This window comes from Sciurus carolinensis, chromosome 16 (assembly GCF_902686445.1).
Source record: "Sciurus carolinensis chromosome 16, mSciCar1.2, whole genome shotgun sequence".
Lineage (NCBI taxonomy): Eukaryota > Metazoa > Chordata > Mammalia > Rodentia > Sciuridae > Sciurus > Sciurus carolinensis.
In genome coordinates this window covers 42238495-42526852 of record NC_062228.1, presented here as the reverse complement: position 1 = coordinate 42526852, position 288358 = coordinate 42238495, and the positions used below count along the sequence as shown (strand labels likewise).

At 42.7% G+C, this 288358-nt stretch overlaps 6 protein-coding genes, 3 non-coding genes and 3 pseudogenes across 13 annotated transcripts; 4 read left to right on the top strand and 8 right to left on the bottom strand.

Annotated features, from left to right (window-relative positions):
* Positions 1 to 2464: 2464 nt before the first annotated feature.
* Positions 2465 to 4097, top strand: LOC124967400 (major allergen I polypeptide chain 1-like). Its single transcript, XM_047529662.1, has 3 exons — positions 2465 to 2525; positions 2681 to 2868; positions 3970 to 4097. Exons 1-3 carry the CDS (start codon positions 2465 to 2467, stop codon positions 3997 to 3999), a joined length of 279 nt encoding a protein of 92 aa, XP_047385618.1. The 3' UTR covers positions 4000 to 4097.
* A 27785-nt stretch (positions 4098 to 31882) lies between these two features.
* LOC124966070 (ADP-ribosylation factor-like protein 8B) lies at positions 31883 to 35550 on the top strand (annotated as a pseudogene).
* A 14802-nt stretch (positions 35551 to 50352) lies between these two features.
* Wtip (WT1 interacting protein) lies at positions 50353 to 74981 on the bottom strand. Of its 3 annotated transcripts, none has more exons than XM_047529815.1 (8): positions 74148 to 74981; positions 67716 to 67817; positions 56232 to 56329; positions 56027 to 56089; positions 55729 to 55859; positions 54920 to 54971; positions 54287 to 54355; positions 50353 to 51417 (listed from the first exon to the last, which is right to left on the bottom strand). In XM_047529815.1, exons 1-8 carry the CDS (start codon positions 74809 to 74811, stop codon positions 51277 to 51279), a joined length of 1320 nt encoding a protein of 439 aa, XP_047385771.1. In that variant the 5' UTR covers positions 74812 to 74981; the 3' UTR covers positions 50353 to 51276. The 3 variants fall into 3 exon arrangements, with proteins under 3 accessions (XP_047385771.1, XP_047385773.1, XP_047385772.1); XM_047529816.1 differs by having other exon boundaries at positions 50354 to 51417; positions 56232 to 56299; positions 74148 to 74966; XM_047529817.1 differs by lacking the exon at positions 67716 to 67817 and having other exon boundaries at positions 56232 to 56299; positions 74148 to 74972.
* Positions 74982 to 79323: 4342 nt separating this feature from the next.
* On the top strand, positions 79324 to 79398 carry Trnaa-cgc (transfer RNA alanine (anticodon CGC)). The gene has a single exon. It is a non-coding gene; the product is annotated as a tRNA-Ala (tRNA).
* Positions 79399 to 84446: 5048 nt separating this feature from the next.
* On the bottom strand, positions 84447 to 128700 carry Uba2 (ubiquitin like modifier activating enzyme 2). Its single transcript, XM_047527800.1, has 17 exons — positions 128509 to 128700; positions 125121 to 125204; positions 123287 to 123357; positions 121075 to 121139; positions 118378 to 118478; positions 115778 to 115899; positions 108379 to 108446; positions 107833 to 107954; positions 102843 to 102942; positions 101273 to 101439; positions 97981 to 98074; positions 97774 to 97886; positions 95188 to 95343; positions 92810 to 92906; positions 88622 to 88727; positions 86762 to 86898; positions 84447 to 85293 (listed from the first exon to the last, which is right to left on the bottom strand). Exons 1-17 carry the CDS (start codon positions 128644 to 128646, stop codon positions 85112 to 85114), a joined length of 1923 nt encoding a protein of 640 aa, XP_047383756.1. The 5' UTR covers positions 128647 to 128700; the 3' UTR covers positions 84447 to 85111.
* Trnam-cau (transfer RNA methionine (anticodon CAU)) lies at positions 123972 to 124044 on the bottom strand. Its single transcript has one exon. It is a non-coding gene; the product is annotated as a tRNA-Met (tRNA).
* A 4319-nt stretch (positions 128701 to 133019) lies between the features above and the next one.
* Trnas-uga (transfer RNA serine (anticodon UGA)) lies at positions 133020 to 133092 on the bottom strand. The gene has a single exon. It is a non-coding gene; the product is annotated as a tRNA-Ser (tRNA).
* Positions 133093 to 135179: 2087 nt separating this feature from the next.
* LOC124966069 (peptidyl-prolyl cis-trans isomerase H-like) lies at positions 135180 to 135727 on the bottom strand (annotated as a pseudogene).
* Positions 135728 to 138017: 2290 nt separating this feature from the next.
* Positions 138018 to 155465, bottom strand: Pdcd2l (programmed cell death 2 like). The gene is given in 11 exon segments (XM_047527163.1): positions 138018 to 138213; positions 143885 to 144033; positions 150688 to 150750; positions 150752 to 150793; positions 153210 to 153388; positions 153391 to 153494; positions 153497 to 153569; positions 153571 to 153597; positions 154701 to 154761; positions 154902 to 155068; positions 155186 to 155465. Coding segments are annotated over 11 exon segments (1104 nt in total). The 5' UTR covers positions 155294 to 155465; the 3' UTR covers positions 138018 to 138082.
* Positions 155466 to 158683: 3218 nt separating this feature from the next.
* Gpi (glucose-6-phosphate isomerase) lies at positions 158684 to 183103 on the bottom strand. Its single transcript, XM_047527162.1, is given in 20 exon segments — positions 158684 to 159117; positions 159120 to 159193; positions 159297 to 159363; positions 159449 to 159513; positions 159707 to 159870; positions 161175 to 161251; positions 161404 to 161534; positions 162481 to 162550; positions 162553 to 162631; positions 162735 to 162778; positions 163389 to 163449; positions 171288 to 171341; positions 172741 to 172785; positions 173284 to 173355; positions 174505 to 174651; positions 174773 to 174856; positions 179553 to 179672; positions 181521 to 181589; positions 181899 to 181989; positions 182879 to 183103. Coding segments are annotated over 20 exon segments (2070 nt in total). The 5' UTR covers positions 183001 to 183103.
* Positions 183104 to 189898: 6795 nt separating this feature from the next.
* On the bottom strand, positions 189899 to 276764 carry Garre1 (granule associated Rac and RHOG effector 1). Of its 3 annotated transcripts, none has more exons than XM_047527797.1 (14): positions 276707 to 276764; positions 244093 to 245379; positions 225364 to 225570; positions 218404 to 218544; positions 218108 to 218203; positions 217278 to 217439; positions 216080 to 216238; positions 212246 to 212343; positions 202441 to 202566; positions 199809 to 200842; positions 196124 to 196289; positions 194848 to 194985; positions 193228 to 193306; positions 189899 to 192679 (listed from the first exon to the last, which is right to left on the bottom strand). In XM_047527797.1, the coding sequence occupies exons 2-14, from the start codon at positions 244585 to 244587 to the stop codon at positions 192371 to 192373; spliced, it is 3210 nt and encodes a 1069-aa protein (XP_047383753.1). In that variant the 5' UTR covers positions 244588 to 245379; positions 276707 to 276764; the 3' UTR covers positions 189899 to 192370. The 3 variants fall into 3 exon arrangements, with proteins under 3 accessions (XP_047383753.1, XP_047383754.1, XP_047383755.1); XM_047527798.1 differs by lacking the exon at positions 276707 to 276764 and adding an exon at positions 264091 to 264224; XM_047527799.1 differs by lacking the exon at positions 276707 to 276764 and adding an exon at positions 250344 to 250490.
* On the top strand, positions 257317 to 257795 carry LOC124966502 (60S ribosomal protein L26-like; annotated as a pseudogene).
* Positions 276765 to 288358: the final 11594 nt, after the last annotated feature.

The following is a 288358-nucleotide window of genomic DNA, read 5'->3' as shown; positions in this document are numbered from 1 at the left end:
GGTGAATGAAGCCAGAATAGGGGTCAGGCAGTTAGTGTAGAAATAGGGGATCAATCAAATTGAGGAAATGAAGTCCATGAAAACCATCTGCCTCTGGAAGTCTGGAACTTGAAGACTGCCCCTCTGGAAGTTGAAGACTGCCCCTGGGAGAATGGACTTTTTACATCTCACCAGTCACTTAGGCAGTAAGGAGAGAGAAGGCTTCAGAAAGAACTGGAGAACAAAAGATTTTCTTATAAAAACAGAAACAGGGGAATGTAATGTACAAAGCTGCTCTCCCTGCCCTTTCCAGTGCAGCCATTTCCCCACCTCCCAACTACTGTCAATCTGTGAACATCCTAGCTAGCTATTGGTTCATCAGTCAGCTTGCAAGTATCCTTCTCTGTTATTGGTCCCCTGTTAGCCCAGCGGAATTCAACTGCTTCAGGGTCCTTACCCCACCATCTTTTCTCTTGCTTTTTCTCTCCTACTCGCTTGCTTTCTCCTCCTCGCTTTCCACTCTCTCTAGCATGCGCCTTTTCTCTTTCCTTTCTCTTTTCCTCTCATTTTCTCCCTTACCCTGCAGGGAGACACTTTGTTTGCTTAATAAACTCCCTTATGTGATTTCCCGTGTCCGGCATGGTTTCCGTGGGATCCCTTACAGGCACCTCCAGTGCCCAGTACTTGCTGGTCTCAGGGATCTTCCCTAGGTTCCACTTGTGTGATGAGGGACCCAATTCTTAGTCCTCTACGTCACCTTCAGACCCCACATTTCCTGGTCTGGGATTCAGTCTCCAGTCTCTCCTACCCACTGCCCTTCCAAATTCCCAGCCAGATGCATCTCTCCCAGCCGGTCCTGCAAGCAGTAGGATTGAGGAGAAGGAATAAAACCAGGTGGGTTTCCACAACCAGTTGTCCCCTCTGTAAACCTCTCTCCACGTTTGATACTGGGCCTGTATTTTGAGCCAAACAGGTTTGGCAGAAATTCGTCCCCTCAGCTGCCAATCCCTGCATAGAGGCTGCAAAATGGTTCCTTCCCTTGTCCTCCGCACACTGCCTGAGAGATATTGTGCAGTGCATCTTTCAGGTTTGCTGGGCAATGTCCTTGATCTCTAAATGCACCATACACAGATATGCCTTGGGCCTCCCCAAAACGCAGGTTCTTTTCATTCCCTTACCCCTCCACTGTGCTTCCAGAGGGACCACTCTGGCTGGAGCTTCGTCGGTCAAGGCAGTGCCTCTGGGGATTTCTTCCTTATTTTATTATATCCAACCTCCTGAGTGCCTGGTCTGCTTTGAATGTCCAATTTTAAAGTCCAGTAAAGTTTCTCCGTTTTTTTCTTTTTCTTTTTTTCTTTTTTTTTTTTTTTTTTTTGCTCACCCACATTGCTGAGAAGATGTTTTCACACTTTCACTCCACGTAGCAGCCAGGAAAGCCACCCCCTCTATTCTGCCGTCCTGAAAAACCTCTATTTTTATCTTTGGAGGAAACTCCATACTGATTTCCATAGTGACTGTACTCATTTACATTCCCCCTCATCTCAAGCATTTATTGTTAATTATATTCTTTTTCAAGTATATATTTTAGTTGTAGATGGACACAATAACTTTATTTGTTTTTATGTGGCCCCAAGAATCAAACCTAGTGTTTCACACATGCTAGGCAAGCACTCTACCACTAAGCCACAACCCTGGCCCCACTATTTTATTTTATTCTATTTGTTTACAAATGAGGAGTTGGACCCAGGAGCACTTAACCCCTGAGCCACACCCTCAGCCTTGTTAGTTATATTCTTGATACTTGCCATTCTAACTGGATCAAAGAGTTTATATTCTACCTCTTGCTCTGAGGCTTCAGGAAACCTTATTCTGTCACTGTTGACTTACAGAAAAAAAAAAAAAAAGCTTAATTCTGACTTATCCAAATATTTTAAACCTTCACTTTTAAAAATTAATGCCAGCTAACTTCATAAATACTTATATAGCAAGTATAGGTATAATGTTCTTGTGTATAGACTCCAGAGAAGAAGGATACCCCTTCAATTCATCTAATGCACATCTTTTTTCTTTTCTTTCTTATCAGCACTTGGCATGGGACCCAGGACCTTGTGCATGATAGGCAAGTGCCCTACAACAGAGCTGCATCCCAGGTCCCTCTACGGAGCACCTATTATGCGTTGGTTTCTGTCCTAGTCCTTGGTCACACAGCAAAGCCCTTGCTCTCCTGTAGTTCATGATACATCTAAGAGAGAGCAAAGGACAAACAACAAAGATGAGAAGACTGAGCCAGACCTTTGTTGACTCGGGAGCTCGTCTTCTTGCCAACACACACGCCTCCTCCTTCCACAGCCCCAGGCACTTCCAAGCTGAGGCTTGGGAGAGGCTGAAGAGTCCTCAGACACAGGCCCCTCCCTGTCCTGCTCTGGAACCCAGGATAGGTATAAACAGGTCCCAGGCTTGGCAGGAAGCACCTGTCACCTGCACCATGAAGCCAGCTAGTGCTCTCGTGCTCCTGGGCACTGCCCTCCTCCTGATCTGGGATGCAAGTGGGTGCCTGCGTCACCCACCCGGGATGCCTGGGGATGTGGGTTTCCTAGAGGTTCCTTCCCAGGGCAGTTCTGAGCATGCTGGACTGAGGGGGGTGGTGAATCTCTTCCGAGGAGTGTCTTTGAGGGAGGGTCAGCTTGTCTTTGTGTTCCAGATTGTAATATTTGCCCAGCTGTGCAAGAGGATGTTGACTTATTTATGAAGGGAAACTCTGAAAAATACGTTGCATACGTTGCAAAATACCAAAGTAACCCTTTGGTACTGGAAAATGCTAAAACACTAAAGAAATGTGTTGACGAAAAACTGACTGAAGAGGATAAGGACCTGGTGCTCCAAGGGCTGGTGAGTCTCCTGAAGGAGCCTGTGCCTCTGCTCATCCCCTGCAGCGGGCGGGGTGGGGACACTCGTCCTCTTCCCCATCAAGAGCTCTCTTCCCCGTCCTCCCTGGGAATCTGAAAGAAAAGAGAACCTTGTGAATGGGGGGGTAGAGAAGATGGAACAGACACCACCAGTATGGGGAAGGTCCACTAAGGGAAATTCAGTATGGGGAAGGTCCACTAAGGGAAATTCAGTATGGGGAAGGTCCACTAAGGGAAATTCAGTATGGGGAATGGAGGGATGGGAGAGGCCCCGGCCATTCAGCTTTGCTGGACCAGCCTAAGAATATCTAGGATCCCTGTCTCCATGGCACCACCTGGCTCCTGTGCCAGAACCTTGACTCTGGTCTCCCTGAGTCCAGTCTCTTCCGCATGTGAATCTGGATCTTCTTCAAACCATTACCGTTGGCCCTGCCCTTCTATAAACATTGATTCCTTTATCCTAACCTTTCGACATCCCTACTCCATCCCTGCTAAAACTCTCATTTTTTTCTTTTTCTCTGGATCCCAAAGGGCTGTTTTGTCAGGAAAGGCAAACTTTGGAAATCTCTTTCCTACCATCTCCAGACTTTGGACATCCCAAGTGGAGAATCAGAATGAGTCCTTTCTCTCTCTACTGTCCCAGGAGCTAGTGGGGACAAAGTCACTGCCTCTGCTACACATGTCCAAGGGGTAGAATCAGGAAGCCGACTGGGATCAGCTCATTTCTGGGGTCTTCACCTGCCCACAGGCTCACCTGAAGTGTTGCCATATCACTCCACAGTCCCTTTCCATGGTCCCAGACTGTGCTCCCAACCCCAACCCCGCCAGGAAGAACCCCCTCGTCCCCCACTCCACCTCTTTCCTGTATTGGAAGGAGCTTTATGAGAGCTTCTCAGGCATGCTTCAGGATGCTCTGGTGATGCAGGGAATTTGGAGAAATCTGGCTTTACCTGCTGAGAGCCAAGAGCCACACTCCAAACAAGGTGGTGGGCCCTTTTCCAAGAAGTGTCCAGCCAGTGTGCAGTGTGGCTTGATGTCTTTTACCTCTGAGGCCTCATCAGGTTTCCTGACCTTCTCTTTGCAGGATAAAGTATACAAAAGCTCTCTGTGTTGAGGGATCCATCTTTTCCAGGAGACCCAAGGAAGCCACTTGCCTGATCACCATGTAGTACCCAAAACCCACCATGTCCAGGTGCCTGACTAAAAGATTCCAGCAATAAATGCCTTGCAATTCATGAGAGAGTCCTTAGTCCTTGGAGGGGAGATTAGGCATTCGGGTGGGAGGCAGGGCATGGCATGACAGGGACAATCAGTGTGACTTCCAACTGCAACCGGATTTGAATGCTGTCAGATGTTATTCCTCCACTGAATTCAATAGATTTGTCAGGGTGACAATCACAACAGCTAGAGTTGTCTGATCACTTCTGTGGACCAGATCCTTAGGTCACGTATATCATCTACCAAATTTTAGCCTCCCAGCAACCTTGAGAGATAAAAGTAATCTTACTCTTGCAGGGAAGGAATCTCAGACCCAATGAGGTAATGTGTTGCTGAAGATGATGTAGGTTCTGGGCAGCAGACTCTGGTCCCTCTACCCACTGCTGGGGACTCACGCTCACTGCGTAGCTATGCATGCCTAGGAGTCCTTCCCTGAGACTCTGATTCCCTCCTATAAGATGGAAATGAATACCTCCTATCCAGAACTGTGGTGAGGCCAAAGTAAAATAATGGTTGAGAAGGGACCCCTTCTTTAAGCACCTAACAGGGGAGAAAGACCCGAGGGTTGAGGTACAAGTACTGAACCCAGCCAGGACCAGGAAATCAACTCTTGTGCCCCAGTCTATCCTAAAGCTAACCACCAAACTGTGGGCTCAGCTTCCTCCTAGAAACACATTACCAGCTGTGTCTTACCCACAGAGTGGGAATACAGGGTCCTTGGGGTTTGATCTCTCTCCCAGCACTCTGCTCTGTTCTCATGACCCTGGAGCCTTTTTCAGGCCTTGCTGTCCCCTGTCAGGCTCCTTGTGTCCTGCCCCTGCCACCTCCCCTACAACTCCATCACAACCCACTGAGAATTGCACAGATAAAAGTGTGCTGAGTATATACCACAGGGCTTTGTCCAGGAGGCATAAGATCCTCACAATAGAGAGGCTTACAGGAGGCACCATGGGGGATTCAGGAGCAGCCTCTTCTCTCCATGTGGGGCATTCTCTAAGGGTAGTAGGATTATGTAAGTTTGTCTCCTGTTGCCGTAATAAAATGCCTAAAGCTGGGTACTTATAGAGAAAAGAGGTTAAAATTAGCTCATCATTTTAGAGATTGAAAGTCCAAGATCGGGGTGCCCCCATCTGTTCGGCCTCTGATGAGGGTCACCTTGGCTCTCCCAATATGATGAAGGAATGAACAGAAAGGGAATTGGGCACAGGGCCAAAAATGTGGGGTGGCTTCACTCGATAACAACTCACTCAGGAGAACTAACTTACTCAGGAGACCAACATTAATCCTTTCCCAGGGCAGCTCTCCCAATGACCTAACACTGCCCATTTACCTCACCTCTTGACGGTTCCACCTCTCGCATCCCCTGGGGATCAAGCTCATGAACCCGTGGGGGATACACTCAAACAGTATTCAAACCAAATAGCACAGGAGAAGACCACCTTGCCCGGGGAGAGGCCCAACGGTCAGTGACCCCTGATCTAGCTCTTGAGGGTCTGGTTGGAGGCTGCTTCTGAAATAGGGGCTCCTGCCTCTGAAGGAGCTAAGGGAAGTATGGGGGACCTGAGAAGACTGTGGGGCCGAGACCATCTCATCACCCTACACATGGGACCCAGGAGGTATATTCCACCACTCCCGTACCCTACAGATTTAAAATCTCCAAGGCCTCCAAGGACTGGGGTGTAGCTCAATGGTGAGTGTTTGCCGAGCATGCGTGAGGCTCAGGGTTTGATCCCCAACACTGAAATAGAAAGCTCCAGGGCTTCTCAATGGAGAGAAGAGTTGGGTGGGCTGGATCTCAGGTTGTCTTGGGTACCGGCTCCCCGTGGCCTCACCTCAGTTCACAGGTGTGACAGGGCCCTGTCTAGAGATGAGGGGCTGAGCGTAAGGAGTTTGTCCTCAGGCAGAATGCAGTCGGTCCCTTGGCCGTAGCTCAACTTCCACAGTCCCTGGGGATTCTGGACACCAGAATGACATCTCGATATTGTCCATGTGCTCCCTTCCCTCCCCTTTCCTTTCTCCAACCTATAAAATCTTTGAATTACCTGAGATTTGGGTGGGGCAGGGGAATTGGGATCAGGATCCGATGCCCTGCCAAATCTTTTTCTGTCTGACATCCAAACCCAGAGTTTAGATGACATTGTCAAAAGTTTATGGGTTTTTATCTCTTATTCTGATGGGACTGTTGTGCCCAGTGGCTCAAGACCCCACAAAGACCACCAGAGACCACGATCAATGCAAGCAACAAAGAGTCATTTATTAACAAGCTTGAGCCTGGTCCTCCGCATACTTGGTAACCGGTGACGCTAAGAGGCCCCGAGCCCTTGTTTAGCAGGGTTTTTATAATGAAAGGCAAGCAGTTTTACAGTGTTCTTTTTAATTGGTTAACATATAAAATTGTATACAAATCATGTTGTTTTAAGTTCTGGGTCACCCTGACCTCCGAGAGGAGGGTTGTCATTATCTTTAAGTTTGCTTTTGTGCCAGCAAAGTTTGCTTTTGGGTCAGCCACCTGGCCTTTACAGATAAGATAAGAGATGAAAATTCTTTGTGGCTTTTATGAGGGGTTGAGGGCAGTTTGGAAAGAGCCTCGTGTTTACACAGGTGCAGGCCTTTTCTATCTTTTCAGGACATTCCCTCCAGGGTCACTGAAGTTCCACCTCACTTCCAGCCCCACCTACCTGAGCCACCCATAGGCAGACCTCAGACCTCCTCACACCCTTGTGTCTCTCTCCACTGCTTTGTCCAGCACCTGGGAACTTGATGAACCATGGTTAGACCCCCCTCCCAAAGTACGGGGGAATTAGTGTCCCCCAGCCACCCTCAAAGGAGGCAGCCCTCAACCTCTGTGGTTTCTGGAGGACTGGCTCTGACGTGAGCCCCATGCCGTCTGAGGAAGTGCCCAGGGGACCTGAGTCCTAGTTGCCCATCCTGTGTCTTCCTTGTTTTTCTGTTTCATTTTTATTTGAGCATCCTGAGATCACCTCCCAAATAACCCATCTTCCCCCAAGTCTCTGTGTCTGGGTCTCTTTTGATGGGAACACAGATTAACATTGGGACCCATGTTCATTGAACTAATCAGGAAGGAAAGGTGACCAAATAGAAGAGATTCAAAGAAGGCAGCAAGAGGAAGGGAAGTTGGGGTATTCTGGTTGGTTCTTCAGAAACCTCATCCTACACCAATAAAAGGAGGGCTGGGAAGATGTCTTCTTGCCCCTTATTTCACTAGGGACCTTGTATCATGGCATTCTGAAACTGCTAACATACTTTTATGGAGCATCCCGCTAACCCCTGTTTATGGGAGTCCTGGGATTCCAGGCAGAAGTATAAATTTCTCTATTGGTCAAGGCCTTGAATCCAGGAAGAGACAGAGACATGGAAGCAAATTCTGGGTGTCAGTACAGAGACAATAGGGCTGAGATACACCCCAAAGAAAGAAAAACCCTAGGACTGGGGCTGTGGCTCAGTGGTAGAGTGCTTGCCTAGCATGCATGAAGCACTGGGTTCAATTCTCAGCACCACATAAATAAATAAATAAAGGTCCATTGACAACTAAGAAAATATTTTAATAAAATAAAAAAAGAAAGAGAAACCCTAGACCCAACACACGCAGGATTGCCTCCATGGTTCCAGTGAGGTTCTGAGTTGGCAATTGTGCTCCTTGGTTGTTACCACCTCAGCTGGAAATTTCTCTTTGATTTCTTTTCTTAAAAATTATAGGGTGATCCAAGATGGCGGACTAGAGGGTGACTGCATCTCTAGTCACTCCAGAACCCAGGATTCCGGCAGGAGGTGCCTTTCAAGGCTAGCTTCTCGGAGCAGATCGCCCAGTGAGAGCCTTTCTACACAGAGTCAGCCACAAGTCCCGGAGCCAGCGGAGAGCTCCGACCCACAGGCAGCCTCTGGGACAAGGGCAGGGCAACCAGAGACTTCTCCAGGTGGCCCTGCCCCCTCCGGCCGCAGGCTCTTTCCCGGGGCGATCCAAGATGGCGAACTAGAGGGTGACTGCATCTCCAGTCGCTCCAGAACCCAGGACTCAAGAAGGGGAGGCATTGAGAGACTCGGACTAAAATAGAGCCATGGGGTGAGTCTCCCCCACCGGGTGAAGCTCGGCCTGGGTGGCAGGCACGGATAGGGGCGGCTTATCAGAGCAGGGCAGGGCAGCTAGAGTCTTCCCCAGGTAGTCCTGCACACTCCAGCAGTGGGCTCCTCCCACACGGCCAGCTTCTTGGATTAGGCCACCCAGTGAGAGCCTTTCTCCACAGAACCAGCTTCAAGTCCTGCCAGTGGCGAGCTCCAGCCCGCAGGCAGCTTCAGGGACCAGGACAGGGCAGCCAGGGACTTCCCCAAGCAGCCCAACTCCCTCTGGCAGCAGGCTCCTTTCACGGCCAGCTTCTCGGACCAGACCACCCAGTGAGAGCCTTTCCGCACAGAGCCAGCTCCAAGCCCTGGAACCAGTAGCAGGTTAGGGGCAGCTTTCTTCAGAAGCACTGCATTATCAAGTTCCTCCAAGACTTCAGGCTACTGAAGACTGGGAGGTGATACACTGGAAATCTACAAGGACACTATAAGCCAATAGAGGAAATCTGCAATATCTCAGAGTCCCACTGACACCTGACCAATATGAGAAAACAAGGGAAGAAAATGTCCCAAACAAATCTAGATACTATATCAATAAAACCCAATGACAGCACAGCAGAAGAAATGTCAGAAAGGGAGTTCAGAATGTACATAATTAAAACAATCAGGGAAGCAAACGAGGAGAAGAAAGAGCAAATGCAGGCATTGAAGGAGGAGATGAAAGAGCAAATGCAGGCATTAAATGATCACACCAATCAACAGTTAAAAGAGCAAATATGGGAAGCAAGAGATCATTTCAATAAAGAGTTAGAGAAACAAACAGAAATCCTTGAAATGAAGGAAACAATAAACCAAGTTAAAAACTCCATAGAAAGCATAACCAATAGGATAGAACACCTGGAAGACAGAACCTCAGACACTGAAGACAAAATAGTTAATCTTGAAATCAAAGTTGACCAAACAGAGAAGATGGTAAGAAATTATGAACAGAATCTACAAGAACTATGGGATATCATGAAAAGGCCAAATTTAAGAATTATTGGGATTGAGGAAGGCTTAGAGAAACAAACCAAAGGAATGAACAATCTATTCAATGAAATAATATCAGAAAATTTCCCAAATCTGAAGAATGAAATGGAAAACCAAGTACAAGAGGCTTATAGGACTCCAAATATACAAAATTACAACGGATCCACACCAAGGCACATTATTATGAAAATACCTAACATACAAAATAAAGATAGAATTTTAAAGGCCACAAGAGAAAATAATCAAATTACATTCAGGGGGAAACCAATAAGAATATCAGAAGATTTTTCAATCCAGACCCTAAAAGCTAGAAGGGCCTGGAACCACATTTACCAAGCCCTGAAAGAAAACGGATGCCAACCAAGAATCTTATACCCAGCAAAACTTACTTTCAGATTTGACGACGAAATAAGATCCTTCCATAATAAACAAAAGCTAAAGGAATTTACAAAAAGAAAGCCAGCATTACAGAACATTCTTAGCAAAATATTCCATGAGGAAGAGATGAAAAACAACGATGCAAATCAGCAACGGGAGGAACTAGCCTAAAGGAAGAGCCAAATAAAGGAGAAATCAAATCATGTCAAAAAACAAAAATGAGTCAAATGACTGGGAATACAAATCATATCACAATAATAACCCTGAATATTAATGGCCTGAACTCATCAATCAAAAGACATAGACTGGCAGATTAGATTAAAAAGAAAAATCCAACAATATGCTGCCTGCAAAAGACTCATCTCATAGAAAGAGATACCCATATACTAAAGGTGAAAGGATGGGAAAAAACATACCATGCACATGGACACAGCAAAAAATCTGGAGTATCCATCCTCATTTCAGATAATGTGAACTTCAAGCCAAAACTAGTCAGAAGGGATAAAGAAGGACATTACATACTGCTTAAGAGAAGCATTAATCAGCAAGACATAACAATCATAAATATCTATGCCCCAAACATTGGCTCATCCATGTACGTCAAACAAATCCTTCTCAATTCCAGAAATCAAATAGACCACAACACAATAATACTAGGCGATTTTAACACACCTCTCTCACCACTGGACAGATCTTCCAAACAAAAATTGAATAAAGAAACCATAGATCTCAATAACACAATGAACAATTTAGACTTAACGGGACATATATAGAATATACCATCCAACCAAGAACGAATACACTTTCTTCTCAGCAGCACATGGATCCTTCTCTAAAATAGACCATATTTTATGCCACAAAGCTACTGTTAGCAAATACAAGAAGATAGAGATACTACCTTGTATTCTATCAGATCATAATGGATTGAAATTAGAAATAAATGACAGAATAAAAAACAGAAACTTCTCCAATACCTGGAGATTAAATAATACACTATTATATGATGAATGGATAACAGAAGACATCAGGAGGGAAATAAAAAAATTCTTAGAAGTAAACGAGAACAAAGACACATCATATCAAAATCTCTGGGACACTATGAAAGCAGTACTTACAGGAAGATTTATTTCATGGGGCGCATTCAACAAAAGAAGTAGAAATCAACAAATAAATGACTTAACACTACAGCTCAAAGCCCTAGAAAAAGAAGAGTAGACCAACACCAAAAGTAGTAGAAGACAGGAAATAGTTAAAATCAGAGCCAAAATCAGCGAAATTGAAATAAAAGAAACAATCGGAAAAATTAACAAAATAAATAGTTGGTTCTTTGAAAAAATAAACAAAATTGTTAAACCCTTAGCCACACTAACAAAGAGAAAGAGGGAGAAAAATCAAATTACTAAAATTTGGAATGAACAAGGAAATATCACAACAGACACGAGTGAAATACAAAACAATTAGAAGCTATTTTGAAAATCTATACTCTAACAAAACAGAAAACCTCGAAGACATCAAGTTTTTAGAGACATATGAATTGCCTAAACTGAAAGAGGAGGATATAGACACCTTAAATAAACCAATTTCAAGCAATGAAATAGAAGAGGTCATCAAAAGCCTACCAACAAAGAAAAGTCCGGGACCAGATGGGTTCTCAGTTGAGTTCTACAAAACCTTTAAAGAAGAGCTCATTCCAATACTCCTCAAAGTATTCCATGAAATAGAAGAGGAGGGAAACCTTCCAAACTCATTCTATGAAACCAATATCACCCTGATACCTAAACCAGACAGAAACACATCGAGGAAAGAAAATTTCAGACCAATATCCTTAATGAATATCAATGCAAAAATTCTCAACAAAATTTTAGCAAATCGCATACAAAAATACATTAAAAAGATAGTGCACCACGATCAAGTGGGTTTTATCCCAGGGATGCAAGGTTGGTTCAACATCCGGAAATCAATAAATGTCATTCACCATATCAACAGACTTAAAGTTAAGAATCACATGATTATTTCAATAGATGCAGAAAAAGCATTCGATAAAATACAGCATCTCTTCATGCTCAAAACACTAGAAAAAATTGGGGTAGTGGGAATAGTCCTTAACATTGTAAAGGCCATCTACGCTAAGCCCATGGCCAATATCATTCTAAATGGTGAAAAACTGAAAGCATTCCACCTAAAAACTGGAACAAGGCAGGAATGCCCTCTTTCACCACTTCTATTCAACATCGTCCTTGAAACTCTAGCCAGAGCAATTAGACAAACCAAAGAAATTAAAGGGATACAAATTGGAAAAGAAGAACTCAAACTATCCCTGTTCGCTGATGACATGATTATATATTTAGAGGAACCTGGAAATTCCACCAGAAAACTTTTAGAACTCATAAGTGAATTCAGTAAAGTAGCAGGTTACAAGATCAATGCTCATAAATTCAATGCATTTTTATACATAAGTGCTGAATCTTCAGAAAGACAAGTTGGAAAACTACCCCATTCACAATAGCCTCAGAAAAAATAAAATACTTGGGAATCAATCTCACAAAAGAGGTGAAAGACCTCTACAATGAGAACTACAGAACACTAAAGAAAGAAATTAAAGAAAACCTTAGAAGATGGAAAGATCTCCCATGTTCTTGGATAGGAAGAATTAATATTGTCAAAATGGCCATACTACCTAAAGTGCTATACAGATTCAATGCAATTCCAATTAAAATCCCAAAGATGTACCTTACAGAAATAGAGCAGGCAATTATGAAATTCATCTGGAAGAATAAAAAACCCAGAATACCTAAAGCAATCCTCAGTAGAAAGAGCGAAGCAGGGGGTATCGCAATACCAGATCTTCAACTCTATTACAAAGCAATAGTAACAAAAACGGCATGGTATTGGTACCAAAATAGACAGGTAGATCAATGGTACAGAATAGAGGACATGGACACAAACCCAAATAAATACAATTTTCTCATACTACACAAAGGGGCCAAAAATATGCAATAAAGAAAAGATAGCCTCTTCAACAAATGGTGCTGGGAAAACTGGAAAACCATATGCAACAGAATGAAATTAAACCCCTATCTCTCACCCTGCACAAAAATCAACTCAAAATGGATCAAGGACCTCGGAATCAGACCAGAGACCTTGCATCTTATAGAAGAAAAAGTAGGTCCGAATCTTCAACTTGTTGGCTTAGGATCAGACTTCCTTAACAGGACTCCCATAGCACAAGAAATAAAAGCAAGAATCAACAACTGGGATAGATTCAAACTAAAAGCTTTCTCTCAGGAAAGGAAACTATCAGTAATGTGAAGAGAGAGCCTACAGAGTGGGAGAATATCTTTGCCAATCATACTTCAGATAGAGCGCTAATCTCCAGAATCTATAAAGAACTCAAAAAACTCTACACTAAGAATACAAATAATCCAATCACCAAATGGGCTAAGGAAATGAATAGACACTTCACAGAAGACCTACAAGCAATCAACAAACATATGGAAAAATGTTCAACATCTCTAGTAATAAGAGAAATGCAAATCAAAACTACCCTAAGATTCCATCTCACCCCAATTAGAATGGCAATTATCAAGAACACAAGCAACAATAGGTGTTGGCGAGGATGTGGGAGAAAAGGTACACTCATACATTGCTGGTGGGGTTGCAAATTAGTGCAGCCACTCTGGAAAGCAGTATGGAGATTCCTCAGAAAACTTGGAATGCACCCACCATTTGACCCAGCTATCCCACTCCTCAGCCTATACCCAAAGGACTTAAAATCAGCATACTACAGAGATACAGCCACATCAATGTTCATTGCTGCTCAATTCACCATAGCCAGATTGTGGAACCAACCTAGATGCCCTTCAATTGATGAATGGATAAAGAAACTGTGGCATATATATACAATGGAATATTACTCCGTCATGAAGAATGATAAAATTATGGCATTTGCAGGCAAATGGATGAAATTGGAGAATATCATGCTAAGTGAGATAAGCCAATCTCAAAAAACTAAAGGACGAATGATCTTGCTGATAAGCGGATGAGGGCATATAATGGGGGGTGGGAATGGTTAGCATTAGGGTTAGGGTTAGGTTTAGGGTTAGAGATAGGAGGGTGGTAAGAATGGAGGAAGGAAGGACTGTATAGAGGGAAAAGAGGGGTGGGAGGGGAAGGGAAAAAAATAACAGAATGAATCAAACAACAATACCCTATGTAAATTTATGATTACACAAATGGTATGCCTTGACTCCATGCACAAATAAAGAAACAACATGTATCCCATTTGTTTACAATAAAAAAAAATCATATAACACTGACTCATGTTTCAAAAGTGTAACATATTTATACTCATCCTTAGCCTGGCAACGCTGGTGGACTCAGAATTTGGGAAACCCAGCTCAGTCTTCGAATCCAGGCTTCTGAAAAGGTCCACATGGAAGAGACAGGTGTTCTTTTATATGCCCCAGGAGGGTCTCCTCAGGAAGGCACAGGACTTAGTGAGTCCTCAAGGGGACTTGGCAAAGGAAATAATTGAATTAAACAGAAGTGCACTCACCTCTAATGGACACTCTAGAAAGAACAAGCAGATTCATCATCTTCATCCCCAGATTACTAAGTAACTGCAAACTCACTGCTAGGTTAGATAAAGAGATCCCACTTTGGGGGCTGGGGCTATAGCTCAGTTGGTAGAGTGCTTGCCTCATACCCAAGGCCCTGGGTTCAATCCCCAGCACTGCAAAGAAAAAAAAAATCCCACTTTTACAGCCTGCAAAGATGCCCAGCAGCAGCACCAGCACCGTCACTGGTATAGGTCAACACAATACAGCCAGAGAAAGAAGCCCTACTCGTGATAGAGGGCAAGCTCCAAGAGAGTCACATCACCACCATTCCTACTACGAGGTCAGCTCAGATCACAACCAGGGAAGCGCCTTCCATACTCAGGCGAGGAGGGGTTAGCCCACTCTAATCCTTTCAAGAAGGGTGTGGGAGAATGTGCCACGTCCTGCGTGGATAAGAAAAGGGTTAACTGCTGGAGGAGGATGTTGGCTGCAAATCACTCAGTTACCCAAAAACTTATCTACTCAGTAATCACACAAAAGCCAATACTCTTTTGAAAAATGAGAGGGGGCATGAGGGGGTCTGGCCAGACCAGCTCTGGCCTCTAAAAACAACCTGGAGTTGCCCAACTCTCTTTTATTTATAGACACACAGGTAAAGGGGGCAAGAGCAGGAGGAGCTTCTTCTGTGATGGACAGGATAGGGTGGAGTTGAGGGGAGCCATTCTCTTAGGGGACTATTCCAGAAGGAGATAGGGAACCACTTCCACACGGCGCCACATGCTTCCTGGCAATCTGGGACAGACCTCTGTGGCTGTAAGCCAGGCCTCTATGTCCCATGGCTCAACCTAGACTGATTCTGCTAAATAAGGATGGCTTCCCACAGGAGAAATCTCTCGGTAAGTCAGAGGCAGATCTAGACCCTTTGGGTGTAGTCCAATAAGGGGGAAAAAAAAGAAAGAAAACAGAGAAAGACCTAAGGTTTGAGGGGAAGGCCCAAACTTAAAAGAAACCCAGAGGAGTCCAGCTGCAGGCTGGTCATCCAAGTCCAGAGAGACTGAAAAATGTCACCAGCATGAGTATAGGCATATGAACTTACAAAAACGGTTCTAGATACATCATACGACATTCTACTTACAGTTCTAATGTGGTACTAATACGGTGCTCTGTACCTAAAATTTTTTTAAATATTTTTTTTCATTGTCAATGAACCTTTATTTTACTTACTTATTTATTTATTTATATGCAGCGCTGAGGATTGAGCCCAGGGTCTCACATGTGACAAGCTAGCGATCTTCCCCAGTGCCAGCTCCATACCTAAAATTTGATAAGTGAATAGATGTTGTGTTTTCTACCATCATTAAAAAATATATATATAACCAAAAATAACCCCTGAAATATCCATCTACATGTGATTGAATAAACAAATTTGGGTATGTCAATATAACGAATTACAGCCAAAATAAAGAAATGCAACCAAAAAAGTTTGAGCTATTGCTGTGCATAGCAACTCAGGTAAAAAAATGGAGCTGAGTATCAAAATCATATACTGTAGGATTTGTCCATTCATATGGGGACAGGATGGAAATATTGAATATTTGATTTTGCTGCATTTTTACCAGTGTAAAAAGTTCTCAAAACTCATCAAAGCATATGCTAAAATGGGTACATTCTATTACAAATAAATTGCAAACAAATAAATTGTTCCACTAATAAAAATATATGGGCCTGCAAATACTCCAACACCATTTATAAAGACATAAAATGCGAAGAGTAACTTAGAATAAGGAAAGAGAGAGCAATTTTAACTGATGGTGCTTAAACATCTTATTTTTTAATTTTAAAAATACAATCATATAAACATATTGCCATGTCCCATTCTGGCAACTGAAATGTCCTCTGCGAGTTAGGGCACCTAAATGGATGCTTCATTAGCTTTGTGATTAAATGTGCATCTGTGCTGGAAGCTAAGAGAAGGATTGGAAATGTGTGGGACAGAGCAAAGCAGGATGCTTTTTTTTTTTTTTTTAATGGTTGAAGACAAGTGAAATAAACTGAGATCGCATATCATGAACATGTATTTGAAGTTATACATTAGTTTTCTGACATTATGTTATAATGCCCCAGCTCAACGAGAATGGTAGGATTCATCATGAAACATGAATTGTCCAAGCAGTACAGTGAGTAACCAAAGAAACAGCATGAGCACATGGCTTTCCACAGGATGTGAACGAAGAGGCAGATGAGTGAGGTCAGGAAGGACCAGACCAAGTGCAAACTTTAACATCTGAAACATCAGGGTGTTTCAAGGGCCCCGCAACGGTCTTGGTCGGGTTCTGATTTACCACTATTGGTCTTGGATGTCCTTTAAGAGGCTCATCTCCTGGGCACTGCTTAGAAGTTCTCTGGATGCCCAGAGTGATAGTTAATGCCCCTTCCAGGCAACCGCACACAGATTACGTGGCATAGCCCCATCTAGGAGTTGCCAGAGGATTCCTGGGTAAATTTCCAGCAGCTCACTGAGTATCTTTGGTACTGGCCCAAGTCCCTTAGGTCCTTGATGAAAGTAGGGCCAAAAGCACTATGAGAAGCAGCACTGGCACCCCGTGTACAAATGTCAGCTTCCCTCCTAACACACAGAGGAGCACGCACACGAGCCCAGAAGCCTACCCCGAAACACCCGTGTGAAGACACAGTACACTCACAACTTTGTCACATGCATACAAACTCATTTAGCAAATATTTGTTGAGCCCTGACTAGGAGACAGATTCTATATGACACCATGTTTACAGATATTTTCCAAGATGTACATTCTTGTACCATTTTCCCCACAATACGCCTTTATACACGCACGCGCACACGCACGCACACACACACTCCTGTGGACTTACATGACAGCACCCACCTCTTCCCAATCTTGAGGTGCTTGAGGAAAGAGAGAGAGAGTCCCATGTCAACACCCAGCCCTTCACAATGGATATATCTGCCACACTGAGAGCATAGCCTAGGACCTGGGGCCTCCCAAGAGACCTTCCCTGACTCCCATTTGCACACACACACACAGACACACACGTGAGTGCCCATGCAACATACACATTGTTCAGATATGCACAAAGCCCACTCCATGGCCCCATTCTTTGTACCTTCCGGGACCAGATTCTGCTGCTCTGCCTATGTTAGCTGCGTGTGTGCTGATCTGTGAATGAGCGCAGTGTGTACCCTGTGTGTGTTCTGCTAACAACTGTCACGTGTGCCATTCTGCTGGCACCTGCCCTGCGTACTGTTCTGCTGACTGACTTTGAGCCTCCAGCTGAATAAGGAGGAGAGCAACGCTGGGAAAGGCGTGTGGCCCGGTTCCTTCCCTCTCTCTGCCTCCCCTTCCACAGCTCTAGACATTGGTAATGGGAGGTGTCACTTAACTCTGACCTCTGCTGCTTTCCCACCTCTCTCATCAGTCACAGGGGATGCTTGCCGGGATTTCTGTCAGTTATTTGTGCATATTGCTGAAGCTTGGACCAAAGGCACTTGACATGAGAGTTTGCTGAGCACCAGCCCAGCTTGCAAACTCAAGCGCCAGCCCTGTTATGCCAATATCTTGGAGAAGCAAAGGCTTGTGGACAGAAAGCTGATGTTGACTTCAACCTTGGGGGCTCTGCACACACTGTACCTCCTCAAGTCCCAGAGCTTGTGGCCCTGCAGGTGCCTTCCTGTCCCTCTTCCCACATTCTGAGCAGAATACCACATCCCAGGATGCCAGACCGTACAACATTCCCACTCACCCAGCAGACCTTCTGCCTCACCTCTTCCAGCTTATGACCCAGAGATGCACTCCTGAGGGAACACCTCTGACCCTGTTGCCCTGCAGAGAACCAGGTGCACAGGGGACCACGGTCAGTGGGTCAGCTGACTGATTCATAAACACACACCAACATACGGTCATATAGCAAGGTGTTAACAACACACCCCAACCTCACAAGCACACACCGCCCACTCTGTTGCATAAAAGTGTGTTACACTGGGCTGGGGAGATAGCTCAGCTGGTAGAGTGCTTGCCTCGCAAACACAAGGCCCTGAGTTCGATCCCCAGTACCGCAAAAAAAAAAAAAAAAAAAAGTGTGTTACACCAACACATATGGAGTCACACAATCACACTTGTGTATCATAATCCATACTGTCTCTGAACCAGAGCCTGTGAACCTGAAGTAAAGGACAAATCTTAAGGAACTCGTGTAGGACCTGGGGACTGAGTGGTAACTTTGGGTCAGGGAAGGCCTTTACTGAGGGCACAATCTCACTTTATTCCTTTTCCAAAAGAAGATAATTCTTACCAGCCCAGAATGCTCTCCTTTTTTTTTTTTTTTCACTTCTATTCTGAGAACTCCTGCACCCCACCTGTCCTTCACCCTTCCTTGGGGCTCCCCATGCTCCTGAACTGGCTCTGTCTACAACTACACAGATCCCAGTAAACACCTGCAGCTCAGCTCTGTGTTCTGGAGTCCACTCCAGGTTGAATGTATCTGTATGTGCAGTGTGTAACTAGGCACACGTGTGTGTGAAAATTAATGACTGAGTAATAATTAAACAGACTTAGGATAGAAGTGTCTGCTTTCTGAGTTCAGGAAATGAAACCTAACTCAGTCACCATTTCTGCTCTTGCCAAATCCTCCTTGCCTTTCTTCTCCAACCACTGACACATCATCCGACCACCCAAGGTTCCCCATTGCTCCTGATACTGGGAACCACAGCCTATTCAGTTGCAGACAACAGAGTTCACGTCAAATACCTGGAGCTCAGCTGTGGTTCCTGAGGTTGAGCTGGGGCCAGGGAGTCTACATCATGCGGCCATATCCCCATAACACTGAGTCAATACAAATGAGTTTGTCACCCTCAGGTAGGGCTCTTCTCTTCTCAAAACCTCAGACCCTTGCATACAGCTACCTTGGACCTCTCAAGTGGTAGTCTCACCATCCTCTGCCAGCTCTTCTTGCTCTTGACTCTTCCCTCTCCCTCCTCCCTACATGCAACCAGTCCCGATATCTTGATGATGCCCTCCGGTGCAGGACGCCCATGACTCACTCCTTCTGGATCTCTCCGCCAGTCTAGCTCCCTCTTCAATCATCACCTGGCCATGTCCTGCTGTCTGAAGACTTTCAAGGGTTCCTCATTTCCCTGAAGATGCAGATCAATGCCTCCGGCAGGCAGATAAGGCTTGCCAGAATCTGACCTCACTATTATCCAGTCTCAATCTCTCTGCTCCCTGACTCTACCTTCTCAACAATCTCTTCAACTTTTACTTCCTGAAATGCCTTTTCTTTCTTTTAATCATTCTCCTTATTAACTCTTAGCCCTCATATCCTCTTATGTCATACTTTTGAGGACCTTCCTTCTCAGGCCACAAACACCCTCTCCCATCTTCCCGGAATTCACCCCACATTAGACACCGTTGTCCCACTCCTCACCCATCAACTTAGTAAGTGAAGGAATGTCCACTGCCACATGCCAGGCATTTTTCCAGAGCTGGGCACACAGTAGAGAATAAGATAGTTCATATACAACTTGAAGAAATGGTCAAAAACCAGCAGAAAAATTGTAAGAGTGGAAAGAACTATAAAGAACACAAAACAAGGTGACATGATAGAGTGGATTGGAAAATCGCATTGGTTCAGGTGGTCTTGAAAGGAGATAACACTTCCACTGAGATCTGAGTGGCATGAAGCAGCCCAACAGGAAGAGATTTGGGGGGCAGAGAACCTTGTGTGATGTAGAAAGAGTTTAATGTGTTGAAAGAATGACCAGTGTACCTGACTCAAGGAGTGGAATGGTAGGACAGCAAATCAGAAAAGAAAGGCAGCCATTTAATTCCAATCCACAAAAAGGTCCAAAGTACTGGGCACAGTGGTGCATACCTGTAATCCCAGTGACTCAAGAGACTCGAGGCAGCAGGATCACAAGTTCAAAGCCTGCTTCAGCAACTTAGCGAGGCCCTGAAATACTTAACAAGACCCTGTCTCAAAATAAAATATTTTTTAAAGGGCTGGGGATGTGGTTCAGTGGGACAGCAAACCTGGGTTCAATTTCCTGAACCAAAAAAGAAAAAAAAAAAAAAAAAAACACGGAGATGGTGGATAAGACACAGCACTCCTAAGGTTAAAAAATATATATATATATATATATATATATGGGCAACAAGGGCTCTACTCAACTTCTACCAGTAAAAGAAATCAAGACAGATGTTCAGGAGACTGCAGAGAGTCACCTCAATTTAAAAACTCCACAATTCTTCCTGTTTTCAATCTGAGCCAGTTTTATGACCCAGGATCCCAAAAAGATACCCCATCCCCCAAAGAAAGGACCCTGTGATACATAGCAATTGTATATGGCAATAATGTTCCAACTTCTTCCCCAAAGAGACATTTGGTGTTTTCTCTGCTGATTGCATCAGGGAAAAGGTGAATATTCAAATATTTCAAGGACTATTATACACAGGATCTGAACTGATGCTGATACCTCAGACCTGAAGTGTCATGGTGAACTATTCTGCCTACCACAGTTTCCAAAAGAAAGAGTACATGGGTCTGGGATGTAAGGATGGAAGCAAAAGTCTTACCTTCAGTCCTAGTTAGCTACCATGGGGAGCATTTGCTTCCTACCCCCACACCTCTGGAATCTGCAAGGTTAGAGTTCCTAGACCTCTCGCTCCAGTCAGAATGGCAATTATCAAGAATACAAGTAGCAATAAATGTTGGCGAGGATGTGGGGGAAAAGGTACCTTGTACATTGCTGTTGGGACTGCAAATTGGTGCGACCACTCTGGAAAGCAGTGTGGAGATACATCAGAATACTTGGAATGGAACCATCATTTGACCCAGCTATCCCACTCCTTGGTTTTTACCCAAAGAACTTAAAATCAGCCTATTACAGTGATGCAGCCACATCAAAGTATTGTGAATTATAGCAGCTTCATTCACAATAATTATGCTATGGAATCAACCAAGGTGCCCTTCAACAGATGAATGGATAAAGAATATGTGGTACATATACACAATGAATATTACTCAGCCATAAAGAAGAATAAAATTATCTGCATTTGATGGCAAATGGATGGAATTGGAGACTATCATGTTAAGTGAAATAAGCCAATCCCCTAAAAAAACAAAGGCTGAATATTCTCTCTGATATGAGGATGCTGACTTGCTATAGACAGCGGGGAGAGGCAATGTAGGTTCTCCAGATTGGACAAGGGGGTATGGGGGAAGGGAGGGTGGATGGGAATGGAAAAGACAGTAGAATGAATCAAACATAACTTCCCTAAGTTCATATATGAATACATGACCAGCGTAACTCCACATCATGTACAGTCACAAGATTGGGAAGTTATATTCCATGTATGCATGATATGTCAAAATACATTCTTCTGTCATGCATAACTAAAAAGAACAAATAAATTAAAAAAAAAATTCCAGGTCTGGGGTTGTGGCTAAGTGGTAAAGTACTTGCCTAGCATGTGTGAGGCACTGGCTTTGATCCTCAGCACCACATAAATAACTAAATAAACAAACAAATAAATAAATAAAGGTATCATGTCCATCTACAACTAAAAATATGTTTAAAAAAATAATTCAATTAAATTAAAAGCTATGACTGAGCCACTTATCATGCTTTTGCTTAAGATCAAGTGTAGAAGCTCATGGCTGCTGCCTGGACATCTGTTCTCCAATATCTGGGAACCAGGACAGAAGAGTCACCAGCTTTGAGGATTGATTGACCCTGGTCATCAGGGATAGGTAGGATTGCCGTCACACAATGGAGGCAGGAGAGCATGCTTGGCACCCACACATTTCCCTTGGGTGTCCCTGTTCATATGTAATAGTCAATGGGCACATGAAGTGACCAACTCCAGATTACAAGTAAATGGAAATTACAGAAGAAACTTTTTTAAATTGTATAAGATTACTTATATGTGTGTGTCATATAGATCAGTAGTTCTCAAAGTGTTTTACATGGTCCTTGAAGGGTCCCCAAGATCTTTTCAGGGGTCCCATGAGATCAAAACCTATTTGAATATTAGTTGGGGGGATTCTCAATCACTTTTAAGAGACTAAAGGGGGTCTTGAGACTCAAAGAAATGTTGGAGAATGACTGATGTAGACAGATGGGGTAGAAAAGGATTTTATTTCGCCAGTAGCAGCTTAATTGTATGCTATAGACTATAAATAGCTGAAAGGACAGTAGGATAGATGGACAGGTGGACAGTAAGGATGAATGGATGATGGATGGATGATGAATGAATGGTAGATGATAGAGTCGCAGCTGAGGTTCATGTTGATTTGAAACAGAAAGACAAGAAGTAAGGACAGGGCTGGGGAGATAGCTCAGTTGGTAAAGTGCTTGCCTTGCAAGCACAAGGCCGTGGGTTCGATTCCCAGTACCACCTCATCTGGGCTCTGTGCTCTTGCTTGGTACGGGACCATGAAGGCACAAACTCAGCCCTTTATGACTTCAGTCCCCTCTGAGTTATGTGAGTGTAATGTGAGGGCAGGTAATGCCCTCGTGGTATGATCTAGGGATAATCTGCTTCAAAGTCACTCTCAGTGTTAGAATGGAATCTTACCTACATTCCCAAGTTCCCACAAGGCTTGCATCCAAGGACATCTTGAATTTTTGATGAAGAAATGAGTAAACAATGTACAGATTATTTGACATCCTTGTTGACTTGGACCTGGATTATAACAACTAATCCTCCCTCCAGGCTCACTCAGCTCAGCTGCCAGAGTAACCGCTCCTAACCTCCCATCTGAGTACTGTTCCCAAACACCTCAAGGACTCTTGGTTGTCCTTCCTCAGAATGAAATGCAGACTCTTTGCGGATCATTCAAGGACTCCATCTTCGGTCACAATTCACCTGCTGATGGGATACTGTCCCATAATCTAAACTGTCTAAAGTTAGGAAGGTAATGGATAGGGTTATTTGTGTGACTATGGTAATCATTTCACTATAATATTGTTAGGGTTTGGATCTGGAATGTCCCCTCAAAAACTCCTGTGTTAGGCAAAGCAGCAAAGTTCAGAGGTGAAAAGACTGGATCATAAGGGCTCTGACCTCTTCAGGGGGTTAATTCGTTTGATGGATTCATAATTTGAATAGACTACTGGGTGGTAACTGTATGTGGGGCAGAGATGGCCAGAGGAAATGGGCCTTGGAGACTCTGTCTGTCCCTGGCCCCTTCCATTCTCTTCTCTTTCCTCTTCTTCCTTCTCCTCCTCCTCCTCCTCCTCCTCCTCCTCCTCCTCCTCCTCCTCCTCCTCCTCCTCCTCCTTCTTCTTCTTCTTCTCCTCTCTCTCCTTCTCAGCTGCCATGACCTGAGTGAGCAGCTTTCCTTCACCACACTCTCCACCATGTTTCTGCAATGGAGTTGGCTGAGCCTGAACTGAGATTTCTTTTGTTGTTGTTGTTGTTCTAATGAGTTATACATGACAGTAGAATGCATTTTGACACATCATACATAAATGGAGTACAACTTCTCATTCTTCTGGTTGTACATGATGTAGAGTTACACAGACCATGTAATCATGTGTGCACAGAGGATAATAATGTCCGATTCATTCTCTATCATTCCTGCCCCCACGTCCCCTCCCCTCCCTTCACTCCCCTCTGTTCAATCCAAAATACCTCTATTCCCCCACCCTGTTGTGAATTAGCATCCGCATATCGAAGAGAACATTCGGCCTATAGTTCTTTAGAATTAGCTTATTTCGCGTAGCATAATATTCTCTAATGAACTGAGATTTCTAAAACCATGAGCAAAAATAAAGTTTTCCTCCTCAGAGTTGTTCTTGTCAGATATTTTGATCACAATGACTAAGAGCTGACACAGAAATGGGTCCTAACCTAGGAATCGTGGTCATTGATGGCTAGGCCTGACCCGGTGGTTTGGAAGCCTTGGGAACTGGGTTGCAGGAGAGTGAAATGTGAAGGCACAAGACAGAGAGGGGCTGGAACGCTGTAAGCAGGGACTAATGAGCACTCTGCTGGGAGCTCAGAAGACCAGAATGTCCACCAGTAAAATGGGGACGGTAAAGATCACGCCACTGCCTGAATACTGTGCGGCCTTGAAATTGACTCTATCAGATTCATTAGCCCATCATCTTTGAATTCAGCCTCACAAAGTCTTTTTTTTTTCTTTTGAGTACTGGAGATTGAACACAGGAATGCTCTCCCACTGAACCCTACCTCCTCCGCACCTTTATTTTATTTCGAGGCAGGTTCTCACTAAGTTGCTGAGGCTGGCCTCAAACTTGTGATTCTCCTGCTTCAGACTTCTAAGTCACTGAGATAACAGGTGTCTGGCCCTAATCTCACAGAAAGTCTTGGGACATGGACAAAATGTAGACAAATTCTTTGCCAGGATATAACATGAATGGCTTCTAAACCAACTCCCAATAGAGCCCTCATGCGAATCGAATCTGAACCCTCATGAACATATTCCAGCTGACTGACTTGCAGGACCCACCACATGTTGGAGGACATTGCCCCGGGTCTCCCAGATGCCACTGCCCAGCTACCACCATGTCCGTGCCTTGGAAAGTCCATTCCTTCCACTAACAACCCAGCCGAGGGAGCTCTCTCCCCAAGGTCAGTGTGACTTTTCCGCCTCACAAGTCAAGAACAGGCAAAGAAACGGAGGATGTGAAGGACAGAGTTGGGTTGAGTGGGGACAACTCAACGGAAGTAGAAGGGAAGGAGCCTGATTCTGTGCTGGCAGGATCTGCATTCCAGAGTGGCCTCAGGGATAGCAGTTCCTGGCTGGGATCCACACAGCTTGGGAATGTGACCATCCCTCAGGCCCATGTCCACCTCTCCTTGAAAGCCAGGCGGGGCCCGAGTTATGGCTTGGATATGCGGTGTCCCCGGAAAGCTCCGGTGTTAATGCAGGAGCGTCCAGAGGGGAGATGATTGGACTGTGAGAACTGTAGCCTCATCAGCCCACCCTCGTTTGAAAGGACTGACTGGGTGGTGATACGGGCAGGTGGGACATGGCTGGGGTGGGGCTCACTGGCAGCAAACTCTAGAAGGTCTCCTTCTCTGTGGCCCCTTCACCTTGCTCGCTCTACTTCCTGGCTGCCATGAGCTCTTCACCACACCCTCCTGCCATGGTGTTCTGCCTCACCTTGGAACCAAGAAATGGAGTTGGCTGACCAGGGACTAAATCTCTGGAATGGTGAGCCAAAATACACTTTCCCCTTTCCCTCCTCCTCCTCTTCCTCCTCCTCCTCCTCCTCCTCCTCCTCCTCCTCCTCCTCCTCCTCTTCTTCTTCTTCTTCTTCTTCTTCTTTTTTTTTCTTGCCGTGCTGGGGATTGAACCCAGGGCCTTGTGCATGCGAGGCCAGTCCTCTACCAACTGAGCGGTGTCCCCAGCCCCTCTAGTTGTTCTTGTCAGGTATTTTCAACACAAAGCTGACTGCCACAGCCAGGCAGAGCAGGGAAGTCCTCTTCCACTTTCTTGGCTCAATGCAATGATCACCGCGTTCCCCAGAGTTTGGAACCCAAGACGAGTAGGTAAAGGTCAGAAGCACAGTGACTTCCCTGGCCTCCAGCCACCACCATTCCCAGGGTGCTCCAAGTTGAGGGTGCAGGCTTTTCCCTGCTCCCAATGTTGGCATAGCAAAGTGTGTGTCCTGGTGGTGCTGTGCAGGTGAAGTTACCTGTGAGGCAGGTAACCTCAGGCAGGTGTAGAGGAGTTTGTGAGGTAGTTGTGTGAGCAGGGGTGCCAAGCGTATGCAGTGGGTGTTTGAGACACAGGCCGCCACCACAGCTGCACCGGGATGATGGACACGTGTGTGTATTGGGTGTGGGCCATGGAAAGGGACAGGCGGGTGCTCTGCACAGATGATTAGTGTGGGACGGGCACACAGATACTACTGCTGAGCACACCCCTCCACGCCTCCAGCCCAGTCCTCCCAGACAGAGAGGCTCAGAGGGCCCTGCGTCCTCAGGGAGCCTCCTGGCCCTCTCCACCCTCAGAGGACCTTCCCTCTGTGGAAGGCTTGGGGAAGATGCCCACGTGCTCTGGGGGCCAGAGTAGGAAGAAAGACTAGTGGGGCTGGGGCAGCGGTCCCCCTACCCCGCCGGCATGCACCTGCCTGGGCCTGGGCTGCCGGGCAGCCCTCACAGGTCCTTTCATCTGCCTCCTCCACAGCGCTCTGTCCCCAGGTGTCACCACTTAGTGAGTGCTTCCTCCCTCCCACCATCCCTCAGAGCTGGGTCTGTCATCCCAAGAGTCTGGTTTGGGGGAACATCCCTGGAGACTGTCACCAAATCCTATAGCGTCAACCCTGCGGGCTCTTTGCCCTCAGGGCATCCGACTCACACACTCACACAACTCAGTTTGCACACATACACACACACCAAGCCTTTCACCCCAACACACACAGTGATGGATATTTCACCCCCAACAGGAGTACTGAATTTTTATTCTGACACTAACTACACGGAGTTAGTGCTAGACTTTCCAGATCAGAGCAGATTTAAGACGTCTTCAGGGGCCAGAGATATAGCTCAGTTGGGAGAGTGCTTCCCTCACAAGCACAAGGCCCTGAGCTCAATCCCCAGCACACACACACATACGCACACACACACACACACACACACACAAAACTAATAAAACAAATATTATAAAAGAGAGAGAGAGAGAGAACACTCTTCAACAAGACTTCCCTCGCTCCAGATGCCAGCCACACATAGAACCCCAGACCACCCACACTTCTGACGAACTAGCTACAAATCTGGGGGTTCCCATGACTCCTTCATGTTTGATTATTCACCAGAATGACTCATGGAGCCAAGAAAGTGGATAAGGACTTCCAGGGCATCCAGAGTTTTGTTTTAAACTATACAATCAGATCTGGAAAAAGAACAGAACTTCCGTGTCTGAGTCCATGTTCCCTCTTGGGGAGTCAGGGCACATCACCCTCCTGACAGAACAACAGCCAGGAGGCTGCACTGAGTCCCACGTCCGGAGGCTTTCTTGGGGTTGCACCATCCAGGCATGATCGCCTGCTTCCCTCTCCAGAGTTCAGGCAGCCCGAAGTTAGAACTTCCTGCCCATAAGGCTGCCTTCGCTGGGCCGGGCTCAGAGTGTGTCCCTTACCCTCACACCTGTGGAGAAACTTGCATTGGAGGGGGAAAGAAAATAAAAAGAAGTAGGTTCCAAAGTTCACCCTTGACTGTACTCAGCCAGTAGAAGATAGGATCCTGGGTACTGCCAATTTCCAGAAGTTTCTCCAAGAGAGAATGGAAAAGCTGGGAATCTCAGCAGAGCAGTCATCATCATTAAATGGAGCAAGAGTAAGACCACTATAATTTCTTTCTTTTTTTTTTTTTTTTTTTTTTGGTGGTGCTGGGGATCGAACCCAGGGCCTTGTGCTTACAAGGCAAGCACTCTACCAACTGAGCTATCTCCCCAGCCCAACCACTATAATTTCCAACAGGTATTTGAAATATCTCACCAAAATATATGTATGTATTTGAGGGCTGGGGATGCAGCTCCGTGGTATAGTGTTTGCCTATCATGCCTGAGGCCCTGGGTTTGATCCAAAGCACCACAAAAAAAATCTACGTGTTTGGTTGCATGTAGCTATTAACAGCGATGAAAGTTGCAAATTTTGTTACTTCCAATGAACCAGGAGGAAAGAGAGGAAGAAGTTGGGGATTAAAACTCATATCTTAGGTTGGGAATGTAGCTCAGTGGTAGAGTACTTGCCTACCATGTGCGAAGCTCTGGGTTTTATCTCCAGTACTATATTAAAAAAAAAAAAAAAAAAAAAAAAAAAAAAACCCTCCTTTATTAGGAATATTTTTTATGAACTCTTGGGAAAAAAAATCTGGATACTAAAATTCTGGTTACTATAGGTTAGATCTTAAGGGTCTCCCAACAGTCCATGTGTTAACGGCTTGGTTCCCAGAGCAGCTCTATTTGAGGGTACTAGAACCTTTATGAGATGGGACTTAGAGAGACTCTTTAGACCATGGAGGTTGTGTCCTTGAAGAGGGTAAGGGGACCCCAGACTCTCTCTCTTTTGCTTTTCAACCAAGAAGTGAGCATATTTGCTCTGCAAAATTCCCACCATGATTTAGCACTAATCGTGGACAGAAACCTCTAAAACTGTGAGCCAAAATAAACCTTTCCTTTTTTTAATTTTTTTCAGATATTGATAGACCTTTATTTTATTATTTTTTAAAAAATTTATATGTGGTGCTAAGGATGGAACCCAGTGCCTCACACATGCTAAGCAAGCGCTCTGCCACTGAGCCCAGCCCCAGCCCAACCCTTTACTTTTTATGTTATTTAATCTCAGGTATTTATTCCAATAACAGAAAGCTGACTAGCAGTGGTTTATCCTTTCTCCCTGCAGTGTGGATGGAACAGAAAATTGGAAATCATAGTAAAAGGGCTTTGCTAGGGCTGCCATGCACTGATCCATAATTAGATGATTCTTTTTTCAGCTTGAAAATTTCAGTTCTCATGATAGTTATACCAAAATAGAAGGAGAAGGACACTTGAAGGGCACAGACGCCATCTGACATTGAGCAGGTGGACCAGGGTGTGGAGATGCGAGCTTCAGCTAATCACTGTTTAATTTAAAAAGTGTGACAGATGTATCTGGTCCTTTTCTCAAATGAAAATTCAGGAACTCAAGCAGGGTTTTTTTCTCATTCATTTAAAGCAAAATGGATGACTTTTTAAATTAATTATTTTGTGGAAAGATGGCAATGTCAATAAAATGCAGGTTTCTGAAGCATTTTACTTTTTATTTTATTTTTTATCAGTATTGGGAATTGAACAAGCTACCTCCCACGTCATTTATTTTTCTTCTTGAAACAGGGTCTCCCTAAGTTGCTGAGGCTGGCCTCAAATTTGTGATCCTCCTGCCTTAGACTTCCAAGTGGCTGTGCCATTACACCTGGCTTATTTTTTAATTACAAATTACTTTTAAGACTCATGTGATTTCCTATCTTCTTTTTTCCCCACCTTTTTATTGGTGCATTATAGTTTGCTATCAAATATTGATGGGATTCATTATTACATATTTGTACAGGCACAAATTACTCTTGATGCACACAATTACGTGTGCATAATACATTTATACAAAAAGACATGAAATACAATCCTTTAGCATTACTGTATATTCTACCCTTCAAAAAGAGTTTGGAGAGCAATTGTGAAAGTCCCGGATTTTAAATTGAGTCAATGTGTGCAGAAATGAATTTGTAAATAACCACTGTTGGGCTGGGGCTGGGCTCAGTGGTAGAGCGTTTGCCTCAAATGTGTGAAGCACTGGGTTCGATTCTCAGCACCACATAAAAATAAATAAAGGTGCTTTAAAAAAAAATGTTTTTAAATCATTGTTTCTGCCAAGTCTTTGCGATGAACTATCACTTTGTCTCCAGCAGAGGGAGCTGGAGACGGCCGCAGGGCTTCCAGATGTGGTCGTGCCTTTCTCAGTGAGGGGAACATCCATGCCAAGAGTTCCGGAGGCTTACCTGGAGGGAGCGGGAGAAGTGACTGGACAACAGTTCAGGCCAAGGACTTGGGAGTTTCCCAGGAAATAGCCATCTCCATGTCACAGAGGCCATGGCTGGACTTCACGTCAAAAATTCTCTAAACAGTGGAGCGCAGTGTAGAAAGCCTGTAATCCCAGCAGCTCAGGAGGCTGAGGCAGGAGGAAGGCGAGTTCAAAGCCAGCCTCACCAAAAAGCAAGGTGCTAAGCTACTCCGTGAGACCCTGTTTCTAAATAAAACACTGGGGATGTGGCTCAGCGACCAAGTGCCCCTGAGTTCAATCCCTGGCACACCCCGCCACCTGCAAAAAAATGATCCAAACACTAAGTGGTGTGCCTGCAAGATGCTAGGGCAGAAAATGAGGCCTCCCCTTGGGACTTGGTGCCAATGTGCGCAGAAGCTGGAGAACTGAAAGGGGGGAAGGTGAACAGCTGGGGAGATGTCATTGTTGTTGAGTGACCTTGAAAGAACCCCTAAGGCCTTAGGGACCCTCCTGAAATCCAAACAATGGATTTCTATGGAAAAGTTTGCCTTGTTTTATATTTTCTCTGTAGAAAATTCCTGTTTTTAAAGAGCTTGCCTATGGTTGATTTCCAACATCTGAAATGCTCCTGCTTCATGAGTTGCGTAGTTGGGTATTAAATGTTCAAGTCCCCGCTTGGCTCCAGTTTAACATTTGGTACTTCTTGGATGGAGGGTAACACATTGAGGTTTTGCAGTTTCATTTGTGATAAAGGCTTTCTCATTTTCTACTTCTATGCCAAAATTTTGAAGCAGAATTGTTTGCTCATTTCTCCTTGATCCTCATATAAAGCAGCATTTCCTTCAAACTCAACTGAGGCATCTGTCACTTTGTCCCTTACCATGATTATTAACTTATAAGTTTGTCACATGCATTTTCAAATTATACCTTATTGTTGCATTGATGTTCCCAGGTAGTAATTTTCAGTTTGGTTGTTAAGAAAAATAACCCTGGGCTGAAATTAGTATATAAGGTTTTCAAAACTAGTCCCAGACTTTAAAACTTGTAATGAAATTGAAACTCATTGGTTTTTCTATGCCTTTTTGAACTCTTGTGATCAAGTTTTGCATTGAAGTGGGTAACACCTGGCTACAAAAAAAAAAAAAAGAAGTTCATATAAAAACTGTAAACTAGAAATCTACAACTCAAACAGCCATTAAGATGCCTAAATCAAAAATGTTCATCATCTCCAGCAATTAGAGAAATGCAAATCAAAACTACTCTAACATTTTATCTCACTCCACTCAGAATGGCAACTATCAAGAATACAAGCAACAATAAATGTTGGCAAGGATGTAGGGGAAAAGGTACACTCATACATTGCTGGTGGGATTGCAGATTGGTGCAACCACTCTGGAAAGCAGTGTGGAGATTCCTCAGAAAACTTGGAATGGAACCACCATTTGACCCAGCTATCCCACTCCTCAGTTTACACCCAAAGGACTTAAAATCAACATACTATAATGACATGGTCACATCAATGTTTATAGCAGCTCAATTCACAATAGCTAAACTATGGAACCAACCTAGATGCCCTTCAACAGATGAATGGATAAAGAAAAAATATATGATATATATAAATATATATAGGATGGAATATTACTCAGCTTTAAAGAAGAATGAAATTCTGGCATTTGCTTGTAAATGGATGGAGTTAGAGAATATCATGCTAAATGAAATAAGCCAAACCAAAAAAGCCAAAAGCTGAATGTTTCCTCTGATATTCAGATGCTAATCCATAGTAGATGGGGGGGAACAGGGAAGAATAGAGGTACTTCATATTAGGTAGAGGGGAGTGAAGGGAGGGGAAAGGGTATGGGGGAAGGAATGACATTACCTCATGTACACGTGTGACTGCATGGCTGATGTGATCCTACAATACGTATAATTAGAAAAATGAGACATTATCCTCTATTTATGTATGCTGTATCAAAATGTGTAAATGCATTCTATTGCAACTAATTAGAATAAATAAAATTAAAAGATTTTTTTTAGAGATGCTTAAATCAGCTGGCTCCAGCTGCCACCGAGTGCACCTGTCCACCTGGGTCGCACTGGACCCAGGAGGCACTGGGGGCGGAGCACGGCCACTCCCTGGAGTCTTCACCAGTGCCATTTCCCCGCCCTCGGGTCCATCCTGCCCCCAGGCGGTCAGCATGACTGCACTCACCTCCCACCCACTGGACTGGTCCCTCTAACTCTTCTACAAGGAGGAGATGGAGCTGCTACGCGTATGGCTGTGGTACTCAGGCAAGACCACCTTCGTCAACGCCACTGCGGTCACTTCAGTGAAGGTGATACCCACAGAGGGTTTGGTTTTTGTTTTTGTTGTGTTGGTTTTGAGTGCTGGGATTGAACCAAGGATGCTTAAACATGGAACCACTCCCTGACCCTTTTTATTTTTTTTTTATTTTTTATTTTGAAACAGGGTCTCTCGGAGTTGCTTAAGGCCACCCTAAGTGACCGAGGCTGGCTTTGTACTTGTGATCCTCGTGCCTCAGCCTCCTGAGTGGATAACAGGCGTGCGCAACCACATCTGCCTCCACAGTAGGCTTCGACATGATGAAGAGGCTAAAGGTAACGTCCCAATAAAGCTCTGGGACCTAGGAGGACAAGGTGGGAGTGGTGTTGCAGAGAAGTCCGTGCTGTTGTTTATGGTAGATGCCGCAGCACGATGTGAGAACTCAGAATGAACTACATAATCTTCTAGATAGACTGCTGTCACGAGGAATTCCAGTACTAGTACTCTGAAACAAGAGGGATCTTCCAAATGCTTTGGATGAGAAACAGCTCATTGAAAAAACTAATCTGTCTGCTCTTCAGGATAGAGAAATTTGCTGTCATTCAATTTCTTGCAAAGAAAAGGATAACAGAGATATCACACTTCAGTGGATTATTCTACATTCAAAACTAAAACGTCTCCTGAAGTCTTCCTGTCCTTCTTGGTTATAATCCTAGAATTATTGTCCATTCTATCTGAAGTACTTCCCAGAATACAGTTCTTCCTAAACTGAAGAAATTGCCTTTTTCAGAATTTATTTCTCACTGGGCACAATGGCACTGGCCTGTAATTCCAGCAACTCGGGAGGCTGAAGCAGGAGGATCACAAGTCTGAGGCCAGCCTCAGCATCTTAGTGAGGCCTTAAGCAACTTAGCCAGATTCTGTCTCAAAAATAGGGTTGGGGCGGGGGGAGGCTGGGATGTGGTTCAGTTGTAAAGTGCCCCTAGGTTCAACCCCCAGTACCAAAACAAAAAAACAGAATTTATTTCTTTTATGCACTTCTGAAGATGTATACCCCTAATCCTTCATAAAGAATCAGCTAGAGGATTCCCAGCTCTGGGGCCCATTCTCTTTGGAGAAGTCTATCTCTGTATCTCTATCTCTTTTCAATAAACCTACTTCTTGATTGTTTAAAAAAAATTCAGCTAGAATTATCATGATAAAGTCAGCATATACAAAAAAGGTTCTCACATATTTGTTTTAAACAATGTATAGCTCTCTCTCTGTGTCAATCTCTCTCTCTCTCTCTCTCTCTCTCTCTCTCTCTCACACACACACACACACACACACACACACACACACACACACAAAACCATCCTAAATCAAGGAAATCTCATATTTCCAGCCTGGTCTTTCTGGGTCAGTGTTTCAGACTGGTTTCAGTAAATACCTATAATATCTCATTTTCAAGTCCAGTACTTAATACTGATACCAACTTGACACAGCATGAAATTTCTAGTGCACACACAGTATTTAGAAAACTTTTAAGCCTGACTCATGTGGGATGTAACCATAATGTCTACCTCATCTCGCAAGTGCACGTGGAACGTAGAATTACACCTTAGGAATGACAAGATGGTCTGTGGAGAGTGAGCAGAGGACTAGAGATGCTGTTGGTTCTTTACCCCAGAGATACCCTACCTGATGAATTTTAAGAATGTTCTGCTTCCTGAGAATCCTTTATCAGCAGATGCCAGAGGAGGTGTGGGAGGAGCTGAGCATGCTCTTTCGTATCTATCCAGATCATCACTATTTTTTTCCTTTCAACACAGTTTTTTGGTTACTATTTTTTGTTTGTTTTATTGTTGTTTTTGGTTTTCTTGCACTTGGGATTGAACCCAGATGTTCTTAACCACTGAGCTACACCCCAACCCTTTTTATTTTTTATTTTGAGACTGGGTCTTACTGAGTTGCTTAGGGCCTCTCTAAGTTGCTGAGGCTGGCCTCGAACCTGAGATCCTCCTGCGTTAGCCTCCCAAGTCGCTGGGATTACAGGCAGGGACCACCACACCTGACTTCAACACACTTTTTTAAGAGGTTGGGAATTGAAGATTTTTTCAAAAGCTTTCATCAGTTTAGAGCATTCCAAACAATATAATAAAATCCGTTAAGACTGTCAGGCTTGGGCTGGGGAGACAGCTCAGTTGGTAGAGTGCCTGCCTCGCAAGCACTAAGGCCCTGAGTTCAATCCCCAGCACCGCAAAAAAAAAAAAAAAAAAAAAAAAAAGACTGTCAGGCTTGTTCAAACACCTCTTTGTTCTTTCTATCTCCATTCATTAAATCAACGCTGCCGCATGACACTAACTCTTGTCTTTTATATCCAGTCATAAAGTTGATCGTTAATAGAAAATGTGCTTATAAACAAATAAAATTCTTACCTTTCTCTTACCAAAAAAAAAAAAAAAAAAAAAGTTTAAACCACTAGCACTGTATTCATCAAGGGAATATTACCCAGCAATAAAATGAATGACCACAGCAACACATAAACATGATGAATCTCCAAACTGAAAAGCTAAACGGAAGTAAATGCTGAAGAAGACCCACAGGACGGGGATTCCAGATAGCAGGGCAGAGGAAGGCTGCATTTCCCTTGCTCAGTGGCTCAGGATTCAGCAGCGAGAGGCTGCTTCTCAGGAAGGTGGGTCAAAGAGGGAGTTCACTGAAATTCAATATCCAGCGGACTCGGAAATTCGGGTGCATTGAAGAAAGAACGAAAAAGAACACCCGGGAGCCCAGTTGGTTGTGGTGGCGGCCATGGCGATGCTTCACCAGAGAGGAAGATCACATGGAGAGAAAAATGCAATGGGAAAAACTGAGGCTCAGAGCAGCAGCCGGAACTTAGCTGATCCCAAGGCTGCACAGTGACCTGGGGTTTGAAAAGCGCTCGTGATTCTCAACGGGCGTGTGGGAGCCGAGGCTGGGAGTCACCCGGGGAGGCCACGTTGCAGCTTGCTGCCACAGAAACCTGGGAGGTGGCCGCACACGTTGCACACCCTGCCAGCAAACTAGTCCTCCCAGCCTGGGTGTCCCCAGCAGAACACGAGTGAAACAGACCCAGAGAAGGTGGTCCCCAGGGGAATTCTCGGCAGAAAAGCAGAGGGGCTTGCTACTCACTTTCCCTTAGAGTCTGGTGGCTCACGTGGCCAACCCAAGAGGGTCAGGAAATCGAACAGGCAGGTGGGAATACCCTCAGGGACTGAGGCTGGGAAAGGCACACTGAGGCAGCAGAGGGTGGGGAGGGTTGGCTCCCCGGCTCCACAAGCAAAATTCCTGGCAGGCTCCGGATTCGGAGACCTGGCAGGGATCAGCATCGACCTGGTCCCATGGGGTGTCGATCTAATCTCTCCAGAGATTGGTCACCACCCAACCTCCCCTAAGGCCCGCTCAGATGTAAGCCCTGGTCACAGGGGCTCCCTCAGCCCCCAGAGCTCCGCAGCAGCCACACGCTGTGCAGCCCCAACTCCAGCTGACAGAACGTCCCATCCCATCCCACCTGACAGTGAGGAGGGAAGCCGGGAGCCCCTCGACCAGCTTCAGCCCTAGGCCCCTTCAGCCGGCAAGTGGGTGGGAAACTCAGAAAGGCGAAGGGTTTACCGGCCCCCAGCATGTATGCTTGTCTCTCTCTCTCTCTCTCTCTCTCTCTCTCTCTCTCTCTCTCTCTCTCTCTCTCTCTCTCCCTCTTTCTCTCTTTCTTTCTCTCCCCGTAGCAAGATGAAACAAAGAACAACAGTGACCATAGGTCGTGACCATCCATTCCTCATTGACTTTTTTGATCCCCTCTGTGGAGACAATTCTTTCATTTTCCATTAAGAATTTTCCTCAGGCTGGGGCTATAGCTCAGTTGGTAGAGTGCTTGCCTCTCAAGTATAAGGCCCTGGGTTCCCACGGCAAAACAAAAGAAAGATTTTTTTTTTCCTTTGTGTGTGTGATCTTGCTCTGCTGTTTGGCTCATGGATATATATACATATATATGTGTTTGTTTCATCTTTCCCTCATTTTTAGCATTTTTTATGATAGTTATTTTTCCTTGTCTCTACTTTTAAATGTTTTTAGTCATAGATGGACACAATACCTTTATTTCACTCATTTATTTTTATGCAGTGCTGAGGATCAAGCCCAGCACCTCAGAGGCGCCAGGCAAGGGCTCCACCACTGAGACCCAGCCCCACCCTCTCCTTGTCTTTTGAGGCTCAGGGTTTTGGGTTTGTTTATTTTGGTTAGGTTTTGTGTCTCCCTTTCTCCCCTTTCTTCTGCTAACAGCCAATTCTCTTGTTCTCTCTTTCCCTCTCCCTCTTCTTTGTTTTCTTTTTCTATTTTCTCCTCCTCCTTTATAACCATCCCTTGCTACATCTCTTCTGCAATCTCTCTGTTCACATTTAGAACATTCTAAACTCCTCTACTTTCCCATCACATCTTTTTCTTTTCTCTTAATGAACTGCATTTGTATTATCTTTCAGAACTATTTAGTTTGAATAACCCCTGCCCCCAACATTCATGTTGTTGCATTATTAGCGCTGTAGATGACACAGCTGACACCCGCTGCTGACTTTAATGTCAGCTCTAGTTCACGGTTATTTATTGTTTTGGCTGTTGGCAATGGCTGACCCCACCATTCCTGTTTTTGTGGTAACTAAGGTGGTAGATGTGATTGGAGGCACCAAGTATTTATTTTAATGATGTGTATCGTTTGCTTCGGTTGTTGCTGGTGTTTGTTCCCCATATTCTGTGAGGTGCTGGGAAGCTACACGGACACTACAAGTTCATGGGTTAGAGACTCTGCTGCTGAACTAAACCAGCCAAAAAGACGGGGCACCTTGCTCAGCACACAAATTCACCACACCCAACTTCAGCAATACTTTAATACAAAGACTAGAACAGGGGGAAAAAAAAAAAGGCAAACTAATGACCAGGCCCCAAGTAGGAATGACTGGGCAACCCTCAGGGTCCACTCAAGGGTATCCACTCCTATAGCAAAAACAGAGAATTAACACCAAAGCTGTGGGCACCACACCTAGGAGGGGGTCTCAATCTAGATAACTCAGGACACTTCGGCAAAAGAATGTCATTGCATAAAAAGGCCCATACATACGAATGGAAGAAAAATTCACCCCTAAAGATGCATAAAACCCCAGACCAGAATACATGAAATAGGAAGAAAACAAGGGAACACAACAACTCCTAAAATTTATGATTCACCAATAACTGACTCCAAAGATATTGAAGTGGATGAAATATCAGATAAAGAATTCAAAAGGATGATTATAAAGAGAATCAGAGTTCCAAGAGAACACAGAATAACAACTGAATTAACTAAGGAAGTCAGAGGATGTAAATGAGTAATTGAGTAAGGACATAGAGATACTGAAAAAGAACCAAACAGAAATCACAATAAATCAAATAAAATGTTCAGTTGAAATTTTCTCTAATAGAGTAGACGAGGCTGAAGACAGAATCTCAAAGGTGGAGCACAAAGTGGCCAGCCTCAAACATGCAGGCAGTATTCAATAAAATGAGTAAATATGATCAGAATATACAAGAACTCTCAGACTGTAAGGAAAAAATGCAGCTCGGCTCCGGACTCGGCAGTTCCAGCCCCCTCCCGCTGAACTGCCGTTCTGCTCGCCCGTCTCGGGCAGCTCGACAATAGCTCCCAGAAAAATCCACCACGGATACAAGGCCTCACGCAAGAGACTTTATTATGCAGACGACTAGCGCTGGGGGGTGAAAAGAAAGGAAAAGAGAAAGATGGCATGAACGTTTCTCCCAGATATTGGAATCTCATGGGCTGGAAGGAACCAATAGCAGAGGAGAATACTTGCAAGCTGACTGCTGAACCAATAGCTAGCTAGCATGTTAGGATGAAACGTGGTTAGCAGGAAAATGACTGTAGCATAGGCCAGAAATTCCTGTAATGTAAGAGGCAGGCGGAGCACAGATTGACAAGTGGTTGGGAGGCAGGGAAATTCCTGTAACGGAAGAGGCGGGCGGAGCACAGATTGACAAGTGGTTGGGAGGCGGGGTATCGACTTTATATTACAGAGACAACCTTAAAAGACCAAACTTAAGAATCATTAAAAATGAAAAAATGTTGTGAGATGCAAGCTAATGGAACATATAACCTCTTCGGAGAAATACAAAAGAAAAAATTCCAAACCTTGAGAATGAGACAGACAGCCTGATACATGATGCATTCAGAATCCCAAATATACAAAAACAAAAAACAAAAAACAAAAAAGAACCTCTACACAACACATTTTAATCAAATGCCTAACATACATAACAAAGATAGAATTTTTAAATTCTCAAGAGAATAACATCAGGTCACATTTAGAGACAAGTCAATCAGAATTACTTTCTATTCTCAGCACAAACTCTAAAATCCAGGAGGACTTAGAATGATATATACCGAGTTCTGAAATAAAATAACTGTTGACCAGGATTTCTATATCCAGCAAAGCTATCTTCCAGAATTGAAACAAAAACGAAAACCTTCCAAGATAAGCAAAAACTAAAAGAATTCATGACTACTAAAATGGCACTACAGAAAATACTTAAAGAAATACTTCACACAGAAGAAATCAAAAACAAAGCCCAGATTCCATAAATGAACAAAATTTGAACAGTAACTAAGAAGCAAGAAACAAGATCAAATTAAACATTGGAAAAAAATCAAAATGGCAGAAATTAATAAACATCTCTCTTTAGTAACATTGAATGTAAATGGTCTCAACTCTCCAAATAAAAGACATAGGCAACCAGGTGTAGTGGTGCACACCTGTAATCCCATTGGTTCAGGAAGCCAAGGTAGGAGGATCACAAGTTCAAAGTCAGCCTCAGTAAAATGGAGTTGCTAAGCAACTCAATTAGATCCTGTCTTTAAATAAAATACAAAATAGGGGTGGGGATGTGGCTCAGTGATTGAGTGCCCCTGAGTTTAATTCCCAGTATTCTCCCCTCCAAAAAAGACATAGGCTGGCAGAATGGATTAAAAACAAGACCCAAGTATATGTTGTTTGTGAGAGACTCACCTTACAGGCAAAGGCAGCTACAGATTGAAAGTGAGAGAATGGAAATTGATATATCATGCAAATGGAGCCTGAAAACAAGCAGAAGGAGCTACTCTCACACCTAACAAAGCAGATTTCAGTCCAAAATCAATCAGAAGACACAAAGAAGGTCACTAATGCTGGTAAAGGGAACAATGTAACAAGAAGATAAATAATATGCCCCAAACATTGATGTACCTAGGTACATTAAGCAGATGCTACTCAAACTAATGACTCAAATAGACCCAAATACAATAATACTGGGTGATTTCAACACATCTCTCTCACTGATAGATAGGTCACACAGACATAAACTCAGCAAATATTCTGGAGCTGAAAAATATTATAAATCAAATGGACTTACAGACACATAAAGAATATTTCACCCAACAACAGCCAAATACACATTCTTCTCAGCAACTCATGGAACCTTCTCCAAAATAAACCATATTGGAGGACATAAAGCAACTCACAGAAAATACATAAAAAAGATATAATTCTTTATATCTTATTGCATAAGAATGAAGTAAAATTAAAAATCAACACCAAAAAACCCTACATAAACTATATAAACACATGGAGATTGAAACACCCTTTTTTATACCTTTATTTATTTATTTTTATGTAGTGCTGAGGATCAAACCCAGTGCCTCATGCATGTGAGGTAAGTGCTCCACAACCCCAGCCCCTGAACCACACACTTTAGAATCATGAATTGGTGATGGAAGAAATCAGGGGAGAAATTAAAAATTCTTAGAATCAAATCAGATAGTGATACAATAAATCAAAATGTCTGGGACACTATGAAGATGGACCTAAGGGAAAGTTTATAGCTACAAGTGCCTACCTAAGAAAATCAGACCTATCCCAAATAAACAACCTCATGGTGCATCTCAAAGTCCAAAGCCAATTTAAAAATCAGTAGAAGAAAGGAAATAATTAAGATCAGAGCCAAATATCAATGAAAAGGAAATTTTTTTTAAGAATACAAAGGAACAGAGAAATAAAGAGTGGGTTCTTTGAAAAGATAAACAAGATTGATAAGCCCTTAGCCAAACTAACCAAAAGAAAGAGAAGACCCAGATTAATAAGATTGGAGATGAAAAGGAGAAATCATCACAGAAGAATCATTAGGGATTATTTTGAAAACTTATACTCCAATAAATTGGAAAACCTAGAAGAAATGAATTCATTTCTAGACACATATGACCTGCTAAATTTGAATCAAAAGGACATAGAAAACCTAAACAGAAAAATAACTGGCAATGAGACAGAAACAGTAAAAGAAATCCAAAAAAGAAAAGCTCAGGACCAGATGGATTCTCAGTTGAATTTTACCAGATCTTTAAAGAAGAACTAATGCCAATACTCCTCAAATTATTCCATGAAATAGAAAGGGATGGCACACTTCCAAATTCATTCTATGAAGTCAGTATCACACTCACACCAAAACCAGATAAAGTCACCAGTAAATAAAACTAAAGACCAATATTCCTGATGAGCTTAGATACAAAAATTCCTAATGAATTATTAGCAAATTGTATTCAACAACATATTAAGAGTATTGTACATCATGACCAAGTTGGTTTTATCTCAGAGATGCCAGGATGGCTTGATATATGCAAATCAATAAATGTAATTCCTCACATAAGTGGAATTAAGGATGAAATCACTTCATTACCTCAATAGATGCAGAGAAGGCCTGCAACAAAATTAAGCACCTACTCATGATAAAAACACTGAAGAAACCAGGGATAGAAGGAAGCTACCTCAACATCATAAAGGCTACATGCTAAAAACCCAAAGCCAACCTCATAGTAAATAGGGAGAAACTGAAAGAATTTCCTTTAAATTATGGAACAAGGCCAGGATGTCCACTCTCACCACCACTCATATTCAATATAATACTAGAAATTCTAGCTAGAACAATTAGGCAAAAGAAGGAAAATAAAAGGATAAAAATAGGAAAGGAAGAAGTCAATTATCACTGTTGCAGATGATAGGATCCTATACTTAGAAAGTCCAGTGGGCTGGGGAGATAGCTCAGTTGGTAGAGTGCTCGCCTCATAAGCACAAGGCCCTGAGTTCAATCCCCAGCACCGCAAAAAAAAAAAAAAAAAAAAAAGTCCAAAACACTCAGCCAGAAGATGGCTAGAACTAATAAAATCAGCAAAGTAGCAAGTTACAAAATCAACATGCAAAAATCAATATCTTTCCTATACACTAATAATGAATCTGCTGAGGAAAACAATCCCATTCACAGTAGCCTCAAAACAAAACAACCTAGGAATAAATCTAACCAAAAGAGGTGAACTACCTCTACAATGAAAACTATAGAACATTGAAGAAAGAAACTGAAGAAGACCTCAGAAGATGGGAAGACCCCCCCCCCCCATATTCATGGACAGGCAGAATTAATGTTGTTAAAATGTCCATACTACCAAAAGGAATATACAGATTCAAAGCAATCCCCATCAAAACAATTCATTTGGAAGAATAAAAGACTCAGAATATCTACAGCAATTCTGAGCAAAAACAACAAAGCTGGAAGCATAACAATCCAGAGTTCAAATTATACTACAGAGCTCTAGTAACAAAAACAGCATGGTACTGGCATAAAAACAGACACACAGACAAACGGTCCAGAGTAGAAGACACAGAGACAAACTCACACAGATAGTCACCTGATCTTGACAAGGTTCCCAAAACAGAAGTTGGAGAAAAGAGAGCCTTTTAAACAAATGGTGGTTATCCATATATAAAAGAATGAGACTAGATTCTGATCTCTCACCCTGTGCAAAAACCAACTCAAAATGGATCAAAAAGATAGGAATTAGACCAGAAACTATGTAACTCCTAGAAGAAAATGTAGGGTCAACACTCCAACATATAGGCACAGGCAACCACTTTTTCAATAGGACCCCTAAAGCTCGGGGAAAAAATGTCAAGAGTTAATAAAGGGGATGGCATCAAATTAAAAGGCTTCTGCACAGCAAAGGAAACAATAAGAATGTGGAAGAGAGAACCTACAGAATGGGAGGAAATCTTTTCTGACAGGATTAATATTCAGAATATACAAAGAACTCAAAAAATTTAACATACACACACAAACAAATAACCCAGTTAATAAATAAGCAAGGGCTGGGGTTATGGCTCAGTGGTAGAGTGCTTGCCTAGCATGTGTGAGGCACTGGGTTCAATTCTCAGCATCACACATAAATAAATGAAAACAAAGGTCTATCAACATCTAAAAAATATTTTTAAATAAATAAGTAGATAAATAAATGAGGACATGAACTAAACAGATACTTCTCAAAAGAAGAAATACAAATGACCCACAAGTATATTTTTTAAAGGTTCAACATCATTGGCAATTAAAGAAATGCACATCAAAATTACACTGAGAAAAAAAAAGAAAAAAAAATTGCACTGAGATTTCATCTTATTCCAGTTAGAATGGCAGTCATCTAGAATGCAAAGAATAACTAGCAAATACTAGAGATGATGTGAATAAAAAGGAATACTTTTACATTGTTGTTGGGACTGTAAATTAGTACAACCACTATGGAAATCAATAGGTAGATCCCTAACTATACTACTAGTTGTTCTACTGTATTTATCCTAAAGAATAAAAGTCAGTATACTATAGCAATACATGCATATCTATGTTTATAGCAGCACAATTCACCATAGCCAAACTATAAAGCCAGCCTAGGTGTCTTTGAACAGATAAATGTATAAAGAAAATAGATATATACACAATGGAGTTTTATGCAGCCATAAATAAGAATGGAAATTATGTCATTTGCAGGAAAATGAATGGAATTTGAGAACATTATGCTAAGTGAAACAAGCCAAAGTCAGAAAGCACAGGATCATATGTTTTCTCTCATATGTGTAGGCTATAGAGGAAAAAGGAAAAGTAAGACGGGAGGGGGGTGTTTCATAAAAATTGAAGGAAGAGAGGGATCTGGAGACTGTCATGCTAAGTGAAATAAGTCAATCCCAAAAAACAAGGTCAAATGTTCTCTCTGATATGTAGACGCTAACACACACCAGAGGGGTGGGGAGGGAAGAATAGACGTTCAGTGGATTAAAGCAGAATGAAGGGAAAGGAGGGGTGGGAACAGGAAAGGGTAGAATGAACCAGACAGAACTTTCCTATGTTCAGATATGAATCCACCACCAGTGAAACTCCACATCGTGTACAACAAGAAGAAGGGGATTCTGAGTAGAATGAGTTATACTCCATGTATGTATAATATGTCGAAATATACCCTGCCATGTATATCTAAAAAGAACAAATAAAAAAACTGTAGGAAGACCAGCAGAGTAGAAGAGAGGAACCAGGGGAGAGAGGAGGGAAGGAAAAGGGGAAATACTGGGGAATAATACTAGTCAAATTATATTGCTCTATTGTGTGCATGTACAAATATGTAACAAGGAGTCCCATCATTATGCACAACTATAATGCACCAATAAAACATGGGGAAGAAGAAAACACACGGGACGATTCAATTAATATAAAGTACTCAAACACTCAATGCTAAACAATAAATTGTTTAAGGATACATACATGGGTGGAAGCACCACGTATAGAGAAGCAGAGGAATGCTCACCAAAGGCTCAGCATTACGGTTGTTCCTGATGGAGGGATGTGATTGGAACAGGGCGAACTGGGGCTGCTAGTTCAATTCTACTTCTCAATCTGGGCGGTAGGCCTGTTGGAATATGTTCTTCTTTCCTTTAACTTGTACATATAAAATTTCTGGCCTCAGAACATGTGGCATATTCCCACCTAGAAAGCTGGGGAGAGGGCTGTGGGTATCTCTCAGTGATACATCATTTAGCTTAGCATGCGTGAGGCCCTGGGTTCCATCCTCTGCACTGACCCAAGGGAGAAGAGGAGGAGGAGGAGAAGATAGAGGAGGAGGGGGAGAAGACAGAAGGGAGGCAGGAAGGAAGGAGAAAAAATGGAAAAGAAAGATAAAACCTTGACTTCAAGTTGATTCCTGAGGGCAGAGCAGGAACAGGATGAGGTCTGGGTCTAGGGAGAGTTTGGAGTGGGGACAGCTTGAATGTGCCCAGGAGTCTCTACTGTGAGAGCAGCAGGGAGGAGGCGAGGGCTGCTGCAGCCAGTGAACGTGAGAAGGAAAAGTTGGAACCAGCAGGTGCAGTGGGGCACACCTGTAATCCCAGCAGCTCGAGAGGCCGAGGCAGGAGGATCTCAAGTTCAAAGCCAGCCTCAGCAACTTAACGAGTTCCTAAGCAACTTAGTGAGACCCTGTCTCAAAATAAAAAATAAAAAGGGCAGGGGATGTGGCTCAGTGGTTAAGCACCCCTGGGTTCAATCCTTGGTACCAAAAGAAAAAAAAAAGGAAGAAAAAAAATAAAAATAAAAAGGAACCAAACCACATTTCCGCTGGCTCACCCTGAGCAGAGTGGGGCAGATGAGACATTAAGGACAGGAAAGGGAGGTTGAGGGCAGCACTGATGGGAAAGAGAGCCCCTGTAGCACACAGGAAGAGCAGCAGAAGAGCAGCATGACAGGGCAAGACTAGCAGAGAAGGCTGGTCAGAGGGCCCTGGCTCCAAACCTCCACCTCCAGCACAGACGTCGCCTGGAGGACACGAACAGAGGGCTTGCCGCTTGCTCACTGGCTCCCTCTAGTGATCAGGCTGACCTGAGTCAGGAACAGTGCTGGGACCTCAAGGCCAGAGTGACATCTGAGGGCCCAAAGGGAACCAGAAAAGCAGCCGGTCCCCATCTCTGAGTATTGTGTCCCTGCCAGCACACACTCTAGCTGAAGTGACACAGACCTGTCGCACTCAGGGACCCGCATACCGACTGCAGAGATCCCATATTCCACATTCGTTCACCTGAGCACCAGTTAGTCAGTACTCCAAGAGGCTGACGGGGAGAGACCAGTCATTTAGCCACCATTCACCAGGACCATGGGGGTCAGGAGCTGGGCAAGGCTGAAGTCCCAGGCTGTCCCCACAGAGAAGCAGGCCGGGTGGGAAGACAAGCTTGTGGGGTATGGTCACAGACATGGGCAGGCAGCCCCACACAGAACTCCCTATGTGCTGCAGTTTGTTTGGATCTGCAGGCCCCCACAGGGCCATGTGCTAAAAGGCTGGGTCTCCAGCGTGGTGCTGTTGTGAGACGGCGGAACCTAGAAGAAATGGTGCCTCGGCCAGGCACGGTGGCTCACCCCATAATCCCAGCCACCCAGAGGACTGAAGCAGAAAGAGCCCAAGTTAGAGGTCAGTCTGGGCAACTTAGCGAGAACCTGTATCAAATTTTAAAAAAGAAAGAAAGAAAGAACTGGGGCTGTAACCTGGTGGTAGAGCACTGGCCCAATCTGACAAGTCCCGGGCTGGATCTCCAAAACTGAAAAAAAAAAAATATATATATATATATAGTGGAGCTAGCGGGAGGTCTTCAGGTCGCGGGGGATAGTAATGGCTTCCTCTTTCTCTTTGCTCCCTGGCATGAGGTAAGCAGCTTGCCCTGCACTGTGGTCATGGGCAGAAGCAGTGGGGCCAGTCAATCACAGACCCAAACCACCACGGCTGTGGGTCAAAATGAACTTCTCTTTTTTCTTTTTTTACATGGGGGAGGTCCTGGGGACTGAACCTAGAGGCACTTTACCACTGAGCCACATCCTTCAGCCATTTTTGTTTTTTATTTTGAGACATGGTCTAAGTTGCTTAGGGCCTTGCTAAGTTGCCAAGGCTGACCTCAAACTTGCAATCCTGCCTCACCTCCAGAGTCGCTGGGACACCTTGCCCAGCTAACTTGTCCTGTTTAAAGGTTGGTTACCTTGGGCTGGGGCTGGGGCTCAGTGGTAGAGCACTTGCCTAGCATGTGCGAGGCACTGGGTTCAGTTCTCAGCACTACATATAAAAAAAATGTGTTAGCACAAAAAGACCGGGCAGGACGCAAACCTCACGCGTCATCTCAGCTCTTTATTCAAGGGGATGAAATGGTGCCCACGGCCCCACTCTCCTGGTGGAAAATGAGCCACCGAACAGCGAAAGGGACTGGTTTATACAGGTTACTTTGAGGGGTGGTCTAGTGAGCATGTATCAGTTTGCTTGGACACTCAGGAACGCGGGCCTTTTGGTCAAGGTCTGCGGACATTGTCTGGAGAGGATTGGCTTTGGAGGAGAGGATGCCTCGCAGAAACCGCTTCCTCTACGGGTGATGAAACACCCCCGCCCTGTCTGCAGCTGCTGTCGCCTGGAAGACGTCTGTCCTGGGAGACAAGGCTGTCAGTGCGTGGCCTTCATTTTTACTCCCTTTTCTTTTCCTCAGGCCTCATTATCTTAGGAATTTTTCATTCTCCATATCCATTAAAATGAATAAAATAAAGACCTATCAGCATCTAAAAAATATTTTTTTTAAAAAAAGGTTGATTTCCTCAAGTATTTTTTTGCAGTAATGGAAAGCTGACCAACACAACTTCCTAAAAGAATTCTCCCGACCCCAAATCCCACCGCGGCAGCTGTACCTCTCCCCAACATGCTCAAAAGAATCAGGTTTTCCTCCTCTTCCTTCTCTCCCCTCGTCTCGGGGCCTCTGATCTACTTCCCCCATTACTGTGCTGAAGCAGCTGTCACATGTTCATGGTGGCCAGTGATCTCCATCTCTCCAACGCCATTGCTCACACCCCGGTTTTCTCTCAGCAGTCCCATGGCTGATGGCCTCCTTCCTTCCTGGTCCTCTTCACCAGGGTTTCTCTGGCTCCCCTACTCTACCCTTCACTTCCTGCCACCCAGACTCATTGTCCCCTCTGCCCTCTGGGACACACATGGCACAGTGCCTCTGGTCTCACCCTCAGTCCATGTGATCTCATTCTCAACTTCAAATACTCTGATGAACTGATGCCGTCCCTGTGCTGACTTGGCCCTGACTTTTCCCCTCAGCTCCAAACCGACATCTCCAACTGCCAACTCCACGGGGCAAACCAGAGTGCTAGAGTCACATTCCCACACGTCACCCGGTTACTCAGTCCAGAAGTCAAGGGTCATTCTTTTTTCCAAACAGACCAAGTATAATGAAGTCTTTTTGTTTGTTTGTTTGTTTTGCAGTGCAGGGGACTGAACCCAAGGCCTTGTGCTTGTGAGGCAAGCACTCTACCCACTGAGCTATCTCCCCAGCCCATATAATGGAGTCTTTGAATATGTTTTTGGAAACAAGAACGGAGAAGGAAGAAGGGAAGTGGGGGTGGGGAAGGTTGGAGCAGTCCAAACCACAGGTCAATGTCATCCTTCCCCACTGACCTAGCAATGAGACTCCCCCACCCCCACCCCAGGGTTTCTGGTGTCTTCTCTTAGGGTTTTGTGACCTCTCCCCTCCATAGGTGGCTCCTGCTCCCTTGCATGCCCGGGGTCAGCATGCACAGGTCCCCAGTCCACCTGCACAGGCAGCTTCAACTCCACTGCTGAGAGCACCCTGGACCTGGCTCTGTACCTGGTCATGGGGCCCTCACACCCCCAACGAGAACTGTCTCCCACATTAGAGGCCCCCCCACACGTTCCAGAGTCAGACTGGACAAAGTCATTGGGGGTGGAAAGAGGAGGCTAAGCTGGGCAGGGCTGTGGGAAGGTGTGGTTCAGGGACAAGCTGAGACTCAAGGCCCCAGTCTGGCCACAGGGACACACTCTGGCTCAGGTCCGTGCAGTTCAGTAATGTGTCACCACCGGGCCGTGGGTTAGGCAGAGAGCCCAGCTGAGGGTACCTACAAACCCTCACTGGCACGGCTGCCTCGACTGGAAAATGAGTCCCCAGAGCAAAGAGGGTATGTGACCGTCAGGCCTCCCTGCCTGCAGCCTCGCTCAGTGTCTGCAGGGCTGACAGAGGAAGGAGGAGCCGATGGCCCAGGTGCAGGTTCAGGGAAGGGAGCAAGCTGGCTGTGTTCTACAGGGCACTGTGACAGGTTTGTGGGTGAGGTGACTTCAGGCAGCTAATGGAGAAGTTGTGGAGAGTCACATAGCCAGGGGACAGCACAACCCTGCTCACTCTGGGACTGCGAAGACACCTTATGCCCAAGACCCAGGATGCTCCAGGACCCACTGTTGACCCAGCTGCCACAACACATTCGCACACCCCATAGCCTTTGGTCACTTATAGGTGGTGATCTTTTCCATTCGTGGGACAGTCCTGAGCACAGTCGCTAAGGCTGAGAACCCATCCAAATATTTCCAAATCACCTGGCTTGGGGCACCCCACTTTCAGGAAGGGGCGAATCCCAGGCTCTGTTGGTCTCACTGCCTGAGTTCCATCTCCCTTTCCCTCCGTCTCCCTCCACACCGTTCTCTCCAACACCCAGGCTCCCTCTAACCTCTTATACGATGCCTTTCTCTCCGTCTCCCTCTCCTATCATCTCTCTCCCCATCTCCTGATCACTCCCCCACAGTCTTTCATTGCATCTCAAATATTCAATCCCTCTCTCTCTCTCAGACACACACAGAGCAGCTGCAGCCACAGTAGCAGATCCAGCACCCAAGGGTCCATCCCCCTGGGCATGAGTGCTGAACAGAAGCCCCTCGCATGTGTATGGATGTGGCAAACGGGCACACATTGTATGTGCAAGTGTGTATAGTATTTGTGTATCTGTGTAAACCCTTGCTCCTGGGCCTTTGTAGATCACCTGTGGCTCCTTCACTGCACAATTCAGACCAAACTTGGACATGCTAATCAAAGGGGGTGGGGCTCAGTAGAGCACCATCTGGCTCTGGCTACAGCACCAGCCACACACCAGGCACTGCAGGGACAAACGTGGCCAAGACAGAACCTCTCTGTCCTGTGGCTCACTAGTGGGGAGAAGGACGTCAAGAGAGCAATTGGTCAGAACATAAAAGTACACATGAGCAAAGGCACAGTTGGAGGTGTCGCCAGGGAGATCTCCTGGGACCAGGCGGGTCTGGCAGGGTTGGAGGGTCCAGGCCACCTTCCTGGTTCTCCCGCTACTCCCTCATTCCCAATAGCCACCAGGTCAAGGTAATGCCTGAAAATGGACTGGAGATGCTACTTTTCTTAAATGAACTTGGAGGGGCCCAATTCTAAGTGTTCATTGAAGCATAATAACTGGAGCCTGACTCCACAGTGTCGCTGAGATCTGAAAGATATGATAAGAACTGACAGCACCAGGCACAGTGGTTCCAGGCAGGGGGACCTGCACCTGCAACCGCTCTGCAGGAGGATACAGTGGCTGCAACCAGGCCCGACACAAGGCAATATGGGACCCAAAGAGAAAGGACAGTGTGCCTTGAAATGAGGCATGGCCTTCATTCTGATCCCTGACCAAGTACGTGGGCTCCAAGCTGTGAGGACGCCGTCCACCTGGGTCGGAGGAGCCTGGAACCAAGATGGAGGGGTGTGGAGAGCAGTGGTAACCCCCACGGCCGGAGAGCAGAGGCAAGAGAGCTGGACTGAGTTTGCAACAAGGAGAAACCATGGTCAAAGCAGGTTTGAAACAGGAAGCCAAAAAAAGGGCAATCAGAAGAAAGCTTTGCAATTAACTGGCAAGAAAGCAGAGCAACCAACTCCTAAAGAATCAAACGCCAGAAACGGGCTGGGGTTATGGCTCAGTGATAGAGTGCTCCTCTAGCGTGCGTGAGGTCCTGCCTGCTATCCTCAGCACCACGTAATAATAAAATAAAGGTATTGTGTCCACCTAGAACTGAAAATATATATTTTAAAAAAACAGAAATGCTATTTAAAAAAAAACACCTCTGCTATAGTCTTCTGGTTTTTGATGAAGTCCCCCCTTCTCTGGAGGGACACTTTCCCCATCTCAGAACTTAATTACTGCATAAAGTACCTAATTAGCCATCACCAAACCTTCCATGTACTTGCGTCTCCCGCCCACTAGGGGGCCTCCCAGCTCCAGGTTTCAGGGACCGGCTGCCACTCTCCGGGGGGTCCTCTCCAGTGCACCCCGTTGCAATTCCTAGTGTCTCCCTCTTGCCAGATGAATGATTCTACAAGCAAGGCGACCTCCCCTCTAATAGTGGGCTGGTGGTGGAGGGGCACGAACAGCAGCCAAGAGGGGGTGGCACTCTCACAGGAACAGATTCATTCAGAGCGGTCCATGAAAACCCACGACAGTTGATCATGACCAGAGGCCCCACACAAGTGTCCAACACCACGGGTCAGTGAAAAGCCGGTCGCCAATGCTCAAGCATCTTTCAAGGAAAAATCTAATGTACATTCCCCAAAACTGCAGTTTTTAAGGTCACAGCTCTTAGGACAGTGACACACAACATCTCCCCCACTGAAGTCTGAAATGCAGGCACACACTGTGAGATTTTAAATGAATTTATACAAAAATAGTTAAGCTACAATATTGTTACCACCCCAAATCTAGCTACTTGATATACAAATAGGGCATCTGCGGGTCTGCTGTAATTTTAAGAAATAACAACCTCAGTCCAAGTTCTTACAAGAAAACTATATTCTTTTAAAGAAAATGAAAATATCCTCAAAGGAAAAACTTAATTTAAGTCAAATCATATCCATTTGTTGTGGAGCCTGGTACACAGTGCGCGCATACAGGTGGTTTCCCGGCAGGGCGCGCAGGCGCCCCCTCGCGGTCGCTCTGCACCAACACCTGCGGCTGGAGTTCTGCGCGAGCAGGTCTTTTCCAGAGGCTGAGGATGGTGGGGAGGGGCAAACCCCAAGCCAGGAGCCAGGGCAGGGGGAAATTGTGGCTGAAAACACCCTCAAAGCCCCCATGGCCAAATACCACAGTGTTCCCCACAAAAACAAGTCACCCGTCTCACCCACCAGCGGGCAAGGCATTTATGAAACACAAACCCGTGTGCCCTCCACCAACCCAGGCCTTCCGGACCACACCCTATCCCGGGGAGCAAGTTTGGAGGGGGTCCCAGGCCCCTTCCAAACCAAGGAAGGCGGACCTCTCCAGCTCTCCAGCCCAGCCTGTCCTGGAGGCTGCAGAGGCGTAGTGAGTCCTGGAATGGAAAGCTGGTGACTGGGCAGGGCACCCGAGGGAGGTGACTTGAGGAGGCACAGACGGTGAATAAATAGGAGTAGCTTCAACGCGGGGGTCCGGCCCCTGCGGACAGGCCAGCGGCTGGGCAGGAGTGCGGGAGGGAGTGTGGTGGCAGTGGCAGCAGGGCCCGCAGGGACACTGACTGGGCCACCCATGCAGCCCTCCCTCCCACACCCAAGCCCACGCCCAACCTGCCCCTGCTCAGAGCTCAGTGACATGCACAGCGGGTGAGGGAAGTGGGCCATGCCCGAGGCGCCGCAGATGGCAGCGACGACATAGAAGGTGGCCCTCCAGGGGATAGCAGCGGCGTCCATCCTCCCCACTCAGCTGCAACCCGCAGTCCTAGGAAAGAACACAGCCCAGACACCAGAATAAGGGGGGTGGGGCACGACTAGGACAACCGGCGGTCAGGGAGTGGGGACAGACCTGCAGGCTCTGGACAACATGCTGAAGTCTGGCTGGCACTCTGCCAGGGGCAGGACAGGAGCCCTGTGCTGACTGAGGTGCATCTTGGTGGATATGGGTTTGGCTCAGGGAGGGCGGGCCGGGGACAACTGTGGGCATCAGGCGATGGTTTAAAAACACACACACAAAAGCAGGTTTCCTCCCAGGAGTGCCGGTAACTAGAAGAGGACAGAGCTGAGCCTTAGCACAGGGCGGTAAGAGACTGGAGGAGAAAACAGAAGTGAGGGAAACCAAACCCGCCGGTCTTGGGGGCGAGGTGGAGGAGGCCGGTGGAGGAGAGGTGGCGGGTGTGGGGAAGTGTTCCAGATTCCACTCCGGGAGCACGCCCTCTGACGCAAGAGGCCTGGAGAGCGACCCCAGCACCTGGGGCGTAGGGCGCTGGTAGAAAGCTTGCTAGTAAGCAAGAGGGAGGCCTGGGTTAGAGCCCCCGAGAGCAGAAGGAAGTGTGACCCACAGCCCCTGAGACCCATGCCTGCCCCTCCCACAGGCCATGGAGCTGGGCTGCTGCCCTGAGGTCACAGCCTCAGGTCCCAAATCATTCATGACCCAGGACTTCTCCCTGTCCTTCCTGGGTCCTGCTGCTTCCCCGTGCCCACCAGAGAGGGAAGGAGTCAGGGAGGCTGGACCCCCAGCTCCATCCAGAGCCTGGGGCTGGGCCAGGGCAACAGCACAGCCCTCACGGCGCCGGCAGCCTGGCCGGCTCCCTGACTCAGCTTTGGCCACAGGCCAGGGGCTGTGGTCAGTGACCCCAAGGGGATGCTACGGCCCCTGGGATGGTTAAGCAGGCACAGGGACGCTGAGGCTGTTAGTGCTAGAGGGGAAGCGGTGGCCCCTCTGCAGGCCACGGCTCCTCATCCTGCTTCCCAGGCCCCCTGCAGGATTTCTGCTCCCACTGGGCCGTCAGCCCCACCAGAGCACCGCACTGCTCCCAACTCTCCTCGGGACTCGCAGCCAAGGCGCTCTTCCTGGTTTCCTTGCTGCCCCTCTGTCCTCCATTGTGGTCCCTTAATGACCAGTGCTCCTGGGGTTTCCTCCTTCCTCTACAACCCTCCCCGGAAGGCTCCATCTCTTCCTCTGCTTCCACTGCCATGTCCCTCTTCCCACAGTGACAGAGTGACAAGAATTGGATTTCCCCTCCCACCTTTGACCATAAACAAAACAGGCTACATGTATGAACAGTGACTCTCAGACCCAGGAGAGCACCTCAGGTCCCTGAGAGGAGGAGGCAGGGTGATAACCCGACCACTGCCCAGCGGTCGCCTTGGCTTTAGAACACGGGGAGGCCACGACGAGAGTTCACAGGGCAGAGTATCAGAGAGCCTCAGGCTGGTCACTCCCGAATTCCTGCCTCTGTTGGCAGAGTCTGAATTCCGGCACATCTAACAGTCTACGGGACCTTCAGAGTCTCCAGCTACCAAAAACGAGAGTCCTACACCTCCTCTCTCGCCCTTACTGCTGTAGCCTAGATGTGGAACACCCCCAGAGGCCCATGTGTAGGCCCCTGATCCCCAGCCCACAGGGCCACCGGAAGGCAGTGGAACCTTTAACAGACTTTAGGCCACGTGCGGTGGCACATTCCTGCAACCCAGCCACTCGGGAGGCTGAGGCCAGAGAATCACAAGCGGAAGGTCAGCCTGGACAACTTAGCAAGACCCTGTCTCAAAAAATTAAAAAGGGCTGGGGATGCAGCTCAGCGGTAGAGGCCTCTGGGTTGAGGGCATGCCTTCATCAGAACTTGTGGGACACCCCCCACTGGTACCCACTGCTTCTTCCTTGTTCTCTTTTGTGTCCCAGCCAAGGTGAGCAGCTTTGCTCCACCACACATGATGTGCCAGCACAGGCTCCAAATGACAGAGCCAACCAATCATGGACTGAAACCTCTAAAACTGTGAGCCAAAAATAAACCTTTTCTCTTTATAAAGTTGATTGTCTCAGGTATTTGTTTTAGTGACAGAAAGCTGACCATCACACTCACTCTGCTCAAGTCCTGATGGACATTCCCAACCCTCGACTCCTGCATCCAGCACCTCCCAAATCTAGTCCCTTCCCTGCTTTACTACCACTCAATTCTATCCGCTTCCCTGAACCCAGGACCACAACCTTGACCCCACCAGCCTCCTCAGGGCCTCCTTTTTCCTTCCATTCTCTGCATGGAAATGCGTGTCTTCTCTAAAATCCAGTCCTGGTCATCCCTTTTTGTCTCCACTGCCCCCAGGCTAAGTCCACATTCCTTAGTGCTCCTGTGTCCTTTTGTCCCCAGCTCCTGCAGACTTCTCCAGCCACACAAAACCACCCTCCTCCCTTTGTACCTAAGCACATTCTGCTTCCATTGCCTAGAAATGACCTTCTCGCTGCCTTCTTGGCTCTAATTATTCACCTTCCAATCTTAACTTGGTATCACCTGCTCCAGAAAGCCTTCCCTGATTTCCCAAGGCTGCCTCTGTGCTCTCTGAACGGCACCTGTCACCCTGGGCAAATAGAGCTGAGTGTATATGCGTCCTGTGCTGCCCCAGGCAGCAGGACTGTCCACGCTGTTACGACCCCAGCACCCCACATACTCTAAGTAGCAGATATTTGTTTAAATGAGAAAACAGGCTGAGAGAGCACATGCCTGAGGAGAGAAGGGAGGGCTCGCTGAGAGAAGACAGGGAGAATGGAGAAGCTACAGAAGAGGAGCTGGGCCAAGAAGGAGACCTGGAGAGGAGGGGACCACCCCGGCCACTGGCTCCGCGAGGGCCCGGCTCACCTCGCAGTGGTAGCATTCCACGTGGTAGTCTCTGTCCATGGACACCACACGGATGGTCGTCTCGCAGCCCTGGAAGAAGAGATGGACACGTGAGCTGCACCCTGGAACCTGAGGCCCACCTGACACCTGCATGAAGGGCTGCCATGGCCCGTGCACTCCACTGTGCGAGCACAGACCCCATGCCGACAGCACGACAGGTGTCCCTGGGTGTCACACGGGTGTCCGTGTGCGTGTGTGTTGTTTTCATTTCTGGAGGCAGGAAAGGCCACTGCAGCAGCCTGGGACAGAGCTCACGGGGATGAGCCCGGCCCTGACAGAGCTGCTCCACCCAAGGTGGCAGCTGCCTGACTTCCTCAGCCCGCAGAGTTCAACAGACCCCGGAGCCACCCGTCATCCACGGAGAAAGGAGTCGGGGGAGGCAGTGGGCAGCCAAGCAGCAGGGCCCGCTGCTGCCCTGGAACTCACGCCGGGGACATCTGCTTGGGCACATGCATGTCCTGTGACCCTGAGGGATGTGGAGCTGGTGTCATCCCTCCCACTTCAGTCTAGAATCTGAGGCAGGACAGGACAGGCAGGGCTGGGCAGAGGCCAGGGAGACCAGCATCTGACCATCTCCAAGTGAATGGTTCCTACCTGTGCAGGGAGGATAGGACGGGCACAGGAGGCACATTTTGGTGCAAAAACCCTGGAGGAACAAAGGAAACCAGAAGTGACCAGTTACATGACCAGAGGCCAAGGGCACAAGGATAGGTCCACCCGCTGCAGCCCCAAGACACAGCCCAACCAAGCATCAGGCCTTCCCTCCTCCTGTGGATGCTTCGTGGCTCCGCCATGCCTTCTGGGTCCTGCCCTTTCATCTGGCTCCCAATTCGCCTCCACCCTATCCCACCTCTAGAATACTTCAGGCTCGTCCTGCCATCTTGCTCATGCTTCCTGTGAGTTCCCTGCCACTTAATGTCCAGGTTTGGTCCACCCCGGCTGAGACCTCTGCAAGACCTGGTTCCACCCCGAGTACCAGGGGCAGATGGCCAGCATCAATTCCAAGAGAGGCAGCAGCACAGGACTGAGCTCCTAGGCCTGAGCCTGGAGCCACAGCAAGGCGAATGGACCGAGGGCACCAGACAGAAAGGAGGAAGGGTCTATAATGACCCAAGTCCCCACCCCAGGGAAGAGGCCCAGCCCTGAGCGCAGTGAGAGCAGTTAGGAGAGTCCCACACACTTGGAAGAGGGGCACATGCAGGCAGAGGCAGGAATGGCTGGTGGCTGAAGTGCCCGAGAAAGCGGGTCGAGGCAGACATCTGTGCCCTACCCCAGCCACTAAGTGCACAGGAGAGGCCAGAAGAGGAAAGCCCAAGAAAGGAAAGCAGAAAGGAAGGCCAGAAAAAGGCTCCCAGGGAGGCCGGGGAGTCAGGTGACGCCTGCTCCAGGCACCCGCGACTCACGTGTGATAGTCCCTGACGCAGTAGATGTTGTTCTCCACGTCCACGGTGAAGGGCACCCCGTCCAGGCACTCATTGCACACGGAGCACCGGAAGCAGCCGGGGTGATAGGACTTGCCCAGGGCCTGCAGGATCTGGGGGTGGGAGGCACTGAAGGGTCAGCGTGGGCGCGAGGCTCAGCAGTGCCCCTGGGGGAGGCTCTGACTCTGAGCCCCGGGCAGGTCCGGATCAGGTGAGAGGGTGGGGTCCTCAGACTCCGCCTGTGTCAGAGGGGCTCCCGGAAGCTGGGGGAGGGTCTCACCATCTCCATGATGAGGTGTCCACACACGCTACACTTGTCAGCTGTTTGCTGGAACCCGGAGTACTGGGAGGGGGACACAGGGTGCAGGACGTCAGACCACAGGGGTTCGCGCCCAGTCAGCACCTGCCTCCTGCCTCAGGGCTCCGTGCACAGAAGAGTCCCGCCCCTGCTCCCACGCGCACGGCCAAGGGTACCGCCGACTCACCAGGAAGTCCTCCTGGCAGTACACCTTCTCTCCCACGTTGTAGAACGCCTTCCCTCGAAGTCGTCTCCCTGTGAGGGTGAGGGGCGGGAAGGGGGACCCTGGAATACCGAACAGGATGGAGCCGGCTTCCATCTCTCAGCGCTCTCCTCCAACAGATGAGAAGGTGGATTATGGATGCATTTTTAAATTTCCCCTTAATGTTGTTATTATTATAATAATAGGCATTTCAAAAAATAGCGCACACTGTGAACAGAACACTGGCAAGAGATCGTCAAGGTAAATATAAGAACTATTTTTGTAGCTGGGTGTGGTGGTGAACGCCTGTAATCCCAGAGGCCGAGGCAGGAGGACTGCACATTCAAAGCCAGCCTCAGCAACTCATCGAGGCCCTAAGCAATTCAGTGAGACCCCCGTCTCTAAGTAAAAATTTCAAAAAGGGCTGGGGATGCAGCTCAGGGTTTAATCCCTGGTACCAAAACAAAACAAACAAACAAAAAAGAACCTTTTCTATTTGTTGCAGTGCTGGGATTAAATCCAGGGCCTCTCCCACATTAGGCAAGGGCTCTAATACTGAGCTACTCCCCCAGTTCTTTTTATTTTCTGAGATAGGGTTTTGCTAATTTGCCCAGGCTCACCCTGAACTTGGCAATCCTCCTGCCTCAGCCTCTCAAATGGCTAGGATTACAGGTGTTGCGCCTCTGTGCCCAGCTACAAAATGAATCTTCTTAATCTACAAATACTAGAAATACAACTCTTTCCCCCACTATGAACAGCATCCTAGTCAGAACAAAAGCTGCAGCTGAACTGGAAGCTGTCAGAGGCTCCCCCATCACAGTTAGGGGAAAGGTACCAGTTCCAACTAGAGGAAGTGGCGACCACTGGCCACCACGAGAACCAAACTAGCACCCTATATGACAGTGAGATATTACATTGTTTCCCCTTAAGATTTAACCTTGAGCTTAATGTTCTAGGCAATGCAAAAAAACAAGTGGAAAAAAAGAAAGGCAGTAAACTACTTGGGAGGCTAAGGCAGGAGGATCACAGGTTCAAGGCCAAATTGGCAACTTAGCAAGAACTTGTCTCAAAAGTTTTTGAAAAGAGAAAGGGATTTGGGCCAGGGATTTGGGGATGTAGCTCAGTGATAGAGTAGCCGTGGGTTCTTTCCCTGGTGGGGGGAGAAAAAAAAAAAGCAATGAAAAATAGAAAGGAAGAAATAAAACTACCTTTAATCACAAAGGACATAATTGTGTTGTACAGCAAATCTTAAGTAATCTTAAAAAAAAAAAAAAAAAAAAAAAAAAAGGCTAAGCAAGTTCAGCAAAATTGCAAGATATAAGGTCAGCATTTAAAAACCAAATGTCCAAATATATTTTTATATTCTAGCAACAAATGATTGGAATGATTGGAAAATGAACTCATATTTTTTAAAAACTACATTTATAATAGCATTAAAGAAAAGAACACTATAAAGAATAAATTTAAGGGGGATGGGGTTGTGGCTCAGTGGTAGAGCGCTTGCCTAGCGCATGTGAGGCACTGGGTTTGATCCTCAGCACCACATAAAAATAAATAAAATAAAGATATGTGTCCATCTACAACGAAAAAATATTTAAAGAATAAACTTATGGAAAGATGCCTATGACCTTATACTGTAAAACCAAACTTAGCTGAGAGAAATTCAAAAGGACCTACAATAGGGCTGGGGGCATAGCTCAGCAGTAGAGAGCTTGCCTACCATACATGAGACCCTAGGTACCACAGGAAAAAAAGAAGAAGAAAAAAGAAAAGACCTTTACAAACACAAAAAGATACACCATCAATAGGCAAGAATTTCCCCTTGAAGTTTCTGCAGGGAAAGGGCTGAGAGCTCTCCTGGATTCTCTTTTCAAGAACATTTGCACAGCAAACTACTTAGAAAACAGACAGTCCTCCGGAACAGAGGGCAGGTTTGTTTGCTGTCTAGTATTATAAACATAAAATCTCCCTCCAGGATAATGGTCAAGCAGCTTTGCTGGCAGCCTGTTACAAAATATTAGGCTTCTTGCTGGAGGGGGCGGGGCACGCCCTAATCCCAGGACTCAAGAGGCAGAGGCAGGAGGATCGCTTGAGCCCAGGAGCCCAAGAACAGCCTGGGCAACAAAGCAGACCCTGTCTCAAAAAAGAAAAAAAAAAAAAAAAAGAAAGAAAAAAAAAATTGGGGTTCCTTAAGCTCAAGGCTCCTCAGCTCTGGAAGACACCTACTATGTGTGCAGCATCTTCCTAGCCACTCTGTCAACTCTGTGGGACTCAAGGGGGAGGCAGGACAGAAGAGGACAAGGAACTCATGCAGAAAGTCTCTGACCACAGGCTCCTGTCTTCTGTGAGCATCACAGAAGAGAGGCTGGTTAACCTGTCAGCTTGCAAAGGATGGAAATCTCAGACCTTCACACTTCCTAACAGTCCTGGTCATGGCTTCAAATGTTATAGGATTAGTTTGTACCTAATGCCACCCAATCTAGGTCTCAGCACTCTTTTTATCTTTCTTTTTTTTTTTTTTTTTTTTTTTTTGTAAAAACTGATATGCCAACTCTAAAATTTATATTAAACTTCATTTAGGGCTGGGGAGTGACTCAGTGGTAAAGTGCTTGCCTGGCATGCATAAGGTTCTGGGTTCAAATCCCCAAGCACCAAAAAAAAAAAAAAAAAAAATTTCATTTAAAAACATGCAAAGAGCCAGGCATGGCAGCACATGTCTGTAATCCCTGTGAGTCTGGAGCCTGAGGCAGGAGGATCACAAGTGTGTGGCCCCCCTCAGCAACTTAGGGAGGCCCTAAGCAACTCTGTAAAATTTGAAAAATAAAATAAAATGAAAAGGGCTGAGGATGTGGCTCAGTGGTTAAGCATCCCTGAGAACCAGAATAGCCCAATCTTTTTTTTAGTAGATTTTTTTTACCTTTATTTTATTCATTTATTTTTATGTGGTGCTGAGGATCGAAACCAGTACCTCACATATGCCAGGTAAGTGCTCTGCTACTGAGCCACAATCCCAGCTCCCAAATAATCTTGACAAAGACTTATGCTACCTTTTTTTTTTTTTTTTTTTTTTTTTTGGTTCCAGGGGATTGAACTCAGGGACAGAGTACATCCCAGCCATTTTTTATATTTTATTTAGAGACAGAGTCTTACTAAATTGCTGAGGCTGGCAATCCTCCTGCCTCAGCCTCCAAGTCACTGGGTTTACAGACTGGCTTATGCTACCTATTTTATAGACTTATAGAACAATCAAACTAGTATAATATTGGGATAAGGAGACCAAAAAGATCAATAGAACAAGGCTGAGGTTGTAGCTCAGCGGTAGAGCGCTTGCCTAGCATGCATGAGGTATTGAGTTTGATCTTCAGCACCACATAAAAATAAAATAAAGGTATTGTGTCAATCTACAACTAAAAGAAAAAAATTTTAGAAAAAGATCAATAGAACAAAATGAAGTTCTAAACACAGACACAAAAATATTTCAACAAATACACAAGGAGGAAAGTCAAGTCTTCAGCAGATGGTGCTAGAATAACTGTACTGTTATGGAAAAACAATAGAACTCAATCCCTTAACTCACACCATGCTCAAAAATTAATATGAACTGGTTTACCAACCTAAATATAAAATCTTGCAACCTAAAGCTTCTAGAAGAAAATTACAGGAGACTATCTCAGGAGGACAAAGACTTTTTAAGTCACAGAAAGCGGGCTGGTGACATAGCTCAGTCACAGAGCATTTGCCTAGCATGTGAGAGGACCTAGATTCAATCCCCAACATCACAAAACTAAACAAAAACATCAAAGGACATCATTAAAAATATTTTGAAGATTCGCACTAGAGCCAGGAATGATGGTGTATGCCTGTAATTCCAACAACTCAAGAGGCTGAGACAGGAGGATTGTAAGTTTGAGGCCAGCCTAAGCAATTTAGTGAGACTGTCTCAAAATAAAAAATTTTAAAAGAGCCAGAGATGTAGTTCAATGCATGCCTAGCATGTTTAAGGTCCTGGGTTCAATACCTGGTACTGCAAATAAAAAGAATCACACTAGGGCTGGGGAGATAGCTCAGCTGGTAGAGTGCTTGCCTTGCAAGCACAAGGCCCTGAGTTCGATCCCTAGTACCACCAAAAAAAAAAAAAAAAAAAAAAAGAATCACACTAGGAGAAAATATTCATAAAACTGAGCCAGGATCTGTGGTGCACATCTGTAATCCCAGTGGCTCAGGAGGCTGAGGCAGGAGGATTGCCAAGATCAAAGCCAGCCTCAGCAAAAGCAAGATACTGAGCAACTCAGTAAGACCCTGCCTCTAAATAAGATACAAAATAGGACTGGGGATGTGGTTCAGTGGGCAAGTGCCCCTGAGTTCAATCCCTGGCACCCAAAAAATAGATAAATAAACAGGGAGATAAAGAGATAAGTGGATAAATAAATAAAACATGCATCTGAAAATTTGTATCTTACTATATATAAATGTATTAAAAACCTATAATTTCATCATTAAAAGACAACTGGCACACAACTGTAATCACAGTAACTCAGGAGGCTGAGGCCCTAAGCAATTTAGAGACACCCTGTCTCAAAATGAAAAATCAAAGGGGCTGGGGGTGTAGCTCAGGGGTTAAGTGTCCACAGGTTCAACCCCCAGTACCAAAATAACAATAGTAATTCCCAATTCCAAAAAAAAAATGGCCAGTAGCCTTAAACAGGCTTCCCAAAACATATATTAATTAATGTTTAACCTCATTAGTCAGTCATCAAGGAAATATAAATTAAAACCACAATGAGATACCATTAAAATGGTTAAGATTAAAAAGACAAAAATGCCAGTTGTTGGAAATCCGTAGACTAGCCCAACTCTCCTACACTGCTACTGGGAGCCTAAGATGGTACAACCCCTGTGGAAAATAGTCCAGCAGTTTCTTATAAAGTTAAACATACACTCACCCTATGACCCAGAAATTCCACTCCTTGGAATTTACTCAAGAGAAATGAAAACATATGTCCACCAAGTGAACTCTACAAGAATGTTCACAGAACACTCGAGTGTCTATCAACAGTTCATGGATAAACAAACTGCGGTGTATTCATACAATGGATTCCTATTCAACAATAAAAAGGAGTGAGTTACTGATACATGAAGTGAAATGGATTTGGGGGAAAAGGTGTGCTCAGCAAAAGGAATTAGCCACAAAAGTGGAAGTCTTATGCAAACACATTTATATAAAGTTTGGAAAAGACAAAACTAATCTATAGCTAGAAATCAGAATACTGAGCTGGGCTCAGTGATGCCCACTTGTAATCGCAGCTCTTTGGGAGGCTGAGGCAGGAGGATGGCAAGATTGAGGCCAGACTCAGCAACTTAGACTCTGTCTCAAAATAAAAAGGACTGAGGCTGGGCGTGGTGGTGCACACCTGTAATCCCAGGCACTTGGGAGTCTGAGGCAGGAGGATCGAGAGTTCGAAGTCAGCCTCAGCAACTTAGTAAGACCCTGTCACTAAATAAGATATGAAAAGGGCTGGGGATGTGGCTCAGTAGTAGAGTGCCCTGGAGTTCGATTGCTGAGAAGCAACTGAAAAATGGCCAGATGGACATTCCGAGGGGGCTTAAAGTTTCTTGTATCTTTGTTAGGGCTGTGAGCGTACACATTCACCCACAACCTTTTTACTGTACTCCTAAGGGCTGGCGGTCTGACTCTGAGGTGGGCACTTGCCCTCTATCTACCTAAGATCTGTTTCTTAGACTGTATGTAAGTTGTTCTCAACTAAAAGTAAGCGAATGCGCTGGAGGTGTCTCAGCAGTACAGCGCGAGCCTGACATACACAAAGTCATGGGTTTGATCCCCGTCGCCACAAAAATCAATTCATTCATTCATTGACAGTTGGCAGGGAAGGGCAAAAGGGAATCTTGTGGGATGGTGGAAATGTTCTAGGAGATCTGGGTGGTAACAACAAAAGTATATACATACTATGTAAAAATGTATCAAGCTGAAATATACGTAGGATCAATACATTTTTCATTTTAAATACTGACCAACACAAAAGAAAGAGACAATCAAAAATGTTGAGGCAGGCTGGGAAAAGTTGTTTCCTATAAAAAGACATTTTTAAAAAATGCAGTGGGGCAATCCCAGCGGCTCCAGAGCCTAAGGCAGGAGGATCATGAGTTCAAAGCCAGGCTCAGCAAAAGTGAGGCACTAAGCAACTCAGTGAGACCCTGTCTCTAAATAAAATATGAAATAGGGCTGGGGATGCGGCTCAGTGGTTGAGTGCCTCTGAATTCAATCTCTGGCACCCCTCCAAAAAAAAATTTTTTTGAGGCAGATTTGAAAAAAAAAAAAAAAACAAAAGAGAACATTAAGAAATACAACGATCCAATCACTGAAGTAGAAAACTCAACGCAAGAGTTAAATAGACTACTAAACAGTTGGAGAGAAAAATCAGTGATCTAGATTTCAGATTTTAGAAGAGAGAGCTGAAGAAATTAAACAATACAACAGGGAGGGTCGAGGGCGCAGCTCAGAGCCAGGGCGCTTGACCAGATAGACGGGAGAGGCCCAGAATTCTGTCCCCAGCACCAAAAGGAAACAGAGTAAAAATACAACAAAGGGAGATAGAGATGGATAATATGAGGTGAGGTTAAGAGACAGACACAGCTGCACTACGCGCCGCGCCGGGGAGGCAGCAGGACCGCAAGAATGGGAAAGCCTCATACTTCTCATTTGGATCCTAAAAGGAAATAACAGAGAATAAGAGAGAAGCAATTTTGGAAAGTAAAATAGCTGAGATTTTCCCCAACTCAATAAAAGCCTTGAATATTCAGGAATCACGATGAGTCCCAAGCAGGGTGAAAAAAGGAAGACACACCTGAATACATCAAACTATAAAAACGCTACATTTTCTGTACTTTAAATATGCCGGGCGGTAACCCGCGGAAGGGGCACGTGTGGTGGTATGCTGCTCTGCTGTCGCTGTTGCTCCTTTCTTCATGGTACAAGTTCTAGGCTGGGGCTGGGGCTCAGTGGTAGAGTGCTTGCCTAGCATGTGTGAGGCACTGGGTTCGATTCTCAGCACCACATAAAAACAAACAAATAAAATAAAAGGTCCATCAACAACTAAAAAAGTATTTTAAAAAAAAGTTCTTTTTTTGCAGCACTGGAAATTGACACCAGGGGGCGCTCTTACCACTGGACTACATCTCCAGTCCGCCCTGCGGCCACTCATTTATTTATACTAGGAATTTAACCCACAGGCACTTCACCACTCAGCCACATCCCTGGCCCTTTTTATTTTTTGAAACAGGGACTTGCTAAGTTGCGGAGGCCTGGAATCTGTGATCTTCCCGCCTCATCCTCCTAGGTGGCTGGGATTACAGGCCTGCTCCACCACACTGACGAGTATTTAATTCTAATGCAGCCAAAATTGTCAGTCTCTGCTTTTACATTCAGTGTGACTGAAGAAAAACAAAAACAAAACAAGCTTTCTTACCAGGAGACTGGCAAACAAATATACGCTTCTATCCTACTCCTATAAGTGTCAAATCTTTCCTGCACCTGGATTTGATTTAATTTTCTTACCTGGGTGACCAATGTTTCCAGAACCATCTACAATGCCGCCTCTATCAAGTCTCCATGTGGGTCTGAGTCTGTTCTGGGCTCTCTATTTTGTCCCACTGGTGTATTTGTCCTTGTACCAACACCACATGAAAGTAACTGTTATGGTTTGGATCTCATGTCCCCCGAAAAGCTCACATTAGGCAATGTGTCAGTGTTTAGAGGTGAAATGATTATATTCTGAGATCTGTAACCTCATCAGTGGATGAATCCACTTGGTCAATTAATAATTTGAAAGGACTACTGGGTGGCAACTGTAGGCAGATAGAACGTGGCTAGAAGAGGTGGGTCACCAGGGGCATGCCCCTGGATTATATCTGTCCTTGGCTCCTTGCATGCTCACTCTCTGCTTCTCGGCTGCCAGGAGCTGAGAAGTTTTTCTCAGCAGTACCCTCATGGCAGGGGAACCCTCCCACCATGATGTTCTGCTTCACCTCAGGCCCAGAGCAATGGAGTCGGTGGACCACGGACTGAACTTCTGAAACTGTGAGCCCAAAATAAACTTTTCTTCCTCTAAGTTGTTCCTGTCAGCTATTTTAGTCAAAGGACTGAGAAGATGACTAACAGTAATTAATGTAACTCTGCAATACATATTGATACCTAATAGAAGGTCCCTGAACTTGCTCTTTTTCTTAAAAGGTCTTCTTGACAATTCTTAGTCTTTTGTTTATCCATTTAAATTTTAGAATTACCTTGTCAAAGTCATGAAAATCTGCTTAAATTGGAACTCCAATGCATATATAGATCAACTTAGAAAAAACTAACATCTCTACACTATTGAATATACCTATACAAAATTACGTATATTTATCTTTGTCCGCTTCCATGACTAGGTTGTCGATGAAAAAGTTAAATATAAGAGTCATTGTGTTTTCTTGATTTAAAGGTACATTTTTCTAGCTAGGCACAACGGTAATCCCAGTAGCTGGGGAGGCTGAGGCAGGAGGATCTCAAGTTTAAGGTCAGCCTCAGCAATTTAGCAAGGCCTAAAGCAACTTAGTGAGATCCTATCTCCAAATAAAATATAAAAAGGGTTGGGGGGGACTGGGGTTGTGGCTCAGTGGTAGAGCGCTTGCCTAGCATGTGTGAGGCACTGGGTTCGATTCTCAGCACCACATATAAATAAATGAGTAAAATAAAGATCTATCAACATCTAAAAAAATATTTAAAAAAAAAAAAAAAAAAAAAAAAGGGCTGGGGATGTGGCTCAGTGTTTGAATGCCCTGGGTTCAATCCCTCCTACCAGAAAAAAAAAAAAAAAGACATCAGAATTTAGCCACACTATTGGCTGCTTCTTTATCAAAGACCCTGAACTGGCTTCACATCCATGCAAAAGCCTGGATTTCTTTTCCCATGTACAGCGTGATTCAGATACTCAGGCAAGTCTGCCAATCAAATCACAGCATGCCCATCAGCCACAGGGATTGGTTCAGGTATGTATGTGTGAGATGATCTGGTCAATGAGATACAAAGAAATTTGCTAGGTGCCTTCTGAAAAAGAAGTTTCCCTGCTCCCAGACAGTGCCCGGAAGAGATGCCCCACTTTTCCTCCAGACCACTGGAATGAAACTGAAGTCTCAAGTTGCTACCTGGACATCTCACCGCTATGAGAGAAGTTGCCCTAAGGATGAACCCCAAACTATGGGCAACCCTGTCAGGATAATCACAGGACCTGAACTGCTGGAACAAACCCTGCCTGCAGGCAGATCTATCTCGGCACTCAGAGCTGAGGCCTCTTCAGCAGGTTCCCTATTCTCTGCAGCTGACAAAGCATCCAGAAAATAGTGAATCCAGAGAGTATTATGCGAAGGTACAGAAGGAGTGTTCCATGCAGACCTAGAAAGCAATTAGCTCAGGCTGATGAGGAGCTCCCCAAGGGAACTCAGTAGAAAGTGATTAATGGAACATTTGGTGATTAAGCGGGGGAGGACCCTGAAGATAAAATAAAGCAAGGAAATAAAGCATTATAGGAAAGGCCTTTTTCTTTTTCCCCAGTACCAGAACTGAACCCAGGTTGCTCTACTACTGAGCTATAGTCCTAGCCCTTATTCATTTATTTATTTATTTGTATTTTGAGACAGGGTTTCATTAAGTTGCTGAGCCTGACCTGAACTTGCAACTCTCCTGCCTCCTAAACTGCTAATATTACAGGCATCACTGATACCAGCCGACTAGGGAAAAAAAAACATTTTTTTTAAAAGAAAACCTCCAGGAAAAGTAAGACTAGAGAAAAGGGGGATGTAACCACAGTATGCCTAGTTCTACAGTGAGTAATATTTATGCAGCCCTAGTAATATAAACTCGGTTGACTGACTTAACTGGAGGGAAGGGGGAACAGGTGGTACAAGACTGTATTCCTGGGGCTGGGGTTGTGGCTCAGTGGTAGAGCGCGTGCATAGCATGTATGAGGCACTGGGATCGATTCTCAGCACCACATAAAAATGAATAAACAAAATAAAGGTATTATGCCCATCTACAACTAAACAAAAAATTTTAAAAAAGAATCTATTCCTCATTATCACAGCTCAAATAAGTAGATCATATCTAAGACTAATATTTCCAGAAGCAGCAGTTTATGCTACTTAGCGGTACAGAGGTGTCTGATAGAAGAAACTGCTAAATAACACTGACAGGCTGCATTTGGGGAGTGGAACCAGGAAAACTTAAGTGGTTTTTTTGCTCATGCAAAAATACTTCCCAAACCAGGTGTGGTGGCGCACGCCTATAATCCCAGTGGCTCAGGAGGCTGAGACAGGAGGATTGCCAGTTCAAAGCCAGCCTCAGCAACTCAGCGAGACCCTGTCTCTAAATTAAAAATATCCAAAGGGCTGGGGATGTGGTTCAGTGGTTAAGTGTTTCTGAGTTTAACAACAACAACAACAACAAAAAACTTCTCAGCACATGCCTATAAAACCCAGTAACTCGGGAAACTGAGGCAGAAAGATCACAAGTTCAAGGTTAGTCTCAGCATCTTAGCAAACATTCAGCATCTCAGTGAGACCCTGTCTCAAAATTAAAAAGTTAAAAAAAAAAAAAAAAAAAAAAAAACAGAACTGGGGATGGTGGCTCAATGGTAAAGTGCCCCCAGGTTCAATCCCTAGTAAAGAGGAAAGGGGAAAAACAAAGACTTCTCAGAACTGTTTAATGTAATACTTTGCATACATTATTTTGTAATAAAATGTTAAAATATTTAGCACAAGCAAATAAAAGATGTCTGCTTCAGGGCACGGTCTGGAAAAACAGTGGGAAAATCAAGAGTAGAGATTTATTAGGGTGGCTGGACTATCGTTACTTTTTTAGTTTTATAATTTTCTCTAAGTTAAATTATAAAATTTATAGTTTATACTGTGTGTAAAACAGGGACAAAGGTAAAGGGCAGGGGGGGCTGGAGTCGTGGCTCAGTGGTAAAGCGCTTGCCTGGCATGTGTGAGGTACTGGGTTCGATAAATAAATAAAATAAAGTCCACTGACAACTAAAAAAAAAAAAGATAAAGAGCAGGAAAAAGAATATCAGCTCTATGTCCAGATGGACAGAAGACTGTCGCTGACTTCATACCTGCTTCCTGGCAGACATCAGTACCCTGCACGGGATGGAGATTCCAAAGCGCAGGACCAGAGAGACGGCCTTTCCTTACATCAGCAAAAGACTCCTCAGGGGCTCCATGGCTCCCCGGCCAGGCCCTAGCAAAGCCTGCGCCTCCCAAACAGGCCAGGCCAAAGGGAATGGAGCCACAACCCATCTGCACGGTAAGACTGTGACCAGCCTACTCCACACCCCAGCCTGGGCCAGAGCCGGTGGTCCATCTGCTTAGGAACTGGGTGCCTGGGGGGTTCAAGAGGACAGGGAAGGGGTTACCTACCGCAGGAGTCACAGATGAAGCAGTCGGTGTGGTACAGGCTCCCCATCGCCTGGCACGCCTGCCGTGCTCCATAGATGCCAAGCCCACACTTGATGCAAATGCCTAGGGGAGGAGAGGCAGGACGGAGCAGTGGTTGGCACCAGGGACAGTGGAGCCAGGTGGACAGGCATCTAGCTCCCAGTCCTGACGCCTCCCACCTGCCTGGCCTTGGGCAGGCGAACGTCTCTAGGCCAACATAACTCAGCCACTAAGGACACACGGGGACCATAAAGGAAACCCACTCCTTAGAGTCTGTTACCATCGCCTAAGGGTTGGAGAGCACCCGATACTGAAGTGGACCACACTGCTACTAAGACGCACTGATACCTAGAAACGTCATTCTAAGCCCTCACTCTTGGACTAAGGGAAAATCCTTTCTGCTGTCTGTGAACCAAATCGTACTCTTCAGAACAAAAACACGTGTTTTATGACCCAGACACAAAGAATGAAGACCACCCAGGTACACCCAGGGCATCACCCACCCTCCCAGGTCCCCTCTCCTCATCTGTACCACGGACCCCACATCTCCCTTCAGTCAGCACACGGACTTTAATGGCCCGCCACACAGCCCACTGGCGCTGGAAAAATCCTGCCATGGACTGAAGTCCCCTCCCCCAAAGAGCCTGCATCCTAGCGGAGGAGACAGACAACAGCAGTTAATTAATAGTCAGGTGGAAGCTCCGGGGAAGCCCGGCATGAACCTGTCTAGGGGCCAGGAGTGCAGCTCAGTGGTGGGGCGTGTGCCCGGCATGCCGAGGTCCTGGGTTCAATCCCAGCACCACACACGTGCAAGAGTATGTCCGAGTGTGTGCATCTTAAACACAGTGGTCAGGGAAGGCCCTGCTGACGAGGTGGTATTTGAGCAAAGACGTGAAGGAAGTAATCTCCATCACTGTGCAGGTATCTGGGACTACTGGATGGAATTGGGGACCACTCCTAGTTGTAGGTGGGGGAGCAGGGGTGCCCAGGGGGTCTGACAGTGGGCGGAAAGGAGAAGTGACCAGGAACACCAGGATGAAGCCTGGCTCCAGCCCTGGGGCACCCTGACCAGCCTGCCTGGAGATCCAGAAGGCAGCCCCCACGACACTGCAAGTCTCCCTCGCGGAGGTACTCAGGGTCCCCTGTGTCCCCCAGGGCACGAAGACAGCTCCGCCTATACTCCGGACCTAAATCTTCTCCAGGACACACCGCTGTCCCCCTCCCTCCTGCTTTCTCATTTTATGGACTAAGCATCCCTTATCTGAAATGCTTGGGTCCAGTGTTTCAGATTTCCAGATTTTTCAGATTTTGGAATATCTACACAGACTTTAAGCTTCCCTCATCTGAAAATCTAAACTCTAAAACGCCATATTCTGGAACTTTTTTCTGGGGGGGGTGGGGGGCAGGGGTGATACCAGGGATTGAACTCAGGGGCACCGAGCCACGGAGCCACATCCCCAGCCCTATTTTGTATTTTATTTAGAAACAGGGTCTCACTGAGTTGTTTAGCACCTCACTTTTGCTGAGGCAGGCTTTGAACTTGCGATCCTCCTGCCACAGCCTCCGAGCCACTGGGATTACAGGCGTGTGCAACTGTGCCTGGCCCTAATTCTGAAACTTTTTGAGTGTCAATTTCATGCTCAAAAAAAGCTGTGGATTTTAAAGCATTTCAGATTTTCTGGTTAGGGATGCTCAATCTGTAAGATCATGGTCAAGTCTCTCATGCCTTTAAAAACAAAAAACAAAAAACAAAACCCTCCCTTCTTCAGCAGCCACTCCATTCCCCCTCCCCTCAGGCAAGAAAGAGAGCTTGGTGCACTCAGTCACCTCCTAACTGCTCGAGTCTGCACTTTCCCATCTGATCTCTCCTTTTTGATTTCCAGGACATAACCTACACCTGGCTTTCTGGATCTTCTCCTTTCCCAGCTCTCCTGGTTACTCCCCTGCTTGGTCCTGGCCTCTGAGGGGTTGGGAGGACCAATTCAGATGCCCACAAAACCACACAAGAGCTGGGGAGGGTGGTTTGCTCCCAGCTACTCAGGAGGCTGAAGCAGGAGGATCACAAGTTCAAGGCCAGCCTCAACAACTTAAGGAAACCTTGTCTCAAAATAAAAAGTAAAAGGGTTGGGGGTGTAGTTCAGAGATAGAGCACCTACCTAGCATGCACAGGATCTGTGTTCAATCCCCAGCACCACAACTAAAACCAGGCAGGAATGTACAGATGGCCTTGTGGGGACCCAGGTAAGTGATCCAGCTGCCAGAGGTTGCACCCACACCTTGGTTCTATAGTTGGCTCCAAGGTGAGATGGCAGGCCCAGAGGCGAGAGAACCTGACTTTTCAAGAAAAGCTAGACATCTAGATCTGTACCTGAAATCCTTCTACTCTGAAATTAATTACTAACTTAAGTGTTTTGAAAATGCAGAGACCAAGCCAACCCTAGCTGCAGGTCCCTGTGTGTGGCTGAAGCCTCACTGGTCTCCCTGACACCCTGCCCAGGGCTCCAGATGCAACCCTGCAGCCTGGACTCCCAAGTGCTGATCCGCCTCCCAGAAGGCCCCAGACACCCCATGTCCAGACTGAGCTCCAGACTCCCCCAAACCACTCTAGATTGCAACTCCCCCTCAGGAGATGGTATGTTCCTATACCCAAGTTCTGGGTTCATCAGGTGTGTGCCTCACCCCCACCTCCAATTTGGAACCTCTGTTCCCTAACCTTGGTTTCACTCCTACCCCTCACTCCCTCTGGCCTGATTCAGAATGTGATTCCCCAGGCCCCCCAGCCTGGCCCCCAGTAACCCATCCCCCAAACTGCAGTCAGACTTCCCATTCTTGTTCATCAGCTTTGAGAATCTGACCTTGTCATTTCCCTGATTAAGCTACTGGAAAAACAGTGAAAGGTGAAAAGAATAAAACCTGGGTGCTTCTTGAGAAACTGGACAGAGAGGTGGATAAAGCCGGGAAGATTCTCTTCTATTCTGCATGAGTCGTTCTTGCATTTTATTTGATTTTTCTCTAAATATGTACATGTGACACTTTAATAAAGATATACTGAAGGAAAAGAAGGAGCATGAGACACCCAGAAATTAAGGGATCAGGACACTGTGAGGAGAGCAGACTCCACACTGTGGGGTACCAGAGTGAGATGCAGACATTCAGGGCTGGGGCATGGCACCACCAGTGTCCAGTGTGAGAGGTGGGTCAGTCAAGAGAGAGGAGACAGCAGGTGGCTGCGGGGAACAGGAAGGCATTTAAATGAGCCAAGATGATCTCAGCAAAACACTGGGATAGGAAGAATGTAGGAAAGGGCTGGGGCCTCTCTCATGGGGTGTAGCCATGTAGATTCGGGAGTCTTGTTTTTACCTTTTTTTTTTTTTTTTCTTTTTCTTTTTAGTGAAATACCCTTGTGCAAATTTATAGCAGAGGAAAGCTGAAGGAGAAAGTGGAGGTGAGAGATAGAGGACCCTTATCCTCTTAGATGGCAGAAGAGAGGGGCTGGCGGTGGACTGGAGGGAGCCTGGCAGGAAGGAACAGGAAGCTGGTGGAGACAGACTGTTGACCACAATATTCTGCATGAAGTGGAAAGCAAGGGTGGACATCAGAGGAGAGAGGAAGGGTGCTGAGGAAATGGAAGAGCAAAGTGACCACGTCTCAGCGAGACTGGCGGCTCCACAAGACCAATGAGGTTAAAGACCAAAAATCTGCCCCGGGCCTAGTAGCATCCTGCGAGTCCCTCAGAGCCCAGAGGAGCAGCAGGAAAAGGGGCTGACTCGCTGACTGGGAGCCAGGGTCATGCTGGGCAGACAGCTGAGAGGAATCTAAGGTCGTGGTGAGAAGCAGCTGCAGTGGAACTGAAGGCTGCTGGAGAGAAGCAGAAGCAGGGTGTGGTCCCGGAGTGGGTGGCTAGAGAGAAGGCAGCCAGGCCACCAAACTGAAACATTCTGGAGGCTTGAGGTTGTTGACGGGCTAGTGGCAGGGAAACTCGGGGAGGAAAGAGGGAAAGTTCCAAAGACATCACTGAATGCAGAGAGCAGCCAAGAGGTCAGCTGGCACCAGAGCTGAAGAGAAGGAATGAAGGATGGCACAGAGAGAAAGGCTCGGTGCATCAGGTGTCTCGAGATCACTGGTGCTCATGCTGCCTGTAGACTCCTTTAGTAAAATTTTCTATTATTCAGGTTGATCTACCTAATATTGCCACTTTTTTTTTTTTTTTTTTTTTTTTTTTTTTTTTGGTACTGGGGATTGAATCAAGGGGTGCTTTACCACTAAGTCACATCCCTAGTCCTTTTAATTTTTTATTTTGAAGACAGGGTCTTACTAAGTTGCCCAGGCCAGCCTCAAACTTGTGATCCTTCTACCTCAGCCTCTAGAGGTACTGATACTACAGGGATGTGCCACCCCACCCTGCTGGAAATTGCCACTTTTGTACCTCCAAACAGTCCAGTGTCATTAGAACCATGCAGCTCAAGCAAATGGTTGCTAATATTTTTTTAAATGCTACCAAAATCTCAATTTCTGGCTGTTCTTGGTGCGGAGCACAATCTATCAGTCCCCTCAGGCTCCCATGTAGCTACAAAGCTGAGCCCCAGCTGCTCTTTAGAAAGGATGGTCCCCTATCCTCTACGATTTTTACCATCAGCCCCTTCACTTCCAATGTCACCTGCTGGGACTAGAGCCACCCAGAGTCACATAAAGATTCCAGGTGGCCATGGGGACCAAGAGACGAATCCCTCACCCAAGCTCTGCAATACACAAGGGACAGAAAAAGGCCACTACTTTCAAGAGAGCACTGGAGAGTGTTCCTCTTCAGAAGATGGTCTGGGCTCTGCTGCTGGCACCTGCCTGGCACAAGAGGCAACAGCTCCTCATTCATCTCTCTGCTACCAGGAGCCACCAGACCTGCCAAACCACAAGTTCTCACCCTGATCTCTCACATGGGAGGAGCTCCCATCTCCAAAACAGGCCAACCCTTTAGTGCACACTGCCCTTGACCCCTGACCCCTCTGGAACTACAACCCCTGGGACCTTCTTACATCCTCCTCTGCCTCCTTTTGCTCACTTTCTTCTCTCTGCCTGGAATGCTCCCAGCTGGCCTGTGATATACAGCCTCCTCATCTCTCAAGATCCAGTTCAGGACCCGGCGCACAAGTCTAATTCCAGGGATCCAGAGACTGAAGCTGGAGGATCCAGAATTCAAGTTCAGCCTTGGCAATTTAACAAGGCCCTAAGCAACTTATTGAGACCCTGACTCAAAATTTAAAAATATAAAAAGGATTACGGATGTGGCTCAGTGGTTAAGAGCCTCTGAGTTCAATCAAAAAAAGATCCAGGGAGGGGGCAGGGGGAAGGAAAGATGGTGGAATGAGACAGACATCATTACCCTATGTACACGTATGATTACACAAATGGTGTGACTCTACAACATGTACAACCAGAGATGAGAAGTTGTACTCCACTTGTGTACAATGAATCAAAATGCATCTGCTGTCATGTGTAACTAAATAGAACAATTAAAAAAAAAAAGAAGAAGAAGAAGAAAGATCCAGTACAGGGCAGTCCAGAATTGCTACCTCCTTTGAGTGCAAGAAAGATAGAAAGAAATCCCAGGACAGGCTCATTCCCAGGCTTGACAATCACCCTTGATAATCACCTGTCTAAAGCCAGGGGCCTCCACTCTCTGCCCTTATCAGGAAGGGAGGGAGGGAGGGAGGGAAGGACACTCTCTCCCCAGGCCATACAATATTTCTGCTGCGCCCCCACCTCACCCTGAGTTGTTGAAAGGCATGAGAAAGCCCGTGAGGGGCTGGGAAATAGAGGCTGTCAGAGACTAGTGGGATCTGCAAATTCGTGGAAGCACAATTCCTTTTGGATACATATCCACAGTACAGCCCCAAGCAGCCCAGTGTGCCTGGCTTGGTCTTCCTCTCCCGCAAGGTGGGCTCTTCACCTCCAGCCATTAGCATCCCCACAGCCTCGGTCAGGGGGTGTCCAAGGGTACCTAGGGTACTCCACCTCCGTGTTCCTGTCCGCACCCCCATACTGCTGGGGGACGTCCCTTTTGCTGATCACGAAGCATCAGGTAGGGTAAACAGAAGCAAGTGCCAAAGGTTAAAAGAAATAGCCAGGAAAAAAAAAAATAGCTTATTCTGCCTATCGACCTGATTTTTTTCTCTATATCAGAAACAGTGCATCAACTTACTTTGCCAGAACCCGTTCTGGCGGGAGACCTGGAGATTTAACTGCTGTTGGGAATAACCTAGACCTGGCAAGTCACAAAACGTCGTAGGCTCCCCAGCCCCACGGAAGACACAGCTTCTTAATCCCGATGCCTCTTCCACCGCCCAGTCCCTGGCCCACCCGGAGCTCTCCTCCCACCCAAGCCCGCGCGCGGAGGGCTGCGCGGCCCAGTTCGCTCACCGAAGTAGTCCCGCGCCGTGCGCGCCTCCAGCGCCCGCTCCAGCTCTCGGGTAAGCGCCTCCAGCCGCCGCTCGGCCGCGCTCGGGCCGCCCTCTCGGCCCGGGGGCAGCTGCAGAGAAGGCAGAGGGAAGGGTGCCGGCCCGGCAGGCTCCGGGGAGCGAGCCGGCGCAAGGCAAGAGCCGGGCAAGAGCAAGTCGGCGTAGGCGCCCGCCGAGCCGCGGGAGCCGAGACTGGACACGCTGGAGCGGGCACTGCCCACCGACGACGGACCTGGGCCCGGACGCAGGTCGGAGCGGCCGGAGCGTGGGCTGCCGTGGCGTTGGTCGTAGCCCAGGCTGATTCCGCTGGAGCGGGCGCTACCGCCGCCGCCACCGTCGGAGCCCGCCAGGCTGACCCGCGGGCTGCCCGCCGGCTGCGCGCTAAGCTCGGGAGCCACCGTGCGCCGCGGGCCTCTCTCCCCGCGGCTCAGTCCGTCCGGCCCGGCCTCGGGGCCGCCGCCTCCCTTGCCTCTGCGGCCCAGTGCCTGCGCCGCCTCCTCTCCCGGCCCGGGCCGCGGCCCCCGTCGACCCCGGCCCGGAGAGTCGCCGCCCGGCTCCAGCTCCCGCAGGGCCAGCCCAGCCAGGAGTAGGGCCGCCTCGTCCACGGCCGCCCGGGAGCGCTGCATGGCCCGGCCCGCCGGCCCTAGCGCGTCACCTCCGCCTCCGCTTCCCGCCGCCGCTCCGGCCGCGCCGCCGCATCGTCCGCCCGAAGCCCGGAGCCCGCCCCGGGACCCCTGGGCGCGGGGCGGGGCGGGGCCGGCGCCGGGCCGGGGTCGCTCCGCCGGCCACGCGCGGGCCAAAGGACGCGGCGCACCGCTCAAGGGCGCGCGCGGCGGAGGAATGTGCGCTCCGAGGCACTGGGCCGCGCCCCCTCCTCCCCGCGGCCGCGCGGGGGGCGGAGGGACTCCTTTGCGGGGGGCAGGAATGCGAGGAAGGAGACGGCGCTGCGGCCTCTGGAATGTGGGGGGAGTGGCGGCGGCGGAGCTGCAGTGTCCGCGCTGCGCCGGGTGCTTGGAGGGGCGCGGAGGCCGCGCCGGGACGCTGGGGCGGGCGGCTTGCAGCTGGCTCTCGGTGGTAAGGCTGCCAGCCGTGGCGCCGCGGAGAGAGTCCGAGGACTGTGGTGCGCCCGGGCCGTCGGGCTTCTGGAAAGATTCCGGATTTCCGCAGGCCGAGCTGGAGAAATTACTCCAATCCCAGTTGGAGTAATTTCTTCAGTAGACAGACGTTTCCCACATTCTCCCCCATCTTACTTCCCAGCGCCACTTCGTTTTCAGGCGCTGCAAGCTCAGCCTGTGCAGAGAGCGCTGCGCCTGCACCGACACTCTAAAAACCCTGTGCATCTCGTGCAGCTGCGCCCTTAGGATCTTGCATGAACCCGGGACCCCCGGCCCGTCTCCGTGCCAAGTGGTGGCAGCTCACTAGCCTCGGGCCCCTCCTGACTGTGGGAAAGGCGCCTAGAGCTAGAAGCTGCGGTTGGTTGGGGACTGATCCATGTGCTGGGTTGCTGTACGCAGGCCCCTCGAAGGCCAGGCCGGAAACAGGCCTCAGGCTCAGAACCAGTGGGCAGCGAGCCTCACCTGTGATTACAACAAGGAGTCACTCCTGCTGGAGGTGTAGCTCAATGATAGAGCGCTTTCCTACCACGTGCCGGCGGCCCTTGGAAGATGGGACTGAGGGAGAATGCCAAAGGAGGTGAGACTCCTCCCTTTTGCCGCACCTGCCCAGTCCTCTGATTCTAACTGTAGCTCAAAAGGGTGCTCCTAAAAGCACTAACGCGGCGGCAGATCCTGGGACACATACAGCCATAGAGGCCACCTCCATGAGAACGAGAGGTGACTAGAGCTTTGTCCCACAGAACAAGATCCTGTTTTTTTTTTTTTTTTTTTGTTATTGTTGTTGTTTGTTTGTTTGTTCGTTGAGACGGGTCTCGCTAAGTCACCCAGGAGGGGCTCAAACTCGTGAGCCGGCTGCCTCAGACGCCCAAGTAGCTGGGATTCCAGGCGCGCATCACGCACCTGGTGACTTGTCTTACATTTCAGACAGCAGTGGAGAAAACTGGTGAATCCAGGAAGACTTTTTCTTTTCCTTCTTTCCTTTCTTTCTCTCCTCCCTCCCTCCCTTCCTCTCTGTTTTCTTCCTCCCTCCCTCCCTGCCTACCTGCCTTCTTTCCTTTCCCTTCCTTTCCTTTCCTCCCTCTCTCACCCCTCCCCCCTTTCTCTTTTGGAAGACTGTCTAGAGTGGAGAAATTCCTTCACTCTTTTCCAGACATCTTTGCTCAGAGAATTCCAGGAAGGCACCTCCTGTATCTCAGGGACAGGTAACTTGCGTGGGGAATTGCCCTGCCCAGATTGACCAAGGCATTCTGGTCTCAACATTGCTAAGGAACCAGCTATTCTGGTAGTGAAGCACAGTGTCTGATCCCAGCAACTCCCAGGGCTTGCAGAACTCCAGCCCCTGCCCCACCCCAGCACAGGGACAAGCAATTTAAATCAATTATCACATTTCACTGATTATCAGCCATTTAAAAATAGTGGCAAATCTGTGTTGAAGTAGTTGCACACATAATATTGGTATAAATTGGTATGACTTTTCAAGTTCAGGAATAACAATTCAGTGGTTATCAACATTCACACTAAATAAAGCAACGAAACCAAAACCATTCATAAGCAGTAACACTTCTTGTGAGAAGCTATTCTAGGGAAGCAACCCAAAATACAACTTAAGGACAAAAGTGTTTGCCACAACATTATTTGCGAAATCTATGCTGTCTGAGGACATCCAGCTTTCCAAAAAGTTGCTCAGAGGGGGCTCTTCACATTCACAGGCAATTTTTTTTTTTTTATTGTAAACAAATGGGATACATGTTGTTTCTGTTGGTACATGGAGGAACAGCATACCATTTGCATAATCATACATTTACATAGGGTAATGATGTTTGATTCATTCCGTTATTTTTTCCTTCCCCCCACCCTTCCCACCTCTCTTTTCCCTCTACACAGTCCCTCCTTCCTCCATTCTTGCTCCCCTCCCACTCCCCCATTATGTGTCATCATCTGCTTAGCAGTGAGATCATTTGTCTTTTGGATTTTTGAGATTGGCTTATCTCACTTAGCATGATATTCTCCAATTTCATCCATTTGCCTGCAAATGCCATAATTTTATTATTCTCTATAGCTGAGTAATATTCCACTGTATATATATATATACCACAGTTTCTTTATCCATTCATCAATTGAAGAACATCTAGGTTGGTTCCACAGTCTGGCTATTGTGAATTAAGCAGCTATGAACATTGATGTGGCTATATCTCTGTAGTATGCTGATTTTAAGTCCTTTGGGTATAGGCCGAGGAGTGGGATAGCTGGGTCAAATGGTAGGTCCATTCCAAGTTTTCTAAGGAATCTCCACACTGCTTTCCAGAGTGGCTGCACTAATTTGCAACCCCACCAGCAATGTATGAGTGTACCTTTTTCTCCACATCCTCTCCAACACCTATTGTTGCTTGTATTCTTGATAATCACCATTCTAATTGGGGTGAGATGGAATCTTAGTGTAGTTTTGATTTGCATTTCTCTTATTACTAAAGATGGTGAACATTTTTTCATACGTTTGTTGATTGCTTGTAGATCTTCTTCTGTGAAGTGTCTGTTCATATCCTTAGCTCATTTGTTGATTGGGTTATTTGTATTCTTGGTGTAGAGTTTTTTGAGTTCTTTATAGATTCTGGAGATTAGCGCTCTATCAGAAGTATGAGTGGCAAAGATATTCTCCCACTCTGTAAGGCTCTCTCTTCGCATTGCAGATAGTTTCCTTTGCTGAGAGAAAGCTATTTAGTTTGAATCTATCCCAGTTATTGATTCTTGCTTTTATTTCTTGTGCTATGGGAGTCCTGTTAAGGAAGTCTGATCCTAAGCCAACAAGGTGAAGATTTGGACCTACTTTTTCTTCTATAAGATTCAGGGTCTCTGGTCTGATTCCGAGGCCCTCGATCCATTGTGAGTTGATTTTTGTTCAGGGTGAGAGATAGGGGTTTAGTTTCATTCTGTTGCATATGGATTTCCAGTTTTCCCAGCACCATTTGTTGAAGAGGCTGTCTTTTCTCCATTGCATATTTTTGGCACCTTTGTCTAGTATGAGAAAATTGTATTTATTTGGGTTTGTGTCCATGTCCTCTATTCTGTACCATTGATCTACCTGTCTATTTTGGTGCCAATACCATGCTGTTTTTGTTACTATTGCTTTGTAGTAGAGTTGAAGATCTGGTATTGCGATACCCCCTGTTTCATTCTTCCTGCTAAGGATTGCTTTAGCTATTCTGGGTTTCTTATTCTTCCAGATGAATTTCATGACTGCTTGCTCTATTTCTGTAAGGTACATCATTGGGATTTTAATTGGAATTGCATTGAATCTGTATAGCACATTTGGTAGTATGGCCATTTTGACAATATTAATTCTGCCTATCCAAGAACATGGGAGATCTTTCCATCTTCTAAGGTCTTCCTCAATTTCTTTCTTCAGTGTTTTGTAGTTTTCATTGTAGAGACCTTTTACCTCTTTGGTTAGATTGATTCCCAAGTATTTTATTTTTTTGAGGCTATTGCAAATGGGGTTGTTTTCCTCATTTCCCTTTCAGCTGTTTCATCGTTTACGTATAAAAATGCTTTAGATTTATGCGTGTTGATTTTATAGCCTGCTATTTTGCTGAATTCATTGATGAGGTCTAGAAGTTTTCTGGAGGAGGTTTTTGGATCCTCTAAATATATAATCATGTCATCCGCAAATAGTGACAGCTTAAGTTCCTCTTTTCCTATTCGTATCCCTTTAATTTCTTTGGTCTGCCTAATTCACAGGCAATTGTTAAATAAGTGTTCTAGAGCTGGGGGTGTAGCTTGATGGTAGAGTGCTTACCTACCGTGCTCGATGCCCTCAGTTCAATCTCCAGTACCCCCCCCGCAAAAGTCTTCTGTCCCCACCTGCCTACTTACAGATTTCTCTACTTAAAACAATATATTGCTAGGTGTGGTGACACATACCTACCTGTAATCCCAGTGAGTCAGGAGGCTGAGGCAGGAGAATCACAAGTTCCAGGCTGGTCTGGATAACTTAGGGAAACACTGTCTCAAAAAATGAAAAGACAGGCTGGGGAGATAGCTCAGTTGGTAGAGCGCTTGCCTCGCAAGCACAAGGCCCTGGGTTCAATCCCCAGCACAGCAAAAAAAAAAAAAAAAAAAAAAAATGAAAAGACTGGGGTAGAGCTCCTCTGAATTCAATCCCCAGTAAAACAAAATATATAGAGATCAGCTAAAAACCATTACTTATTCTAGAAATAAGTAAAACCAGAAACAACTTAGAACATTCAATGTTCAATGTTAAAATAATACTTCTGTGAAGTAGGAAATAAACTAAGCCATTATTTATATTCAAAATATTGAATAATGTGAGAATTATACCATTGTAATCTTAAGTGGATACAAGGTAGCACTCACAGATCCTGGGACACACTTCCTGGGATCTATATATTAACCGAATGCGCCCCCCCCCCCAGCCTGTCTTCTTTTGTCACTGAAGGAATAGTGATTGATTTCATCGGGCTGGCTTATTATTATTATTATTTTTATTATTATTCTTTCTTCTTTTTCTCCTTCTCCTTCTTTTCTTCTCCTTTTCTTCTCCTTCTCCTCCTCCACCTCCTCCTCTTTCTCCTCCTTCTCCTTCCTCCTCCTCTTCTCCTCCTCCTTCTTCTTCTTCTTCCTCCTCTTCTTCCTCCTTATCCCCCCTCTCCCCCCTCTTCCCCCCCTTCTTCTTCTTCTCATTGTTGTTGTTCTTTTTAGATATACATGACAGTAGAGTGTATTTTGAAAGAATCTTTTATTTTTATTTTGGGGATTGAACCCAGGGGTGCATAACCACTCACTGAGTCACATCCCCAGCCCTTTTTTATAGTTTATTTTGAGATAGGGTCTCACTGAGTTGCTTAGGGCCTAAGTTGTTGAGGCTGGCTTTGAACTTACAATCCTCCTGCCTCAGCCTTCTGAGCCCTGGGATTACAGTCGGCCACATTACAGGCATGGGCCATCATGCCTGGCTCTCATTCTGTCTTGAGAAGCACAATGGAGAAGAAAAGGGATAGGGGCCGACTCAAGAGATTTGAACCACTGCCCATGGATTCACTGCTGGCCTCCACTGATGCCCTCTCTGCCTTCCACTGACAGAGTGATCTTGTGTGTTTCTTTCCTTCTTTTCTCTCTTCCTCTTTCCATTTTCTTCAGTGGTATGCTGGTACATATTAACCAGCTCTTGGGGAGAAATTTATACAAATCAGTAGTCCTAATTTGTACCTTCTGTCAATTACCATGCTATAAATACTCCCTCTATGGCCGATTTCTTATGGGTCGCTGAGGAGAGTTGGGAAGAGATGGGTGTAATCAGTGCTTCCCAGAGAGAAAGAGCTGGTTCCCACACACCATTGCCTGGGTACCACTCTGGAGGAAGGAGGTTTTCACATCCTCCCAAGTTAACCAGTCTTCCCTTTGTCTAAGCAAATGGACCCAATCAGGAGGCAAAAACTGGACATGCCTGATCTCAGACCACGTCCTGAGCCACCATCTTCTGAGGCCCCAAGAACTGATCCTACCCAGACTGTCTACACTGATTTTTTTATGGAACCCCCACCCGACGCACACATTGTCCCTTCTTGTAATCTAGCTTCCATCAGACCCCTTTAGTGGTCTGTAGTGACTGCACTCTAATTATGAACACAATTCAGTGGTTTTCCTATTGAATCTTGGATCCTATGTCAACCAGCAGTAGCTGGATAAATTGGGTTAAGAGGGAAATCGAATGGTACGCAAATTCCACAGGAGGAGCTGCTGGGATCCACCCTCTCCCCTCAGACTGCAACAGGCTTCGCCCTTACAGAATTTCTTCTGGGGAGATCAACACAAATCTTAAATCTGAAGCACAGTTGTCTCCTCTTCCAGCTCAGCTCCCGGAGCTGGGTTACCAGATACATTGTAAGCGTTATTAGGTGTGTCCAAACGGGTTTTCCTTCCCCTCTTCTGAGGTCTCTAGTTCTTACAGACTGAGTCCACTCTCAACATCCCCTGGTCCTGTTATTTCAGTTATTCTGAGAAGGGCAGAAAAGATTCAAAGCATTGACCCTTGAAGCCCTAGATCAGTTCCTTAGTCTAAAAGTTAGGCTTAGAATCTGACATTTGCAGTTTGCTTTCAACTGTCAAGAGGCCAACTTTTCTTGCCTTGAAACCTTACCATACACTCAGGAACAGGAATTTCTGCAGAAACCATGTACCATGGTAAAAATTCCTGCCAGTCTGTAGCTCAATAGGGAGGACCTACTTATGGATGCTCAGATCAGTAAAGCTTTTGCAATACGAATGCTATATTTTTGAGCATGAGGTTGGTGTTTATGACTGTCAGAGATCCTGGAAGCTGCTGCCAAGACCAACTGGTTAGTCTGAAGGTCCTCAACCCACCACTTATTGCTGCCATAATAAAATGAGAAGTTGCTTTTCCCTTAGTGTCTTATTGCTCTCAAAGGTTTCTACCCCGGCTAACAACACTAACAATGTTTTTTTCACTGAGTGCACCGTAGTGGATGCTATTCATATTTATAGAGTGAGTGAATGACATAGCATGCAAAATACCTTTCTGAAGTTGACTTTCCCAGCAGAAGTAAATTGTTGGGATCTAGGGACTAAGAATTCAGTGGCAGAGGGCTTGCCTAGTGTGAGGCCCAAGGTTCTATCCCCAATACCACTTTGCACCCTCAGAACCTTCTTGTATTGTACATTCTAATAAAATTCTTGCTCAGAACCTTTCCCAGTCTAGTGAGTCAACATTTGTTGCTAGATTTAAGCATTTTAAAGCTGGCATGAGTCAGAGACATTTAGCAAAAATTCTTAAAACATTACTTTACCAGGAGGTAATTGTCTTCAAAATATAACCCAACTGCAGGGAAGCACTGTGGCCCTATAGTTCAACCCAGTTGATTTTACTTTTTTAGTGAGAGCAGTTAAAATTCCTCAAATAAGCTTTTGGCTGGAATTTGTTTTGAATTGGATGCAGGGCAGAGGGGTGGAGGGAATATGTTCCTTCTGAGTTCAGAATGCAAATAATGTGTTCCCAGTATGAAAGTATCTATAAAAATACTTCTCTAAATATATCCTCTCTCAAAACAGTCAAATGGAGGTTTTGGACCTCAGGATTCCTACTTTAAAAAATGCAAAGAAACAGAGGCTTTTCCTACCTCTACAAATCACAAGGAGAAGCTTGCTTATTTTTTCTGGTACAGGAGTTGAACCCAAGGGCACTTGACCACTGAGCTACATCCCCAGTCCTTTACACATTTTGAGTCCTTTACATTTTAAATTGTTAAATTGTCCAGGCTGGCCTTAATCTCACAATCCCCCACTATACAAGTAGGTGGGATTACAGGAGTGCACCACTGTACTTGGCTTGAATTTTCAATTGTCACAAAAATTGCTAATGTCATTTATTTTGTTGAGCCAGGAAATGGCATTACTGATATTTTATTAGGTTATGTCTCTTTAAATTTCTTTTAATCAAGAATTTCTTCCTTTTTAAATGATAATGACTTCAACTGAAGAATCCAGACAGATCGGTTATGGAACGTTACACATCCTGCACTTGTCTGTTTCCTCTTAATGTTGTTTAACTTGTCCCGCTACTCTATTTCCTGTGAGCTAGAATTAAAGCTAGATGCTTGATCAGATTCAGGCGTTCTGGCAAGGTGCTGTGTGTTCTTGTTATCATCTCATCAGGAAGCACCCATCAGGTTGTCCCATTAGTGCTGCTAGATTTGGCCACATGACTGTGGTGGTGACAGCCAGAGCTATTGCTGGGACTGATGTTTCCTTTCCAAGTGATCTGTGCAGCAGCACTGGAGCTCTGGGCTCACCCTGCCCCTCCACAGCCTTGCACAGAAGGGTTCGGGATCCATTGCTGACCTCTCTGCCTGGTCAGTTATTTAATGATTCAGGATCTAGACTAAAACATGGTACATGCTGACGTGTAGGTCAGTCTTTGGGACAATAGACTTTCTAGATAAACCTGTGACCACACTATTCCCATGAGGCTGATTTGACACCGTATTTCAGGGTGGAGCTGAACAGAAGGCTGGGAGTCAGTCCATCCTGGAGGCATCAAGCAGCAGGCTCCTGAGGGCATGGACTTCTTCAACGTAACTTTTTTTTTTTTTTTTTTTTTCAGTTGTAGATGGACCCAATACCTTTATTTATCTTTATGTGGTGCTGAGGATCAAACTCAGTGCCTCACATGTGTGAGGTGAGTGCTCTACCACTGAGCCACAACCCCAGCTTCAACATAACTTTTCTAAAGGCTTTGATTAGATGGATTTGCAAAAGGTATAAAACAAGAAGAGTTAATAAGCTGGATGGCGGAGAACGGCACAAAGTAGAAAATCCAATAAATCATCCATGCGAAATGTAGTTGATACCAACTAAAGACCTACTGCCAAAGACACCAAGGACACAGATACACTATGAAGAAAACAGCTTAAGGGTTTCTGTTCTCTGAAAACTCAAGGCACATCTGTGCCACAAGACCACCCTCGAGGGTGAAGGCCTTCTGAAGTCCAGCTCAAGGAGGTTGAGTAATATTCCACCCAGATGTTCCAGCCACATCTGTAGGCTGGAGTTGGGCTGTGAATAGTACACTGGAGAAGAGACTCTAGTCAACTGGAGAACAGGGCAAACCAAAGACTGCAGAAAGGAGGAAAGATTCCCACCCCACACCCACCACAGTATCTCAAATCCAAGGTCCTAGTTACTGGGCAAAGATCACTTTTAAAATGTTCAACAATAGGCAAACCTTAACAATGAAAATTTTTAAAATTGCCATTAGAGGCAATCATCTATGGCAAATAGATCTAAACCTTCAACTCATTAGGAGTTAATTTTTTATTTTTTGCTTTGCTAGGGACTGAATTCAGGGCTTCACTCGTGTTAGGTAAGTGCTCCACCACTGAGTTACATCACCAGCCACCCTTCCACCTCACTTTTGAGACAGGGTCTCAATAATCAATAAGCTGGCCTCAAGCTTCTATCCTCCTATCTTACCTTTCTGAGTGGCTGTAGGCATGCACCACCATGCCTGGCTGGCTGAAGTTTTTTTTTTTTTTTTTTAAATGGAAAGATTTCGGCATACTTAAAGTAGATATAATATATAAAGGCAGCAAAAATGGGAACTGTTCAGGCATGTGTAACAAGTATGCAGATGCCATTTATTTGGTCCATAAGTACAGTATATTCATTATTTGAGTTTTACAAAACATCAAATATAAATAACCTGAAATTGTAACAATACACAAAAATTGGTTTTCTTACACAGACATACCAGGCAGTACAAACTGAAAATTTGAGTAAATTAACATTGTTTTACATTAATATACATAGTGCCAATTAACATTTAAAAACAAGTTTCAATGCATAGCACTTGATATTTCTTTGAATCTGTTTCAGTCAGTTAAGAGTATGAAAATGGTTAGATCTAGGCTAAAAATAATTCTTCTTCTAGCCAAAAATAAAGGCATAATATTTATAACCAGGTATCAACTTTACTAAACCACAATATTTTTGAACTATTAAATGATACCTAAGGGTATTTACATTAAAAAGGCAACATGCATTGTGGTGTTTCATCTCATGACTGGTTATGCACACACTTTGTTCAAAGGGTTTTAAAACTATACTCCTACTTTCAATACAGCATACTTCAATGTTCTAATAGTTCTAGCAAAATGAATGCTTTCAAAGGGAGCAGAATCATTTTCAAGTCACCGTTGTCATTATTTTCCCTTTGGAACAAAGGACATAACAAACAATCTGGTTCTGCCCAGATGAACTAATGTAGTAAGAGGGTTTCTGCTCAATCTAATGCTATGACATCATCAAGCTCTTCCATCTGTTCTGTACGTGACCTCTTTGCAGTGACATTCTCCTTCTCATCTAATTTCCTCTTGCGACTTCTCTCTTCTTCACTGACATCAGTATTATTTGAAGGACCTTCTTCATCTGAATCAACTATGAGTACATCATCTTGCTCTTGTGCTTATTTCAGGAAAAAAAAAAAAGATTAAAAAGTGTGGGATAAAGTATACTTTATATACTTTAAAACTAATTCTCTGAATATACATCAAACTTAATAATGGCTACCCTTAGGGAACCATCACTTCTCACACTACACAGTTCTGTACTGTTTTAAGTAACAAGCACCGAACCTTCCCACCTTTTCAGGGGGGTTTAGCTGGGGATTGAACCCAGGACAAGCACCTATTTCTTTTCTAAGCAAAACAAAAGTGGTAACAAGCATTATGTAATTCAAAGGAATTATACTTCCTTGATGCTATCACTACCTACTCCAAACAAAAAGCAGAGGGTGCATATCCTAATATTGGCAGTGAAGGTAACAACATCAACAACAACAACGTAACAAACAGCACTTACAATGTGCCAGGAACTGTTCTGAGCCCTTTGCATATAACAACTCATTTAATCATCACAACAACCCTATAAAGAAGATAATATTATTATCCATTTTCCAGAAAAGGAAAGTGAGGTACAGAGATTGACTTCTCCCAAGGTCACACTACTGCAAAGAATGAGGCCAGGATTCAAGTCTACACAGTCGGGGCTCTACATTTTATGCTCTTAACCTTACACTAAATGTGGTTTGATCTACTAAAATCAAAAGCAAAATACCTATCTTACTGCTACAGCCTCTGAAACGTACCCACAGCAGACGATCAATAAGTGTTTATTTCAAGTTACAATTTTTAAAAAGCTACCATAACAGTTTCAAAGGAGCCTGTTTCAGAGGGGGAAAAACAGCCCACAGGAGGGCTACACTCTACAAAGTCTCAAAGTTCATCCCCAAAACTCTCAGAGAAGACTAGAACAAAGACTGAACACATTCCAATGAGTTCCAAAGACAGGGAGTCAACACAATGGAAACACAGAAGATAAAAATTGGCAGTAACCCTTTAGTTTCATGAATAAAGAATGAAGGGAAGGGAAGTAAACATTCAGGACACAGAGAATCAGTTATTTAGAAAAGCACCAAGTTCCAGCACTGACTCCAGGGAACAGATCCCTCAGATACACTTTACCAAAGTTACCCCGGTAATGAGGAAACTGAAATGCTAACATCCCATACTTACCAATACCTGTCTACTCAAAATAGTCACATGCATTGATTTGTTGCTCCTAAATAAACTGGGCAGCCAATTATATAGTTAGAACTGACTTTAGACATTGGTAAATTCACTGACTGAAAATGTCAATTAACAAAAAATAACAAAGGGTTTTTATTTCCTCTTAAGAATTTCCTTCAGTCTTAAAAGTCTTCATGGCTCATAAATTTGAAGTTCTATTATCAAATCAATATCAAACCAGCATACATCTCTAGTATTTTTATGAACTTCTATTTTAATCAGTATTCTTAACTACAATTAGAGTTTGTTTCTCCATACTTTTCACTTAGTGGATAATTAACTTGCTGGCTGGGGCCAGGACTCACCTGTGGAGGTGGAAGGCTGGGCTCCATCATCACTTCCATTGGTGATGCTTTTGGCAGCATCTTCGACTTGTTTGGGCCCCACTTTTTCTGGACCATCACCAACAACTTCAAATTCAACATCCTTTTCTAGGTCTTCACTGTAAAAGAATTGCATACTATAAAATAGGACTACTGCTACAACTATTTACAAAGCAAAAGAGCACCAGAGACACTGTTCTCAAAGTTCAAAGTATACACTACATACAAAATACATATCTGGATTCTAATTTTTAAAAATTACAATTAAAAAAGACTGTGATAATCCAGAACTAATTTAAATGGCCAAAATAAATGTACTTTCAAATTAAGAGAATGGCTTTAAACAAAGAAAACAAAACAAAACAAAAAGCTGAACAACTTCTATTGCCAATGCAGAAAACTGAGTCTGAAACTGCAGCCCAAAATAACTTCTAGACACTATTTTTTCAGCCACTATGCCAAAAGATCGTACACACTCGACCACAGTAGTTTGGTATTTTAGGGATTAGGATTACATGGTTTCTGGGTTAGCCCCCACCATCTTTCTAGATAGCACCCTACTTTTGTACATGAGATCCCAAAAACATGTATGAAAGTTTAATGCATGAAAGTCAAACAAAAGACTTACATGTTTTAAGGGGGGGTTCTGTTCCCAGAGAGCTAAAAAATATGATAAAAAAACCCTAATTATGTCTCCTCTTTTAGACACCATGTGATATTTCTTTACTGCATATGTCTTTTCATGGTCTTTTCTTTCAAAACTGAACACAGCATGCCACTGATAGCCAATTGGTGTCCAACTGAGGCTCAAGATCACACCCTAGTGATGTCTTTCTCTGACTCCATTCCTTCTCACTAGTAATCCATATTCAGTCTTTCCTATCCCTTTATGTCCCTCTTTTCTGAGAGGGGTACTGGGGATTGAACCCAGGGTCACTACCACTGACCCACATTCCTAAGTCCCTAGCCCTTATTTTGTTTTACAACAGGGTCTCATTGAGTTGCCAAGGCTGGCCTTGAACTTATAATCCTCCTGTATCGGCCTCCCAAGTTGCTAGGATTACAGGCATGCACCACCAAGCCCAGCCATTGTTTTATGTTTTTTATAAACCAAATATAAAAATGACCTCCAAACAACTACATAAACTCTATACAGGTTAGTATAAAAAGGCAATGTTGGCAAAATGTCTGGATCCAAACACAACCATTATTCTTCACATCAACTCATGGCTATCAAAGAGCATTTTAAAAAATGCTAGTTTTCTAGCACATTAATATACAAGTGGAAGACCATTTGCTTTGTAACTGTGCTGTATATATTTATGTAAATATTCTGAAACACATGCACATTGAGTGCCTTTTTTTTCCAAGTGGGCAGGAAATAAAATCAAAGAGAAAAAAATACATGACTAGCAAATCTGTACCGGATAGCTCTTAATATTTTTGTTATTATTACAATAATAAAATCATAAAATTATTTGTTTTATGGGGGAAATATTTCTTTCTTCTGTGGAATTTTAAAAATTAAAGATTTTACTTCAGTTGAATTATTGAAATGATTTTACAACTGATTAGAACTACTCAAAGGTCTAGACTCTAAGTCATACATCAACCACCATTGCTGATGGTTATCCTTAAACATTTTTTTGCTTATTCCTTTTATTTCTGAATCCCGAAACTTCCTGTAGGTCAAACTTCAGGTAACTCAAGGACCAACTCAAGCAAATACACTTGCAGTCTTTAATGAACAACAGGGGTTTACTGGCAGGAAACCATTTTCTTCTACTTTATCTTCAATTTGTATATTCAAAGTTCTTACACTTAAATATTAATAGTTCCTACCTATGAAGGATGTTGATCAATAAAGTGTAGTCCTGAAGGAAATCATCTGCTTGAAGCCGGCTGCCATTTCTAATTCCAAATTCTGACAACTTCTTATGATTATTAGCTAGAAAATGTGAAAAGAAATGTAGATCCTTTAGTTACATCTTCATGGAGTGGTCAAGTTAATTTTTTAAAAACTAAAGCCCTGAGGCTGGGGTTGTAACTCAATGGTAGAACACTTGCCTAGCACATGTGAGGCACTGAGTTTGATCCTTGGCACAACATGGAAATATATAAATAAAATAGAGGTATACAACTAAAATAATTAAAAAAAAAAAAAAAAAGCTAAACCCCTGTAACCTCAGTGACTAGGAGGTTGAGGCAGGAGGGTTACAAGTTCAAGGCCAGCCTCCACAACTTGGCAAGACCCTGTCTCAAAATTTTAAAAAAGGGTTGGGGATGTAGGTTAATAGTAGAGTACTCCTGGTTCAATTCCCAATACAGCAAACAAAACAAGTCACTCCCCTCTCATGGGCTGAACTATGCCCCTCAAAAAAAACTCCTACCCCCAATACCACAGAATGTCACTATACTTGGAGATACAGCTTTTTGAAGAGGTAATTAAGTTAAAATGAACGGTAAGCTTTAATCCAATCTGACTGGTGTCCTTGTAGTAGGAAATTTAAATACTCAAGAGACATCAGGGATATGCATTCCCAAAAGGAAGGTCATGTGACACACAGCAAGCCCAGGAAAGAGGCCTCAGAAGAAACTAAACCTTATAACACTGTCATCTTAGACTTCTAGTCTTCAGAACTTTGGAGAAAATAAATTTCTGTTGTTTAATCTGCCTAGGCTGTGGTACTTGTTCTGGTGGTTACAGCAAACGAATACACTAAGACTATTAGGTACTCAGGAATTCAGACATGAACACTTATAATTACCAAAACTACTACAAGGGAACCAAAGAGAAATTCTGAGAAACTTTTCCCATTCAAACCAAATTAATTCTGGGGTCTTAGAAGAATCAGCACAACTTTCAGAGTTGTCTGAAATACATTCTACTTATAAATAAAAAGGGTATCTGTGACAGCTCAGTAAACTTTTTAGTGAATTTTACAATTAGATATAAGACTCCAGCTCTACAACAAGAAAAAAACATTTATTTGAATGGATTTTTCATTTTTCAACAAGAAACCAATGAAATGTCCCCCAAATACTCAGTCTGTTTTTTTCTATTCTTTCACACATTATTTCTATTTTAATATCAGCAGCATGAAGCACACAGTTCTTAGCACTGAATAATTCTTTGTGGTTAGGCACACCACATGCACATGTAGTTGCAGCTACTCAGGATGATCACTTGAACTCATGAGTTCTAGGTCAGCCTGGGTAACACAATGAAAATATCGCCTCAAAACAATGAAACAAAAAACCTTTGCTATTCTTCTAGTTCTTTTCCAGATTTTATTTTTATTTTAACTGCTTCTATCTACCTGGAATATCTTTGGATAATGGTATTTCCTACTAAATTCCAGTTCTAAGTCCATTCACACATCTGCAGTGAATACAAACCTCCTCAGAACTGATGGGTTCAAAAGGGAACCAATTGGGCTGGGGAGATAGCTCAGTTGGTAGAGTGCTTGCCTTGCAAGCACAAGGCCCTGGGTTCGATCCCCCGTACCGCGCAAAAAAAAAAAAAAAAAAAAAAAAAAAAAAAAAAACAAGGGAACCAATTAATATGGGTTCTTATCTTAAAGAATTACCATCTGTTGGGGAGATAGCTTAGTTGGTAGAGTGCTCACTCTCGCAAGCACAAGGCCCTGGGTTCGATCCCCAGCACCGCAAAAAAAAAAAAAAAAAAAAAAAAAAAAAATTACCATCATCTCTGAATCCAGACGCCTACCAACTGTATTGTACAGGCCTAAGATGCTACCCTTCCTCACCTTCCTTCTACAATCTGTTATCTGCACCCCTCTTTGATTTTTCTTTTCCCTTACTGGCTCCTGCCTCTGCTGCCACACCCTTTATAATAGGCCCTCTGCAAATCACACAGAACCACACTGCTCTTGTGTTTAAGCCCTGGTGAGGGTGGGATAGCGGGTAGAGGAAGTCAGAGAAGAGAAAGACAAACACAAATATGACACAGGAAGTTCCAGGCTCACCACCACTGCCAACCCAAGGGACTTTCATTTTGCAATGAAAACAAATTACTGACCATTCCTAGAGCCTTTTATGTTGTTTTACAAGTTCATGCCTTTATAGATGCTGTCTATGCTATCTATGTCTAGACTTTCCCTTCTCTTTCCAGGTCACTATTTCTTCTTCAAAAGTTGACCCAAGAGTTTTCCCTGTGCTGCTGCCCTAACCCTCCCTCCACAAAGTAAATTATGCTCTCCTTCAATTCATATCCTATATATGACCCTTCTAAAGTATTCATTAAACTATATACTAAATCCACTTGTAATCTCTACTCTCCTTCCAGGCTGTGAAGTACCTCATGCTAAGGACTGCTACCTTGAATCCATCCTTGTTAAAAATATCCTAAGACTGTGCCTAAAATATAGAACGCCATACATTTGAATAACTGCTGTCTCACCCCCAGTACCACATGTATTCCATGGAATAGGGACACAGACTCTACTATTGAGATTCTTGACAAGTTTCAAGGGCTCTTTTTTGGGGGACCTCACGCATGCTAGGCAAGCACTCAACACCCAGTTACAACCCTAGCCCTCCATTTTTGAGTGTTTTTTTTTTTTTTTTTTTTTTTTTTTTTTTGCCGTGCTGGGGATTGAACCCAGGGCCTTGTGCTCACAAGGCAAGCACTCTACCAACTGAGCTATCTCCCCAGCCCTAGCCCTCCATTTTTAAATTAACATCTGAAAGAGCTAGTGAAAACTAAAGGGATAGCATATCGCAGACCAGTACTTCTATAGGGTGAGGACAATTGGCTAAAATGGAACATGAATATTCAGGGAGACTCCTATAACATCCTATAATAAACTAGCACCCAGACAGTATATAGCCTCCAATTATATATATCTAATATCCCAAATAATTCTCCAGAAGCAATTACCATCAAGCATCCTGACACTAAACCTTAAAGAAAGGTTAACATTTGAATCCCTATTAGCACCTGACAAAGTATGATGAATAAATGACCACTAGACAAACAGGTGACAAATAAGTCAATTCACAGGAAATAATAGTACCTCCAACCTAGGAAGGTAATGGTACACTGGCAAAGAATTGGGACATGGAAAAATGAACTGGTAACACAAAAATTAGATATAAAAGTAGCAGAAGGAATGTAGGAATTTTCAGACTGATTAATGTAATCTGAAGGTCTAATTACAATGCAATTCTTACTAAAGAAGCTTCAATAGAATCCAATCAAATGTATTTTACCTTATTCCTTATTTAACAGAAGTAATAAGCTGCTTGAATTTTTTTTTTTTTTTTTTTTTTTTTTTTTTGCAGTGCTGGGGATTGAACCCAAAGCCTTGTGCTTGCAAGACAAACACTCTACCAACTGAGCTATCTCCCCAGCCCTGCTTGAACTTTTTTTTTATCAGGGGTGGGGGAAGGTTGTTGCTCGGGAGCCAACCTAGGGTCTCATACATGCTAGGCAAGCATTTTCCACTGGGTCACATCCCTAGCCTTTGCTTAAAATTTATGAAAGCTCAGAGAGCAGAAACTAGGCACTGATTTCACCAACATTTTCTGCTATATAGCAGGAGCAGGCTATCAAGGATTCCCCATTCTTAGTAAAAATACCCAAGGAACTCAGATTACCCTCCCTACTGATTTAGGAGCCAGCATCATTTTCTCATCACCAGCTTAGGCTCCAGGATCCATGATACAAGCAAAGAGGTTCCTTGAAAGTGAACAGGAGTACAGGAGTCACTAAAACTGGTCATAATCTGTTCACGGGGTTATTGAGAAATAGTCCCTTAGTTTCAAGATTTAGGAGCACCCTATCTGTGCTGTGACGACCCCATCAAGGAAACACCACTTTGGGAAAAAACTTTCATAACCAAACATCACCCCCATTACTGAGGTCTCGAGTAACATACAGTGAACACATAATGTGTACTCCATACTTCTTCCTTTGAGGAGTGCAGAGTGCACATTAGTTAGCACCTTAGAGTGCATGATAGTTTCACATCTCTAAATGAGAGGAGTGGATAAAAACAATAATACCTTCTGTTTCTCCCTCTTCTGAAGATATTAGGATTGTTCCTTTCCCATCTTCAATTTGGACATCTGGTGCTACCATAGCAAATTTTTCTTTCACTATCTACAAGGAAAAAAAAAAAGATTAAAAAATATTAATGCAGGTAATTAAAGACCATTTCAAAACACAACAAAACTCTAGATTTCTTTTCTGTAAAGGCTCTTACTTTCTCCTTCCATGGGTTAGGGGCTAGTTATTCAAGAGTCCTTAGGGAAAGCAGGAAAACTGGAGATTCAGCCACATTCCAATCCCCACATTTGACCACTAATGCAGATCAGACCAAACTTTCTCCAAATGGAACTTGAGAACTACTTGACTGGCTCTTGGTATTTTCTTCCCCTGAACATTAGGAAGTGAACTACAAACTTAACATTTCATTTCAGTCTCTATGCCAGTCCTGAAACAGAAGGGGTTTGATAGATAGAAAAAAATTTACTAACCTGATTCTCAGATAACCTCTTCCTTCCTGAAGGTCATATAGGTTTGGAAGATTTAGAGGTACTCAACACTACCTATTAAATACTACCTTTTCCTCTCTAGAGGTCTGATTACCTTCAAATAAAGAAATTATCTTCAATTCCAACAATCAATATATTTCAACAATAATAATAATTCCTAGGAAATAAAGGGGATCATCAAACCTCCAATGGTCAGTTTACCAAGATTTGCTGTCTCCCTGACCGAGACATGATTGTAAACTGGTCCTTCCTATGTATCCAGTTCTGGGAGGAAGGTCATTCTCTACCCACTTTGGGAAAGGCTTAATCACCTATCTCAAGAGGTATGTACAGATGTAGCACTGTGATGGATACAATCAGAACAATCCAAAGTGCTCCCAAAAGTGGGAAGGGACACTCTTTTCAGTCACTTTAAAAACTTCAATGAAAGTAATCTAATTCAGGAGGAACCTAAATATTTTTCTTGCACATATATGTCTGTGTGGGAGGGGGAAGGTGGATGGTACTGAGGATTGAACCCAGTGCCTCACACATGTTAGACAACCACTCTACCACTGAGCTACATCTCCAGTCCTCTATCTTGAAGCAGGGTCTTGTTAAGTTGTCCAGGATAACCTCCAACTTGTGATGCTCTTTCCTCAGCCTCTCAAGTAGCTGGGATTACAGGTGTGCACCACCACACATGGCTCAGACCCCCTACTCTATACGTGAATCCAGAATCAGGTCATATTACAAAAATCTATGTACTATCATCAAGCCTCATATCTCATAAATGGTGAACGAGAGCCCCCTAATTTGGTGGGAATGGGTACTATCCAACATCTAGAGCACCTGGAACTCTGCAAGTTATCCCTTAATACAAAACTACTAACTGGGATTTTGCTCCATTGGAAACACAGAACTTGGCCATTCTTACTCAAGTATTCATAATGCATAAAAATACATCGTCTGAGACAGGTGCAGCAGCCCACGACTATAATCTCAGCTAGCAGGAAGGTTAAGGCAAAAGGATTATATTTTCAAGGTCAGTCTCAAGAAAACAAAAAAAGAAAGCCTGGGAATATAGCAAGCTTAGTGGTCAAGCACCCTGGGTTCAATCCCCAGTAGGGTTCAATCCCCAGTACTATAAACAAAAAACAAAACAAAGCAAAGCAAAAAAACCCTTTGTGAGTTTGGCTATAGCCAGAACTACTCAAAGATACCTCTTTATCTACCTGAAAAGAGAAAAAAATCAGAACTACTTGGGAAGTTAAGGCAGGAACAGATCACAAATCCAAGATCAGACTCAAGGTAAGACCCTATATTAATTTTTTTTTAATTTCAAAATGTGTCATCTATTTTTTTATTTCTCTAGAGATATTTACTGAAGTTTCTTTTTATTTTTTAAAAAATTTGAATACATGTTTATAGGGTAATAATGTCTGTCTCAATCTACTGTCCTTCCCAAGACCCTATATTAAAATAAAAAATAAAAAGGTCTGGAGATGGAACTCAGTGGTAGAGTGCCCTGGGATTCAATCCCTAGTACTGCCAAAACAAACGAACAAAATCAGAATTTACTCACTGTGTGGGAAATAAAGAGCAAACAAGTCTGCTTGCCATGATGTTATGCCACCTCTGTACCACCTATGGTACTTACTCCAGACAAATTCATTTACACCTTATGTGCCTGAGATAGGAAGCACATGTTCTGGAACCAGAGAGAAAAGCCAGTAGGAATCCAGATGGTTGAAGTAATCCAGGAAATTAGAGCAACTCACTTCAAGAGCTTTTCAGAACAATTATATGGTATTTAGGTTGTTATAGCAATATACTGTAAAGGATCAAAGGAATTTGGATTTTTGTTTTGTTTTGTTTTAGGGAAGAGAACTGGCTCCTGAACTCACCTTATCTTGTAAGGTGAGAACAGTCACTTTGTGGACATTCAGTCGTACTGTCACCTCTGGCTTGCTGGCACACACATAACAATTGGGGTTAGGAGGATCCAGCGCACAAGGCACAAGCAGCTTCTTTCTTGGGTTTGGTTGTTTATTCAAAAATATCTTCAGAGGAAAAACAAAAGCAGGAATCAGAAATGTGTTATAATTTTATATACCAATCTGAAAATCTTTTTGTATGTGTTATTTTTTGTATAATAAAAAAATAACATTACTTAAATAGTCCCCTCTAGATGGAAAGGATCAGGTTTTTTAAGAGTCTGGTTTTTCAATATTCCTTTCCATTCAGCTACCATATGAAATGGGTTTACTGTAAAGACACCTGTTTGTTCTATACTGACTCCACATGCGTCTGCCAACTTACTTAGCAAGTGTATAAGAATAGCCACACTTGTCTTTGGTATCATCATTAAATCAGCTTCTGGGTGTCCTTCCTAGTTTTTATTTTCATTTACCTTAAGCCGACCTCTTAGGAAGACCAACACACTTCTGCAATTAATGATAATGCTTTCATAGACATATGCAACAATAGTGACCACCTTTCCAAATTTTTCGGACAATTAAAATAATAACATTTATAGAAAGATACTGGTAATAATGCCATTTCTCTAATCCCACCCCCCAAATTAAGAACTAAGACAAAAAAAAAAATTACACTGAATTAGGAAAGGCCCCAACCTTAAACTACTACAAAGTTTGGTGCTTACTAGCAAGATTCAACACAAACACAACAAATGTCAGAAGAACACAGGAAGCTGAGATACAAATCTTCATTATACGTTTACAATGTAGCACTGTGTACGCTAAGAATCATTAACTCTAAAGAAAAAACCCTATAGATACCCCCAAGTTTAAAGAAGTAAATCCTTGGAGATAGTAAAGTTCCCTTATGTAACTTTTCCCTACAATGAATACTGGTCATGTGGCAGGGCTAGAAGCAAACCAGTCAAGCTAAACAACACAAAATGGGGGAAACATTTATTTGATTTGGGGCTTTGCCAGCATGACTAAATATAACTAAGGAAAGCAAAAATAATAATAATAAAAAAAATATGGTTAGGATGTAGCTCAGATTGTGTACTTCATCTTTTTAAGGTCCTTAGATCAATCCTCAGACCAAAAAAGGTATCACTGCTAATACCCAAGCTAACATTATTAAACCATCTTAATATTCATTTATAAATGTGAACAAAGCATATCAACTGATGGAAGTTTGTGCGACTGTTTCATTGAGTCTGAAAATTCAGATCCTATAAATGAATCATCAAATTTCTTAAAAAAAAAAAAAAAAAAAAAAAAAGTAAATCCAGATATATAGGCATCAACAGTCCAAGAGTTGGATAGAAATGAGCAAGCCAAGAAATCAGAAGGATGTTACAGGAAACAGACACTTTTAATAAGTTTGACAATTAGTTATTATTTGTGGGCTCAAAGGAATACTAAAGCCATAGGAAAAGTTGTTTAAAGTTGTTTCTGATAAAAAGAAATTTAAAAAAAAAGTTCTTAGAGTTGGGCACAATGGTACATGCCTGTAATCCCAGTGGCTCAGGAGGCTGAGACAGGAAGACGCAGAGTTCAAAGCCATCATCAGCAAAAGCAAGGCAATAAGCAACTCAGTGAGACCCTGTCTCTAAATAAAATACAAAATAGTGCTGGGGTTGTGGCTTAGTGGTTGAGTACCCCTGAGTTCAATCCCCAGTACACCCCTCACACCTGCGTTGGTAATGTTCTGGGTACCTAAATGTAAGTTAGTGCAAATGCTCTGTGAAGTAATGTACTCCAAGGTATTTACAGGTACTTAAAGAACAGTCATAGATAGCTACAAATTCTAATACACATTGTTACAAAAATCATAAGTCACATAAGCAAACAAAACAGATCTATCAGAAATGACCAGACAGGGGCTGGGGAGATAGCTCAGTTGGTAGAGTGCTTGCCTTGCAAGCACAAGGCCCTGGGTTCGATCCCCAGCACCCAAAAAAAAAAAAAAATAAAGGAAATGACCAGACACATCCATAAAGATTTCAGACATGAATATTATCAAAGAATATAAAATAACTTTAAAACTTTAAAAGAGAATGAAAAGAATGACCAAAGACCAAGATATAAAATGACCATTTTTTAAAAACCATAGACAACTCTTGAAATTGGAAAAACTTTTTAGTATATGCATTTCATACTAAACTTCTCCGAGAATTTGGTAAAACTGGAATTGTTAGAAGCAAATTAGCTTGTGTTTTCATGTTACACAAAAAATAAGTGTGCTTTCTTTTCTATATTGAAAATTCTAGGAAGATTAAATATGCACTAACAAAAGATAAATGAAATAATTATTTTTCCATTGCTTTAAACCAATTTGTTGCTTTATTTTTAAAAACTGTCCATTTAACATGCTTTTTTATACTTTTTTTTTTTTAGGAGGTGCTGAGGATTGCTTTCAGGACCATACACATACAAAGCAAAATGCTCTACTACTGATCCCCAAATTCTATTTTAAAAAGAGGTTGAATAAAAAAGGCAATTAGATATACTCACTGTTCTACACTGATCTATTTTTCCTGATAAAATCTTCAGTCCTTCCAACACTATCAACCCGGCAATCACTGCATTAGTAGTAGCAATAGCAGGAATAATGTTCCCTGCCATTGCTGTGGGGGGAAAAAGATGAACATGTTTAGCTGTTAAAAAAGAAAAAACAACTTTGAGGTTTTGATGATACTAATGAAGAACAAAACAACTTACATTTTATATCAAACCTGCTCTTCATATTCATACTGAAAATATGCATCCTGAGATTTGCAGCAGAAGTGACAAAATCCATTGCAGATGGGTCATCCTGCCAATAATATAAATTATTTAACAAGTCTTCCCACAAACTCACTAGCTTGACTAGTACTACTAGTACTACTTTCAGAGAAGGGTTTTCACATTTATAATATTGCAGACAATTAACCAAGAACAAGAGGTAGTCACGAAAGAGAGGCTGATCAGTTAAGTAGTATGGAGGTTGGAATAAAAGGAGCAGGGGCTCATGACCCCTGAGGTCCAGGAATACAGTCAAAAAAGATCATCAAAATCTACCATGCTTCTAGGAAATCACTCATGCTTAAACGAATGCACTGGGACTAAGTATACAATACACCAGAATTCTAATTCCATTCGTTAACAATGGCAACCCTCTCCTGGGTTCACTAGTTAGTAATGAGATGGCTGCTGGACAAGCACAGAATCCAGGCAAAGACAGACTGTTTTTTTTTTTTTTGTTTTTGTTTTTTTGCGGTACTGGGGATTGAACTCAGGGCCTTGTGAGACAAGCACTCTACCAGCTGAGCTATCTCCCCAGCCCAAGACAGACTGTTTGACAAAACATTTCATTGAAGTCTAAGAAAGACCTGGACTTTTGGGTTCTCCTCCTCCAAACTCCCTTCATATACACCACTCACCCATATATGCTGTTTCTTCAGATAATGAAACATGATCAAAGTTTTCTCTTTACAATTTGCATTTTTCTTGAAGTCATATCCTAGACTCTTTAATTAGATTTCAGTAAGGCTTTCTGCTTTGAATTAAGAAGATATAACATAGGATAGAAGAAAACATTTTGGATATGCCCCCTTTACCAGCAATGCCCTGTGCAAAACTCTTCAGTGTACAAAACTAGAGCTATAGGAATCATACTGTGTTCAGTGAGATCTCCTGAGAAAGGATTTACCAAGCCACATTAATATTTTATCAATTTTTAGGTCACTTTTCAGTTAATAAGGATGACCACCACTAAAGGTGAATGCTTTTTACATGGCCCATAGTAATGTCTGGAGTAAAGGCTCGGAGTTTGACATTTGTTCATCACCACATACCTAGTTCATCCCCAAGTTCAAAATGCTACTCCCCGTCATGACTTTCTACTTCTATTTTCTGGTAAATTCTTGAGTTGAGATGTAACTATCTATCTCTATAAGAAGATATTTTATATTCTTAAAGCAAAAAGAAAAAGAGCTGTTAAGAAGTGCGTTCCTTCATGTACTTATGAACTGGCTGTGCGACCTGAGACAAATCAACCTTCCTAAGAATTGCACAAAGTTGTGCTAAGGATGAGAAAGAATATTTAACATTATCAATAGTGTGCACTACATACTTCTGAGGCAACTGGCCTACATGGAAGCATCCATTAGGTATCATAAGGACTTTACTGAAGAGGGTATTATTTCTCAGTTCCAAGGGTTCTTTTTTTAGCCCCTGTGAAATGATTTAAAAAAAAAAAAAAAAAAAAAAAAGACTTTCCCGACAACTAGAACAACAACAATGAAAATACTTAAAAAGTCACACTTAATATCGTGTAAACCAAAAAGATTAATGTTTTTAAAACTCTCAAGAAACAGCCAGGCATGATGGTGTATGCCTATAATCCCAATGACTCTGGAGGCTGAGGTAGGAGGATAGCAAGTTCGAGGCCAGAGCTGGGCAACTTAGTGAGATTCTGTGTCAACGTTAAAAAAATAATAAAAAAACAAAACAAAACAAAACAAAAAAGAACTGGGAATACAGTTCAGTGGTTGAGTGTCTCTGCATTCAATACCACAACCATAAAAAAACAAAAAGCCTCAAAAGTCGGGTGCAGTAGTGCCTGCCTGTAATCCAAGCAACTTGGGATGCTGAGGCAGGAGGATCGAAAGTTTGAGGCCACATTAAATGATACTGCATATTTATAAAGCCTGAAACTGAAGACACCCCTTAAAAAAGAAAGGAAGAAAGAAAGGAAGTTTGAAGCCAGTTTCAGCAACTTAGTGAGGCCCTGTCTCAAAAAGAGCTAGGGATATAGCTCAGAGGAAGTATTCCTGGGTTCAATCTCTAGTATTCCACACCCTGCAAAAAGGTCTCAAGAACTTAAATTTACCAGTTTCATTTTAGATATCTAATTAAACAGAAGTACCAAAATTTGTGCACAGAAAGTAATAGATTTCTAAAACTGGTCAGACTCTTTCCCTTACTTTAAAATCCATAGCAGCACATGCATTTTATCAGATAAATTACTGACTACAATTAAGTAATACAAACTTAAAATACAATATCCAGCTGCAGAGTACTATTAAATATTATTTTAAATATAAGAATAAATGTATCTCATTTTTTAAAAATATTTTTATTACTTGTTGATGAACTTTTGTTCATTTACTTATTTGTATGTGATGCTAAGAATTGAACCCAGTGCCTCACACATGCTAGGCAAGTGCTCTGCCACTGAGCCACAACTCCAGACCCTCTCATTATTTTTTAAAAAAGAAAGAAACTTTAAAGAACTTTTTTTTAAGTTGTCGATGGACCTTTATTTATGTGTGGTGCTGAGGATCAAACACAGTGCCTCACACATGCAAGGCAAGTACTCCTCCACTGAGCCACAACCCCAGTCCTGTACCTCATTTGTTGTATTGAGAAGTATTTCTCTTAGATCTCTGAAGAGTTGTACATATTTCAAAGAAAGGGAATTTTATTACATTCAATGCCAAATAAACAGTCATTGAGCCGTCATACTGAAAATACTTTGATTGCTTTAAATAAATCTGTATTACACAAAATGTTAAGTCTTTTTGCTTAAGTCAATAAAACATTTCACTCTAATAAATTCACATTTTTCTTCCAGTCAATGTAATTATAAGTCATGAACATATAACCAGAATCCCAAAATAAAAGTTTCATAATATTGTCCGTATTCATTTATAGAAAACTCATACTTCAAATACAGTAACAGGAGGGCTGGGATGTAGCTCAGTGGGAAGGCACTTGCCTAGCATGAGTTAGGCCCTGGGTTCAATTGCCAGTATTGTCAAAAAAGAAAAAAGAAAAGAAAAAAGAAGAATCTGACAAATACAGCAACTTGAAATGAAAACATTTAAACCAAATTACAGATATTTCCTCAAAATCTGATAGAATAAATGATATCCAAACAAACAACAACAAAAAAATGCTAGCTGCTATTACAGCTCAAGAACTATTCATCTGATACATAAGCAATAGATAACACATTTTCAATACTAACCTTATCCCATATGAGCTCAGCTCCATCACCTTTTTCTGCTAAATGAACTCTCAAAGTCTCAATGCTCTTTGAAAAAAGACTTGCATAGCTCTTTACATCTAGAACCTGCTGGTCTTTCAGACCCAACTGGGGTTCATTTTGTTGATCTGATGCATTGGATTCTTCTCCTTAAAAAAAAAAAAAAAAAAAAAAAAGAAATTTCAATAAGCATCCTTTCTCTACTGTGCTCTACATAATAAATTAAATCCTAGACCAATTCTTATTGGTCTATATATAAAGTAAATCCCATTAAAATTATATCACGAGTATCTGTACAAGAAAACTGATAAAACTGAGATAGAAAAGGTACAAGACCATTAGGACTTTACAGGGTTACTGGGGGTTCACGGATATAAGCATTAGGCCTAGCACATAGTTAGCACTCAGCAAGTGGAAGCTATTGAATCATACTTCATTTTGCCTAGTAAATTAAGCATCTTATATTGCTGAGAACAGTTTCAAAGTGGTGCCTCAAATCTCCCAGGATCTTTATTTTTTTTAGTTGTTGATGGACCTTTATTTTTATTCACTTCTTTATGTGTGGTGCTGGGAATCGAACCCAGTGCCTCACACATGCAAACCAAGAGCTCTACCACTGAGTCACAACCCCAGCCCCTGGTATCTTTTAAGTTCCAATGTGCTCTGCATTCCTGTGCACATACCGCAATACAGTTCACACGAAGGAAAGACAACACATCAATAAAGAGTAGAATACGGAAGTGGTTACTAAAATATTGTTTCCTGCATTTAAATTTTAAAATGTTTTAAAATTAAATCTAAAAGATAATTACAAAGATACAAAGATTGATGCACATACATAGTCATCGCAACACTTTGTTTCAGGTAATATATGAAGGAACTACACATTTATCAATAAATGACTAATTAAATAACATTGACTGAAAAAGCAAGCCAAAAGTATAAAAAGAGTGCTGGGTATGGTGGTGCATGCCTGTCATCCCAACTATGAGAGAAGATGAGGCAGGAGGATCTCAAGTTTGACACCAGCCTTAGCAACTCAGTGAGACTCTGTCTCAAAATAAACAAAAAGAACAGGGGAAGTAGCTCAGTGGTGAAGTATTCCTGGGTTCAATTCACAGTATCCTCCCCTGCAAAGCACATACAAATAGTATGACTCCATTTATGTAACATGTGTACAGGCCTCCCTGTATCTGGGTACATAAATAGGATGATCAGAACATTTCCTAAAATACTAATAGTGACTATTTCTATATGAGTATACATCTGATGAGTTTTCTATTTCATACTTTTGAGTTATTTGAACATATGAACACATACCAGTTTCCAGAAAAAAATATATAGAGTACTTAATCATTTTTGGTGAGGTTAGGTATTTCAAAGACTAAAACATATATTTTTTAAAGTGTAAGATGGAATGGAGTTTATTCTTTTTAACATTTTTCATAACCTTTTTTTTTTAATGTGGTACTAATCCAGAGCCTCACACATGCTAGGCAAGCAGTCTACCATTGATCCACAACCCCAGTCCTGACTAAAACATATTCTTTACCTTGACTCTGTACTTCAGCCCAGTCCAATGGAACAGGAGGTTTCCTTTTCCGCCATAGTTTGTCCATTGTCAATAGATATCTGATATCATCTTTAAAAAGCTTAAAAATAAATAAAGAAAAGATAAATCCCATGAACCCTACAAATCCCAAGTTGATAAAATACATTAAAACTTCACTGATTACTGTGAAATCTAATTTAAAAACATGTCAGATGTCAGTAAACACTTTTCAAAAGCCATAAAATTCAAATGTTTTATAAAAAGAAATTTTATGCAGAATGTAAAATATTTAAAACCAGTAAACAGTTAAAAGCAGAAGACCTAGAGAAATCGAGAATAAGGGAATACTGACTGCCCAGCCTTCCTGAACCACCTCCTGCAAAGTTCCCCTAAAACTCCTAAGTTCAGTTTGAAGAACAATCACACAAATTAAAGGGTTTGATAACCCTCTATCAATAAACTACAAGAATTGAATACACCTACTGATCCTACAGATACAAGTGAACAATATCTTCAACTTTGTGGATGCAGGAAAATAAAGCATATCTATTCTAAAACTACTCAGTTAAAGGATTTAACTATCTGTAATATCTCTGAAATGTGCCTTCCTCCTTCCAAAACACAAAAAGGTACAAAAACCCCAAACACACAATTATTATAATAAAAACACTATCACATGTAGACTTATAAAACAAAATATGGTAGGATGTCAAGTGTTTTAAATATTTTTACTTTTTCCTTATTATAATTTTTCTGTCCATCTCTCTTCCTCTTTTGTGGTGTAAGGGAGGGAGACCCAGAGCTTCCCACATGCTAGGTAAATGCTCTTGGGGATGGGGACATCCACTTAGTGGCCTTTTTTATTTGTGATTAACTTACTCAACACATTTACTGCAGGTACCAGGTAAGAATGTACTGTTAGCTAAACTAAAATATTATAACTATTTTCAAAACATACTCAATCCTTAATCTTTGGAAAACAAGTCAAATATATAAATAATTACAATAAAATTTAGTAGGAAAATCACAAAGCTGAAAGCCATGAGGATTTTTGTTTTACCTAAGGAGTAAGGAAAGAATACAAAATAGATTTAACATCTGAAACGGGCATACAGGCAAGAAGGTAAGTCCATCATGATATGGGTAACAAAGAAGGCTAAAGACAACTTGTAGAAGATACTGAATATTTGACTGAGAAGTCTGCCAGACAAAGAAGAATTAGCAGTTTTCCAAGCATGAACTCCATGTGCCCACTGATGCCTTGAAGTCCACTGTCACAGGTTTGGTTTGGTTACACACAGCTGCTGCCATCTTGGGACAACAGCCAGAGCCTGCAGATTTGCTGAAGGGACCACCACCACCTCGGGCATGGCCACCTTGGTCTGGGGACTCAGGCCAAGGCCTGGAGATATACTGGGGTACCTGCAGGTCTGGATGCACCTGAGGTGTTTCTGCTCAGTGTGGTAGTGGCTGCCATCTAGCTGCCGCTTTGCAGAGAGCGCATCCCTGGTGATCTCTCTGAAAGCTGAAAGGGCACTGAGATCTTGAGATTGCGGCAAGACAGGGCCTGGGGAAGCTGAAGCCCAGGTCAATCACATTGCAGCTGGGTTTGCACGGGCCAGTCAGGTCTAGCAAGCCTGTGGAAAGCCAGAGACTCGGGGCAGTTTGCTTGTTGGAGCAGAGGTTTGAACTGGAGAAAACTGAGCTCTCTACAGCTCAGTGAGTCCTGAAGTGTGCAGGGACAGAAGGGGCCAGCTACAACGGGTGAGAAGACTGTAGAGGGTGTGAGGGCATCGTGCCATCAGCTCACCTACCCAACCAGTCCAGCACCCACTGGACTGGAGCTAATATCAAGCTTCAGACAACCCCACCTATCAGTGGAGAAGGGAAGCTGAGGAAATTTTTGAAAGCCAAAAAAAGCAATCATTCCGTTTCCCACTGAAACTTTCCTCCTTTTTTTTTCTTTCCTTTTACACCCTCTCTCTTATACTTCTACCATCTTTGAATTCAAATAGTTTTCATGCATCAATTTATTGAGGAGTAGGATGTCTGAATATAGTATATGACAGTTTTCTAATGTATTCATATTTTTTTACATTTAAGAAAAAAAAAGTCTGTACGTTTTTTTTCTCTCACCTACCTGTCTCCCTGGATGTTCTTTCTCTCATACTAACAGCCAACTGCTATTAATTCCTCCCTCACTCTTACCACTTACCTCTATCTTCTCCCCCTTGCCCTCATAAACATCACATCTTACACTACTTCTGTTCCTTCACTGTACATCATTTGAAACAGTAAATATAAACCCTTTTAGCAAACTTACTACTTATATTGTAGACAATATTGAACACTTCATTTCTGTCTATTGTGACAAAACTGTAAATGTCTTAATAGGAGCCTTAGAAGATGGAAAAATCTCCCATGCTCTTGGATAGGCAGAATTAATATTGTCAAAATGGTCATACTACCAAAAGTGTTTTACAGATTCAATGCAATTCCTAATAAAATTTCCAATGACATTCTTCATACAAATAGAAAAATCAATCATGAAATTCATCTGGAAAAGTAAGAGACCCAGAATAGTCAAGGCAATCCTTAGTAAGAGTGAAGCAGAAGGCATCACACTACCAGAACTTAAACTATACTACAGAGCAGTAGTAACAAAAACGGCATGGTACTGGCACCAAAATAGACAAGTAAACCAATGGTACAAAATAGAACACACAGAGGCAAACCCAGATAAATACTGTTATCTCTTACTAAACAAAGGTGCCAAAAGCAAACATTGGAGAAAAGCTAGTCTATTCAACAAATGGTGCTGGGAAAATTGGAAACCCACATGTAACAAAATGAAATTCGATCTCTATCTTTCACCCTGCACAAAAATCACCTCAAAGTGGATCAAAGACTTAGGCATTAGAAAAGAGACCCTGTGCTTAATAGAAGAAAAAAGTGGGCCCAAATCTTCATCATGTTGGCTTAGGACCTGATTTCCTCCACAAGACTCCTAAAGTGCAAGTAAAATTAAGAATAAATAAATGGGATGGATTCAAACTAAAAAGCTTCTTCTCAGCAAAGGAAATAATTGATAATGTGGAGAGAGACTACAGACTGGGAAAAATCTTTACCACACTCATCTCAGATACAGCACTAATCTCCAGAATATGTAAAGAACTCAAAAAACACCAAAAAACCACAAACAACCCAGTCAAAAAATGGACTAAGGAACTAAACAGACACTTCACAGAAGAAATACAATCAATGAACACATGAAAAAATGTTCATCATCTCTTGTAATTAGAGAAATGCAAATCAAAACTACTTTAAGACTTCATCTCAGTCAGAATGGCAATTATCAAAAATACATGCAATAATAAGTGTTGGCAAGGATGCAGGGAAAATGGTACACTCATACATTGTTGATGGGACTGCAGATTGGTGCAATCACTTTGGAAAGCAGTATGGAGATTCCTAAGAAAACTTGGAATGGAACCACCCAGCTATCACACTCCCTCAGTTTATACACAAAGGACTTAAAATCAGCATACTACAGTGACATAGCCATGTCAATGTTTATAGCAGCTCAATTCACAATAGCTAAACTATGGAACCAACCTAGATATCATTCAACAGATGAATGAATAAAGAAAATGTGGTACATATACACAATGGAATATTACTCAGCCTTAAAGAATGAAATTATGGTATTTGCAGGTAAATGGATGGAACCAGAGAATATCATAAGTAAAATAAGCCAATCCCAAAGAACCAAAGGTTGAATGTTTTCTCTGATCAGCAGGTGCTGATCCATAGTGGGGATGGATAGGGAGAATGAACCAACTTTGGAATATGCAGAGGGGAGTGAGGGGAGTAAGGGGAGTAAGGGGAGTGAGGGGAGGGGTGGGGCGGGTGGGGATGGGAAGGACAGTAGAATGAGACAGACATTATTATCCTATATACATGTATGAAAAAAATTTTTGGAAGATTTTTAAAAAATGACAAGCATGGGAAAAAAGAAAAAAGAAAAAAGAAGAACAAGGTACAAAGGGAAAGAAAAATACCCTCTGTTAACCTTTACCAAAAGAAGTTTCTCTTCCACATGAGCATAAAGAGAGCAGAGCCTGCAGTAAAGTGGGATATTCTCAACAGGTAGGTAAATTAGGTCCAATGGCTACAATCCTCTTATTTTAAGGTTAAGACTATGTCCTTAGGGTAGCAAGAGTACATTAGACAATTAGACAATTAAGAAAAACTGAGAATGTTTCAAGTGTATACTTGATAAAAATTTACTTGGCAGTCAAAGAAAAAAAAAATAAAAAATTTAAACCAGAACTAAAGACCTAGCTGAGCAATACTTAGGCAGATCCAATTTAGATGTAGATTTTTCTACAACTATCCTGCATATTACATTATTTACATAAACTGATGAAGAATAAGCAATTTAGGATTCAAGGGGTTTTAGGACATGTCAGTCCTAAAAACTGCTAACAGAAGATCTGAGCAGGAAAGGGATAAAAGTGAAGATGAGCAATAGCAGGTGCCATAATTGTTTACAAAGAAAACCAACTTCTGTGAAAGCAAAAGAAGACAAAAAAGAGGGATAGAAGCAAGCCTCTATATTTAGTTCATGTAGAGATACTACAATGGTATTTGGTATAGGCACTAAAATTTCCAAACTTGCATATGCTGACTACATCAGTCATTTTGTTAAGACATTAGCAGATACATACAAAAAAGTTTAATTCAATTTTAAGTACTTCTTTAAAACAAACACTGTCAGATTAAAACTCTACCCATGAATATAAAAAAGGTAAACCTACTAGGCACAGTGGCACATTCCTATAATCCCAGCAACTCAAGAGAATGAAACAGGAGGTGGTCAGTTGCAGCAACTAAGCATGTCAGTGAGACCTTGTCTCAAAATAAAATATGAAAAGGACTGGGGATATGGTTAATGGGTTAAAAAAACAAGAAGAAAAGTAAACCTAACCTTGGTAAAAAGTTTAACTGGATCATATCCAGTTGATTTTGCCCACTCCTTTGTGGAAATACGTTTAATATCACCATCTTCATTAGATGCTCGGGCTCTGGCTTCAGCTTCTGTTGGTTCCCCTATAAAATAGCAGCATTTTATTTTCAATGTAAAACTGAGCTCTTACTCACATGTGGGGGAAAAAAATGTCACTCACAAAAGTCACTCAAAAGCAACACATTCTAAGTTCAAGGAGAAAGGAAAATAAAATAGTTATTAGCATCTTTTTGTGCCTCCTTTGAAGGCCACATGTATAATAGTTCAAAGAATGCGCCTCTCATCAGCTCTGGGAACAACTCCTAATTCTATTATATACTTCCCTCTATCCTGATTTTCTCACCAGAAAATGGAAGTACCCTTTAAATAAACACTTTTAAAATGGAAACAACACATTTTAAGAACATATCAAGAACTATTACTTTTTTCTCTTAAGCTACCAATATCAAATTAACAAAACAGACGACAGTAGCCACAGTAAGAAAACGTGTGAAATCATTCACTTACATGCAGCTTCAGGGTCAGCTCTGTCAGGTGACACTTCCTGATCAGCATCTTCTTCCCCAAACAATTGGCTGTTAATTTAAGAGCAGTAAATATTTATGAACATCAAGAAATTCTGAGCAAATGTAGCTATTTTTCCTACTTCTGTCACAAACCTCTAATTCAGGATATTTAATGTGTAGCAGGGATAAAGAGTGAACAATGGGGGGAAAAAAAGTGAACAATGGGTGAATTATACTCCATAAACCTGAGTACTGAAGCAATCTGTTTGAACAGTTTGCATGCTAACATTAGCCACAACACAAATATGGCCAAATTCTAGTGGATTTACATCCACTCCTATCATCTATGCTCTACTCATTCCAATGTTAAGATAAAAGAAAACAAGTGAATAGCTTTTATATCCCTTCTTCAGATACCATTTTAACAGAAGAATAACATTTTTTAAGTGCACAGCATCCAGCTGTTCAACATTATGTTGTAGGTGGGGAAATTTAGCAGTGAAGGTCTTTTTTTAGAGGTATTATGTATCTTTAGTGCTGCACAGTCTTAAGAAAAAAATTATTAACCTGAGATCCTCCTTTAATAATCAAGTTATCCTAAAACCTGTTTAGTAACTTTTATGAATATAAAACTTTTCAATCTTTCCTCAAGGATATGACTTAAAAAGTTATCTTACAAAAATCCTTTGTACAAAAATACTGTAATCTTAAAGCTTCTGATTCATTTTACAAGAAAATGCCCTTTGGTTGAATCAATTTAACTCCAACACTGGTGGTTTAGGAGTTCTTAATTGATTCACATCAAGCTCAAGACTTAATACTTTGTCAAATAGAAAGTATAAAATGTATCTAGCTGTGCGTCTAAGTTTGTGCATTAGCTGTAGGTTAAACACATCTTCACTTATGTGTTGCTGGTTTGGATTTCCCTTTAAGTGAAAAATGCCTGTTGTAGTTTTGTCTAATTACCTTTTTCTTTTTCTTCCTTTTACATCTTTCTCTTATTCCAGAGTATTCAGCTGACTGTCACAAATCTTTTTTCCTACACAATGGCCTGTTATTTAATACATCATGTAATGTCTTTTGACAAGAAATATTTAATGAATTTGAAAAGTACAATCTTTTCTTTCACTATGAATAACTTTTGCCTTAAGAAAATTGTTCCCTAATCCTAAGGATAAAGATGTCCTCCTATGTTATAAGGTTTAAAGCTTTGCCTAATACACCTAGACTTAATTTTAATAATTGTTTAACTTAGGAAATAAAAAATTATCCCACAAGGATACCAACTTTCCTACCTTTTATTTAATCCATTCTTTCAGCTCCAATTATATATACATGTGTGTGTGTGTGACGTATATGTATATGTACATGTGTGTGTCTAAATATACACACACATATATGTGTAAAATAGACTGTCATGAAATCTATAGTCTGTCACAATGACCTGTTTATCCCTGTACCAGGACATACTAATTATTTTTAGTTTACATTGAATCATGACATCTGTTACAGCAAATCACTTAACTTATTCTTCCCTGGGAATGTTTTGGCTCCTTAGGTTCTTTTCCTTCACTTATGATCAACCAATCCATTTATTTATTTAATTGGTACTGGGAATTGAATCCAGGAACATATCCCCAGTCCTTTTTTATTTTTTGAGACAGGGTGTCACTAAGTTGCTTAGGGCTAGACTTGATTTGTTATCCTCCTACCTCAGGCTCCTGAACTGCTGGGATTACAACGTTTGCCACCTTGCTCAGTTGCACATGATTTATGTATGTGTGTGTGTGTGTGTGTGCGTATTTAAGTACGTATGTATGTGTGTGCTGGGGACTCAACTCAGGGCTGTGCACATGCTAAGCATGCATACTACCTACCACTGAGCTACATACATCCCACTACCCCACAGGCATTTTAGAATCAGCTAAATAAGTTTCAATAAAATCCCTGATGAGATTTTAATTGGCAATGCACTGAATCTATAATTTGGAAAGAAATGACACTGACAATGTTGGGACTTCCAATTCAGACTCAGTCTCTCTCTTTCCTTTGGTGTGGTACTAGGAACTAAACCCAGAGGTGCCCTCCACTGAGTCACAATCTCAGTCTCTTTTTTTTATATTTTATTTTGAGAACAGTCTCACTAAGTTGCTGAGATAACAGGTGTGTGTCACTGTGCCTGGTTTTTCTCCTTTCACTGTTACTTCCTTTTATTTTCCAACAGTCATTTATTTACTATATTGGGCCTTATATATCTTGAGATTCATTCTCAAGTACTTCATCCTGTTTTATGTTTTTATATTTATTTATTTATTTATTTAATGTTTTAAGTTGTTGATGAGTCTTTATTTTTTTTTATTTATTTATATGTGGTGCTGAGAATCGAACCCAGTGTCTCACACATGCCAGGCAAGCGCTCTACCACTGAGCCACAACCCCAGCCCCTGTTTTTATATTTAATTATCTTTTATGGTTAGTTATATGTTTATAGTTCTCTATTTTTTTGTTTGTGATGAGGTCTCACTTAATTGCCCAAGTTGACCTGGAACTCCTCTTCTCAAGTGGTCCTTCTGTTTCATCCTCCTGAGTAGCTGGAACTACAGAGAGTGCTATCACACCAAGATTAGTTTATCTACTTTTAAATTACATTTTCTAAATACCTGATGTTACATATAGAAATACAGTTAGTTGTTTTCATATTAATCTTCCAGTTGGCTCAATTGCTGAACTGTCATTTCTAATAATTTGTCTCTAGATTCTTTAGTTTTCTATGTAGGCAACTAACCAGATTGTATGCGAATGACCAGTTTGTTTTCCTTTCCTTCCTCTGAGACAGGGTCTTCCTATGTTACCCAGGCTGGTCTCAAATTCCTGGATGCAAGGGATTCTCCTACCTCAATCTCTGGGATGGCTGGGATAGCAGGTATGCATCACTATGTATGGCTCCCCAATTCTTTTTTTCAGTGCTGGGGATTGAACCCAGTGTATCATGCATACCAGGCAAACACTTTACCAGTGAACTATATACCCCAGTTCCTTTCTCAATTCTTATACCAAATGAAGCAGCAGTAATGGGCATCCTTATCTTGACCCTCACTTCAAAACATTTTTAAAACAAAAGGAAGGTTTACATTAAAAACAAGGATGGCAAATGTGGGAGTAAGGTTTTTAAGAATCTGAGTGGGATTTATGCATACACAGAGATGCTAAAATAATTCATGTAGTAATGGACTATAGTTTAACACAAACTTATGTTTAGCTTAAAATAGTGAGAGATGTTAGAAACAGAAATAGATACCTTCACAGATTTGTATAAACATTTATTTCTGCATTTATTTCTGCTCTAACAGTTAAAAGGGTCTAAAACGACACCCTAGTAGCATGCCTACACACACAGACTTCATTTTATAAAACCATTGGACAATAAAGGAATTAGGGTTCAAGAGAAAAGGTTTATTCTAGGGACAGGAAACATAAAATGTGTCTGAAACAACTTGTACAGCCAGAAAGTAAGGAACTACTCAAAATAACCACACATCGATGAGGGTATGTCAAAAGAGCTCAGAGCCAACTGAAATATCTCCCAAGAGCCAAAGCTAGAACTACTTGAGTAACAAAATAAAGTACTACTGGATTACAATCCAAAGTAAAAAATACATTCAATGTCAATGAGTTCGCATAGATATACATGACTGAAAAAAATAATGAATTAAGGGGGTGAAGAGCCATGAAAGGTGGCACAGGTCTGTAGCCCCAACTACTCAGGAGTCTAAGGTAGGAGGACCACTTGAGCCCACAAGTTTCAGAATAGCCTGGGCAACATAGTGAAACCCTGTCTCAAAATAATAATTAAAAAAAAAAAATAAAAGGAGGGGGAGAGTGACTGGGGAATCTGGGGAATGTAGCTTGCTCAGTGATAAAATGCTTGCACACACAGGGTCTTGGGTTTGATTCCCAACTCTGCGGTGGGGGAGGGGGAGTGTTTGCAGATGGGACACAAATTTACCAAGCAGAACAACTCCAAATAATTTAGGTAGGTATATACTTTCCTCAAAGAGGCAGAAGGTACTATACTCCTTAGAAATGGGCTGCCCAGTGACCTCCTTCTAAAATATACAGTACAGCCAGGAACAGTGATACAATCCTTGTAATCCCAGCAAATCCAGAGGCTGAGGCAGGAGAACTGCAAGTTCAAAGCCAGCCTCAGGGGCTGGGGATATAGCTCAGTTAGCAGGGTGTTTGCCTAGCATGCATCAGGTGCTGAGTTCAAACCCCAGCACCATTAAAAAAAAAAAAAAAAAGCCAGTCTCAGCAACTTAGTGAGACCCTGTCTCAAGAAATAAAAAGGGTTGAGGATGTGGCTCAGTGGTTAAACTCCCCTGGGTTCAACCTTCATTACCAAAAATAAAGAAAGAAAATAAAAACAAAATGTACAGTACAATATGGAAAAGGGAAGAAAAAAAAATTACAGAGGGCAAAACTGACAGCAAGGCTACCAAGGCCAATATCAACAGTCATCAACCATATTGATAGCATATGCTCCCTGCTATAATGAGATAAAAACTGTATTTCATGGATGATGATACATAACAAGGGGTGGGAGGGAGGCAAGAATGGAGGAAGGATGGATTGTATAGAGGAAAAGGAGGGGTGGGGAGGGGATGGGGGACAAACATCATTACCCTATGTACATGTATGACTACGTAAATGGTGCAACTCTACTTTGTGTACAGTCAGAAACAACAGTTGTACCCCATGTGTGTATAATGAATCAAAATTTTTTTAAAAATTGCACTTCATCACTGATCTCTCCCCAAAACCCATAATCCCATGAGGAAAACACCAGACAAATTCCAATAGTATGGCATCCAACAAAGTACCTGACCAGAATTCCTCAAACTGTGAAGGTCATCAAAAACAAGGGAAATTTAAGACACTGTCACAGTCAAGGAGTCTAAAAAGACATGAAAACTAATTGTAATGTGGTAGCCTGGATGGGATTTTAGAAAAGAATATTAGATTAAAAAAAAAAAAAACCAACTAAGGAAATCTAAAAAATAAGGGACTTTTAGTTAATAATGCTATCAATACAAGTCTTATTTTTTGTCTTTTTTTGGTACCAGGGATTGAACCCTGAGGTGCTTAACCATTGAGTCATTATCCCCAGTTCTTTTTTTTATATGTTTTATTAGAAACAGGGTCTTGCCGAGTTGCTGAGACTGGCTTTGAACTCCCAATCCTCCTGCCTCAGTCTTCCAAGCCACTGGGATCACAGGTGTGTGCCACCATGCCCAGCTCAATACTGGTTTCTAACTGTTACTTTATACAAATAGTACTAGTATAAAACACTAATGGGGGAATGAGGTATGAGGATACTTTGGAACTCCATACTATCTTCTCACTTTTCTATAAATCTGAAGTGGCTCTAAAAACAACTGCCAAGCAAAATTAGAATTTTTTTTTGTATTGTTTTGTTTTTGAGACAGTCTTGCTATGTTGCTGAGATTGGCCTCAAATATTATGATCCTCCTTCCTCAATCTCAGGAGTAGCTAGGATTACAGGTATTCACCATCATGCCTGTAAAGTTTATTTTTAGTGAAAATTTATCAGATCTATATTTCTTATATATGTACACTTTTCTGAGTTTCTTATATATGTTGTTCCTTAATAAAAAATTAAAGACATGGGCCAGGGATGCAGCTATCAGGTAGAAAGCTTGCTTAGCATGTACAAGATCCTGGGTTAGATCCCCAGCACTATAAAAAATAAAAATAAAAACACAGACAATGTTTGCTATAGGTTTCTACAAGATATTCTTTATCAGGTGAGATAGTTCTAGTCTGCCATTTTACTAAGAATTTCTGTCCTGAGAAGGCATTTGATAAATTTTACCAAATGCTCTTCCTTTATCTATGAAAATAATACAATTTCTCTAATTTTTTAAAGAAGTCAATGACATTTATGGACTTTTAGTGTTAATCCATGTTTGCATTCTTAAGTACACTTTGTTACAGCATACTTTGTTTTACAATTCTATAATGAAATGCTAATTTTTGTAAAAAAATTTTGCAACTCCCATCAAAGTACTAACCAGGTTCAACCCTGCTGATCTCCCAAAATCAGATCAGATTCCTTGCCTTCAGGGTGGTATGGCCTTAGGCAGATTTTTGCATTTATTATATGAGGCGATCTTGCAATTTTGTTTTTCTTATACCATAATGGCTCTGACTGCTTTTGGTATGAAAGACATGATAGTTCCTGGCTGGAGATAGAGTTCAAAGATAGAGTACCTCCATCCCCCAACAACAAAAGACATGATAGCTCCATAACATGAACTAAGTAGTACACCCTTTAAAAAAATTTCCTTCGGGGCTGGGGAGATAGCTCAGTTGGTAGAGTGCTTGCCTTGTAAGCACAAGGCCCTGGGTTCGATTCCCAGCACCCAAAAAAAAAAAAAAAAAAAAAATTTCCTTCAGCCTATTTACCCCAAACTGGTATGATATATTCCTTGCAAATGCAATGGAATTCATCTGTAAAGTAACATAGGTTTGATGTATTATTCAGAACATGCTATTAAATTTATCCAAGGTATGCTTTATTCACTATTTTCATTTTAAGTCAGTTTTGTAAGGTTTTAAAAATTAATTTATCTAGACCATTAAAATTGTCAATGTATTAATGTGGTCTTCTTTTATCATCCTTCTTTCCTAATATCAATCTAATCTGTGTTGAAATTCTGTTCCTTCCTATTTCATAATGAAACCTCTTAAGGTTTTAATGCTCTTATTTCAACTATATCCTACATTTTTCATTTTGTAATTATTTTAGTTTATTCCGTGGTTCATTCTCACTTCAATTGTACTGTTAGGTCATTTATTGTTCAACCTTTCTTCACATATGTAAGCCTATAACTTTTCTTTCAACTACTATGTTCTATGACTCCTACTGATTTTCAGGGTAATATTTTCCACTATCATTACAAAGTTGTTTGTTTTGTGGTCCTAGCGATGGAACTCAGAGCCTTGTGCATGCTAGGCAAGTCCTCTACCACTGAGCTATAGCCCCGGCCCCATAAAGTTTTAACTTCATTGTAATTTCCTTTTCAACCAATGGGTTATTTATAAGTATGTTTTCATATTTCCAAATATACTTATTTGTATTTATTTAGTTATGTGCCTGTCTCCAATATCAGACTAAGCTTCCTAAATTGTCTATGGCATGCAATGAATGCTGTCTGAATTTAATTTAACCCACAAAATACCACAGGAAAGCTACTGAAGTATCCCTTCACCATATTTAACCATAAGTACAATCTCTGTAAGCTATTTAAAAAAAAAAGATCTCATTTTCCATCATCAGTACTAAAAAGTTATGTCCAGAAATATTTATATTCTCTTACTTGAACAAATACTTTGCCCAAACGATGCAATGAATAGGTTCTGAAGGTGTGTTACGAATTGTACAGCCAGGAAAAGTTCTCTGGGTTGGCTTAGGATGGCATTCATAACATTCAGTCACACCCTACAAAATCAGGACATGAAAAAGATATTTATTTCAATGGTGGTTTTTCAACATTATAAACACTCCATTCCATCACCTACATTCCACACAGGTTTATGCTGTCTAGGAAACTGTAAAATATTATCGACTCCAAAATCATCATTTTACAGATAAAGAATCTCTTAATACAAAAGTTAATTAAATCAACCACAGTCACAGCTGAGAATAAGCCAGGGTTCCTCTGACTCCTGGCCCAATGAACATTACCTACACCAAAACAAACAAAAATTATTCCACCTCAATGTAACATTGATTGTATTAAACAAGAGAAACTACCAAAAAGATAAACAGCTTTCCAAGACAACAGTCCAAAGGTGAAAATGCATTATTATTCATAATCATACCCTTAAAATCTCATAAAAAGTATGCATATTAAAAGTAATTAAGAGATACCTAGAGGGCTGGGGATATAGCTCAGTTGGTAGAGTGCCTGCCTCGCATGCGCAAGGCCCTGGGTTCAATCTCCTGTACCACCGAAAAAAAAAAAAAAAAAAAAAAAAAAAAAAAAAGAGATACCTAGAATCATGGAAAAATCCTAGGTATTACCAAATTTTGCTTATTTGTTTGTTTTTGTTGGTGCACCTTTAAATTTAAATGTTCAGAATCTACGCCATACACGTAGTCTATGGAACCAGAGGCAATTTTCCAAAACCATCTAACGAATTATTTTTATTCATTCTCAGCAATTCTTAACCTCAGTCTTATAATGCACACTGGTGTCTCAGGAGCACAGCAATGAGGTAAGTAATATATTTCTAATATAGGTTAAAGAACCAATACCAGAAAATACTGTTTTAATACAACTTATAGCAAATTCAGAATTTTTCTCACACTATTTCTTGTGCCCTTGACCTTGCAACATTCTTTCCTTAAAGGAAGAGCTACAATCACAGTGGAAAAAAACAGAACTACTGCCTTGATCTATGAACAGACACTGAAAACCTTTATTCGGTCAAATAAATTTAATACACACTAACACATACAATCATCTTTGTAGAACGATGAGTAAGCTTCCAATGGTACTATTTAATACTTAAAATCAATTAAATACCAACAATTTATACCGTTAACTGCCAAAAAAAAAAAAAAAAAAAAAAAACCAGATGAAATCTGCAAATCTTTCTTCTTTTCTTCCCTTCCTTTGCGTGTGTGTGTGTGTGTGTGTGTGTGTGTGTACGTGTATGGTACTAGAGACTGAATCAAGGGGCACTCCATCAATGACCTATATCCCCAACCCTTTTTATTTTATTGTGGGACAGGATCACAGTAAGTTATCAAGGTTGGCCTTGAACTTGTGAACTTGTGTGATCTTCCTGCCTCAGTCTCCTGAGTAGCTGGTAATACAGGCCTATGCCACTGTGCCCAGCTAAAATCCAACAAATTTTAAATACAGTGTAATTAGTGAATGCAGGAGCACTTTACCACTGAGCTATGTCCCCAATCCTTTACCTTTTTTCTGAGACAGTCTCCCTTATGTTGCTGAGGCTAGCTTCAAACTTGTAATCCTCCTACCTCAGCCTCCCAAAGTAGCTACGATTACAGGCATGCATCAACTGAGCCTGGCATTTCCTTTTCATAGTTTCAAAATCTACCCAATAATTCTTCAAATGTATTTATGTTTAACTCCTTAAAATAACTAGAAGAGATCTGAAGAGCAATGTGTGGGGAGTTTATAAAAGTAGATTATAAGCACACAGGTATTTGCTCTATTATTCTTTAGTTTTAAGTGTTTGAAATATTTTACAAATAAACCCAAAACAGTTCTCTTCAGATCTCCACATCCAGATTCCTTAAGACAAAAAGTAACTCTTTTAGTACTTAGTGATGGGGATTGATAATAAGCACAAGCTTTACCATTAGGCCATATCCCAAGTCCAAAAGGTAACTTTTAGGCTGGTTTAGCATTTATCAACTGTAGCACAAGGTGTAGTCTCATGACTAAGAATTGTTTACAGTAAGTTTATTATACTTTAAGTCTAAGGATTTAAATACATAGTTAAATGAAACAAAGTAGAACAGAGCCAAAAGATCTTTCTGCCCACAGTCTTTTGGGGTACATTTTATAGTATCCTAATTTGAGGGGGGATTGAACCCACAGCCTTAAGCATCATCTTAAGTTTATGTGGCACAAAAATCCTTTCATCTTGGATGCTGACCTGCTTACAGTATATAAACCTAAAGTTTATTTATTTTCTCCTTTTTTTTAGTATTGGGGACTGAACCCAGAGGTGCTCTATATCCCCAGACTTTTATACTTTTTTGAGACAGAGTCTCTCTAAGTTTCTGAACTGGGGCTTGAACCTGCATTTCTCCTGCCTCAGTCTCTCAAGTAGCTGGGATTATAGGTGTGCACACTATACCAGGCTCCAAAGTTTATTTCTTCCCTCCCTAAGGTCTCAAATAAACATTTGAAAAGTGAAACACAAAAATTTTCTTTACCTTTTTGATAGTAGTTACTTGTCCAAGATAACCAGCAGTCCCACTCTCAATAAGAGGAACATCAGCTGCCAGACACATCCTATTAACATGGTTTCGTGCAGCTAGAAGAAAAATAGTTAGCAAAAGAGTTTTTATAAACACAAATTAGTAAGCATTAACGAGGACAACATTTATCCAAACATTTCTGGTTTTTAGTTTATGTACAATTTTCTTTTCTTTCTTTCTTTTTTTTTTTTTTTTTTGTGGTGCTGGGGATTTGAACCCAGGGCCTTGTGCTTATGAGACAAGCACTCTACCAACTGAGCTATATCCCCAGTCCCATGTGTACAATTTTCTAATGGCTATGGCTAGAGGAATACAACTGCTTATTATAGACATTTCTAAGACACATTAGCTTAGCATCTTTTAAAATACGAAATTTCTATCACAAATTTACTCCAAGCCAAGCATAGTGGCGTGTGCCTGTAATCCCAGCAGCTAAGAAGGCTAAGGCAAAAGCATCACAAGTTGGAGGCCAGCCTCAGCAATTTACTGAGACCCTGTCTCAAAATAAAAAGGATTGGAAATGTAGCTCAGTGATAAAAAAACAAAACAAAACAAAACAAAAAAAACTTGGATTCAATTCCCAGTACCAAGAAAAGATTTACTCCAAGAAAAGCATACCTAGAAACAATTTTTAAATTCCAAAATTCCAAAGTACTAGGGCTGGGAGTGTTCACTTGCCTAGCATGCTCAAGGTCCTGGGCTCATTCCATGCCCAGCATTGGGGAAGGAAAAAAAAAAATCAAAGTGCTACCTTTCTCTTCTATTGCTGTACTATTCTGTAATTATAAGGTAATACATATAAGTGAATGAAGAACAAATAAGGCAGTTAAAGATTAGGAAAGAAAAGATGAATTAGGTTAAAAGAATCATTCAGACTTTCGATGTTTTTCTTTTTGGTATTTCTGGTCCAAAATTATTACAAAACTTACTTGACAGAAATACTTCTACATGTGGAAGTAATTACAGGCAAGGAATATTGTTCAAGTATTTTCCCCCACATTCCAGACACACAGATTTGTTAACACTGACTGGTTATACAAAACTGGGTTATATGCAACACCATCCTATGTCATCAAATGCTTAAATACAATATTAAAATGTGTGCATTTTGCAGAGTGTGGGGTTGCATGCCTGTAATCCCAGCAACTCGGGAGGCTGATTCCAAGTTCAAAGTCAGTCTCAGCAACTTAGAGAGGCCCTAAGCAACTTAGCAAGACCCTTTTTCAAAATAAGAAAGGACTAGAAATGGGGCTCAGTGGTTAAGTGCACCTGGGTCAAATCCCCAGTAACTCAGATCCCCCCAAAGTATACATCTAATACAATCTAGTCTAGCCAGGTATGGAGATACACACCTATAATCCCAGCTACTAGGAAAGCTGAGGCAGGAGGATCTTAAAATTCAAGCCCACTCTGGGCAATATATTATACCCTATTGTAAAATTAAAAAAACAAGAACATTGGGGATATATTACTGAGGAAAACCACTTGCCCAGCATAGTGTGAGGTCACAGATTTAATTCCCAGCACCACCCTCACCCCAAAAAATCCAGTCTAGTATCTTATACAGCAATGGATACACTTAAAATAATCAAAGGTCAGGCAGAGTGGCACACACCTGTAATTCCAGCAACTCTGGAGGTTAAGGCAAAACAATCTCAAGTTCAAGGCCAGCCTCTGCAATTCCATGAGGCCCTACAACTTAGTAAAACCCTATCTCAAAATAAAAATAAAAAGGGCTGGGGGGCTGGGGAGATAGCTCAGCTTGTAGAGTGCTTGCCTCGCAAGCACAAGGCCCCGAGTTCGATCCCCAGTACCGCAAAAAAAAAAAAAAAAAAAGGGGGGGGGGAGGCTGGGGATTTAGCTCAGTGGTAAAACACTCCTGGGTTTAATTCCCAGTACAAAGGGATTTAAAAAAAAAAAAAAAAAAAAAAAAAAGCGCCATGGCTTTTAACTTAATCATTTCATTCCCAAAACATTGGGCTTTATCCTTGATGGCACTTTAGAATCATCTGAGAAGTTTTAAAATGTTGTTCAGTCCCACTCATACAGTGTTTTAACTGGTCTTCATTGAGACCTGGGCAGTCATCTTCCTTAAGTCTCCACATAAGCAAACTCTCACTATATTTAAAGTGCCCTAGCAAGGAAACAAACTCATCCACCTGAGTATGACCCTATACAGTCATACTCTTTTAGAACTTTTAACGTCCCCATTTATACCTTTTGGTTGAATATTAAAGTATGTGATGGCTAAATTCCTACCTGGAAAAAAAAAGCAGTTCTAGAAAAAACTCTAAGTGGCAAGTTTTTTGGTTTTTGTGTTTTGGCACTGGGAACTGAATCCAGGGGTACTTTAACACTGAGCTACATTCCTAGACCTTCTGAGACAGGGTTCACTAAGTTGGTGAAGTTCTCATTAAATTGTTGAGGCTGGCCTCGAACTTGCAAGCCTCCTGACTCAAACTCCTGAATCACTGGGATTATAGGCATGTGCCGTGATGCTTGGCCCAACTGGCAAGTTTTTAACCTGGTCTTACTTCCTTTTAGTTCTTTGAAGTTTTAACTCATAAAAAAAATTTAATACTAAATTTCTAGAAAGCTTTAATACGGGAAAGGGAAAATACAGGGATATTCAGAATAATAAAATAATCTTACCTCTATTATCTAATGCATTCATGACCAATATAAACTGTCGAAAAAATTCCACATTATAGTCTGGGCTACAAAGCAAAATAAAAAGGTCAACAAAACCAGCCTTATACAAGTCTTCACAGTATAATACAAAATTCTGAAACATGTAATAAAGTAACAACAGCAAAATATAACTGATATTAAGAGTATACACCATATAAAATCTGACTTTTCCCAAATACAAGCAGATTTAAATTATCTCCTTCAAATTCCTATGCTTTTTGGCCAGTTACCTAGGGCGCAAGAACAGGATCTCAAACTAACAGAAAGATGGCATGACCTCACTAGTCCCACCAGGCCTTCGCAGGGCAGCAAGTGCCTGGGAACATATAAAGAACACATTCCCAGGATCTGCTTGGCCTATGGCTTCACTCCACATGGTCTGAATCAGGCAGGGCTCAGGCCCCTAGGGTCTCTGCTTTTAGCACACTGGGAAAACAACACAGGATAAAAGGGTTATAGGGCTATAGGCAGGTCTGTAGACCAAACATCCAGAGGAAAAAAATAAGCTAAAGATACAAATGCCCTTATGAGAAAGCATAAGACTGTCTCTAATTCCAGTATCTCAAACAAGGACTATTTTTAATACCATTTACTTATGAGCTAGAGAGCAACTATAGATAAAGGATAACTTGGGGATGAGAATGTGACTCAGTGATAGAACACTTGCCTAGCATGCCCAAAGCTCTAAGGTTCAATCTCAGCACCACAGAAGAAGAAAAAAAGATAATTTATATCCAGAGTTCCTTTGCTTAAATGCCTCCAAAATTAAATGTTTACTGTATTTATCTTTACTAAGTGTGTGTGTATATATACATACACACACACACACACACATATATCTATGTGTATATATAAACAAAATTACTGACCCACTATAATTCCCAGTGTTAAATTCCCAAGTCAGTCTTGATAAACAGATTATTTTGGAAGGGAACCTTTTAAACTAAAAAGGGGACAACTAAAGTCAATCAGATTTAAAGATGTTTAAATCATTATATACAAGGATATCTTACAGTTTAAAACATCTTATTTAAAACAGAACAGAGGGCTGGGGAGATAGCTCAGCTGGTAGAGTGCTTGCCTTGCAAGCACAAGGCCCTGAGTTCGATCCCCAGTACCGCCAAAAACAAAAAAAAAAAAAAACAATAAAACAGAACAGAGAGTTGGGCACAGTGGCACATGCCTATAATCCCAGCAACTCGAGAGGCTAAGGAAGGAGGATCCCAAGTTCAAAACCAGCCTCAACAAAAGCAATGTGCTAAACAACTCAGTGAGATCTCATCTCTAAATAAAACATAAAATAGGGCTGGGGATGTGGCTCAGTGATTGAGACATGAATTCAATCTCTGGTACTCCCCCGCTCCACAGAACTGAGTGCAATGGTACAGGCTATAATTCCAGCAACTTGGGAGACTGAGGTAGGAGGATCACCAGTTTAAGGACAGCCTCAGCAACTCAGGGAGACTCTTATCTCAAAATAATATCTCAAAATAAAATATAGGGCTGGGGAGATAGCTCAGTTGGTAGAGTGCTCGCCTCACAAGCACTAAGGCCCTGAGTTCAATCCCCAGTACTGCAAAAAAAAATAAAAATTAAAAAAAATAATAAAATAAAATAAAATATAAAAAGGACTGGGGATGGTCAGGCGTGGTGGCGCATGCCTATAATCCCAGTGGCTCAGGAGGCTGAGGCAGGAGGATCTTGAGTTCAAAGCCAGCCTCAGCGAAAGTGAGGCACTAAGCATCTCAATGAGACCCTGTCTCTAAATAAAATACAAAAATAGGGCTGGGGATGCAGCTCAGTGGTTGAGTGACCCTGAGTTCAATCCCCAGTACCCACCCATGCCAAAAAGGACTGGGGATGTAGGTCAGTATAAAGCACTTCTGGGATCATTTCAAAGCATGAAACAACAACAAAAATACAAAGGTCTTTTATAAGTGTCCAACTAACTTATTAACAACATTAAAATCTTATCACTTATCTAAATCATATAAATATACATAGCCTGGTAGAAAAAATAGCACTTCACAAACTACCAGATTTTCATTAAAATTCTTTTTGAAAAAGTATGATGATTCTGGGCACACATTTCTGGCTAATAAAAATAACATGTTTAAGTTTAATTAAAAATTCACAGCAAACACAACTTTGCAATATAATAATTAGAGCATACTTCATGATGCTGTCATGGTAAGCTACAATATTAGCTTTCGGGTAAAACTGCAGTACACTTTCTTTGGCAACCTGGAAAACAAACGACAGTAAATTACTATACCTTTTATTTTTTTTTTTTAAATATTTGAAATGTACTTCTGGCAGACAAATACTGTTAACTCATGTACTTACATAGTAACCTTATCTATATTAAACACTAAAGAAATTTTTAAATGTGATAAAATTTCATAAAGATTAAATTATATCACATCATCATATTTATAAAACAGACCAACCCTCTCCTACACCATACCATGCTCCCTTCTGAATGAACTGTGAGCTTCAGGAAAAACATAAAATGTGGGGATTGGGCATAACTTAGTGACAAAAGTGCTTAAGTAGCACACATGACACCTTAGGTTCAATATCTACCATCACAAGAGAAAAAAAAAAAAAAAGAAAGAAAGAAAAAGAAAATGATTGTATACAGGGCTAGGGATGTGGCTCAGTGGTAGTGCTTGCCTAGCACATGCAAGGTCCTGGGTTTGATCCCCAGGACTGCAAAGAAAGAAAAGAAAAGAAGAAAGAAACAAAACAAACAACTGTGTGCACTGCAAAAGCCAATGTCATTCAAAACAAAACCTTAAATAACAATCTAGCCAAGTTTTTTTGTTTTTTTTTTTTTTTGTTTTGTTTTCTTTTTTTGGTGGTACTGGGGATTGAACCCAGGGCCTTGTGCTTATGAGGCAAGCACGCTACCAACTGAGCTATATCCCCAGCCCTAGACAAGTTTAATTACAATGATACACAGAGGTAAAGATTGCTTTGAGCAAGGTGAAGGGGCGCACACTTGTAATCCCAGTGGCTTGGGAGGCTGAGGCAGGAAGACTCCAAGTTCAAAGCCAGACTCAGCAATTTAGGAAGGCCCTAAGCAACTCAGAAAGATTGTAAAAAAAAAAAAGGGATGGGGATGTGGCTCTCAGTGGTTAAGCACCCCTGGGTTCAATTCCCAGTACCAAAAACAGGCAAAAAAAAAAAAAAAAAAAAAAAAGCCTGTTTTGAGAGGAAGACCTCACTTTGTGCTTTAAGTCTAAAAGGTTTACAGCAAAGTACCACTGGAGAAAGGAGCCAAAATATGAAAAACAAAAGAAAATAGAACTAGGAGTTGGACAAAAGGACTCACAGAGAGAAAAGATGTTTCAAGAACAGAAATCACCAAGAATAATATTCAAGACTGTAGCTTCTCTTGCTACAAAGAAGCAGCCAACCTCTAGGGGGTATAGGAAAACAAGGCTCATCCCATGGAAATCAGAAATTTAAATGTGAAGATGACACAACAGTCACACCAATTACAGGATTAAGTAGAACATTTCAATTTCCTTTGTAGACCAAAGACAGCGGGTTGGGTCTTTGGTCCTTCCTTCGATTGTATCTTTTTATTCTCCATAAACACTCAGTTTAAAGAGACAGCTTTACCCATTTTCTTCCTCTTATAAGACAAGCAAAATTAAGCCATTCTGGCTCATTGTCCCATTAACAGAACAACTAAAAAACTTAAATTGGGCAAAATATACCACTATGGTAACTTTAAAATAAATACTTATGTTTTTAGAGCTCCATTCCTTTGGGAAAATAGGTGAAAATAATAATATTCATTAATATAAATGTCACTGCCATTAAATGATAACTGTAATAATAAGCTCTAGATTATCATGTCCAACCTATTCTAATGCACCTGTGCCAATTTCATTAAAATATTTGCAGAATTGAAAACTCAGGACTTAATGGTTAATCTGGTATCATAAATAAAAGATTCATCAAAGGATTATACAAACAGTATGAGAAATAGTTACCTGTGCCTTTGATCTTCCAACATGTTTCTTTTGAAACAAAAACTGCCTGTTGAGGTTACTGACATCAATAGTATCCAGATCAATCTACAAATGCATAAACCCCAGATAAATTACAAATGTTGTGGTTATGTTTGAGCAATATCACTATCCTTAGCATCCACAACCCAGAACTTTTTAATATTTGCTACATTAGTAGAGAAAATGCTTTGCAAACCAGTTATACCAAAACTGCTAAACTGTGGGGAACGGTGGCGCCTAGCTGTAATCTCATTGACTTGGAAGGCTGAGACTGGAGAATCACAAGTATGAGACCAGCCTCAGCAACTTAGTGAGACCCAGTCTCAAAATTAAAATAAACATAAAAAGGGCTGGGGTCATGGCTCAGTGGTTAAGCACCCCTCAATTCAATCCCAGGTACCTCTTCCATTCTTTAAAAGAATGGCTTTTTGTTTGTTTAATCATCCCTGTAAATACTTTCAGAAAATTTCTTTGAAGGCATTAAAATATATATGAATAATTTATTGAAAATATAAAATTTAGCCTGGCATGGTGGTACATGTCTATAATTCCAGCTACTTAGGAGACCAAGGCAGGAGAATCACAAATTCAAGGCCAGGTCAGGCAATTTATTAAAACCCTGTCTCAAAATAAAAAACTGAAAGGGCTGGAGATGGGGCTCAGTGGCAAAGCACTCCTAGGTTCAACCTCCATGAAAGAAAGAAAAAAAAAAAAAAAAAAGTGCATGGGTAAACTAATGGAGAATTAAATTTATATATATATATATATATATAATATACATGTAAATGTATATACACATATAAATCCTAAACCACAATCTAATTTCTTTCAAATCTAATATAAATTTTACTGTACCCTGTCATTTTTATTAAATAATATGTGACAATCAGATTTAGTAAATTTTTGCTGCCTTCTCTAATTTAAGTCTTCTTTATATACTATATTTCACTTACAATTATTTCCTGAGGACTAGAAGAGAACTTTTCTACATATGGTTAAAAAGAAGTGTCATGTTTTAAGTCTCACCTAATCGCTGCCTAAAAATAAATATAAGAAATATAAGAAGGCCTGGGGATGTAGCTCAGAGGTAGAGCTCTTGCCAGTATGCAGGAGGCCCTGGGTTAGAGCCACTGAACTGCAAACAAACAAAAAAGAGTAAATATAAGGAGCCTGATGCCATGGTACACACTTGTAATCCCGGCTATTCAAGAGGCTGAGGCAAGAAGATCACAAGTTTTCAGACCACGTAGGCAATTTAGCAAGATCCTGCCTCAAAATTTAAAAATAAAATAGACTGGGGATGGAGCTCAGTAGTAAAGTGCCCCTGAGTTCAACTCCCAGTAGCCCCCCACAAAAAATGGCTAAAATAATTTTCATTTAATTTCAATAAACTTAATAAACAGTAATCAATGTTCTAAGTGTAGTTATAAGTGTAGGTGAGCACGTGGGCTGCAAGAGCAATTAGTTACTGGGGAAGCTGTAGCAGGAGGCTCTAAGGTAGGAGGCCAATCTGGTCAACAGAATACACCTCAAAACAAAAACCACACAAAAAAATAGTCTATGTTGTACACCACCACCCCAGCTCCCCGCCATTGAACTCAGGGCCTTGGGCATACTAGGAAATCACTCTACTATTGAGTTACATTCCCAGTCCTCATGTTCTAATTGTGAAAAATTCTAACAATGTTGGTTATTATTTGTGAACACTGTCAAAACATATAACCATCTAAGCATTTATTTGTACTAATTTTACTACAAAATTAAGTGAAATATAACTATATTAAAAAGTATAACCTTTTATTTTCTAGGTTCCCACGTCACTATTTGGGAGAAGTATTGAACCCAGGGACAGCAGGGCACTATGGAAGCATGCTGTAATCCCACACTGAGACAGGAGGATCATGAGTTCAAAGCCAGCCTCAGCAATTTAGGGAGACAGGTTTCTAGATAAAATGTTTTTTAAAAAGGGCTGGGGGGGGGGGGGGGGGGGGGCTGGGACTGTAGCTCAGTGGTAGAGTGCTTGCCTAGCATGGTGTGAAGGTTTGATCCTCAGCACCACATAAAGATAAATAAAAAAAGGTATTTGTCTATCTACAACTAAAACAATTATTTAAAAAATAAAAAAGGGCTGGGGATATGGCTCAGTGGTTAAGCCCCCCAGGTTTAATCCCCGGTACAAAACCAACAACAAATAGAAAGGGACAGTAATTTACCACAGAGCTACATCCCCAGCATCTCCGCCTTTTTTGGAGACTGGGTCATAAAAAACTGATGTGGCTGCCTCTCCTTCAACTTGTGATGCTTCTGCCTCGGCCTCTCGAATTGCTGGGAAATTCATTATCTTATCTATTACTAAAGGCTTAAGAAAGTACCAGTACTTATCAGCATATTTGGATTTGTGGTACAGAACTGCATGTAAAAATTAACCACAGAAGAAAACCTGTGTTCTTTCCTTCTAATCATTCCTTAGTTCAGTCTGCCACCATTCATTCATTTTTTAGAATACGCTCTGTCACCTCTACTTTTTTGTTTTCTTTCCACGTTGCCAGTATTACTTTAAGACACTTTTAAACTCACATCCAAGATCCAGGTGATATCTCCAATCTCTAAAAAACAACTTGACTTAAAGTTACAGTAGCTTCCTGTCGTCGTATGCCAACGCAAAAGTTAAAAACCTAACCACATCTTGAATGAAATAAGCGAGTGTACCTATGCTGTACTCAGCGGAGGAGCGCGAACCCCAAAGGAGTCCTGCCACTTGCTTCGTGACCCAGGGTAAGTTACTAAATCCCATTGCATCTCACTTTCCTCATCTGTTAAAAATAAAATGAGATGAAAACAGTGCACACACATGGGGTGGTGGTAAAGATCAAATGAGTTAATGCGTGTAAACCTCTCGAGACTAGCGCTCGGGATGCGTGGTTGCTATTAAAGCTGTCCTCTGGGTCGGTATTTCTGAGTTAGGGGAGACCTTCCAATTAAAGTCACAACATCCACGAGAGACTCAATCCCCTCCTGCACCTCAGTGCAACTGGGAAACAGTTTCAAAGTGAAACGGTACGAGGCCATCGCTTCGAGACGCCACAAACTGGCGCTGTCCGGGGGCCGGGGGGGGGGGGGGGGGGAGCAGCGGCCCCGCGACGGAGCGTCCGGAAGACCCGGGCCCGCGGCCTCCCAGCGCCCCGAACAGGCCCGACGTGCGAAGGCACGCCCCGTCCCTGTCGTGCAGCTCCCTCTAAACAGGCAGCCACGACCCAGGGCCTCCTGGACCGCTCCCGGCTCCCCAAATCCGGTAGCGAACTCTGGGCCCCAAGCCCCCCGGCTCCCGCACCACAGCCCGCCATTCAGCCTACGCGCGCCCGACCCTCACCAGGTCGATGTGAGAGAAGCCGGTGAGCACTAGGTTCTTAAGGAGCTCGCAGCCGATGCCGCCCGCGCCCACCACCAGCACCCGGCCCCCAGCCACGGCCTCAGCCAGCTCCCGGGGAAGCCCCCGAGACAGTGCCATGGCGGGACGTCCACGAGCCGCGGCGGAGGCGGAGGCGGGAGAACTGAGCCGCGCCCGGAAGCGGGTGGGGGAAGGGCGGCCCAGCTTCCGCTCCTGCGCAGTGCGGCCGCCAGTCGGCGCCAGGCAGGCGGAGCCCGCGATCTGACTAGTTGTGGTGACCCTGGGCCCAGTCCTACCTCTTTGAGAGTGGTTCCCAGACCTCCAACTAGGAAAAGACCTGTAGTGCTCTTCATATATGTGCATAGACCTAGTTTTCCGCCTAAGAAGTTCTTTAAGGTCGTTTTTAGGCTGGGGTTTGAACTCCCAACCAAGACTTATTGTGGATTGGAAAACTGCCCTATATGTAAAGAGCTCTTACAAATTATCAGAAAACATTGCAGAGCACGTACTTAGCACGTGTGAGACCTGAGTTTGAGTCCCAGCATTACAAAAAACAACAACAAACATGCAAAATCGCGTTGGGATTAGTTTCACCTATTAATGGCAAAAGAAAAAATATATAACATTATGTCATCAAAGGATAGTGAAACAAACACTCTACAATATTATGATATATATTTTGGTCTTTGTCCAATTCTTGCTCTCCCTAAGGCAGACTACGGAAACTAGATTGTCTCTTCTCCAAGGTAGGTCATAGAAACTCTAATCTTCCCCCACCTTTCTGTATTGGAGTTGGTCATAAAGAAAAAGTTTTTCTTTCCTTGCAGTACAGGGGTTAACCTGTTACTGAAAACTCAGTCTTATCCCCATGCCAATTTAATAAGGAGGACACAGTTTTGAGAAAAAGGAAGGTTTATTGCTTTGCTAGCAAGGAGAAGCACAGGGGACTTTTGTCTAGAGCTGTGATTCTGCCCATCAGGAGAACGCATGCTTTTAAAGAATCTCTTCACAGTTTACATTACTTGTATGCCCTGATGCAGGTCCCAGGTGTGCCCTGATGGTGTGTAGAAATTTACTTGTTAAGCGGAGCATGGTGGTGCATGCCTATAATCCCAGCGGCTCCCGAAGCTAAGGCAGGAGGTTTGCAAATTCAAAGCCAGCTTCAGCAATTTAGAGCAGTCACAAGTAACTTAGCAAGACCCTGTCTCAAAATAAAGAATAAAAAAACTGGAAATGTATGGCTCAGTGATTAAGCGCTCCTGTGTTCAATCCCTGGTGGCCCCCAACCCCCAAATAAAAGAAAGAAAAGAAATGAATTTCTTAATTTGGGAGTTAGTCACTTCCTAGATCTTCTGGTGACATCTCCTGGTGGTGGGTGTGTGCTCAAGAACAGATTAACTGTCTGGGATGGGAAAAGGTAATCTTGTTCCCTGCCCTCAGGAAGAGGAAGAAGAAAAGAAAAATATGTCCCTTTTAAAATAAGCCACAGAGCAGTGAGGGCTGTGTTCAAAAGGTGAAGTGAACCACTGTTACAAACCCAGATGTGCTCGGCCACTGAGTCACATCTCCAGCCCTTTCATTTTTTTTATTTTGAGACTGGGTTTCCCTAATCTGACCTGGCTGTCCAGAAACTGCCATCCTTCTGCCTCATCCTCCAGAGTTGCTGGGTTGCGCCACTGTACTCAGCTTCCATAAAGAATTTGCTAACCTACTCTGATAGTAGGTCATAAGACCTGTTTCATTCCAGAGAGGTCCTGCCCCTGCCCTGAAGGGAGGCATGTTGCACAGAGAGGTCAAGAAATTACTGAACAGAGGCTTTGTTGGGTTTCCCCACTCAGCTTATGAGCATTAGATCACACCCTCTGTGTCCAGTCACATTTCTACAAGGTTGTCCATCCTTCAATTATACCTATGCAAGAAGTCTGTGAAAACCCAAAGAACAGGCTTAAGGCTGGACACTTGTCCAGATAGCCAAACCCATGAATATTAGCCCAGAGAGGGCTGGGAAGCTCCACGCCTGATCTCCAACACCACGCCTTATGCTCCTTTTCATCTGCAACTTTTGTAACATCCTTTACAATAAACTAGTCAATTTGTTTCCCTAAGTTGTGTGAGCCACTCCAACAAATTGGACTCAAGAAGGGGGTTATGGGAACCCCATGTAGAGCTGATGGGTCAGAAGTACAGGTAAAATAATCTGGGTCTTGCAACTGGCATCTTAGGTAGGACAGCAGAGAGTCTGGAGGCTTGAACCTTCAACCCTGTAGGATCTGAGGGTATCTCTAGGTAGTGTCAGAACACCTACCTGGTGTTCACCACTGCAGAATTGATTGCTTGCTTAGTGTGTGTGAGAAAACTCCCACACATCTGGGGTCAGAAATGACCTTTGTCAGGTGCCAAAAATATGCAATGGAGAAAAGATAGCCTCTTCAACAAATGGTGCTGGGAAAACTGGAAGTCCATATGCAACAGAATGAAATTAAACCCCTCTCACCCTGAACAAAAATCAACTCACAATGGATCAAGGATCTTGAAATCAGACCAGAGACCCTGCATCTTATAGAAGAAAAAGTAGGTCCAATCTTCACCTTGTTGGCTTAGGATCAGACTTCCTTAACAGGACTCCCATAGCACAAGAAATAAAAAGCAAGAATCAACAACTGGGATAGATTCAAAATAAATAGCTTTCTCTCAGGAAAGGAAACTATCAGCAATGCGAAGAGAGAGCCTTACAGAGTGGGAGAATATCTTTGCCACTTATACTTCAGATAGAGCACTAATTTCCAGAATATATAAGAACTCAAAAAACTCTACACCAAGAATACAAATAACCCAATCAACAAATGGATTAAGGCTATGAACAGACAATTCACAGAAGATCTACAAGCAATCACAAACATGAAAAAATGTTCTCCATCTTTAGTAATAAGAGAAATGCAAATCAAAACTACACTAAGATTCCATCTCACCCCAATTAGAATGGCAATTATCAAGAATACAAGCAACATACGTATTGGAGAGGATGTGGGGAAAAAGGTACACTCCTTCATTGCTGGTGGGGCTGCAAATTAGTGCAGCCACTCTGGAAAGCAGTGTGGAGATTCCTTAGAAAACTTGGAATGGACCTACCATTTGACCCAGCTATCCCACTCCTCGGCCTATACCCAAAGGACTTAAAATCAGCATACTACAGAGATATAGCCACATCAATGTTCATAGCTGCTCAATTCACAATAGCCAGACTGTGGAACCAACCTAGATGTTCTTCAATTGATGAATGGATAAAGAAACTGTGGTATATATATATATACACAATGGAATATTACTCAACTATAAAGAATAATAAAATTATGGCATTTGCAGGCAAATGGATGAAATTGGAGAATATCATGCTAAGTGAGATAAGGCAATCTCAAAAATCCAAAAGGCGAATGATCTCACTGATAAGCGGATGATGACACATAATGGGGGAGTCGGAGGGGGGTAAGAATGGAGGAAGGAGGGACTGTATAGAGGGAAAAGAGGGGTGGGAGGGGTGGGGGGAAGTAAAAGTAACAGAATGAATCAAACATCATTACCCTATGTAAATGTATGATTATGCAAATGGTATGCTGTTCCTCCATGTACCAACAGAAACAACATGTATCCCATTTGTTTACAATAAAAATAAATTAAAAAAAAAAAAAAGAAATGATCTTTGTCGTGAAAAATGTAGTAGGAAAAAAAGTCTGAGTTGAAATTTGGGGGTTTTGTTATGTTTCTTTCCCAATGTATTTCACACGCTTCGATATGCTTCAGGTAAACATTCTAAAAAAAAAAAAAAAAAAATTCTACTGCTAGGCACAGTGGTGTATGCCTGGAAACCCAGTGACTGGGGAGACTGAGACAGGAGGACTGCAAGTACAAGCCAGCCTCAGCAATTTAGCAAGGCCCTAAGCACCTTAGCAACCCTATCTCAAAATAAAAAATTAAAAGGACTGAGATGAGCTGGGTTTGTGGCTCAGTGGGTGAGCACTTGCCTAGCATGTGTGAGGCACTGGGTTCAATTCTTTGTACATTAAAATAAATAAATAAATAAAAATATTGTCTGCATCCACAGCTAAAAATATTTTTAAAAGGTGGGGGGGTGGCTGGAGATGTGGCTCAGTGGTTAAGTTCCCTTTGGTTCAATGCCCTGTACTGAAAAAAAAGAAGAAATGATTCTAGGGACTGGAGCTGTAGCTCAGTGGTAGAGTGCTTGTCAAGCACAGTGAGGCACTGGGTTCAATCCTCAGCATCATATATAAACAAATAAAATAAAAGTATGCTGTCCATCTATAACTACAAAAAATAAAAATAAAGAAAAGATTCTAGAAGGGAATTTAGCAGTATGATTTTAAAAACCTACAACTGGGCAAGGTTTTATTATTGGTTCTTTTGTTTTATTTTTTGACAGGGTCTCATTATGTTGCCCAGGCTGGCCTCCAACTCCTGGACATTTTTTTTTTTTTTTTTGGTGGTACTGGGGATTGAACCCAGGGCCTTGTGCATTCAAGGCAAGCACTCTACCAACTGAGCTATATCCCCAGCCCCCAACTCCTGGACTTAAGCAGTTCTTCCACCTCAGTCCCCTGAGTACCTAAGACTACAAGACATCAGATGTAGGACATGACACTCAGATGAAGATCAATTTTATCTTTTTTTTTTTTTTTGGTAGTGCTGGGCAAGCACTCTACACAGAGCTACACCCCAGCACTTGTGCACAGTTTTCATCTATTCATTCCAATTCTAGGGTTTTATCCTGTGCTGAACTGAGAGTGTAGCTCAGTGGTAGAGTGTTTCCCTAGCATGGTGGAGGCCCTGGGTTTGACTCCCAGCACCATACCACACAAATAAAGTGGGCATGGTGGCACAGTCCTGAATTGGGAGGCTAATACAGATGGATTGTTAAGTTGAGGTCCGGCAACTTAGCACTAAGCAATTTAGCAAGATCCTGTCTCAAAATAAAAATAAAAAGGGTTGGGAAAGTGGCTTAGAGGTAAAGTGCCCCTAGGTTCAATCCCCCTCACACACATAAAAAATAGAGATTTAACCTTAGTGATCAATGGTCATCACAACAAAAACTGGAAAAAAAACAATGGCTAAAATTTGTATAAAGTTTTGACATATAACTTAAAAAATACTTTCAACAATTACAAATTATGTCATAGAGAAAGTATCAATGGGGGAAATGTTTATAATAAATTTTAAATGAAAAAGATAGAAAACCATTTATACATGTAAGGATTCAGCTTAACCTGACTATAGCCACTTGAGTTGTAAACACCAGGATTGCTCCTGAGTAACCAGCTGTTTTCCCTGTGTGGTTTGCCAGCGCTCTATAAACAACAAAATCATTAGAAGAGATATGGGCTGTGGGACTAACTGATGCTGTAAGTGCTGGCATATGCCTGACATCCTTGATGTTAGCTTGAGATAAACCTGGACTCTATCTTCCAGCTGGGATGAAATCACTTTTGAACTCACCACTATATAAACCCCTTCCTGTAACCCATCTCGGAGACCCATTGGTCTTGCTGCTGTCTTTGACCACACTTCTATCATTAAATCCCAAATAAATTGTACTCTGTATAACCTGGGCCTGCCACTTTCTTCAGTCTCATAGCATCTTAGAACCAGTGCTTTTATACCATATTTTCCTCAAACAATACAATTTGTGTGTGTGTGTGTGGTGCTGGGGATTGAACCCAGGGCTTGGTGCATGCTAGGTAAGCACTCTGCCAACTGAGCTATATCCCCATCCCAATTGGATTATATTTTGTAAAACAAAAGAATTAATAAATAAAAGACAGGAAGAAAAAAACTACAGTATTTTTTTATGTTGGTATGTGTAGAATTGTAGATAATATTTATTAGTTCTTTGAACTTTTATGCTTCCCAAATTCTCATGCTCCATGAAGAACTTAAAAACAAAAATATAGACAAAAAAAAAAAAAAAAAAAAAAAAAATTGGGTCTGGGACAGCAACTCAGTGCTTAGCAGGAGAGAAGACCTGAGTTCAATTTCCAGCATCTCATACAGACAACTTATTAGAAGAAAGTAGAAAAACATTAAAAATGGAGAAAAATACTGTTTGACTTCTGTGGCCTACCAGCTGCTGGTTCAGCAACCACACCAAACTGGTCTATGAGGTAGCCTCAGGCTGCTGCTCTAATGCAGAAGTGGAAGAAGAACTAGGATCAACCATAGTGGAGGGCCCCTGTGTAATAGGTTGCTCAGTCCTTCTCCACAATTGGCTGAGCTCTCACAAAGGCACCACCCCACAGCTAAACCTAAAAGATGCCTCATGAGGCTAAACCTTCCTTCCCTCTCCTGACCCTGTAAATCAGTGATCTTCTTTGGCTTCTTTCTGCCTGTCCTGTGTTCCCTTGGCCTGGGCTAGGGTTGATGCCTAATTGAGGATTTTTGCTTTTCTTTTTCTTTCTTTCTTTTTTTTTTTTCATACAAAAACCTTTATTTACAGTTGAAAATTTGAGCACAGACAATTGTAGTTCTGAATCTGTGATACTTCCAGGGTCCCTTGATCAAACGGGGTCAGAGTAGGGAGGAGAGCAAATGCAGAGGCCTAGTTCAGCCAATCTGACTCAGTGATCTGACTTGAGATAACCTGGACTCTATCTTCCAGCTGGGATGAAATCACTTTTGAACTCACCACTATATAAATCCCTTCCTGTAACCCGTGACTGTGAGATTACCACAGGTAGCTTGGGTTTATTGTTGGGGCCTGTGGGAACATTTCAATCTTTCTCATCATGAAAAGTCCATCAATAATTTTTTCCAAACACTACATGCTTCCCATTCAGTCAATCGCACTTAGAGCAGGTGATAAGAACCGGGACCACTGTTTGCCATGGAAAGAAGGCCTGGAGCCGAGTGTCTAAGTTTAAAATTTTCATCTGCAAATGGCCCCCTGTAAATACTGGTGACTCCGGTACCATCTCCATTAACGAAATCTCCACCCTGAATCATGAAATCCTTTATGACCCTGTGAAAAGTGCACTCCATCTTTTCTGAATTCTCCAGTGCAGAACCGCCTAAGTTCTCAGCTGTCTTAGGTACAATGTCTGCGAACAGCTGGGTCTTCATGTGGCCAACCTCCTGGCCACCAATGCTGACATCAAGAACACTAGGGGTTGACAGGGCTTGAATTTGCTACCACCATGGCTTTGACCCGCTTTTTGCTTTTCTTTGTGGGCTTGTTGGGTGCATGTGTGCACATGTGTATAAAGTGTAATATGCTTGCTCACCTTAACAAAGGACAATAGAAAGTCCCACCTACACCACAACCCTATCTGCCTCATCAGGATGTTTGCTTGATAGGTGTCTTTCTAGGCCTAAGGCATTTAAGGGGTGACATACAGAATTTTACTTCTTTGTTTTAGTACTGGGGATTGATCCCAGGGGTGATTTACCACTCAGCTACATCCCTAGTCCTTTTTATTTTTTGAGAAAGGATCTTGCTAAGTTTGAGGCTGGAATAGAACTTTTGATTCTCCTCTTAGCCTCCTGAGTTGCTGGGATTACAGACCTGCACTACCATTCCTGGCTAGAGTTTCACTTTTAAATGGATTATACTGGATTTATTTTCCTTTATCTTGCTTTCTTCACAATATGCCACAAAAAATAATCCTATGGTACTAGGTATGGTGGCACATGCCTGTAAACCCAGGGATTTAGGATCGGATTTGAGGTCAGTTTGGGCAATTTAGTGAGATCTTGTCCTCAAAATAAAAAATAAAAAGAACTGGGGATGTAGCTCAGGGGTAGAGCACCCCTGGTTCAATCTCCAGTACCGGAAAAAAATTTTTTAATGAGATCATATGAATACCCCTGCTAATCTATGTTCCACTTATATAGGACAGTACATATGTGATTGAGGGTACAATTTTATACACTATAATTGAGTATATACAACTAGATTCAAGGATGTGTTCGATCAGCAAGCAGTTTGTCTCCATCTTAAAAATCAGAAACATAACACCTAGCTGGGATATCTGAAAATGTATCAACTTCTGTTCCTTAAAGACATTTTTATGCAACAACTTTCTCCATTTTCACATCAAGAGAAGGGATTCCTATTTAAATAATCCAAAATACTCTACCTGCAAATCTGACCAGTCTACTTTCTGTTCTAGTTGAAGTAACTGGTCTAGCAGGATGAGGCAATCTCTGCCTTCACCATAACTGCCACCAGAAACTGGCGGTCACTGTGCCAGCATGACAGAGGAACAAAAGCTCCCTCTGCAGGGCTATGCTCGGCCTCAGCCCTGCAAACTTAGCATTCCTGGTGCCTCATTGAGAACTTTCCATTTGTACACACATAGCTACTTTCCCCTCAGGTACCCCCAGGGACAGGGTCAGGTATACTTCTCACCAGTCACAATCTACCAAGAAGCACCCGCACCATGATAATCTGGGCCTCATTCTCATCTACACAGGCAAACAGGTCTGAACATGGCTAGTAGGAGTGTTTTCACACTGCTGTCAAGGGGCAGCAGCCAGAAAGGGGTTGGTAACACAGAAACAGAATGAAAAAAGGGTGAGACTAGAAAGGTGGACAGTCAGGCAGAGGGACAATATCCAGACAGTGAGAGTCTCTTCTTGGGATACTGCAGGAGCAGAAGGTGGGAATGGGTGAGGTGGGGAGGGATCACAGGCCAGGAACCAGGGCCAGGTCTCAGCAGTCCATGTTGTAGGACAGGAGTCTCAAGCAGAGTGGGTTGGGTGTTTTTGCTCTGGCAGCATCCAGGGCTGGCAGTAGGGTGCAGTGGGGGTGTAGAGATAGGAGGGGTAGTAAGAGGCCAAACATGCTCTTGGCTCTTTAGCTGCTTTCCCTTCATCCTAGAATGCCCAAGAGAATGCCTGTGCCAGGAACAATGGCCCTCTGAGCTAGAGAGGAGCCACCTTCTGATCTGTCACTGTGTAGCCAAGTCACTGACCCTGAAGGAGAGACTAGCCCACAGTCAGGAGATCCTGGCTCCAATCCCCAAACAAGTGCCACAAAATAAAAAGATCGACACTTAAGAATTATGAGCCTACACAGTGGTGCACACCTATAATCCCAGCTACTTGGGAGGTTGAGGAAGGAGGATCACAAGTTTAATGCCAGCCTCAGTAACTCAGTAAGGCCCTATCTCAAAATAAAAAATAAAATGGGCTGGGGATATAGCTCCGAAGTAGAGCACTCCTGGATTCAATCCCTATACCACAAAACAAACAAAAAAAACAAAACAAGAATTATGGCAGGAGACGCAGCTCAGTGGCAAAGCACTTGCTTTGCATGCACAAGGCCCTGGGTTCCATCCCTTGCACAATGAAAAACAAAACAAATAAAAAGTAATAACTTGAGGGCTGGGGAGATAGCTCAGTCGGTAGAGTGCTTGCCTTGCAAGCACAAGGCCCTGGGTTCGGTCCCCAGCACCGCAAAAAAAATAATAACTTGAGAGTTAAAATAAAGTAAACACATATATTTGGATATTAACATTTGTTTTAATTTATATAAATAAAAGGGAATTCTCTACTTAAACAGTAATTCATCTGGGTCTTCTTGTATAATACAAAATTCTTCCATGGGAGTCTGATGATTTTGAGGCCAGCAACTCTTCTCACACGTATAAACTAGAATTGTTCCAAATTCCACAGAAAGATCTGAAAAATAGAACATATTCTGGATTCCAGCAAAGATCATGTTATGAGATGCACACACAATGTGAAAGTGTACTTAGTGGGCAGAGCACACACTCTGGAACAAGATGCCTGAGTCCAAACCCCAGTTCTATCACCTTGAGAAAATTACGGTACATCACTGTGATAGAGTGTTTATTATGATAGTAAGATTGTTACAAGCTACTACATATGAAATCCTTAGACCAGAGCCTGACACATCTTAATGCTCACTGTAAACAAAAAGGTTAAGTAAGTAGAAGAGAATAGAAGTGTAGGAGAAAGATGACTCAGTATCAGGATAACTGATGTTGCTAAAGGGAGTGAGTGATTTTACCTAACAAGCTGAAATATATAATTACATAAAGCAAAAACTGTGCTATGGCTTTCAGCTACAATACAGTTGCAGTCTATCATATAATAAGTTGACTCTGATGTCAAAAGCCAGCTTTAATAAAAAGTAGCAGGAAAATATTCTCCAGATGTGACAGAGGCACTGGTAGAAAACACTTCCAACTTGCCATGTCACTTAGCTTAGCCAGGTTTCTGCCAAATCCACGGAACCTTAGAGAAAATGAACAAAACTGGAGGCACAGGGATTCAAGGCAGAGTCAAAAGCAGAGCTGACCCATTAAGACTCAATAAAAGGATAGAGGGGCTTGGTAAACATCTGAAAAAAAATATGAAAATCTATAGCCTTCTTCTTTAATCAATGCTATATCAAGGCTAATCTACAATTAAGGTGAGGAAAGTATAAGATCATTCCTTGGAGAAACTGAACCACCTCTATGAAAAAAAAAAAATCTCCAAATACAAACATTTTAGGGCTATCTAATACCCAACAGAGACACTGACCAGTAAACAAATCCTGTTCTTCCACACAAAACTTCCAATTAGTGCTCTTCTGTGGGTGTGTGTGCTAGGGAATGGCACCCCGGATCTTGTGCATGTTAGGGCAACCACTATAACCACTGGGCTATATTTTCAGCCCTTTTTATTTTAAGGTAGTCTCTCGGTGCCCAGGCTAGCCTCAAATTTGCAATCTTTCTGTATCAGTCTCCCAAGTCTCTAGGTCTGAGCCACTGCACCCAGCCCCAGTTAGCTCTCTATGCCCACTTGAACTAAACAGAACAACCGAACAAACATCATCAGGCATGTTTTTAACTTTCAAAATGTAGTTTTATTAATGCACTTTAGAATAAGTGCCATTCTTATTCTATTTTCTTTTTGAATAAATATTGCCAATTATAATTAATCACAGAATTTTCATTAGACAACTGTGTGTGGGGATAGTTTCATTTATATCACACAGCAAATGAGTATAAACAACACTGAGCAACAATACTTTCTAAATTTTCTTTAAGACAGATCTATTTAGCATTGTGTATGTTACATAGTACAGTGCAGTTTCAGCAAGTTTAACTGTTTTAGTTTTTTCAGTGATAATACATATGGTCAGGGAGCAAGCAACAAAATCTCTTCTAGTTCTTCTACCTTGCTACTGTTTTAAGAAAACACAATTTTTTCATATATATATATGTATTTATATACTAATGTATCAAAACACATTTTAACAGACTTCACAGCTCATTTAAAGCTTAAGTTTACAGTCTTTCACTTGAAAGATTTCTATATGGAATGTTCACTTAGAATGAATTTCTCAACGGGATTTCAGGGTTCTATGTCAGAAATGCAGAAGTTCTTCACTGCAAACATCATCAGGCATTAACAGAAAAGCTCCAATATAATTCAGTAGTTACAACAAGCAGAGAAGAAACGGGCAAACTGGAGGAAACAGACAAGGCAGGTAACAAATAAAATCAACAAAACAGAGAAATATTTCTTTAAAAAAAAGATAGAGGGCTGGGGATACGGCTCAGTTGGTAAGAGTGCCTGCCTTGCAAGCACAAGGCCCTGGGTTCAATCCCCAGCACCACAAAAAAAAAAAAGATAGAGACTGAACTTACAAAAAACAAACACAAAACGTCATAAGCAACAAGGAGGGGCTCTTGGAAGATAAATAGAAAAGTCAGGCTCAGCATTTACACATTATGATTTCATTTATGTGAAGTTCAAGACCAGGCAAAATTCCTAAGGGGCCTGCTGCCTGGGAAGGAGGCACAGGGGCCTTCCTGGACGCTGGCAACATTCTCCGCCTAATCTGGGGGGTATGTACATAAGAGTGTATGTACGCGAACACTTACCAGGAAGTACATTTAAAACAGGCATGGTGCACACCTGCTATCCCAGCTACTCAGGAGGCTGAAGCAGGATAATCGCAAACTCAAGCCTAGGCAATATGTAAGAGATTATCTCAAAATAAAAAGGACCTAGCTCAAAGGTAGAGTGCTGCCTAGGGTGCACAAGGTCCTGGGGTTAATCCTTAGCATCACCCCTCCCCCAAAAAAAGAGAAAGAAAAAGAATTTCTACAACTCAACAATAACAAAAACAAAAGGGGCAATGGACTCAAAAAGACATTTTTTCAAGATGATACAAATAGAAGTCACAATGAGAAGCCGGGTGCATGCCTGTAACTCTAGCAATTCTGCAGGCTGAAAGGCAGGAGAATCATAAATTTAAGCCAGCCTCAGCAACTTAGTCTGACCTTGTCTCAAAATGAAAAATAAAAGGCAGGTGAAGCTTCTTACTCTTGAGATAGCCCACATCCCTCCCTTGAATGTATACCTACGTCCTAATAAACCTCTGCTATGCTTTGTCTGGCACATGCTGAAATTCTTTTCTATCACATATGCCAAGAACTCCACTGGTCCCGAGTTGAATTCCCCCTCTCCTCTGGAACTCCTCAGACCCTTCTCAGAAGAGTTCTCTTCTGTGACATGTCTTATTGGCCCATGTGAGGAACTTTGGAGACATCAACCTTGGTAGGTCTACTTAAACATTCTCTTTCTGATTTGGCTATGATTTTTTTCTGTTAGTGTCTCTCCATTTTCTTCACTTTCAAAGGCTGAAGAGCATAACCTCAATCTGCCTCACTTGCCATGGCTCCCGTACGTGGGTGGCTGGGAAATCCCCAAGTTGTGTACATTCAAGTGGCGAAACAGTGATTGTTCATGCTGTTTTAGGGAGCTGGTAGAGTCTCTGAACTCTAAAACAGTGAAGGTAGGGCTGGAAATATAGCTCAGTTGGTAGAGTGCTTGCCTAGCATGCACAATCCCCAGCACCACCCCAAAAATAAAAATAATAAAAATAAAATAAATAAAACAGTGAAGGAGCTCAATGGTCTTTAAAAATCCTTTCCTTCTCTCACATTGCATGCAGGACCACCTATAGGTTTCTCAGCCTCTACAGGATTAAACAGATGATCTCTTTTTTCTCTTTTTCTTCCTCCTTTCCTTGGGCAAAAGCTCTTTCTCCCTTGGAAGATGAGCGCTTGTTGATACAAGTGCCAAAGGTAGGCCAACATACCCCATTCCTGGATAGAGGGAATTAAGTTGCTTATCCAGAAGACACATATGAGGGATTGTTCTCACAGTATCTTGAGCACCCCCTTGTTTTACCAAATGTGGGGTTCACCAAAGACACATTGTTGGAGGAACCCAGCCTTGACATGACAATCAAACCTCCATTAATCACTATATTCAAACCTGATACACTTAGTGGACAATCTCTCAACTGCTATAAATCTAAGTTCTGAGGACAACTTCTTGTCATGTCCTCCCTCCCTTCTCTAAACTCTTACACAGTCTCATGTTCCATGTTCCAGCTGAACTATTCTGTCCTACATAGTTACTGTCAGCTAGAAATAAATCTCTATTAAAACTTACCTTTGTCCAAACCCAAAGTGCCTCAAAGCCTTCTATAAGGTTTTATTGTATCCTTTCTATTTAAATAATAATAATAATAATAATAATAATAATAATAATAATAATAATAATAATATAGAGATGGTGGTACATGCCTATAATCCTACAAACTCAGGAGGCTGAGGCAGGAGCATCTCGAGTTCAAAGCCAGTCTCAGCAAAAGCGAGGTGCTAAGCAACTCAATGTGAACCTGTCTCTAAATAAAATACAAAATAGGGCTGGGGATGTGGCTTAGTGACGGAGTGTCGTTGAGTTCAATCCCATGACCCCGCCAAAATAATAATAATAAATTGTAAATTCTTATGTGTACCTAGATTACTTGAGATCTTGGGGATTTTTGTTTAAGGGTTTTTTTTTTTTTTTTCTTTCTTCTTCATAAAGGATTTCTTTTCAAGAGGCCTAAGTAGGGACTATCAAACACCCTGAGGACTGTATAACAAGGATAATGACACTTGTACCACAAATAATTTGCAGACAATATGGGACAGACATAAAGGTCAAATCTCAATGGGGACAAAGAATACCCTGAAGATACAACATGGAATAGATTCCAGCCAGGCACGGTGCATGCCTGTACTTCCAGTGGCTTGGGAGGGTAAGGTAGAAGGATTGCTAGTTCAAAGCCAGCCTCAGCAATTTAGTAAGACCCTGTCTCAAAGTAAAAAAAAAAAAAAAAATTAGGAAAAAGGGCTGGGGATGTGATTAAGGGTCCATGGGTTCAATTCCTGGAACAAAAAAAAAAAAAAAAAGTCCAATCCTGGGTAGGGACTCAACGAGTAGGTAGACTCAGGCCTGTTTTGTTGTTTGTCTGTTTGTTTCTTTCTTTCTTTTCAGAAAACCACTGAAGATTATGGGTGATTCAGTGAATATGCCTGAGAATTTACCCCTTACATTTTAAATAATTGCAATTTTTATTTTTGGTACTGGGGACTGAACCCAGGGGTGCTTTACCATTGAGCCATATTCCTAGCCTTTTTTATTTTTTGAGACAGGGTCTTGCTAAATTGCTGAAGTTAGCCTCAAACTTGCAATCCTCCAGTCTCAGCCTACTGAGTTGCTGGGTTTAGAGGCATGTATCACCACGCCTGGCAATAACTGGAATTATTTTAAGGCAGAAGATTTTTAAAAGAAAAAAAGGAGAAGACTCACTATGTTGCCCAGTCTAGCCTCAAGTAATTCCCCTGCGTCATGTTCCAAGTAGGTGGGACTACAGGTCCAGGCACAGGTCAATGCACCCAGCTAAGCAAATGTTTTTAAATGATTATTAATTTTGGTTGTATAATAAGGTGATGAAAATAATATTAAGGGTGGAAAATGCTCAGCCTTTAATCACCCAAAATGGTTATTAGTATTTGTGTTAGATTGGTTAGGTTATAAATTGTTTTTTTCTTTTTGATGGTGCTGGGGACTGAACACAGGGGCACCCTACCACCGAGCTATATCCCCATCCCTTTTTATTTATTTTTTAATCTTTTTTCTTTTTTTTGGCGGTGCTGGGGGATCGAACCGAGGGCCTTGTGCTTGTAAGGCAAGCACTCTACCGACTAAACTATCTCCCCAGCCCTTATTTTTTAATCTTAAGATAGGGTCTCGCTAAGTTGCCCAGGCTGGCCTCAAACCTGAGATTTTCCTGCCTCAGACTCTAGTCACTGGGATTACAGGTATATGCCATTATTCCCAGCATTGTTATATTATAAATTTCTTAAAACAATTTTAATTTCCCAAATTTTCTACAAAATTCTAAGTTATTTTAGAATTCAACAAAACACAGTCTATCATATTAATACCAAAATATTCTAGAAATGCACAAACTCAAATTAATAAAGCTTACCTAAATTAGCACTTTGAAGCATGCTGATCAGTGCTGGCATAAGTTGAAATTCAAATATCCTTTGTCCTCCACAGTGGCTACAGGGTGGGACACGAGTGACTTCTGATGCAGGGCAAGTCAAAAAGAGTGGTTCTCCACTCCAAGAATACCTACAAGAAGGAAAATGAAAAACCTGAAATCGGAGCCACATAATACAGTCATACCCCAATATCCGAGGCCATGTTTCACACAGTTCCTTTCCTAGTGAGTACTGCGAGCAAAACAAGAGAGCAAAGAAATTCTCCAGAGGCCAAAAAAAGAGCAGCAAGTCTATAAAGTACAGCAAGGTATCTGAAGTCTGGCCAATGCCGAACTGAGTCAAACTACGGTAACAACGAAGTCCAGACCAGTCCAATAGCAGAGTACGTGGACTCAGACCGCCACACTACTGGTCTTATAGCAAAGGGGCAAGCCTTTCTAGGGGTATGTATTACTTTATTATCTACTATTCTCCAACATATAATTTCTAACAAATGAAGATATAAGATAGGTAAAGAAGCAGGTAAATATAACTCATGAAGAAAGTCAATACCAGAAGACCCACAGACAAGATGATGGTTGTATCAGACAGGGTCTTTAAATCCCAGTGATAAATATGTAAGAGAATGTAGTGGTAAAGGTTAACAGGCATAAATAGAAGAGTAATTCAGCACAGAAATGGAAATTAAAAGAGATTGAAATAGAAATGCTACAAATGCGAAATGCTATGTCAGAAAAAAAGAACTAAGCTGGGCGTGGTGGTGAGCACCTGTAATCCCAGCTTCTTAGGAGGCTGAAGCAGGAGGCTCATTTGAGTCCAGAGCCTCTTGGCCAGCCTCGGCAACACAGACAGACAAATATTAAAAAAACAAAAAACAAAAAAACCTCCAATCATTAAAATTTAACAATAGACTGGACACAATAAAACAAGAATTTAGAAAAAACAAATAAAAATTATTCCAAATGGAAATAAAAGTAAAACCCCCAAAAAGAGAGCATTTAAAAATTACAGTACAGTTTTTCTTTTCTTCTTTGTTTCATAGTATCAAACCCAGGGCCTGCTGCATGTTAGGCAAGTGCTCTACCACTGAGCTACATCTTTAGCCTCCATTGTACAATTTCAAATAATTGAACATACAAATAATTGGAGCGTTAAAAAAAAGAATAGAAGAAATATTTCAAATAGAGGTAACAGGCAAAAGTTTCAACTCCTAAGTCCAAAAAGCTCAGGAAAAGCAAAGCAAGAAAAATTAAAACATAAACACACAAGGAAGAATGTCTAATAATCAAATTGCTGAAAACCAAGAAAAGACATGTTATAAGCAAAAGAACAATAATAGAATCACAAAAAATCCAAGACGAATGATCTCACTGATAAGCAGATGATGACAAGTAATGGGGGGTGGGAGGGGGGCAAGAATGAGGAAGGAGGGACTGTATAGAGGGAAAAGAGAGATGGGAGGGGTGGGGGGAAGGGAAAAAATAACGGAATGAATCAAACATCATTACTCTATGTAAATGTATGAATATGCAAATGGTATGCTGTTACTCCATGTACAAACAGAAACAACATGTATCCCATTTGTTTACAATAAAAATAAATTTTAAAAAATATTAGAATCATAGGGCTGAGGTTGTAGCTCAGTGGTACAGTGTTTGCCTAGCACTTGTGAGGCACTGGGTTCCACCCTCAACACCACATAAAAATAAATAAATAAAATAAAGGTGGTGTGTCCATCTACAACAAAAAATATTAGGAAAAAAAAAAAGAATTACAGCAAAATTTGTGTGTGTGTGTATCTGATATGGGGCCTTGCTCATGTTAGGCAAATACTTTACCACTGAGCTACATATGTCCCCTTAATTACACCAATTTCTAATAGAAATGATAAGGCAAGAAAACAGTGGAACGGCGAGGCACAGTAGTGTACACCTATAGTCCCAGCTATTCAGGAGGCGGTGAGACAGGAAAATCACAAATTCAAGACCACCATGATAACTTGGTAAATCATCTCAAAATAAAAAATAAAAAGGGTCCTGAGTGGTGGTGCACACCTGTAATCTCAACAGCTCAGGAGGCCGAGGCAGGAGGATGGCAAGTTCAAAGCCAGCCTCAGCGAAAGCAAGGTGCTAAGCAACTCACTGAGATCCTGTCTCTAAACAAAACACAAATAGGGCTGGAGATGTGGCTCAGTGGAGGAGTGCCCCTGAGCTCAATCCCTGGTACCCAAATAAATATAGATAGGATGGGCATATAACTCGGAGGTAAAGTGCCATGGGTTCAATCCCTTCTACTGCAAAGGGGTGGAGGGAGAAAAGAAAAGCTAGAAGAAAGGATTTTGAATGTTTTCACCATAAAAATGTGATGTTTAATATATTATTTAACCTGATTTAAACATGTATTAAAATATTACATGGCACTCTACCATTACACAGAATTATGTATCAGTTAAAAATAAATTTTAAAAAATTACATTCAATAAAAAGATCCATTTAAAATAAACATTAAATACATTTTTATATAGATAAAACCTGAGAAACTCTCCAACAAACATGCATGACCAAATATATTAAAAGTTTTTGAGCCAGGTGCAATGGTACACACCTGTAATCTCTCAGCTTTGGAAGCTGAGACAGGAGGATTGCGAGTTCAAATCAGCCTCAGCAAGAGCAAGGTGCTAAGCAACTATCTGAGTGTGTGTGGTAAAGATTTTCTCCCATTCTGTAGGCTTTCCTCTTCAAATTATTGTTTCCTTTGCTAAGAACAAGCTTTTTAGTTTGAATCCATCCCATTTATTGATTTTTATTTTATTTTTTAAAATATTTTTAGTTGTAGATGGACACAATCCCTTTATTCTGTTTGTTTAGTTTTTTAATGTGGTGCTGGGGAATCAAACCCAGTGCCTCATGTGTGCTGGCAGTGCTCTACCACTAAGCCACAGCCTCAGCCCCATTTATTGGTTTTTAATTTTACTTCTTGTACTTTAGGAGTCTTGTTAAGGTAGTCAGGTCCTAAGCCAACATGATGAAGATTTGGGCCCACTTTTTATTCTATTAGGCACAGGGTCTCTGTTCTAGTGCCTAAGTCTTTTGATTCACTTTCAGTTGATTTTTGTGCAGGGTGAGAGATAGAGGTTGAATTACATTTTGTTACATATGGATTTCCAGTTTTCCCAGCACCATTTGTTGAATAGGCTAGTTTTTTCTCCAACGTATATTTTTGGCACCTTTGTCCAGTAAGAGATATCAGTATTATGTGAGTTGCCTCTGTGCCTTGCTTTTTTACCATTGGTCTACATGCCTATTTTGGTGTCAATACCATGCCATTTTGTTACTATTGTTCTGTAGTATAGTTTAAGGTCTGGTAGTGTGATGTCTCCTGCTTCACTCTTCTGCTAAGGATTGCCTTGGCTATTCTGGGTCTCTTACTTTTCCAAAATGAAGTTCATGACTGACTTTCTATTTGTATGAAGAATGTCATTGAGATTTTAATAGGATTTTCACTGAATTTGTATAACACTTTTGGTAGTATGACCATTTAACAATATTAATTCTGTCTATCAGAACATGGGAGATCTTTCATCTTCGAAGGTTCTTCCTCAATTTCTTTGTTTAGCGTTCTGTAGTTTTCATAGTAGAGACCTTTTACCTCTTTTGTTTAGACTGATTCGCAGTATTTATTATTGTTGTGTGAGTGCTATGGTGAATAGGGTAGATTTCCGTATTTATCTTGCAGTGGAGTTCGTCGCTTATGTATAGAAATGCATTTGCTTTATGGATATTGATTTATATCCTGCTACTTTACTGAATTCATTTTTGAGTTCTAGAAGTTTTCTGGTGGAATTTTTTGGATCTTCTAAATATAGAATCATGTCCTTGGCAAATAGTGAGAGTTTGAGTTCTTCTTTTCCTATTCGTAATGCAGCAATCCTAAATGGCATCAAATTTCATGAGGCAGCCAGTGCACACCTGTAATCCCAGCGGCTCAGGAGGCTGAGGCAGGAGGAGTGCCAGTTCAAGGCCAGCCTCAGCAACTAAGCGAGGCCCCTAAGCAACTCAGCAAGACCCTGTCTCAAAATAAAATATAATAAAGGGCTGGGGATGTGGTTCAGTGGTTAAGTGCCCTTGGGTTCAATTCGTGGTTACCCCTGCTCCAAAAAAATTCATGAGGCAAAATAAAGAAAAATAAAATTACATCATTTGTAGGAAAATGGATGAAACTAAAGATCAGGTTTTGTGTTAAGCAAATAAGTCGAACTCAGAAGGTCAAGAGTCATATGTTTTTACTCACATGCGGAAGCTAGAGAAGAAAAAAGGAAATGAAAAGTGGGGAGAGGGATTTTACAAAAATCAAAGGGAGAACTGTAGAGAAAAGGGACCAAAGGGTGGAAATTGAGAGGGAGGGGGTAAGTGCTGGGGAGTGATATTGGCCGAAGCATATTGTTATATTGTGTGCACGTATGAATATATAACAACAAATTCCATTATTATGTACGACTATAATGCACCAATAAAAAAAGTGGGAAAAAAATTCATGAGGCAAAAACTGACATAATTAAAAGCAGAAAAAGATATATTCACAATTATAGTACACCTTGTTTTTGTTTTGTGTGTACAAGAGATTGAACCCAGGGGCACTTAACCACATCCCCATCCCTTTTTATTATTTTATTTTAAGACAGGGTTTCACTAAGTTACCAAGGTCCTCGCTAAGTTGCTGAGGCCGCTTGGAGGTTGTAATCTTTCTGATTAGCCTCCTGAGCTGTTGGGATTACAGCCATGTGCCACTGCACCTGCTGGACTGGATCAAATTTAAATCTTCTCTTGAAAAGTAAATGTTATTGCACTGAGCACCGTTGTACATGTCTGTAAACCCAGTAACTCGCATTGAGGAAGGAGGATCTCAAGTTCAAGGATAGCCTGTATGACTTAGCAAACCATCTGAAACAAAGAATACAAAGGACAGGGGATGTATTTCAGTGGTAAAGTGGCCCTGGATTCAATTCCCAATACCAAAAAGAAAAAAAAATAATATAAAAAAAAAAAAAAGGAGTCTTACTGGGCTGGGAATGTAAATAAATGGTAGAGCACTTGCCTAGTGTGCACAAGGCCCTGGTTGGACCCCCATCACAGAAGGAAAAAAAAAAGGCAATGTTACCATAATGGAAACACAATCTGGGCATGGTAGCCCATTCCTGTAATCCCAGTGGATATATAGGGAGGCTGAAGCAGGAGGCTTCCAAGTCTGAAGCCAGCCTCAGGAGCTCTAAGCAACTTAAAAAGACCCAGTCTCAAAAAATCACAAAAAAAAAAAAAAAAAAAGAAAGAAAGAAAGAAAAGGCTGGGGTGTAGCTTAGCTCAGTGGTAGTGTCCAGTTAAATTCCCACAAAATAAATAAATAAATATAAAAACAACAGACAAGGAGAAAATATGAGAAACACACATATCTCCTGACAATATGAAGAATTTCTAGAATTCAATAAAAAGATAAATAATCCAATAAAATGTGGCAAAAGATTGAAATGATGACAAAATGGGTGATTCAAACCTGTAATCCCAGGTACTCAGAAGGCTGAGACAGGAGGATTGAAGTTTGACACCAGCCTGGGCAACTTAGCAAGACAATGAAAAAAAAAAAAAAAAAAAAAAAAAGAAAGAAAAAAAAATTTAAACTAACACTTTATCAAAGATGATGTACACAGATGAAAAACAGTACTTAAAAAGGTACCATCTTTTAGCCAATGGAAAAATGCAAATTTAAATCACAATGAAATACCACTATACTCTTCGGATGGATAAACTTAAAACAGAACATGCCAAGTATTGGCAAAGATGTGCAAGAAGTAGAATTCTACACTGGTGTGGGAACGTAAATGGCATGACCTGTGGGTATGGAGGCACATGCCTGTCATCCCAGCAACAGGGAGACAGAGGCAAGAGGATTCCAAATCTGAGGTCAGCCTCAGCAACTTAGTGAGAACCTAAGCAACTTACCCTGTCTCAAAATAACAACAAAAAAAGGGGGTGGGGGCTGGGGATGTGGCTTGGGGGAGGGCTCCTAGGTTGAATCCCTGGTATTGAAAAAAAGTTAAGATAGGTAGGTAGGTAGGTAGACAGATAGATAAAATAAATAAATGGTATAACCAGATAGATGAGATAGACAGATAATATAAATAAATGGTAAATGGTATAACCAGCATGGAAATAGTTTGGCTCTTTCTTAAAAAGTTAAATATACCTATACTGTATGATACAAATATTATAATCCTAGATATACCACAGAGTTAAAAAATCAGAATACAGAATATGTCTAGAATTTTTTTGTGTGTGTATAAAAAACTGGGGGGGTAGTAATACATTATCACATTTGCTTGTACTTGTAAAAAGAAACTCTGGAAATGACACACAGGAAACAATGGTTATCTGAACAGATTGGTTATATTTTTATTATTATTTTTGCAGGTAACTGGAATTGAACCTAGGGCCCTGAACATGCTAGGCAAGTGTTCCACTACTGAGCTACATCCCCAATCCCATTTTTTTAAATTCATTTTTTAAATTAATTTTGATGTGATACTGGGGATTGAACCTGGGGTATTTTAATACTGAGTTGCTGAGGCTGGCCTTGAACTTGTGATCACATGGGTTAGGGATGTGGCTTAGAGTACTTCTGCATTCAATCCCAGTACTGCAAAAGAAAAAGGAAGGAAGGAAGGAAGGAAGGGAGGGAGGGAGGGAGGGAGGGAGGGAGGAAGGAATAAATTAAAGAAAATTGCTACCTTTACCTCAAAATCTGCTCCTGGCAAGGAGCAATTCTCTTCATGAATTTGTAAATATTTGATCTCCACTTTTAATTTGGTCTTCTCATATTTTTCACCATTACTAGAAAAACTAAAAAGAGAAGCAGAAACCACCTTTGAGTGTGAATATCCAGAGAATTATAGGATTGAGAAAGCAAAATAATTCTCTTAAAAAAAAAAAAAAAAAAAAAAAAAAAAAAAAACTTGCTGGGGTGATGTACTCCTATAATCCCAACCTGCTGGGGCTAAGGCAGGAGGATCATAACTCAGCCCAGGCAACTTGACAAGACCCTATCTCAAAACAAACAAACAATAAAAAACTGGCAGATGAAGTTCATTGTAAGGCACCCTTGGGTTCACTCTCCAGTAACCCTCCACACACACAAGTAAAATAAAAGGGATCAGAGATAGAATATCCTCCTGGGTTCACTCCAGTAATTAATTTTTTTTTTTTTTTTTTTTTTTTTTAACCAGGGGCTTGGAAATAGAGTTAGCTCAGTGATAGAGGGCATGTTCAGCCTGCACAAGTCCTGAGTTCAATCCCCAATATGGCAAAAAAGAAAATGTAAATACATACACAAAATTTAAATATCAAAAATATTTAAAGTCACACATGGAGGCACATGCCTATAATCCCAGACACTCAGAAGACTAAAGCAGAAAGATCACAAGTTCCAGGCCAGTCTCAGCAATTTAGTGAGAACCGGTCTTAAAATAAAAAGGCCTGGGGAAGTAGCTCAGCAATAAAACACCCCTGGGGTTTAATCCTCAGTACCCCGGCTCAAAAGTAGCTCATTAGAGCACCCTGGGCTCAATGCCCAGTATCACACACACACAAAAATAACAATAGCAGCTCATAATACATTTCTGTAGCCTACTGGCTCACAATTCTCCTAAGTCATTTTCAACTCTGGGGTAATTTACTTAAGAAGTCCATAAGTAAAACAGACCTGGCAAAGAACTAGGTCAACTCTACTAATATCCTGTTTTAATTATATTAATACAATAGCAAAAATGGTCCTCCTGCCTCAGCCTCCCGTGTTGCTGGGATTACAGTCATGCACCACCGCACCCAGTTACAAAAGGCATTTTTAAAACTCACTTACACCGGGCAAGGTGGTGCACACCTGTAATCCCAGCAATTCAGGAGGCTGAGGCAGGGGGATTGCAAGTTCAAAGCCAGCCTCAGCAAAAAGTGAGGTGCTAAGCAACTCAGGGAGACCCTGTCTCTAAATAAAATACAAAACAGGGCTGGGGACATGGCTCAGTGGTCAAGTGCTCCCAAGTTCAATCCGGTATACGCACATGCACACACAAAACAAAAAACAAAAAACAACTCACTTGCCTCTACTATAAAAAACATTTAAAAAGCTGGGCATGGTGGCCTACACCTGTAATCCCAGAGGATGTGGAGGCTGAGGCAGGAAGATCACAAGTTCAAAGCCAACCTCAGCAACTTAGCAAGCCCTAAGAAACTCAGTAAGACCCTGTATCTAAATGAAATACAAAAATAGTTGGGGATGTGGCCCAGTGGTTAAGCACCTCTGGGTTCAAAATTTTTTTTAAACAGAAAGGGAAAGATGGTGGAATGAGACAAACATCATTGCCCTACATACATGTATGATTATACGAATGGTGTGATTCTAAAAATCATGTACAACCAGAGAAATAAAACTTGTACTCCATTTGTGTACAATGAATCAAAATGCAGTCTGTTGTCATGTATAACTAATGGAGCAAACAATAAAAAAAATCAGAAAGGGTGCTGGGGATGTAGTTCAGCGGTAAAACACTTGCCTAATATGCATGAGGCACTGGGTTTGAACCTCAGTACCACAAAAAAAGAAGGGGGAAAAATGCAGAAAAAAGTTAAATAGTGAATGCATCTTCTGAAAACACTTGCATCTCTAACTTCTGTCTGTTCAGCTTGCTTAATTTTCTTTTTCTGGCAGGAGAGGAGGGTACCAGGGATTGAACTCAGGGGCACTTGGTCAGGGAGCTACATATACAACCTTATTTTTGTATTTTACTTAGAGACAAGATCTCACTCAGTTGCTTAGCGCCTTGCTTTTGCTAAGACTGGCTTTGAACTCACAATCCTCCTGCCTCAGGCTCCCAAGCTGCTGGGATCACAGGTGTGCGCCACTGCTCCAGCTCCTTTTTGTTTTTTGAGTCAAGATCTTGCTAAGTTGTTGAGGTTGGCCTGGAACTTGCAATCCTCCTACCTCAGACTCCTGAGTCAATGGGATGCCAGGTCTATGCTACCACTTACAGTCATCCCGGTTCATTTTCTTGAGGGCACTTATATATGGACCAAAGTATCTTCAAGTTCACTCAAGTTGGCTGATGAGATTCCCCCCTACCTGTGTATCCTTTTTTCACTCAAGACTGAAGCAGAAAGATCCTACCACACAAGTTCTGCCTGGGAAAGTTCCCCCTGGAACTGGGGAAAAAACCAAATAGCACCTACTGTGGCAGCTTCCTGACCAAGTCACTTTTCACTTCACCAGTACACATTCTCACCTTTGGGAAAGCAACTGTTCTGTGCCAATTCTTCTCTCTGTTGATAGTCCTTCAGAAGGCTGTGGGCATGTTCTAGACTGACAAAATCTCTGTAATCATCCTCATCTATGACACAGATGTAGTAGGGCAGGAACTGTGGCACTACAGTAGGCAAGGTCATCCCTTCCCTGGAGGTACAGAATGAGCAGCATCCGGGACAGTGTCCCGCAGGCAGAGGTCTTGGAGCTGGGCAGTGCAGTCCACATCTGTGGCACAGTTAGACTCATGAACAAATCCAAGGTGAGCTGTGGTGGAGGTGCCTCCTCACTGTCACTTCCCCAGTCATTTGCACCTTCACACCAGTTTCTCAGCAATGAGGCCATTTTCCTGTTTCTGGAAGAATATCCAGCAAATAAGGTCCAAACACACTTAAGAGATTTCATCTATTCCTTTGGCTTTAGCAACCCATCTCTTCACCTTACTGAAGGAGGCCCTAGTATTTAACTCCATGAACTCCATCTACACTGGATAGCACATCAAAGGTGACTTAAGTACTTAAACACAAGTAGTAAGTATATATTTTTCAGGGGCAGTGAGGAAGATACAGCAAATGGCTTCTTCAACCATCTATTCCAAAATCTTTTTTGTTGTGCTTTATATATTGCAGATTTGAAAGGAAAGAACTTCAGTTCCCAGACTCCTTAGCAGCTAGGTTTCAGATATGATCAGTGTATGTTTATGGGGTCCACCAGAAAGAGAAAAACTTGAGAGAGTTTAGTGGAAATACCAATGAAGCAAAAGGAAGCCAGGGGCTGGGGTTGTGGCTCAGAGTGCTTGCCTAGCACATGTAAGGCCCTGGGTTCGATTCTCAGCACCACATAAAAATAAAATAAAGATATTGTGTCCACCTACAACTAAAAGTATTAAAAAAGAAAAAAGAAAAAAAGAAGGAAGTCAGTCTGTAAATATAAGTAGAACAAGACTAGAGAGGCAACATCTTGTGACCAGGATGGCTTGCACTTCACCAGATCACACCTCAGCTTCTGGACTGCAGGAGAGGTCGCCCAGCAGAAGGACCATTTGAGATATGGGTTCAGGAGGTCATTCCTGAAATTGCCTCCTCCAGTCTATGCAGTTTGTAAATATTTAAACTCCTGGGTTAAGTCTATTTCAACTTATAAACTACCCCCCGCCCCACTGGGGATTGAACCCAGGGGCGCTCTACTATTGCTACATCTCCAGCCCTTTTTCATTTCGAGATAGGGTCTCACTAAGTTGCCCAGGCTGGCCTCGAACTTGGGGTCCTATTGTCTCAGCCTCCTGAATAACTGGGATTCTAGGTGTGTGCCACAACGCCTGGACCATTTCATGTTCTGAAAGAGCAAACCAATTCCACTGTACTTCAAAGAACATAGCTTAAACGTTGGTTTTAAGATATTTTGGAAAATATCCTCGAACTAGAGCAAAACATAATATGCCAATCACAGCTGCTTTACCTGAACGTCCTGTGCCTCTCTCTCTTGCACCTGCAGGCTCTGGGAGCGGAACACCTTCCAACTTCAGGGTAAAAACACAACAGTGAGAGCTCCACCCCAGACTCCCATCCCGCCTACTTGCCTCAAGTCCCACGCGCGCCCCCTCAACTCCGCCCACTCGGCGCGACATCCTGCGTGCGGTTCCGGGCATACCCTGCCTACCTGCACGCCCCGCTGTCGCCGCACCCGGGACGCGCGCAGGAGAACACGTGCAGTAGCCGATGAAACGGGGAGCCTTCCAGCGGGCAGTACACCTGCACGACCAGAGTTAGCGGCTCCTGGCAGCGTGCACACACAGGCCTCGGCGCTGCTACGGTAGGCAGGGCATCCTAAGGAAGGGGGAAGCGCTCAGACCCTGACTCTCTCCGCTAACCTCGCCTGCTCCCTCGCTGCGTACGTACTCCTCGCTAGCACCCACCCACCCCAGCTGCTGCGCTCGCCCTCACCGGAATGCCGCCCAGCTTGCTAGCAGTCCAGGCACCTGGCCCCGTGGGGCTGCCATGCACAGCCAGATCTCTGAGCCCGAGCAGCACCGGCTTCCGAACGGCCGCCATGACAACCTTTCTCCCACGTGGAAAAGCGAAGTACGGCAGCCGAGAAGCACCATTCTGCGCACGCGCATCACGTACCCCAGAGAGTCGGCCCCCGCCCAGTGAACAGGGGTGGGTTCTGAGAATACTGAAGTCTAATTTTAAAGTATTTGGGCTCAGATAAAACTACTGGTGGCATGGCTTAAAATGGGGGAGCGCCCAGATGTTATGTGCCTTCTAATGCGCTGCAATGGGAAGAAAACACCATCTACTATGACATGATCTTGTCAAAAAACTTTACCTTAAAATAAAAAATTCTAGACCAGATAATAGCATTGTAACGGGGCAACTTTGAAATTAAAAGCCCCAGTTTTATTCCCATCCCCGTTTCCTGGTTTCCATCCCAGCTTCCTCATTCTAAGAATGGAAGCTTGAGAGGCTGCCCCCAAATTCTAGGCGGGTGCCCAGCCAAGGTTGAAAAACCGAAATTATATTTCTGGCTAGTACAGCTTAATTAAATCTAGAAACATATTTCTTGGCCTTTGTTCCTGTAAATTACAAAGTTTCTGCAGATTAACTGGCTTCCCAGGTTTTGCCAAACTGATTAAATTCATTTTATTTCCACGTTTCCTCTTTTTTAAAAAAAGATAATTAGTTGTTAATGAACCTTTATTTATTTGTATGTGGTGCTGAGAATGGAACCCAGTGCCTCACACATGCTAGGCAAGCACTCTAGCATTGAGCCAGAACCCCAGCCCCTTCCTCTTATTTTGATGTGGGTGGAAAACAGTTCAGTCCCTGGGGACCCCAGCAGCCTCTGGTTTGGGTCCTGGTAACAGTATCTGCCCTTAGCAAGAAAAGAAAATCAAAAAGTCCTTAATTTTGAGAACTAGATACTGAAATGGGAATAGGTAAAATGATGTATCTGGGATACAACAAAAAGAAGTGATGTAGGGTAATAAAATTGGCCATGAGTTGGTAATTGTTGATATTTATGCCAGGGACACAGTAGTTTATTATATTGCTCAATTTTAATGTGTTGGGAATTTTCTATACTGGAAGTGTGGGTTCCTGCCCCCCAGGGAGTGGGGAGAGTACTGGGGATTGAACCCAGGGACACTCTACTACTAAATTACATCCCCAAACCTTTTTTTTTCTGAGGCAGGTCTTCCTAAATTTCTCAGGCTGGCATTGAATTTGGATCTTCTGCCCCAGCCTTCCAAGTAGCTGGGATTACAAGCATGCAACACTACATCTGTCATAATAAAAAAATTAAATGGCACAACATGAGTTAAATTCAAAAGCAACATGCTAAGTGAAGAAGTTAGACACAAAAGGTTGTGTTCTGGACAAGGCAAAACTTCAGGAAAGCAGGTCAATGGTCGCCAGAAATTGGGTTTCAGGGGGTAGGAATTGGCCACTAGAGGGTGCCCTGAACTTTTTGAAGTGAGAAGAATGTTTTCTGTTGTGGTGGTTACATAACTGTATACAATTGCCAAACTCAAAATTGTAAACCTGCACAGTGGCACTTGTGCTTGTAAGCCCAGCAGCTTAGGAGGCTGAAGCAGGATGGCAAGTTTGAGGTCAGCCTCAGCAACTTAGTGAGATGCTGTCTCAAAAAATAAAGGGATGTGGCTCATTGGTTAAACAACATTTCAATGACAGAAAAGAAAAAAAAAAACCCTCAAAATTGTATACCAGAGAGTTAAGTTTTACTGTATGTAATTATACTCAATAAACCTGATACTTAAAAACCGTAAGCTGGACTGGGGAGATAGCTCAGCTGGTAGAGTGCTTGCCTTGCAAGCACAAGGCACTGAGTTTGATCCCCAGTACTGCAAAAAAATAAAAAATAAATAAATAAAAAGCGTAAGCTGCAAAAGCACTATTTCAAGATGCATAGATTCAAGATGCGCAAAGGACTGTTTTCAAGGACCTATGCTTCAAAGAGGGAAGCATCAACCTTGCAATGTTTGGTTCCAGCCCCAACCTGCCCCTTCCCTTGGTTACTCCTGGTTTGTCACTATGCCAACCTGACAGCCTTAAAAGACTTTGTGATGTCTGACCCTGATGTTCCCTTCAAGTCTAGCTAGAGACTGGACAACTTACAGATAAAGATGTTATTTAACTAATTCCCAAAATATTTTAAATTATTACAAGGAGGCTTCAGGGCTGGGGTGTGACCTCAGTAGTAGAGTGCTCGCCTGGCACACATTGGGCACCAAGTCTGATCCTCAGCACCACATATAAATAAAATAGGGTGGGTATTGTGTCCATCTACAACTTAAAAAAGAAAAAAAAAAAAAAAAGTGACTTCAAAATTCTTATTCTTGCTAATCCAGCAAGACATTCTCCAACAGGTAGTGGCCTTTCCCCAACCTGTCATCTGCTTACCTCCTAACACTACCTACCGGTCTCTCTTCCAGTGGTGTGTGTACACATAGTGCTGGGGTTGAACCTAGGCCTTGTGCAAAGCACATGCCTATTATAGTTTGGAGTTTTTTGGGATAGTACTAGGGATTAAACCCAGGGGTATTCTACCACAGAACAATATCCTCAACAACAACCCCCCCCCCTTTTTTTTTAAATTTTGAGATAGCATCTCACTAAATTGCTAAAGCTGACCTTGAATTTGGACTCATCCTACCTCAGCTTGCTGAGTCACTCGGGTTACAGGGGTATGCCACACCTGGCTTGCCTTCCCCCTTGTAAGAGCAGAAAATACCAATCATGGATGTGTTTCTGTCTTCAGGAAGGCATGGAACCAAGAAAGACTGCAATTCAGAAGTGGGTAAGGTAAGTGGGTGCAGTGGTGCACACCTATAATCTCAGCAACCCAGGAGGCTGAGGCAAGAGGACCACAAGTTCAAGGCCAGTCTCCAACTTAGGAAACCCTGTCTCAAAATAAAGAGGACTGGAGATGTGGCTCAGTGGTAAAGTACCCTGGATGGTGAGTGACCCAGGAGGATGGGGCAGAGCAGTTCTGATGAATGGGGTTGGAGGAAGCAGTCTGTATTGACCATTCTGGATCACGATTTGGGATATAAGTAATGTAATGGAAGTCAAGTTTCTTCTAGCCTAGCCTGACCATCAGTTCCATTCATTGACTCTTTAAATGAAATTTCTTTTCTGCTTCACTGGCCAAAAACATTATTTAATAGTTTAAGAAGATAAAAGGGCAGTTGTCAAGCATCTGGCTAGAAGATGGCAATCACCCTTGAGCTTGGTCAGGAATTCACCTGAAACAGTCTCTATGTGGTCCATCGGTTTCTCCAAAGTCACAAAGGTGAGGAGGGGAAGGAGAGAAATAGGACTTGATTAGCGGCCAAGTTGCCCTCCTGACTTCAGCTCTGCTCCAGCCTACTCTCCTTTCTGAAGGGACCATCCTCCACTCTGGACCTGTTCACCACTTAGTCAAGTGCTAACTAACCAGGGCACAGTGTTCCTTCCACTCCCCCCAGCAGGTGCTCGGGACTGCCATACAAGGTTCCATCTCAGGAAACAGTAAGAGGCTGAGGCCACACCCTCCTTTGTGGCATCTTTATTATCCTGCTTGTGATGTGAACATAGATCAGATAAATCAGCTGCACTGAAGTACTTCAGCTGAGTGTAAAAGAGGGAGAGTGGATAAGGAAGGGGCATGGTGGCAATTCCAGACTGGCTTCCCCCAGAAGGTGTGTGGCCCAAGTCTTCAGAGGATGCCCTGGACAGGGAGGGGCAGGAACATGCAATGCAGACTCTGACAAGGAGGGACAAGGACCAGTCACAAAAGGGGCTGTAGCTGAGTTTATTTCGGTTTTGGCTTCACGGCTGGTGCTTGATGAAGCTGATCAATCCATTGGTGGATGATCGTGAGAAGTCACCTCGGTGTTACCCTCAAGCTCAGGCTCAATTTTCTTAGCCAGCTGTTTTCCCAGCTCCACTCTGCCAGGAAATTGAGGAAGGGAATGAGGAGGTTCCAGTGTTGCTACTAAAATCCTAAAGCCAACTCACTGCCATCCCCCACCCTCCCGAGTCAGCGACTCACCCCCACTGGTCAAAGCTGTTGATGTCCCAGATGATACCCTGAACGAAGATCTTGTGCTCATACAGGGCTGCAAGAGTGGCAGACAGTGTGTGTTAGGAATGCCCCATCCCTGTCCGACTGACCCCAGTTAGTACCTTCCTCTACTCACTCACCGATCAAGGCTCCAAGAATGAATGGTGTAAGCTTGGTGAACACAATAGAGTTGGTTGGCGATTTCCTTCAAGACCTTCAGAAAACACCAAGAAATATCCCATGTTAATCTGGATCCCCAAACTCCTGAAGGAGGAGTTCCTGCCCCAGGCTGGGATGAACAGGTCTGGGAGGACAGATCCTCCCATTGCACAGGACAAGCCAAGCACACTATGAACCCCTGCCCTGGCCCTACGACTTCATCCCTCCAGTCCTAGCACGCTGCCTCCAAACCAACTTCAGGAGCTGTGCTGACCTTGTGAGGCAACAGCTTCTCAATGTCCCCTGCACTCTTTCCTGCAGCCTGGAGCTCCTTCCGGGCCTCCTCTGTTGATTTCCCCTTCATCAGTGCCTCAGTCTGGGCTAAGAAGTTGGCGAGGAGGATCTGAAATGACACCAGAGGGTAGGGTAACAATGTTGACTACTCTTTATAGAATATGTACCACTTGCCAATGGCCCTGCTAACAACTTTGCCAATATCTATCTTTTAAGACCCTGAAAGGGAGAGGCATCACCTCTCTTTTCTAGCTGAGCCTCAGTCCACAGCACTAGACCACAGAACTCCAGAGCAGAAGAATCAGAATTCAATCATAGGTCACTGACTCTAGAGCTTGTGCCCAGAGAAACCTTATGCAACTCTACATGCCAAAGACAAGGCACAATAAGTCCTCTTCAGGGACTTCATTAGATTCAACTGAATGGTTTTCCCATTTGCTGCTATGATAGGCAAGATCTTGGCTCCAGGATCTTTGTCTTTTGCAGTCACATGCCTGTGTATGTCGTGATACAGTATATAGCAAAACGGATTTTACACGTGAAAGTAAAAAGAGAGTGGGCTGGGAACATGGCTCAGTGGTGAAGTACTTGTTTAGCAAGTGCAAGGCCCTGGTTTGATTCCCAGTACTGCATACACACCAAAAAGATAGACTAGTCAGGCATGGTAACACATGCCTGTAATTCCATGTACGTGAGAAACCTGGCTCAAAATAAAATTCAAAAAAGTGATGTAGTGCAGTATGCAAACTTATGGTTCAATTCCCAACACCAAACAAAACAAAACAAAAAAGGGCAAGCATCAAAAGGTTCAAAAAGATTTAATCTGTCACCGCTAATGCTGAAATGAAAGGAACCATAAGCCAGGGAAAGTGGTGACTTCTAGAAACTGAGAATGACTATCAGGAAAAAGCAAGGAACCTGAACCTTGGTCCTACTATCGTACAGAAATGTAAACGTGAATGAGCAAGCACTTTTCCTTAGTCTCCAGAAGGGAATGCAGCCTTGCAGACACTTGATTTTAGCACATGAAATTTACTAAGCAGAGACCAAATAGAGCCTGCTGGACTTCTGACCTATGAACATGAGAAGATAATAAACGGTTTTGAGCTGTTTTAAGTCACATGCCATGGCAGTGATAGAAAATTAATATAACTAACTGCTGGTCAAGCAAGGCCTTCAGAGGTCTAGGTGTAATGTGAGCCTGAGACAGTAATTGCGGGTTGTCCTGATGGGATTCTTTTTGATACTGGGAATGACCCCAGAGGGACTCAATCACTGAGCCACATCATCAGCCCTTCTTTGTATTTTACTTAGAGACAGGGTCTCACTAAATTGCTAAAGCTGGCTTTGAACTTGTGATCCTTCTGTCTTAGCTTCCTAAGCCGCTGCGCCCCACCCTGATGGGATTCTTACCTTGTGATGTAAACCCTTTCGTATCGGGTGCTGGGTCTGGACCGGGATGAGGAAGTCACAGGGTATCATCTTGGTGCCTGTGAAAGGCACTGTGGTCAACCATACAACCCCAGCCCATAGGAGCTACCCATGGGCCTATAGGAGAACACCAGCTTAACTGCACAGTCTCAGCTGTCACGTCCCTGCTTTCCCCAGCACCACTCCTGCCCAGGCCAGGAGTGGGCCCTACCTTGGTGGATGAGCTGGTAGAATGCATGCTGGCCATTGGTCCCTGGCTCTCCCCATACGATGGGGCCTGTCTGGTGGTCCACACGGACGCCGGACTTGGTGATGTATTTCCCATTGGACTCCATGTCACCCGGAATACAGATACTTTTGTTCCTTTGTGCACTGTGCTCCAAGTCCTGCCTGGGATGCCCCATGAGGAATCCCTGCAAATGTGTGTCACAGGCTCCCAAGCTTTCTGGCTTAGACTGCTCTGCAGAAAGGATTAAAGACCAGGAGAAGATGGGTCTGAAGATAGGGGGAGGACCCCTCCAAAATAAAAATCTGGGGCTAGAGGTGTAGTTCAGTGGTAGGGCACGTGAATAGTAGGCATGAAGCCTTGGGTTAATCTCCAGCAATAAAAATTATAATAAATCAAATTAGTCACAAAATCTTCAATTGATTTCTTAAGGGATAGGCATAAGGAATCCAGAGTGTATAGACTATAAGGGCTGCCACCCTCAGGTAGACACTGGGCTTTGGGCACCCACCTGAACCCTGTCATGGCAACCCTTATCCAGGAAGCTGGGGCCTGGGGAGCCTTAGATCTACTTCAGTGGCAGTTTTCCTTGTTAGGTGTTGGCAAAAGCTTGCTAATCCTGTCCAACGAGCCCAGGAGCTACAAGGCAGGAATCAGGTCTATATTAAATACAGTAGGGAAGGGCTTTCTAGAACAGAATCTAAGAGAGGGGCTGTTTGATCTAGAGTGGGACAGAGGTCCACTGAGCCTTAAGAGGCAAGGCTATGCAGGCCATCAGGGTCACCCTATGGCAGGCACACCAACTGATATCCAAGAAGGAAGTTATCCTAGCTGTGACACAGGCTCAGGGTCAAGCCAGGTCCCAACTGGCCAGGGCACCATGATAGCCAGTCATGCTCCTCCCACATGGTCAAACTCAACAGACACTTGGAGATGGAACAGGTCCTGGTTACCAAGGCGCAAGGGGAAGGGGCAAGAGGCTCCTTGGCCTCTGGGCCTCTGGACTTCCCAAGTGCCAACAAGCCCTTCCAACTCCAAGGCCTGACCTAGCTAACTGGTACCTGTTGGAAGTAGGCAGCAAAACGGTGCAGGTACTGGTCATAGGGCAGCATGGCATGTGTTTCACATCCAAGCAGTTGATGTACCAGATTCCCAGCAGAGCCAGCAGGACAGGGGCATTCTTCTCCAAGGGTGTCGTGCGGAAGTGCTGGTCCTAAAACAAGAGCAGGCCGAGTGGGAGCTGAGCAGCTGCCAGAAGGAAAGGAGGGAGTGAGGGAGGGAAGGAGGGAGCTGGGCCATCACAAATGTCCACTCACCATCCAGTGAGCCCCCGAGAGCAGCTGCTCGAAGTTGTCAAAACCTATGACACAAAAGCAGTGTCAACAGAAATGGCCACATCCTGTGTCCTCTGGCAGTGGGTACAGCTTCTTCTGGACCAGAAAAGGCTGGATGTGGAGCCAGAAGAAACAGGATCTGAGAGAACTGGCGCCTGCAGAAAGCCTCTCTGTTCAGAGTTGGCCCTGACTGCAAAGTTGGATCTAATTCCAGCTAGGGGCAGAGACCAACACTGCAGCTGCGAGGAGCAGGGAGAAGGCCAGCTTGTGACCCAAAAGAAAACCTTGGCTTAGCTGGGCACGGTGGTGCATGCCTGTAATCCCACCGACTTGGGAGGCTGAGGCAGGAGGACTGCAAGTTCAGAGTCAGCTCAACAACTTACCGAGGCCCCAAGCAACTCATTGAGACCCTGTCGCAAAATAAAAAAAGGGCTGGGGATGTGGCTCCAGTGGTAAAGTGCCCCTGGGCTCACTACCTGGTGAAAAAAAAGAAAACCCAGGTCTTCTCCCAGACCTAAAAGAATGTTCCAGTCAGAGCAGAGGCAAGGTGTTCAGGGACATAAGCCCCTCCCTCCCCTGACCCCAGACTGCAACACGATCCCCTGAGGGGGCTGCAAGACAGAAACACACACTCACCCACATGCAGGGCAATGGAGAGTCCGATGGCTGACCACAGCGAGTATCGTCCACCTACCCACTAGGAGAGATAGGAAAAGGTGCTGAGGGAAGGCCAGCACACCCCGCCCCCCTCCCTCCTACCATAGACTTGTCCCTGGAGAGCACCATTCTTCCACAGGTGCAGCTCAGAGGGCCTGGGCCCAACCCACCTCAGGCAAGCAAGATAGCAGGCCAGGCGCTGGCGACTCTCTGGCTGACCAACAGGCAGACTACACGCAGGACTGACCAGAGCCAGACTCAACCGCAGACCTTACCATGGCTGGCCTTGTCTCCTGGCAGACCCAGAGCCTCATTGCTGTGCCTAGCACCCCTCCTTAGATGCTGACAGACAGAAACCCTACCTGTGCCAGAACTCACTTCTTTGGACATCAGCAGACCCACAGCCTCATACTGCGCCAGCTTCTGCCTCCTCAGATATCAACAGATCCAAGCCTCATACCTGTGCCAGCCCCACCGCCTCAGATAGTGGCAGACCCAGGGCCTCATACCTGTGGCCTCACCTCCTCACTGACAGACGTACAGCCTCTCATACCTGTGCCAACCCCACCGCCTCAGATAGTGGCAGACCCAGACCTCGTACCTTGTGCCTACCCTGCCTCCTCGGACACCGGCAGACCCTGGCCTCATACCTGTGCCACCCACCTCCTCAGATAGTGGCAGACCCAGAGCCTCGTACCTGTGGCTCACCTCAGACACGGATGGGTCCACAGCCTCATACCTGTGCCAGGCTCCACCTCCTCAGATACTGGCAGACCCATAGCCTCGTACCTGTGCCTACCCTGCCTCCTCGGACACTGACGGACTGAAGCCTCATACCTGTGTCCAGTCTCACTTCCTTGGTTACTGGCAGACTAAGTGCTCATACCTGTGCTTAACCCACCTCTCTGGACACTGACAGATCCAGAGCCTCATACCTGTGCCAGGGGCCACCTCCCAGGACACTGGCAGACCTAGTCTCATACCTGCTCCAGGTCCTGTCTCTTCAGCCACTGACAGATCCAGAACCTCATACCTGTGCCTACCCCACCTCCCTAGACTCTGATGGACCCAGAATCTCATACCTGTGCCCAGGTACACTTCCTTGGACAATGAAAGATGTGGCACCCCATACCTGTGCCTGGCCTTGCCTCCTTGGAAAAAACACAGATCCTGTACCTCCCACCTGGTCTCAGCAGGGCCTCCTCAGGCACTGGAAGAACCAGAGTTTCATACCTGTGCTGCCCAAGCCCACCTCCTTGAACATGACCCCAGGCTTTGGTACCTGGGCCAGGTCCTACCTCCTCAGATGAACAGTCTTAGAGCCTCATACCTGTGTCTGGACATGCTCCCTCTGACAGTGACAGCACCAGAACCTCCTACCTGTGCCTCACCCTGCCTCCTGGGACATGGGCTGATCCTCTCAACCTCAGTTCTAAGACACACCTACACCTACCATTCACACCGAGCCTTCCCATGCCACACCTGTATGCTCCTTGTGGTATCTTCTGAACTCCATGCACATCTTCCCAGCACCTACCACATTCCTACTACAGGCAACCAAATAGACCAGTGGGGAAGAGTGATGTAAGTGAAATAATCATGCTAACAAATGAAATTGAGTAACAAGTGTTTGGAAGGAAGTGAATATGGTACCAAGACCAGTTATAAAAGGAATCTGCCCGGAGCCCTAGATCTGATGAACAGGCATTATTCAGAGAACACCAGAGAAGCATAGAACAGCAGAGGCAAAGGGTCTGTGCAAGAGTCACTCAACAGTGAGAAAATTAAGCCTTACAGAAAATGATTCAAGCAACTTCACTTCCCAATTCCTTCAGGATTGTCCAAGGCTACAAAACCCATTATATGCAAAGGAGAGGCTTTAGCACGTATATCCAATAGGCGTCTTGGGTGTTTTATGGCTTATTCTCCCCTAGAGCCCACTAAGGCAGCTGGGCAGGAAGAAGCAAAGCACAAGCTAGACCATGAAGGAAGGGATGGGGACCCAAGGGTTGAAGTCGAGAGACAAGATGAGAACAGAAGCAGGGAAACGGCATAGGAGTCCAGTGGTTATCCAGAGAATGACGCTGCTCTGGACTGGGGAGTAGAGTACTGATTCAGGGAGTTCAAAAAAACAGGATGCACTAGAAGAATGAGAGGACGGCCCAGTGGCTCCTGCGTGAGGAGTCCTTCACCTGGGAAGGGTCCTGGTTTGGGGGGCATCTTACCCGAGGACACAGTCGCAGACCACACCATGCTTGACATAGCCTTCTGGATCCTGCCTAACAGATTCACTTCTAGAAACAACCTGAGCAGACAGCCAGCTCTCTAGCAAATCCAGGCTCTGACCTTGGCTGAGATCAGGTCCTCAGGTTTCACTTTAGTAAGAGCTCAGCGACGCCAGTATCTGACCTGAGCCTCGGAACCTTCAATCTGCAGACTGGAATCTACCTGCAGCGGGCATCCCAAAGCATACCTGACACGTGCAGCTCCACGGACCTCACCCTACACAGGTCCTCTGCAATAACCTGAGTTCTGCCTGTCATACTTGGCCAGAGGTAGTTGACCTGGCTCAGGGCTTTCCACCTCTCCAATCTCTACATCCCACCTGAGGGTTTCTGAGACCTCACCAGAGGTATCTAGGATGACCGTTTTTCTCACCTAACTGTGGCCAAGATCCTACCGCTGAAGGTCCCCGCCTGTGTCTGGCACACCTCCTCAGGCCTGGCCTGGCCAACCGTACCAATTATGCATTTCTGGGCGAGGCCCTGCCTTCTCTACTTCACCTCTAACATGGCTGGGGTGCCTCTGCCTCTGAATCCAGGTGGCAAGAACCCATGTTTGTATACTTTTTCCATACTGACTCTGAATCCACAGGCTAATAAAATCAGATAAACCTGGGAGACCCAGCTCTGCCCACCTGTGTCCAACTCCGGCACCTTACACTATAGGCTTTGTATACTTGTCACAGTCTGGTTCCAGATACTGCAGCTGGTAGACTAGGTTTCACATAACTGTACCAACCTTGACCCCTCTACCTCAAATACCGACCCCAGATCCACCCACTGGAGCCCAACTCAGAATACTTGCCCCTTCCTGGAGATCAAGCTGTACTTAGATGGGCCTGACCCCAGCAATCTCCAATCCACCTGGCTCAGCTTTTCATGTCTCAGAAAAATCCAACATTACCAACCACAGCACCAGCAACCTCACCAAGGAGTCCAGACCCCTGCCCCTCCTACCACAGCCCCATCTGGAGATGTGTATCTATCCACCTGTGACTAAACCGTGCTCCTTAAGACCAGGTCAACACACCCAAGTTGGAACCATGCTCCAAGGACTTCGCCTGTGAGACTCCTGGTAACACCTACCTCTAGCTCAAAGTCCTTGCTTGGAAGACCCACACCTACCTATTCACGTCTGATTTAAGGCCTGCAGATCTCCTGTGAGACCTACCCTATAGACTCCAGTGCTGTGATCTGACCTAAGAGGCTGTGCTACCTCCGTAAGCTGATTCTTCAGACTGTACTATGAAGAAGCAGGTATCCACACCTTTGCCCGAATCCAGCTTCTTAAAGGGTCAACTACCTACCTGCATTCAATACTAACTCTTCAGGCCTCAGTACCACATCTGGAAGGCCAGCTCTACCTACCTTTGGTTTGCCCTTGGCTCCCTTGCTCTCACCTGGACTGCTAAGTCTATTGACCTGTGCTGGACCTTGTGTCCTCAGACCACAATCTGGTCGGACAGTTCAAACTACTTGTGCTTTACCTTGGCTCCTTGGACTGCAACCAAGAGTCCAGCTTTACCCACTTATATGTGACACTGGTTCTTCAGACCACACCTGGAGGGCCGGCTCTACCTACCTACCCGAGTTTGACTCTGGATCTACATACACCACCTAGAAGGCCAGTTTTGCCTACCTGTATAGGACCCTGGCTCTTCGACCACACCTGGCAGGCCATCTCTACCTCTGTCTGTGTACCTGACCCTGACTCATCAGGTCACACATGGATGGACAGCTCAGCCTACCAAGCCCAACCTTTGTACTTCAGGTTATACCATGAAGAACCAGCTATACATACCTTAGCCTGAATCCAGCTCCTGAAAAGCCCAACTCTACCTACCTGTGTTCAACCTTAAATCCTTAGGCCTCAGACTGTATCTGGAAGGCCAGCTCTGTCTACTTGCCTGTGATGCTGACTCTCAGGACTGGAGGTAGTAGGCCAGCTGTGCCTACCTGTGCTTGACCCTAGCTCTTTAGACCGTATCTGGAGAGCCGGTTTGACCTACCTGTGCTTACCCTGGGCTCCCTGCATTGCATTTGTTAGGCCAGTTCTACCTACCTATGTTCGATCATGGCTCCCCAAACCATACCTAGAAGGTCCAAATACCTGTGTTTTACCTCAAGTCCTCAGACTATACCTGGTGAGCCAATTCACCTACCTGTACAGGACCCTGGTTCTTCAGACCACACCTGGCAGGCCTGAGCCTGACCCTGGATCCTTCTACCACACCTGTGGGGCCAGCTTTGCCTACCTGTACCTTACAAATCAGTCACTCACACCCTCATCCAACACATTCAGTTCTTTCTACTCAGGCTTGACTGTGACATCTTACATCTCAATAGACGTGCTCAATTTAAAAAACCTGGGCCTCCACAGACCTTACCTGACAAACCCTGGTCTACCCACCTGCTTAACTCATGTTCTTCAGATCCAACAGACCCAAAGATACAAACCTGTGCTAGATACCGACTCCTTAGGCCTTACCCAAGAGATAATGCTGTAAACCTGTGCCTGGCACAACTCCTCAACCCCACCCAAGAGGCAAAGTTCTACCTGGGAGAGCCAGAGCTACTTATTGGTGCCAGAGCCCCACTCCTCATCCCTCACCTGAGATGCCTAACTCTGCCTAATTCCTTTCATTTCCCCAGACATCATCTGAAGAGCCCAGTTCTTTCTACGTTAGCCTAACTTTGGCTCCTCAAGCCCCACCTGAAAGATTGACTCTACCTATTGACTTATGATGACCTCAACTGTGACACAGATTTTAACGAATCTAATTAGCCATGGCTTTCCAGGTCCACCTACCTCTGCTTGCCCTTGGTTTCATAGACTAAATTATCTGACAAACTCTACCCACCATGCTTGACTCAGGTTCTCAAGACCTAGGATACAAACTAGGGCCTGATCTCAGCATTTCAGACATTACCTATAAAGCCCAAAAGTACAAAACTGTGCCTCACCTCAACTCCTTGAACCTCACCTGCCACACCTGCTCTACATACCTGTGCCAGACCCAGGCTTCATACACTTTCCAGATGGATGCTGTTCTCCATCTGTCTGCCTGATGCCAACTCTTCAGTCTTCTCCCAGAGAACCTTGAACTATCCACTTGTGCATTGCCAAGTGCATAAGTGGATGCACCAAGGTCAGTTCTGACCGGACCCAATCATGGATTTTTGTCCTCACTTGTCAGACTCAGTTCTACCTACCCAAGCCAATTTTTAATTCCAATGTCCACATCCAACCAATCCAGTTCTACCTTCATGTGCCTAATCTGGCTCTTTAGGCCTCCTCCCCTAAGAAACCCAATCATACATACCTTTGTCTAATTCTTCCAGCTCAAAAGACTTTAGACATGTCTCTACACCTGGCATTTTCCAGTATACATACCAAACCTGAACAGACACACCTGGACTTGTTAAGGATATTCAGCAGCCTCTGTGACATCCTGACTCTGCCCATCATGTCTGATCAGGATGCTGAAAACCAGGTGGCTGGCCTGCATTTGCCTATTGTGAAATCTAAACACCTCATATGAATGTCCAGCCACCTGCTACCTGATCCTCACTTTGCAGATCAAGTCAGAAAGACCCCAGTGTATACTAATAGATCTAGCCTTCTTCCCACAGGGCTGGGCTTTAAGTACTTGTAATGACTGACTCCTCAGACCTCAACTGATAGGACCACTTTTTTTTTTTTTTTTTTAATATTTTTAAGATGTTGATAGACCTTTATTCTAATTCACTTATTATACGTGGTGCTAAGACTCGAACCCAGTGCCTCACACATGCTTGGCAAGCGCTCTACCACTGAGCCACAACCCCAGTCCCAGGACCACTCTTAAATCCCTGCATCTCCTCCAGAATCCATGGACCTCACTTGTACCTTTGCCTGTCCTGGTTCCTTTTCCAAACTCATCTACACCTATCCTAGCTCCTCTTCACTCACTTAGCTCTACTGTATGTGCTGACTCAGGCTGAGCCCTGAATGACTCCACAGTTTACCACTATACTTATACCTCTGCCTGACCCAAGGCATGCCCCAAGGCAGACCCCAGCAGACCGGGTCCTCCACTAGTACATACCTCTACTGAACTGGACTCTTCCAATCTCATAATCAGCACAGTCACCCTCTGCCTGACCCGATGCCTCTAACAGGCCTGAGAAGTCTGTTTCAGAAACTTTACCCGTTTTTGCCCCTGGGCTTCTGAGATATTATCTTCTCCATTCAGCAGTATCCACCCTAATCCCAACTACAGCAGGTGTGGTCTGTGGTTATGCCTGGCCTGGTCCAGGAGGCCTCCACTGTGCCCACTGTGGCACAACTAGTTGGCTCCAGTTCCATGTTCCCCTGTCCAACTGTCATTCCTAGGCCTTTCCTATGAGACCCATCCCTCTCCCAAGTCATACCCCAACTCCTCTATGTACACTGAGCAGTTATAGCCAAAGAAACCCTCAGCTAGCAGAAGCACCCACACATCCCTGCCCACCACCTGCTCAGATGCCAAATCCCAGGGAGGAGGTGGAAGGTGCTCCCCTCCTTTATCAGGCATGCACATTGGTTAGAAGCTGCACAGTCCTCTCAACCAGGGTTCCTCATCTGAGTCACAGGATGCAGAAAATGATTTGAGTGACTTCTCAATTCTTCCAAGGATGGTAAATAACTAGTCCCATTCTAGAAAGAAGTGAACTCATTATACACAATGGATCGTCTAAGGCTTTGGGGGTTCATTCTCTCCCAGACCCCAGTTGAAAAAGGCTCTTAGATTGTAAATAAGATTATATCCGTGGATGCTGCCACCAAGTAAAGAGTTTCCAGTTCAAAGGCCAGTGTGAAAACACTCAAATGGGTGATGCCCTCCTGGGTCCGACTGTCAAGGCCATGTGTTAGAGCACTGCACCTATGCTCAGCCACACCCACTGCATTCAGAGCCCACACCAGACCCTGGGCAGCATCCCTGCACCCCACGCCTTCACAGTCCTTCTCACGCCAAGGCTGCAATCAGGCAAGCTGCAAGGAAGCTTCTATTCAATGCCTGACTCCAGTGCAGGTGTGGTCCACATGACCACCTATCAAGGTTTGCTGTGCAAGTTGCCCAGGCATGACCTGCACAGGCCCCAGGCCTGGTGGCTCCTCCCCATGACTCCCTCCAGCTGCTCCTACAGTTCCTGCGGTTCCTTTCCAAACCTACTAGACCACCTCCTGCCTCACCCTGCCCCTTGGCCTTTAAAGACTGTGGCTGCAACTTGGAGAAAGGTCAACACTGAGAATAACTCACAACCACAGCTCAATGAGGTGGGTGGAGGCAGCTCTGGTTACCCTACAGTGGGTGCTGCTGGCAGGCACCAAGGAGAGTTCAACCTGGCCCTGCAGGCTCAGCCTGCCACAGTGCCAGCGGAGACCTCACCCTGAGTGGGTTGCTCTCGCCCTAGAGGTCTCTCTAAGGGCCTTGGTGCCTTTCTTGAACCTGGGCATGCAGCAGGAGCTCAATAAACCCTGGCCTAACCTTACAGGTCCCTCATCTGTGGCTCAATGGCCATGGTTCGGCACAAGACACATAATTCACCCAGAACAGGAAGTGCCTGCACTTACATCCCAGAACTCGAACAGGTTTTGAGGGTCAATTCCAAACTCTTTCACTTTGGCCTGAAAATAATAAAGGGAGAGAGATAAAAGCAAGCATTTGTTAGCAGAACAAGAGGAGCTTCAGGAGTAAGGAGTTGTGTACCTTCCTCCCAGCCCCACTTACAGTGGGTGGGACAGGCCCTGAATCAAGGACAGGGCCCAGGACTTGCCCACCCAGAGATGGATGCCAAGCCAGCTCACCAGATCGGCTGCAAAGCCTCCTGCTGAGGGCAACTGCCTATCTGGTATAAAGCCCCATCCTGTTCTGCAAGAGTTACTACCTGAGTCCCCTAGGACGTCTGGGAACCTCAGCTTAGGGTTGGACCCTGAGCATCAGCAAAGGCCACCTACCAGTCCAGGCAATGCACAGCCTGGACAACTGCCCCAGTCTTTCCCAAATCTGGGAAGGTGACTCCATTTCAGAGAGCCCTAATCCTTTTTTCAGGCATCTAATCCCCTGGGTTGGCAGGCCAGCAATTCCTTACCTGTTCCTCATAGAAGGCCTACCAATAGTTGGAAACCCTGTGTACAGGAGGCGGATTAGATACTCTTTGGTTAGACAGCCTTGACCTACCCTGTCTACCCCTGTGGGAGGGTCAACACTGGAGATGGAAGTGAGTTGTGGGAGTGATAGAGGAAGTCACTCTGCCTTGCTAACCCTGCCTCCCTTACCTCATACAAGCTCAAGGCCAGACAGGTTGTAAGAACTGGCAGGCAGGTGACCCGGGTTCTAATCCCAGCATCACTAACCTCACACAATCACTAAGTGGGGCAAAAAGTCACATCCCACCACGCAGAGTGATGCACACCTATATCCCAGCAACTAGAGAGGCTGAGGTAGGAGAATTTTAAGTTTGAGGCCAGCCTCAGTAATTTAGTGAGACTGTGTCTCAAAATAAAAATAAAATGAGCTGGGGATGTAGCTCAGTGGTAAATTGGCCTCTGAGTTCAATCCTGAGTACACTCCCCAAAAAGGGGGGGATAAATATTTTTAAAAAGTTACATCCCTTTAGTGGGGCTTGAGTCTTTAGTGACAAATGGGATGCATTGCCCAACAAACCAGGCATTACACCCAGCATATCCCTTCTGGGGAGAGGCCAATAAGCAGGTGGCAGAGGCCATGGAAGATCATGTGTATGGAATGTTCTAGATATCAGTCAGTCCTGGGAGAAGGATAGGGTTATCATGATCCCACTGACTGCATACCCCTCCTTGGGGCAGCAGAGACTGGGTGGGAAAATGTCATGAAGGAAAGTCTGGCCTATGGCTCACAGGCAGTGAATCCTTCTATCCCACCAGTTGTGCCAAGATGCTCCAAACCTATGAACTGTATCTCAGCACATGTATTCTGAGAGACCATAATCTTGATGTGACTTGGGCTCTTCCAGGGAGGGAGCAAGGAGGCCACACAAGCACTTACCGTGTTGGTAGACAGGGCAACAAAGTGCTTCGCAACTGCAGAAGGCTGCAAGAGACAGAGCCAAGTCACACCAAACCACCCAAAGGGGCCGTGATCCTAGAGAAACCAAGGTCCTGCATGGGGATTGACTATTCCTAGTCCTTGGTTCTGAGGTTACTGGAGGACCTCATGTCAAGGTTAAGATCAAAATGGCAGGAGGGTCACAGGACAGCATGTCCACCTCACCTCACAGGTATTCAAGGCCCAGGAATGTCTCTCTTCTTTAAAATGGATGTGGCCAGGAGCAGTGATGATCCCTCGGGGCCAAAGGGCTTAAAGAAAGGGCCCTTAGCCAGTCAGAGCAGGTTCTACACATTTGGTGTGTGGGGCTGACAAAGCCAAAGATGGACCAAATAACAGGAAAGGCAGGTGCCAGAAAGGCAGCCTCCTGCTTCCATCTTTAGGAGAAATAGGGCCACCAAGTAGACAGGCAGGGCTTCCCAGTTCTTCCCAGCCTGTGCAGGGACCACCACCCTCAGAAGGGGGGCCCTACTACCCACTCACATCCTTGGCTGACGTCAGAAACCACTCCTTGGCCGTTTCTGCATTGGTAATGGTCTCCTGGGTGGTAAAGGTCTGGAACAAAAGAGTGTAACAGTCACGCCCAGCTCAGGGCTGGGAGTGGCCTTGAGTTGGGGTGGGTTCAGCAACAGAAGCCACACCAGTGCCCATTTGTTACAAGCAGCAGTATTTGCAGGTCAATGACACTCCTAGCATCTCCTAAACACATATCCATTTGTAGCTAGCTGTGCCTGAGGCAGGGGCTTGGATACAGCCACATCATCTTGTGATTCCAGCAACCAGAGGGAGGACCCTAGGCAATGCTATAATCCCCACCCTAATCCTGCAGGTCAGTCAAAGGGTGGGACATCTCCCAGGAGAGGAGCTGAGCCTGCCTGGCTAGGCTGTATCTTAGAATTCTAATGAAATTCCTCCCTCCCCCGCGGCCATCCCATACCAGGGATTGAACCCAGGGGCATTTAACCACTGAGCCACATCCCCAGTTCTTTTTTGTATTTTATTTAGCGACAGGGTCTCTCTGAGTTGCTTAGGGCCTTGCTAAATTGCTAAGGCTGCCTTCGAACTCACAACCCTCCTGTCTCAGCCTCCCAAATTGCTGGATTATAGGCATGCACCACCACACCCAGTCTGATGAAATTCTTAATATTTTATGTGCATTAAAGTGAATACCTAGGGTCAGTCAAAATGGTACATGCCAGTAATCCCAGCTACTCAGGAGGCTGTAGCAGGAGGTTGGCAAGTACAAGGTTATCTTGGGCAATTTAGCAAGACCCCATCTCAAATTAAAGTAGAAAATAAAAAGGACTGGATATATAGCTCATCCCTGGGTCCAATCCCCAGTACTGGGGGGGGGGGGGGAGTGAATATACAGGGCATAAATGATAATAAACAAAACCCTGATCTTATTAGAGCATGGCTCTAAGACTGAAAGGAACCAGTGTAAGGGAGAATCTGCAAAACAGTAGAGTCCCAGGCTGGGCAGAGATCCTACAAATGAGTGGGTGTGGTCTTATGACAAAGGTTCATATTGATCATTTGGGGCTTTTATTAGGTAAACTGTTTCCTGCCAAAAGAGGAAACAGGCCTAGGGCAGCTGTGCTGACTGATCCACAAAACACGGGCTCACTCAGAACCAGTCCTGTGGTTCCAATGCCCAGGGCGATGGCAGAACTTCCACCCCTCCCCACCCACAGATGCCCATACCTTGGAGGCAATAATAAACAGGGAGGACTCAGGGTTCAGGTTGGCTAGGGTTTTGGCAATGTGGGTCCCATCAATGTTGGAGACAAACCAGACCCGGGGACCTCCGGAAGAGTACGGCTTAAGGGCTTCGGTCACCATAAGAGGACCCTGTGGAGAGAGACAGCATCAGAAAACAAGATTCTGAGGCACGGGTGCCATGATGGGACCAAACCCCTGGGTAGAACTAACAGTTCCCACCCCTCACCCCATCCCCACATAGTCTTCTCACCAGGTCTGAGCCTCCAATGCCGATGTTGATGACATCTGTGATGGACTTGCCCGTGTACCCCTTCCAGCTGCCACTCCGGACACGCTGATACAGAGCAGGGAAGATGTGATTAGCCCAAACCCCCTCACATCCCACACCGTTATTGCTCAAAAACACCATTGCTGCCAGGTGTGGTGGCACACACCTGTAATCCCAGCAACTCAGGAGAGGCTGAGGCAGGAGGATTACAAATTCAAGGCCAGCTGTAGCAACTTAGGGAGGCCCTAAGTAACTTAGTGAGACCCTGTCTCAAAATTGGAAAAAAAGAAAAAAAAAAAAGGGCTGGGGATGTGGCTCAGTGGTTAAGCACCTCTGGGTTCCATCCCTGGTATCAAGAAGGAAAAAAAAAAAAAAAAAAAACTCACTCCTCCATCCTTAAATCTTAGTTCCAACTTTCAGGTCTTCATAGGAGCTTCTTAAAACAAGAGTGGTAGATCCCTACCATACTAGACTATTTTTTCATTAAAGAGTGTGGCCACCTTCTCACCTCACAGTAATGTTGTCAAAATTTGCAAAAAAGGGTAGAGTTTAGCAGAAACTAATGTCAGAGACCAGAAGATGAAATGTCACTACCATGACCAGGGTCAGGAATATTACAAATGCAATCAACCTCCAAATGGACCTACAAATGATTCTTTCCCTTGGTATTCACATCCTTACATAGCTCCCATCTGTCACCTATTCAAATATTATGAAAATGATGGAATGTGACTGAGAAGCTTTGTCATAAAAGAACATGCAGCTTGTGATGGGCACAGTGGCACATGCCTGTAATCCTAGCAACTTGGAAGCTTGAGGCAGGAGGATCACAAGTTTGAGGCCAGTCTGGGGAATTCAGGCAAACCCCGCCTTGAAATAAAAAATAAAAAAGGGCCAGGGATGTAGCTCATTGGTAGAGTACCCTGGGTTCAAACCCCAGTACGGCAAAAATAAATAAAAAGATAAGACTTCTAAGAGGTTTAATGGTATTATCTCTGTGGGCTCAAAGCAAAGGTACTAAAGGACTCATGTTGAATATATTTGTGGGTATGACTTTTGCTTAATGGAATGAGGCATTCCCCAATAAGCTTCACAGGAGACCCACAGTGCTGACGCTATAGCCCATCATGTAGAGTGCTTGCCTCACATAGGAGACCCACAAAGTTTTCAAAATAACTGGATTTTGGGGCTTGGATTGTAGCTCAGAGGTAGAGTGCTTGCCTAGCATGTGTGAGGCACTGGGTTTGATACTCAGCATCGCATATGAATAAATTAAAAAAAAAGGTCCATCAACAACTAAAATAATTTTTTAAAAAACTCCTCAATTTTCAGAAATGACACCTGCTTAACTGAAAGGGTCAGAGAGTAGAAAAGGAAAGAGGCCTTTAGATAGTATATTTCCACAGACAATAAATAGTCTGATAAAACTACACAGTTGCAAACATAGGCTACCTTTCTTTTCCTTTTTTAATCTTTTATAGGCTGCCTTTCAACTAAAAGAAATGAGTGCAGGTAAAGTTAGAGCCTTGAAAAATTATTCCCAGGCCCTGAATCTTAACCAATAACATGCCAACATGTCCTGCTAGATTTCAGAATTGCTACGGACCAGTAGCTTGCGTGCCTTCCAACCCCCACATCACTGCCCGGGGAAAAGTCATTATCCTATGCCTATCTCACCGCATGCAGGTTACATATGTGAGGGTAGACAACTTGTCTAATCCTTCTGTCTTCAGATCAAAAGTGGAGTCATTCATACTCAAGGAAATGCAGGTACTACTATGCCTATCCCTAACTTACACAATGAGGTTCCGACCTTCCAGCTGATAAAATAATGGAATACAGCCTTCGGAGAAACTGAGTGTGGTATTTTGCACAAAGAAGAACATAAATCACGGGGAGCCAGAGGCAGACTCTGGTCACCAACTTCCAAGATGATTAAGAGTGATCCCTGCGGCCTCCTGGCATTCCTGCCTGTGGAGGCCTCTCTTAGGTTGACCAGAACTGATGTGTACAATCAACAGGAAATTATAGAAATTAAAAGAATGTGATTTCTGATACTAATTCACAAAAGACCTCAAGGAACTCTTCCTATTCTCTATGGGGTTGCTCACTCTAGGAGAAATCAGATGCTACGTCATGAGGTCCACATGGTGTGCAACTGAAGCCTTCCAAAGGAAGGAAAACAAACTGCCAAGGAGCCACCTTTAGAGCAGATCCTCCCCCCCTCAAGTCTTCAGAGGACTGCAACTTAAGAGACCTTAACCAGAAACACTCAAAATCTGGACCCAAAGAAATGTTGTTATTTCCAGCTGCTAAGTTCTGCAGTAATTTCCTACATACAAATAGAAAACAATACACATGCTTTCCCCAAAGTCAATAAGGTCAAGCAACGTTTTTTTCTTTAAATAACAAAGTATTCAACTGTGATGGGGAAATTTCTTTCTTTTTTTTTTTTTTTTTTTTTTTTTTTTTTGCGGTGCTGGGGATCGAACCCAGGGTCTTATGCTTACAAGGCAAGCACTCTACCAACTGAGCTATATCCCCAGCCCACGGAAATTTCTATTAAAAAAAAGCTGGTGCAGTGGTGCACACCTGTAATCCTAGCTACTTGGGAGGCTGAGGCAGGAGGATTCCAAGTTGGAGGCAAGCCTGGGCAACATAAGACTGTCTCAAAATAAAAAAAAAATAAAATAAAAAGGATTAGGGATGTAAGCTCAGTAGTAAAGAGTTCCTGGGTTCAATCCCTCCCCCGAAAAAAGAAAAAAAAAAAAAAAAAAAAGAAGTTGCTCAGCTTTTCAGTCCTCAATTTCACCATCACAGATTTGTTATAATAAACCACCTGTTTATAAAAAAAAAAAAAAAAAAAAAAAAAAACACCAGAAGGAAAAAATGTTTATCCTTAATACAACCACACACTTTATTCAACTGGCTGAGGCTTTACAATACACACAAATTTGGTAACTTCCTTTTTCAACTTCCTAGTAAATACAGTCATAGATCCTGAATTCCTAATGGTATCTAGGACTGCAGTAGAGGAAATACACTGATTTTACTGATATGTCCTCTGTCAAATGAGTATGAGTAGTTTGGTTTTTATTTTTTATATTAAAACTTTATTTTGGGGTTCTGGGGATTGAACCCAGGGACTCACATGCCATAGGTTAGCACTGTACCACCAAATTACATCTCTGGTCCTACTTTTTATTTTTTAACCTCCAACAACTAAACATTTGTGGAGTACAGTTGACATTTCAATGCATGTATAAAATGTGTAATGATCAAATCATGGTAAATGGTATATCCATCACCTCATTTTTCACTTCTTTGTATTAGGAACATTCAAAATCTGTTTTGAAATATTCAATTTGTTTTGGGTTTTACCACTATAATGAAGGTCACAGTGAACATCTTCACCCAACATTTTTTGGGGGGAACTTTTGAGAGCAACAGTCACAGAAAGTGTTCCTCTCTGTTGAATTGCTGCTATTCAACAGCATGTTCTGAACTACAAATACCCCATCAGTCTGAGGTAGGTAGTCCAGCAGCCAGTCAGGAGAAGGCTGTCTTGGAACAAGCAACCAAGATGGCCAGTGCCACACACTCCACATGGCACACCTAAGCACACTCAGGTTGATGAGAGCAACAGGCTCCCAAGGCATGTTAGCTCTGCCTATCACAGATGGCTGGAAATGCCCTTTCCCACGCAAAAATCACATGGCTGACCACCCAGATTCCCAACAGGATGCCAAGTCTTCCTCACCCCATGACATTCCAATTAAGACCGATGCCAAGATCACCTCCTACTCCTGGCATCATTTTCAGATCTGAAAATGGCTCTTAGCCAAAGCAACCAGACTTTGACCAGGCACACATGGTGGGCCTCCACTTCCAGGGATAAGCAGTGAACAGTCACAGCTGACCCAGATGATCACTCCTGGAGCACGCATAACCCGTACAGACATGTCACACCCACACAGGTCCCTGGCCATCATCCTTGTACTTCAGGCTTGAGGATCGGTGACCTTTGCAGAATCACCCAGGACAGATAATTGAGGCAACAGTGACTGACCTGAGGAATTTAGCTGATCTCTAAGGCAATCCTAGCCCCACACAGAGGAAAAGGAGGAGACATGGTTATATTTAATGGATACTAATCTAGGAACATCCCTTACATGATTCTGAGTGGAAGTAAGCTGAAGACCAGGTAGAAAATGAACCTGTGTGTATGAGTATCACAAACATGAGATGACAGATGTGCACGTGCGCTCACATTAGTAGATGCATAGGTACTTTGGGGAAGATTTCAGGAAAACATAACAGCTGCCTCTGGAGAGTTGGCTGAGAGTGGATCGGGACCTTTTACATTTTTTCTATCTGATTCTGGAATAGGCAATAAAGGAATGTGACTAAAGAGTTTAGACAAAGCAACTCTTCCTTCACTATCCTATCTCAGGGATTTCATTTCACTTCAGGCCACTGCAACTGGTTAGCTTATCTCAGACCACAGGTGTCTCTAATTCAGGAAAGAGGCTGCCCCTGCTGCTAATGTTAGCAGTGGATTTCCTCAGACCAGTCAGGGGAAATTCGAGCCTCAGCAGAGACCCCCGGGTGAGCAACTGCAGAGGCCACCCCTACCTGAGGCTGCACTGAGGTCTGAGTCCTGCTTCTAAGGAGAATGGCAGAGCTGCTAATAAGAACTCCCAGAACCCCAAATGCTTGCCCATGTGTGGACAAGGTTAAGTCTAGCCCAGCAGTTACTTACCTCGCAGAAAGATTTCATCTTTTCCAGAACTCTGTTGACCTCTGGCATCACATCCTTGCCATCCACCAAAATCGGTGTGTTTGAGCGGTTCCGCAGAGCCACATGTAGCACTGCCCGATCCTGGGGATGAAGGTCAGAGTGTGAAGAACCCCTCCCACATACACCTTAGGGAGCCATGCTTCTAGCTGGGCATGGTGTAGTATGGCCCAGGAGTCAGCCCAGCCCTTATTCCACTGGACAGCAGACCCTGAGGTGTTTTAGTACTCCAGTCTTATTCTGAGAAACATGGAAATAGGAGCTCCCCCAGGACCCTGGAGAACGCAAAGCATGTGCCCCTTGTTTGCTTCAATCAGAAGCCAGTAGGGGGACCAAGCATGATGGTATAGACCTAAAATCCCAGGGACTCGGGAGACTAAGACAAAAGGACCACAAGTTCAAGGCCAGTCTGGGCAACTTAGCAAGACCCTATCTCAAAATAGAATTTAAAAAGGGCTGGAGATGTAGTTCAGTGATGGAGCACCCCAGGGTTCAACCCCAGTACTGAAAAAAAAAAAAAAAAAAGAAGAAGAAGAAGGAGAAAGGGGCCTAGGGAAATGGAGCATGCCTAGGACAGGCCTTGAGGGCCTCTAGGTGCTCAGTGTGTAAACAGTCTGAGTAAACAGGAACAGAGTGAGCAAAGGCAGAAGAGTGACCACAAAGGTCAGAGATAAGCAATTAATGTCTTCAGTGGACCAGGGCTCATGAAGCCTGAAGTAACCTCATCCTTCTGATTATATGGTGTCTGCTGGCACCTTCTGAAAAGTGCCCTTAGCCCCCTGGATACGGAGCAAGGCAAGTAACTCAAGTTTCCCTCACCAAGCAAGCCCATCACTACCACCTGCCACACACCAACCAGACCATAAGTCTATGACAGGTGCCAAGCAGCTGGCCTGGTCATAAGAGCAAAACCTGAAGCCAGCAGGGGAGTCTTTGACAGAAGCAGGTTTGAAGGATCCAGGTGGGCAGGAAAGTGATTAACTCAGGTCTTAGATAGAGGGACTCATGGTATCCCACATCCAACCTGCCCAGCCCCATTTCTCCCCACATTTCATAGGCAAGTTGACCCTCCTTGACTGCAGCCTTCCTCACACTAGCCCAGTAGTGCAAGATGGGCTGTTTGAATCCAGCAATTCCTCTTCCAGCTATGACATTTTAGATTAGTGACTAAACCTCTAAACCTCAGACTCCTTATATGTAAAAGTAAGATAATGACATTATGAGGACAGAGACTAAGTGCTCAGTGTTTATTATGCCTCCAGTCTTCCACTGCAAGTCAGGGACAGGGTTCCCGAAGCCTGGCCTTACCACAGGTTCCTACTGACTCCTACTGCTGAGAAGGTTGAAGTCTTTTGTGACATGAAATTCTTGTCACTAGTAAAACTTGCAGCAAGGGTAAATTAGGGCTGGGCACGGTGGCACACACCTGTAATCCCAGCAGCTTGGGAGTTCAAAGCCGGCCTCAGCAAAAGTGAGGCACTAAGCAACTCAGTGAGACCCTGCCTCAAAGTACAATACAAAATAGGGCTATGGATGTGACTCAGTGGTCAAGTACCCCCAAGTTCAATCGCCAGTATCTGAAAATAGATAGATAGATAAATAAATAAATAAATCAGCTAAGTTCTCTAATAAGATGGCTGAGCAATCCTGGAGAAACTCCCTCTTCAGAGTTGAGAAGCATACCTCCCTGGGCAGACACTGGGAGCCAATCCAATTTGCTTGCCAAAGCCCTGCTGGTCTTAGAGAAGACACACCCCAAAGCCCTGCAACCAGCCCCCAAATAAACAGGCCTTCAGGCCCCTCCTTAAGGAAAAGCATTGCCTAAGAGCAGAGGTGAAGACACAGAGTGATGCTAACAGTCAGATGAACCTCAAAAGGGAAGGAAGAGGCCCCGATGGTATGTGGATCCTGGTGCACACCAGGGCTGCTCACCTCGGTGCTGTTGATCTTCTCACCATTGAACATGCTCTCCCGGGCAGCCTCCACACCCCTGGACTTGGCCTGAGAAGAGAAAACATTGAGGTCTGGTCCTACTCACAGTGGCTCCCCCAAGTCCAAGCCTCCAAGCACAGGCATGGCACTGCCCCCAATGGGCTGACAGAAGACTACAGCCCGTCTCCCACTTGCATCTGGGAAGAGTCTACTCAAAATCAGGCACTGGGGTCCCCTGGAATGCTTCTCAGAACCTGAGCCAGGCCAGGCATTCAGAACCCAGCAGCAGCACTGAGGTAGCTACTGAAGTCCACAAGGACCTGGAGGCTCCCAGGAGTCCAGCCTGCCTACCACCCAGGGTTCCCCAAACAACGTTACCAGGTCCACCAGCATGTGCATCACTTCCTCCGTCACAAGGTTCTTGGAGTAATCCACCAGAATATGGCCATGGTTGGTGTTAAGAGTTAAGCTACAGAAAGATGCAGAAGCTACTGACCACACCCCTGGCCTCCCCAGCCTGCCCCTGGATCAGAGCAAGGGCTGGAGCTGCTTCCAGAAGAAACATCCTTCCTATGCCACAACCCCAAAGGGTCCCTGGCTGCCCAGCACAGTGGTGGTGTCTGGAACAGCAGCAGCACAGTGAAGGAAGCCATGCCACCAAACCAAGATGCAGTCAGACCCTCGGCAAGGAGCCATGGCCTGGGAAAACAGGGCCTTGCAGGGTCCAGGGAGCCACCCCCAACACCTGCAGAGCTTCCACTCTGTGCCTCACCATCAGAGAGTTCCAGTCCCGGGGCCACAGGCAGTCGTCCCATCCCTACTCGTTCCCCCGCCCCATCACCCGTGATCAGAGCAAGCTAGGACGCATTCCCACCCAAGATTTCCTCCCACACTCCTTCCCATTTCCCGGTCATTCCACAGGTCTCAGGCCTTGGCCTCTTCTGCAACAATTGGGCCCCAACATCTCCACCGAGACTCCAGGCAAACCGCCCCCAAGCTGACCACCTTGACCGCACTCCAAAGATGTCCTAAGGCTACCGTGGCCAGAACCAGGTGGAAGGGGGCAGCTCTTTCCGGCCTGCTGCATCAGTAAAGCCCCTCCCCACAAGTGCCCCGGCAGTCCCTCCTAAAAGAGCTGTGGGGGAGGGGCGAGAGGCAGGCGAGGTCCCAGTGGAGGGAAAGCTGAGGAGGGGCCGCTGCGCCTCATGACTAAGCAGGCTCCAGCGCCGAGATCTCCGGCGAACACGCTCCAAGGAGGCGTCAAGGGCAAAGTAGGGCTCTGGCCTGGTCCCGGCTCAGTGGTCAGGGGTCCTTGGGGCCCATGACCAGGCCGCCTGCCCTCAGCCCCGCGCGCGCACCTGAATTGATTGAAGCGCTCCTTGTTGGCATCGAAAAGGCGGCGCAGGTTGAGGTCAGAGCTGTGATCGAGGTACCACTGCTGCAGCTTTTGGAACTGCGGGTTCCGGGTGAGAGCAGCCATGGCGAGACCGAAAGGGCACCCGGACTGAGACGTGCACGGAGGAAGGAAAGAGGAGCGGGCGGCGCGAAGCGAGCAGCGCCCTGCAGAGCGCAGCAGCCTTTATGGCGCAGGCGCCGGGCCCCGCCCCGACCCCGCGCTGCTCCCCCGCCGGCCCCCCTTCCAGGCCTTCCGCCCCGGCCCTCTCCGCCCGCTGCGTGACCTTGGCGGCAGCGGCAGCAGCAGCAGCTCTGGAGACTCAGCTGGGCTCTCCCCACCACCAAGAGGTCATTTGCGCCACCGACTGGTCTCTGCCCGGAAGTGACTAGGGGCTGAGACCGATCGCCGAGTGCCCCGGTCAGCTTCATTCATTGATCCGTCATTCAGTAACTCCGTGGAACACCTTCCAGGTTTCAGGTGCTGTGGGTACTTAAGTACCAAATAGCTAAATAGAATATATTTTATGTCAGGTGCTGGTAAGTGCTATGGAGAAAAGTCAAGCTGAAAAGGATGCTGGGAATAGGGGTTGCAATTTTAAGTAGAAGGTCAAAGCCGGGTGCAGTGTGCACATCTGTAATCCCAGAGAATCAGGTGGCTGTGATAGGATCACAAGTTCGAGGTCAGCCTAGGCAATTTAGTGAGACTCTATCTCAAAATAAAAAAATATAAAAGAGCAAGGGATATAACTCAGTGGTAAAGCACCCCTGTGTTCAATCCCCAATACCTAAAAATAAATAGATTCTCAAGAAAAAATCTCACTGATGAGAGGTAACACTGGAGCACAAACTTCAAATGTAAGGGAAAGAGTTATTTGGCTATCTGGGAAGAAAGCACTAGAGCAAAGAGAACAGCACCTACAAAATTCCTGAGAGGAGCATGCTTAGATATTCCAGAAACAGAAGGCAACTGTGGCGGGAGTGAACTAGGAGAAGGTGATAAAAGATGAGGTCAGAGAGGACAAGGAAGGCAACAAGGTCACAAAAGAACCCTCTAAATCATTGAAGAGCTATGGTTTTGTTCTGAGAGATGGGAAGTCATGGAAGGATTCTAAGCAGAGGAGGGATATCATCTGCCAAGTTTTACAAAGGATCAGACTGACAGGCAGCAAGAATAGGACATAGATGGGAGACTAGTGCAATAATGCAGGCCAGGGAGGAAGGCCAATTCAGTCAAGGGAGTAGAAGTTGGGCATGGTGACCTAAATGAAGAATTCACAATTTCCTAGTGAAAGAGAATAGTCAGGTTGACATCCAGGTTTTGATCTGAGTTCCTAGAAAAATGGAATTGCTATCAGTGATTCCAATGAGGAATGAGGAAGATGTCCAAAGAGAAAGACTAGGAGAGGGACAAGTTTGAGGAGAAATAACATGATCTAGTTTTCTACACATGTTAAGTTTTTAAAACTATTAGACATCTAAGTGGAGATATTGAGTTGGGTGTTCACATCTGGAGCATAAGAGAGAGAAGGTCTAGACTTGAGGAGAAATTTGGGAGGATAAAGTGAATTGACAGCTGAAATCACAAACCTGTAAGGGAGTAGTGCGTATAGTCAGAGTAGTCCAAGAACTGCCACTCTTTTTTTTGCAGTACTGATGACTGAGCCCAGGGATGCTTTACCACTGGGCTACATTCCCAGCCCTTTACATTTGAGACAGGGTCTCACTAAATTGCCAAGGCTGACCCTGAACTTGCAATCATCCTGCCTCAGCCTCCCAAATCACTGGGATGACAGGCATATACCTAACTAGAACTGACACTCTTATTTTTTTTTTTTGGTAGGAGGGATTGAAACCAGGGGCAGTTAATCACTGAGACACATCCCCAGCCTTTTAAAATATATTTTATTTTGAAATAGGGTCTCGCTAAATTGCTGAGGCTGGTTTTCAACTTGCTATCCTCCTGCCTCAGCCTCCCAAGTCCCTGGGATTACAGGTGTGCACTACCATGCTTATCTAAGAACCAACATTCCTAAATTAGGCTTCTCTATCATCTGGTTTCCCAGAAAGGCCAGCCCACTAAGGAGGGGGTCCCAAACTGCTACAGTTCTGGGCCTAGGTTTTTCCTCTGATCCACCTCCCAACTCCATGCAATTGGCCTACAAATCGCTTTTCTCTCCCTTACCAGAATGATGTGGGGTAGGGGCTGAAAACTGAAGAAATGAGTGGTCACAGAACTTTCCAGGGAACAGCCGCTATCTATATGACATTTCACTCAAAGTTTTCCAGAGGTGTTTTTGGGTGTTAACCTGCCTATGCCACACTACCTTCCCAAGTGTCTTCTGTCCTCCCAAAGACCTAAGAACAGCTTTAGTGGGGCTGAGGTTGTAGCTCAGCAGTAGAACACTGGCCTAGCACATGTGAAACACTGGGTTCAATCCTCAGCACCACATAAAGATAAATAAGTAAAATAAAGGTATTGTGTCCACTTATAACTAAAACAAAAATTAAAAAAAAAAACAAAAGAATAGCTTTAGGTATTGAGATGAGAGGCAGAAGGTCAGGCTTCTAATGGTTGCTGGTTCCAAGGTGTCACCTTTTGTTTCCCCCATATTTTTTATTTGTGCATTATAATTGTACATACTGGAGGGATTCATTGTTACATGTTTGTGCATGCACACAATATAACGATGCTTTTTCTAATATCATCCCCCAGTATTTCCCCTTTCCCTCCCCTCCTGCCTCCCCATGGTTCCTTTCCTCTGCTATCTCTTAGATTTTCATGAGGTGTCACCTTCTTTTTGATATTCTATAACTTACGCCACAGGAGTTGGCCTGTTATTCCCAGCAGTTTGAACTACTTCAGATTTCCCCACGCTATTTTAACATTCAACTTTGAAATTCCAATTTAATGGGTTTTCTATATTAGCAGGAAACTAGATCCTTATCTGCAAGTAATAGTAGTAAAGGAGAGAAAACACACAAAGTAGTACAAAGGAAGATCATTATCAGTAGAAAGTCCTTCGTCAAGTTCTAGTGTGGCCAGCCAGGTTTACTCTCTGAAGAGCTCTTTGCTTAATACTGTCCCACATAATGGTTAGGCAGCCCTATGAGGGATATCCTGTTGGCCTCCACATTTAAGAGAGAGGTAAGAGGTACAGGGCACTGTACCTACCAAATTGGGAGGTTGAGGCAGGAGGACAAAATTTAATGGAGTAGAGAATTTATTTCAACCCAGTCCTTTCCACAAGTTCCTGGCTTTTCAGTCTTAGGATAAAGGTATAAGGAAAGTAGGGAAGCAGGGAATCCCCTTCTCTCTCATCATCCCAGTTCTAATATCAACTTGGCCTCTATGATGTTAACACTAAATAGCAGAGTAGAAATTTTACAAGTGGAAGTAGACCAAAAGGGCAACTCAAAAGCTAAGATAGCAGTCTTGGTAAATGCGGAGAGGTAGAAAGATCAGGCTAATGATTTTATCAATATCTGTCCTCTGGGATTAATGCAGGACATTGGGGAGACTCCCCCAGGAAAGATGGGAGTACACACGATGGTGATCAGTCATCCAAGTCTGGGGGTGGCATCTCTGAATCTTGGGGAGTGGAATGTGTGATTTGGAAAAACATCAGTGCAAGATTACTTTATATTCTAAAACTTATTAAAAACCCTGTTTTCTACTTGCATCACCATGTACACCAACTTATGTTGTCATAGAGTTCAAAAGTGCCAGGACCCTGGGAAGAGAGAAGCTCCTAGATGAATTTAAAAAAACACCTAAGCCCAAGAAATCCTGCTCCAGCGCTGGCCGCCCTTAAAGGCCTTCTGCAAAATGATCTGGCACCTGCAAGTGGAATGGCTGAGGAGGGAATCTGACACTGGAGTTAAGTGAAGTAGGCCAGGGACTGTATAACTCCTGATAAGGCAGTCCTGGAAAAGCAGGCGGCTGTCGAGTTTTGTTACTACAGCCTATGGCGGCACCAGTTCCAAACAACAGCACAATCCTTAAAGATGGGGAAACCGAGACGTGCGCACTTAGGTAAGTCAGTCCTTAATTTCAGGGCAGTTGGACGGGACTCTAGCAGGCTCTGGAGGCCAGGTGATCATGGGCGTGAAAGCAGAAGGACCGGGGCATGGGACGTTGGCGAAGGGGTGGATTCAAGGTAAAGGAGGTTAGTTCTGGGTTGGTGGGGGGGCGCGCCGAGTTCACGCTGTTCCAAGAGGCACACCACCAAAGATGCTAAGTCAGCGTGCGCTGCGCGGGCCGGGGTCTGACTCCGCGGAGTTCCAAGAACTGGCACTTACTGCGCAAGGGCGCTAGAACAAACCCACGAGCAGGAAGACGCGACCACGCACGGGACTGCTGAAGGAGGGGCGTGCTCGCCTCTACGTGTGGGCAGGCACGTCCGGGGTGGGCGGAGCGAGCTCGTGTGCGCATGTGCGCGCATAGCGTAGGGAGTTGGGAGGCGAGTGGGGAACCGACGGATGCCTGGGTCTGCACGTCCGGGATGGATGAAGTGTGCTCATGTGCGCATGCTCGGGGGTGGGTGGGGGGCGGACGTGCAAAGGTACACGTGGGTGGGGTAACGCCCCCTCAGTGACGCTGGCCGCAGGTTTTCTTTTCGCCGCGTGGTCATTAGGTTTTCCCTACGAACCCGTTGCAAAAGCTTTCAAAAATATTCCCGCACTGTATGTTGGTGTGATGTTCATGAAACTAGAAAATTTATTAAATCGGTCTTCATAACCCAATTTGCAGCTCTCACTGTTGATCCCTCCTCGCAGTTCTCATGACCACGCAGTCTAGTTCTCCCCACACCCCTTTTGTATTAGAGTTAGAAAATTCTGGGTCTAGCATCACCTTTCATCTGTCTCACTGTCTCAAGATGTTTGGCGGTGGTCCTGTACCCTGGGGACGTGGACGTGTAACAGACTTTCTAGTGGGAGGAACAAATGCGAACACACTAGATGCCAGGATAGCGCTTAGGGCTATGAGAAACAACAAAGCCATGTTGGAAGATGGGCACTGGTCTGAGAAAACTAATGGAGCCTTGAACAGTCTTCAGAATAACAGGCGGGCCTCTTGGAAAGGACGGGGCAAAGTCCTGGGGAGAGGGGAGGGGCATGTGCTTGGGAAACCCTGAGGCTTTAGAGGGAGAGGCAGGGGCCGGGTGAGGACTGGTTGATGATTGTGCTTGGAGATACACTTATAGAACTTGCTGACAGAGTAAGGGACGGAAGAATCACGAATGTTTTCTTTTTCAGCTTGAGCAACTGGGTGTGTGGGTGGTAGTTCTTTTAACAAGATTGGCAAAGATGCGGTTGTCTCTCCTAAAAAGAGTTTCAAGAGCAAGAGCTGCATTTTCTTTGCAGTCCTGGCTCCTACTAAGGGCCTGTCCCTAGGAATTGAGCAGACACTCTTGAAAACAATCTTTCCCCATTACCTAGGCCCACGTCTTTTACTACAAGTCACATTTAAAAGAAAAATATTTTAGTTGTAGGTGGACACAATATCTTCATTTTATTTTTCTGTGGTGCTAAGGATCAAACCCAGTGCCTCACATGTGGTAGGCAAGCGCTCTACCACTGAGCCACCACCCCAGTCCACAACTCAGTCCCCTCCCAGACACAGAGGCCTGGACCCAGCCAGTCTATCCCTGTGGAACTTTTTTTTTTTTTTTTTTAATTTTAGTTGTAGATGGACACAATACCTTTATTTTATTCATTTTATATGGTGCCGAGGATCAAACCCAGTGCCTCACACATGCAAGGCAAGCAAGTGCTCTACCAGTAAGCCACAATTCCAGCCCCATCCCTGTGGAACTCTTAAGGCCAGCTGCATTTGTTATCTCCAGGTGCCCATCCCTGGAGATTCCTTAGACTCCTGGGTAGATATAGCTGGGAGGCAGCCAGTCATGTTGTCCATGTACACGACTTTTTGTCAGTCGAAGAGCTGACCATTGGCAAGGGTTTATTCTTTGCCTCCCCATCAGGAGGCTGGTCACAACAGTGGCTAAACAGAACACAGCAAATCCTTTTACAGCCCCCTGGTTAGCATGTGGCAGGAGCTTCCCAGGTGGCTAACTGATTTGTTTTATGGGGGTGGGTATACTTATGCTTGAACCCAGCAGTGCTTTACCACTGGGCTATATCCCCATTCCTTTTATATTTTTTATTTTGAAATAGGGTCTCATTAAGTTGCTGAGGCTGGCCTTGAACTTGGTATCCTCTTGCCTCAGCCTCCAGAGTCACTGGGATTATAGGCATGCGCTATTGTGCCTGGCCCTGCTAACATTTCAATAAAATTTTTCAGTGTATTCCTCAGTACACTCATGAAACATGGATGTTGCTAAGCAACCTTGTCCTGAGGTGCATTTGGAAGGCTCTGGTAGTTGGTCCCTATGTTCAACTTCAGGGCATCTCACAGTGGTACTTACCCTTGGAGGTTATATATTAATACTGACATGACTCGATTTTCCTAAATTCATGAAAAAAAATAAAATGAAGTGCTGCTTTCTGCAAGTGAAACTGAGTTGAAATTCCCCTATAACTCTCCATCCATTCATCATCATACAGTCTTCCTTCTGCTTACCAGAACAGCATCATCCAGTGAGACAGGTCCTATTTTATCCCTGTGAAGCAAGGTCTCTTGGCACAGAAGGGGTTCCTGGGGTGCTGAAGTAAGTCCTCATCCATGGGTCTACACCTTGGAAAAACTGGCTGGGAAAGTCCTATCACCCACACTTGGTGGGATGTGAGTACTGGCAGACCCCAACCCAGAGAGAGCCTATATCCTTCCAAAAGACAGTCTCCTTTACCCCTATAATGGCTGCACCTATGAGAGTCCTAAACCAGCTTTGGCCTTAGGGATGCCAACAAGAGGGTTATGGTTGGTTCTGTTTCCTGCTCATCCATTCCAGCTCATCCTGATTCCCTAAGTGGTCTTCCCCCTTGAAAAAGTCTCAGAATCCAAGAACAGGTGACCTAAAAACAAACTCGTGTACAGCTTTTCAAAGTGGTGAGTCAGGCAGTGCATCTGACATGGTGTCTGTTGCAGTTCATTTTAAATAAAGATTCGAAATACTATTAAATGTATATTTTTAATAAAGCCAATAGTTACTTTACTTATAGGAGCTTTTAAAAGTAAGATACAAAATGTAGAGTTCCAGTTTGGAAGCATTGTAACCATTGTAACTATTCACACAATGTCCTACTGATGCCCGAGCAAGGCAGCCACGCCCGGCCACACAAAGGACACACACGCGCGCGCGCACACACACACACACACACACACACACACACATACCCCACACACGTGCACGCGCTTTGGCGAGACCCATCTGCCGAGCGCAGCACCTGGAATTACCAGTGTTCAGAGCAAGGTGGTGCTGGGAACACAGCACCTATGTGGAAACTACACAAACAGCTTCACACAGTCACAGCCCATGGAGATGCAATTACAAAATGTCTTTCTTAATAGAAAAAAAACAAAACAAAAAACAAAACTGGAAAGTGACAGTGAAACAATGTCACCTGCACTGGGGCATTGAGAATTGACCTCTGTCCAGGGTGAGGTCTTTGGGGAGGCACTATTAAAACAAGAGTACTTCAGTATAATAGAACTTGAAATACAGGGCACTGTGGACACATTACTGAAGGAAATAGAAAACTATCTTACAAGTAAAACAGTCACAAAGAACTTCAACAGAGAGATTAGTGTGCACACTGTGACAGCTAACACAGACAAGAGCCACGCAGGATTGATGCAAAGCATGTGCCTGAAAAACTCTATGTACAAAATAGTTATCTGTAAACATGGTGAGGTGAATGTTCAGAACCCATGGTGAAAGGATCATAAGTACAGACAGCAATGGCATCCCCGCACAGCACAAAAGACAACACCCAAGGCCTGGAAACAGCCTGACAACACAGTACTAAAAATTCAGGTGACTGGGCTCAGACACCCTAAGGGTCCTCTAAAATGTGTGTATGTGTGTGTGTGTGTGTGTGTGTGTGTGTGTGTTTGTGTGGTATGTGTGTACATATATATTTATCCTTTTTGGTATTTTTAAATAGAAATTTACTTATATCTGTAGAAAAATGAGAACATAAATGTGTTATTACAATCTGCTGGAAAAGCTTATATGGAGTTAGAAAGAATAAACCATTTATTAGTAGTTAACATATATTAAAATGGTTTAATGACTTTAAGAAAATATAAAAAAAATATTAATACTGTCAAACTTTCATACCAGAAAATATCATGAATTTTTCTCAATTAGACTTTTTCAAAGATGAAATATGAAAAATTTAAATAAGTTTTATATAAAGAACTTTCTGCAACCTCAGTTAATATACAGTGGGATATGTCTAGTCTATATAGATATATTTATTATTATTTCTCAATTTAAGCACCATTCAATTCTTCTGGATCCATTCTGGCTGGAAAATATCCCTAAATCCACAGGATGTTATCTTTTTAATGGCACATGTTAACCGAAAATAAGGTGGATTTTCTTTTTTAACAGAAAATACTTTAATTCCAATCTACATCTTAACTGGTTTGTCTTCTGAACCAACTCACAAATGTTACTGCAGTTTCTAGTTGCAGGTGTCTCTGTGCAGCCCTTTGACCACATTTCCCTACTCTGAGGACTGTGTTGCTGCCTCCAGCCATGTAAGGATCTGAGGGCAGCAGGTGCAGCTTTAATTCGCACATGGCAGCAGCAGCCTGCTGGCTCATCTCCGTGCACTGTCAGGAATATACCTCCAACATCAGCTGTATGATCCTACTTTTGTAAATCTGGTAAAGGCTGTACTCCTGAGTATTTCCTGGGTGAAAGGGGCAGTTCACCCATAGAAAACCCAGGTGATTGCTTCTGATCACAAATATTCTATGTATTCCCATTTTGTGTGCTTAAATAAAGATAGTGTTGAACAAACCTCCAGCTGGTATATCTGTTATCTTAATATATTCAATGCATTTTAGACAGGAGATGTTTTAACTAAAAACCTACATGAAAATAGCTATAAAATCAGTGATTGGTGTGGTCACCACTCAGTGTGTTAAAGAGGGATAAGAGAGTTTCGTAAGAATGGTCAGTTTTGCTCTTGGCCTTCAGACCTGTTGTCTTCCCAACATACTGCAGGATTAACAACCTTAGAACTATGTTTCTCAAAGTGTGGCCTCTGGCCACCTGCATAAGTCACTCGAGGTGCTTATTAAGCATGCAGATTATCCAGCAACCCCCTGAGTGTGAGAAATCTCCCATCTTCAGCTGGCTCCAGGGGTCTGCTGCCTTCAGAAACCAGGCTTTAAAGGCTTGGAGCTGCCAACCACCCCTGTTCCCAAGGAAACCTCCCTGGGATGGGGTGCACTGGTCCTCTGTGGGGCTGGTGTGAGCTAGTCAGCCCTGGGGTGGGAATACTCACCCCAACAGCTCTGGGCAGGCAGGAAGAATGGGTCAGTACTGCGGCAAGTAGGCTGGCCTACGCTCAGCCTTCCCAGGGAAGGCCTTGAAGCCCTTGGGTGCAGCCTTGTGTGCTGGTGGGGGTGGGGGCTGGGGTGGGGTCTGCACATAAGAGAAGGAGGCAGCACTGCAGTCACTGGTTGCAGCCCACACAGGAGATTGCAGCATCTGCATGGTGTCGTTCCACTGGCTGCCAGGACTGGCGACTGCATAGAGTTGGGTGCTTGGGCTGGGCAGTGTGCTGGGCAGTGGGGAAGGGTGTTGCCAGGGTGCTTTGGGTGGCCACGTTTTGGTTTTGTTATCCTGAGGGACAGAAGAGGGTTCTTAGTGGCACTTCTGGTGGCTTACCATCTTTTCCCACCTTCCCCGATCTCTGGCACTTCTTTTTACCTAGCCCCGCCCACCCCACAGCCTTATCAAATGGAACTTCTTACAGTGATAGCAATGCTCTATGCCTGCACCATCCAATAATAGTAGTCACTTGCCATATATGGTTAGAGCATCTGTGAAACTGAATTTATATTTATTTTCTTTCTTTTTTTTTTTTTTTGGTGCTGGGGTTTAAACCCAGGGCCTCATGCATGCTAGGTAAGCACTCTACCATTGAGCTACACCCCCAGCCCTTTATTTATAATTAGTTTAAATTTAAACGGCCACATGTGGCAAGTACTGGATAGCATAGTCTTAGAGCTTTCTCTACTGTGGCTCTGAGTCAGCTGAGATTGCTAACTTTAGACAAACTCATGAGAAAAAGATTTTCACCACAAAGAAGATTGCTTGTGACTTTGAGACCTTAAAACAGAAGCTGTGGAATCTTGCCCATCTCTTAACCATGAGCCAGCCCACAATACCTGGTTCATGTCCTCCACTGTAGTCAGGAGAGGTGGTGAGGGCAGCATGCTGGTCTCCTGCTCTCCACTGCTGTGTTTCCTGAAAGAACCAAGAGCCCAGAGCAATGGTTGCTTGGCTTTTCATCCAGCTTAATTCTAGGGGACATCCCAGCTTCGTGGGTCTGGTCTCCAGACCCTGATTCTAGGTGAGAAGGGCTTGGGTCCCTTGAGTTCAGAGAGAAACAGGGCTCAGCACTAAATGACGTATGCCTACAAAGCCAGCACAGGCAAGTGGGTACCAGAGTAGGGAATGCAGGCAATGAAGATGGGCACTGGCTTTCTTCAGCTGCTCTCAGTCTACCAGCTCTGGCTTTTTGTTAAATTTTTTCAATAAATTACCATGCAGTAGGGGTGTATGGGACTTAAAAACAAAAGTTCATTAGTTTTACAACACTGAATGAAAAAGATAGGATGTATTAGGATCAGAGCTAGTGCTCCTACTGGCAGACAGCAATCTCTGCAGAGGTGGTAATAGAAGTAACTTTTTAGATATCTGATCAGCCACAGGTATAGAACAGAAAAACTCCAGTATGGGCTCACAGCCACTCCTCTAGCAGTTCTCCCACCTCAGGTCACAGTACTCCCTCTACCCAGCACTCATGCCCAGAACTTTCTATCATCCTGACTCTGCTCTAACATATACCTCATTGCCAATGCCCCACCAGTTGCTCCTTCACTGTGGTTGGCCCCTCTGCTCATCAGACATCTCCCTAGCTGCCCTTCTGAAAACAAAAAATTCCTGTGTTTTCCCTGCGTTTTCTACCCTTATCACCTGCTTTATTTTTCTTCATAACACCTAAACTAATATGACACTTTTTAGAATCTGCTTTTCCTAACTACAACATAATTATTTCTGTGAGGAAGGGGGCTTTATTTTTCTTTTTTGTTTGTTATTGTTACTATATCACCAATGTCTAATATGTTATAGCTGCTACCAAAAGAAACTAAGAATGAACAGCCAGGTACAGTGGCACATGCCTATAATCCCAGCAGCTCAGGAGGCTGGGACAGGAAGATTGCTGAGTTCAAATTTGCTTTGGCAACTTAGCAAGGCCCCCAAGCAACTCAGTGAGACCCTACCTCCAAATATTATACAAAAAAGGGGCTGGGGATGTGGTTAAGTGCCCCTGGGTTCAATCCCTTGTATGAAAAAACAAAAACAAAAACAAACCCAAAAAACTCAAAAAACAATGAATAAATGAACAAATTTAACTCCTTTCCTTTTCTTTTTTTTCTTTTGTAGTACTGGGGATCAAACCAAGGGCTTCCTACATGCTAGGCAAGTACTCTACTACTGAACTACAGCCTCAGCCCTTAAAAAAATGTTTTGTTTTGTTTTTTTTAATTTTGAAATAGTATCTCACAAAATTGCCCAGGCTGGCCTCAACTTGCCACTCTACTTGGCTCTGAAAGTACTCTTTAGAGCCTTATGACAGATGGTGCTGGAAGAGCCCCCTCTACCTTTCTCATACAAAAGGCTGGCAATTAGTAACAGGCTTCCTGAATTTGCTACAGGAATGAGCTGTGGGTCACATTCATGTGCCCTTCTCTCCTCTCCTTGATTTAGAAATCTCTTCATACCTTCTCTGCTTGACAGCAGCAACAAGGTCAGGTCCTGAAAACATGGAGAACAAGCTGTCCCCGTTGGCTGAAGATGTCTCATCACTGGAGCTGGCTGAGTCTCCCTGAGCACCCGACCAGCCACTGTGCAGGCCATCCCTGAAAGCCAAAGAGAGAAGTTGGTCCTTGTCCTCCCACAACCAGACTGGACATTGGCTAGACAGCTCTGAGGTCAACTGCCTCCCTCCACCCAACCCCTAAAAGAGCAGACCTTACCCTGCACTCATCTCAACCAAGGAGTGGTCTCTTGTCTCTCCCAGCTAAAAATTTGTAGTTTTCTTTTTTTCCCTTATTTCAAGTTTTATATATATGATATAGATATATAGTTTATGTACTATATATCACATATGTATATATAACATGAAACATAAAACATGTTTTTTTTAGATTTTTTGTTTTTTTAGTTGTAGATGGACACAATACCTTTATTTTATTTATTTATGTGGTGCTGAGGATCAAACCCAGTGCCTCACACATGGGAGGCAAGTGCTCTACCACTGAGCTACAATCCCAGCTTCATATTATATATATGTTGTTTGTTTATCACTTCCTTTTATTCTTCTCAGAAGCCTGTGGTTTGTATATGAAATTCTAGAGAAATAAAAAGTTGAGATGCTATTTTGCCATGCAGATTAACCAGGTAGAAATATGAGATGTGAAAAATCCCCAATTGTTTTTTATATAAATTAATAATTCTCTTAAAAATCTGAACCATATACCATACATTTGCTAGGGTTTTTTTTTTTGGGGGGGGGGGGGTTGGGAGGGGGGGAGGGTGCCAGGGACTGAGCCTAGGGCCTTGTACTAGGCATGCACTCTATCACTAAGCTGTGTCCCCAGCCCTGCCTTTGTTTCTGTATTCTATAATCATAATACTCCATAACTCACATGGGTTTTACAGCCACGCTCATTTAACATGGGCTTTATGCTGAAATGAGTATAAAGACCATGTTAAACACATAATGACTTTACAAACGTCATCATATAAAATTCTTCTCTCGGGTCAAAGAGTCTGTGGTAAACCATAAATTTATGCCAATAGTATGTTCAGAGGGACACATCATACCAGCTGGCATCCTACAGTCAGTCACAAAACTGATTCCCTCAAGACTCCGCTACATCACAATCATCTGGAGGTTGGATTTCAATTGCCTGACATGAATGCACAAAGGCCAAAGAGTCTCCCTTCACACACCCAGATCCCAAACTCAGCTTCCTGGCTGCACCCAGCACTCACCCTTCTGTAAAGAACTCTGGAAAAGGCCAGGTCCGATGGGCATCATCCATGGGTGGCCAGTTACCCCGGGGATTGCCAGGACGGCGACCATGCTGGGCTTGGCGCTTCTGCTGCATTGCCTGGCTCACTCCTGCCACATAGCGTGCAAACTCAGGGTCTGAGCCCACTGTGTTGAGACAAGAAACAAACGGGATTTAAGGCCAAATTCCCATCTTGTTTCTTCCCCAACATTTGAGAATGTGCTGGTCACACACACAATGAAAAGTGGTGAGGAACTGTCAGGCTCATCATGCCCTAAAGATCTGGCTGTAGACTATGGCTGTCACCCTGCAAGGTAAGCTAGGACTTTCAGCACACAGGTTTGGAATTGGGATACAGTTTGTGCAGGGACTGTCAGGAAGGGTTATACCTAGGTGAGGCAGGTTGAATGCGAAAGGAAGACAGGAAAAGGTTTGATTTAGCCATGACTAAATTTTAAGACAAAAATACTAGTTACTTTTAAAATTTCCAACGTCCTGGTGCTATGTACCTAGAGTACCCAATAATTTAGAAAATCAGATAATGACTTTGGTCAACAAACAGCCAAAAGTTATCAAAGTACCAGGGTCAGACAGAGATTATATGCCATTCCCACTTGAGCCAAACTACTATCCAGTGTTTTCCTGGATATTAGGTAACAGACTTGCTCATTCAGTTCGAAAATGACTAAGAGTGGCAAAGAACAAGAAGACATTTCAGAATGCAATAAGGGGTGGCTAGAAACATACTAGATGGAGCTGAATAAGGATATGCAGGGCAGTGTAAGTGTGGGTGGGGGAGCACAGAAAGCATTTGGAGAAGTGCCCAACGAAGATATGGGAGGAGGTTGGGGATATGGTTCAGGAGAGTGCTTGTCTAGTATTTTCAAGGATCTGGCTTCAATTCCTAGCACTTGGAAGAAAAAAAAGATATGAAGGAAAGTATGCATCGCAAATTAAGTATGACTCAACAGTGCATACTTTTTACCTTCAAACTGAGAAAGATACTAGGGCACATCCCATTACCAGTCTGTGATCAAGGACTGTCTCAGAACCACTGCATAAGGCTGTGCCTTTTGTAAGCTGCACAAATATGCACATACTAGGAAAGAAAAAAGTTTGAAATCAAGGTCTTGATCTCGAACCACAGGTGCTGTGTTTGCCTGTCCAGAGAGGCACTATTTCTAACTGTTGATCCCCAAGAGGTGCCACCTCTCATTCAAATGCCTGAAGGAGTACCCTTCCTTAATTTGCACAATAGCCTATCTAGACCTTATGCCCTAGGGGTGGGGTATAGGAAGCTGCATCAAGGACTTGATCAGAAAGGAAAAGAATAAAACTTGTAGGTCAAAGTCTAAGGGTTATAAGAGCCTCAGCAGAGATAAAGATACTAAACTGTTAAACATTTGACTGTCAAAAACTGTACAGAACCATTAATCACCAGTTGAAAAAATGTGCCAAGTCTACCCAGTTGGTGGTAGCCAGGTGGGCTTGCTCTTTTTTTTTTTTTTTTTTTTTGGGGGGGGGTACCAGGAATTGAACCCAGGGGCGCTCAACCACTAGCCACATCCCCAGCCCTTTGTTTTGAGACGGGGTCTCACTAAGTTGCATGGGGCCTCCCTAAGTTGATGAGGCTGGCCTTGTATTTGTGATCCTCCTGTCTCAGCCTCCCAAGCTGCTGGAATTATAGGCATGAGTTGGGCTTGCTTTTTCATAGCAGGGTGGAACTATTCACCCTTACATAGCTCAGGACTGTGGGTACAAGTTTCCCTAAGTTCTTCCACTTGAGGATGCACAAGTAACACTATGAGGATTTTTAGAAGATGTAAGAAAACATTTCCTTCCTTTAATACTAAGTGTTTTTGCAAGAAATTTCCTTTTCTGGTATTTATTTACTTGTACAAATATTTGCTATATTTATTAATATTTCCCAATATCCTCCCTGTGAATGGAATATATTTCCCACTTCTGTGTGCATTTTGCTCAATTAGAGAAAAAAAGCATTGACAGATCTTACTCGATCCTCTTACTAATTCTAGAAGTTTGGAGGGGGGAGTTGTTTTATATTATTCTTTTTTTTTTTCTTTGAAGTGCTGGTTATAGAACTGGGGCCTCAAGCATGCTAAACCAAGTGTTCTACCATGGGTTATACCTGCAGCACTGTTTTTTCAATTCTACTACCAGCAAAGAGATGTGTATTTTAATCTCTCATTTTCCAAAGTTTATACCACTTTTTTCACTTGTTTTTGTCTTGCTGCATTTTCTAGAAAGTTCAAGACAGTTGCCCTGGCTGGTTCCTCATTTTTACTGAAATTATTATTATTTCATTATACAAGGCACTATTTGCTAATGGCTTTTGGTAGTCTTTTTAAAAAATATTCAAAACTTTTCTATTAGTATATAACTTTGAGGGGTTTGTTTTGAGAACTGCTGAGATCTTTTATCAGATATGTTTACAGCATTTATTAAGATCAGTTTTTCTTATTTGATTGATTGAGATGTATACCAGATTACGGTACAGTAGTAGAACTCCTTATGTGAACCACTCTTAAATCCTTGAAATAAATCAGTTACTACTCTTGATACACTGCTAGATTTCCTTGGATCTATCCATATTTGTAAGTGAGATGCACATAGTATTTGCTGTTGTTTTGCTTTTTCAGTACTGGGGACTAAACCTGGGAGCATTCTACCACAGAGCTACAGCCTCGATTTTTTTTTCTTTAATTTTGAGACAGGGTCTCACCAAGTTGTCCAGGCTGGCCTTGAACTTGTGATCTTCCTGCCTCAGCCTCCTGATTCTCTGGAATTACAGGTGTGGACCACCAACTGTGACTTATATGTAGTAATCTTTTAAAGTACTTTTAATTTCTCCCTTATCTGTATTTCTAGCTCCTTTCTCTTTCCTCCTCCTTTTTCTTTCAGGCTCAAAATTGATTTATTTATTTTACCAATCTTCCAAAGATTATTTAGATTTATTTTCAATTTCTACTACCTTTTTCTTTTTAATTTACCTAATGTGGTTTTAAACCTAATTTGTCCTCCATGTTTATTTTACTTTTGTGTTTAACTTCTTTCTCAAAATTTTTAAGATGACTCTGGTGATATTTTCACACTGCCTAGACCAGGAGCTGTACTCTATGAAGAGGAGGGTGCTCCACCACCTTAAAAAAATTTTTTTTTTTTCCTCGTGATGATAGGGATGGAACCCAGGGCCTGATGCATGTTTGGCAAGTGCTCTACCACTGAGCTACACCCCTAACCTTCCACCACCTTATCAGGCACTAGAGGTTGGATAAAAAGAAGCATGAGAACACACTGTGTAGGTCAGGGAAAGGGTGCCCCACAAAGAGATGTCCACATTGACGTTCCAAGATTGGAACCACTTGAAATATGGGACTAAGAGTCAAGTAACTTCTCTTAACCTCAATTCTGTCCTCTATAATGTGAAAAATAGCTGAACTTTCCTTCTCAGTCTCTTCCTCATTATTGCTTTGCCCTCTTGCAGGATCTGCTCTGTATTTGCCTCCAGACAATGATAAAGGGTCTTAAAGCAGGATTAAGTTATTTCATTTTCATAAGTAAGGCTGTAGCAGACAGGTCAAAGAAGCTCTCAAAGATCACATTTTATGTTCAAATGGGGTGAGAAGTAAGGAGGCCTCACATACCTGCAGGATCAAAAGGCAGAATCTCTCCCAACATTCCAAAGACTCCATCATTTTGGTCACGGTTTGGCCAGGTGTTATTTCTAGGTCCCTGTGGTTTCTGTCCCAAAACCTCTGACATCACATTATCCATATAGCTGCTCACTAGACCCAAGCTATACAAGTCGGAACTGAGATCAGATATGCCAGGCCATTGACCAAGAGGAGACAGACTTGCTCCAACAGACTGTGTTGGCTGCTGGGATGAGTTATGTACCCATTTCCCAGGTGCCCGAGGTTGGGGTGAGGGCTGCTGTGGTCCAATGGGTTGAAGGAGGTGTTGGTAGTACTGGACCTGGGGTTGTTGTTGCTTTGGGGACTGTTGCTGAGATGCCAGACCTGGCTGGGGTGTCAGACTTGTGTGTGCCCCAGCCTGTGGTGGCCGTGGTGGAGGGGGCGCTGGCAGTGATGGCTGCTGTGGATGCATGGCTCCTGCCTTCTGCTCAGTCACCAAGGCTGCTGCAGCAGAATTACGCCTTGTCACCAACGGGGAACCCTGATGCGACTGGCCCATATTAAAGCCTGAGAGAAAATCTATCACCTCCTGCATTTCCTGATCAGTTGGTAAGTTCATACCCTTCTCATCCTTGCCATCATCCCCGAGCAGGAAGTTCTCACGCCTCTCCAGGAGAAAACCATTGGCCATTTGATTAGTGGAATTCTGAGCTGACTGTGAAGGGTCTGTAGTCCTAGGAAAATTACCAATGTTCAAAATGCTTTGTAACCGTGTGTCAATATTACCAGGCATTTTGGCCTTCTCTTCTGAACACCCAGCTATGAAGACGTTTTTGGAAGGGGTACTTGGGATGGAATAATTTGTGCTGCCACTAGAGCTGGTACATGAAGCTTTCTTGGTGAACCTAGATGTCAGTTTGGAGAATGTCTTCTGCAGGCCACCTGAAGACTTGTTTCCATTTCCAGAAGGCAGGTCAGCCTGATTCCCAAAATCACAGATCTCCCTTTGAAGCTGTATCTGTATGCAGGGTAAAGCTTGTTCCCTATTTAAATGGGGGTGGGGGATGGGGAGTGAGACAAATATACAAATTGGTTAATGAGATGGATAAAATGGACTTTTTTTTTTTGGCAGTACTGGAGACTTGCACATACTGGGCAAACAAACACTCTACCACTGAGCTACAACTCTAGTCCTAAATGGACCTCTTTGCATTTAAGAAAGATAGGCTCCTTAGCGTAAGTGAAAACCTGGGTTTGATACCCAGCATTGCCAAAGGAAAAAAAAAAGGTTTTGAGAACAAAAAAAGACCTCTTTGGTGTCAGGTTCACCAAAAATGTTAGAGTTAAATAAATAAATAAATAAATAAACAAATAAATAAATAAATAAATAAAATGAACATCCAAGGTTTTTGTTTTTTTTTGTGGCGGGAGGAGGGAGGTACTGGGGGTTGAATCGGGCACTTGACCACTGTACTGCATCCCCAGCCCTATTTTGTATTTTATTTAGAGACAGGATCTCACTGAGTTGCTTAGCACCTCACCATTGCTAAGGCTGGCTTTGAACTCGCCATCCTCCTGCCTCAGGCTCCCGAGTCGCTGGGATTACAGGCATGCACCACCATGCCAGGCCACCCAAGGGGTTTGAGTGTATATATTCTATAGTGTCTAATAGATGGCTGTGAAAATGAGTAACACTGAATTCTGGCCCAGGAATTTGAGTGAAACTCTTCTACTATAAAAGCAAGGCTAAAGGTGGAGATGTAACAGCAAGGGGCTCTGTACCTGCAGGATGGAGACTGAGAACCAGGCAGACCCATCAAAAGGATAACGCATAAACCCACACAGCAGTGTGGGGGAGCAGTACAGAGAGGAATTGGGGATACCGTGCACTGCTATTATCAAATGGATAGCTGTTGCTTCCATTTCAAAAGCAAAAATGCTTTTGAGCATTTTTTCCTGTACTAAAAGAGAACACTATAGATAGAAAAGGCATGGGGTGGGAGCTGAGGCAGGTGATAGCTGGTATAATCCTGGAGAAATCATTTCACTGTTCGGACCCTCTGTGTACTCATAAGTTAACAGAGAGGAGGCATAGCCAAATGTTCAAGATCTCCACTAGTTCTAAAATTAATAATTCACAAAGAGATTTTTCAACTGTCAGCTGTCTACAAATAAAAGTAAATTTTGTGAAGGATATAAGTAAATTTTCTAAATATTTCTCTGCTCTTAATTCACAAGGAGAATATGAGTTGGATTAAAAGTCCTCTTGATGGATTTACTCTCATGATAAAACAAATGAAGGCAAAGTGTTAATCTGGATAATCTGGGTAAAGAGCAATTCTTGCAACTTTTCCACAGGGTTTTTTGTTTTATTTTGTTTTAGTACTAGGGACTGAACTCAGGGCCTTGCACATACTAGGCAAGTGCTCTACTACTGAGCTACACCCCCAGCCCAATCTATAGGTTTGAACATATTCCAAGATAAAAATTACCCAAAAGTTCTCTTTCTTGCCTTATTTACCCACATACTATCATTGACATGAGCACACATGAAATTATACATAGTCACACTGTCAGTGGGTGTGGACCCAAAAGCAAACCACTTGCACAGCCAATTAAAGCGACTTCTAGGGACACCAACCTCCCAGCCCTCCAGCGGTTTATGTCTAACACAGCTGTGTAAAGCACATCCACCAGACCCAAGGTCTTCTCAGGATCGAGGCTTCTCTGCAGCAGAGACATGGTAGCAGGGTCTTCTTTCAGGCACCTAGGCATAAATCAGGCTGCATTAGTCTTAGTGCACTTTTCTGCAAAGGTGTTTGAAGAAAATCTCATGGAAAAGGCTACAATTTTTATGCACTCTTGGCATCCAGTAAAAAATCATTAATTATAAAAACAATGAGAGAACAACTGGGCTAACATTGGAACTCACTGCTCTGCAAAAGGGGGAAGAAACAATAGAACATGGGATCTTACAACATAATAAGAAATACAGATGCTCCTTGACTTATGATGGGGTTACATACTGATAAACTCATCTTGAGATGAAAACAGTATAAGTCAAAAACACATTTAATACACATCTAAAGAACATCATAGGGGGCTGGGGAGAGAGCTCAGTCGGTAGAGTGCTTGCCTTGTAAGCACAAGGCCCTGAGTTCGATCCCCAGCACCCAAAAAAAAAAAAAAAAAAAAAAAATCATAGCTTACCTTTGTCTAGCCTATCTTAAACATTCTCAGAACATTGATATTAACTTCCCACTGGACAAAATCATCTACCACAAACCGGTTTTATAATAAAATGTATAATCTCAAGTACAATTTATTGAATACTATACTGAAAGTGAAAAACAGAGTGGTTGTATGGGTACACTTTCACACCACTGTAAAGTTGAAAAATCCTTAAGTTGAACAAATAATTTGGAGATCATCTGCCTATATGTGGTCTCTGCCTCCAGTTTCTGACACAAAGTTCCTAAAATTCTTGCTACTTTCTAATTGGGGTGCTTGGATCAGCTTTTATCCTGGTATCTGGTCTCTGACCTTTGTCCCTGACACAGAGTTCCTAAATCCCTTAGAATTTCCTGTGTGACAAGATGTTTTCTGGTTTTTTTTTTTTTTTTTTTTTTTGGGTGCTGGGGATCGAACCCAGGGCCTTGTGCTTGCAAAGCAAGCACTCTACCAACTGAGTTATCTCTCCAGCCCCTGTTTTCTGTTTTAATGAGATCACTTCCCCCCACCCCACAGGTGCTGGGGATGGAACCTAGGGGCACTGTACCTCTGCGCTATATCCCTAGTCCTTCTGATTTTATTTATTTGTACTGGGGATTGAATTCAGGGGCACTTAACCACGAAGCCACATCCCCAGTCCTTTTTTGTATTTTTATTTAAGATAGGGTCCCCCTAAGTTGCTGCTGGAATTATAGGCATGTGCCACCGTGCCTGGCTTTGATTTTATTTTTGAGATAGGGTCTTAGTAAGCTGCCTAGGCTGGTGCTGAACTTGTGATCCTCCTGCCTCACCTTCCCAATAAACTGGGATTACAGGTGTGTACCATGCCTGGCTGTGATATCACTTTTGGTGGGCTCCTGGGTAGCTTCAGGATAGTGGCCTGTCACTACAAAGACCAAGCCATGAGGAGAAGATTGTGACTTTCAGCCTCTATCCTTGGGATAGGGGAGAGGGGAGAGGGAGAGCTCTGGACTGAGTCAGTCATCAATCATTCCTACATGATAAAGTCACCAAAAACTCCTAAACTATGATGTCTGCAGATCTTCCATGTTGGTGAACACATCAAAATGCTAGGACAGAGGCATACTTAGGGCCTAGAGGCTCTGCACCCCTTCCTGTATACACTGCTCACTGTGTCTCTTCATCTGGCTGCTCATCTGTATCTTGTAATATCCTTCATAATAAACCAATAAACATAAGCAAATGTTTCCCTGAATTCTGTGAACCACGATAGCGAATTATTAAACCTACGGAAGGGGTTACAAGAACCACAATTTGTAACTGGTAGGCTGGAAGTACAGATAAAAACCTGGAGCTTACACCTGGAGTCTAAATGGGAGGCAGCCTGTGGGCTGAGCCTTTAACCTGTGGGTTCTGTGCCACTCCAGGTAGTTAGTGTCATCATTAAAATGTAGGATACCCAGTATTTGCAGAAAACTGGAAAATTGCTTGGTGTAGGAAATTCACCCATTAGTGTCAGAAATGTGTGAGTACAGGACTTTATAGACCTCTATGGATTACTATCTGTGTCAGTCTGTTGAGTAGGAAAAGAAAAGAAGAACCTGGTGAAGGAGACACCTTCAGGAGCCCTAATATCCTCTTACTGTCCAATACCCAGGCTAACTATTCTCTTTGCTCTGATGAAATTCTGTGGTCTGGCAGAGTTATCTGCTCCTCTCTAAACTCTTCCATAATGCTTCTGCCCCTCCCTTCCTCTACAAAACTGCACACCTGTATCTCAGAAAGTGAGAGTCAATGGAGGAAAAGCATGCTCAACAGTTTGCAACCTGGACTCACTGCAAATTTCAGGCAGGCAACAAACATGAACTTCATATAAATTAATTTTACCTCTTGTTAAGATGACTATTTCATGCCCTTCTCCTCTCCCCAGTGATCTGACATCCCTGTTACCTCTTCCATTCTTACCTATTTCAACTTTCACTAAGCTGAGAAAATGCATGTTAGCAGGAGATCCACCTCACCTTCACTTTCTGGTAATTCCACTAGTTCACCTGCATCTGTCCACACAGCCTTCCTGTCCTACTGTAAGACACACCTTGCTTTTGCCATAGTTTAGCCCTCCAAATGAGTGCTGAATGCTGTGTGCCCTTTGGCCTTCCCAAGGATCATATGATCAGCTTAAGACTCCCCTGTGGCACCCCTGAGTCTAAGAAACCAGACTCCCTGACCACACCCTCAGCCCCACATTTCCCAGGTACTGCCCTATTTTTCTACTCCCCACATGAGTTAATGCCCTGTCTTTTCTTCTTTACCTCCTATTCTCCTTTCACTCCACTCCAATGCAATTTTATACCTTAATTTAATTAGAGGGTTTTCTAAAAATATTTTTTTAGTTGTCAATGGACCTTTATTTAATTAATTAACTTATTTATATATGGTGCTGAGAATCGAACCCAGCACCTCACACATGCTAGGCAAGTGCCCCACTATTGAGTCACACCCCCAGCCCTAAAACAGGTTTTTAAAAGCCAACTTAGATCTTGCCAAAGTCAAGAGTTGCTATGGTTTAGATAAGAGGTATCCCCCAAAAGCTCATGTATGAGACAATTCAAGAATGTTCAGAGATGAAATGATTGTATTATGTGAGTAGTAACCTCATCAGTGGATTAACCCCCTGATATGGATTAACTGGGTGGTAACTGTAGACAGGCAAGGTGTGGTTATAGAAAATAGGTCATTGGGGGCATGTTTTTGAGGTTTATATTTTGTTTCTGGTGGGGGAGTTCTCTCTCCCTGTTTCCTGGTTGATATATCCTAAGTTGCTTTCTTCCGCCACACTCTTCCACCATGATATTCTGCTTCACCTGGGCCCAGAGCAATGAAGCAGGCTATTTACTGGCTGAGACCTCTGAAACTGTGAATCCCCAAAAATTGTTCTTGTCAGGTAGTGTGGTCTCAGTGATTTAAAAAATAATAATAAAGCTAACTAAAACAAGGATCTCCACTTTAATATCTCAGCAACATTTTGTAATGTTTCTTTCCTCCCAAAAACATTATCTTTAGTGCCCCAGGCTTGCTCCATTTTTCTCCTACCCAGAGAGTTCCTTCCTGGTCTCCTCTGATGACTCCTCCTGCCCCCTACTCCTCACCTAGCACCTCTGTATGGCATAGTGCTCCTGCTTTTTGTTCTCTCTCCCTAGAGGTGACCTAATCAGTACAACTCTGAGTACCCCTCCCTCCAAAACCATCCTGATTTCTACAGACTTCTCTAGGATATAATTGACACAAATGCCCATTCCAAAACCTACAAATCATCTCTAGCTCCCTCACATCTTACAGCCAATCCATCACCAAATCCTGAGAGCTCGTCTTCTAGAACATACTTTGAATCCAGGTACTTCTCACTACATCTTTTATTGCTGCTTTGATCCAGGAAACCACCACCTCCTGTCTCAGGAATAAGCTTCCATCTAGTCTATTTTTCTCTACTCCTGCCCCTCCAAGTGTATCCTTCACACAGCAGCCAGAGTGAGCTTCCTATAAGTCAGATCAGATCGTATCTCCCCCTACTTAAAACCCTCCAACAGGGGCTGGAGTTGTAGCTCAGTGGTAGAGCACTTGCCTAGCAGCATGTATGAGGCACTGGGTTCAAACTTCAGCACCACATAAAAATGAACAAATAAAATAAAGGTATCAAAAAAAAAAAAAAAATCCTCCAACAACATCTCATCATGAATGAAATGAAATCTAAACCCCTCACCATAGCTCTTAAGGCCTTGTGTGACCTGACCCATCCACTTTGTCCCTAAAAGGCTGTTTTGTTCTCTGAGTGGGTTTACCCTTGTCTGAGGACCTTTATTCTTGCTGCTGCATTTGCCTGGACTGCTCTTCCTTGAGATCTTAATAGGGCAAACTGCTTTTCGCCATGCAGGGCACTTTCACTAAGAGGACTTTTTTTTCCTTTCCTTTTCTTTTTTTTTTTTGTTTTTTCCTTTTTATTTTGGTGCCAGGGTCTGCTTAACCACTGAGCCACATCCCCAACCGTTTACATTTTTTCTTTTGAGACCAGGGTCTCACCAAGTTGCTGTGGCTGCCCTTGAACTTTTTTTTTAATTGTTGACGTACCTTTATTTTTACTTATTTATACATGGTGCTGAGAATTAAATCTAGTGCCTCACACATGCTAGGCGAGTGCTCTGTCACTGAGTCACAACCCTAGACCCTGGCCTTGAACTTTTGATCCTCTTGCCTCAGTCTCCTAAGTTGCTGGGATAACAGGTATGTGTCACCATGCCCAGGCAAGAGGTCTCTTCTGAGAGAGCACGGTTTACCAAGATGATGCTGTCAGCCAGTTTCTGGGCAATCTGGGAAACAAATGTGAAATGAGCACTTGTAAAGCGATCCTAAGCGTGTGGCAGTACCACCCAACATGACTTGGCTCAAGAAGAAATGTATCTGGGGATGAGAGCTAGACAGCCTCATAAGCTCAAGAAACGGTACGCAATAAGGCAAGCTCTGCCAATGTCCAAGCAGACCTCAGAGGCCAAGGTTCAGTGCACCTAATTCTCTCATCCTGAGTCACTGATCATCAGAACATACTTGCTATATGTTCTCAAGCTGACTTTAGGTTGTAATTTGACTTGCCACTGATTCTGCCCACTAGATCATTTGCTGGTTGCTGGTCATTGCAAAATGGAGCATTATAGTTCCTGGTGATAATGATTTCTCTTTCTGGGGAAAAAAATACCAACAAATTGGCATTTTTATTTAATTCATTAGTCTTGAGAGCTGATCAATAATATGCCCTTGAGACTAAACCTGATCTGTTGACAAATCACCAAGACTTGTTTAAAACTCTTCATCTGTACTTAGATTAAAAACCTCCTAACTCCCACGGCCCTTCAAGTCTTGATTTGTTCCCCCTCTTTATCACCACCATCTCTAACCATGCCAGTTTACTCCCCAGGCCTTCACATTTGCTGCCTTCCCCATCTGCTCTCAGTATGGCTAGCTCCTATCAAATCAAATATTGCATCCTCAAAGAGGCCCTTCCTGACTGACCTCACCATCTAACAGTTCCCTCTTTTCCTCGACCTCAGTTATTCTCTAGCATATAACATCACTCTCCTCATTCATCCTTCATACACTTGCTAGTGCTCAGAATCACTTCTCTCTTATCTATTTATTTATTTTAGTTGTAGATAGACAAAATATCTTTATTTTATTTATTCATTTTTTGTGGGGCTCTGCCTCTGAGCCACAACCCCAGCCCCTCACTCCTTAGGCTTACTAGCATTACAATTTGAGTTCTATGAGAGTCAGGAACCCTGTCTGTTTTGCTCATGATTAACTTCCCAGAGGACAGGACAATGCCTGGCAAATAGCAGGTGCTGAGTAAATATTTTTTGGAAAAAAAAAAAGAAGAATGGATAGATAGCTTAAACAAAATATATGACAGCTTAAAAATGTAAGTAGGTATTTCTCTGAGGAAAAAACATCATCTGAGCCAGCATGGTGGTACATGCCTGTAATCCCAGTACCTCAGGAGGCTGAGGCAGGAGGATCACAAGTTTGAGGCCAGCTTCAGCAATTGAGCAATGCTCTAATCAACTCAGTGAGACCCTACTTCAAAATAAAAAATAAAAAAGTCTGGGAATGTGGCTCAGTGGTAAAGAACCCCTGGGTTCAATCCCCAGCACGAAAAAAAAAAAAAAAAAAAAAGAAAGAAAGAAAGAAAGAAAGAAAAGAACATTATCTGGCTACTGAACACTAAAAGCATAGCATATAATAAACACTTGACTTGCTTTGCAAGTCTTAACTTTCCAAAGACATAGTAAATTATTCACTCTTTTGCATTCAACAATCACATATTTTGTACAGGTTGAGCATCCCTAATACAAAAATCTGAAATGGTCAAAAATCCACAATTTTTTGAGTGCCAATATGACAACACAAATTGAAAATTACACACCTGACCTCATGTGACAGGTCAGTCAAAAATTAGGCACACTAAATATATTGTATAAAATTACCTTTAAGTGTATAAGGTATATATGACACATAAGTAAGTTTCATGTTTAGATTTGGGTTTCATTACCAAAATATCCCATTATACACATGCAAATATTCTCAAATCCAAAAATATCTGAAATCCAAAACACTTTTAGCCCCAAGCATTTCAGAAAATATATACATCTCAACCTTCAATTTTCAAAGAAACAAAAACCTTTAAATTTTGCATCTTTACTGAAACCTGACAGCAGAGGGAGCCTCAACAAGGAATCACACTTTGTAAGATCTTTTTTTTTTTTTTTTTTTCATGGAGATAGTGAATTACAAAGGAAATCAATGAAGGGGAGCCAGAGGGGGAGGAAAAAGAAAAGAAAATCCAGAAGTGCTAACCATCTTAGAATTAGCTATCTATATTCACCGAACTATACAAAAGTTCAGTCTTTTTTTCCTCAAAATAAGAATCCTGACAAAGTTTAATATTTTTCAATGAAGATATTTTTTGTTTTGGTTTTTGTAGTACTGGGGGATCGAATCCAGGGGCTCATACATTCTTCACTCACATCCCGAATCCTTCTTATTTTGAGATAGGGTATCACTAAATTACCCAGACTGGCCTCAGCCTCCAGAGTACCAGGGATGACGTGCTTCTGCACCATGCCCAGGGTACAGGCATTCAATGAGAATTTGAATTGGAAAACTGAATTAGGAACTCAGGAACTTCAAAATCTTATAGAAAAGTGAGCAGGTAAATTTTCAGTTATTGTTTGAAGAAATGAAGATATGTATCTATAAAAATTACTATTAATTTCAGGACAGGATACCACCTCAACAATTGAATTAAAAATCTGGCAGGGGCATACTCAAAGAAGGAAGGTTTAGGGACACACAAATTGAACTGCCAACCCTCACTACATCAATAGGTTCTATATACTTTTGGCAGAATCTACCACTGCACTCTCATGGTTCAAAAATAAATAATTTAAGTAAACTCAGTAGTAGTGCATGCCTGTAATCCCAGAGACTCTGGAGCCTGAGGCAAGAGGATCAAGTTCAAGGTCAGCAGCTTATCCAGGCCCTAGGCAATTTAGTAAGACCTTGTCTCAAAATTTAAAATAAAAAGGGCTGGGGATGCAATGCTTCTGGGTTCAATCACCAGTAAACCACCCCATCCCTCCAACCTCCTACCCACCAAAAAAAGAATAAACAGTTTTGGACTGGGGGCATAGTTCAGTGGTAGAGCATATGCTTAACCTATGCAAGGCCCTGGATTCATCCCCATTAGCACATAACCCCCCAACACACGCGCACACACACACACACACACACACACACACACACTCTCAAATGATTTAAATACAAATTGAATGCATCACCCAATTACTACTTTAGTCCACAGAGACACCAATTTCTTCGTATTTAAATGATTTAACTATTTTCTCTATAATTAAGTATTCATCCATTTTTGCTATGATTTTAATAGCAAAAATTAAATATATATTAGAAGATATTTGCTATTAACAAAGCTATGGTGCCAATCCTTACAGCTAAATCTGTATGCACATTGCAAGGACAAATCCCTAATGGAGGAATTGTGAAACCGCTGAGGTCATATCCCTTATTTTAGGCTTCTGATGTATTAAACTGCCCTCCAAACAGGCAGTTGAATGGATTTATTCTCCATTCAAAAAACACCTCTTTGTCTGTTCACGTAGCGTGGCCCAAATCAGTATTGTCACAATATTTAGTATTGTTTTTCTAAGACAAACATATTGGGCAAAATGGCATATGGTTTGTCTTCCCTTAATCATTAGATGAAGTAGATGAGGTTACACATGAGGTTACACATCTATTTGTTGACTGTATCTCTTCTTTCCTGACTTACCTCATGTACCTTATCCATTTTTTTTTTTTTTCAGTACTAGAGATTGAACATTGGGGTATTCTATTACTAAGCTATACCCTCATCCTCCCAAGTAGCTAGGATTTCTGATATATACCAACATACCATTTTCTTACTGATTTATAGTCCCCTTTTTGGTGCTTGGGATGGAACCCAGGGTCTTGAACTGTTTCCACTGAGCCATACCCCTACCCTAGGAGTGGAAAAAAAATAAACAATAATAATCCTTTATCGTCAGGTATGGGGGTGCCTGCCTATAGTCTCAGCTCCTCTGGAGGCAGATGTAGAAGAATTGTAAGTCTGAGGCCAGCCTGGACAATTTAGCAAGAACCTGCCTAAAATAAAAACTAAAAGGGCTGCGGCTGGGTGCAGGGGCACACACCTATAATCCCAGCAGCTTGGGAAGCTGAGGCAGCAGGATCTCAAGTTCAAAGTCAGCCTCGACAACTTAGTGAGACCCTGTCTCAAAATAAAAATAAAAAGGGCTGGGAATGTGGCTGGTTCAGTGGTTAAACACCCTTGGGAATCCCCAGTATCAAAGGGGGAAAAAAAAAAAAAAAAGCCTTCTGGATATAGCACAGTGGTAGAATACACCTGGATTCAACCCTTAGTACCTCAAAAAACCACCCATAAAGCCTCTATAATCCTTTATCTATTATGTTACAAATGTAATTAAAAAGTAAAAAGAACTCTGTCTATAGATTTGCAATGACACTGGATATTTAATATACATGAGGCTCAAGGCCATCAGGGATGCTGGGCAAAGTGGTGCTATATACCTGTAATACCAGCAGTTCCTGAGTTCAGGCAGGAGGATCTTAAGTTCGAAGTCAACCTTGGCAACTTAGCAAGGTCCTATTTCAAAAATTAAAAAATTTAAAAAGGGCTAGGGATGTGGCTCAGTAGGGGAGTGCCTCTAGTTTCAATTCCCAGAAAGAAAAAGACCATCAGGGTTGTAGCTGGAATAGACAAAGAAGAAGGAATTCTATGTTCTCTACTCAATTTTAGAGAAATAATGGGTTACTTAGAGAAAATGATACAGTAAGTTTAAAACCTCCGAACTTGGTAACAAAGATAATACTGCTTATTATGATCTAAGAGTATTGGCATTTTAGTTAACATACAGTCAGTGAGGGTATTTTTCAGACATCTTGGCTTCCTTATAATAGATCAATAATCATGACACATGCCACAAATATACCACTGCTACCCATAACCCCACATATGTAGCAAGACCTGTTGTGTCAACTAACATGGGGTTTGTTCAAACAAAGCAATCATTTCAAAGATGTGCAAACTTCAATCAGAGCTTAGACTTCTGGTAATATAAGAGTCAAGTTACCATGTAGATGGGACTTGAACCACAATTCTGGAGCCTTCTAAACTGATTTGGGGGGCGTAGGCTTCTTTATTTTCAATCTGTGCTGTGTCAACTACCACCTAAGAGAGAAACAAAAACAACCGCCAGCTTTCAGAAAGGAAAACGGATCACAAACATAATCAATACATGAGCCTAATGATAAGTGATTTTGGTAGAACTATTCCCAAGGCAGTACAGCTATGCTAAGGCTAGTAATAGTCCATGAAGACAACAGCAAGTATCTGGGCACAGTGGTACAAGAATGAAATTCCAGCTACTTGGAAGGCTGAAGCAAGAGGATTCCAAGTTTGAGGGCCAGCCTAGGCAACTTAGTGAGACTATCTCAAAAATAAAACAAGGGGCTGGGGCTGTAGCTCAGTGGCAGAGCGCTTACCTCACACATGTGGGGCACTGGGTTCGATCCTCAGCACCACATAAAAATAAATATATTGTGCCCATCTACAACTAAAAAAAAATATTTAAAAATAAATAAAGTAAATAAAAAAACAAATAGGGCTGGGGGTGTAGTTCAGTGGTAGAGAGTTTGCCTACCATGTGCAAGGTCCTGGGTTCAATCCCAAGTACCCCCCACCAAAAAAAAAGAAACCTTATTAAACACAAATTGAATTATTGGTATGGAATTTTACTGCACTTTTGAAGCATCTCCAGCACTTTTCCATACTATAAATGTTAACTAGGAATTAGTTTCCTTTATCTTAGTATTTTTTATTCTATGTACTTGAGAGAAGTAAAATGTCATTAAACAATGAACCAAAGCTTCAGAAAAGACCATTTGTAATGACTGGATACAAGTCAGAGTAGATGAACCCACTCTTCCAAACTCCCTGCCCCTACCATAATAGGGACTGAACCCAGAATTGCTCTACCACTGAGCTATGTCCCCAGTCGTTTTAATTTTTTATTTTGAGGCAGGATCTCACTAAGTTGCCCAGGCTGACCTTGATCTTGTGATCCTTCTGCCTCAGCCTCCTGTCACTAGAATTACTGGCATGTGCTACTGGGCCTGGCAGGTGAAACTTTTTTTTTTTTTTTTTTTTTGCAGTGCTGGGATTGAACTCGGGACCTTGTGCATGCTAGGCAAGTGCTCTGCCACTGAGTTAGATCTCAAGTCCCTCAAATGAAACATTTTAAAATATTATTTTATTCTTAACCATAAATAAAGACAGAACTACTTTAGGACAAGGAACAACCTTTCTTTCAATGATTTACTCTTCTTTGGAGGAGAGTTTTTAATTCTACACGGATACTACAGTATCTCATGTAATCTAGAGTTTGACAATGTGAACATATTTTAAAATGACTGAAAGGATTTTAAGAAAACAATGATAAAACACTCTAAAGCCAAATCTATAATAGTTCAGGAGTCAAGCTGTGCAGAGTTGCTTATCATGATTCCAAATTCAGACTCTAATGGTATATAGATTTCCACTGCTGTTAACAGAGTTCCCACAGCTGGTCAGTCTTTCAGGAAAGACTTCCTGTCTAAGGAACAGCCTTTGTTGGACCATACAGGTGTTTCCTCTCTCCTCCCACCCCCAGAACCATAGTCCAAAGGTTCTTTGTCAGTCATACAAAGGTGCCCTACAATTGCGATAGGGAACCAGGAAGAAGTTTCTGGTCTGTAAATAAGACAGGCCTTTTTTTTTTTTTTTTTAAACTTACAATGTTTCCTCACAACAGCCTGTGTATCCTTCTACCTTATTTGCACACTCCTTTCTGGAGAATACATTGCCATAGTTTTCTGAGTTTCACCTAAATGGTCTCTGGGAATGGTCTTTTAAAGACACTAGTAGGTTCTTTAATACTTCAGCAGGGTATCTCCAACTTAGTACTTCTCTTGGTGGTTCCCATACTGAGGAACAGATCCGAAAGGAAACAGCTCATCTCTGTGGAGAGGCCCTTATTTGGCTCTGTACAAGGTAGCACTGCCCTGAGTTGGGCCACCAGAACCCTCACCTACATGGAACAGAAGACAAACATCTTCCCAATAGCTCTTTACATGAATAAAGTCGACATCAGACTCATTTTCCTAAATTAGCTAATTTTATCTAATTAGCTTCCTCTAACCTTTGACTGAAATACTATATCTTGTCCAAAAAAGTAGAAAACAGAATCAAATAAATAAGGCTACATTATGTGTCAATGATGCCCAACAAAAAACTAAATGGCGATTTTAGAAGCTGATCTCCTGACCCCATCCAACTTTGTCAATTTTTTTTCCTTTTTCTCTGAAAGATGGAAAGACCAAACCAGTACGTTTGAGTTGATGTTGTTATTTTATTGCTAAGAAGGAGATAAACAGACTTGGGACATGAAGTTACTAGAAAGGGGCTCTACTTATATCAGCACAGTCAGGAGAGATCTCTTGGAGGAGGTAATCCTGGCGCTCACACCAGGAAGATGACAGGAGCGAGCCACATGAAGATCAGAGAGATAAAGGTATTTCCAGGTAAAAGGAGGACAGAGTACAAAGGACTTAGGAGGCAGCTTGGCAAATGTGAGCAAGAGAAAAACATCCACTGCAGCTGCAGAATCATCTGGCTAGGTCAAGGGTCCTGTCAAGCCATTACTAATACCCTGCTTTCCTTAAAATGAGTAAAGTTTACATGTTGCAACTAGGTTCCCTGCAAATGTATACCATCAATCTGCAAAAGAAAAGGAAGACTTTTTCTTCTCTTTTTTCTTTTTTTTGAACCCAGGACCAGGTAAGCAACCTATCATTGAGCTACAGCCCCAGGCCAAGAAAGACTTTTTAACTTTTTAATGCTGTTCTTTCTTTACTTTTTAAAATCTGGTCTAAATTCTGCAGCATTGAAGAACTTTGAAATGTCTCTTCTACATGAGGTCACTCCATGGAAAGCTAGGTAAAATTCCAGGGACTGCCTAGCAAGAGATCTCTACTTTACCTATAGCCTAAGTGAAACAGTCCTGAGCTGACCAAGGCCACTCACTCTGCCACTGAGAAGAGTCTATTGCAGAAAATGAGTCCTCAATAGGTCACACTGAAACACTGACCTTGACATGAGGAATGAATTACTGTTCTCTTCATGAGAGTTAATGTGTGCTTGTTTAATATATACTCAACCTTCTCTTTGGAATGCCCAGCTCACCATCTTTATCCCATCTCATGGGAGTAATAATTCTGTATGACTACGACCCTATTCCCTGGCCATTTCAGAGTTCCTTGCTCCCTGGTCATAACTGCCCAGACCAGGGTTAACCCCAGACCCAAGCAGACACAGTAAGTCTCAACAGGGGATCTTCATGTCAGCTTTTCCCCACCCAATGCTGAGATATAAAGTACAGAGATGGTCAGTATCCATCACAGTTTGGCATATAGGAGGCAGAAAGGCAGAGGAACAGAGCAGTCCTAGAAGTATCTTCATCCTTGGTTCTAGTTTGCTAGAATCTCAGCCACATCCCTAACTCTGGGCTCTAGAACCATCCCAGGAATCTGGAAGCAAACTCTTCTTTCTGATTAGCTTGAATTGGGTTTCTGTCAATTACCTCAGTCAGACAGCATCTTTAGAATTTCACTGAATTCTTTGAAGATACTTAACATCTAATGTATGATTTCAGGCAAAATAGATTTGAACTTGGACAAGTAAAAGTATATTAACAAAAAAGAATATGAGGATGGGGTTGCAAAATCAACTTTGTCACTCAAAATCTTACTAAGTATACGATTTATTAAGGCAAAAAAACAAAACAAAACAAAAAAAACACTTTAACACACTAACTTGAGGAAAAAAAAAAAAAGTCTTTTCTATTCTCTCATCTTTCACACACACTCACCAGTCCAGCTTGGCCAAATAAAAGCTGCACAGCAGTCTTGCAGGCACCCCGCCACGTGGATGGGCACACCTGGTTCAGTACTTCAGTCACTGGAAAATCATCTCTAGGTGTAAGTCCATTATAGCAGCCTGCTTCCTTGATCAACTGTAACATTGTATGCTATAGATTGACAAGAAGAGTTCACATCTCAAGATAAAGATATGCAAGTTCTAAAATTTATAAGAAATGCATTTACACAATCCTCAGGAAAAAAGCACATAAAGTACACCCAAATCCTACCATTTGAATTTCTTAAGCAATTATCATCATGAGTTACTCTCAAAGATTTTTCAATCCCATAATGAATGGCTAGACATGAATACACATACATTAATACCCAGCACAAAATAAAGCATTAGTTAGCAATTTCTTGTTGCAAACTGGTTGAAGAACTTGGAAATTCTGAATCCTTCCAAATACGGTAACAAAATCATCTGGTAAAAGTAAATATCAGTTGAAACCTCAACTTTATTTTGGATGACCAAGTGGTCAGGTATGCAGGCTCTGCAAACAGGTTCCATAACCACAAGTTCCAGCTCCACTAATTTCTAGTTGTGTGACCTTGGGCCTCAGTTCCCCGCTATGTCAAGTAAGAGAGGGCATTACCCATCTTATAGGGAAGGATTAAATGAGATAATGCATATGAAGCATTTGGCACAAGCCTGGCACCCACGATACTCCACAAATGGTCACTATACTGCATTAAGATTTTTCCTCTTACTTCTACAAAGTCCAAAAGAAATATTAATCATAGACAATATTTTATAATGTACTTCCAAATCCTTTAGGTTAAACATTTGAATGAAAGTATTGATGAAACTTTTTTGGCAAATGTTTCATGAAAAAATTCATCAGAGGGCTGGGGAGATAGCTCAGTTGGTAGAGTGCTTGCCTTGCAAACACAAGGCCCTGGGTTCAATCCCCAGCACCACAAAAATAAATAAATTAATTAATTAATTAATCAGAGGGCTGGGAGTGTGGCTCAGTGGTAGAGCACTCACCTAGGCCCCAGGTTCATCCCTTTACCGAGAAAGATCAGAGTCTCCTTCCTTGACCTCTGTTTTATTTTTTAATCTATCTTCTTCACAAACCCTTAAGAACTCTATTTCCAAGTTCATACTTGATTGCTGAAACCCCATGGAACCCCATGGAAAGCTACCGTCTTGAGTTTCAGATTGTCCGCTGCCGACTCATTAAAGGAGACGCCCTTCAGGAAGTGTGATCCTATCTGCACGGGAACAGTGGGAAGCTCGCACTGCATGGGCTGTGGGGGTGTCTGCCTCCGCCCAGTCTGCTGGGCTTCCGCCTCACTGCAGCAGCCCTGAGAAAAGGTTTAAAGAAGGTTACCTACAGCTCATCTGTCAAAACACTTGGTTCAGATTGGACCGCATAAACACCCCTCACAGCTCCCAAGAATTACCAGATAGAAAAATATAACTGTGGTGCTGCTTATGGCACCAGCAGAATACAGAGGGGCTCAGAAGGCCCCAAGTGGCCTCTGACTCCTCTCTGAGCTAGTTTTACAAATTCCCAGCCCTTTCACATTCCCATCTAGGCACTAAAGCCTCCTCCTGCCAGCCTAGCACACTCCCATTCCCACTGCCCACCATGTTCACAAATCATGTTCTCAGGTAGTGCAGACTACAGAGCACCCTGTGTAAGATGGTATGGTTTCCTCCCCACCCACCATGCATATACTCCTAAACACACTCCCATCCTGTATTATGTTTCTCTATAGCTTTCCATACCACCTGACCTCCTGACCTCCAAATCTTTTTTTTTCCCTTTTGGTCCTCCCCTCTAACACACTATAAGCAGGGATGGGATTCCTAGAACTAACCCTGGCATGTAGTAGGCACTGAATTAATACTTGCTGAATAAATGAATGTATGAAAAATAAATGAAGGAGGGGAAGAGAGGAGGCATGAGAGAAAAAGAGAGAGAGAGAGAGAAAGGAAGGAAGGAAGGAAGGAAGGAAAGAAAGGATACCTGCAAACTTGCTTCAATTGCCTTTGGATTTAGGTGGAAGCCAGCTTTCATTGCATATTCACAGTGGCCTAAACTTTCCAGAGCTATCTTATATGCCTGCAAACAAATTATTTTCAGGAATCAATATTATACAGTAGATTAGAATGACAAAATCCAATGATAATAGGAATTTAAAATTTCTAGAGTTATTAAAAGACTTGAGGTCAATTATAATTTTATTACCCTTTCTAATGGTTCAACATGAGAACTTTAACTCCTTCCCTTGGACATCAATATTCCAGCTTTGAAAAACTTACTTGCAAAGCACTGTCAATTTTTATGTTCAGTTCTTTTAGTTGGTGCTCAGGAATTGCTGCACTTTGAGAACAAAAGAGCTGTTGAACTTCAATTCCTGCCAAGCGGCCATCACAGCCTCTCTCTCTTAGTCTAGATGTAGCCTAAAACATAAAAATTGATTGGTAAGTAAAGGAGGATGTTACAATTACTATCAAAATCGATAACAACAACAAAACTCCTACAACCAAAATAAAGCAGGAGACCATCTAAGCATTAGATATAAGCCAGAGGTTCTGGATCATCCATATTAAAAAGTAAGCAGCCCAAAATTTTGAAAGCCTAAATTAACTATATTGAAGAGAAGGCAAACCAGAGGTAACATTACCTTATTTTAGGAACACTGGAAAAAAGATTTACCTACCTGTTATTAGTTATGTATATATACAAACATTCACACATTTTTAATTCCCCTGCTTTAAAGACAGATAATCTAGAACACTGTCATTTGGAGTTTCCAGAATAGAAAACAAAAGAATGTATCTGGCTGAGTGCTCCCATGCACTGAAGTAAAAAGTCATGCCAATACAGCTGAGTGCAGCAGCCCATGGCAGTATCTCAGTGATTCCAGAGGCTCAGACAGGAGGATCACAAGTTCGAGGTCAACCTCAGCAACTTGGTGAGGCCCTCAACAAGTCATTGAGATCTTGTCTCCCCGCCCCCCCCAAAATGGGAGGGGCAATGGGGATGTAGCTCAGTGGGCTCAGTGGTAAAGTGCCCCTTGGCTAAATCCCCAGTACCAAAAAAATAAAAATAAATGCCACACCAATTCCAAACAGGGAAAAAAACATATTGGAACACAAGTAGAAAAACAGAGCTTTTGAAATATGCACAGAAAAATCAAACAATTATTAGCAAGTATGTTTATGTGGAATATATAAGCGAGACAGAAAAGGAAGAATCTGTATCATGTTACAATGAAATGCAAACATATAGACATAGGTCAGGAGTAGAAGAAAACAGAAAAATATATATTTGATTTATTACAGGGGTGAAGGGATTCAGAATGAATTGTCTTTCAATTTTTATTTTTGTTGCAACAGTATTTGTGAAACAAACAACTTTTTTTAACAGTTTATCTTTGTTCCTCCAGGACAGGGTAAGAACTATAGTATTTATCAAACCTGTAGAACTAAAAGAAAACATCTAGCAGCTTCAATGTTGTAATGCTCCAAAGCTTTAGTTTTACAAGTTATATATAAATACCATTCCCTGAACCCTAAAAGTCTTACAATTTAAAGCCATTTGACTTTAAGAATTGTTCACTCAAGCGGGGTTGGGGTTATAGCTCAGTGGCAGAGCACTTGCCTACCATGTGTGAGGCCCTGGGTTCGATTCTCAGCACTGCATACTAATTAATTAATTAAAGGTCTATGGACAACTAAAAATTAAAAAAAAAAAAAAAGAGAGAATTGCTCACTCAATACCAGCGTCAGGAAGTTGAGGCAAAAGGTTCCCAAGTTCAACACCTGCCTTGGCAACTTAGCAAGACCCAATCTCAAAACAAAAAATAAAAAGGACTGGGGGGTGCTGGGGTTGTGGCTCAGCGGTAGAGTGCTTGCCTAACATGTGTGAGGCACTGTGTTCAATACTCAGTACCACATATAAATAAATTAATAAAATAAAGGAAAAAAAGGGGGGTTGGGAATATAGCCAGTGGTAGAATGTCCCTGGTTCAATTCCCAGTACCAAAACAAAAACAAAAAACAATAATTCACTCAAATATTTTACCCACAGGGTGTTGTATTAGCTATTTTCAGATATATTCTAGAACACAAAACCTGGCCCCTGCCCTCCTAGAGTTGACAGGCTTATGAACCAAAAAGGTAGGCAAAACAGAATTAAAAATCAGAAAATACACTGAGAGAAGCAAATAAAGCATTGCAGCAGGGAGCACCCTAGACACTGACAAAGAAGCTGGAGTTAAGGGAGAAAGTAGTCAATGGAACTGCAAGGGCATGAGTGTGTGTCAGGACCAGCAGATAGGTACTAATTACAGGCCAAGGAGCCAAGGCGAAGAATGAGACATAGCCAAGGATCTATACAGTCCAATGAGCAAGAAGGAGAGTAGCCAAAGATAAAGCTGGTGATCGAAGCACAAACCAGACATGGCAGGACTTTTAATGTCCATAGGCGCTAAGGAAATGAGACACAACACCATCCAATTTTAAAATGAAGGATAGCAAATCAAGGAGAGGAGAAAAGAGTCCAGAGTAGAAGTAATGATTCCCTAAACTAGGATAGTAATAGTAGACATGGGAAGGGGATGGAGATGGGAAATATTTTGGAGATGAGACCTACAGGGCTTTCTTAAGGACTGGACTGGATGTAGATGTGACAGAAAGAGTGAAGGATAAATCTGTTTTCATATGAAAGACCCAGTGTAGGATAGCTCCACTTACTGGCATGGGGTAGACATGGGGAGAAACAGGTATGTGAGAAGAAGCCAAGACTGAGTCACCTGAGAAACCTAAAGTAGGCAGCAGATCAATTTCAGGGGCCTGAAACCACTGGAAGTGTCTGGTCACACAAATGAAGGAATCCTCAGGACAGGCATGGTCTAAGTCTTGAGACTGGAAGGAGATTCCCCCAGGAAGCAGGGAAACTAGGAGTCTTCCAAAACTCATATTTATAAGTTGTATTGAGAAGGAGAGGCTAGCAAAGTAGATAAAGAAAAGGATACAGAAGAGAGAATAACTAGGAAAAAACCTGGTTCTTGAGCTATGTGCTGTGACACACTTATGGTCCCAGGTACCTGGGAGGCTGAAATAGGATTACTTAAGCCCATGAGTTCAAGGCCAGCATGAGCAACATACGAAGATCCTGTCTCAAAAAGGAAAAATAAGATCCTGCTATAAGAAGAGTATTTCCAGGCTGGGGATATAGATCAGTTGGCAGAGTGCCTGCCTCAGAAGCACAAGGCCCTGGGTTCAATCCCCAGCACTGGGAAAAAAAAAAAAATAGAGTATTTCTCCCTTGGAAATAATGTGTAGTAGTTGAATGGAGTAAAAAGGTTCTTCAAATCTGAAAACACAGAAGGCACAAGTGACTTTGACAAGACACATTCTCATGTAAGAGTAGAAGCCAGATTTTCAGTGAGCTAGATGATGACATTTATGCAAAGTTTCAAACTGTGTGAAATAATACTTTCTATTATTTATGAATACACACACACATAGTACAAATATAAAAATATGCACAAAAGTCAGACTCCAAATTCAGACCTCAAATTCCTCTAGAGAAGAAAGGATGTGAATTATATAGCAGAGAGGTACAAAAGGAATTCAACTGAAATGGTAATATTTTTCTGTTAAAAATAAAAGAAATGAGGCACATGTAGCAAAAAAGTTAAGATTCATTTGGCAAAGCTAAAAGGAATACACAATGATGTATAGCATGTTCAATATGCTTGAAATGCTTAAAATAATTATCTTTAAAATCAGTCAAAGGTGAGAAAAAGGCAGACAACTGCTCCAAGAAGTTGGCTGTGAAAACAGCACAGAAATAAGGTGGTGAAATAGGGTGGATCTTCCTGTTTGAATGCTGATGGGAACAGACTGAGAATGAAGGAGAAAAATGCAGGGTCCTGGGCTAAGAATGCAGCTTGGTGGTAGACAGCTTGACTAGCAAGTGTGTGAGGCCTTGGGTTCAATCCCCAGCACCACCAAACAACAACAACCCAAAACAACACAGGGACCCACCACAGAAGCCAGGCCTCCAGGATGGAGGCCAAGTGGGGCTGGGACAAGCCTTGGACAGGAGAATGTACCTCCTCTGTTGTCATGAAGTGCGACAGGGAAGGAGGAAGGATGGATCTGAAAAGGGGAAGAGGGGGGCTGCAGTCGAGGGAGCAACAGCATTTTGGTGATGGGAGGAAGAAAGGCTAATGTCAGGGGGATTTCATTTTCTCAGTGTAGTGAGGTAGGGCACCAGATGGAAGCAAAGGGAATGTGAAGAGGACAGAAAAGGACTGGACAAACTGAAGTGGGTCGAGGAAAAGGTCCAGGTGAGGAGGTCAAGGGATCCCTAGGAGGTTTCATGTGATGTGCGTCTTCAGCATGAATGATGCCAGTAGATGGAGCAGAGAAGACTGACCAGGTATTGAGGTTTCCAAATGTGAGTGGAGTACTCAGAAGACGAGAGCACATAGAGAGAGACTGGTGAAGCCAAATGATAGGACAAAGGCCTCAAATGACCACCCATCCTTGTGAATAATTCATGTTTAACATTAGAGCTGGGAAAGTACCTCAGTGGTAGAGTTCTTGTCCAGTGGGTACAAGGTCTCAGGTTAAATCCCTAGAACCACTAAATAAATTTCTTAATTAAAGGAGATTTCTAAGACATAAAATAAATACATTTCCAATTTAATTATGGAATATATCAAACTAGACAATAAATCAAAACAATATTCCTTAACTATGAACTATCATATACTGTGTAAAAGAGCAGTAAGTCATAGATAAAGTCTCAACTTGGGTTTTTTTGTTTGTTTTTCTGTTACTAAAAACAAAGGAGTATTAGAATGCCTACAAGAAATGTATTGTCTAACTTCTACAAATAGTGGTTATTCAGTAGCATGAACAAGCAAAATGATCCAGTTTTTAGTCCCAAATGTATTTCTTGCTAATGCCCAGAATACTGTCTGGGTCTACCAACTTTGCTATATTCTCAAGGAGAGAAAACTCATATAACTTAACAGCCTATATCAATCATAACAAGAAGACCTGCCTGCTGGAGGGTGGGGCAGAGCAGAAGAAAAAACTTCTCAGTCACTCTTACCAACAAGGGGCCATGCTTCAAAAGGCCTTCCTAACAACCTTGCAGTCTCTCCACAGAGGAATTGAGGGACTTTCTTTCAAAACCCGCAAAATCATGAAAACAGTCTAAATTTACTCTAATAACTTACAAAGTCTTTAATGCACAGCCTTCCTTTTGGAAACTGGCAAAAGTATCTTCTTCTGTATGAATATTTTCATTGTAAATATGTCAAAAATAATAATAAAACATAGACCTTTTTTAAAAAATATTTTTTTTAGTTGTAGATGGACACAATACCTTTATTTATTTATTTTTATGTGGTGCTGGGAATCGAACCCAGTGCCTCACATGTGCTAGGAAAGCACTCTACCACTGACCCTACACATAGGCTTTCTGAGTCTTAAAATAAAAAGAAATGTGCTGTTACTAATTTTAGGAGAGATCTCTGTAGACAGACATTTTTTAGAGTTTTTTTTTTGGTTTGGTAAGTTTTTGGGGGGTGCCAGGGATTGAACTCAGGGACACTAGACCACTGTGCCACATCCCCAGCCCTATTTTGTATTTTATTTAGAGACAGGGTCTCACTGAGTTACTTAGTGCCTCGCTATTGCTGAGGCTAGCTTTGAACTCGCAATCCTCCTGCCTTAGCCTCCCAAGCCATGGGGATTACAGGTGTGTGCCACTGCACCTGGATAAGAGATGTTTTTGATTTGCTCATATTTAAGTTTAAATTCTTCTGGTTGTAGAATAGAGCCAGAAGAATGACAAAGCAGAGACTAGAAGAGGAATCCTATGCTAGACTAGACTCCCCAGTCCAAGAGGCTCAGGGAGAGCCTGAAGCCCACCACTGTGGCAGGTCCCTCAGTCATTAGGTTTTGTGGGAAATGAGAATACTCACCAATTCATTGGCATTTCTACTTCCCCCAACCATAATGAAATGCCACACCAGCCTCACTAATGCTATCTCTACCCAACAGTGGAGCCAACCTCTTCCTTGATCTACCTTTTGCTCATGACTAGGTTTTATAAACATATCTGCTGTGCTGGGAAATAGATGATCTTTCAAAAGATTAAAGACTCCATGGAGTCAAATAAAGCAATACTGGAGAATTACTCATATCACATGCAAAGCAACAGACAAATGACAGCTTAGGTAGAATTGGACCAGTTAACAATCTTAAAGAATTTTAAAAACTATAAATATAAATCCTTCTAAAGAGAATAATTTGGTTATCAAAAAATAGATAAAACCATGCAGTGGCACACTATCGTAATGTAGTAACTTGGGAGGCTTAGGAAGGAGGATTGAAAGTTCAAAGCCAGCCTAGGCAACTTAGTGAGATCCTGTCTCAAAATTTAAAAAAAAAAAAAAAAAAAAAAAAATGAAATGGGCTGGGGATGTAGCTCAGTGATAGAACGCTCCTGGGTTCAATCCCCAGTACTGCAAAAACAGAAAAAAATTCCCTATGTTCAGCCAGGTGTGGTGGCACATACCTGTAATCACAGTTACTCAGGAGGCTGAGGCAGGAGGATCACAAGTCTGAAGCCAGCCTAGACAACTTAGCAAAACCCTGTCTCAAAATAAAATTCAGAAAGGGCTGGGGATGTAACTCAGTAGTAGACTATTCCTGGGTTCAATTTCCAGAATCAGAAGGGGAAAATCCCTATATTTAATGAGCTTTCATTTGGTGTGATTGTGGCTTTGGAGCCTGCCATTCCATCTGTCTGCCAAACACTCCTGCTCACCTACCCAGCTGCCTGGCTGAGCATTTCCCTCTCTAGCCAACTCCACCCTGTCTTTCCTGATTTAGGCACTAGCCTTCTTCCTTGTTCCTCTTTTCTAGCTTTCCTATACCACTCCCATTCAGAAGTAGGGCCCTTCTTCTCTGTTCCTGTAACATCTCTCCCACAGCCCCCTTCACCCTGTTTTTATAAGCCTTCTCTCAGCAGGCTGTGGGAAAAAGCTGTTTGCTCAGTGCCTGGCACAGGCCTGGCACAAAGAGCATTCACAAAGACATTCACTGTTAAATGAATGAACAAGCTAATGAGAGCAGTTTAAAACTTACATTTCTAAAGAAAATGGCTCTTTTGAGAACCAATAGGCAAAGGCCTTCTGGATCCTCTCCCATTTGAACATAGGGCCCGATCTCCCCAAAGTCAGTTACCTCAGCAGCCCCCCGCCAGGATCGGACAGCTTCCTCCAGTTCGGGTGTATGGCCCATGCCAGATAAGCCGCTGCCACCACTGTTCTTTTTTTCTGGCACAACAAACTCGGCAAAGCAAGAATGAGCCACTGGTTGGACCTTCTGTAATGCGTGGGTCAAAAACTGGAAATGGACTTGTACCACTGTCAAGAAACATCGCCCCAACACCTACAAAAACAAGAAAGCCAGGGTTTTTTAGGTTGCAGGTTGCTGATGGGTCAGCATAATAAATTCTCAACTATCAATGATTCTGGAATTATGAAATCATACAAAATGAAAAAGACCCCATGCTTTAGAAGGATCTGCCTTTGTTCTTATACTTGGACCTAGATGCCTGATGCCTTCAAAACATCTCTAGCAATCAGCAAATCTCCAGATTCAAATGGGTCTTCCAACTTCCTACCAAGTATCTGTATTCCTGTTCTCCACTCTCCTCACCTGGACTCTGGCTTGCACCAGCCCTGGTTGTCTTTGAGCTCCTGCTGAACTAGAGCAATCCACAATTCCAATTATGTCCACACAGTGTTCAGAAAGCAAAGTAAAAGCCATATGATTCAAAATCTGAGAGGACAGTGTGACTTATAAAAAAACATTCCATTGGCAATGGAATCCAAAGATACTGGTTATTTTAATAAAAGTTAATACAGTTATTAACATAGTTATAAGTCATATTTTCATTCTTAGAACATAAGCTGACAGACCAATCTTCCAGGAGGCAACAAAACATATTATACAACTCCATTCACCAGTTTGGTAGGAACCTACTGACCTGATACATAGTGTTGGCTGGTTAATGGTCCAAACAGGAAATTCATTAAAAATGTACTTTCACAATACCACATTAACATACAGTGTTAATATGTAATTATACACATGTACATATATATACACACTGAAATATATGTACAATAAAAATTTTGAAACATGAAAGTGCATTTTATCTGGCAATCTTCTGGCATCAGCTGTTCTCTGACATTTTTTGTTATTCCCTGTTTTCTTTCTTGCTTTAACCACAGCTAAAATGTGTTCTCTATATCTTCCTATTTCTTGTTCTTTAAAGAACAGCAAGAATTTGTCATATGCAAAGCAATCTGAGCACAAATATTCCAGATTACTGACATTTCCCCCCCAATCTCTCACGGTGCTTTTGCCCACACCAAATCTGACAATACCAACAAAAACCATTGTAACCCTTTAATCATGTTCCATCAAACTGAGATTTATTTTTTTGTGGAAGGTATTTTTTCTTTTTTCATTGGCTGATATAGATGACTTACAAAAAAATTACTTTATTGAATTTGCAATTCATCCAACTGCTAGGAGCAAATGTGAGAAACCCCACTGGCTGCCAGTCCTCAGTGCCCTGCTTTGGAAAGTTGGTGAAGGTTTGGAACTATTTCCATTGTCTTTTGAAGTACCCATGCTCCAGCCCAGTCCTGCCCCTTGGAGCAGCCCCAAATATGATTCAACCTTGGATCTCTCACCTTAGCATACGTGTTCAATGCTGTCTTTTATTGTATACCTTCTCCATCCCCACCAGTCAGAGCTCTGTTTCCTGGAGAAACAGGAACAGGCCACCTCTCTGTATATACTTATTCCCTCTGAGTTGTGTTTCCCCTGTGGAAATCACCAGGACCAAACTAAAGCAAACAAGCAAACAAAAGACCTCACACCAAACCACGCTCTCTGTGCAGTGAACAACCAGGATCATAGATTGAACCCCCACCCAAACTGGGTTTCCACTTCCACCTCCTTCAGAGCTCTTCCCCATCAGTGCTCTGTACTAGATTGAGCCAGGTGAGGGACACAGGTAACACAGAGAGAGATACATGATATGAATAATCAAACTATGGTACCAGCCTAGCTATTCATCAATGGATGAACAGATAAAGAAAATGTGCTATACATACATAATGAAGTTTTAGTCAGCCAAAAAGAAAATTATGTCATTTGCAGGGAATTGGATGGAACCAGAGAACACTGTTTACTAAAATAAGAAATTTCTCTCATATATATGTATATGTATATAATAGAGAAAAGAAAAAGCAAAAGAAAGATAGGATTGGATCTCATGAAAATCAAAGGAAGATCAGTAGAGAAAAGGGACCAAAAAGAGGGAGGTAAAGAGGGAGGTAAAGAGGGAGGGGGGAAGTGATACTGGCCAAATTATACTGTTACATTTGTGCATGTAAGCATATGTAACAATAAATCCCATCATTATGTACAACCATAATGTGCCAACAAATAATTTACAGCATCTACTTAGCACTGGACATAATCACAGTCAGTTTTAACTGACCTCAGCATGTACTTAAGCAATGCTAAAGATTTCCCATGGGTTATCACGCTTAATCCCAGGAACAATCCTTGAGGTCATCCCTTTTTATAGACATGAAGACTTAGTATAAAGGTTGTGAAACTTTGTTAAGGAGACACAAACTGGATATGGTATGAGAGAATCACCTGTCTATGCCTTTAGCCAGTGTGCCTCCACTGCTTTTCAGTAGACTTGATAACGGCTAAGGGCTGGTGACACTAGAGCAGGCACATAACAGAAATTCAACCTTAACTGGCATAGACTAAGACTGTCCTGAAGCTCGACATGCTGCAGACACAGGGAAGAGAAGTGAAGCTGGCTCCTCAAGGACACGGACTCTTCATCCCCCTCCTAATCAGCATTTTGGCAGACTATGGGGAAGCGAAAGAAGGAGGGCAAAGAGAAGATGACACGAACAATTTTTTCTGGGGTCACATTCTCACAGCTTCTGACCAATAAAAATGAGTCATTCATCCTTACAACAAATACATGCAAATTCCTAATACATATAAAGAACAAAAAGTCTGAGAATAATATAAGAAAGAGAATGAGCAAGTCCCTAAGCTTATGAAGGTTACATTCTGAGGAGTGTAAGGGAGACAACAAAGTCATAAATGGATACACAAGGTCAGGTGCTGAAGGAGAATGAACACCAGGAGACAGGTGGTAAGGAAAAGGCTCTCTGAGGATATGACGAAGGGGAAAGAGACTATGCCCTTTTCCCTTTTAAGAGGGAAAATTCTCAGAAATGCCTGATGGCCTGATGCAGGGTCCAGAACAGGACACTCTCCTGACAATGATGATCTGGATTACACACTCACCTCCACAGGAGGATGGAGTCAGGGCAGGTCCTCTCATTGCATTGGTGGAAAGGTGAAAGTGGGGGAATGCTGTTATAGGAACAAGCAGGGGAAGAGATGCCAAACAGCTGAAAGGCATTTTCAATATGCTTTCCCCACCACTTATTACAAGATTGACCTTACATGAGTCATTTAATCAAACTGTCTTCTCTATAAATAAGAAACTATGATAATAAGAGTTTAGCTACCATGCACCTCCTTCCTCCTACCCATGATGTGTAACTCATCAACCCAAATTAGTATTGTGACAAAATATGTGCTGTAAATAATTCATTAAAAGCCAATCATGCTGGGTACAGTGGCACACACCTGTAATCCCAGCTACTCAGGAGGCTGAGGCAGCCTGGGCAATTTGGCAACATTCTGTCTCAAAAGAAAATAAAAATAAGAATGGATGGGAATATAGCTCATGGTAGAGTGCACCTGGGTGGCTCAGTACTAAAAAAAAAAAAAAAAAAAAAAAAAAAAAAAGCCAAACCAGTAGTTGCCCTGGACCCTGGAAACAGCTGTTTCAATGACTTTGCTCTTAAATTTACCTGAATAACATCAGGTGTAAACATCATCTACTCAGGAGGAGAGAGCTCTGCCTTCAGCATGCCTCAGTCCACCTTTTCTCTGATATCTTATTTCTTAGCTCAGCTCCCCGCCTGTGGCAGACCCCACCCTCATTTACTCAGGAATAGGTTAGCCCTTGGGGATCTTCCTAATGTAAATTTGGAAAAGTGTGACCCCAGGTCTTGGACAGTTAATTTTTCTTTCACAAGGAGAAAGTTTCCCGGGCTATGGGGTTCAAAAGGATTGCAGAACAGATGTGGTAAATTGGGGAATAAATGAAAGGAGTGTCAAGGACAGACATTTTAAGTTTACAATAACAATGAAGATCTATCAACAGCTATCATAGAGTGCTTAACCCACACCACACACCTTACATGATGAAGTGACCCTGTGGGCTGTGAGTAATTCTCTCATTTGACTGATGACAGCACTGAAGTTTAGATATAAAAACAAAAAATGAAAACAAAACACACACACACACACACACACACACACACACACACATACACACACAATCTTGTTTAATATCAAGAAGATAGTAAGTGGGGATCTGATGCCGGCTCTGTTTGACTCCAAAAAGCTGTGTTCCAAATTACTAGGCTGCTCTGGCTCCCTACAAGATCCAGGATGTAGACACAATAGTGGATGGACATTAAAGAGGAGAAGGGGAGGAGGTGTGGATTATTGATAACCATTGGGGATCTACTGAAATGGAGCCCTATTTTCTGGAAATCCCCCACAGTGGCACTACATCTGCTGCTAAGTATACTGTGCTCATGGATATAACCAGAATGACTTTTCTTTTTGGTGATTTTATATTTAATTGAGATCGTAAAAAGAGATGCTAAGGTCATCCTACTTTGAGTACCAAAAGATCACCCGTTCTACACTACCATAGTTGTTATAGGACATGCAGATGTCAACTCTAACTTCCCTAGAGTATTTCAAAGTTTAGTTTTAGTTATTTCTAGAAGAATTAATTAATTCCAAAAATTTTAGTTAATTCTAGATGAATTTTCTAGGTTCAGGGCCTGATTCAGTCCTTAATACCTGCTTATGCTTGGAATTATGGAGTGCCCAAGTCTACCCCATCTCCCAAAACATTTTGGATCTTTCATATTAAAACAATAATTTTTCACTAAGTTCAGTGTTCTATTTAACTTCACTCAACAGTGCATCTTCCTCATATTCCTATTAAGAACAAATAAAACTGTCAAGTATCCATTTATTTCTGATCAGTTTAAAAGTCTTGAGTAAGTGAAATGAAATTGATTCAGATTGGGTCCTTTTATTAGAAATTCCAGAGCCATTCAATCATTTCTTTCTCTTCAATACTTATACCTTATGCATTACATTTGGTTCCAAGTGTCCCCAACCTTATTATTAATGAGGTCTCTTTTGTCCTTATGATAATTCCAGAGTCATTACATTATGATCTAACCAACAGACCAGAATGTGATACAAAGATCTAAATGTGTCTCCAGAGAAACAGAGAATGCAGCACATCATTCCTGGACTATGGAAAGTGCTTATGATGATTATACTACAGTACTGAAATGTAAAAAAGCTTACTGAAACTAACATGTAAAAAATTAACAAAAGAGGGTTGTGGTTATAGCTCAGTGGTAATGCACTTGCATAGCACGTGTGAAGCCTTGGGTTCGACCTCTAGCAACAAATACACACATACACAAACACCCATAATGAGAACAAAAAGAAAAGCAAAAACAAACCAAACAAATAACAACAAGACCATGAGATCTCTGCAGTAAGCATTAACTTAAGGCATACAGAAGCTGCCATGCTAAGACAGGTAGAAGAACTAGGGAGAACAAGCCAGCATATGTCCAAAGGTGGCAGAGCCAACACCAAATGCTAACCAACAGACAAAATTACATTCTGTCCTTGGACACAATGCTTTACTGCTAATTAAAATATAACAGTGGAGAGAGAGTTTCTATTTCATGGGATAAGCACAGTGTTGGATAAAACCCTTTATATCAGTCACACATATTCATTGTAAATAGATGAAGGAGGAAAAAGAGTAGCTAAATAAACAAACAAATAGTACTAAATATCCCTAAACAGATATAACCACCAGTGGTATATTTCTTACACAGCCCATATTTGTACATGCAGTTTTGTTTTAAATGGTACTGGAAGTTGAACCCAGAGCCTCACACATGCTACGTAAGCACTCTACTACCAAGCTATATACCCAGCTCTTTTAAAATTTTATTTTGAGACAAATTCTTGCTAAATCCCAGGTTGACCTTGAATCTGTAATCTTCCTGCCTCAGCCTCCCAAGTGCTGGGACTGCAGGTGTGTGCCATCATGCACAGCTCCTCTAGATGTTTTTGGAAAAACTAGATGACACTGTATGCTGTTTTATAGGTCCCTTTCCAAAATAAATTATATCAAAAAACTTATTACAATGTAATTATAATATGTGTTGAACACACAGATACACAGACACAGATACACATTTAAATCTTGGAACTAATTGGGTACTAAATGAGTAATTTTGTACAAAGCAAAGGGAATGAGCCCAGAATATATCCTTAGGAAACTTAAACACTTAAAGAAGTACAGAAGAAGAAATAAGCAAGAGAGAAAAGAGTAGGAGCTGCAAGGGACAGAAAAAAAAAAAAAAAAAAAGCAGTTGTCACTTTCATTCAGGACAGTGGCATGTGCCTACAGTCCCAAGTAACTCTGGAGGCTGAAGTGGGAGGATCACTTGAACCCAGTTTAGGATCAGCCTGGGCAGCATAACAAGACCTCACATGAAAAAAAGAAGTTGTCGCTTCTATCAAGAATACTTTATTATCAATGCTTTATAAGCTACCTTACTGAGCTACAGACCACCATCCCCATCTGACAGGGAGGAATGCTCCCAGTCATTTTATGTACATAATGATAACATGGCAAGTCTTGGGATAAGGCCGGGAGGACACCTCACCTCTACCTGGCAGCAACTGAGGAGGTAGGCCTCTCCCTCTACAAACACTTGCTTTGCCTGTCATTCAAGACAAAACACTCTTCATTTTCTTCCTGCTTCTTCAATAGCTCTTGTTTCAGACTTCTTGGCTGTTTCCTTGTCACCTTCTGACCTCTAAATGCTAATGTGCCCCAGGGCTCACTGTTCTCCAACTATACTCATTTGATGACCTCATACAATTTTGAAGATTTAAATATCATCTACTGATTGGTGGTCCCAATATTTTAGAACTTAGCCCTCAACTCTAAATTTGAATACCAACCATCTACTCTTAAATCACTCCTAGTGTCTACTAGGTATCCCAGACCTGCAATTCTAGCCTACTTTTCCTCCACTGCCCACAGTCTCCACTACCAGTGAGTGGCCCAGGTGCTTGTGTCAGAAACCCTAGAGTCACCTTTGGTTCCCTGCATACACACACACACACACACCACAATACTACGTTCAAAAGACAATTGTTAAAATATCATCAGCTTTAAAAAGGAAGGAAATTCTGATACATGTAACAACATGGATGAGCTAGTCATTTATTTATTTATTTATTTATTTTACTTATTTAGAGATAGGGTCTCCCTAAATTGCTTGGGGCATCGCCTAAGTTGCTGAGGCAGGCCTTGAACTTGTGATCCTCCTGCTTCAGACTGCATGCACCAGTATGCCTGGCTGTAATGCTCTCTTTTCTTTTTTTTTTTTTTTGCAACGTTGGGGATAAAACCCAGGGACTCTCACATAATACAGGTAAGTGCTCTACACCTGAGCTACATCCCCAGACCTTGTAACAAACTCTTATCTGGTCTTCTTGCTTCCATTCAGTTAGGATCAGGTTTACCTACATATAACAACAACAAAGACCTGAAACAACACCGTATCTTTTTTTTTTTTTTCCCCTAAGATGAAAGAAATTCAGATTCAGGAACTCTAGAGCTTGAATGGAGGTTCCAGTTCCCATCTTTCTGCCCTGCGTCCTCATGAAAGGTTTCCATTCTTAAGTTACTTCATAGCTCTAAATGACTAAATGACCTTTGGCCACTCCATCTACATTCTGGACAGTAGAAAACTGGGGGAAGAGAAGGGAGCATTCCATTCCCTTTAAGGAGACCTCCCAATGTCTCATCCAGTACTTCCAGTCACGACTTCATGGATCGGATTCTACTCAGATAACTAGTTAGGTCTTGGCTATAAGAGAGACAGGGATATGTTATCCTTATCCCTGAAAATATGCCTAAATAACAAAATCAAAAGTTTATTATAAGACAGAAGGGGAGACTGGACACTGGGAGGCAAATAGCATCATCTCACTCTTACTAAGGCTCTACCCCTGCCTCCACTCCAGTGTTCTTCCAAATCTTCCAGTAGGAGGTCCTGCTCTGAGTGCAAGTCCAGTCACAGTGAACTGGGTAGGGAAGAGGAACAGTTGCAAACCTGCACCAAAACAACAGTCATGCTTGAGGCTATTTTCCATTTGCATCACAACACTCATCTTACCTAATGACACGATTTGATTGCCCTCACTTATCTTTGCACACTGGCAGGCAGTCCCTCTTGTAGTTCATCAAGCAGGGTTATTGATACAGCTGGGTAAAAAGCAACACAGGCCAGGTGGCTGAAGCCTACTCAGAAGAGGTTCTACTTTCCTACTTCTCAGAATTTAACCATTAGTTTGAGGGGCAGAAAGCCTGGTCCCATGGAGGGATGGGGCCCTGTGAACAAGCCCCTTTAACATGTAGATAGCACGGCCTGAGGCAGCAGAAAATTATAGGACACTTAACCTCTTTGTGTGCTGGTCCCAGAAGGGAAATTTTTTCTTTTTCTTTGCAAGGGATAGAACACAAGGTTTTATACATGCTAGGCCCATCCTCAGCCCCTCCCAGGATTTTAAGCAAATGATGTTTTACAAATAATCAGATTCCAGATTTGTAAAGATCACAGAGGCTGCCTGAACAAGCTGTTTTGTCCTGTGACTTCTCATAAGCCTACCAGCAACCATAAAAATTAGTTCAGGAAATCCAGCTGTACCTAAAATTATATTCCATGAACTTTTTTTTCTGTTTCCTTCTCATTTGCCCACCCAATCTAGTTTTTCTCTTACATTTACTCAAGACTTTTCAGCAACTTTGTAATTTTAAATCATATTCTTCTAAAAGAAGGTTACATTGGCCTTAACTCACTAGCTACCAAAATTCTTTTCTTAACTCCCACATGCTATTGGGATCCTGCTTCTGGAAGTGTCTTTTCTTTGTCCCCACCTCCCTTGATTCTGAAAAGTGCTTGCTTTTCTCTTTATCTCTAAAACCTGAGTTCTCTTACCACCTCATTAAACTCCCATCTGTTGGAAGACCACATGCACAATAATGTTGAAAGCGACGATGGAGGATGGGAGAGCAGTTACTGAGATCAGGGGTTTCTGATGCCCTCATGGCTGTGGCATGCCCAGTTCCTGGGACTGTTTCTGTGCAAGGGCACAGGATGCCAAGCTGCTGTAGCAATGCCCTGCGTGAGGGGGCTCTGTGCAAGGGTCCTGTCAGCTCTGACCTTGATCTCAGGCACACAGCTCCTGGGAAGGAAGGAATTCTTACGCTAGACAACCACAATGTTTCACCAGCTCTGTTCCAGTTCTTGCCCACCTTACAGTAACTTTAAATGATGAACTTTCTTGAGAGCTCCACAAAACTCCTAACATTGCACTTTGCAACTATGGATCACAACTGCGGAAAAGCTATATAGGATGTCCCAGTTTCTGTAACTTTCCCTAATACAAAGAATAATGGGTGCATAGTCTTTAACCTGATGAGACATATGTAAATAAAGATTACTGGCTTAACTCTTTAGACCTGCATCTCCACCAGAGAGCAGACTCCACCTGATCCCAGCTTAATCTTCAAGATCTGTGTCTGTGAATCTTTATTTTCCAATCCCCCTTTGCCCCTCGCTGGACCAGAGAGACTGGACGCGACAGTTGGCTCCCTGTACGGGCATTAGAGACCCCTGATCTCAGTAACTGCTCTCCCATCCTCTCACCGCTATATAAAGCTATATAGGATGTCCCAGTTTCTGTAACTGGGACATAAAAAACTCCAAGAAATGGATTCATTTATTAGGTCCTCTGATACATCTCTCCTACCATGCATTCGTAAGTTCCTCTCTCCTTTATTCAACTTGAAAAATGTTCAAAAATATAAAAATGAAGCATAACCACCGCCCTCCAAACCTATTAAAAAGCTATCACATCTGGCTGGGTATGTGGCTAGCATGCAAGTGGCCCAGGTTCAGTCCCCTGCACCCACCCCCCAACACACACCGTTTCCATATCAACATGTACCATGCTTTTTTCATCTATCCTTACCCCCCTTCCCCATTCCTTTAAGTTTCTGATACAAATCCCAATCAACCAAGAATCAGGACATGTTTGAATTTCACAAATTATCTTTAAAAATTTCTGTTTACATTTGGTTTAAATTCAAACTCAAAAAGGTAATTGTATTTGGTTATCATATCTCTTAACTCTCATTTAATCTAGAACAGTACCTTTTAATCTAATTTTTTCTAAGCAACTGACTTGTTGAACAAATCAGATCAACTGATTACCAAATATGCTACATCCTGTATTTGCTTGCATTGCTTTCTTGTAGTATTGCATAACTTGTTTCACTATACCCCAAGTTTTCCTACAAACTGGAAATTAATTCAAATCAAAAAATAATTGGAGGGGCTTAGAATTGTGGCTCAGGGGTAGAGCACTTGCCTAGCATGTGTGAGGCACTGGGTTCGATACTCAGCACCACATATAAATAAATGAATAAAATAAACATCCATCATGCCTAAAAAAATATTTTTAAAAATTGGATTATTTCAGGTTTATACACACACACACACCGACACCAGAGTCAAAGAGTGACTGGAAAGACTAGAAATTTTAGCCACAGTCTGAAAACTAAATTAATACAAATACATGTACAGAGGATGAAGAATACATTATAAGCCAGGTGTGGTGGCACATATCTATAATCCCAGCATTTTGGGAGGCTGAGGCAGGAGCATCACAAGTTCAAGGCTAGCCTGAGTAACTTAACAAAATCTGTGTCAAAATAAAATTTAGGGCTGGGGAGATAGCTCAGTCGGTAGAGTGCTTCCTTGCAAGCATGAGTCCCTGGGTTCGATCCCCAGCACCACCAAAAAAAAAAAAAAAAATTAAAAAAAGCTCAGATACAAAATAAAATTTAAAAAGGGTTGGGTAATCTGATAAGCAGATGCTGATCCATAGTAGGGGGTGGGTAGGGAAAAATGAACAAACTTTGGATTATGCAGAAGGGAGAGAGGCTCCAGAGGGGTGGGGCAACAGGGATGGGAAAGATGGTAGAATGAGACAGACATTATTACCCTGCATACATGTATAAAAAAAAATTTTAATAAAAATTTTTTAAAAAGGGCTGGGTAAGTAGCTCAGTGATAGAAGAGTGTCTAACATGTGCCAGGCCCTGGGTTCAATCCTAGTACCCCCCCCAACTCTCTCTCTCTCTCTCTCTCTCTCTCTCTCTCTCTCTCTCTCTCTCTCTCTCTCTCTCGCGCGCGCGCGCACACACACACACACACACACACACACAAAGTTTGAGTATTATGCTGTGTAGTTTTTATTTTACCACATCAGGAGACATAATCATGTCTCAATTGTGGTGACATGGAGACTGATCAATGGGACTGAGGTGGGAAAAGCCTGAGCCCTCTCTTATACAATTCCCCAGCAACCTTTCACCAAATGGTTTCATGCTCCATTGTTGCCCAGCAAAATTTTTCTAATTGTATCATCCCTTCTATAGAAAAATATGCTGAGAATCTTCTCTACAGAAGTTTCCTTCATCCATTAGAACCATGTGGTTACCCTGGAAAACAGAGTATATTAGAAAAGCAGGAAATTTGCTTAATTCCATACTTTTTATCCCTTTTAATTAGCAATTTTCAGAATAATTGTTTGCACACACGTCTTGACAAATCAAAATCAAGGGGTCTAATTTCTCCTCAATGGCAGATATCCTCTGATTCTAGTGGCTTCTGCCCATGTAAAACTCACTTAGGTAGACAATAAATCTTGCTTGTTGTTCACAATATAAGTTTACAAAGTCACCCAAACTCCAATTACTTCATTAACTATAACCTGTTTTAAAGGCTAAAGTCTGAAGGCAATTCAGACAATAGCAAATTCATCTCAGTAAAAGAATAGGTCAGGGCTGGGAGGAGGATGTCGGTCAATGGCAGAGTGTTTGCCTAACCTGTACAAGGTCCTGGATTCAGCACTGCACAAAACAAACAAACAAACAACAAAAATCAAAGAGTGACTAGAAATACTAGAAATTTACAACACTCTAAAAACTATACTCGTACAAGCTTTTTATGAAGTAAACTTCAGTTTCTGATTAACAGCAGCAGAATTTGGATTTTCATTTGGCATACATAGGTAAGAAATATTTACTCCATAATCTGTTATGGAAGATCTACTGGTCAAAACAAGAAAGAAGTAATAGTGAATTTCACCCTTCAGAAAGAAAAAAAGAAAAGAAACAGTATACACATTTAATTTTGTTAAGTTAATAAAAATCACATTTTGAAACCAACTTCGAATATTTTCCATTACAGTTGCTCTACAGTATTTTTGGCATATATCTATCCAAAACAAATGGTAATGTACCTGGAATTAAGGTCCTTAAGAGGGAGCCAGTGCTTACGAATAAATTATTTCAAACATATTCATGGGTAATCACATAGTATGCAAAAGAAATGTTAGTATATCCTGAAATACAAGGTCCAACTATGTAAAGATTTGACTTAATGTCTGCTTTTGATACTTGGAAAGCCAATAAAAATGCTAGAAGATATATATAATATACTCCCCTGAAAGACATACAACTCCCAGGAGTCCTGTAGCTGCTCCAAGCTTCTGGACTGTCTACATAAAGCACCTGCTCAGAGGACAAAGTCCTCGGGTCCTTGACGACCCAATGTGAAACCAGAACCTTACAGCTGTCACGGTGTGACAAAAGCAACAGGAGAAGTAGCATCACTGTTCGCTGTACAAAGAGAGTAGAGCCAATCCTGCTGCCCTTCCTTCCTTTTCCCTTTAAAGGCTAGGCCAAAGTGGCCACTCTTTAACCTTTCTGACCTTGCCCCATTACTTTCCCTTCCCTTCACTTGGCTTCAGCCACAGTAGGGTCCTCACTGCTCTTTAAACAACTCAGGTGAGATCCCGCCTCAGGGACTGCACCAGCTCTTCTCTCTGCTCCTTCCCTGGTTATCAACAAGGCTTGCTTCTTCATCTCCTTCAGGGCTTTATTCAAATGCTGCCTTCTCTGTGACACCTCTTCTCACCATCTTGTTTAAGATCACAACCCTCTTGTAGCTGCATGAAGGGAGAGATTTTCTTTTCACTGCTGTATCCCCTGCACTTAGAATAGCATCTGGTACAAAGAAAGTATGCAATAAATATGTATGGAATTACGCCATGTCATATCACAAGTCAATTTGGTTCTATTATTTGCATACATATGCTATGAACAAGTAAATAAGACAAGTAATTTATAATTTTCCAATAAATAGAAAAAACAAGTTACAGGTTTGTCTCTATTTTTTTTAATATGAATTACGTTTGAACTGCAAATGATCCAAAACTAAGGTAGATAAATTAGTCAACCCAGTTCAGCCAGCCACAATTGCAAAATCCACTGGTGAATAACTCCTAGACTCAAACAGAAAAGATATGAACAGTAGGTCCCATGGACTCTACCCCTAAAAATTGTCCAGAAGGGATGTTAAAGCTTTGTATAAAGAATAAATAAGGGGAACCACAATTTTTCCTAACTTCACATCTTGGCCAGACTGCCAGGTTGAGACTTGGGGATATTTCTCATTTTAGATAAAATTTAAGTTATTTTCAATGTAAATTACAAATTTCTATAAATGCAGAAAGGGGAAAATTCTACCAAATGATTCCTTTTTACTGTGGGTGCTATGGTTTGTATGAATGTCCCCCAAAGTCCCATAGTTTGAAAGCTTGTTCCTCAGTCCATGTAACTATTGAGAGGAGGTGGAACCTTTAGAAGGTAATGTGCACTGGAAGGAAATTAGGGTTGGACCCTTGATGGGGATATTTGGGACCCTGGCCCCTCCTCTTCCCCTCATTTTGTTTTTTGGCTGCCATGGAGTTCCCACCATGACATTCTGCCTTGCTTTGCCATAGACCCAAAGCAATGGGTTTGCCCAAACATAAACTAAAACCTCTAAAACTATGAGCCAGAATAAACCCTTTCTTTTTATAAGCTGATTATCTCAGGTATTTGTTACAGCAACAGAAAGCTGACCAACACTGTGAGTATAGTCAATGGATACCTCCCCCTCCACTCCCTTCACCATACTCCATTCTAGATGCAAGGCAAAGAAAACAGTGATTACTGGCAGACGTCCTCCTGTGCTTTTAAGCTGAAAAGGTCCTGGCAGTTGAGACATCAGGCAGGTAATACTGATTCTACCATGAACACCCTAGGGAAAAGATAACACAAAGAGGAAAGGAAGACCCTAACTCAGGAGTCAGGTTAGAAATGAGCAGAGGCAAATGTTCTGTGAATGGCAACTGTTCCCATTTAAAAGTGTTCCAATTAGAAGAATAACTTGTTCCACACTACTCTCTAATGTTGCTCTTGTAAATAACCATTCCCTGCACTTCAGAGAAGGGTTAATAGCCCCTTTCAAGTCATGGTGGAAACAAAAATAATAATGATGGCAGTGATGACAAACTAGGGTCAGTGCTTCACACACTCTAATTGCTTCTAATCTTCAGAAGAACTCTGAAAAGTAGGTGGTAATTCCATTTTATACATAGGTGAACTGAGACTCAGAGATGACAAAATTTGCTCCAGTAGAGACATCTTCTAAACTCAGATCTTCTGACTCTGTGCCCCATAATTCAGCACCTGGGCTCACATAGGCAGTGTTACAAGCACTAGTTAACTAGTAAAACATCATAGTCATAATTTATATCTCTGACAGCAAGACTATGAGGTGAAACCACCCAAGGTAAGGGGCAAAGTCAACTGATGAGTACAACCTAGACAGGACATATACCATGTGTCCCAGAACAAAGTGGCAGAGTACATAGCAACTACAGTTTCCAGACGTAGGCGTCAAGGGTCTGTCAATCAAAAGCATAACCCAAACCAGGTTGTCAGTGTCAGAAGAATGCACTGGCATTCAGGGCTAATGGTGGGGAACCCATACTTTGTCCACTTTAAAATGGTCAAATATTTGAATACTCCTGCAAGGCTTTTCCTGGGCTGAGCTCCTGAGTTGAGGTGGTTTAGTCTATTTTCTATTGTTAACAGAATACCTGAGTCTGAGTTCTTTATAAAGGGAAGAAGTTTACTTTGGATTCCAATTCTACAGGCTGGAAAGACCAAAGGTCTTGTACTGCTTCAACTCATGATGCAAAGCAGAAAAGCAAGCAAATGGATGCAAAAGAGTCAAAATACCAAGAGTGCCCTTTTTTATAACAACCCACTCTCAAGGTAACTAATCCAGTCCCATTAGAGCAAGAGTTTACATGAGAAAAGCATTAATCCGTCTTACTAAGGGTAATCACCTCTTAAAGGTCCCACTATCTTTCCACGCAGTTAAAACTAGAAACAATTTCAGCATGAGTTTTGCTGGGGACAAACCACATCCACACTGTAGCAAGAGGACTTGTTTAGCAAGTTCAGCGGTACTAGGTCACAGACGCCTTTCCCCAGGGATGGATGTTAAAGAGTTTCTCAGAGCTCTGCTTATAAAACCCTAAAAAATATGAATATATAAACAAAACAAAACACCAATAGGAAAAAATCCAAATGCCGAGACATTTTATCTGAATTGGTGACTATCCTGAGCCCCTTATTGGCCCACAGCTAAATCCCTGGCAGAACATAAATTCCAGAAACAACAAATACTGCTCTGGGGAAAAAGTAAAATATTAAGTCTACAGTTCTATACTTGGCAATCACATTTCAGAACTGACTTAAAAGTCAGCTGTTTGAAATTTAGAATACATCATTCTAAAAGCCAGCAATAGCACAGTTTCCAGAATGGCCTTGGGAAGCCTGTTTAGTCCATTATGTAAAAAAATCATGGTAGTATTCCAACTATCCTAATCAGCATTTCAATGGGGGAAAAGTCAAATCAAAATTCTAAACTACAACAATAAGAAGTTTATTCCCTTCTCATCTCAAGTGGTCCCTGCTGGTTTTGGGAAAGGAGACTAAGTAAGTACTACCACATGTCAATCACTTACTAAGTCCCTATGCCTCATGACTGGTTCACATTCTGTAACTGTCCTGACGTGGAGAATAAGAGCACTTGCTCTCCAGGACTGGAAAGTAAACAGTCATGCAGGTATAGGTCTGTCTCCTCCGAGACTTGGAGGCATGACTTGAAGAGCTCAGTAATGTTTCAGTTAAAATATAGGTTTTTGACTTTATTTTTCAAATCACTCTTGCCTGGAATCCTAACTAAAGCCCAGAGTGTTATGTCATGATAGCATGATAGTTGTGAATAGTATGAGTCTAATATCGTTCGACACTTCTCAGGAAAGGGCAAAGTTCTTCCAATGTTCTCTTGCTGTACCTTTGTCAAGAAGTGACCAGTATACTAGTGGCCAAATGACATGGTTCTTTACATAAAACAAACAAAATATCGAAGTTGTGCATTTGTGGTTATTATACATGTATGCCAACAGGTACATCAAACTATAGTCCAGTCCATTTAAACAGGCAGTCCACGAGATACAACTGATTTTCACATTTTTAAAGAGTTAGAAAAAAACAGAATATGTCAGAGACAGTATGTGGCCTTAGAAGCCTAAAATATCTTTTGCAGAAAAAGTGTGATGGTCCCTGATTTACATTAATGATGTTGTACCTCTTAAAAAATAATTCTAAATATGTATTTGTGCATGTACAAAAATTAATGTGGAATAGCATGCACCAATCAGTTAACAATGGCCACTTCAGGGGAAAGAATGGGATATTTGGGAGAGGAAAACAGAAGTTTTAATTTCATTGTTTGAATTTCTTGAAAATTATAGGCATGCTAATTTTTTAAAATACTTTAAACTATAATAAGCTATTTTATAAACTCTTCAAATGATAATTTCCCTAGATATAGAATGGGATCATAGAAATACTCAGAAGTTTGGCTGGGATGTAGCTCAGTGATAGAAATATAAGTATACCCAAACAGATTCAAAGTAAAATGATCCAAGGAGGTTCTTATACATTTAAACCAAAAGATGCAGCAAACCATAGTCCAAGGGCCAAATCCATGAAATAGGCAGAATTGAGAGGTAAACTGACTTTTCACTTTTTTTTTTTTTTTTTTTTTTGGTGGGGTGGGGGTACCAGCAATTGAACTCAGGGGCACCAGACCACTGAGTCACATCCCTAGCCCTACTGTGTATTTTATTTAGAGACAGGGTCTCATTGTATTGCTTAGTGCCTCCCTTTTGCTGAGGCTGGCTTTGAACTCACAATCCTCCTGATCCATGCGCCACTGTGCCTGGCCAGTTTTTGTATTTTTAAAGAAGCTGGAAAAAAACAGAATATATGGGAGACCACATATGGCCCCTGAAGTCTAAAATTTCCTATCTGAGTTTTACAGAAAATGTGTGATGATCCCTGATTTACATTAACAATGTTGCATCTCAAAAAAATAATTCAAAATTCCTCTTGCCTTCAAAGTCACTTCTAAACACAATAAAAACAATTTAGCTCTTTTTCTTTGTTTTGTTTTAAACTCAAAGCAGTATTAGCTATTCAACTACCTCAGTCATCAGATTTGATTAAAAAACTGATGACTTCAGCCTCAGGAGAAAGGGACGTTTTCCCACTTAACATCTTATATCCAGGAGCTTAACCAAGGATATATAAGAACACAAGGAGAGACCAATCTCAGACTAACCCCCTGAACAGCCAAAAATATTTGTTTTAAATATTTTTTTAGTTGTGGTGGGCACCTTTGTTTTTATTTATTTATTTTTATGTGGTGCTGAAGTTCAAACCCAGAGCCTCACATGTGCTAGGCAAGAGCTCCATTGCTGAGCCATAATCCAGCCCCGCAAAATAAATTTTTAAATGTATTAAACAAATATAGATCAAAGTTTAATAAATCATTTCCTAAATGACGTAAAAAAAATAGAGCACCTTTATTCTGAGAGAAATATGAATTTTAATCTTATATTCTCATCTACAGTCCTAAAAAGAGAGTACTTCATTTTGACTAATAAAGACCCCAATAAGACTCGAATGTATCTGAATTGCTGTGAACTTAGAACTGGAAAACTAATTTACCCTATAAATATGTATGAAATTTTTTATAAACTAATGAGTCTATATGATGAAAAATCACAAGCTCATAATCATACTTGGAAGTCTAAGTACTTTTTTTTTTTTTTTTTTTTTTTGCAGTGCTGAGGATTTAACTCAGGGCCTTGTGCATGAGAGGCAAGCACTCTACCTACTGAGCTATATCCCCAGCTCCTAAGTACTTTTTATAGTATGTTATCTGGAAATCAGTTTTTAGTTTGAAAATTTTAAGGACAAAATGTAAAATGCAAATTGATTTGTTTAATAATTTTTTTTTTTTTTTTGTGATGCAGGGGTTTGAATCCAAGACCTCACACATACTAAACACACTTTACCACCAAGCTACACCACCAGCCATGTTAAATAACCTTTTAACCTATTTAATTTGAAATAAAAGCAATTTAGAACTGGGCAAGCACAAATATTTCACAAGGAGGGAGTATCAACAGAAAGAGAACAAAGACTATCATTACAGTAAACTAAGAAAAACTAATATCCTCACTCACCTCTGGGATACATTTTCCTACCTAAACACTCACCTCTGGGATACATTTTCCTACCTACATATGACACAAAGGGTACTCTACCTCAATGTCCTGGAGACTGAATTCCTTCTGATCTGTAAAGTTTGCAGCCCCAGCACTAAGTTCCATCAGCATCTTGGCAATCTCAGGCTTTATGGCTGAGGTCAGCCGACTGGCTGCTTCCATGACATGCTCCTGCACATCTTTGAGCTGCATGGCTGCCTTTGAGTAGTGCGAGTTTCGGAACACAGTGCTGAAGAGATCTGTGAGGAAAGTACTGGCACGGCAGAAGACGTTGAGGGCATCCAGGTATTTGGAGATACCCTGCTGGATGTCAGCGATGGGAGTGGAGTGGGGCATGGTATGGTGGCAGCTGCCTGCAGCAGTCAGACTGCCCAGGGGGGCAGAGGTGGCTGTGGATGCCAGGGGAGAGCTCAGTGCTCGGCCCAGCTCAGACATCGGGTACTGCTGGTGCTGCTGCACCTTCTGCTTGGACCCGCCAAGCAGGAAGCGCCGCTTGTAGTCCATTTTACTGTCCTGGGCACTGCAGCAATACATGCGGGTTAGGGAACTGTCCCAAGGACTGAGCGCAGGTCAGGATTCTGATTCTTTTTCTTTTTCAAAACTGCAGCTAGGTATAAAAATAGTGGAGTTCTGCAAATCTAAGTTTTAAAAAAGGCATTTCCATGAGGCAGATGATCATGTGATCCAACACAGAGGTGAGAAGGACAACAGTTTTATATAATTAATATTTTCAGTGTAGGCAGGACCACTGACAAAAAATAAAAGTGTGTCCAAAATGCTGTATAAGAACTGTTTTGCATTCCACCGTCTTAATAAAAAGATATGCTTGCTGACAAAAATGTTTATTTATAATTGCTTTGGAAGAATATTTTGATACTTATATTTACAATGGCAAAAAAATAACTTAACTTTTTAAAAATGTAATATAATGTATCTTCAGTATACCAAAAAGTTAGAACCCAAAAACCCACAAGCTGATCAACAGCAATTTAAAAAGCAGTACATGGTTACTACACCCAAAGTCCTTAAGAAGGAAGATCAAACATCTGCAGAATTTTGACAGAGCCTGCCTGTCAAATTCATTTACCTGTAAAGCTTCTTCTCAAAGTTAAAAATTTCCAAATTTCCTGCAATGTTTTCTGAAAACAAGTTTTCTTTAAAAATGGCATTTGTTGTTATAAGTGTTCCTCTCCTTTCCTTTTGTTTGCTGAGGTAGTGATTTCCTTAAACCATTAATAAAAGGTGCTTCCAGACTGGGTTGGCCCTCATTTCCAAAGCCTGAAGCAAGAATGCACAGATGTATTCATAAGGCCTCTAAGTCATTTCCTGTAAGGGGAAAAAAGAAGATAAAATCAAGAAGGCTATAGGATAATAAGTAAGTCTCAAACATTAATTTCTGCAATGCTGGGCTGGGGAGATAGCTCAGTTGGTAGAGTGCTTGCCTTGTAAGCACAAGGCCCTGGGTTCAGATCCCCAGCACAACAAAAAAAAAAAAAAATCTGCAATGCTATCATCCACAAAGGCAGGCTACAAATGAATGAAATAAGAAATCATATTATAACCTTACATAAGCAGGACAACAGTGAAAGTTGAACTGTGAAACGATTACTGTTAGAAAATTCCTCAAGGGCTAGGGATGTAGCTTAGTGGCAGGGTACTTGCCTAGTATGTGCCATCACCAAAGGGGGAGGAGGAGAAGAAAGGGAAGCAAAGAAAAAAGAAGGAAAATTCCTCAGGTTGTAGTCAAAAAATAATGCACCCAAGTAAATCTGATTCCACATCAACCACTCTAAAACTGAGGCTAACAGGTAACACTTTGAACAAGGCGTGGCTTGTTTTCCCCTTAGAGAGTTCACAAATCCACAAGAGGACTGGATGAGTTCACTTGTCCCTTGGTATCCACGGAGGAGTGATTCCAGGACCCCCTGAAGATCACCAAAATCCAAGGATGCTCAAGTTCCTTAAATAAAATGACATTGTATTTGAATATAACATATGTACATCCTCCCCTACACTTTAAATCACTTCTAGATTACTTATAGTATGTAAAACAATGTAAATGCTATGTAAACAGTTGTTATACTGTATTGTTTAAGAAATAGTAACAAGAAAAACATCTGAACACATGCAATTTGTTAAAATTATTTTCCATCTGTAATTGAACCTGGAGATGTGTAATCTGGAGATATGGAAATTGAACTATACTTAGCTTCTGGTGAAAGATATTAAAGACTACAGCCCTCACAAAACTTTCAGGAGATCAGAAAAAGGAAAGATGAGCACAAAGTGAGAGAAATCAGGAAGGTTGTTTTGAAAAAAACCTATTCTGATTGTAAGACAGATTTTGACAAGTGCAAAAGGGACACATAGGGGCTCACCAAGCAAAAGAATCACCTCAGCAAAGGCCCTGAAGCAGGAGAGCATCAGGTCTGTTCAGGATACCCAGCTGGGCTAAAGCACAGGGTGCAAAAAGACAAAATCTTGAGAGGTAAGTGGCTGGCAGGTGGTTTATGGACAGGATTCTCCTAATCATGAGCCCAATACCAATTTCTCCTCTGGGTATTCAGAGAGGAAGATTGGGAAAGTATGCTGGCTTTCACACCCTGGGGTATTTCTACAGAACCTCTGGCTCTGGGAGCAATATCTGGACATCACTGGTTATAGTTTCTGATACCTACAAGAGAAAAATAGCATATTCTCACTGAGCTAAATTCAGGAGTAACATTTGCTTGAATTATCTATTCTGCCAAACATAGCAATAATTCAAACATTTTATTAAAAGTTATACTTAGTATGTTCGAAACTTTAACCTATACATTATCTATATATAGTTTGGTATACTTTTTTTTTTTTTTTCAGTATTGAAGACTGAACACAGGATCGCCTTGTATGTACAAAGCAGGTGCTTTCCACTAAGTTACACCCCCAGCCCTGGTGTACTTACTGATGACCAGGTTTTGTTTGTTTGTTTGTTTGTTTTGTGGTGCTGGGGATTGAACCCAGGGCCTTGTGCTTGCAAGGCAAGCACTCTACCAACTGAGCTATCTCCCCAGCCCCCCATTTTCCTTTTGTACATAAAAATACACAAAAATAATTTTTTGTCACTTATCATGGCCAATCATCAGCTCTTTTGTAGTTCTGTAACTATGTAAGGAACATAGGAAGTTATATAGTATATAAAAGCAAAAGACAAGAGTGCTCAGGACTCAGACATACATGTAAATTCAACTAAACAGATACTATTTATGGCTCTGTATTCATGAAAGTCCTGACTCTTAAAAAAGGAAAAAAAGAAACAAACTCATAGCCAGACATGGTAGTACATGCCTGTAGTCCCAGAACTTGGGAGGCTGAGGTGGAAGGATCACTTTAGGCTAGGTGTTTGAGGCTAGCCTGGCAACACAGCAAGAATCCATGTCAAACAGAAAAGAAAAAAGGAAAAAAAAAAAAAGAAAAAAAAAAAAAAAAACCTGAGCTCATAAACTTGTCCAGAAACAAGCAACAAATGGCTACTTGTAAAAAGTCTGTTTTCAATTGTTCTTTTTTTCAAATTCATGATAAAAAGGTGATCATATCTATCCCTGCCCCTGCCCAAGGGCTACATCACAATCAATTCCAATGTACAAAAGAAGTACTCAACAGAAATGAAGAAAGGAAGGCAGTTCATGTGGAAACTCTGAGGCATGTAAAGGAAAACCTTTGCCTTGAGTTCACCACAGTGTCTTGAGTAGACCTGAGAAGCACTCTTTGTTCAGTGATGCACCAATTTCCTAGTTCCTGGGTAACCTCTTCCGCTGCTGTCTCTGGTTCTAGGACAGCCCATCCCCATTCCTTTGGCAGAGGGATCTGCAAGACCAAGTGAGACCCACTCGCTTTTTGTTTAAAAAAAAAAAAACAGAAACATTAAACTTTTTTTTTACTTTATATGCTTCCAATGTTTATTTGAATGAAACTTAAAAAGCTTAAAACTATTTCAGCCAGATGCAGTGGTGCATGCCTTAGCCTCAACCACTTAAGAGGCTGAGGCATGAAAATTGCAAGTTCAAGGCCAACCTCAGCAATTTAATAAGACCCTGTCTCAAAATAGAAAATAAAAAGGACCAGGGGTATATAGCTCAGTGGTAAAATGCATCTGGGATTAATTCCCAGTATCAGAAAACCAAAACAAAATAGACAACTTCACTAAATTCATCCACTGGTTAAATGCAATCTCTATCAAAATTTAAACTAAAGTTTTAATGGAAATGGGCAAGCCGACTCTAAAATTCATATGTAAATACAAGGGATCCAGAATGACCAAAACAAAAATTGGGGGAGAAAAAAAAAGTGCTGAAGGAATCATACCATACTGATTTCAAAATCTACTATAAAAATATAATCACATGCATGTATGATGTGTCAAAATACATTCTGTCATATATAACTCAGAAGAATAAAGAAAAAAATTTTTAAAAATTAAAAAATATATATTATAATTAAAGCAGTGGAGTACTGACATTAGGAAGGATATATAAATGAATGGAACAGAATTGGAATTCCAGAAGTAAACTTATATACTTATGCCTAATTACTTTATGAATTTTGTTTGTTCCCAATGCTAGGGATTGAACACAGGGTCTCATGAATGTTAGCCAAAACGTTCTATAAGGGTACCAGAACCATTCAATGGAGAAGGAACAGTCTTTTCAGTAAGTGGTACTGGGATAACTAAATATCCACACACAAAAAAAAATGAATGTGACTGGGTGTAGTGGCGTACACCTGTAATCCCAGCAGCTCATGAGGTTGAGGCAGGAAGATCACAAGTTCAAAGACAGCTTCAGCAACTTAACAAGACCCTGTCTCAAAATAAAAAATAAAAGACCTGGGGATGTGATTCAGTGATTAAGCACCCCTGGGTTAAATCCCCAGTACCAAAAATTAAAGAATGAATGTTGTGGATCCCAATCCTACATCATATACAAAAATTAACTCAAAATAAATCAAAGACTTAAATATAAGAGTTAAAATTATAAGGTGGGTGCGGTGGTACATGCCTGTAATCACAGTGACTTGGAAGGCTGAGACAAAAAGATCTCCAGTTCAAAGCCGACCTCAGCAAAAGTGAGGCACTAAGCAACTCAGTGAGACCCTGTCTCTAAATAAAATACAAAATAGGGCTGGGGATGAAGCTCAGTGGCCAAGTGCCCCTGAGTTCAAGCCCTGGTACCACCCCTCAAAAATATTAAAATTAAAATTATAAACCTCTTGGAAGAAAACATAGGTGTAAATTTTTGTGACTTTGGATTAGACAATGGTTTCTGAAACAACACCTAAAGCACATGCAGTAAAAGAAAAAAATAAAATGGATTTCATCAAAACAAAAAATATGGCTGGAGATGCAGCTTGGTGTTGTCCTGGGTTCAATCCCTAGCACCATACACACACACACACAGACACACACATGAAAATTAAAATGTTTATAGTCAAATGCAGTGGTGCACACGTGTAATCCCAGCTCCTCAGGAGGCTAAGGCAGGAGGATTATAGTTCAAGGCCGGCCAGGGCAACTTAGCAAGACTTTGTCTGGAAATAAAAAAAATAAAAAGTGTTGCGGGTATATACAGCTCAATAATAAAGTACTTGCCTAGTATGCACAAGGCCCTGGGTTCAATTCCAGCAGCACAAAAAGAAAAAAGCTCAATCAAAAAAATAGATAAACCATGAAAATGGAAGGGAGATCAGTGGAGTGGAAGAAAAGGGAGACTTTTTGAAAATGGAGGGGAAGAGGGAAGAGATGAGAAAGGGGAGGAACTGAGGAATAAGACTGACCAAATTATGCTATGGGCATGTGTGAATGTATCACGGTGAATTCCACCTTTATGTACACCTATAAAATACCAATTTATAAAAATAATAAATAAATGGGGGAAGCTCAGTGGAATAAGGAGGTGGGGTGTGGAGGGGTGTGGAGGAGAAGAGGAGGGAGGAGATACTAGGGACTGAAAATGGAGCAAATTTTATTCCATGTATGTGTGATTTTGTCAAAATGAACCCAGCAATTACATGTAACTATAATGCACTAATAAAAACATACAAAAGATGTACAAAAATATCAATGAAAATGTAAATAAATTGAATCCCTCATACATTGCAGGTAGGACTGTAAAATTAGATGAGCACTTTGGAACAGTTTAGCAGTTCCTCAAAAGGTTAAACATGGTATTACCACATGACCCACCATTCAACTCCTATGCATATATCCAAAAGAAAAGAAAAAAAACACACATGCCAGGCGCAATGGCACACACCTGTAATCCCAGTTACTTTGGTGGCTGAAGCAGGAGAATCACAAGTTTGAAGCTAGCCTGAGCAATTTCGTGAGACAGTATCAACATAAAAATGAAATAGGCTGGGAATGTAATTCAGTGGCAGAGTGCTTGCTTGGCATGTGTGAGCCCTTGGGTTCAATCCCCAGTACTGCAAAATAAAAATAACAAGTTTGTAAAAAAAAAAAAAAAAAAAAAAAAACCTATATTCAAACAATCACAGCATTATTCATAATAACTAAAAAGTAGTAACAACTCAAATGTCTATCAATTGATAAATGAATAAAAAATACAATATACCTATGCAATGTAATATTAATCAGAACAAAAGGAATGAAGTTCTGATAAATGCTACGATGTGTATGAACCTTGAAAACAGTGGGCAAAGTGAAAGAAAAGTCACATACAAGAGACCATATAAATATATGGGCTGGGGTTGTGGCTCAGTGGTAGAGTGCTTGCCTAGTAAGCGTGAGGCACTGGATTCAATTCTCAGCACCACATATAAATCAGTCAATCAATCAATAAAACAAAGGTCCACCAACAACTAAAAAAAATTTTTTTTAAAAGAGATCATATATTATATAAAATATCCAGGATAGGAAATTCATGCAAATATAAAGTAAATTTATAAAATGGGGAGTGCTTGGCTAATAGGTATGGGGTTTCTTGTCCCAAAATTAGATAATGGTGATACTGCCACAACTTCGAATATACTAAAAACCACTGAACTGTATACTTAAAAGGGTGGATTTTATGTCACATGAATTATATTTTAATAAAACTATTACTTTTTAAAAAGTATTACCATATCTTTATTTACCATTTTCTTTAACTGTAACATATTCACTAGTAAAAGGTGTGTAATAAACGATAGGTTGTCCAGGGATGACTTTAATGCCAGCCTTTCTTCTTTCTTTTTGTACTTCAGTTAGAAATCTTTATCTAGGGCTGGGGAAATAGCTCAGTTGGTAGAGTGCTTGCCTTGCAAGCACAAGGCCCTGGGTTCAATCCCCAGCACCACAATAAAAAAAAAAAGAAATCTTTATCTAAAGGCTACTATCCAGAATCTGGGAGTGTAAATTACTCCCTGCCCCACCCCATCCCCCCCCCCCCAAAAAAAAACACCGCTCTTGGAGATCAACTAATTTGCTGGACACCATGGCACATGCCTGCAATCCCACCTGTTCAGAAGAATAAGGCAGAAGGATCACAAATTCAAGGCCAGCCTGTGCAATTTAACAACAGCCTATCTCAAAATAAAATATTAAAAGGGCTGCCCTGGAGATGTAACTCAGTGGTAGAATGCCACTGGATTCAATCCCCAGTACTGTCAAAAAACAAAACAAAACAAAAACCCATCTAATTTAAACCCTGCAATTTACAGATGCAAAATGAAAAAAAATTCCATCATACTAAATGTCCTGCACTAAGCCACATAATCTCAGGATCATACTCTCAGGTATCTTGTCTCTCAGAACTCCAAACATGAATGTTCCATTCTGAACTATCCAGACTGGCAGGTAAGATTAGGCACTGATACAGGAACAAATCCTAAAATGAGGCCTAACCAAATAAAGACTTATTTCTTGCTCACAAAAAATCCACATGGATCTGGCAGCCCTTCTTCAACTTGTAGGGACATCACTGGACCTTCACTGTCTTTAAAAGTCACCCAAGCACAGAAAAAAGTGAAAATTCATACCCCTCAGTAATCCACTGAAAGTGACACACATCACTTCCCTTCACAGCAAGGCTTTGGTCAGAATTAGTCACATGGTGCCAAATTAACTGTAAGAGAGGTAGGGAAATATAAGAGAACATAGGGAATACTGAGAAAGCATTACAGTTGGCCACAGCTGTCCATCCAGCCATGTGCTGTATAGTTCTGACCAGATGGCAAAAGCAATTTGCCAGGGAAGGCTGCTCTTTAAAGCAGTCCCCACAGCTGCTCTCCAGAGGCCAGTTCAATCCCACCCAGAGTCTGCTCCAGAAGGTGGTTCTCAGTTGCGTGTATGTATGAAGGGGGAGTATATTTCTTTGAGAAACTGATGAAAAAACCACTTCGTCTAATCCTCATCCAAAACAACTTGGTTTCCATTTTATCTGGGAACTGGAGCCCCAGGTAAAAAAAAGGCACAAAACCAAACTGCCCGTCACATCTCCATGCTTTCCTTCCCCACAGAGGAAGACTACATAGTCCTGGATGTACCAGATGATGTTTTGAAAACTGGGCTTCACTTTCTACATCTAGGTTAGTCAAGCAGGTAATCAAGCAGGGGAGACCTAAGGTTCAGGCTAAAGCATTAGCAGAACCACAGAGAAATACATATAGGACCCTTTGCACCCCCACTATTTCCTATGCACCTGTCTTTTCAAGATATGGTCCTGAGATCATGAACATCTGAACTAAACAGCTCAAGGCCAAGGGTACACCTGTGTTATGAACCAAATGTTTCCTCACAAAATTCATATGATGAATCAAATTTCCAATATGATGCCATTTAGAGGTATTCAGAGCATGAAGATATAAGCCCTCTTGAATGAAATTAGTGCTTTTTTTCTTTCTTTCTCTTTTTTTTTTTTGGTACTAGGAATTGAACCCCAGGATACTCAAACACTGAGCCACATCACAGTCCTTTTATTTCTTATTTTGAGACAGGTTCTCACTAAGTTCCTTAGGGCCTCACTAAGTTCCTCCGGTCTCAGCCTCCAAAGTTGCTGGGATTACAGGTGTACACCACCACACCTGGCCAGAATTAGTGCTCTTATTAAAAAAAAAAAAAAAAAAAAAAAAGTCCAAAAAACCAGGTCTCTCTCTTCCTATCATGAGAGGATATAAAAAGCTGGAACCCCATAATGATAGTACCTGATCTTGGACTTTTAGACTTCAGAACTGAGAAACAGAGTTCTGTTGTTTATGTCACCCAGTCTACAGTACTTTGTTAAAGCAAGCAGGAACTAAGATAACCTATATGATGGTAGGTCTTATATAATAGTATAAAAGAGGTGGTCATAACCATCACCAAGCATATTGTTAAGAATGGAAGCCAGGGGCTGGGGAGATAGCTCAGCTGGTAGAGTGCTTGCCTCACAAGCACAAGGCCCTGAGTTCCATCCCCAGTACCACCAAAAAAAAAAAAAAAAAAAAAAAAAAAAAGGAAGCCAGAAGCTGAGTGTAGTTCAGTGGTAGAGCACTTACCTCGAATGCAAGAGGTCCTGGGTTCAGTCTCTAGCACTACAACAAACACACACACCGAACAGAAACAGTAATATTTTTCACAAGACAATACTAACATTAAACTTACTGAAAGTAGGATGAAAAGAAAGAAGGCACCAGTGAAAAACAACAAGGGCTTAAGGACTTCTTTCCCTGGTATTAGAATCAGGATACCACTCTTACCAGAATGACAATTAAAATGTTGATTCCTAGGGCACAACCAAGATGTAATCAATCAATCTTTGTAGTGGAGCAGAGAATGTGTATTTTTAACAAGTTCCTCAAGTGAGTATGATGCACACAATAATTTGAGAACCAAAGTGGCCAGCTGAAAATGTGCTGAAAGTCACAAGGATGAGCACACTAGAAGACACCTGTCTAAACAACACTCAGTGAAACTCAGGTATTCTCAACAATATTTCTGTTCACTTTGAGAATTCAGAAAAGCAGCTGGGCATGCTGGTGCACATCTGTAATCCCAGTGACTCAGGAGGCTGAGACAGCAGGATAGCAAGTTCGAGGTCAGCCTCAGCAACTTAGTGAGGTCCTAAGCAACTTATTTAGACCCTGTCTCAAAATAAAAATAAAAAAGCCTGGGGTTGTGGCTCAGTACTTAGCTAGGCACCCCTGAGTTCAGTACCCAGTACCAAAAAAAAAAAAAAAAAAAAAAAAAAAAATCAGAAAAGCATTTCCACAGCTAGTGGGTATAGCTCAGTGGCAGAGGGCTTGCCTAGCAGTGCAAAGCCCTGAGTTCCATCCGCAGCACGCCAAAATGAAAACAAACAAAAAAAACAGAAAGACACCCCCCCACCAAAATAAATTACTACTTCTGAGAACCAAGAAGCTGGTTAGACAATTCAATGAGAAGTTCTGCGTGTATCATAATCGTTTCTAGCAAGATCCCTTAAGTGCCACAGTCAAGCCTAGAGTTCTTCTCCAGGAAGAAGAAAAAACAAGTTTCTTAAAAAGATGAAAATCGGTTTATTTGGGGTTTTTGTTGTTGTTTTGAAACTGGGAATTAAACCCAGGAGCTCTTTACTACTCAACCACTTCCCCAGCACTTTTTATTTCTATTTTTAAAATTTTGAGACAGGGTCTCACTAAATTGCAGAGGCTGGCTATGAACCTGTACTTGTAATTGATCCTTCTGCTTCAGCCTTCCAAGTAGCTGGAATGACAGGTAAATGCCACTACAACTAGTTTGAAAACTGCTTTTTACCTTTCTTTCTTTTTTTTTTTTTTTTTTTAAGTACTGGGGATTGAACCCAAGAATGCTTTACCACTGAGCTATACCTGCAGCCCTTTTTCTTTTTTATTTTGAGACAGGGTCTTGCCAAATATGCAGGCTGGACTCAAACCTGCGATCATCCTGCCTCAGACTCCCGAGTCTCTGTGGGTGCCACCACACTCAGCTTGGTTTTTCCTTGTTCTTAATAGATCTGGTATTCCTGAGTTAATCCTTTAGATAAGGCTGAATTCAAGGAAATATCATGATACTGAAATCCTATTCAAGTACCATCATTCTCAAATGGGATCTTGCAAAGAAACAATGAGCAGAGAAGGTGGTTATACCTACCTACAGAGTAACTGTCATGACAGTGAACATAACAACCCTTCACAAAACACTGTTGGAAGTTGTGTGATAGGTATTTGAGGTTCCTCATATAATTTGCTCTAATGTATATGATTAAACATTTCTTAAATGTTTAAAAAGTATACACAAGCAGCTGGCTATATTCCTTTTACTATTTTTTTAAATAAAATTCATCCCAATGTTGTCTGATGTTTTTCAAAAGTTTTTCCCCTTATTTATCTGCCTGAAGGGCTAAAATATGTTCCATCCATTTAAGGACATTTCTTTTCCATATTTTCTTAAAGGAATTTTCACTGGAAAAACATTCACGATTTATGAATCCACTATTCATGCTGCATGGAAATAAGTACACATTGTGAAAGACCGCAGAAGTCAGTGTAGCCAAGACTTGTTATGATTTAAGTAATGTATTCATAAATTTTAATCCTACCTAAAATTCTCAAAAACAGCAGAAAACTACATTTTAGTAAGTTAGGTCACATCTTTTCAACACCAACAATAATTTTGCAAAGTCAGCAGCAACTTCCACTTCAAACAAAAAACAAGTATTCATTAATATAAAAAAATGTAAATAATTATTGTAAGATTCAGCAATTACACTTCTGAGTATGTACACAAAAGAACTGAAACCAGGGACTTGAACGGATATTTGTATAGCCATGTTCACAGCAGCTTATTCATAATAGCTAAAAGGTAGAAACAAAACTCAAAATCCATCAACAGATGAACAGACAAAGAAATGTGGTATATCCATACAATGGAATATTATTCAGCATTAAAAAGTAAGGGGAAGGGACTGGGGTTGTAGCTCAGTGATAGAGCATTTGCCTAGCATGTGTGAGGCACTGGGTTTGATTCTTAGCACCACATAGAAACAAATGAATAAAATGAAAGTCTATCAACATCTAAAATATATATATAAAAGTAAGGGGAAGTCAGGTGAGGTGGTGCATACCTATAATCCCAGTGACTTGGGAGGCTGAGGCAGCAGGATTGAAGGTTCAAGGTCAGCCTCAACAATTTAGAGAGACCCTCCAAAGCAAAAAATAAAAAAAGGACTGGGGATGTAGCTTAGCAGCAGGGCACTAGTCTAACATGTACTAGGTCCTGGGTTTAACCCCCAGTACCTCAAAAAGATTGGAAGGGAATTCTGACCCACGCTCCAACATGCATGAACTTTGGAGACATTATACTAAGTGAAATAAGCCAGACACATAAGGACAAATGTGTATGATTCCAACATATGAGATACTTAAAATAGCCAAATTCACAGATGAAAAAAGTAGAATAGAGATTGCCAGAGGCTGGGGAAAGAAGAGATAAAGGAGTTATTGTCTGATGTGGTAAGGAATTTCAGTTTGGGGTGCTTGAAGAAGTTTTGGAATTAGGTGGTGGTGACGGTTTTAACAACACTATGCATGTACTTAATGACACAACTGTATACCTAAAAATAGTTGAATCATAATTTTTATGTTATGTATACTTCTCCACAATAAAGAAAATTATGAGATCATAAGAAAAATTCCTTTTTGTAGGGTTAAGGCACTAAGCTATTATTCTGAAATTTTACTGGGGGAAATATCAAGCATTTATCCTCCCTTTCCTGCTTATACTGTTTAGTAAAATATTCCACTTGGGAAAGTTCTTTAAAAAAAGAAAGAAAGAAAGAAAGAAAGTAGTTCTTAAATACAGATGAAATGCTAATAAAACCGCTATATTGCAGGCTTAATGAAACAGTGGATCTAGTCAATGATTATCAATCATGGTTAAAATCATTAGGTGAAAATTTCATGAGGAAATTTATGAAGGAATCAGGCTTGATAATACTTGAACCCACTGATTAATTCCAGTATTATTAAAAGTGGAGAACTAGACATATAATTACATTTATATTATATAATGCTGTTATATTATTATTGTGAAGAAATACAAAGTACATGGTACCATCCATGAAGCACTAAAATACTTAAGTAAAATCTCATCAAGTCTCCCTCTCTAGCCAGCAATTTTTAGGAAATATGAAAGATAAACTACAAAATTTAAGTATTTTCTGTAGGCCTTTTTAACCTTTTTCAGAAAAAAACAATTTTAAAAACCAAGGATCACCTTTTGTGGTCATCACTGAAGCAGCATCAGCTAAAATGAAGTTCAATCTTTTTGTGACTTCTGACCGAAGCAAGAACTGCAAAAGGCATTTCAATGTACCTTCACACATTCGCAGGAAGATTATGTCCTCCCCTCTTTCCAAAGAGCTGAGACAGAAGTACAATGTTCGATCTATGCCTATCCGAAAGGATGACAAAGTGCAGGTAGTGCGAGGACACTATAAAGGTTAGCAGATTGGCAAAGTGGTCCAGGTTTACAGGAAGAAATGTCATCTATATTAAACGGGTGCAGCAGGAAAAGGCTAATGGCACAACTGTCCATGTGGGCATTCACCCCAGCAAGGTGGTTATCACCAGACTAGAACTGGACAAAGACCCTAAAAAGATCCTGGAACGGAAGGCCAAGTCTCGCCAAGTAAGAAAGGAAAAGGGCAAATATAAAGAAGAAACAATTGAGAAGATGCAGGAATAAAGTAACCATATTTACAACTTGCATTAAAAACTGCTAAAATGGGGAAAGAAAAAAAAAAAAAAACAAGGATCTTATAGCTTAGGTGAGTTATGGTTTTAATAGGCTTTTCAGGGCAATTTTACCAGCTTTGTCCTCCAGTTTCATTTTTATTCCTTTCTCCTAACCTTTCAATGTCTCTGTCTCTCTCTGTCTCTCTGTCTCTCTGTCTCTCTCTCTCTCTCTGTGTTTGTTGATGTGGACTGAACCCAGGGCCTTGGGCGTGCGAGGCAAGTGTTCCACTCCTAAGGTACATCCCAGCTCTTTAATCTCTTTACATGTAATTTACACTCAGTGGGGTTCCCTGGCACTTAATAATTAAATCAAACCCCTCATCATGACCAGCACAGCCCTGCCTCACTCTCCAGTTTCATTTCATGCCTTCTGACCCCTTGGCTTCTAACTGTCCAGCTACACTGCTCATCTTCTAGCAAACCATGCTCTTTCACATGATGGTGCCCTTATCTGGGAAGCTCTTGCCTCTCTCTTACTCTCCTATTGTCTTTTACTTCTTGAAAAAGTATCACTCCTCAGAGTAGCCCCCCTTTGGTACTAGGGATTGAATCCAGAAGCACTGAATCACTGAGCCACAACACCAGCCTTTTACAATTTTTATTATAAGACAGGGTTTCATTAAGTTGCTGAGGCTGGTCTCAAATGTCCAATCCTCCTGCATCAGCCTCCTGATTCACTGGAATTAAAGGCATGCACCACTGTGCTGGATCAGGGAAGCCATCCCTAGCCAACCTGTCTAAACCAGGGTTACCTCATGTCTACAATGCGATCATCTTACCACTTCATTTGCTTGTGTACAACTTACTTGCTGGCATATAAGCTCCTAAGGACAGCAATGCCCTGCTGACTCCTGGGTCCCCAGAGTCAACAAGTATGCTTGTTCTTTGGCAATCTGACACCAGTGAGTCATTTTTTTCTAGTGGCACTGTCCTGCAAATTCAAGAAAATGGCTCCTGTGAAAGTCACCTCTCCACCTAGAAGGTAATGGGTCTGCAAAAACCTGACAGTGGTTGCAATTATCTGTGGCCTTAAGATAGGCGATGGGGGGCTAAGGATGTAGTTCAGTGGTAGAGCACATGTGAGGTCCTGGGTTCTATCCCAGGACCACATATACACAAGAAAAAAGAAAAAGAAAAAAGGTAACATGAGGAAGACAGTCACTTCCAAGATCACAAGTATCATAAAACACTCACCTCTCAAGCTGGGGCTGGATATAAATGGAGAATGTTGGCTATTTCTCTGCCTCTCCTTTATTATTTACAAATCTGTTTATGGAATCTTTCACTATACATATACACATGTGCACACACACACACACACACACACACACTTTCCCCTTCATTTCTGTAGTCAAAAAATATACTTCTGTTCCTTTGCAGTTCCAGGATTTGCAACACAATTTACCTGCCAAAGCCAATTATCAAATATAGATAACACTCCAAAGAAGATGTGCCAAAAAGCACATGAAAGCACACTAACTATTAAGCAAATCAAAACCACAAGATATACCAGGCATGGTGGTGCATTCCTATAATCCCAGCAACTCAGAAGGCTGAAGCAGAAGGATCTCAAGTCCAACGCCGGCCTCAGCAACTTAGCAAGACTCTGTCTCAAAATAAAAAAATTTAAAAAGGACTGGGGAATGTAGCTCAGGGGTAAAGCTTCTCCAAGTTAAATCCCCAGTACTCAAAAATAAAACAAACCACAAGATACCACTTCACAACCACTAGGATGGCTATAATAGCAAGTGTAGACAATAAGAAGTGTGGACAAAAATGCAGAGAAAACGTGAATCCTCATGCACTGCTCACAGGAATGCAAAATGATGAAGACGCTTTGAAAAACACACTGGCAGTTCCTCTGATGGCTAAACACAGAATTACCACACAACCAAAAGATTCTACATCTATACATATATCCAGAGAAATGAAAAACATTTGTCTACACCAAACCTGCATGTGAACATTCAGAGCAGAGTTCATAACACCCCAAAAATGAAAACTCAACTGTCTTATCAATTGACAAATGAATGAACAAAATGTTGTATAACCATACAGTGGAATTCTACTCATCCTTGAAGAAAAATGAAGTGCCGGTGCATCCATTAATATGAAATGTTCAGAGTAGGCAAATTCATTGAAACAGAAAGTACACTAATGGCTGCCTAAAGCTGTGGGCTGAGAAGGAGAAATAAAAAGTGACTGCTAATGGGTAGAGCATTTGTTTTTGGAGTGATGAAAATGTTTGAACATTAATTTCACTTAGTTGTGACATAACTGCAAATAAACTAAAAGTCACTGAATTATATACCAAAAATGAGGGAATTGTATGGTACATGAATTGTATTTCAATAAAACTTACAAAAAAAATATAAAGATGAACCACTCCACAAGCAATTCCCTCTTCAGAGAAAAAGAAATCCATAGAAAATGTTCCACTCCTGTCCAAACCACAATAATGTAAACCCAAATATCTAGTCTTGATAATGTGGAGACACTACAGGAAATTCCTCAGACAGATTAGTGAAGTTATTGTCGATGAAGTTCAAAGCCCAACCAGTTCCATGTTTTTAGTTGAGGCTAAAACCATATTTAGACATGCACTCTAGAAAAATGCTTTGAAGAATTTTATTCTCATCATTCATGAATTTAAAATATCCATCCAGGCAAGAGAAAATGCCTGAAAGATTCAGTCCTTTGTTCCATCCCTCCTTAGAACTTTACTCTTTTGGCTCCCTTTATCCATTATCACATTTGAAAGTGAAGCACCTCTGTCCAAGTGAAGATGAAAAATGCTAGTTTCAGCTCACCTCTTTACTCTCTGACCATTCTTAAGTTGCTCCTTTGAGCCATTCCTCCTTATATACAATGGTTCCTCAGAGCTCTGTGCTGTGCCCTCTGGGTTTTATTTATTTATTTATTTATTTTGAGGGAGGTTGCGGGGGGGGGGGGGGGGGGGTGTGGAGGTAACCCGGGATTGAACTCAGAGGCACTAGATCACTGAGCCACATCTCCAGCACTATTTTGTATTTTATTAGAGATAGAGTCTCACTGAGTTGCTTAGTGCCTCACCTTTGCTGAGGCTGGCTCTGAACCCTCGATTCTCCTGCCTCAGCCTCCAGAGCCTCTGGGATTACAGGCGTGCACCACTACCACACCTGGTTCTGTGCCCTCTGTTTCTCAGATCAGAACATTCTCCCTGGGAAGACTCCCCAGTCCAACTCTAGCCCTATTCTCCAAACACCAAATTCTCAACTACTTATTAGACAGGTCCCCAAATAAAATGTGCAAAACCAAGTCTCCCAATGTTCCTTTTGTCTTTGGGAAGGGCATCAGCATCTACCTCCTTGAATAAGGCAGAAACCTGGAAGTAAGCCCCCACTCCTCACTCTCCTTCACATCCAATTAATCACTTAGTCTTCCTTTCCTACCTCATTAGTACTCCAGCCCTTTCCCTTCTATCATCACTGCCATTATCAAAGCTCAGACTGTCTTCACCTCTTTCCTGAACACCAAGGTAACAGTCTTGCAAATGCCTGCACTCCTTTGGTTGCTATGTGACTGTTGTAGATCCAATCTGATTATGCCACTCTCCTACTTAATATCTAGAATGATGACTGGGTATGGTGGTGTATGCCTGTAGTTCCAGCAACTTGAGAGGCTGAGGCAGGAGAATCGTGAGTTCAAGGCCAGCCCTGGCAACTTAGCAAGGCCCTAAGCAACTTCGAAACTACCTCAAAATAAAAAATAAAAAGGGCTGGTTCTAAAAAATTCACTGTGGCTCAGTGGTTAAGCACCCCCAGGTTCAATTCCCAATGCAAAAAAAAAAAAAAAAAAAAAAAATCTGTAATGGCTCTCCACTGTTCTTCCCAACTTTCTCACATCCTCCTTGTTTTGCCCAATACCACCCGCTTCTGACACATACCATCTTCCCTCTCTCCGTCAGCCTACATAGTCCGTTCCCTTCAGCTGGAAAGCTCTCTTGGCTTACTCTCATGCCTCCTGGATGTCTAACTTAGATGTCACTTCCTCTCAGAAGCCACTCTGTGTGCTACCATAACACCCTTTTTTTCGCCCTGTGTTGGCATTAACTTTGCTGTTCTGTAACATACTGTGTCACAACTGACAGTTTCCTCAGTGTTTCCCTGCCATCTCCAAGCCCCAGATCACTGAGTTCATTCAAGATATTCAAGAGTGCTAAGCACAGTGTAAATATTCAACAAATACTAGTTGAATGATTAGTTCATCCACAGTATTTACTTAATGGTTATTTCTGCACCACATTCAGTCAGCCTTCCCACCCACAAAGGCACCAGTTAAGTGCTAAAAACTAAGTTCTGCTAAAAGAACAAGAAGAAAAAAAAAAAGTCACTGATCATGCCATGTTCCAGTACTCCTAAATAAACAAAATGGACCATTCCTGAAGTGTCTACAATGCATCAAGTATCACACTTGGAGTTTTAGAGATAACTAGAATCCTAAAATAAAAACAGATGACATTAACTACATGCATACTAAATGCCAGGCACTAAGCAATGCACTTGCATGTGTGTATAGCTAAAGTGGTTAAGTGAGTTCCTTAAGGTCTTACCACCAGGCTAAAGTAGCAGTCACCAACAGAGCTGGGTTTGGGTCCTGATAGTCTGCCACCAGAGGCAGAGTTCTCCATCGCTGCACTATTCCACCTCTGTCAAATACACGTATCTAGGCCATGATGCTCAGTTTATTACAATTAGAAGATGATATAAAGCTATAGGCTTCTTCAAATTGATAGGAAGTTGAGATGGAACAATGAAAAGTGATCGTGATCTCTCTTTAGAAGATCATATTCTATATCCATTCTATATCCATTACTAATGATTCCCAAATTCAACACTCCAGTCAATGGGACCCCTCCTGAGATGCCATGAGACACCTCAGCCCTTTAAATTTTTGCCTTGTCACCCTTCCATTTCCTGCTCCTCCTGCTATACTTACTGCCTTGTTTGGTTAAAGGCAATACAACTATAAGCCTAAACTTCAGGTGTTATCCTGGATGGTCCCTGACTTGCTCCCTCCCCTTTCTACCCTGTACTTTCAGTTCTGCCAATCTTGCTCACCAGTGCCTCATCGGCAGCAACTGCTTCATAAATGTTTGCTACTGTTACTGTTCCATCCTAAATGCTTCTTATTTCCTCTTTACATCTATACTGTTCAGTTTCCAAGGAACTAGTCTTTCAGAGCAAGTAATATAAAAGCATATAGAAGCTGAAGAGAACTTTTATTTTTTCTTGGTGGTAGTGCTAGAGAGGAAACCCAGGTTTTAGACATGTCAGCCAAATGCTCCATCATTGAACTACATCCCACACCCAAGGCACAGAAGCATAGAGAAATGTCTCCTACAGAGCCAGGCCAACAACCACTCAGGCTCCAGCTCTGTCCATGAAAGCAAACAGGAGGTATACCTGAACACTGGCTGACAGAGAACAGCAAAACCTGGGTTGGGGTTGTGGCTCAGTGGTAGAGCACTCACCTAGCATGTGTGAGGCCTTGGGTTCAATCCTCAGCACCACATAAATATAAAATAAAGGTATTATGTCCACCTATAACCAAAAAAATTTTTTTAATTAAAAAAGAAGAGAATAGCAATATCCAAGTAGCAAACTAAAGATTATGAGAATGTCAGATACTGAAATAGAAACTAACAAAAGGCTCCAATTTCAAGGCACCAAACATTCTACTTTATTCCATTTTATAAAATTAATAATTAAGCATTAAATACTTTAACACAGTTCTCAAAAAGTGGGGAAAAGGATAATTCTGCTTTCCTGTCCCCCCAGCATTTGGCAATGTCTAGAGACATTTTAGTTGTAACAACTGGGGAGTTGCTAGTGGCATCTAGTGGGTAGAGGCCATAAATGAGCACTCCCCACTAAATTATCCACACTAAAATGTCAAGAGTGCTGCTACTGAGAAACCGTGACACACGCATGGGTTGTGGCTCAGTGGTAGAGCGCTCCCTAGCACATATGAGACACTGGGTTCCATCCACGGCATCACATACAAATAAATAAAATAAAGATATTGTGTCCACCAACAACTAAAAAAAAAAATAAAAAACAAAAAAGACAGCTAAGGGGTATCTTTGGAAAAGAACTGGGTAAGTGCTAACTAAATGGTTTCGAAAACAAATGCTATGAGTTCAGAGAAGAAGGTTGTAGGCTGAGGCCTTTATCATAGACCCCAGAACAGAAGGGGTTCCTCAACTTCAAGCCAAAAAGTACCCAGCATCCACCTTCCCAGTCTTACCTGCAGCAGATCTTGTCCCTTCAACCTACCCTTTGCTCCTGCCAAAGGGTTCACTGGTCAACCATGACAGGCACTGGGTCAAGGGGCCACAACATCCCACAGATACTCTTACCACTGAACAAAAGCCCTCACCTACTTCATAAAAATTCTGTCCTTCAGCTAAGCAGCAACCACTCCCCACCCAGGACTGAGGAGGTCATGACATCATCTCAAACCGATCACTAAATGTTCCCATGACTCCTAGAGGAAGAAGGTAGTGAAAAGATAAAGGCAGAAAATGCTGTACATGGCTCAGACCCTAAGCCCTTGTCCTCCGCCACCTAAAATCAGTGCTTAGCAGCAGCCAGCCAGGAGCCGCCTCATTTCCTGTGCAACTACAGTAAAAATAGGAAGCGGGGGAGGAAGTTCACAAAGCAGAAACAAAAGTAATCACCGCCTAGCTTCCTGAACACAAATCACTGAGCAGGGATGGTATCATTAAAACATCAAAATGGAAAGGCAAGAATGAAGAGAGCCAACGCCAGAAGAAAAGAAGTGACACCTCTGGGTCCACCAAGTCCCAGACTATTTCTGTGCCTGGGAGATAGCTCCAAAAGAAAAACTGGACACTATCCTACAGAAATGGCTTCCTAGGAATTAATACTAAAGCATTTTAATACTTAATAATCTTGCAAAAACTCCCAAAATATTAGTCCTATCAGTGTAAAAAATGTCAAATGAAAACATTTTAGGAAAGCCAAGATTAATCTACTTTTTCTAGTCAAGAAGTGGCTATTAAAACTGTCAAAACAGGGCTGGGGAGATAGCTCAGTCGGTAGAGTGCTTGCCTTGCAAGCACAAGGCCCTGGGTTCGATCCCCAGCACCCAAAAAAAAAAAAACTGTCAAAACAAAGAGTTGTTAAATGATTAGATGACAAAATATGAAGTCTACGTATCCTATATTGACTTATAAAATCTCAAGTAGATACAAAAAATCTACATAAAAATTCTAATCAAGGCTATAACCTGTCATAGTTAAAATAAATATGCCGGCTGGGGATGTAGCACAGTGATAGAGCACCTGCCTAGCTTACATGAGGTCCTGGTTCATTCCCCAGCGTCACAAAATAAAAATGCTTCTGTACCCACCAACATGGGACAGCCCAGTGAGTTCAGCCTAAATGTTCTAGGCACCAGCCTAGCTGTATTGTTCTACAGCAATAAACAAGCAGACAGCACCTGCTCACAAAGAAGTACCAGCCTAACTGTGGAACAAAATGCATACACACAGTGACACCTGACTGCCTCTGTGCTGACATTTGCTCTATAACAATTTATTACCACAAAATATGGCATTCCTGTACAAAACCAAAGCAAGTTATCATTAGTGGTTCTAAGGAGCTTTTTTATTTGGTAATTTTCGAACAACCGATCATTTCATTTAAGCAGAAGAAAAACTTCTAACCACAAAGTCAACAGAGCTGAAATTCACTTTCAAAATAACACGTTTAAAAAAAAAAAAAAAGTCCAAATGTGTTAAACAGTCACACAGATGAAGAACAGATTTGATTTTGTTTGAGTTTTTTTGTTTGTTTGTTTGTTTGTTTTAAGCGTGGGGAGTGGGATCAGAGCCGTTTTTTTTTTTTTTTAAGGTCACTACATAAGTAGTAGGAAAGTAAACGAAATGGGTGGTAATCACCACACATTCAATTAAAAAAAAAAAAAAAAGCCAAAATTACTCCATCCTGTTCATCCTGTTGAGAACAGACCTAGAGCTATCTATCTAATTTTCTGATAACAAAATGACACTGCATTCTGCATTCTAAGATTGATGCTTATTTTATGAAGTTTAAACACTAATTTTCAGAGCTGGGTACAGTGGCACACAACTGCAATCCCAGCTCCTCAGGAGGTTGAGAGAGGAGGAGCTCAAGCTTGAGGCCAGTTGGAGCAACTTAGTAAGACTGTTTCAAAATAAAAAATAAGAAGTCCAAGGTGTGGTGGCACATGGCTGGCTATAATCCCATCAACTTGGGAGGCTGAGGCAAGATCACAAGTTCAAGATCAGCATGGGCAACTTAGTAAGACCCTGTTTCAAAATTTAAAAAGAGCTGGGGATATAACTCAGGGGTAAAGCACCCTTAGGTTCAATTCCCAGGACCAAATTAAATAAATATATAAATTAAATAAAAAGGGCTGGGGATGTAGCTCAGTGGTATAATGTTCCTGAGTCCAATTCCCAGTATTAAAAAAAAAAAAAAAAAATTAACTTTCAAAACCCTGCTGTTTCCATTAAAAAAAACTCACAGTATTAGAACGTTGAAGTATTTTTATTAGAGAAACACTGTAAACCAAAAGAATCTTTGTTAAACAAAAATCTTCAAAAGGAGAAAAAAGAGTGAATCCTTGAGAAGAAAAAAGTTCTGTCTACACACACATGCACACACACTCCATTACATTAAAAAAAAAAAAAAAGATGGACAAATTTGGCTCTTAAACTTCTGAAGATGTTTGCTGAGGTAAAATTAAGTTTTTATCCTTAAATTAAAATGGTCTTGAACCATTAACACTTTTCATATCAAATTCACCCAAGTGCTATGAAAACAAATTGTGCTGCTAATGGAAAATCAAGTGTAAATCGGGATCACAATAAGTTACTTTGGTTTTTTAATTACAAAGCACTGAAGTTGATTTCTTCAAACCCAATTTTAAAAAATGCAACAATCTACATCTATTAAAAACATGTAGTTTATTTTTGTTATAGTGTTGTAACGTATGAAAGAGTTCAGTTACCTAATCTGAGAATACAGGACTAACAACCTCAGTTATTCCCACACTCTCACAACGGGTTTCTGACACCAGATGTGGAGACGGTTTTCACAACACATCAACTAAGCAAGCAATTCTATAAATTCTCCAGAGGATATCAGTTGGGTGTTCTCTAATTCAACACACTGTCTATCTGGAGATAGCATCAGATCCCACAGGTTAAAGGCTCAGTCACTTAACTGTCCCTGGCTTCTGATGTCAACTGAAACTTCAGGTAGTTTTACCTGTGTTTTTCATCAACCAACTATAAATCAGGTTCCTTCAACTCCTTCCTTGAATTCCATGAATTTGCTAGAGTGGCTCACAGAATTCAGGGAAACAATTGGATGACATTTACCAGTTTGTAAAAGGTATTACAAAGTATACGTTTGAAGATATGCATAGGGCAAGGCATGTGAAAAGAGGTGAGAGCATCCAAGCCCTCCTGGGCACCCATCCTCCAGAAACCTTCATCAGTTCAGCTATCCAGAAGCTCTCTGAACCCTGTTGTCAGGTTTTCACGAAGGTCTCATTATGTAGGCATGACTGATTAAATCACCCGCCACTGGTGATCAGTTCAACTTTCAGTTCCTCTCCCCTTCCCAGAGGTTGTGGGGTGAGCTGAAAGTTCCAACTCTGTGCTGCTGCCTTGGTTTTTCATGTGATAAACCTCCATCCTGAAACCCCCAAGGAGATGCCAACCAACAGTTAACTTATTAATATACAAAAAAAGATATTTATTACTTTGGAGATTTCGAGGATTTTAGGAATTGCATGCCAGGCAACAAGGGAAGAAAAACAATTTGGAATTTCACAATATCACATCCACAAGAAGTTTTCAAACTTGTAAAAAAGAAAGTGGGTCTAGTGAAAACTAATTGTATCCATTAGAAAATTACTTAAAACAAAATTCAGCTGGGCACAGTGGCACATGCTTGTAATTCCAGCAGCTGAGGAGGCTGAGGCAGGAGGATCACGAGTTCAAAGTCAGCCTCAGAAACAGCAAGGTGCTAAGCAACTCAGTGAGACCCTGTCTCTAAATAAAATACAAAGTAGGGCTGGGAATGTGGCTCATGGTCGAGTGCCCCTGAGCTCAATCCCTGGAACGCCCCCCCAAAAAAATGAAAAAGAAAACAAAATTCAATACTGCTACTCATTCTTAACAATTTTACACTGTATAACCTATTCAAAATTAAGCTCAAAAAGGAAAAACAAATACTTCTCCAGAAACTTATACAGAGAGGTAAATCAAACTATGTTGGAAATTATTTTTCTTACTATGGAGAGGAATTATAAATTTTGATAGATTCCAGATTCAAGACCATTTCTGAAAATATAAGGTAGTCAAGAACAGTTTTATCAATGAAGAATGAAAGTGGCTTCCTTCTCCCAACTGGGAACACTGACTCCAATTGTGCACATACAGAAAACCCTCTCATTTATCAAAAAGACCAGCAAGCCAGAGTCACAACTAGGGAGCCTGTTCTTCTCCACAAATATTTCAGCAGGCCAAACCTTCAGAAAAATGAAAATGTTAGAAGCCTCTTCACTATCCACCCACTAGATAAGGAGGGCAACCTTGGAGAGCAGGCTCCTGGTGGTTAACCTCCAGTATATCTGCCAGTTCTGCCAGTTATCCAGATATGAGCCTTCACATCCTCAAACATTTACTGAGGTCCTACTATGTGCACAGCACTGCTCCAGGCATCAGGGATTCAATGGTACAGCTTATAATCTAATGAGGAAAAAAAAAAAATGTTCAGGCCCCTACCTTTTCAGGAAAATGCTCTAATACAAAGAAGAAACTTCCTAGAAATGAGGCACTGCTGAAGTACAGTGGCTTATCCGTATAGGTTAGGGAATCAGATTGGCCTAGATATGCATTCCTGTTCTCAGTAAATATCTAATAAATGAGTGGCACCTGGGCTGGGGAGATAGCTCAGCTGGTAGAGTGCTTGCCTCGAAAGCACAAGGCCCTGAGTTCAATCCCCAGTACCAAAAAAAAAAAAAAAAAAAAAAAAAAATTAAAATGAGTGGCACTTGCTAACTTTATGACCTTAAGCAAGTCATTTGAAAAAAAATTTTTTTCAATACTGGGGATAGAACAAAGGGCCTCACAAGAATAGGCAAGTACTCTACCACCGAACTTCATCCCCAGCCCTTTTCATTTATTTTAAGACAGTCTCACTAAGTTGCCCATGTTAGCCACCTCCAACTTGTAATCCTCCTGCCTCAGTCTCCAGAGTAGCTGAGATTACAGGCATGTGCCACCACAACCAATTAAGTCACCTGGATTCTTGTGCTTCAGTTTCTTCAGTACTAGGGTGAGGATTAAATCCATAAAGCACAGCACTTGGCAAACCTTAAGACTCAGTAAGTGGAAGCTACCACTATGAAAGAAGGTATGCATTAGTCAGAGGGTAGCACTTTGTCTTTCACTTTAATTCTTCATTCTAGTCTACTACTAGTCAAAACACCCCCATCCTGTCATAACAGTTACAGCTTCCAGAAATAGAACTTATTTTCTTGCAGCTCCCAACTCCCATAGTCCAGGCAACAAACTAAAAAGTAACAATGCCCGGTGTACTCCAGAGAAAAAGGTCATGGCTCCTCCCATTTCCCTGCCCACCAGTCCCTCCTCCTTGGTAGAGAGAAGCAGAACATGGTGACATAGCTGAAGAGGGAGATCAGTCACCTCAAAATACGAAGTACATGACAAAGTTATTTAAGTAAAAGGATATAGTGCATTCTTTCCTATCTTGAGACCCAGGGACAGCATGGGTCCTTGTGAGTTGAAAAGGCCCACTTTGGCCTCTCCCTACGTACACGTCACTGGAGCCTGGGGCACCCAAGTCTGGGAGCCAAGCCAACTTTCTTCTGCTTCTGTCCTCATGTGTGTATAACCACCTCTGGGACCAGGGCATGGGGTGGGGGAAGACTCAGATATTCCTGCTCTCTGGTAATAATTACCTCTCACTAAATCATCTTTATTTGAAAATGAATCTTTAAACTGCTAATTTGAAAATGCATTTACTGTCATTGACCCAGTCAAAAATGGTTAAAACAAAAACAAACAAACAAAAAAAGAGCAATACTGTATCTAGGAATGAATCTTAGAAATACACTCATAGTAAGGGCAGGAGATCTAAGTTCATGGTAGAGTGTCAGGTCCTGGGTTCAATCCCAGGTGGGGGAGGGGCGGTGAGGTGGATTCACAACAGACGGAGAGGCCTGTGTCAAGAACACCCAGTGAGCAGGGTGCATGGGCCAGGCACAGTGGCACATGCCTGTAATCCTAGTGGCTTGGGAAGCTGAGGCAGAATGATCATGACTTCAAAGTCAGTTTCAGCAAAAATGAGGTGCTAAGCAACTCAGTGAGACCCTGTCTCTAAATAAAATACAAAATGGGGCTGAGATGTGGATCAGTGGTCAAATGCTCCTAAATTCAATCTCCAGTACCCAAAAAATAAAAGAAAAAGAAAAAAGAAAAAAAGAACATCAACTGTCAGCCTGTCTATAAGCATCAACCAGGAATAACCCACATGTCCTGTATTAAGGGGTTCATTAAATAAATTACACAAGAACACCTCACAGTCATTTCAAAAATCAAAGTAAAGGTTGGGCACAGTGGCACATACCTGTAATCCCAGCAGCTTGGAGGCTGAGACAGGAGGATTGTGAGTTCAAAGCCAGTCACAGAAATTTAGCAAGGCCCTTAGCAACTCAATGAGACCCTGTCTCTAAATAAAATACAAAAAAGGGGTTGGGTATATGGCTCAGTGGTTGAGTGGCCCTGGGCTCAACCCCCAGTATCCCCCAAAAAATCAAAGTAAAGGGTTCAATCCCAGGGTAAACACCCCCACCCCCACCATAAAAGATCAAGGTGGAGCATCCACAATGATGGTCTAAGATGCCATCAATAAATCATATCTTATATATGCTCAGGAAAAACTGACATATAATGATGACTGACCTGTCATCTCACTACATATCCCAGTTTCAGGCTCCCTCAATGCTCTTTATTGTTTCTGACTCAAGCTATCTGGGCCTTTGTGTCCTTTCCCCCTTGTTTCACTTTTTCCAGAAGTTACCCATATTTAAGATCCATGATTCTGATAAGCATCATGCTTAGGCCACTGAAGTGTTGTTCCTGGAGCTTTTCCTGAGCCCCTGCAGCCTCTGCTGCCACTGCCTATCAGTAACTCTGTATGTCTTTCCAAATGAACTGTAAGAATGAGAGAGAGCTGAACACATCTACACATTTACTATACTGCAGTCCACAGCCATAGCAACAAAATACATATTCCCACCAGAACCATTCTAGACTTTACAAATATGAACTCATTAAAGCCTCACTTTAACCTCAGGAGATAGGCAATATTACCTCCCTTATTTTCAAATGTGAAGTTTTGGGACTCAGAGGTTAGTGACTCATTAGGTGGCAGAAGTAAACTTGAACCCAATCAGTTTGGCTATACTTGCTTTTTGTCCCCTCCCTATGTGACTATACATCACATACATTTATGTTTTAACTGATCAATTTTTTTCTCATTCTTTTGTTTGGGTTTGGTTTTTGGTACTGAGAATTAAATCCAGGGGTGCTTACCACTGACTTACATCCCCAACCCATTTTATCTTTTTTTTTTTTTTTTTTTTTTTTTTTAAGACAGGGTCTCACTAGCTTGCCAATGCTAGCCTTAAACTTATCTTCCTGCCTCAGCCTCCCAAACAGCTGGGCTTACAGGCAAGTGCCTCATGCCCAGCTTAAAATTAATTTTTAAATCAAAACAATATAGTGAAAAAAATTTATACCATACAATGGTATTCAAGAAAAGCAAAGCCAGTCTAACAGCCCAAAGGCAATCACTTCTTTTCTATCATTCCAGAAATTTTTTCTGCACTTAGAAACCAATTTCACGTGTTTTCTATATATTTCTTCTTTATTTCTTTACACAATGGGCACATATGCACATCTTTCTGCACCTTGCTCTTTTCACTAAATGACATTTCTCTTGAGCTCACTCCATATCTGCATATATGCTGCTTTAATTAAATTCTAAGAAATAAATATTTTTACATCTTAACCCAAGATGGTTTCATGAAGTTATAGGATCTTTGTGGGCTTTGGACTTCATTAGGAACCAGATCACAAAGCTTTTCAATATACAAAAGACATCAAGTTAGCCCTGAGCAGAATGCAGGCTGAATCAACAAACAGAGACCTATCAGATGATGTTCAACATGTCATTTCTGTAACAGTAAGTACCTGCATTACAGGGTTGTTGTGAAGACTAAACAAGGTAATACACACAAAGCACTTAGAACCAGATCTGGTTAGCACAGAGCCTAAGGCTTAGCTTAGTATCTGAAGTATTATTAGTGTCCAGTAAATCAGATATATTTTATTCATCACATACCTTACGCTTGCTCACCTCTACCTCTTTATACATGTCATGTTCCTACCCAAGCATCCTCCCCTTCTATGGTCCAGGACTCACTTATTTTGGAGGGGAAGGGCAGGTGGGGGGGTACTGGGAATTGAACCAAGGAGCTACATCCTTATCCCTTTTTTATTTTTTATTTTGAGGCAGGGTTGCACTAGGTTGTGAAGGTTGGCCTCAACCTTGTGATTGTCCTGAATAACTGGGATTACAGGTATATGACACCACACCCAGGAAGGGTTAACTTTTTCCCATAGTACTCAGCTCAAGAACAGCCTTCCCCAGAAAGTATTCCCTGAAAATTGCAGGCTGGATTCCCAGTGTGAGCAGTTTGGGAAAAGTCTGTCATTACTTCCCACTGTATGGTTATCAGTTCTGTCCATGCACCTAAGAACAAGCAGTTTCAGGGGAAGTGATTTAGGTTATGTGAGCTCAAAGAATAGTGACATTAGTCAGAAAGCCAGTTAGTAAGTTTGTAAATACCAAAAGAGCTAACACTTGTTGAACACTTACCAGGTGCCAGACAGTGTGTTCAAAGCCCTCATGGCACTAAGGGAATGGTGCTACTATTATCCCCATTCAGTGGTTAGAAAACCCAAGAGATTAGTCGGCATCCCAAGATCAGGATCTGATCCAAGCATACGGATACAGAGTTCTCAACCAATCCCATTCTCTCTTTGGCAAGAAATTTCCACATAAAACCCAGTTCTAATCAGAGGACAGAAGCTAAGCAAGAGAAGACCCTCCCTGCTAGAGGCATCAACAGGGACACACTCATGAATTGGGTACTGCAGAGGCTCTGCAGAGGACTGCACTAAGCTTCTCTGGTCAGGGCTCCCAGATAGTGTTACAGACACACTATCCACCCCAACTTCCACAGACATCATCTGAACCCTCTCCTAGAAACACAAATCTTTCTTCTGAGGATACAAAATTAAGTTTGAGCTTTCTGGCTACAAACACATTCCAATCATGCTTTCCTGGGGTTATAGCTGGGTCAGTTTGGTTTGAATTTAAAGTTTTCCCTGAAATTCTCTAAGCTACATTTGCAAAATGTCTCTTGGCCTCATACCTTTTCTATAGATAGTTGATTTGTATTGTTTTGATTTTATTTTCAGATGATCATTCATTCATTCAGCAAATACTTAATCATTTCCAGAACACTGTGTTCAAGACCCTGGAGATAAAAGCAGTGAACAAGACAGTAAAGATTCCCGAAACCTGACAGAACTTTTTCAGTGTCTCCCGTTCCATGTATTTAGAAAATTTTCTAGCAACTGCTTATTTGACTTTCTTGCCCAGGCTGTGCCTTTCAGTTCTGGATTCTGATCCAGAATCCAGCGAAGAGACTGGCGCAAACTGTAAGTACTTCATCAATGGGAGCTAACAAAATTCATTACTAAATTCACTGGGTGGGACCAAATTCTATCTGAAGTCCCTTAGAAAAAAAGTCGGAATTAAGGTGTATAAACAGAATACAACCTGAATTAATAAGGAAGATAAGACATGATATATCAGTTAGTAAGAACCTTAGAGTTATGAAGGACAGTTCACCTTGAGAAATGATGAAAGTCAATACCTGGAGAAAGTATGGCTTTAGGAACATGTCAAAGAGAGAGGAAAAAGAAGAACTAACCTGCAGAAAAGTCTGAGTTGGGGTCAGCAAGTGGAAGCAGAGGTAGGAAGCAAGATGGTTCTTTATGCGGAAGTCACACATAGGATGTGTGAGAAGGAGCATACATGGGGAGGTGGGGGAGAGGAATGAAGTCAAGCCTCATAAAAAGCCCCCAGGCAGATGTAGGAAGTACAGCAGTAAAGACAAGTGAAAAAGCACAGTCACAAATTTAAGAAAATGACCACAACAGCTCCAAAAAGGCTGACCAAGAGCCAGGCTGGTTCATGACAGAAAGAATGGCTCATCATGCCAATATTTACAGTCAAAGGAAATGAGTAAGCAATGGCCACTGCATCTATCAATTAGGCGACCCTCAAAAGGACAGTTTCAACAGAGACAAAGACACATTTGAAGCCCAACTCCTAACACTTCAGGTTCTAAGAGAACCTGCTTTTCTGTAATTCCAAAACAAAGCAATTTCTTAAACTAATATTCTTTGTCCACATAGGAAGGTCATCATTTTCCACTAAAGACAAAGTCACAAGAGGGAAAGTGAGAAAGTGGACGCTCAATTCATGTGATGTTCCAGCCTGCTAGTTCAGATTCAATTATTTTCTTAGAGATTTAGAAGATCCACTGGACATACAGTTCCTGGTGTATTAGGCTTCAGATTTTCAAAAGAATAAAAATTTAGAAAAAAATTCTGCAGAATCACGTGCAACTTATTTATTTTTTTAAGGATGCTTAGGAAGTATGCTGTCTTCCAAAAATCCAGAGATAATTTTAGATTGAAAAATCTAGGCTTGCCAAGGGAATCTGAGAACTTTTCTATCTTGGTCTCCAATCTAACCTACGTATTCATGTGCAAAAATAGAGGAAGATTAGAATCTCAAATGCCAAACTGAAAAGTTGCCACAACAAACCTGAACTCTTCATATGGAGTTTGTTATCTTGTCAGTAAAAAAGTAAATGAAACAGCAATAAAATAAACTTTTGCCTTTAAATGTACATTTTAAAAAAATCTCAAACATGAAATACTCTCCTTGGATTGTAAAGAAAAATTATTTAAAAAAAAAAAGACGCTGTGAAAATAAAAAATTGTGGCATTTTTCAAGGCAGATGAAAACATTTGATCATACACAAAAATCTGTAAGTAGACCTTTACAAATACATACTTAGAACTTTAAACCTAAAATACAAGAAAACAAAACAGTTATGGCTTATTCAATAAAACTGGAACAACTGACTAGCCATTCAGGAAGTATTTTATATTTTAAACTAAAAATAAGTTCTAGGGAGATTAAATAACCAAAAGTAAAACGATGAGAAGCAAAGGTGAATGGAATTTTTTGTAACATTGGGATAGGGACAAATCTTCCAAATATATCAACAAAAATATTTAGTATTTATTTTTTAATGAATGTTACCTTTAATCCCCAGTTGTAAATTTATTCCAAGACAATAATCAGACAAATGCTTTTGGCAGAATCATTTTGTGGCAAACTGGAAATAATTCTAAATGGTCATCAGGCCAGGCCTGGGGACGATGCAGGCCTGTAATTCCAGCAAGGATTCCAGGAGGATTCAAGTTCAAGGCCAGCCTCAGACACTTGGCAAGGCCCTAAGCAACATGGAGAGAACTCTGTCTCAAAAAAAAAAAGCGGGGGGATGGAGGGAGGATGGGGGCTGAGGATGAAACAGTGGTAGAGATTCCCTGGGTTCAATCCCCTGTGCAAAAATAAATAAATGTTCATCGGTAGGGCCTGGTTAAATTATGGTATGTAATGTTATACAATGAAGCCCACAAAAGTGCCATTATATATCTATATTTACTGATATCACCAAAATGTTAGCTGTGGTTGTCACTGAATGGTAGGTTGATGGATGACTGTCATTTCCTCCCTTACTCTTTTTGTATTGTCTTGAGTGCTTTACAAGGTGAGAAGAATAAATTCCTCTTCTAATGGGGATGAGGTGCAGAAATAAGCTACTTTCAAATTTGGGGTTCCCCAAGCAGAGTGTTTCTCCGACAAATTTTGTAAGGAGTATAAACAAATTCTTATCATGCCAACCAGGCACGCTTCTTTCCTCGCACCGAGCGGAGCAGGAAGACACACCCCTGACCCTGCGCTTCCCACGGGCGTGAGTCCTTCATCCTCAAACCCGGCCCTCCTGGGTCCCCGCGGACCCTCCCCTGGCCCCATTGCGCCAACAGGCTCAGCAGGGCCGGAAAATCACGTTCCTCCGCGGGCCGGCACGACTGGGAAGGTGCGCACCGCCTGCCAGGGAGCCGCGGGGCGGCGTGAGGGCCGCGTCCCCCACCAGCACTAGAGGACCCCCGCCGCCTGCTGTCCATAGGCCTCTGTCTCTTTGCGGACTGCTCCGCGAGCTTCCGGGAGCGGTTACCAGCGCCAGCCTGACCTCCCGGGCCCCGGCGTCCCGAGGGAACGTCCCCCTCCCTCGCCTGGCCGGCGCCGTTCCTCCCCTCCCGTCCCGCGTCCTCCAGCTCCCGGCTGCGACCCCAGTCCCAGGCACGCGCCAGGAGGCTCCTCCGGGCTTCCGTCCACCCGGCCAGCGCCCGCAGAGCCCGGCGTCCTCCACAGCGGGCGGGCAAGGGGTGGGCGCCCACGGGCCCGAGCCCTGCGGTCCCGAGCGGAACGGCGCCCCGCGAGCTTGTCCCGCCACCAGCCCTGGCCAGGTCCCACAACCCACCGCCCACTATCCGACCCCGCCTGCCTGCGCCCGCCCGCGCCCGCTCGCGCCCGTTCCTCACCTGCGACGCGCTCCGACCCCCAGCACACCGCCCGGACCGGCTGTGTACACCGGAAGTGACGTTCCGGCCGGCCCCGCCCCCGCCCCAGGCGGACGCCGGGGAGGCTGCAGATCCCGCGGCTGGAGCCGACCCTCCCCTCGCGCAAGCGGGGCGGGGGTGTCCCTGAGCGTCTTCCCTGGGGATTGAGGACCTCCCAGTGGGACTGCTAGGGAGAGGCTTGAGGACTGGCAGCCAGAGCCGTAGGATCGCTCTGATTCTCCACTACGCCTTGGCATCGGTGCAGGAGAGGACGGTTACGTCCTTATGGATTTATCATTGAAATTAATGACTGAAGTATTGAGCTGTAGATGCCAGGCGCTGACAGTCACTGCAGAAATCGGATAATACTCTTACCCTCTTAGGTTCATTCTCTATTGGTAGAAACAGAATGCAGCTGTCGCAGATCCCTGTGATACTATAGTGCCAATTGTGACAAGTGGTAGGAGGGGAAAGTGGAAGAGGGGAGGGAAAGAGTACCCTGACCTAATGGAGGAGGGTGATCAGGGAATTCCCCCAGGAAAAGAGCAGAAGCTGAAATCCTAAAGGAGAGAAAGAAAAAACAAAAAACTGGGGAAGGAGGACAGGGCATTACAGCAAAAGAAACAGCAGGTGTTTTCAGACTGCTTTGTGTTCCAGGTGCAGGACCAGGAGAAGTTAGGCCTTACTTGAGAACATTGCATACCCAATGAGTTTTGAGCAAGGGATGATTTGACCACATTTGTGGGTTTAAAGGGATTACTCTGACTGTAGTGTGGAGGACTGGGAAGGGGAGGCAAGAAGAGTGGGTGTATGGAACTGGGGTGCAGTTCAGTGCACCTTGCCTAGCATGAGGGCCTGAGTCAAATCCCAGCACCACAAAAAATAAGTGGATCAGATTTCTACATTCATGTTCTTAGAAGCATTATTCATAATAGCCAAAAGACAGAAGTAACCCAGTGTTCATCCAAGGATGAGTGGATAAACAAAATGTCAAATGTGTGTGTGCAAGTGTGTGTCTGTGTGTGTATAACAGAATATCATTCAGCGTTGAAAAGGAAGAAAACTGCCACATGCTACAAATGGATGAACCTTGAAATCATTATGCTAAGTGACATAAAACAGTCAGAAAAAAACAAGTATTCTATGAGTCCACTTATCTATGAGTACCTAGAGTAACCCAAAGCATAGAGACAGAAAATGGAATGGTGGTGAACAGGGACTTGGGGGCGGGGGTCAGGGGTTAGTGTTCATTGGGTACAGTTTCAGTTGGAGAAAATGAAAAAGTTCAGAGGATGAATGGTGATGGTGGTTACACAACATCGTCAATGTACTTAAATGCCACAGAACTGTGTGCTTAAAATGGCAAATTTCAGGGGGGCTGGGGAGATAGCTCAGTTGGTAGAGTGCTTGCCTTGTAAGCACAAGGCCCTGGGTTCGGTCCCCAGCACCCAAAAAAAAAAAAAAAGGCAAATTTCATGTTTATGTATATTTTACCCCTCCCCCCCAAAAAAGTAGATGCAGAAATCCATTGGGAAGCTATTTTGATTATTCAAGCAGAAGATGATCCTGATTCACACTCAGGAGCCTTAAATTTTTTGTTCATAGACATCTATAAGGAAAAAGTTTGAAGCTGGGTGTTGTGTTTATGTACTTATAGTCTCACCTACTCCGGAGGCTAAGGCAGGAGGATCGCTTGAGCCCAATATAGTTCAGAACCAGCCTTGGCAACATGGCACAACTCTTGTCTCTTAAAATATATATATATATATTTTGAGCCAGGCACGGTAGTGCATGCCTGTAATCCCGTGACTCCAAAGTTGGAGGTATGCACTCTACCACTGAGCTATACTCACAGCCCCCTATTGAAACTTTAAAGTAGCCATTTCCCCACATGGCAGGCTCCTACCCATCTCCCCAACCACTGCTGCTCACTTCACCCTAAAGCTCATGGTCCCAGAATAATGTGCCAGAAACTGTTGTACCCGTACCATTTGGGTCTCTCCTACAGGCTTCCATCCAGGATCAGGAAAGTCTAGAGTAAAAGCCACAAATGCAGTTTTGAGTTCAGCATGAACACTGCCAACCTTGGAACCCCTTGGAACCTTTGGTGACCTTTGTGGTGTGCCAAGCACCAGACTGTCTCAGGTCTCTCAAGCTTACCTGAGTACGTTTTATATTGTAGACACGTTGAGTCTGCTATATGAGTCCACCTGTGGATATTATCACTCTTCTCCACAGTTTAGAATTATTTTAATTCATCAAACACATGGAGCATGCCTGGTAATCCCAGTGGCTCGGGAGGCTGAGACAGGATCGTGAGTTCAAAGCTAGCCTCAGCCATGGCGAGGCACTAAGCAACTCAGTGAGACCCTGTCTCTAAATAAAACATAATAGGGCTGGGGATGTGGTCAAGTGCCCCTGAGTTCAATCCCCAGTATCAAACAACAACAACAACACGTGTATGGAAAGGCAAACCAAAAAAAACAAAACAGGGCTGGGCTCAGTGGTGAAACACTTGCCTCGAATGTGTAAGGCACTGGGTTCAATCCTCAGCACCACATAAAAATCAAATAAATAAAATAAAGGTAGTGTGTCCATCTACAACTAGAAATATTAAAAACAAAACCAAACAAACAAAAAACATCCTCTAGGCACAATGGCCCAGTCTGTGATCCCAGCAGCTTGGGAGGCTGAGGAGGAGGATTACAAATTCAAAACCAGTCAGCCTCAGCAACTTAGCAAGGCCCTAAGCAACTCAGTGAGAACTGTATCTAATTAAAAATATAAGAAAGGGCTGGAGATGTGGTTCAGTGGTTAAGCCCCCCTGGGTTCAATCCCCAATACCAAAAAACAAACAAACAAAAAAACCCACCCATGAATCTAACACATCACCTATTTATTACAAGCTCCCTCACACTAAAGTTCTGAGAAAAAATGGCAGAGCCCACAGAGATATGTGCTAGGTCCTCCTGAAACTCACACATTTTCAGAGACAGAGGCTTCCATCCTCTGGTTCTGCAAAGAGGTCTGTAATCTGAAGCCTCAACATGCACACAAGAATGGAGCCTCAGAGACCACCAGATCAACAGCCTCAATTTGCCATTTAGGAGGCAAAGAAGGTCAAGGTCAGGGAACAGGGTTTCTCTCTGAATCTTACCTATCCCCCTTTCTACCTGGTCAAAGTAGAATCAGAGTCAGATCCCATGGAAGGGCTGAAAGCCTCCGAAACTTTTACCTGTAAGAAGTGAGCAAAAGATTTCAAGAGCTCCTCAGTGACTCAAGAACCAGAACGAGCCACATGAAATGTAGCACAGAGATGCACATTGACCTTGGCAGGAGTTGACCCTTCTTGCTGAGACAGAGCAGATTTTCTATAGCTGGCTTTTATGAAGGCTTCACATTCCTAGTGTCAGAAAGTCTGCGGAATCAGAACATCCCTCTTCCAGGGGCTCCTGAGGGATTACAGAACTGATTTTCTAAAGCAGCCAAAGTTATTACTGTTGGCTTGTGTACTTTTCAAGGCAGTAAGAGCCAGGGCTTCTCTGCTGGACTCTGACATGTTGGTTTTAGTGGGAACATCTGAAAGAAGAGACTTTATGGAAGGGATGTTCACAGCCAAGTTCTTGGTGGGGGTGGGGAACAATGGAGTTGAATCTGGAGAGAGGAACTTTTCTACTTTATCTTATTGGGCTCCCTTGAGTAGGATGTGAAAACTGCAAGATGGGCTGTGAGCCGCAGGAAGGGTAGCTGCATTCCAGAGTCTACAGGACTTGGGAGCAGGTCTGGAGAGGGCTGGCTAGACATTCCAAGCACAGAGCAACTGGCTGCTGGGTATGGAGAAAGGCTGGGGCAAGCCAGACCAGTAGCTTGGGTGGTGTGTCGTGGCAGGAACAGGGAGGAGGGCAGCCTGGGTCATGTGCCCAGGGAGAAACTCCTCCCCCTGTCTTCAGAGTGCATCCCTGAGCAAGTTGCCCCCTTTACCTCCTTTCCCCAGTATGTGACTATTTGAGCATCTTATTCTCTTTCTGCTCCACCCCCATTGGCTGGAAACCACTGTGCTGTGGCCAAAAGGTCCTAGCCAGGCAGTCATCTGCTTTTGTCTCACCCCTACCTCTAAGATCCCAGATTGCCTTTCATTGTCCTGAGGGGTTGGGGCTACCCAGGAGCCTAGGAGATCCCTGATGGGTGTGCTGGACCCCAGGAATCCAAGTTCCTTCCCCTGAAGCCAGGACAGGAGACCTAGTACCACTTCCTTGACTTCTCTTTGTCTCCAAAGTTCTGAGTAACAAAGGACTGGAGTGGGGGTGAGGGAACTAAGATACAAGCAGAAGCTGCTGCTGTGGGGTTCCCTAAGGCTGGGTGAAGCAGATGTATGTGGGGAGAAGGGGAGCTGCTGGAGGAACCAGGGACCACTGGGAGGTTATGCCTGCCACAATTATCAACTGTAAAGGTCTGCACAGTGGGCAGGGAGATTTTCCAGGTCTCACAGATTGCCAGGGGGCCAAGTTTATAAACAGGAAAAGGAGCCGGGATCAATGGCACCCGCCTGTAATACCAGGGACTCTGGAGGTTGAGGCAGGAGGATTGCAAGTTTGAGGCCAGCCTCAGCAATTTAGTGAGACCCTGCCTCAAAATAATAAATAAAAAGAACTGGAGATGTAGTACAGCGGTAGTGTTTCAGAGCTAGGGCCTTCTGAGAAACTGAGGCAACGTGAAGATCCCCTTCAAAACCCTATTCTTGCGATCAAGTCAGAAAGATTTCAGACATGTCATTTAGAGTAGTAACAGGAATGAGTTTATTGAAAGGATAGGGAAAAGGGAAGGGGGACACTCTCAAGGGAGAGAGTGGGTCCTCTCAGAGAGGAGAAGGACAATGTGTCTCTCCTACACTCTAGTTTTATTGGAAACGCCCCAGAGAAGTTTTCAGAGTTACCTCTTGACTTTTTGACTAACAGTAGGATGACATTGGACTTTCAAGTCCTCACTGTGCTGGCAAAGGTCACCTTGGCCCATGCCTACCGGTTCTAATTGGATTCTTTGTTTTTTGTTTTTTGTTTTTTTAATATGTTTTAAGTTGTAGTTGAACACAATATCTTTTTTATTTTTTTATGTGGTGCTGAGAATCAAACCCAGTGCCTCACATATGCTAGGCAAGTGTCCTACCACTGATCCACAATCCCAGCCCTCCAGTTGGATTCTTAACCATACATTTTTACAGATTCTATGGTTAGGAAAAACTATCCTCATCTCCCAGAGTTTCAGGCTCTGGTCACAAAAGTCTCCTCCTTCAGGGTAACTTGGGTTCCTCTTTTTAAAAAAAAAAAAAAAAAAATTTTTTTTTGTTTGTTTTAGTTGTTGACAGACCTTTATTTTTTATTTGTCTATATGTGACACTGAAAATTGAACACAGTACCTCACACATGCGAGTCAAGCACTCTACCACTGAGCTACACAACCCAATCCCACTTGGGTTCCTCTTATCAACATTATTTTAGGCCTGCCTTTCTCCTGCAGTGAACAGGTAGTTTGCTGAAGTATGTGACATATCCTGTCCACTAAGGCCAGGCAGGACTGCAGGTAAATTGCTCCTTGGAAAAGAAAGCATGTGGGGGTCAGCACAGTGGGACCGTCTTATAGAATTATTCTTTGAACCTCATGTTCCTATCATCCTCATCTATCTGTACCCTAAGAGTAGAGAAGCCCTGAGTTCAATCTCTAGTTTAAAGAAAAAAAAAAAAAAACACACACACACAAAAAAACAGGAAAAGAAAGGAGTATTGGGGAGAGACACCAGGCAGAGTTCTGGTGTTGGTGGAGCCACACGCGCTGTGGCCTTGAGTTCAGGCTATCCTGAAAAACAAGGAGAGCACCAGTCTGTCCATTCCACAGCCAATAGAGCCAAGACCCTGTGGTGCTTGGACCTGGCCACAGGTACCACCACAGCTCAGAAGTCCTGCCCTGTGCCTTTAGCTCTGCCAGATGTGTCTCTCTAGATTTGCTAGAGGATAGTTTGCAGAGTCTGTGGCTTTTTAAAGAGTTCAGGGTTGAAGACTTTTTAGAATTTGGAACAATTAAACATAGAAGCATCCCCTTAGAGTCATAAACACAAAAGGGGACAAGGCTGAGGGGCATCGGAGAACTTGGGTACATCTGGGTGAAGAAATAAGAACTCCATCCCCTTCCCTGGGTGTGGGTGAACTTTCTTTTTGGTTATCAAAATGTAATAACCCCAACTGCTTGTCACTGAAACAAGAGGGGATTTATTAGCCCTAACAAAAAGGGCACTGTGGCCATCAGAACGGCTGCCCTTGGCAACAGTCCTAATGCCTGGGAGTAACTTGCAGACTGCCACCCTGCAGCTTATCAGTCCCTCTGGGCCCAGTGAGAAGGAGGACCTCAGGGTTGAGTCTTCATTCCTTGCTACTATTCTCATTACTTGCAAACTATCCTCTCGCAAAAAAAACAGCTCTAAGGTGGTTGCTATATCCACCAATCAGAGGTTTGTTTTTATTTTTTTATTTTTTATTTTTTTTGTTTTGTCTTGTCTTGCAGTGCTAGGGGTTGAACCCAGGACTTGCACATACTAGGCAAGTCCTCTATCTCTGAGCTGCACCCCAGTCCCACAGATCTTTACATGTGGTATAGTCTGTATATCCCAATTGAATCTTCATTTGCTAGCCTGCAGGGATAGGAAAGCTTCCACTGATTGGCTTTCTGGTGGAATGTGACTAGCTGCAATCTGGGAGGACCAGTCAGTCACAAAGCCCTGAATTCGGGCTGGGGAGATAGCCCAGCTGGTAGAGTGCTTGCCTTGCAAGCACAAGACCCTGAGTTCGATCCCCAGTACCGCAAAAAAAAAAAAAAAAAAGCCCTGAATTCATCCCAAGGAGACAGGACACCCAGCTCATACTTGATGTAGGTGCTGGATGGCAGGACCATGCACCACAGACCCCTTCAGCAGATAGCTGCCTGCCTCCTGTGTGGAAGGCGGGAACCAGATGTCCCAGCCAGGTCCCAGATCAGAGTGCAAATCATGAGCAGGGACAGGCATCTCTCCTCCCCACTCACTCCACAGGGAGAAATCAGATCAACTGTGGGCCTGACCCCTGGTTACCTCACACACTGGGCAAGGTTGGGTCTAACCTTAACTGGAACCTATGCAACTGCCAAGTACTCACACCTCCCCCACAGGGGCAGAGCTGAGCAGAACCAAACAACATTTTTCAGTCAAGTTACTAGAAATATTTGGGAATATTTGTAAACTAAAATTTGGCTGTTAACTACAACAATTTCACTACCACAAAACATTGCTGTAGTGGGGCATGGTGGCACACACCTGTAATCCCATCCCAGCGGCTCAGGAGGCTGAGGCAGGAGGATCACAAGTTCAAAGCCAGCCTCAGCAACTTAGCCAGGCCCTAAGCAACTCAGCAAGACCCTGTGTCTAAAAAAAAAATTTTTTTAAAAGGGTTGGGTTGTGGTTCAGTGGTTAAGACTCCTTGGGTCCAATCCCTGGTACAAAAAAAAAAAAAAAAAAAAAAAAAAAAACCATAAAAGTGCAAAACAGAAACAAAAACAAAAACAAAACACACACACATACAAAAACCCATGATCATTCTATACTGCAACAAAGGAATCTGTGAGACACCTTTCAGTCCTGAGATAACAAGGGGATCTCAGAGGGAGCTGGTGAAACTTAAAGCTGCCTTTGAAATGCCTTAGCTCTAAGCACCCTAAGTCAACACTTAGAAAAATCACCAAGGGGCTGGGGAGATAGTTCAGCTGGTAGAGTGCCTGCCTCACAAGCAGCCGGCCCTGAGTTCCATCCCCAGTACCGCCAAAAAAAAAAAAAAAAAAAAAATCAGAAAAATCACCAAGGACACTGGGCTTATATAAAGGGAGTCAGGGGGTCTTAAAATATATGAGGTGTGGTGGAACATGTAATCCCAGCCACGTAGGAGGCTGAGGCAGAGGAGTGCAAGTTTGAGGTCAATCTCAGCAATTTAGTGAGGCCCTAAACTATTTAGTGAGACCCTGTCTCAAAATTAAAAAATAAAGAGGGTTAGGGATGTGGTTCAGTGGTTGAGCACCCTGGGTTCAATCTCCAGCCTCCCACTGCCACCAAATATGGAGACCACCCATGTACATCATCAGCCCTTTTTAAAAATATATATGTTTTTAGTTGTAGATGAACACAGTACCTTTATTTTATTTATTTATTTTTATGTGGTGCTGAGGATAGAACCCAGGGCCTTGCATATGTGAGGCAAGTGTTCTACCACTGAGCTATAGCCCCAGCCCCTTCAGCTCCTTTTAAAATTTTTTTTATTTTTAGACAGTCTCAAGCTGGCCTCAAACTTGAAATCTTCTTGTCTCAGCCTTCTGAGTACCTGGGTCGTAGCTGTGCACCACTATCCCCAGTGATTTTTTAAAATATTTTGACAATTCACTTAATAGAAGTTGGTTGATAGGTTTGGGTCTTGCACATACTCCATTAGGTTATCTGTTTTCTCTTTTTCCCAGTCTTTGTCTCTGTTTCTCATGCCTCACTGCAATTGGCTGAGCCTGACAACACAATGTTGAATATAAATGGTAATCATTGATATGCTTGACTTTTCTCAATATAAAGGGCAAAGAATTCTATGTCATCACTACAGGTAATGTTAGCTCTAAATTTTGTGTAGCTATCCTTTATGAGATTAAGGAGGTTACAATTTAGTCATAATTTCCTAAGCGTTTCTTTTTTAGTTTTTTTTTTTTTTGGTATCAGAAATTGAACCCAGGGGCTTAACCACTGAGCTACATCCCCCGCCCTCTTTTGTATTTTATTTAGAGACAGGGTCTCAGTGAGTTGTTGTAGGGCCTCACTGAATTGCTAAATTGCTGAGGCTGGCTTTTTTTTTTTTCTTTTTTCTTTTATTTATCGATGTACCTTTATTTATTTATTTTATGAGATGCTGAGATTAGAACTCAGTGCTGGGCAAGTGTTCTGCACTGAGCCACAACCCCAGCCCCTGAGGTTGGCTTTGAACTTGTGATCCTTCTGCCTCAGCCTCTCAAGCTGCTAGGATTACAGGTGTGTACCACCACGCCTGGCTCCTAAGAGTTTTAATCTCTTTCCACCTGGTCCATGCAACGCAGAGTAGAGTGGGGATCAAATGGGAAAAGAGGGGCTGGGGAGATAGCTCAGTTGGTAGAGTGCTTGCCTTGCAAGCATAAGGCCTGGAGTTCAATCCCCAGCACCGCAAAAAAAAAAAAAAAAAAAAAAAAAAAAAAAAAGGGGGGGGGGGGGGGAGATGCTATTTTGCTCAGGAATCTACCTTGGGGCTTAAGCCAGCAATCATGTGTATATTTCCAGAATTCCCCCCAATAGTGGGTTCATCATTGCCAGGTCTATAGTTGGCTGTCCTTTCTGATAATTGGTTGTGACAGATATTACTTATTACTTGTATTATTTGCTTCTAAATTCCCCTGCCTCCTTAAGTTAGGTGAGAACAAGGCAAGTTCAAGTTGGAATAATATAACAGTGGGCATGTCTAGAAGCTCCTTTATCCCTACTTCTTTTTTTTTTTTTTTTTTTTTCTTTTCTTTTTTTTTAAAGACAGGGTCTCCCTAGGTTGTTGAGGCTGTCCTTGAACTTGCGATCCTCTTGCCTCAGTCTTCTGAGTCTCTGGAATTAAAGGCATATGCCACAGCACCCTGCAAAGTTGGAGAAACACCAATACAGAGGCCCACCTCAGATCTCCACTCAACAGAGCTCTGAAGACTCCAGGGTTTCCAAACTGAAACCAAGTCACAGCTGGAAGGAGAAAAGTAAGTTGGTCCACAAATTAGGTGTCTTTTAAGCACAAGTCCTGACCTAGGGGATGAAAGCTGCAGAACAAGCCCAGTGACAGTCTGGAAGTCAGACTCAGAGAGGCATCTGATCCAAGGACAGACACCTCCAGTGGGAGGTTAAGAGTAAGTGTGGGTTGGCCTGGCCTCACCTGCTCTGTCAGAAGGGCTTCAGAGCCAGGTGTGGTGCTGCATTCCTGTAATTCCAACAACTTAAGAGGCTAAGACAGGAGAATTACAAGTTTAAGGCCAGCCTGGGGAATATAGCCAGACATGGTCTCAAAATAACCAAGAAACGGCTGGGGACATAGCTCAGTGGTTAGAGTGTCCCTGGCTGGGTTCAATCCCCAGTAACACACACACACATACACACATTGTAAGAAGGAGCAGTAGCTGGGCTGGGCATGGGGATTCCCTGCTGCTGACCACAGGCCAGCCACAGAATCAGAGGTGTGTAGCTACTCTGCTTAGCTCACAGCCCTGTGACTTATTTTTAGATCTGTGACTCAGTCTTTGACCAACACTGAGGTCTCGGAGAGAGGAATCCCTGCTCAGGCGCTGGCTCCAGTGGGTAACAGAGGTCTGTTTCACACCACGATCGCATTCTTATCAGGCCACAGGTATAAGGACACCATTTCCAGGGGGATACAAGCTCTTGAGGCTCCCACAATAGAGATTTTCTCTAAGATATAATCTGACAGAATTTATGTTCCCAAAAGTTCTTTCTAGCCACTGCAGAGAAATGAAGTGTAGAAATGCAGTATGGAGGGAGGTGACCAATAAGGAATTTATTACAGTGGTTTAGGCAAGAGTTGAAAGGGCTTAAAACTAGGGTAGAAGCACAGATTTTCTGTTTCAAGATGGTAAACCAAGCACAAATATTACTTTCCTTTTAAAACTGCATTAAAAAATCAATAAATAAGTAAAATGACCTTTATCAATAGAATTGGGCAGGGAGAAATGTGTGAGTTATTTACATTCTAGACTGAAAACAGCAGTTGGAAGTCTGGTGACCCAGAGCAGAGTGCAGGGTGCTGCTGCCTGGCCCATGTTCATGGGGTGCTAATGTGTGTGGGGGACCACTTGCCTGGTTCTTTTTTTTTTTTTTTTTTTTTCTGGTACCAAGGATTGAACACAGGGCCACTTAACAACTGAAACACATCCCCAGCCCCCCCCCCCCCTTTTTTGTATTTTATTTAAAGACAGGGTGTCGCCGAATTGCTTAGGGTCTTGCTAAGTTACTGTGGCTGGCTTTGAACTTGCTATCCTCCTGTCTCAGCCTCCGGAGCTGCTGGGATTACAGGCATGTGCTACCATGCCTGGCTTGCCTGGTCCTGGCTTCAGACTCTTTGGAGGCAGGAACAGTAAGAGCAGGAATGAAAGGTGACTTGAAAGTAGGAAAACTAATCAAGATCTGCCACAAGTAGTGAAAAATCCTAGCTCACTGCTTCAGTCAGAATGATTTATAATCTCCAGGTATGATGGTGAAACCCTGTAATTCCAGCAACTTGGAGGCTGAGGCAGAAGGATCACAAGTCTGAGGCCAGCCTCCACAACTTAGAGAGACCCTCCTCAAAATCAAAAAAATAAAATTAAAATAATAAAACAGCTGGGGATGTGGCTCAGTGGTAAAGCACACCTGGGTTCAGACCCCAGTACTGAAAGACAAAAAAAAAAGTGATTTATAATTAGGTAACATATTTCTATGTAATTAGGTAACATATTTCTATGAAAAACAAACAAGTAAAAGGAAGGTTTTTTTTTTTTTTTTTCTATAGTATCTGCGAGATCTTGGAGATA

Bases quoted from the DNA above. Each gene is read 5' to 3' on its own strand.
- Wtip (XM_047529815.1), bottom strand. From the start codon at position 74,811: ATGCAGCGCTCCCGGGCGGCCGTGGACGAGGCGGCCCTACTCCTGGCT. The intron at 56,330-67,715 runs GTAGGTAACCCC...TCGGTATTCCAG, and splicing joins CTTCATCTGTGACTCCTGCG to GGTCCCCCTTCCCGCCCCTC. The intron at 54,356-54,919 runs GTAGGAACCATT...CTCTTCTTCCAG, and splicing joins GTCCTATCCTCCCTGCACAG to GGCTGCGAGACGACCATCCG.
- Garre1 (XM_047527797.1), bottom strand. From the start codon at position 244,587: ATGTATTGCTGCAGTGCCCAGGACAGTAAAATGGACTACAAGCGGCGC. The intron at 217,440-218,107 runs GTATCCTTTCTT...ACCTTTTCTCAG, and splicing joins CAATTGAAGCAAGTTTGCAG to GGCTGCTGCAGTGAGGCGGA. The intron at 216,239-217,277 runs GTAGCTTTCCAT...GTCAATCTATAG, and splicing joins ACAATCTGAAACTCAAGACG to CATACAATGTTACAGTTGAT.
- Uba2 (XM_047527800.1), bottom strand. From the start codon at position 128,646: ATGGCACTGTCTCGGGGGCTTCCCCGGGAGCTGGCTGAGGCCGTGGCT. The intron at 97,887-97,980 runs GTAAGTTGTTTT...TTCCCCCCACAG, and splicing joins GAGCAGGTTTGATATAAAAT to CAATGGCAGGGAACATTATT. The intron at 88,728-92,809 runs GTATTATTGTTT...CACATTTTCTAG, and splicing joins AGAAGAGGGAGAAACAGAAG to CTAATAATCATAAGAAGTTG.
- LOC124967400 (XM_047529662.1), top strand. From the start codon at position 2,465: ATGAAGCCAGCTAGTGCTCTCGTGCTCCTGGGCACTGCCCTCCTCCTG. The intron at 2,526-2,680 runs GTGGGTGCCTGC...TTTGTGTTCCAG, and splicing joins CCTCCTGATCTGGGATGCAA to ATTGTAATATTTGCCCAGCT. The intron at 2,869-3,969 runs GTGAGTCTCCTG...TTCTCTTTGCAG, and splicing joins ACCTGGTGCTCCAAGGGCTG to GATAAAGTATACAAAAGCTC.